Genomic DNA, 207,075 nt, shown 5'->3' on the forward strand with positions numbered 1-207,075 from the left:
GTTGTTTCATAAAAATTTGGTATTGTATTATGAATTTTAGTAAAAGTTTTATAAGTTTGAAATTTAAATGTTTTTTTATAATTTTAATAATTTATAAGTTTATAAGTTTAAGAATATGATGAAGAATATTAAATAATTGTAATAAGTTTAATTCTAATATTACATATCAATTTATTAGATTTTATAATTGCTTTATGTTTAAGAATATTATATTATTAAATTTTAAGATCTTAAGTGTTCTCCCTATAACTATCTTTTTAACAAAAGTTCTTAACTACTGATCTTAGATTATTTTCCTAATATATTAAACCTAAGAACACCAAAAACTGTTTTGCCTATAAAGATGCCCTTAGTCTTTAGAAACCGACAAAGATGATTCATTAGTTCAGAAAATTAGACATTTTAAATAAATAACTATATCGAAATTTTTAATTATAAGATAATATAGTATAAAAGAAATGAGGCTCTCAGTTTTAACAAAGGAAATGAGGCTCAATGTCAAACTATATTATATAAGATTTTTTTTGGTCAATGTCTCTATAATAGTATAACTTTAGATATTTTTTAATGAGCTTTTGTTAGCTTCAGGAAAAGCATGGGACTTGGGTTGCTTCTCGTGAATCTTCTCTACTTTTTTCACTTGTGCTTTTTGAAGATATTTTTATACCAACCTCATTTTGTATTAGTAGTTTTTAACTTTTTTTTTATAACAAATACGAGTCTGTTATCCCAAACGGCTAATCAGTCATCACAAAGCTTGAAGCTTTTGGAACGAAACAGGGACGTACATGCATAAAATCTGAATAAAACACTTATCAATTACGTTTTTTTTGTTCTTGATACAAATCATATGTTTTAAATTGCAGGAATCTTTATGAAATTGAAAGAACAAAATATAGACACTGATTGGTAACAATTGTTATTTTTGACTGTAAAAATTTTTACTTAAAAGATTTAGCTGTATGATGTTTTTCCTGTAAAAACTACAGCAAAAAGTTTTAACAGTAAATAGTCTGTTACCAATCAGGACCTAAATTTAGTGTTAGAATTTTTAACAAAAATCGGTAAAGTCGACCTAAAATTTATATAGTTATTGTAATAGTGTGTTGATGTTGTATTAACACTTAAAGTTGATAAAATGCATAAGAGCATTCTAAACAGAACTTTTTTAGATTAGAAATTTAAACTACAGAGAAAAAAAATTCGAGGTGAAACCGCTAATTCGTTGACTATACAGCCAACCTTTTTTAAAAATAATGTTAAATAGTTGACCTTTTGCATGTCAAAGCAGAAACAAATCAATACTCCCTATTCTTAATTACTTCATTGCTAATCTAATAATATACATGATTAGGTAGCTAATCAATATATTTATTATGATTCCGTGGACCTCTATTGATTATCAATACCTATTGTGGTGCTATCTCTTATTTTACTTAGAATTCCAACAATACTTATATAAGAAACTTTGATTAATAATAACCTTCATATTAGATAATAATAAACCCAAAAAGTTGTTTGTAAGGGACATAAGCAGCAACAAAAGGATGAGAAATCGAATAGAGACATACATGGAAACACAAAGGTCAATATTGTACCTACTCTCAAAGGACAGATACAATTTGCTAGAAGAATCAAGTGAGTCTAACACTAAAACGTAGATGCAACATCACAATGATGACAATAGAAGTTATAATACATACACATGAGTTGCTTGAAATATAAGGAATAAGGGTTACACGAGTCTTACAACATTCAAACCAGTAAAGAACAATCAGTACCTAACTGTTGTTGTGTTGAGTTGTTTTCGTCGCTCTCTCCAAATCAATCTTGCAATTCTCTCTTAACTCTTTCATGGCTACAAAGCTATTATGCTGCAGATCATCAAATAACAACCGACATCAAAACACAGAACCAAGTTTTACTAAATTAGAAACTTTTTCAAGTCACGTTCTGAAAAAAATCCAATAGAAGCTCTGAGGAACTTACAAGGTGGTTGCTTTCACGAGCCAAGATGCCTTCCATGTTAAGAAACAGAGATGTCCATTGACCCATTACATTTTCTGTGTTTGTGGAGTTATTGGAGTTTTCAGATCCATAAGGATCCGCTGGCTTTCCTTTACTATTCCTTCGGATCAAGCCACTAGCTTCTTTCTGGCTCTTCTTCAGCACTGCGTTAAACACCGATTTATATGACCATACATTTAATTTACCAATGTTATTCGAATCAGAGTTTTGCAGTGTGATTTTAACACTTACCTGATAATCGACCTTTGATATCCTGGTAGTGAAGATCTGACCAGATATATGCAGCTGAAGACATTCATTACATCCAGAAAACGAAGTTAGATCATATTATAATAAAAGAAACAGTATTGACAAAAAAACAACACTACAGAAACAGACAAACCTTTCAGGCAGAAAGAACAAGAGCAAGATTTCAGCTCGTCTTCAGCTCCCATATTATGATTAACACATCCCACACCGTCAACATTGGAACACCTGTTCATACCAAACGATTTGATACTCTGAGAATTAGACAACAACAAACCCGCCTCTTTGTTATTGCTGCTACTTAACACAGTCATGGCTAAGTCTTCACCAGTAACAGCATCAGTTTGACTGCCACAAACAGTCATGTCCGAGTCCTTCTCAGACATCTCCGTAACGGCATCACCACCTTTAGAAGGTTCAACAACCATATCAACGGCATTGGTTTCACCCTGAGATTCTTTCACATCGAGATTCTCGGAAGAAGAACCTTGAACGGTATCACTACAAGTCCTAGTACTCTCCTTGACCAAGTCGTCAACAACTAAACACAACCTCTTGGAAAACTTAACACCAGAGCCTTCACGAGCAACAAGGCTCTTACCAGAATCATCACCACCACCAGATTTCAGAAGCAAATCACCAAGAAGCGACGAAAGCCCTCTCTTGCTTGGAACATTATTAGTCATATCACTCAATGGACGACGTGTTTCCTTGGCCACTACTAAGCTGCTCCTATCTCCAGTCATCTTTACAAATACAAAAAAAAACTTATCAATTTCAAACAAGAAGCCAAAATCGAAACTTTTTTTTTTTTTAAATCAAGAAACCCTAATAAGTTCAATTAACACCCAAAATAAGAAATTTAACAAAACCCTATTAAATTCGGACTCGTAAACTAAGAGGAAGCTAGAAACCGAAGCGATTCGAACATTTGAGAAATGAAGAACCCTAAAAATCAAAAAGGGACAAAATCAAAATTGAGTTCTGGGTTACTAACCAATGAAATGTTGGCATCCGTCGTTGGCTGAGTTAATCGGAAGAAGAATATAAAAAAAAAAAAAGTCACAGGCGTGTGAGTAGAGAGAGAGAGAGAGAGAAGAATTAGGGTTTATGTTTGAGGTTGTTGAGGCGGGAACTAATCTTAAGATTTCCCCGATCTAAGATTTTTGCGTTTCGAATTTGGGCGTCGGACTCGGAGCGGAGGGAAGAGAAGAGTCACGCGCGGTCCCGCACTCTTTTAATGGGCCGAAACTAATCTAAAACCCACTAGGCTTAATACAACAAAAGCCCATATGTTTTCGTCTACTTTGTGCCACGTCAAGTCAAAATAAAAATCTTATCAGACAGGAAAGGAAGGATCACCTCGAAAAGCACAACCAGAACCAGCCAAAACTTTATCCACTAATATATCTCCACGTCATCTCGATAACTACGTGTCCACGTCATCTTCCTTGTCGTAAAAGTATTCATTACACTTCTCTCCGTTCATAATCCAAAAGAGAAAAAAAGGTGAAACCTTTCATCATCAAGACTCAAGTTTTTTTGTTTAATGGAATCATCGCGGCGAGGGATGATGAATCCGAGGGAGGAATCTTCTTCCGACCTAGTTGCGATGAGGAGAATCCAAAGATTGTCTTCACACATTTCTCCCGACGTGACTGTTTCGCCGCCGTTGTTGGTGCAGGCGGAGAGGTGTTCGTCGAGGTCGTCGAAGAAGTTGGAAGTCAACGGGGAAGCTTTGTCGATGTATATGAGGGGAAAACACATGGATATACAGGAGAAAGTTTTCGACTTTTTCAATTCCCGCCCCGATTTGCAGACGCCGATCGAGATCTCCAAGGATGATCATCGGGAGCTGTGTATGAATCAGCTGTTCGGGCTTGTTAGGGAAGCTGGGATTAGGCCGTTAAGGTATGTTGCTGATGATCCGGAGAAGTATTTCGCGATTATGGAAGCTGTTGGAAGTGTTGATATGTCCTTTGGGATTAAGATGGGCGTTCAATACAGGTTAGTGAATTTGAATAGAACTTGGCTTTGTCTTGTTTCGTCATTGGATTTGAAGATGTTGGTTTTGTCATTTAGTACTTTTAGCTTCACTATCAACTATAAAGTTGAAAGCTTTTTAACTTTTCCTACTGCGAATGAGTAAATTTAGAGATTTTAAGATTTTGTTTTGTGGTGTCGTTCTCGATGGAAAAGTTTGATCTTGTTTTGTATCGTAAGAGTTAAAGTTTAATAAATATGTGGGATTCGTAGTCTGCGTTTGATTTGTTTATACATGTATATTTGCAGTCTTTGGGGAGGGTCTGTGCTCAATTTGGGAACCAAGAAGCATAGGGACAAGTATTTTGATGGCATTGACAACCTTGACTATACCGGTTGCTTTGCCATGACTGAACTTCACCATGGTGAGTGATGATGATGACTAATGTTTCCTCAGCATCTAATACTCTGTCTTAATGTTATGCCCCTGTACTAAGTATCTTTCTTTTGTTTACTCAAGGGTCAAATGTTCAAGGGCTTCAGACCACAGCCACATTTGATCCACTTAAAGACGAATTTGTAATTGATACACCTAATGATGGAGCTATCAAATGGTGGATTGGAAATGCTGCTGTTCATGGGAAGTTTGCCACTGTTTTTGCTAGGCTTATCCTTCCAACTCATGATTCCAAAGGAGTCTCGGATATGGGTGTTCACGCCTTCATTGTTCCCATAAGGGATTTGAAAACACACCAGACGCTCCCTGGTGTTGAAATCCAAGATTGTGGACATAAAGTGGGACTTAATGGAGTAGATAACGGTGCGTTGAGGTTTCGTTCTGTGAGAATACCCCGAGATAATCTTCTCAATCGTTTTGGAGATGTCTCTCGAGATGGCAAGTATACAAGCAGTTTGCCAACGATCAATAAAAGATTTGGGGCAACACTTGGTGAGCTTGTAGGTGGTCGAGTTGGCCTTGCATATGCATCTGTTGGTGTTCTTAAAATCTCTGCAACGATTGCTATTCGTTATTCCCTTCTAAGACAACAATTTGGTCCTCCAAAGCAACCTGAGGTCAGTATTCTCGATTACCAGTCTCAACAACACAAGCTCATGCCGATGTTAGCCTCCACCTATGCATACCATTTTGCAACTGTATACCTCGTGGAGAAATATGCAGAGATGAAGAAGACTCACGATGAGCAACTGGTTGCTGATGTCCATGCACTCTCTGCTGGTCTCAAATCTTATGTAACGTCTTACACCGCCAAGTCACTCTCGGTTTGCAGAGAAGCGTGTGGAGGACATGGTTACGCAGCTGTTAATCGATTTGGAAGCTTGAGAAATGATCATGACATTTTCCAGACATTTGAAGGAGACAACACAGTGCTTCTTCAACAGGTCCTTTCACTCTTTTAAGAAACTTTTCACTTCTTTTGAGAATATAATCATGCTCATAGTTTTGTTTATTTTTCTTTCAGGTGGCTGCTGATTTATTGAAGCGTTATAAAGAGAAGTTCCAAGGCGGGGCGTTGACAGCTACTTGGAGCTACTTGAGAGAATCAATGAACGCTTATTTGTCTCAGCCAAATCCTGTTACAGCGCGTTGGGAAGGTGAAGATCATCTAAGAGATCCAAAATTCCAGTTAGATGCTTTCCGGGTGAGTTAATGTGTTTGCTCTATATAATCTCTCTTGACTCTTATTGCCTTCATTCACTACAATTGTTTACTTTACATTTGTCTCCTCAGTATCGAACATCGCGATTGCTACAAAATGTGGCAGCAAGATTGCAGAAGCACTCAAAGACTCTCGGTGGTTTCGGTGCGTGGAACAGATGCTTAAATCATCTCTTGACACTTGCAGAATCTCACATTGAATCAGTCATTCTCGCCAAGTTCATCGAAGCTGTTAAAAAGTAAGGATCACACCACAAATCGTTCCTTAAATCAAGATTTATAAATCTCTCATTACAAACCTGTTTACTTTCTTCAGCTGTCCGGACCCAAGTGCAAGAGCTGCTCTGAAACTAGCATGTGATCTTTACGCGTTGGACCGAATCTGGAAAGATATAGGAACGTACCGTAACGTGGATTATGTAGCGCCTAACAAAGCCAAGGTTTGTTTTGTTGTATCAGTAACTCATTTTCTCGATTATAAATGGTTTCTAAACATAAATCTTGTTCTTGTTTGCAGGCAATTCATAAACTGACAGAGTATTTGAGTTTCCAAGTAAGGAACGTGGCGAAGGAACTAGTGGATGCGTTCGAGCTACCTGATCATGTTACTCGAGCACCAATTGCTATGCAATCCGATGCTTACTCACAGTATACTCAAGTAGTCGGATTCTAAAAATGTGAAGGAACAAATAATATATCATCACAATGAATGATCTTTTGATTCGAAGCAAAGAAGAAAAAACAATTTATACGGGATAGACAAGAATCTGCAGTCCTTTTGTATGCGTATTTTGTATCTGTTGTTGTTGTTTCCACGAGAGAACAAAACAAAACAAAGTAATAAAAATGTCAGGAAAGCCACGTTTATGACTACTACATTTGTAAGTGTTACGAATTGATGAAGTAATGAACTTACCTAAGCTCCATAGCTCGTATCACCAAACAAATTGATGTTTTCTTTGAGTTTTATATTAAAGGCGTGGGTAAAACGTGGTGGGGGCGTAATTGCAGAGGTCATGTAATCCCTCAAATTCTTCACAAACATCCAAACCTCTAGAACTGTCATCAATTAAAACCATCCTTTAACATTCAAAAACTTTCAAACTGACATCATATTGTTCTTTAATAAGTGTGAAACTGTCGGATGACTCTCCTAGCTAATGATGTAAAAAGTTTATTCACTAGCGGAATTTTAGGTAACTCTTGACCACATGAAAACATTATTTTTATATTGAGCCGAAAACAAAACATTACTTTATTTCGTTTTGCTTTCTTAGGACATGCAATTTTAGTTCCAGACAAGACGAGCAGATCTCGACACGTCCCTCTCCCAACATGCACACCTCCTCCAAGCTCTTTTACATATAATAGACTTAAATTATATATATCCTTCTTATTTAAAAGCAGAATATCAAAACAATTACGATATATGTCACAAGATATCGCGATCTATACATGTAACTTAACCGCCAATAAAGTCAATATCAATCACGTATATATAACATAAACTCGAGCAATCGCAAGGGATCATTTGTTTTTACAAATCTATTATATATAATTATAGTAAAAACTATACACTCAAAAACACTAAAAATGGTGGAGGTCCAAGATTTAGAACCACTTAGTCCAATTCAAGACGAAGATGACGATGATTTCGAAGAAGAAGAAGGCGAGTTTGATCGTTTCGGTGAAGACATCAGCTACGATGATCTCAAGAAACGCATGTGGAAAGATCGAAACCTTATGTGTAAGCTCAAACAACAAAAGAGAGACAATCATCACAACTCCGTCATCTCTTCGCCGTCGTCATCTTCCACGTCAGCATCCTCCCCTGTCTCCTCCTCCTCCGCTATCGTGCGCCGAGCAGAAGCTTCACGCCGCAAGAAAATGGCTCGTTCTCAAGATTCGGTGTTGAAGTACATGATGAAGATTATGGAAGTTTGCAAAGCTCAAGGTTTCGTTTACGGAATCGTACCGGAAAAAGGTAAACCGGTTACCGGTTCTTCAGACAGTTTAAGACGTTGGTGGAAAGAAAACGTTCAATTCGATCAAACCGCACCAAACGCTGTCTCTGATTATTTGACGTTAGCGGCTGCTCAGTTAATCTCGTCAAACGCATCTCTAGACCCGAATTCTTATATCCACATGCTTCACGAGCTACAAGACACGACGTTAGGGTCCTTGTTATCAGCTTTGATGCAACATTGCGTGCCCCCGCAACGGCGGTTTCCGTTAGAAAAAGGTTTGGCTCCACCGTGGTGGCCGAACGGGACGGAGTTATGGTGGGGAGAGCAAGGAGCTGCGGCGTTTGAGCACGGTCCCCCACCGTATCGAAAACCGCACGACCTTAGAAAAGCTTGGAAAGTGAGCGTTTTAGCGGCTGTGATTAAACACATGTCGCCGAATTTGGAGAGAGTGAGACGGCTCGCGAGACAGTCCAAGTGTTTGCAAGATAAGATGATGGCTAAAGAGACTGATACTTGGTCTCGTGTGTTGAACCAAGAAGAAGCTCGTCTCAAACGCCTCACAATCTCAGATGACGAGGACAAGGATGGAGATCAAGAACCTTCAGTATTCACTTGTTTCGATAAAGAATCTTCACTTAACCCCTGTTTTCTTGTAGCGCAAGATCAAGAACCGGCGGTGTCAATGAGGAAAGACAAAAGGGCTGATCAAGAATGTTTTCTTGTCGATCAAGAACCGTTCGGTAACAAGAGAAAAGGTGAGTTTGTGGAACAACAAGAGGCAATGGTATCATCTAATGTATACACTTGCCAAAACTCGAGTTGTGCTTCAAGTGATGTGAGTTTAGGATTCGTGGACAAGAACTTGAGGACAGGTCACGAGATCGAGTGTCTCTACGGAAATCAAGAACCGATGAACCATAGTAGCGGTGGCTCGGACGGGTATGTTCGGTCAATGACTACAAGTGACGATGATTACAGCGCCAGCTCGAGAGCAGATGACACAAGAGATTATCATAATCAAGATGGAAACTGGCTAGATTATCTCTGGTTCGAGAGGTTACATGACTTAAACTGTTCTGATCAAGGATTTGAAGATCAAACAACAGCAGTGGATTTGAACCAATTACCAAATCATTCTGATTCGAATCAGACCATGAACGAGGAAGCCTTCTCGTTATGGGACATGGGCTGTGAAGACAAAGATGTTTACATGTCTCAAGATTGAAAACATATCTCAACTTTGGAATATATATATATCCTCTAGTTGTTACAATGTATTAAAAAAAAAACAGAGTTAAGAGAACAAAAACAGAGAAAATTTTGTTGATGATCCAAAGCTATACAATCAATCAAGAAATAAAACCTTTTTTTTGTTTTTTTTTTTTCATTTTCAAAAAGAATTGTAACAAATCTTAGTCATAAAAACTATGCCTTTGTGGAATGCAATCTTCAACCAATCTTGCACCCGCTAAAGAATAACCTTTCCTGAATCTACCTTTGTTCAGACTCTTCACATCAACTTCTACTGCAAAGATCGCACAAACCGGTCTATGATCCGAAAACCTCGATTCGCCACGAATATATGAAAGCTGTTCTATGCCTTCACCTCTCCACAGAATCCGATCACACCTGCAAACATAAAACAAATGTTTTTATGAATCAAAAACAACACCACAGTAAACATGGTTCAGTACTGTTTAGGATTAGAACTTTGGATAATATACCAAGCAGGAGTGCGGCGTTTTTTCTTGGACTTGGTCATTTCTCCAGCATAAGCATCTGAGTTCTGAGAGTACTTATAGGTCGGAGCAAAAAAGATTTGACCTTCTTGGAATCCTGAGAAGACTCTTCCTGCTCCTCTTTCCATGTTTAGCTGAATCATTCAAAGATCAGAGAAGTTAGTAAACCGGGAAAAGAATTTTAAGAATTCAAAAGACTTCAAGAACATTTTCATAATACAAAACCTGGTCTCTCTCAAGAAGAGTGTCCCAATCATTGTCTTCTAGTAATACTCTTGTCTCTTCATAGGTTAAAGCAACTCTGTAATTCAAATCTCCAAGCCAAAGTACTCGGCTGCAAATTCCAAAACATACTCCTTTAGCGGTTTTTTATTAGCAATGTATAGAGAGAAAACGATTATGACTTCAAGGAAAAACATACTCATGATCAATGATTCTTTCGGGTGCGCGACAAATAGGGTTCTTGGTGAGTTTAGGGAATTGAGTATGTTTCAGAATCTCAGCTACATCTGCGTTTCTTCTCAGCTCATCACCTTCTTTCTCACCAGATGCCAAATGACTACACACAAAGCAAAAGCTCGTTTGGTGCAATGACATGCTTATAGCAATACATCCCTGTGCAAAAAAAAAAACACACACACAAAGATTCAGATCCTTAAGCTTATGTCAGAAACTTTGATTTTATATATATGGATGAAAAGTTGTTTTACCTTGTTCCCTAAGCGACCCATGATACCTCTCCCAACAGAATCAAGTCTAAGATGAGAGATATGTGGAATCAACTCTTTTCTCGCCCAAACAGACAAAAACAAACCAACCATTTGTTTACTAGCAATCAACCGATAACTCATTTGTCCAGGCATCTTCGTAGTCGCAGGAACATCATCAAACAAGAAATTCTCATGAACCCTAAAATTCTCAGCCTCAGCATTGTTGTTGTTACTGTTATCTGTCATAGTAGGATCACTAAACTTTTTCGATCTCCTAGCTTCCCAACCAACCGAGGAAGTAGTAGTATTATCACTAACCGGACAGTTACAAGTCTTCAAAAGACTTGAATCGACACGAAAGTTTCTGCTCAAGACTTTAAGGTTCGGTCTTTGAAAGAAACTAAGACTACTTGGTGTTCTTGATTCTTCATTACCACAGCTACTACTACAAGAAGAAGTCGTTCTTGAAGCAGAGTAAGCTGCGTTTGAATAAACAGAGTCTTGTCTTGGTTTGTTTAAAGCTTGACTTATAAGAGCTAACCATTTAGCTGCAGGCTCATTATCTTCAACCACTAAAACGTTTCCTGCACTTAGAGGAACAATCTCTTGAAACCTGAATATGAAAAAAACCAATACAAGAATCGTTATAAAAGATTGAAACACTTTGTTATGAACCCTAATAAAAGTTTCGAATTTCAGTTATATTCATACCCACAGATATATAAATCAGCTGTGCCTTCAACGAGTAAGAAGTCTTCTAGGTTAAGATCATTGTTTGGTGTTCTTCCTCCTACGTTCCACGTAGCTAGAAACACCCTGAGATTTCATAAAAACAGAGAATTAGAATCTCAAACCAAAAGAAAAAAACACAGAGAGAGAGAGAGATAGATTGGATTAGATATATATCAAACCTGAGTTCACGAATCTCTGTAGTTGGAGCCATAGGTCTATCGAAACTCGATAGATTCAAGCCTTCAATTCCAGGACTTGACTTCCTCTCTAACAAATTTAAGGGGAGAGAATAATAAAAAAGAAGACCCTAAAAATTTACATTGCTTAGAAATAAAACTAAGGGATCAAGAAAACCCTAAATTAGATTAAAGACCCTTGACGAAGAGACGAGTCCAAGAAGGAAAGAAAAAAACAATGTATTACGATTTAGACATCGCTATCGTAATCATGTGAAAACTTGTAAAATTGTATGGGTAGGTTACCAACAAAAAAAAAAAAGATCAAATAATTCCTAACCACACATTGAAAAAAGATGATTCAAAATTATACCAGAAGCAGTCTTCCAAATCATTGGAGAAGTGTTGTCAAGAACCGATTTCTTCCGAGAAGCCATTCGTCGCTCCAAATCTATCAAAAAGGTATGAATGATCCAAATTCCATTATTTGATGTAAAAAAAAAAAAAATCGAATCGAATGATTTTTGTTTTCTTGGGATGTACGTAAATAGGTTAAAGAAAAGAGATTATTACCATTGTTGTTGTTGTTGTATTGGTCATCATTAATTCCTCTGTAGTTCATATTATTATGAGACGCATCTTCTTCTTCTTCTTCTTCTTCTACTTTACCAAATCGTCTTGATCCGAAAATGTTAGGAAGAATTGACTAAAAACCAAGGAATGTTGTAAATTTTTAAATTAAATTGAGAGAGAATTAATGGGTTTCACGTCGTGACATTTTCCAATTAAAAAAAAAGAAGATAATAATTGAAGGAGAAAGAGAGAGAGAGAGAGAACCTTCTTCTTAATCTCGCTTCGGAGGATGTTCTCAGAGTCGCTATCTTCTTTATTGGAACTCATTCATCAAAATCTTCTTAACACAAATTATAATTGGTAACAGAGACAGAGAGAGAGAGAGAGGAGTTATTATTTAATATACCTTTACTTAAAACATTATTTTTTTTTGTGTTAATCGTGCGGAGAAGGACACTATTGTTTATTTTTTTACTTTTTTTTTTTTTTTTTAATTTAGTTTCTAGGGTTTGATTTATTTTTCACATCTATTGGTTGAGTATTGACATGAGCATAATTTGTTTTTACTATTGTTTAGTTTAATACGATTACTCTTACTTACTTTAATTAATGAAACAGAAGGGGGATTGCTAATGATTTCTTGTATTTTTTATGACGAAAAATACAAATGGTATAAAATAACGAATTAATTAAAATAAACATAAAAATCGAATTTTCTAAAGTGGGTTTGAAAAGATCAGATTTTGGCGCCAGCTCCTTCGGAGTTCGGATGTTTTAATATCTATCAACAGTAGTTATATGCTCTAGTTACAGATGTGCTAAGATTTTTATAATTCGTGTTAGAAACTTAGAATTAATAAAATATATTAAAGTTTGTGTTGTTTTGTTGGATCGTTAAAACTTACATACTTTTTCAAAACCATTATTAGTCAATAGAGGTAGGGGTAAAAATTTCCAAAAGTTAGCTGTTTACGTTTCGACAGAAAAGTTAGCCATATATATATACTAGAAGTCATTCCAGCTTACATTGTTTTTGAATTTTAGTAATTTGGATATTATAGTTCTTTTATTCGTTTACTCAGCAATTGTTATTTTAATGATTTTTAAAATATACTGATTATTTCAATATTTTTGAGGTTCTTTTGTTTAGTGTTACTTAAATTTTCCTTTTTTATGTAGTATTAGAGTATTTCAACATGTAAAGAAATTTTTGATTACATAGTAGTGTGTTTATGGTTTTTTCTCCCTTTAGACTTTCAAGACATTAAGCATTCTCCATCTTTTTATTTTCTTTCTTGCGTTTGCACAAATTATATTACTACTGACATCTACAAAAACATGAAAATTTTGGAAAATAACTTACATGAATAAAATCTAAATATGAAATTTAAGTAAACAACAATGAACTTAATAAATATATTTTACCAGCTAATTTTTGGTGAGGTAAAAAATGCAATCACATCCCTCAATATAATTTATTCTTTATACATTCTAATACAAATTAATATTTTTTTACGAAATTTTAATAATGAAAATGAATCCAAGTAAATAAGTTTATAAAAAATTACTCTAAGTTTTGGTGTAGTATAAAAATGCAATAGTTTTGTTCCATCGCCGAAATGATTGTTTAGATCTGTCTTTTTAGCTTTATCATAAATGCAATTGAATAAAACAAATATTTATTTTCTCGTAGCTACGTAGAAGAAAAACCGCAGAATATTATTATATCAAATATCATAATAAAAAAGTGTCTTAGGAAGTAAAATATTATATGTGAAAGTGGAAAATGTTATGAGAATATTTGTTGATCTTTTATTTTTAAGATGGTTAATCTAAAGCTATTTGATACTAAGGTTCCTAAAAAATGATACCAATATACAATTAGCATATATTACTCACAAGTCACAACTATAGAAGTCAAATTAATTAATATAGAAAAATGCAACTCATATCATGCTATGATATAAAAAGACATCACAATCTTAACAACATGATTTTTTAAGCATATGATAGTAACATCACAAACTAAATTTACAATGGAGAGACTCATATGCATCGTCTTATAAGAAGAAGTTTTAGTCTACTTTATACACTGTTAATTATAATATAGTAATTTTAAAATGCTACTAATAATCTTAATATAGCGATAATAATTCACTATTATAGAGAGACAAATAATAGCAAAGAAAAAAATGATATTGTATGTGCACCCTCTAAGATGGCACCGACAAAGACAACATTTACAAATCGCTATCGAAACGAAATGATAGCGTTTTTTCGTGTGCTAAAAATACGCATATTTCTTGTAGTGATGTTGAATATATTAAATCATGATAGTTCATTTTTTCATGATGTAGTAGTATTAATATAACCAACAAACACGACAACCCTAGAGTAAATACAAAATATGGTTCAAGGCCCGGACCGAGGCCCAACCCATAGGGTAAGCAAATGAAGCCAAGCATTATGGCATCAAATTTTTTGGAGTATACTTTAGACCAAAAGTTTTGTTTTCTTTTATGTAGAAAAAAATAAAATTATAAGTTCAATTATTATTAGATTTTTTTTATAAGTTCAAGTTTTATATAAGAAAAACATATATTTTTCATGTAGATATATCCAATTTGTATAAATATTTAAATGAATATGAAAACATTGAAAAGACAAAAAAATGTGAGCAAGCAAAAGGAACATATTTCGGTTTATGGACTTAGAAACTATCTTATGAAAATAATTTTTTATATTACTATTCTTATTATTTTATTTACTATAATGAAAATGGTTTCTTAAAAACAAATTGGCATAGGTCATCCAAAATTGTCGGACCGGTCCATGGAGATTAGGAAATACATACATAAACACTCTAATGAATAAGTAAATTTGTCAAACATTCTCACATTATATTTTTCTGATGCATTTTTAATGCAAACAATAAACATGATAACCTGCAAAAAAATATTTAAAATTATTCGAGAATACCTATTGAAATATGAAAAATATATAAAAATAATATAATTCTTCATAGGAACCTAATGACTGAAATTAAATAATCATGACTGAAAAAATCTCTTAAAATGAGAGCAATTAGGGACTCAAATTTTATTTTATGGAAAACTGATTGAATTCTAATATTATGGAAAACAAATTGGTAATATCTAATAGGGAATAAATAAGTAAGCAATTATCAAATTACTTACATAAAACATCCCACCATTAGATTATATAGGATTAAACTCCAGAAACTAAACCCAGTAATGGATACTCAGAAATTAAAATTTGACTCAAAATTTATGAATTTATAAGAGAATTTTGAGAACACGTAAACATCTACAATCTAACATAATTTAGATTCCTTTCTTGCTTATGAATCATTTATAAGAGTGGAAACCCATAAATAATTTTTTTACATAATTTAGAATCCGTTCTTGCTGTGAATCATACATAAGATTGAAACATATTTTTATAATGTCAAAATAACCTATAATCAGATTGTTCCTAGGATGAAACCACAAACTGATAAATGGTGGGTTTAGATTGGGAGGATCTAATTGAAGAAGAGAAGAAGGAAATGTTAAGAGTTTTTTTTTTGTTTTATGGGCTTTTAGTGAATTAGGTCCAAAGTATAAATGAATTTAGTTAATTAGGTCCAAACAATAAAAATGTACAGGTGTTAGATAGATAATAGGCCAAGTGTCATCTTCTTAGCAAAAGTTGAGAAAAACCTTCTCATATATAAGTAATATGAAGTAAATACTTAATCATATATAAGTAAGATTTTGTATGAATGATTTAATTTACTTATGTTTCTTTTTTGCAATTATTAAGAAGAACCGACAAATATTACGATTATTTCTTATATGTATATGCAGTAATTAATCATGAAAATCTGGTTTTGCTTTTAAATTGTGTTGTTTATAAAGGATTTAAATATCGGATTTGATGAATAATGATTAATAATATCCTAAAGTTTGATGAGAGGAGGCGATAGCCAGTGTTAGGATGGGCCGGGACCATTTTTGAATCTGGACTCAGCCACGACGACAGCTGAGGTTTATTGTACCAATTGACCAGAGAACGGATGAAATGTCTAAATATGAAGTTATATGTTGACAACAATGGCATTGTAAAGATATTTGTTGGTGAAGTACTATTATTGAAATCATATGAAATGAGAAACAAAATAATAACTGAAGTATTATCATCAGAACATCATTGTTTGGGCAACTTCTATATTCTCTTTCTAAGCATTGATTTCTTGAAACATTCCTTTAGCAGCCATCCTGCAAATCCATTGCCACCAAAAAGAAACCATATGTCAGGACACACCCATATACATACATACACCATATAAAAGCATATACGAGAAATAAAACATCATACGCAAAACATACCGAGGTGGCTTCTTGTGGCATTTGGTACCAATACAATCGTGAATGCATTTTGCTTTTTCGACAAAGAAAATTTGGCACGAACTAATGCACCTATCTTCACAAGCTGCATATGATTCACTCATTGCTGGTAATGGCATCATCGTCAGTGCCATCATCATCACTATCATCATCAACAACATACACTTCTTTTCCATCTTCTTTGTGTGTGTGTGTGTGTGGTATGATGTCGTATGTGTGTTGTTGTTTTCTCTTGTTGATTTACTTTACTTTACTAATACCAACCCCTATTTATAGCTATTAACCTTCTCCATTATTGGAACCATATCGTTACTTTGAATATGAAATATTACATAGACAATTAAGCTCAACGGAAATTAAGTTCATTCTAATATTCGTGTTGACCAATGAAGTATATTATAATCGTATTCTACATGTCTAACCTAAATTGTGTAGAAATTACTTTTATTTCTTGCCAAATCTATACTACAGATATGTAACCGTTGCCATGAAAATAAAATTTGAAAATGTAAATCCAGCTATAGAAAATAAATATTCTTTAAGAGTTCAACAGAAATTAAATTACACTTGCCTATTTTATTGGTATCAGTCAATAAAATCGAAATATTCCGAATTTATTATCACATTAGAGAACAATATATCATCTGACCGATGTAATTTTTACTATGTAACTGTTGCCATGAAAATAAAATTTGACAACTAGCTATGGAAAATTACACTTACTATTTTAATTGGTGTTGATCAAAAAAAAAAAAAAAACTATTTTAATTGGTATCTCTCTATTAATGAAATCGAATATTCTGAATTTATTATATCATTTACTTCACCGTCTATTTGTTGGGTTTTTTTTGTTTGTTTAATGATGGGCCGATATATCTAACAGATGGGCCGATTATGGACTTAACCTGACAGCTAAGACAATTCCTTTACATGCTTTTTACTGAGTTATTTTTTTTACGGTTTTATTTTTAAGCAGAGTTATCGATATCATCATCACTACAATTTTTAATTCTCCCTGAAAAAAGAGAAAAGAAAAATTCAAATTTAACAGCTAACTAAAAATTCATTACTAATAAGAATATGCTGTTGTATCTTTGCCACGAAGGTAAAGTAAGAACAAACTTAGCGATTAAATAACAAAACTAATAGTAGTAGGTAGTCTTGGCCTTAAAGGTTCTTCAAGCTGAAGAAAGCAAAACTTTAGTTAAAAACAAACTCTCATCAATTTCCTTATTTCAGATAAGAACAACACACAAAAAAAAAAAACAGTCTGTGATCCTCTCACCGAAGGTAACAACAACAACAACAACAACAAAAGTCCATATCTTTATTTTGATATATTTTTCTACTTTTCTATAAACTTCTCCGCAGCATGGGGAGAAATTAATTAAAGATAAACTTTTATTTATGATTATGTATAGAGAGAGAGCTTCCTTATGATTTACAAATATATATATATATATATATAAATGAACTTTTGTTACTTCTTTATTTCTGAATCAAGAAGGATGGTGAAAAATCAGCCGATGATGGTGGTTACTTGAGAAGCCTCAGAGTCGCCGGTGGGTTGTTGCCGGAGTTATTTCCCGGTGACATTGCTCTTTCATCCTCTGTTTCCACAAGTTTCTTCATCTCCCTTATCTGTAAGAATTTCCATTACATTTATTTATAACAGATACTTGATATATATGATTACTTTTACAAGATTTAGATTTCAGAAGCATATGGTATTTTTGGTTTTATGTATTCATATGTATAATCCATTACTTAAGGCCTAAACTATCAACTGTAAGAAGCTTTTTTTGTACAAGTAAATAAAGATTTTGAAAGCATGTTTTCTTATATATATAAAATATATCAAAGTCTTTTAGCTTTGATAGTTCGTACGTATGTAGTAGTATAGGCAAAAGTGCATATATGTTGTGTCTCTCTTATCCAGTGTCCATCTATACTGTGTGTAAAGTGGTTAGATTAGCTTCTAGAAGCATAAGAGGTTGTGTCTTTTTTTACCTGGCTAGCGAGGACCTTGTTTTCTTCTTTCAGCAACTTCTCCTGTTTGGACAAGATCATAAGGTCATTCGAGTTTCTAACAGATTCTAAACCATCCTCATCTCAGTTGGGTGAATTCACCAATTTGATCAAAATTTTCACCACGTCTTTTTTTTTTTTTTAAATCAACTTTCACTAGAGTTTCATCATTTAAATGAAACCAAAATAAATAAATCAAGACCAAAAGACATATATCTAATCTAGAGAGCTAAACTAGTGTTCTGCATACTCTGAGGTTAAGCGGAGTCAAGAATCAGCATAGCCTAACAATGGTTAGGACAGTGATTAAAACCAAAATCACTAACCTTATCCTGAAGGGTCTTCACAAGCTCCATCATTAGCTTTGTCTGTAACAAAACATTGAGGATTGTGTCAATCGGGAAACATGATCCAAAATCAGGCAAGATCCAAAGACTGTTCTTGGAAAACGAAAGAGATAGAAGCAATCACTTGTGGTAGCAGCATATATATACCTTCCTAGCTCTAGTTACAGACAGAGCTTTCTTGAACTGCTCTTCTATGGAAATTAGAGATTCTACACTTGCATTATCACCTTTCGCTTCTTCAAGCTTGCTGCATATATTTTATTCAAGGATTCACAATATAAAAGAAAAGAGAAACTTTTTTTTCTGATTAGAGGACGAGTGCGGAAAAAGGGATCCTAGTGCTAACCATTGAACTATTTCTAGTAACTCCTTGTTTGAAACATAATCCGGAGTTTTTTCTACAAGATCCTGCCATGAAAGAAAGATTGTAAAATTATTGTGTTGTAAGATACACAAATGCTTCAACACTCCAGAGTTAGATTTGGTATGCGATAAGTTTCTAAACTTATCATATACCTTCTAATGCACAAGTAGTGTGAAGAACGGAAAACCTCTATGCCGATATCTTCCCACAATGTTAAAAGACACTACACAAAGTATTCACATTAAAACCATCTAAAATGGACTACACGAGCTAAGCTTCAAATGCTAATCGGTCTCAATCATATATGCTTTAGACTGCTTTGGGAGCAACGAGTGTATATATAGATGACAATATACGATTATAAGCCTAGAAAACTAAATTTGGTTTATACGTAAGTTTACAACCTTGTTGTAGAATTTCTAGTACAAGTACTTCCATATACTCCAGTCTTTCCCCACAATGACAAGGCACTACATATAGTATCCACATAAGACATAACAACCATCGCAATGGACTATAATCTATCATCTAAATGCTCATCTTAGTTACTGTACCCATTCCCCTGACCAGATGTGCAAGGTTTTAAGAAAAAACTTACCGAGGTTCTACGATCTTTAACATTTTTTGCTTCATAATGACTGAGGATCTTGGCCATGCTGGAGAAAAATCAAGAAAGAAACAAAAAGGCAATTAGATATAATCCATGCCGAACTATTTTGAAACCACGAAACAAATAGCTATAGAGACTTTCATAGAGAACGAAATCTTCTTTATATATATACATGATATATATAATATCAATTGAGTTATAGCATCAATTTGTGTTACTACACTCAATTAATCACAATTTTGTTAACCTTCCTTGAGGCTAAAATGTTTAGTTATATGGCTTAAAAAATAACACAAGGTTTGTTAACTAATAGTTTTTTTTTTTTTTTTTTGTATATTTCAAACTATATATTCATATTCATACTGATAGACTTCAGTTTAATTTTCCGGTACACAATTTTCTCTTTCATTTTGATGTCAATGCATATACATTATAAATTTACTACCGAAAACGTAAATCTAAAACTCAAATGCTCTACTTTCTAACTTTGCAGTAACAACTCTAATCACCTTTGCAGCCTCTCAATATTTTGACTTATTAAGTCTTGGATATATATGTTCATTGCACAAAATGAGCAATTTATTCATATATATGAGTATTTAATTGCACACTACTTGCTTATCATTATCAAAGCCAAACCAATGATCGAATTTTTATCACATTTTCAAACTAACAGCAGTCCAGATTAGTATAACTGGATGGCTAGTTGAAAATGATATTGGCCCTTAAAACGAACTTAAGTGAAAAATCTCCAAAAGGTGATGAAAACTAACAATTTGTATATGAAAAGCTATAACTACCCTCCAACCTCCACATAGTATTAAAGCCCTCACACAATCACTCCAAACTGGACAGTCGAAAACAAAATTTTTGGCTATAAACATCCTTAAACAATAAGCAAAGAAAACGGGACTAGCATTTCAGGGAAGGCTACAAATTGATAGGGTTGAGCCCAATGAAGCCCAGAAAGACACGCCACAAAAGCTAACGTATGCATGATGGCGCCTTTAGGTCTTATAGAGCATTATAGCCTATAGGTGGTCTACTCCTCTCAAATGTGAGAGTCACAGTCACAAGTGAAAACACTTTTATATAGTGCCACTGAGTTAAGGTATGAAAGGAGCGACTAAAGAAACTTAGCTACAACTAGAGTTGTAAATCTTGAACAAAAGAAAATTTCCATTACTTCTATCTACAATTTATGCATAATACTTGCGAATTTAACATTTGCACTTACATGATCACCCATTTAGTAGAGTTACTATGAAGGCAATGCCTCCCCGGCCCCATTTCTGTAAGGACTCAATTCGGTTCATTGTAGATCACATTATAGAGGGAAAAAACAAGATTACATGTATTGAACAAAATGGATGAAGAGGCTCACTCTATTTGGCCCATGAGACCCAACACCTCAACAAGGAAAAAAAAATGAATTTGAAGAAGAAGAAAAAAAGGAAACATTATTAGAAGAGGAAGAAAAGAGCTACTCAGTAACGTAGACTCATGCATCTTGCAAGTTGTTATATGCACACACAAAAATTACAATTAAAGATAGATTAAATTATATAGCCTTGTGATTTGTACTAGTGTCATCGCCATGCTACTAGGAGTGGACAGGTGTGATATATCGATGACAAATAAGAAAGAAAATTAATACTCGATCAAAGGAGTAATTAATGAATGAAGCATCTCTCAAACAATGAATTAGAGAGTCTTCATTATAAAGAACTTCAATTAACCATCAAAATCAATTAAAGGAGAAAGTAGTAAATCATCTAGAAAAATGGGACTCGTTTCCACTAGATTCTTGATCCATAGCATTACCCCAATCAATGTAATTTCTCTCAAGTAGTCCCCCAGAGGTGCATTGAATTGGGTAAAGAGGGTATAAGGTGCCTAGACTTAAGTCTCAATTTAAACAATAATAATGTACATTGTTCTTACAAAACTTTTAACAGCTAAAGATTGAGTTGCAAATACCAATAAACAAACATGAATTACGGATAACCACGTGTAGAAACGAATCTATTAAAATGCATGCAAAAAAAAAAAACCAAATCCCTCCAACAAAATTCAATTAAAAATAAAATAAACAAAAAAACGAACACCAAGAACATTTCTTCCGCCAGTACCACATTGTTTAAAATCTTAGAATCAATTAAAACCTACACATCGATTATTTAAAGATGAAGAAACACAACAAGATACAAGCTTATAAAGATTCGAAGGGAACACATACAAGAAGAACCCTAGTTTCATAGTACTATTTGGAAAAGAAAAAAAAAGGAATCTATAAGATAAGAAGAGGAGAAGAATGGTGTTAATTAGTTATACCTGTCGCCGGAGGAGAAGGTGTAGAGTTTGCCGGTGGAAGAGACGATGATAAGAGCAACGGAAGAGCCACAGAGAACTGAGAGTTGACGAGCTTTCTCCATGAGACCATTGCGTCGTTTACAGAAAGTGACTTGTCTACTGTTTTTGTCCTCAATTCGTTTGATCTCAACTCTTCTTCTCCCCATGGCTTTCTTCTTTTCTCCGACACGTCTAAATGCCCTAATTTTTTTGATTCTGATGTCTGTATTATTTTGGTCGGAGAGACGCTTTCCATTTTTATTCCTTTTTTCTCTTTTATTTTTTTTTTGAGCAAAAATTTCATTCTTCTTATGTCAATGAACATAGTAGTAATGAGTGTTAATTACAAAAATTAAAAGAGCAGCTAAACGGCGCGTTTTAATAGAGTCTAGACACGTATTAACCGCATGCCGAATTCGCTGAGGGCGCGTTTTCATTTCCTGTGGTCTTTTCGTTTATTATATTTTTTTTATCTCTTCGTTCATATGACCAAGTAGCTTAAAACTTTATTATATATAGTACATATCAAGTAAATCCGAGTTATAAGCAAAAAGAAAGGATTTGGATTTGTAAACTTATGTTCGGACCTCCGGACCAACCACAGATGTGACAGTTGTACTTTAAGTAATGTTGTTGATACTCTAAAACTCTAACCTCTATTAAAACGTGGCTTCTAAATTTTGAGCCCCCGATTTAATCCGGTTTCGACTTTGCCAGCTCGAGTGAAGCTTAGCTATTGATCAAACAAACTAGTGAACTACTACTACTACTCCTAGTAGGCTAGTACCCACCAAGTGACTTGTCAAGACATTGGTTCATCTCACCCACAGTAATGAGTATGTATTGGGCCGTACGCAACACAATTATTGGTCTGGAACATATAAAAAAACACAAAAACATTTGGGCTGGGCCTTGTAAATTGTAACAAGTCTTTTACCGACCTTCCGCCTAAAAATATATATATATATATTTTTTTTGGATAAAATAGTTCCTAAAAAAAAGGCACAGAAACTCTTATCTTAATCACACATCACTCTGATCTAAATTTTTCCAAATGGCCGACAAAAAAAAAAAAAAAAAAATTCCCAATTAAAAAAAAAAACAATAAAAAAAAAACATCTGAAACTTGGCCTTATAGGGTTCTTCACGCTGAAGAAAGCAAAACTTTTGTAAACTCACCAATTCCTACTTTGCAGACAAAAACAACACACAAAACATAAGAAACAATATTTATTGATTATCTTGTCTCCGAAGGTAATAATACAAATCAAATACATTTATTTGATGCTTCTTCCCTCAAATCTCTCCGTAGCAGGGGAAAGAAGAGGATGATATTTCACATATGTATCTTTTCATAATCAGATTTTTTTTGTACACTTTTAAATTTTCGAACCGTTGGTGATGGTGGTTACTTCAGAAGCAGGAGAGTCTCCCGTGGGTTCTTGCCGGAGCTTTTTTCCGGTGACATTACTCTTGCACCCTCTGGTTTCAGAGACTTCTTCATCTGTAAGAAATTTGTTTTTTATATATTTAGTTTTCTTTTCCTATAGATTTTGACAGTAAATATTATTACTAAGAATCTACATTTTGTAACCATGGTTTTATCATTGAAAAAAAAATAAAACAAAAACTATAAGTCTCACTCATAATTTTGTAGCATCCATCAGTCCTTTAACTTTCATCTGTAATAAACTTTCTTACCGTTTAAAAGCATGTTTCTTAAGAATGAAAAAAAAACCAAGAGTTATTAGCTCAGACAAAATTTACTATCCATCAGAGTACTGTCATATACGTAAGTAGTATATGCAAGTATTTTTGTGAATCTAATGTATAGAAATGATTTATTAGCTTCTAGAAACATAAGAGCAGTATGGTACCTTCGATAGCTGGCTAGTCAAAATCTGGTTCTCTTCTCTCAGTAGCTTCTCCTGTTTGAAACAACATCAACATTCCTAGCATTTTGGTGATTCATCGAGGGGGAAAGTGACATTTGATTAATTTTTTTAATGTTGCCTTTTATATAATTTGCAACCAAGAATATAACTCAGGAGCTAAGACAAGACCACAAGACATATCTAGAGAGCTGAACTTGGTCTAGTAGAATTCAAGAGTCTTGGGATGGGAATATAAACTAAAACACTAACCTTCTCTTGAAGGGTCTTCACAAAGTCCATCATTAGTTCTGTCTGCCAAAAGACATTAAGAGTTATGTCAAACCGGGAAAATAAATGGTCTAAAATTCTACATCCAAACAATGATTCTTGAGCTTTGTAGAATCTATACTTAATTAGTAGCAGCATTTATACCTTCCTATCTCTAGTTACAGAGAGAGCAGTCTTGAGCTGCTCTTCCAGAGACTTTAGAAAATCTATACTTGCATTATCGCTTTTCGCTTCTTCAAGCTTGCTGCATATATTATATGCGTAGATCAACAAAAAGCCAAAAACAAAAACGAAAAGTTTGATAGAGAGAGAGAGAGGAGGAGGGGGGAAGCGGAGTCTTAATGCTAACCATTGGACTATTTCTAGTAACTCCTTTTGTGAAAGATAATTCATACCCTTTTCTGCAAGATCCTGCCATAAAAGAAAGACTCTGAATTTCTTGCGTTTTTAAGACCTCGAATATACAAAACCGGCAGCGAAGAACTACCTACCTCTATGCTAATCTCTTTCCATAATGTCACTACACAAAGCATCCATGTCACAACCATCTCAATGGACCAATCTAACTAAGCTTACACATGCTCATCTCAATTACATAATCATTAGAAGACTTTTAGAGCAATTAGTATATAATGACAATATATGATTCTGACCCTCAAGAACTAAGTTTGGTATACGACAAGTTTGAAATCATGCCATAAACTTTCTAGTGCAATACCGATTGTAAAGAACATGTCATCTCTATTTTGGATCTCTCCACAATAATGGCAAGGCAAAAAGAAAACATAACAAACATCTTTATTGACAGTAAACTAGCTTCCAAATGCTTATCTCAATCACCTATGCCAGCGAGGTTCTAAGAAAAACTTACCGAGGTTTCAGGATCATCAGCCTGCTGTATTTCAACACGACTGAGAATCTTGGCCATGCTGGAAAGAGATTAAGAGATAAACACAAAGGCATTAGATATAATCTATGCAAAACTATTTTGGAACTACGAAACACATAATATTAAATAGAGAGAAAGAAAATATTTATATATAGACCTGTTATTTCTATCATTATTTGTATTAATTAGTGTTATTTATAACCTTACTCAGCTTGTATATAGGTAATAATAGTACATAAGGTTCGTTAACTTTTTTTTTTTTTGGGTACTTTTTCTAACGAGATGTCCATATTTTGTGATGGACTTCTTTAGTTTTAGTGTCATTTTGTCAGTCCACAATCTTCTCTTTCATTTTTATGTCATGCATATATATAGGAAATAAATCTGCTCTTCTAATACTATATCAACTTTGCAATAACTACCAAGTTCATCTCTATGTTTTTGTTATATGTAATCAACTTTGCAGCCCCTGATTTTTTTTCAACTTTGCAAGGTTTTGGATATATATGCAAAAGATGAACAAATTCTCCCTATGAGTTTAAATAATTACCTCACTATTTTCTTATCAAAACTACATCAATGATTTTAAGTTATGTTAATTTAAGGAACTAATTAACAACAGTCCAGAAAACAATAACTGAATAGATAGACTGAAAAAGATAGTTCCTCTTAGAAAAATGTTGATGAAATTCATGCTCGTTTAAGAACCCCAAACTTCATGTTACACAACTAACCGAACTAGAAGACTGAAAATAAACCTTTGCCTAATGTACATAGGATTTTGAAATACTTCTTAAACGTTCAATAAGCCAAGAGAGATTGGGGTTTAGCTTCTTAGGGGTTGAAAGTTCATAGGATTGAGCCCAAATCAAGGCCACAAAACACATCAGAAAAGTTATAGCTTATGGTGTTGAAGTGCCTCTAAGCATTATAGTCTATTTTATTGCTATCCTATGATATTTTTCATGGATACCTACCCTCTTTTCACAAATTCATTCCTACTTTGTGATCTATTTCAGGATTTCAATATATAGAGTGAAATTTGATTCACTTGATCTCCACGTTGCTAATAGCATCCTAAGGTGTGATTTGAAACTATGCAATTAGTGAGGCACATAAAAATCACAAGCTCAAGTGAAACACTTTTACGGATAATGCCACTAAATTAAGGTACCAAAGGAATTAGCTATTACTAGAGTTTTGAATAAAATAAAATATGAAGCCAAAAGTGAAAATTGAAGCCAAAAGAAAAAACTTCCACTATGGTCCTATCTATAATTCGTGCATGTTAGTTGCCAATTTAACATATGTACTCTCTGATGATCAAGCATTTGTGCTGTTAAAATCAAGACAATTCTACGAAGCTTTGTATTTAGCGATGAATGGTTTATATTCCCATCTTTACAAGATCTCTCAGTTCCAGCCATTGTAAGAAATTTATAAAGGAAAAACGAAAAATATACAATTAATGTATGGAACCAAATGATGGTAGAGAGAGTTTATTTGGCTCATGAGACCCAATAACTCAACACAGTTCTTTTTGTTAAGGCATTGCAAAACAGAAGGGAACAACAATTCAAGAAAAGAAAGAAAGAGCTACTCAGTATGTACACATGTTTGGGGCTTGGAGTCCAATGGTTTAAACTATTGTCATCGTAATGTCATAACAAAATGTGCGTGATTTATAATGGATAAAAAGGAGAGAAAATCAAAATCCAATCAAAGGAGTGACTACATTTGACCATTTAAATCAACTAGCAACCTTTTACTTAAGTAAACAAACCATAAATAAAAGAACTAGTAAACAAATCATCTACAATTAATTAATACACTTGTAGATAACCAAATAAGTACTTTACATATAATGTGGCACCTATTCCAATCTAAATTAAGACCCCTAATCAGCTGCAATACTTACTTTATACTTTATCAAATCTACCGGAGGTGCATTGCAGCATTGAGTAAAAAGAGGATAATTAATGAGGATGACTAATCTCAAAAATTAAACAATGTACATTGTTCTTCTATAACTCAACAACAGATGAAGTACACAGAAATTAAAGATGAGTTGAAATCCGAATAGACAAACATACAATACGATTACCACGTGTAGAAAAATCTCTCCAAGTGCATGCAATAATATTCCCGAAAAAAAAAAGATAAAAGAAAGAATACAAATCCCTCCAACATATATGAAACACAATAGAAAATGAAAAAAAAAAGACACAAAACAAACACCAAGAACATCTTTCGCCGCCACATTGTTTAATTTTAAATTTGTTTAAAGCTACACATCAATCACGGAGAAGAACAAAAACAGGAAACTCATCTTAAAGATTCAAAAGGGGGGGAAAACAAAACCCTAGTTCTTTATTAGGTTCTCTCAATGTTTCTCGAGAAAGTTTTAACCAAAGAGAGAGGAAAAGATAGTGTTAGTTACCTTTCGCCGGAGGAGAAGCTGTAGAGTTTTCCGGTGGAAGAGACGATGACAAGAGCGACGGAGGATTCACAGAGAATTGAGAGTTGACGAGCTTTCTCCAAGAGACCATTGCGTCGTTTACAGAAAGTAACTTGTCGACTGATTTTGTCCTCGATTCGTTTGATCTCCACTTTTCTTCTTCCCATGGTTTTGATCTCCGACTAGTCTTATCTCCTAATTTTGATTCTGATGTCCGTCTTACTGGCCGGAGGCACTGAACGTTTTTGCTTTTTTATTATTTGTTCTTCTTTTTTAATTTTATTTTCCTTTTTTATTGGTTTTGAGCAAAAATTAGTGAAGTGTTTTTTTTCTTTTATTTTGTTTTGTTTTGTTTTGTTTAAACGAGAGAGAGAAAAAAAAAAAAACTGACACACACGGTAAGAGTACTAAACGGTTCGTTTTGTTACAGCTAAGACACGTGTTAACGCATGTCGAATTACCTGAGGGCGCGTTTTTGTTATTATCTCTTCGTTGATCACAAAATAATGTGAAACGAATGCATAATGAATTGAAATTTTACTTTCGGGTTTACTCGTATACGACTTACTCCGTCCGGTTCCACTGTTTCTGGGCTCTCGGGTTGTAATCTAAATTCCATTTCTGGTAGGCCCAAATGATTTATTTAATAAGCAAATATAAGCCCATCTAGAGACTTTGCTAGAAACGTGATTGGATGATATCTAATAATATATTTAAAGTAGTTAAAGGCCTGTGTGTACTATTTGTTGTACCAAGTCTTTCCGTTGAAAGTACTAATTTTGGAGTTCCTCAAAAGAAGAATTTAGAAAAAAGTACAAAATATCTGATATGGTTCAATGAATCAAGCTATATAAAAAGCTCAATATAACTATGCCACGTAAGGTAAGACAACTAATCAGTAAAAAAAACTGAATTAAGGGAAACAAAAAGAATTAAGAAGCTCTCTCTAGCTAGGGTTCTTCACGCTGAAGAAAGATAAAAACATTTATATCAAATCCGTACTTTCAAACAAGTATACAAAACACACGAATTCTGTCTGATCTTGTCTACGAAGGTACAATACAACAAAAGGTCGAAAACTTTATCTTAGTTTATACAATACTTTTTTCATAATAATAAAAAAAAAGCTTCGTTTTCCTTTTTTCTTTCTTACCTTTAATTTCCACACATAGAGGGAAGATAAAAAGGGTTTGAGATTATACAGCTTTTTTCTATTTTAGAAACTGTTTTTTTTTTCTTTCTTTCTTTCTTTCTTTTATATTCTGAATCAGGTTATGAGTTTCAGGTGAAAACTCAGCCGTTGATGATGCTGATTACTTCAACAGCGAGAGAGTTTCCAGTAATTTGTTACCGGAGCAATTTTCGGATGACATTCCTCTCTCACCTTCGGTTCCCAGAATCGTCTTCATACCCATCTGTAAGAAACTTTCTTTCGTTTCTTTTAGTTTTTCTACAGCTACTAAACATTCACAAGAAATTAATCTATCTATATATATTTTATACAAGTGTATTAGTGTTTATATCTATATAGTGTATCAAATGATTAATCAGTTTTATGAAGCATAAGAGTTTTGTGTCTTTGTCACCTGGCTAGCCAGAAACTGATTCTCTTCTCTCAGCAACTTCTCCCGTTTGGAAAAGATCATAAAGGTCATTAGAATCTAACATGTTTTTAGAGCTATATGAGCTTATCGCCATCCAAATTCGGAGAGTCCAATTTAATCAAAGAGTTTCAAAATGATTTTTTTTTCATTTGTTAGAATTGGGGTTTCATCTAATAAAAGCCCAAGAACAAAATCAGGAACCAAGACAAGACCTAAAGATATATATCTAGAGTTAGTGATCTGCAGACTCCGAGGTTAATAGTATTCGAAAATCAGCATACCCTACAGAATATGGCTTTGCTACCAAATAAAAAACCAAAGCACTAACCGTTTCTTGAAGGGACTTCAGATCGTCCATCATCAGTTCTGTCTACAACAAGACATTAATTAAGGATTATGTCAAAAGGCTATTCTTGTATATCTAACTAAACAAACATTTTTAGGAAATTAGTTCAATTACTTAATTAGTAGCAGCATATATAGATACCTTCTTAGCTCTAGTTACGGACAGAGCAGTCTCGAGCTGTTCCTCCATAGACATTAAGGAATCTACACTTAGATTATCGACTGGTTCTTCAAGCTTTCTGTATTCATAAGTTGCCAAAAGAAAAAAGAAAAATATTTTTTTTTATCAGAAGAAGAGGGGGATAAAGATGTATTAGTGCTGACCTTTGCACTATATCCAGTAACTCCTTGTGTGGAAGATAATTCCGAGTTTTTTCCTCAAGATCCTGGACATGGAGAAAACAAGGGGATGGTCAGAAAGATGTGGAGTGCTCTTGAGTTTTCTGAGGAATTGCAATAAATGTAACTCTAGAGAATTAAGTCCAGTATGAGAAATTCAAAACAATGAGTTATCTCAGGCTCGACCAGTGCTTCTATCATATCATAACATCAAAACCATTTCCAGAATAGCTAACTTACTAGGACTTTTTGTTCATCGGCATGTTGTATCTCATAACGATCGATGATCTTGGACATGCTGGATATCATGAACAAAACAAGTATGCATTAGAAACAATAATTTGCACAATAAAACCATTACAAAACTACATACTAGAAATAGCATCAATAGATGACATTATAGAGCGAGCAAACCGGAGTGAAATAATGCTTATAAACGTTACATACTGCACCAATTCGCGTCACTGACCAATATATATTTTAAACAACTTTACTTCTTAGGCGTCTATGTATTAAAACAGTCAAAGTGAACATATATAGCTGATAATAAAAAACACTTTCACTCCCGAAGATCCTGTTATATATATGCAATTAACTTGCCAGCCAAACGAAGTCATTTTCTAACAGCTCCCTATGAATTCATTTGACTACCTCATTTTTTTCTAAGCTAAATAAATGTTATATAGAACAACAAAACGTTTAGCCAAACGATGTCAGGATTCTCCTTCAAATATAAGCCAAGAAAGTGAGATTGACATTTCAGGAAGGAGGTCACGACTTAATCCTGATTGGTGTCTTCCATGATATACTGATGCAATAACATGAATATACTTTTTACGATTTTAGAAAAACATCCTAAGTTGTGAATTTAACATTAATCTGAAAAAGAAGAAACCCTAAAAAAGGTTGTTAAATAAAAATCTTGATCTGAAGCCAAAACACTTTGTGTAGTGCAATTAAGTTAAGGTACCAAAAACCTACCAAAGAAACTACCTACCACTAGAGTTTTAAGTGTTGTAAAATAGAGGCAAATAGAGAACTATCCTAAAATTTAATATAGTGTGTATGTACGGTTACAAATTTAGCATATGTATGCGTTCTAGACCAAGCATTTTTGGTGTTAAAATAGACAATGCCAAGGCCTATATTGACAAGGATTACATTCTTATTTTCTAGAAGACATATTTTTCTTATTCCATTGATGATTTCTGTAAGTTGTATATAAGAAACACACTGTCATTATTGATTTGACAATGTACTTTCATTTTGGTTAATTGTACTCAACTCGATAAGTTCTAAAAGATAAGTAGCTGAGATTTCTTCTAAATGAAAGAGTGTCAAAAGGTCAGATGGTTAGGAATATCCACAACCAAAGATAGAAAACTACTAAATTCACTGAACAAATTGTTGTAGTCTACTCGTTTCATCCTATAAGTATAAACCGGCTATCAATTTCTACTCAATTAACCCTCTAGGCCACTGCGACATATAGTAGAAGGTCACCGTAGACTTTGGCAAAACATCTTGAACAAGAGGAGAAACAAAAAAGTCACTCACTAATCTAGATATATATCTTGTATTGGTGTCATATGGACACAACAATTACGCTTTAAAGGATTAAAATCAATATCCGGTTTGATAAGTAATGTGGCATGGGTGGCAAGTATTAATGTGAAAATTTATCCAAGCACCACAATCAACCTTCAAAAGCAAGTATAAACCTGGGAAGGTACTTAATCAAACACTCAATGGAAGAGAAATTATAAAACAAACAGTATACAATAATTGCACAATGTGGGATATCTAATTTAAACCAAAGACTCTTGATCTATGTTACCACTAACCCCAATTAATCTCATAACAAATACACCGGAAGTGCATTGCAATATTGGATATAAACCAAATCTCAAAATCTTAAAAGATACACATTGTTTCTTAAGAAAAAAAAAAAGAATCTTGAAAGTGAACAACAGATGAATTAGCGATACAAAGATTACAGAGAACGTATCACCACGTGTAGGAAAAATTCTTGAATCACATGCAATACTAAATTTTGTAACAATTAAAGGTAAAAAAATTTTAAAATAAAAATAAAAATCCATATTTAAAGATAGAAAAAAAAAAGCACGAAACGAACACCAAGAACATCGAGAAATTTAAATCTCAAATTAGGCTTAAGCGTAAGCATCAGCTCTCATCATATAGAAAAGAAAGAGTAGATCTCAGTTGATTTGTTGAAGGGAACAAAAAAGCCCTAGATTTGAAGTTTCTATATGGGGAAAAAAATAATTAAACAAAAGAGAAAAGGGCACAAAGTGAGAACCAAGAAGTGGGGAAAGTGAGCTTACTTGTCGCCGGAGGAAGAGTTGTAAAGTTTTCCGGAGCCGGAGACGACGAGGACAGCGATGGAGGATTCACAGAGAATTGAGAGTTGTCGAGCTTTCTCGATGAGACCATTGCGTCGTTTGGAGAAAGTGACTTGTCGACTGCTTTTCTTCTCGATTCGCTTGATCTCAACCTTTCTTCTTCCCATGGCTTCTCTCTCCGATCGATAAGGGTTATGCCCTAATTTGGTTCTAATGTCCGGAGACTCTCAAATGTTTTTTTGCTTCTTTTTATTCTTTTTTTTTCTTCTTCGTATTTTTTTTTTCCCTTTTTTGGGTTTTTTTTTTTTTTTTTTTTTTGGTTAAACGAGAGAGAAAAAAATAATAAGTGGAAACGGTTGTGTTTTGAAGCGACGAAGAGTCGTAGTAATCTCTTTACTTTCTTTTTTTTTGGTTTACGCTTGTCGAAATACCTTTGTGGCGGCGTTGTTAGCAATTTGACTATTAATCCAGTCGGTTAAACCGGTTTGAGCCCGATCATCATCCTCACCGAACAATGGTTTTATGCTATATTTTTAGATTGTTTCTTCGGTGGTTATCTCATTGGTTTTTCTTTTCTTTTCTTTTATGAAATTAATTAGTGTATATTGTATACGAATCGGGTACGGTTTATTTTAAAGGATTTTAATTATTATTTATGTAAGAGGGGTCGGATTCAAACTTTCACTACAATGGATGACGATTAGATTTTACTTCAAATATTTTCAAGAAATTACTGATAACCTTTCCGTTCATAATTAAGTATTATTTTTTATATAATGTTGGGATTAATTTCAGTGATATATGTAGTGGTTAAATCATTGTATGACAAATATAAAAGTGTGATATCGAACTAATTAAGAACTAAATTGAGCCGTAAAAAGTCATCTTCAACATCAAACTATCATATAACTTCTACAATCTACCGAGTAAGGAAAGAACAAAACATTAGTACGTCTGTCCAATTGAAATGTAGAAGTCTTTTTTTTTGGGAAACACGAAATGTAGAAGTCTTTATGACGAAAATTTAAGTATTGCATATAACACACATAGTTTATGCGTAAGACACAACAAATATACAATTTTACTACCATATATCTTTTTTGAGTTGGGTGGTTCTAAAAACATTTAAAGCATCTAAAACGAAAAACATACATATGCGCATATTTTAAAGTATTTTGTTATAAAACAAGACATGCCACTTATATAAGCCACATAAATGGTAAATCATTTATATTGTGAAAAATCGCTTGTTGGACCTAATTATAAGATATGATACTATATTAAGAATCATGGACATCCAACCTAAAACTAATTGGCAATGGAGTGTAGTGGTCCATGATACTTATATATTATCCCACAGAATACATCCCAACCGATGTGGGATCAAGGGCGAACTTATTAAGAGAGAAGGGGGTCAATGGACATCCAACCCAAAACCAATTGGAAATGGAATATAGTGGTCCATGATCCTTATATATTACCCTACAGAATACATCCCAACTGATGTGGGATCAGGGGCCAACTTATTAAGAGAGAAGGGATCAATTGACGCCCTAAAATATTAAAATCAACTTTGTTTATAGAAATATAGAAGAGATAGTTAGCACAAATGGTAAATATGTAAGTACACCTAAATCAGGGTTTGACTCTCATTTTCTACACACCTTGTGATTTTTTTTAACTCAGTGTGCTATCAGCCAGTCTCCTCTCCGAGGTTCGTAGACATTTTTTTTTCTTTTTTTTGGTCAAATGGTTCGTAGACATTAAATGTGTTTTTCTCTTAGTATACTATCTTTTTTCATCAATCTCAAAAAGTTACAACTCGTTCACAGTTTCTCAAAACTTGGTTACGGATGTGGTTACTACTGCTTTTAGGCTTTGCCAAACGACCTCGTAGGACCCGCCGATTTCAGTTTTGGACCCGGGAAGAGGATCGTAGGTGTAGTCTTAAATGGGTCAAAACATTATATAGTAAACGAAGGTCCAAATAAGTTAAGCCCGATTTAGTTGACCAAAACACTTTGACACTCTAATTCAGTGAGTCAGACTTCAGATGACTCGGAAGATTACGGTTAGTCAATAGTCAGTCTCGAGTCGGTGTGTCAAACACAAGATACCAAATTATTCTTTTAAGTTATGTTTTACGGTTTTAGAGCTTAGATAAGTTATGCTGCTTACATAAATGTTTTTCATTACTGAAACTGGTCATTTGTTGAAGTCTCCACTCTCCAGACCCCTAGCTCATGTTTCGAGGTACAAATAAAGAGAAACTCTTGTGTTGGCTCCATCTAAGTTATGCTCGCTATTTTAATATTTTGATTTTGATTTTTTTTTTTGTATAAGAATCAAAACTTGTAGTCAAACATACAATACGATTACCACACAGTGATTAGTCTTTTATTTTGTTTAAACGAGAAAGAAAAAAAACACACATACAGTGAGAAGTGCTAAACGAATCATTTTGATATAGCTAAGACACGTGTAAACGCATGTCGAATTACCGGCGGGCGCGTTTTTTTTTCTTATTTATCTCTTTGTTGATCACAAAAATGTGAAACAAATGCATTCGTCGTATATTTTATCACGTTCTTAAATTTTGTAATATTATTAAAGTATATGAGATTTTTATTAAAACAAATCGTCAGGATATGGCTTTAAATTGAATATAATAGAAATGGTATATCCGTATACGCATATGTCCAATTTTAGAATTTACTTTGGGGTTTACTCGTAATTGTCTCGTTAAGACTCGAACCGACTACGACAATTCGCGCATGACTTACCGTCCGGTTCCACTGTTTCTAGGTTCGGGTAGTAAACTTGTAATCCCGAATCCCATTTCTGCTAGGCCCAAATAGTATTTTAATAAGCAAATATAAGCCCATCTAGACTTTGCTAGAAACGTGATTGGATGATATCTTGTTATATTTAAAGAAGTATAGGCCTGTGTGTATTGTACTACACAACCTCTATAAATTAATACTCTTTATAAATTAATAAATTCTTCTGGTCCTGAATTGGGCCGGTGTAAAAAATAACACATTTCAATAAAATAATAAGATAATAATTTTTTTGGAAATCCTATGTAAAAATATGGTCTCATCAATATTATAAATTAATAATCATATAAACTGATATATATATATATATATATATCTAAGAAAATCTAGTAAAATATGTATCTATTGTTGTTTGCCTATTCTTGAATTTGCATTTTTGTTGGAGCTCATCTCTCATTTTTCATTGTTATATTCTCAAATCGCATCCATAAATTGTGAAGAGTAATAGATGTGATATTGCTTCTTTAGTAATTAGTTTTAAAGGTACCACAATATCTTCTGCGACATCATCATTACCATGAAGGATAGTCATAACAATTTTTTCTAAACTCTAAACTTCTAACATTTTTCATTTTTACCTAGATAATCTATTATACAATTGACATTCATCCTATTACGATAATCAAAATTATAAATTAAAAAAATTCTTTAAAAATGTGAATGATAACAAAAGTATCTTATTTTGTAATAGAAATTTTTCAATATGAAAATGAGAAAATCTCTTCATAAATTAATATTTTATTAATTTATCGATAAATTAAAACCTCTATAAATTAATAAAATTTCATGGTCCCGACCTTATTAATTTATAGAAGTTTTACTGTATTTTGGACTTCCTCAAAAACTGAACTAATAAACTTAAAAAAAGTACAAAATATCTGATATGTTAAAGGTAAGACAACTGATCAAACAAATTAAACTGAATAAGGGAAACCAAAAGAATTAAGAAGATATCTCTAGGGTTCTTCACGCTGAAGCTCTCTCTAGGGTTCTTCACGCTGAAGAAAGAAAAACATTTATATCCAATACCGTACTTGCAGACAAGACAACAAACACACGAATTCTGATCTTGTCTACGAAGGTACAACAAAGGTCGACATCTTTATCTTAGTTTTACAATACTTTTTCGTATATAAAAAAGTTTTTTTTTTTTACCTTAAATTCCACACAGAGGAAGATAAAAAAGGTTTGAGATTATGTAACTTTTTCTAATTTACAATTTTTTTTTTTTAATTCTGAATCAGGCTATGAGTTTAAGGAAGAAACTCAGCCGTTGATGATGGTGATTACTTGAGCAGCGGGAGAGTCTCCGGTATTTTGTTGCCGGAGCTATTTTCCGATGACATTCCTCTCTCACCTTCGGTTACCAGAAACGTCTTCTGCCCCATCTGTAAGAAACTTCCTTTCGTTTCTTTTAGTTTTTCTACAGCTACTAAACATTAACAAGCAATTAATCTACATATAAATTTGAGCAAGTGTATTGGTGTTTCTATCTCTATACTGTATCAAAAATGATTACTCAGTTTCATGAAGCATATAAGAGTTTGTGTTTTTGTCACCTGGCTAGCCAGAAACTGGTTCTCTTCTCTCAGCAACTTCTCCTGTTTGGACAAGATCGTAAAGGTCATTAGTTTCTAACAAGTTTTTAGAAGCTATCTGATCATCGCCATCCAATATTCTCATCCACGGAAAAAAGTCTTGATCAAGAATTTCAAAATGTTTTTTTTTTTTTTTCATTTGTTATGGTTAGGGTTTCATATAGCTAACAAGAATAAATCAGGAACTAAGACAAGACCTAATAGTTAAACTTGGTTTAGTAATCTGCAGACTCCGAGGTTAAGAATCAGCGTACCCTACAACATATGGCTTTGCTAGCAAATAAAAACAAAAGCACTAACCTTTTCTTGAAGGGACTTCAAATCCTCCATCATCAGTTCTGTCTACAACGAGACATTAATTAAGGATTGTCAAAAGACTATTCTTGTAAATCTAACAAAACAAAACATTTATAGGAAACTGGTTCAATCATTTAGTAGCAGCATAGATACCTTCTTAGCTCTAGTTACGGACAGAGCAGTCTCGAGCTGTTCCTCCATAGACATTAAGGAATCTACACTTACATTATCGACTGGTTCTTCAAGCTTGCTGTATTAGTAAGTTGCCAAAAGAAAAGAAAAATATTCTTTTATCAGAAGAAAAGGGAGATAAAGGTATCTTAGTGCTGACCTTTGGACTATTTCTAGTAACTTCTCGTGTGGAAGATAATTCCGAGCTTTTTCCTCAAGATCCTAGACATGCAGAAAAGAATGGGAATGGTCTGAAAGGATGTGAAAGTTCTTGAGCTTTCTGAAAAATGCAATCAATGTAGCTTAAGAGAATTAATTCCAGTATGAGAAATTCAAAACAATGAGTTTATATCTCAGGCTCTTAGCTAACTTACTAAGACTTTTTGTTCATCAGCATGTTGTATCTCATAACGATCGATGATCTTGGACATGCTGGAGATATCATGAACGAAACAAAAATGCATTAGAAACAATAACTTACGCAAAACTATTACAAAACTACATACCAGCAATCGCATCAATAGATGCCATTATAGAGCGAACCAATTTGTGTCATTGTTTTAAACAGCTTTACTTCAGTACTAACAGGCGCCTATAAAACAGTTAAAGTGTACATATATAGCTTAAATAAAATAAAAACACTTTAGGTTAGATAACAATAGTTTTTGTGTTGGTCTATTTTAGCTTTTCTCATTCCATCTGATTCTCTTTCATCATTATACCCACGCAATCTAAAACTGTAATGCTATAAGTATATAATCTCTAAATTCTTAATTTCAACCCCGAAGATCCTGTTATATCTATACATTTTCTAACTGCTCCCATTTTGCTACCATATTTTTTTCTAAGCTAAATCAATGTTATATAGAATAACAAAACGTTTAGCTACATGATGTCAGGATTCTACTTCGAGGACAAGCCAAGAAATTTGTTTTGGAATTTCAGGGAGAAAGGTCACGATGTAATCCTAAATGGTGTTTACCAATGATATACTGATGCAATAACATGAATATAATTTTTACAGTTTCAGAAAAATCTTAAGTTGTATATTTAACATTAATCACAGAAAGAACGAAAATTAAAAGGTTAGTTAAATAACAATCTTAATCTGAAGCCAAAACACATTGTATAGTGTCATTTAAGTTGAGGTACAAAAAAAACTACCAACGAACCTAGCTACAACTAGAGTTTAAGTACTGGAAAATAGAGGCAAATAAGAATGAACCTGGAATTGTATATATAGAGTGTGTACTGTTACAAATTTGGCACATATATGCTTTCATGATCAAGCATTTTGGTGTTAAAATAGGCAATGAGAAGGGCTATATTAAATATACACACATTGACAAGGATTACATTCCTATTTTCTAAAAGACGTATTTTTTATCCCATTGAAAATTTCTGTAAGTGTAAGTTTTAGATAAGAGACATACTGTCATTATTAGTTTGACAATGTAGTTTCATTTTGGTTAATTGTGAACAATTCGAGATGTTCTAAAAGAGAAGTAGTTGAGATTTCTTCTAAATGGAAGAATGTCAAAAGATCATATGGTTAGGAATATCCATCCACAATCAAAGATAGAAAACTATTACATTCATTGAACAGATGGTTCTAGTCTACTGGTTTCACCCTATCAGTATAATCCGGCAATCAATTTCTACTAAAGAACCCTCTAGGCCACTGCCACATATAGTAGAAGGTCACAGTAGACTTAGGCACAACATCTTGAGGAGCAACAAAAAGTCGATCACTACACTAATCTAGACATATTTATCTTGTATGGTGGCATATATACAGTTACGATTTGAAAGGGTTGACGAGGTGAAAATTTGATATCCAGTTTGATAAGTATTGTGGCATGTGTGGCAAGTATCAATGTGAAAAATTATCCAAAGCACTACAATCAACCTTAAAAAACAAGTATAAACCTTTGGACGGTACTTAATCAAAAAGAAATTACAAAACAAACATTCTACAATACATTCCGGATCAGTAATTGCACAATGTGTCATCTAATTTAAATCAAAGACTCTTGATGTACATGTTACCAGTAACCTCAATTAATCTCTCAACAAATCTACCGGAAGTGCATTGCAATTATTGGATATAAACCAAATCTCAAGATCTGGAAATATGCAAATTGTTTCTTAAAAAGAGAAAAAAAGAAAAGAAAAAAGGAATCTTGAAAGTGAACAACAGATGAATTGGTGATAAAAAAATTACTAAGAACGCATCAACACGTGTAGAAAGAATTCTTGAATCACACATGCAATACTAAAATTTGTAAAAATTAAAGGAAACATTTTTTCTATAAAAAAAAAAATCCATATTTAAAAACTAAAAAAAAAAAGCACGAGACGAACACCAAGAACTCCAAGAATATTTAATCTCAAATTAGGTTTTAAGCGTAAGCATCGGCTCTCATCATATAGAAAACAAAGAGTAGATCTCAGTTGATTTGTTGAAGGGAACAAAAAAGCCCTAGATTTGAAGTTTCTATATGGGGAAAAAATAATTAAACAAAAGAGAAAAAAAAGGCACAAAGTGAGAGGCCAAGAAGTGGGGAAAGTGAGCTTACTTGTCGCCGGAGGAAGAGTTGTAAAGTTTTCCGGAGCCGGAGACGACGAGGACAGCAATGGAGGATTCACAGAGAATTGAGAGTTGTCGAGCTTTCTCGATGAGACCATTGCGTCGTTTGGAGAAAGTGACTTGTCGACTGCTTTTCTTCTCGATTCGCTTGATCTCAACCTTTCTTCTTCCCATGGCTTCTCTCTCCGATCGATAAGGGTTATGCCCTAATTTGGTTCTAATGTCCGGAGACTCTCAAATGTTTTTTTGCTTCTTTTTATTCTTTTTTTTTTCTTCTTCGTATTTTTTTTTCCCTTTTTTGGGGTTTTTTTTTTTTTTTTTTTTTGGTTAAACGAGAGAGAAAAAAAATAATAAGTGGAAACGGTTGTGTTTTGAAGCGACGAAGAGTCGTAGTAATCTCTTTACCTTTTTTTTGTTTACGCTTGTCGAAAGCGCTTTGTGGCGGCGTTGTTAGCAATTTGACTATTAATCCAGTCGGTTAGACCGGTTTGAGTCCGATCATCATCCCCACCGCACAATGGTTTTATGCTATATTTTAGAGTGTTTTCTTCGGTGGTTATCTCATTGTTTTATTTTTTCTTTTCTTTTATGAAATTAATTAGGATACATTGGTCGGGAAGTATATTCGAATCGGGTACGGTTTATTTTAAAGGATTTCATGTAAGAGGTTCAAAGTTCAAACATTCACTACAATGGATGACGATTAGATTTTACTTCAAATATTTTCAAGAAATTACTGATAACCTTTCCGTTCATAATTGTTATTTTTTATATAATGATGGGATTAATTTTAGTGATATATGTAGTGGTTAAATCATTGTATGACAAATATAATAGTGTGATATCGAACTAATTAAGAACTAAATTGAGCCGTAAAAAGTTATCTTCAACATCAAACTATCATACAACTTCTACAATCTACCGAGTAAGGAAAGGAAAGAACAAACAAACCAATATATAGTATGTCTGTCAAATTGAAATGTAGAAGTCTTTTTTTTTTTTTTGGGAAACACGACATGTAGAAGTCTTTATGACAAAAAATTAAGTATATTGCATATAACACACATAGTTTATGCGTAAAGACACCACAAGTATACAATTTTACTACCATAAATCTTTTGAATTGAGTGGTTCTGAAAACACTTCAAGCATCTAAAACGAAAAAGCATATATATGCGTATATTATAGTATTTTGCTTTTTTTCCTAAGCGTCAAGAGATTTTATAAAACAATTTTGTTGGCACTTCGAGCAGTCTTGACTCTTGATCATTGTACTGGTGCATGCTCATTAACTTTTAAATGGTCGATCTATAACAATTCCAACGATCTCGCGCATATTGGTTTTAATCAAACTCAGTGTGCTATCAACCAGTCTCCTCTCCAAGGTTGGTAGACATTAAATGTGTTTTTCTCTTAGTATACCATCTTTTTCATCAACCTCAAAAAGTTACGACTCGTTCACAGTCTCTCAAAACTTGGTTACGGATGTGGTTACTACTGATTTTAGGCTTTTCCAAACGACCCCGTAGGATCCGCCGATTTCGGTTTTGGACCCGGGAAGAGGACCGTAGGTGTAGTCTTAAATGGGTCAAAACATTATATAGTAAACGAAGGCCCAAATAAGTTAAGCCCGATTTAGTTGACCAAAACACTTTTGACACTCTAATTCAGTGAGTCAGACTTCAGATGACTCGGAATATTACGGTTCGTCAGTCTCGAGTCGGTGTGTCAAACACAAGATACCAATTAATTCTTTGAGTTATGTTTTACGTTTTAGAGCTTAGATAAGTTATGCTGCTTACATAAATGTTTTCCATTACTGAAACTGGTCATTTGTTGAAGTCTCCAGACCCCTAGCTCATGTTTCGAGGTACAAATAAAGAGAAACTCTTGTCTAATTAGCTCCATCTAGGTTATGCTCGCTATTTTAAAATTTTGATTTTGATGTTTTAATTTTTTGTGTAAGATGCAAAACTTGCAAGTTGCTTTCATGTTCTTGTCGTAGTGAAGTGAATTTGATAATTTGCGTAAGTTAAGTGTCTCTTGGGTGAAGATTTTCATGATTAAGCCATTAGATCAGAACACATGTATATTGATTGCCCTGTCAAGCCTTTTATTTTATTTTCATTGTAACTGCTTTTGATAAAATGTTAAATTAAACTGACAAAGTCTAGGAACTGTATACAATATAAGTGGAATCTCTTAAAATGATAGAAAGTGAAAAACTAAAGTGGTACATACATAACCAGCCAGCCACTTGTCTAGGCTTTTTCTTTCAAGTTGGTAGGAAACATCAATTACTTATTTTTTTTTTAAAAAAGAAAACAACAAATAATTATTATGAATAAATGGAATCTATTGGTACAGAACCAAACACTTGTTTTGCTTTTCTTCTGTTTAAGGGCCCAGAGATTTATGGAAATAATTGGTTTAGGTCCTTTGATGGGTTCCATTGTTGATACCTTTGTCCTTTTGTGCTCTCACAATATTGGTTTTTAACTTTATTGCTTACCTCATGTAGCATTCACTGAATTCTTCAATACTTTATCACATTAGAAAAGACTCAATGAGTAATTACAACGTTGATGCAACAAAAAGTTCTTACATTTTGTGGGGCTGTGTGAGAAAACAATGATTTAACTTTATAATTGTACTCAATTATTGACAGCAGATCAATTTAATAACATTTTGGTATCTATGGAGTTTTTTTTTTAACTCTTTTTCTCTTAGAATAGTGTTCTAGAAGTCGAGAGAGTTCTGTGTGGAGTGGTACTATTCTCTTCTAACCAGTTGAAATAACCTTTACTTGGAACGATGAAGCTGCCGCTCTCACTAAAAACAAAAAAAAAAAAGGTGAGAGGCAATGAGGAAAACAAAATGATATTTAGAGAAATCTATATATATAAAGTTAACTTTTCTCTCTTCTCCTTCCTCCACATCATCATCCACCTAATCAATATTTTTTTCTTTGTTTTTCATTAAAAAAATATTATTTTAAATATTCATTAATTGCTTATTCATTATTGATAACTAATAATAGTAGAAAATAAATATAAACGAATTAACTAAATTTAATTAAATTATAAAATAGTATAAACAATAATGTAAATTTATTGTTTAGTAAATAATAAAAATAATAACTATATAAAATGAATTAAATAAAACAAATGGAAATTTTAGAATAGTAAAAATAATACTATGAATTTGTTTTAGTAATAATGTTATTATTCAAATTATAACAAAAAAATGAACATATTTCAAAATTTAAAATGAGATAATGAGTTTTAGAATGGAAGTAAGATTTTAATGCATAGTAAAGCAAAAAAATAATTTATGTAATTATATTTATAAAAGTCTAAACAGAAAAATGAAATGAAACATTAGTTTCTAAGAAACATATACTACAAAGATCTATTGTTAAATTTCACTTGTAAAAAAAAAAAATAATAATTACTTAACTCAACTTAAAAGTTTTAATCTAAAACGAGGATATTGTAAGGGTCACACTTTTTTTTTGGGAAAACTATGAAAAACATTTTTGAAAAAATAATCCATCTAAAAAAAAATCAACGGTCAGAAAATATTGAAAAAAAATATGTAAGGCGTTACAAAAAGTGACATGTGATTTGTGCAGTATCTCATAAGGTATATTATCAACTAGATGTACAATTTTATAACATGATAAAAAAATATATAAAACAAGCTCGAGACTTCATCAATTTTATCAAATGATTTTAACCCAAAATATGGCAAAAACAACATATTTAAAGTACACTATGTTTTTTTTAGAAGACTAAAGTGAGGTTGCATCACAAAATTAACATCTACAAATAACATATGAGGTTTTAGAAAAAAAATGTAACTTGGATTAGTGAACATATATTTAATGTCGGGTTTAAATGTTACCATTTAGACATTCTTAAATTGGTAGGAAATTTTATTATGGCAGATGATGCACTTGTACAACCCCATTGTAACAACATAACACTAAAACTGTTCATGAAACTTTTATATTTGCATTTAGTGTGAGATATTGATATGTTTAAATGGTCTATATAATGAGGTCAACAATTGATATTCGACGTTAGAAATTTAAAAGATGTTTTCATGAGATAGGAATATGGAATGAACTTTTCTAACGATAAAAGGCCAGAAGATTGTCGATAATATTGTTTACTCTTCCATTGAAGTTCTTAAGTCATTTTTGTTATCATGTGATATATTTATATATATAAAGTTAGCTTTTCTCATTTCTGGTGCTGCCACGTCAGCTACTTTTTCTTTAATTTTGTGGGCTTTACAGATTTTAATAAGCCCTTTAAACAATCATACAAATAACAAATTGATTAACTAAATTTCATCCAAAATCTGTAGGCCCAACACTATTTCATTCAAAGTCTCTAGATCCATCACTATTTTTAAATCCTATGAATTCAATTATTTATTTTAAAATAAATTTAAAATATTCATGTAGTGGATATTCATGTTAATCATAATTAACGAAAGTTTAAATAAAAAAATAATTATGTAAAATAAATTAAATGTTAAAATAAGAAAACAATACTAATTTTTTATTAGTGGTAATAATATAGTTAAAATTTTCTATTAAACTGATCATAATTTAAAATTTCAAATATCAAAACAAGGCGACCCAAGCAACACTTTCAAATAATCAAGGAAACACAACTAGAAATCAATTAAAATTATTTGGCAGCACTTCACAAATCCATCACCAAAGAAAAAGACGCAAAGAGATGAACACACATTTAATAAACTTAAATGATTCAGATATATGAATACCACAATCAGATAACCTCATAACCATAACACAAAATTATATGAAAAAGACAACCGAGAAAACAAAAAAACAAACGGACTTTATTAAATTACAGCAAGATAAACAAGAAAATTAATTTTCTCCAAAACACAACTCACATCGAATCGAAAAAATCGCTCACAGGACAAACGGGAAAAAAAATTACAACCAAGAACACAAAACAACTCACAACTTAATTAGGAAACCTAAAGAAGCCAACATATTTTCATATAAACAAATTTGCCACCCAATTGACATTCACCTTTAACGAAATCAACAGGGGATAACCAAATATCCCCAACAGATGCGAAGCGAGCAAGGAATCAACCAAATACGCAAACCAAAAAAAAATTCAAGGGAAAACAATTACGACAGGAATGACTGAAAAAATGATTATGAGCATCAAAGACATAAGTTCAATCCTCAAACAGACCTCTAGATCGGAAAATTTCTCTTCTCCTATCTGTTCACGAGGACATCGGATTTTGAAGAAGAACAAATCAATTTCAACTCAATAACATATAAATAATGGCCCAATAAACCCACAAATTATAAGTCTTACAGAGAAATTGGGCCCGAATGAAACAAACAAAAATAGCCCAGAAAAGAGGAATGTAAGTTATTGATTTTATTTTTTTACTTATTTTTCTTAATAAAATCCACAATCATTTTCACTCCAAACACTAAAACATTGACAAAAAAATTACTCCAACAATTTACAAAATACATATGAAAATATTAAATAACAATTCAACCACAAAATAGAAAATAATAATAAATTAATAACAACTAATAACTACAGCAAAACAACAACTTCAACTAAACAATGTTAACTTCTAATAATAATTTTTTTTAAAAGCATTATAAACACACAAGATGATCTCATTTTTTTCTTTAAAAACAGTAAACTAAATTATATTTACTGCAAAACATATTTTATTAAAATATCCAACAAAACAACATAAACAACCCAAATTAAATAAAAAAATAAACGTAAGATGAATTTACAAAAACCAAAAAAAATATACACAACAAAACTCGGAATACACCTTAATCTAACTACCGCGAGTAGCGCGGATCGATTGCTAGTATATATATATAATGAGACAAGACAGTGCAGCTAATATAAGAAGGATGCTAATGTGTCGAAACGTTTTTGGACATTTTGGTGACGCATTCATCCATTTAACATGTCCACACTAACCTTTTGTCCTGTTCCTAATGCTTATGATATCATACAAAAATTATTTTCTTTCTCTTTTGTAAAATTCAACATATTTTTGGGCCATCATAAGACCTCTCTATTATACATGAGGTAGAACTTGCTATATATAGAATAGAAGTATTCTGAATGTTTGCATCCGTATGAGATGTAAATATATATCTATCTGACTATGCAAGTGATTAAGCTACTAAACAAAACTGTATTCATTATTTTTCTCTAGCTAGATGAAATCGAAATTTTAAATGCGCTGTTTGATTACAAAAAAAAAACACTTGGCAAACTGTATCCATCATTACTTATTTTTGCGATTCATTTACAGATTTGAAGCAATAAATTCGATAATTTTGGGCATTGATTGAATAATGGCAACAATGGGTATGAAAGTCGAACTTTGTTACGCAATCTCTGATTAATTGATTGTCTTAACTCTTAATTTTTTTTTCTCAAGGTTCTTCATTACTTACACGGTTACACCATTATGATTACCTATATATAAAAAGAAAACAATTATAATTGTTAACTAAAAGAATGTTATAGTAATAAAAACAATATTATCTCAATTATTAGATTCTTCCACTTCTTTTCTGTTAAATAACTTGTGTTTTCTTCTCTTCTTCCTCCCCTTTGCTTTTTTCTCCCTCTCTCACTTCACACTTCTCCTCCTTCTTCTTCGTCTTCTTCTTGGAAAGAAAGAGAGAGAGAGAGAGATAAGATGGTGTTAGGAAAGCGTCATGGATCTCTGATCAAGAGAACAACAAGCATGAAGATGATCACACTCGATACACCCACGATCTATGATGCATCTCAGCCGTCCGATCATCTAACCATTCATCAACACCATCATAATCAGACGGTGGTGATGGCTACTAACTACGATGATTTCTTGAAGACTTGTAGCCTCTGCAATCGAAGTCTCTGCCATCATCGTGACATTTATATGTACAGGTACGAATACGGTTTTTTGTTTTTTTTTTTCTTTATTAATATTTCACAAACCCCTTCAACTAATTTCAAAAGATGTATTCATTACCGCTATATATATATGTAATATGGTTGAATATGAACAAATATTTCGTATATAATGAAAATGTTATATATTGTATCGTTTTTGTAGAGGGAACAACGCATTTTGTAGCTTAGAGTGCAGGGAGAAGCAAATTAAGCTGGACGAGAGAAAAGCGAAGAAAAACGGCTTCGTATCATCCAAGAAACCAATTCGTATTTAATCGATCGATCATGTATGATCTCTTATGATAATAATAATTTTTCCTTTATGGGTAAAATTAGTATGTGTTTGCGTTTTGTATATAAGAATGATGAAAAACCCGAGAAAAAAAAAAATAGAAAATGAGACTAAATGATTGTAGAGATCATATAATGTAGCTTCATTATAAGCTCTAGAGTAATCAAATTTGCTTTGTTCGTGTGAGTTTTCGTTGTGATGTGTAATATGTAATGTAATATCAATATTGGTGTATATGTATTCAGGTGGTCTACAACTTGTTGTAACATAATTGCAAAAGACTTTTATAATATCAGATGGACTGATTCTTAAACGTCTTTAGAAAATATAATTTGTGATAGGGATCAGTTGTGAGAAATTCTATAAATAAATTGTATCGAATCTTGGGTGACGAAAACTAAAAGATTTTATCTTATTTAAGAGCAAAATTCCAGTTGGCCGGCTAAATTCTCCCCTAATATTTAAAATTACAAGAAATAATAATATTTCTGTTCTATAAAAATAATAATATCAGTTGAAATATCATAGAATAATATGAGTTTTATATCCGTAGTGAATGTGATTTAAGTCCTAGCATACAAATTATTGTTTGGACTACCGATTTTGATTATAAACTAAATATTCGTATGAGTTAGAGAAAAAAAGAAGCTAATTTAACTTCTAACATTAAATTATAAGTACATTTAAAAGAATTAGATACAATATCAAGAAAATGCATTTTCTAGTTACAGAGTTTTCGGATAGCCAAGTGTTTTACATGTGGTGGATTGATTTGATCATTTGAGCTCCGACTCGGATGTTTTTGATTCGTGATAGGTTCACAAAAAGAAAGAGCTACTTGTCAGAAACATATGCATCCTGAAAATATAGTTGTCGGTTGATATTAAAAACACACAAAAATAAAATGTCTCTTGATGAATATGACTGACCCGAAACGTGGGCCAATACTGGCCCAACAATCATGGGCTTATAATGTCTATTACCGTGTAGTCTTTTTAAGTAATCCATATCACATACATACAAATTTGTGAAATGAAAAAAGTTGTGGGACCTTTTGATATATGAGTTTTGATTCTTGATAAGATCTTTGGATTTAGAAGATCAAAGCTTTGTTTCACTTTGATATTATTATAAGGATCATCGTATTGCAATGCACACTAGGAGTTAAAATTTCATTGGACTAACAAGGATTTGCACCAAGTCATGATCTAGTCCACACATGTTTCTTTTTGTATATAACCATACCTCTAGTGTATATTTTAATTCTAAATCTACTCTTTATTAAGCTTACAAAAGTTAAGAAAGTGTTGTCCTTTGGAATTCTTTAATGGGGATAATCAATGACCACTTACGAAGATCCCAAATCTTACAACTATCATTAAGATATTACAAAAGTAATGTGTAATGGTCTTAATGGATCACATAAAAACTATTAGAGTAATTTGATCATCCTCCATCATAAGGTGTATATAAATACATACAGAGTCTTTGTTCAATCAAACATATCCATCAACAAAAACCTCATCTTTGATTCTTGATTTTGTAAGCATTTTTTTTATTTAAAAAATGGGTGTTATGGAGAAGAAACTTCGTTCACTAAAATGCGAAGTGAGAATAGTAGAAGCAAGAAACGTAGAGATCAAGTCTCAAGCTACTACTCTGTTCGTTAGATTCTATCTCTCTGCAGGACACAACAGAAAGATCGAAGTAAAAACGAGACAGATCTCTTCGAAATCAGACCAGCTCATGTGGGATCAATCTTTTGGTCTGGAGTGTCAAGGGAACGAAGCAGCAGTTCAAGAACTGAAGCAACAGAGAGTTGTTTTCGAGCTACGGAGGAAGAAAACGTCAACTTTTCTTAGGAAGTCATCAAGATCTGAGGTTTTGGGGACAGGAGAGGTTTCATGGGAATCAGTTTTCGAGTCACCGGGCATGGAGATTGAGAGATTTGTGGTGATGGATGACTCCAAAACTCCGGTTTTTAGAGATGAGAAACCTATGTTGTTGAAGGTAGCTTTAAAGGTCCAAGCTTTAGAAGAAACGGAGAAGAAGTTGAACAAGAAAGAAGAAAGATTAGAGAAGCTTTGTTCTGTGTGTAGTAGTAGTAGAGATTGTGGAGGCTGCAGTTGCTTAGATTATGAAGCTTTTGCTTTGGCCTGTGCTTTAGATTGTATTTAAAGAAAGAAAGAAAAAAACAGATTTTGATTCAAATTAACAAACTCAAACGAACATTGGTGATAAATAGTTGCAGAACCAGTTTCACAACTCTTTTATTCATAACAAACCAGGCAGAGTAATAAAAGGGGGACATCAGAAATTGAAACAGTTTCAAACATCACCATGTCCGAGAAGAGCAACAAGCATGTCTTCATAATCACCAGAAGTGTCTTTGGCGATGGCACGGTCCAAAGGAATGCTGTTCCTTCGCTGATACTCCTCTTTGATACGTTCCATGTCAACTTCAGTTCTTGTAGTCACGACACGGGTTAGTCCCCATTCGTCTGTTCCCATTTTGTTGATTGATAGACGCAGAACCTTCTCAAAATGCTTCTCAGGGTATGTCAAACATGTGATTACAGCTCTTAGGAGTTTCAAGTAGTCATTGTCGTCTGACTCTTCCTTCAAGTTCTGCAATAATTTAACTTCATAATCAGCTGTCTAAACAAGACAATATAGCAGAAAAACACAGTTGGTGGGTAAAGTTAACCTTGTTAATAGAGTTTCCATGCTCGTTGTTGTAGTGGTTGAGTGTTGCACCTAGCTGTGCTTTGCTTCTGGTGGTCAAGATTCTGATTAAGTCATCATCGCTGTAAGCTTTCTCTGAGACCTTCTCGTGAAGTATCTTAGCTTCAGATCTTGCAAGCATCATGTTCACATCATCTCCTTCATACCTGAAAGTGCTCACAAGAGGAAGCAAAAGCTACACAAAAGAGGTGACAGAAGACGTCAGAAAAATGAGTCTCATATCCAAAACAAACATGCAAAGGCTCTGTTTAGTTATTGATTGATGTACCTTACGAAGGTCACCAGATGTGTGTTGAGCAACATCTTCCTCAAGTGATTTCTTGTAACGAGCTTGGTAAGCTTGCTTGACCTTGAAAAGCTGAAGAGCAGGCCTTGTGCAAGCAATTTCAACAAGAACCCAATTGTTCTTGGTGAACATTTTGGTGGATTCTTTAGCTAGATAAGCATCTCTCTCTGCTGGATCAAGAGTCCACAACATCACAGCACGCTGTTACAAAATTCAGTTTCACATCCCCAAATCAGTCACAAGAATATGTTTTCAGAGACAGAGAAGAGTTAAAAAAAAAAAACCTCAAAGTCACTAGAAAGCTCTTTGTCTAAGGCCTTGAGAAGATCCTCACTGTAGGTAGCTGCATAAACGCTGCGGATTAAGCTGCGTTGCGCTGCGTTCCTGTGAGCTAGGATTGATATGATCAGCTTCTCGTTGGTACCCCATCCTGTTTCCATCAAGACCAAACCAAAAAACAACATTTTTAAGACATGTCATGTCACAGATCTCATAAAGGAGAACACAAACAAACAACTATACATGTCATTTTCGAAAACATGATTTTGGATCACTACAGAACAAAAAGTAACATACTTTCATCATAATCAATCATTTAGGACATCATCAGACCTAATCTTGTGCTTGGGGGGGGGGGGGGGGGGGTTACACAGATCAGGTCAAACAAGATTAAAGTAAATCCCTAACCACCAATGTACGTAGTCGTGACCAAAACATCAAAAACAGAACAAAATCTAAGAAACTTGACGATGGAGAGTACATAATAAGAAATCAATAGGATCAAACGACAAGATTAGATTAGATCGTAGAAGAAGAAGAAGAAGAAGAAGAAGAAACAAAAACTAGCAGATCAAATGATGAAAAGGAAAAGATCAGAGAGACCTGAGAATGCCTTGTGGAGTTGCTCTGCGTCTTCTTCAGGAAGAGGAACATTGCTTGGGACTTTGAGAGACGCCATTTTTGTTTTTTTTTTTTGTTTGGGATCAGTGAACTCTTTAGATCTCTCTCTCTGTGTGTTTTGATTGTAATGACTATAATGAGAGACGCGCACGTCTACTTAAGTAATGTAACGGGAGAATCCCAAAAATTATTTTAATTTGATAATTTCAAAGTTATTGTAAGTTAAAGTATTTAATTATAATAATGTTAATAATTGAATATGGACATATATTCTTCTACTAAATATTTTTACAGCCTGTTTTTTTCTTTTTTTTCTCCTTTTAACAGATGATTTTCCTCTTTTATGCTAAAAATTAATAAATTTAATTGGGGTTATTGTTTTTAGAAAGTAATCCAAGCAAATTATGTGTAAATTACAACTTTATCTTTTTCTTTTCACAAATCTGGCTGTAATTACCAAATCAATAATGCAAAAGAGATACTATACCAAATTAAGTTAAATTGTTTTTTTTTCAAAAACTTACAAATTTCTTTTTGCTAGAAATCAATTTCTAACAAACTAGAAAAGGATAGAAATCGACCCGTGTCAAAATATGAATTCAATGATATTGATTAGTACAGTTTTTTTAATGTGATGTAACTTTGATTATTCAAAATGTGAACAGGCACGTTTGACTATACATATGTTTATCAAAGAGTAGGTCCAAAATGAAACTAAATCTTTATCCCTTTTTATTATTTTACAAAAATACTATGGAAAAGGCGATGATGATTAGATGAGTTCACACTTTACTTAATGGTGTTGATAACGAATAATTAAAATTTAAAAGATCACGTTATTGGAACAGCTATACATATAGATAAGCTAGAGAGAACTGACGATTAATATAAAACGTTACATTAGGAAAAACGAGATTTTCATTTTCTTCATTTTCTTAACTATACGAAAACGACATGGGAGGATTCACGTGTTTGGCGCTAGAGCTAATGCTGGAGGGTGGAGCAGTTGCTTCGTCTACTCACATTTGATTCTGATAATAACTTAACTATATTTTTGTTTTCTTGGAAAGTGAAATGCTATACAAGTATGTACAAATAATGAATGAGGTTAGGTTACCTGTCTTTTTTTCATATAATAAATGTGAATCTGAAAAGTCTATCCACAAAAAAAGAAAAAGAAAAAAACAAGCAAAAGCGAAAAAGATTGACAAAATGAGAAAATCGACTCCGCTGGGGACGAACCCAGAGTCTCTGGTTTCGTAGACCAGCGCCTTATCCATTGGGCCACGGAGTCTTACTTGCTTAACTATTTACCTACTAAGTACTTATAAGGAACACAAGGCCCTGCACTTAAGTAAGAACAAGCCAAGGACAAATACAAGAAGAGTTGTAAAGAAAGACAAGCTTTTGTAATGAAACAAGTTCGGATCCATCAAATTAAACGTTCAAAATCTTTAAGTATCTAGCTTACAAGATTTGTCTAAAACAAACAAGAACGAGAAAATACGCAGAAACTTGGGCACAAATGCACACGTCGTGTATCACACTTGAAGTAACTGGACATCCATGAAATCTGCAAAAAGAAAAGGAAGAGTTGTTAGTGACTGATACCGATACCTCTAGAAGATGATGATATTATCACATCAACCATATCTGTCTGCAGAAACACATACCTTTGTTTTCTTCTCTCAAACAGCGCCTGTAATGTTCTCTTCTAATCCGTTCTTAGGAAGAGAATCTACTGAATCGGATCCAACCTTAGCAGCAGCTTTATTCTCTTCATAAGCTGCAACATGAACTCCAAGAGCCGCACGGCCTGACGGATCAAGATTCTTTGACCAAGTTGCATCCCATTCTACAGCTTTCGCTGTACTGCAAGCTATACTTGGCCCTCCTGGTACAGTCGCCCTTGCAGCGCTCTGCTCAGGAAACAAAAACATATCAGCACGAAGACAAAGGTGTACTGCAAGCTATACTTTTCAATGAATGATATATTTTGAATATTTATGGCATATTATTATTACCTTGGGGAAGAACTTTTCGAAGATGGTTCTGTAGTAGTAAGCTTCTTTTGTCAGAGGAGTGTTATCCGGGAAGACAAAGCTTGCGTTCGATAACATAGTATCAGAGACCTATACCACGAAAATAGGCAAGTTTTTCTGTCAATCGTTTCTAAAATTCAACAAAAAATGCTTTCAAAGTGATATTTCTTACATGTTTGTTTGCATGATCTTTTAGACCATCAATCCAGCTATACCCAACTCCATCACTAAACTGCTCTTTCTGTCTATACAGAATATGCTGCATTCACCAGAATATGAGAAATTTTGTTAGAACATTGTAAGTGTAACTACAGGGTATATATAAAAAGAACGGCTTTAGTTATTAGTAAACAAACCTTTGGTAGATAAGGTCGTTCTTCATCATCAAAGGCATTGCGCAGCACCCACTTCTCGATCCTTCCAAGATCAGGCTTGATCATCTTCCATTCTGGATCAATGCTCATTGCGACATTTAAAAATTCTTTATCTAGGAAAGGCACACGAGCTTCAACACCCCATGCAGAAGTTGATTTGTTAGCCCTCAAACAATCAAATTGGTGGAGAGCTTTGATCTATAAGTAAGGCAATGCATAGACAACATTCAGTGATGGACAAAATCAAATCATCAAAATATGTTCTTGGGTCAGATTAAAAGGAAATACCTTTCGGCATGTTTCCTCATGAAATTCTTTCTTATTGGGTGCCTTATGGAAGTACAAGTACCCTCCGAGTATTTCATCAGAACCTTCCCCAGAAAGAACCATCTTTACACCTAAAGATTTAATTTTTCTGGACATAAGAAACATCGGAGTGCTAGCTCTTATTGTTGTCACATCATAGGTTTCAATATGGTAAATGACTTCCTCGATTGCATCTATCCCATCCTGGAAATGATCAAGAGTAAGAGCTAAAGCTGTATTATTAAAAGAAACAATGTATGATAATGAATCAGATTCAAGAAATTTTTATACCTGAACTGTAAACTGAAACTCATGGTGGCGTGTTCCAAGATAGTCAGCAACTTCTCTGCCAGCTTTAAGATCCGGCGATCCCTGAAAACAAAAAAACGAAAATATATAGTTAGAATCTTGAAGGGTACACAGCCTTTTAAGAAATTTGATAACAAGGTTGAATTAGTGATGACCTTCAAACCGATGCAAAACGTGTGCAATTGTGAACCCCATTGAGCAGCTTCCGATTGTTCCAAATGGCGTAATGCTACTGCAGCAACAAGAGACGAGTCTAATCCTCCAGATAGGAGAACTCCAAAAGGCACATCAGTCATAAGTCTCTTTATAACAGCCTGAATTTTTTTTCAGATTACAGAATCACATTCATATTTCCAAAAACTGTTCAGCAACCGCAAAAACGTTGCAACAAGACAGAACATTTCTAAGACCTTGACGAGAATAAGTCTCCAAACATACCTTCTCAAAAGCATTGCGCAGAACTAAAGGATCATATGGGGTTGAAGGAACCTGTTCAGAGTACCACGGAGGATTGTACCACCTCCTAAGTCCTCCTACAAGAAAGCAAAGCAATAAAGGCATTTCAGGAAAATTTTACATGGAAATTTGCCTTGATAGACTAATGGAGTTTAATGGTATACAAACCTTGTTTACTTGAGTAGATGTGGCCAGGAGGGAAAGCCATAAACTGTTCACAATCATCACTAAGCGCTTTCATCTCAGAAGCAAACCAGACAGAACCTATAAAAGAAACAGTAGAAAAGCAAATGATTAGACAAGATAAAATAATAAGCTTAACCCTATTGATGTGAATTACTTTGAGAAAATGTTAAGTCATATACCATCAACACCCCATCCAATGTATAACGGGATTACACCAATGGCGTCCCTAGCAGCAATAAAACTTTTGTCGCGTGTATCAAGAAGGACAAACGCGAACATTCCATCCAACATGTCGATAATTTCCTCTCCATATTCTTCGTACTGCAAGACAGAACCAAATGCCAACAATAGAAATGCCCAGTTACATTTTCACTAACTGTCCATATGAAAAAAAGGTTCAACAGATAGTAAATCCAGAAGCAACAACTCAAATCTTTTCCCAATTACACATACTTACAAGGTGTGCAATCACTTCACAGTCACTGCCAGTATGGAATTTATGAGACTTTATCTTTTCACGCAAGATCTTGTGGTTGTATATCTCTCCATTGACCTGACACCATTAGCACATTCGAATGATACAATTGATAAGCAAGCGACAAAGGTCTAAAATTTGACATTAGTTAACACATGAATAGTAAATTGACACTGTTTCAAAGACAAGAGAAAGTACCGTGACAACGATGGTCTTGTTTTCGTTATAGAGCGGTTGGTCTCCAGAAGTTGGGTCAATGATGGCTAAACGCTCATGAGCAAGATAGCAATCTTCATAACAATGGAGTCCACTCCAATCAGGACCCCTATGCCTCAACCTACACAAACAAAAGTAATCAATCCAAACTTCTCCACAAAGATCAAATCTTTTTGGCAGCCAACCAAATCAAACAATGACTGATCAATCGATTAAAACCAACACATTCTATTCCCTCCTAAAAAAAGTTGAAAACTTTATTCCAAATTCATTCATAAACGATTACGTCAGTAACAATGCGCAGCCTTTATAGATAACGAGAACAAGTTGATGGGTAAGATTGAGAGAGAGAGAGAGAGAGAGTACCTGCGAGAGAGTTCGATGATACGAGAACGTTTAGCTTGAGTGTTGTCGATGCAACCAAGAACAGCGAGAATCCCACACATTGTGTTAGTGTGGTGTGGTGTGGTGGCAACGAGAAAACAAAGAAGACAACAATGGCTTTCTCTGAAGAAAACTGATTTATTAGAAGAATTTATAGGGTGGCTTTCAATCACAGCCGTTGATTTATGACAATTTATTAGATTTTTTTTTAACCCTAATCCTTTTTTGTTGTTTAATTTGTTTTTGTTTGTTACTCGTTTTTTGTGATTGGGAGAGATTCGTATCCAACTAATAAGACCAATGGTTCATTGTCACGTCACGAGGTCCATTGGTTTTTGTCAAGTACTTCTTAATGACGTTTGGCCTTTGGCGTTACGAAATCACGGATGCAAAAAACGGCTCATTATTGATTTTTATGGGTTTGATCAATCTTTGAAATCGTATTAACTTCATTCTGACACATTGAAGCGATGTGAAGTTTGAAGTAAAGGGAACTATCAAGTTATGTTCTGCTATGTTCTTACACTTTTCACCTTTCTACAGTATGCCTTTTTTACTTTATAACTAAAATCTTGTGGTTCTCTGTTGAGAAAACGACGTTACTACAATGTGAAAAAGCAGTCTTCAATTCAAAGCACAATAGAAGCAAAAACCCATTCTCGAACTCAAAACAGCGAAGGCGAGCTTCTGTATTCTCTCTCTCGGTGGCCGGAGGAGATTGATGGCGACGGCTAACGGAGCAAAGAGTTCGTCGAGTTTGGCGACGGCTGACGGAGCAAATAGTCCTAAGGTTTTGTTATATTCCATTCTGCTTACACTTCAGTACGGTAGCCAGCCTCTTGTCTCCAAACGCTTCATCGGGTAATATATAATCTCTGGAACCTATGCTTCTCAAAACCGCTCATGTTGGTGGTTGATAACTCGCGTTCCTACTTTGTGATTTCTTGCGTTTTATTAACTTTTAACTTTTATGCAGAGATGTACTTCTGATTTCGTCTGCTTTTATCGATTGAGTCTGCGAATTGTTGTGGTTCAGAATAGTGAATGAAACTTACAATTTGAAGTTATATGCTACGATTTTGATGTATTCCTGTTGTTTCTGTGAGACAATACGATGATGACTGTTAAACTAAGCTATCTTGAGCGTTAGAGATGAATTTGAATCTACTCGTTTGCTACTTTGGTGCCTTGGAGTAGCTATTCATCTTAGTTTTCAGGGTACTATGTTGTAATGCTTCGTGTAATCCGAGTATTTGATCTTCTCTGTAATGGTTGTTTGGTCACACAGCGTTATTATTTACTTGGTCTGATATATGAGGCTCATCCTTATTGTTTTTACAGGAAGGACGTTATTGTAACTACATTTGTTTTGATATGCGAGATTTTTAAGGTACCGGGTCGATCTACTTTTGAATATTTTTGCATCCCTTTAATACTGTTTTCTGAAAATTCGCATGTTTCCATTTTATCTTCTTTATTTTCAGGTCGTATTTGCTCTGATTCTCATGGCAAGAGATGGTAGTTTGAAGGGTTTATCAAAAGAGTGGACCTTTATGGGATCCTTGACTGCATCAGGACTTCCTGCAGCCATTTATGCAGTGCAGAACACTCTGTTGCAGATCTCATACAGGAATCTTGATTCCTTGACTTTTTCAATTCTCAATCAGACGAAAATCTTTTTCACAGCATTATTTACTTTCATAGTACTAAGGTATAACCTTCTTTTCCCTCTTCTTATGGTCTTGCTTTTGTGTGCCTATATCACATTTATGTTAGAGCATCTCTGAAGCTCCTTCATGACAGTAGGAATCTTCTTGAAATTCTTTTATTAGATAAGGCAACTGTTTGATCTGATCGGATTTGTCTTTTCTTATTTTCAAAAGATGATGTTTGCTTGTTTTATTCTGATCTTTAGTGGGTTTTAAAAGAGATATAGTGATGAATTCATAGCTGCTCGATCATATTCAGACATGGTGCTCTTTATGTTTGAAAAGTCAAAAGTAGTGTTTAAACTCATCATCTCAGTGACATATTGTAGGCAGAAACAATCAATTCAACAAGTAGGAGCTTTGTGTTTATTGATTATGGCAGCAGTCCTACTAAGTGTTGGTGAAGGCTCTAACAAAGGTCCAAGTGCCAGTAATTCAGATCAAGTGCTCTTTTATGGGATTATCCCGGCCTTGGTAGCCTCATTGCTCTCTGGTTTAGCCTCATCTCTATGTCAATGGGCTTCTCAGGTCAATTCAGATTTTAAATGTCACATTCTATGTAGTTCAATTTCATACATAGAGCCTTAATGTCTCGCTGTTACAGGTCAAGAACCGTTCATCATACTTAATGACGGTTGAGATGTCAATTGTTGGAAGCCTCTGCTTGTTAGTAAGTCTCCTTAAATTTCCAGATGGTGAAGCGATTAAAAGAGATGGCTTCTTTCATGGTTGGACTGCTTTAACATTGGTAACTACTAATCTCTCTTTTTCTTTCCTAAAACGATTCTGTTGATATAGTAGAAAATCTGTTAATTAAGCACTGCTACTGTTGTAACAAAGGTCCCAGTAATAAGCGATGCCCTTGGTGGAATTCTTGTTGGCCTAGTTACATCACATGCCGGTGGTGTGAGAAAGGTAAAACAAATAAACCTTCCCAATCAGTTTTTACACAATCATAAGCTAAAACATATAATGTCTTTATTGTGTTTGCAGGGATTTGTGATTGTGTTGGCATTACTAGTGTCGGCGCTACTTCAGTATGTGTTTGAAGGAAAACCACCGTCATTGTATTGCTTGGTGGCTCTTCCTATTGTGATGATTAGTATCTCATTATACATGAAATATCCATACACAACGAGAAGAAGAAGAAGAAGAAGGTCTAAAGATCCATTCACAGATTAGCTGCCAAATTAACTAGATGATAGTTGTGATAACTATTGTAACATTGGAAGATGTTAATACATAGAATGAGTCCAATTGACCGACCATATGTAATGTCAATACTTTAACAAATTTTAAAGAATCAAAAGGGAATATCATATTTGTATATTTCCTCTTTCAAAATTTGAGTCTTTAATTAATTATGTTTTAGAATTGTCAAACAAATACGACGTCGTTTAAGCGGTTCCTCTGTACAATGTAGAAAAAGTGAAAAAAGCACAAAAGCAAAACCCATTCATTCTCTCGAACCCAAAAAGGCGAAGGCGATATCTTCTGTATTCTCTCTCTCTCGGTGGCCGGAGGAGATTCATGGCGACGGCTAAAGGAGCAAAGAGTGCGTCGAGTATGGGTCCTATGGTTTTGTTTTATTCCATTCTGCTTACGCTTCAGTACGGTAGCCAGCCTCTGATCTCCAAACGCTGTATCGGGTAATGATGATCTCTGTAACTAACCTGAACCTATGCTTCTCTAAATCGCTCTTGTTGGTGGTTGATACTCGCGTTTCTACTCTGTGATTTCTTGCGTTCGTTTCAGCGAGATTCAGTTTTTTTGTTTAATTAACTTTGTGTAGTTCTGATTTCGTCTGCTTTTACCGATTTGAGTCTGCGAATTGTGGTTCAGAATAGTGAATGAAACTTACAATTTGAGGTTATATGCTACGATTATGATGTATTCTTGTTGTTACTGTGAGACAAAGAAGATGATGACTGTTAAACGAGGTGAATTTGAATCTACTCGTTTGCTGCATTGGTGTCTTGATATTTTGTGTTTCATCTTAGTGTTTCAGGATACTATGCAATGCTTCGTGTAATTCGAGTATTTGATTTTTTGAGTTTACCTTGGCTGATTTTGACATCTATGCTCGAATTATGAAGCTTACCTAACAGCAATGTGCTATGGATAGTTATAACCTAGTGGGATTGGTCACTAGCCCATTTGTTTGTTTTTCTCTGTCATGGTTTTGGTTGTATGATATCAGGCTCATCATTATTGTTTTCACAGGAAGGACGTTATTGTAACTTCATCTGTTTTGACGTGCGAGATTGTTAAGGTACCTGATTGATTGTCTCCTTTCTACTGTTCAAAGTTTTGCATTTGTGTAATACTGTTTTCTGAAAATTCGCATGCTTTCCATTCTATGTTCTTTCTTTTCAGGTTGTATGTGCTCTGATTCTCATGGCAAGAGATGGTACTTTGAAGGGATTATCAAAAGAGTGGACGTTGATGGGATCCTTGACTGCATCAGGACTTCCTGCAGCCATTTATGCATTGCAGAACAGTTTGTTGCAGATCTCATACAGGAGTCTTGATTCCTTGACTTTTTCTATTCTAAATCAGACGAAAATCTTTTTCACAGCATTCTTTACATTCATAATACTAAGGTAATCTTCTTTTCCCTCTTCTTATGGTCTTGCTTTTTGTGATCGAACATGGAGCTTTGTATTAAGCTAGTGCCTATATCACATCTATGTTAGAGATTTTGTTATGTGATTGCCTGAATAAAGTTTTTTTTTGGCTGCTTCTGTGCTCCAAGCGTCTTTGAAACTAATCCATGCCAGTAGGAATCTTCGTCAAATGGTTTTATTAGATAAGGCAACTGTTTGATCTGATCGGATTTGTCTTTTCTTGTTTCCTTATTTTCAAAAGATGATAGAACGTTTCTTAAGATGTTTGCTTGTTTTTTTCTGATAGCTTTAGTGGTTTAAGGAGATAGTGATGAATTCAGAGTAGCTCGATCATATTCACACATGGTTCTGTTTATGTTTGAAAGGTCAAAAGTGTTTAACTCATCATCTCCAATGACATATTGTAGGCAGAAGCAATCAATTCAACAATTAGGAGCTTTGTGTTTACTGATCATGGCAGCAGTCCTACTAAGTGTTGGTGAAGGCTCCAACAAAGATTCAAGTGCCAGTAATTCAGATCAAGTGGTCTTTTATGGGATTATCCCGGTCTTAGTAGCCTCAGTGCTCTCGGGTTTAGCCTCATCTCTATGTCAGTGGGCTTCTCAGGTAATTCAGAGTTTAAATGTCATATTCCAATAGAATAATTCTATAGTTCAATTTCAAACATAGTCTTACTGTCTCACTGTACTGTTACAGGTCAAGAAGCATTCATCATACTTAATGACGGTTGAGATGTCAATTGTTGGAAGCCTCTGCTTGTTAGTAAGTACCCTTAAATCTCCAGATGGTGAAGCGATTAAAAGATATGGTTTCTTTCATGGTTGGACTGCTTTAACACTGGTAACTACTGATCTCTTCTTTTCCCCCATTAAACGATTCTTTAGATAGATAGAAATACTGTTAGTTTGGATTGTGTGTAAGCACTGTGAATGTTCTCACAGGTCCCAGTAATAAGCAATGCCCTTGGTGGAATTCTTGTTGGCTTAGTTACATCACATGCCGGTGGTGTAAGAAAGGTAAAACGAAAAGAATCCTCTCAATCTGTTTTCACACAATAAAAAAAAAAAGCTGAAATATATAACTGTGGTTAATGTTGTGCAGGGATTTGTGATTGTTTCGGCATTACTAGTGACAGCGCTACTCCAGTTTGCATTCGAAGGTAAACCTCCGACATCGTACTGCCTTGTGGCCCTTCCTCTTGTGATGAGCAGTATCTCACTGTACCAGAAATATCCATACATTGACAAGAAGAAGAAGAAGAAGAAGAAAGTCTAAAGAAGCCTTTTCCATTCACAACAGAGTATAGCTGCTATATTCAACAATAGGATATCTTATCTTTTAATGCCAGTATTAGTAACTAGTAGATGATAGTGTGATTCTTGATCCATGCAAAAAAAGCTTTGTATTACTCAACATTGGAAAAGATGAAAATACATGGAATGAGTCCAGTTGTAAGGCCGATACCCTTAGCATAAATGCAATCCTTTATCCAATCCCCCCCCCCCCCCCCCCCACTACGCCAAAATCAAAATTTAGCAAACACATGACACTTGTCTTGCTGGGTGCAACACAAAAGATGGTAAAATCGATTTAAAAGAGGCACAAAATAACACATGTATTACATTTACTAAGATCATCCAAATCTTTCCTATAAAAATAAAACGTGTGATTTCAATCTCGTCAATAGCAAAAACTAAAAAGAGAGAGAAGAGGGAGAGGCGAGGAGGAGGAAGGATGGTGACGTACGATTTCAAGCTAGTGTTACTGGGGGATCAAAGGGTCGGCAAAAGCAGCATTGTCAATCGTCTCAAGTACGGTAAATTCAAAGACGATTATGAGGTTAGCCTTAAGCCCCATCCAAACTTGTTATATTTTTGGTCTTGTTGTTTATGATGATCGTCTAGTAGACCTTTTAGATACGTGTTTCTAGATGATTTCAGACCCGAGATATTTCTTCAAAACTGATAAATTTTATATATACGGCTTTTCTTCTCGGATTCAAATATAGATGTTAAACGAATTCTAGGGTTTTTTTTATGGTCTGAAATTGATAAATGGCAGGCTACAATAGGAGTAGACTTTATGTCCAAAAGAGAGCGGTCTGATGACTGGAATTTTCGTCTGCTCATGTGGTAATAAAATACGTTGTCCCTCACATTCACATTCACATTCACATAACGACGACTCACAGTCAGTAGCATATTCTCCACTGATCAGCTCTCCTTTTGTGTTCAACATTTTTTTTTATATTTGCATGATGACGCGCAGGGATATATCTGGACAAGAGAGATTTCAAAGCATGGTACTCAATTTCATCAAAATTTCTCCTGTTGCTCTTATTAATTGTCTATGATGTTTCCGGTTAAGTCTCTTATTTTTTTAACTCTATCAATGTTCTTTTTTTGCTTTCTCAGTACTCAAACAATAATTACTTACTTCCAATTCTCTCAAATGTTTACAGATAAGCAAACATTTTTAAACACTTCCAAGTTGTTTGCACAAGTTCGTGCAGAAAGAGGAAACGATGTCCTTATTGTTCTTGTTGGTAACAAGACCGATCTTGTTGACAAAAGGTACATAACAAAACAAACCTATCTTTTATATATAACCAAAGCAAAAGATTGGTTCTTTCACTAAAAAAAGAAAAACTTGAATTGTGTCATTGTGTGTGATGTGATTTGATTCAACAAAAACAGACAAGTTACAACAGAGGAAGGGGATAATAAAGCTAGTGAGTTTGGTGCTTTGTTCATGGAGACTAGTGCCAAAGATGGGTTCAACATTAAGGTACATACACACTACACTACCATAAATATTTTCTCTAAAGTGAAAAACAAAAAAAAAAATTAACTTGGTTATTGTTGTTGAGTGCAGGCTTTGTTCTCTAAGATTGGATCGGCTTTACGTAGAAACGATAGAAACGAGGTAATTTCTTTGATGAAACAAGCGGATTTGCTGCGCAAAATCATCTCAGGCAGAGCATCAACCAGAGAGATCAACAAAATCTTAAGACAAATTGTTGCTAAATGACATTATTATACTTAAAACAGACTCAGCAGCAGCTTAAGCAACAAATAAAAATATCGGACTGATATTATTAATTTTTATTGGGTGGGATTAGACTAAAATCTCTCTGTAAACATTGGTTTATTCTTCTAATCTCTGTAGTTTCTGCTACTTTGAGATTTTACATTATGTTTAAGAAACACTCGATACTTAATTTTTAATCAACACAACTCGTGTGAGACAAATTGGATGACGTGTCAACCAACAATAAAAAAAAGAAAGGCACAAAAACAAAGTCACACACTTTTTAGAGTCTTTCAGCAAAAACCCAAACCTGAGAAAATTTTTTTTTGGCTCTGCGGCTCAAACAATGTTAGTGATACAGTATATACTCCTGATACAGACTCACTCGGTTCTTGCTTTAATCTGTTGAAATTTCTGAAATCGAACACACAGTTTTTTTTGTTTTTATGGATTACAACGTCGTTTACTCGAACCTTTGTAATGGGGTTTTAAGGGTTTAAGCAACCCAACTGGATTCGTGATTTTTTGCTTGCTTTCTTTCTTTCTTGCAGATTTGAGCTTAATGGGTTTCAGATCGGTTTATCAATCCCTCACGGAACTATTCCCACATGTAAGAAAGCTCTGATCTTTTGTGGGTTTTAATATGAGGACACTATGTTTTGTTTCTTATAGAATCGATTTCTCAGTAAGTGTTAGTATAGTATTATATTAGATCCAAGCAGCGAAGAAGAACAAGGAAGCGTCTATATTTATTATTCTCAATTAATGTTACTATATACTTTGCAATGATTGATTAAACTATGTCTCACGTGCCTTTACATTTTTCATTTTGTGTAATAATAATAATAATACATTACACAGATTGATCCAAAGATTTTAAGAGTTGTTGCAATTGAGCACCAACATGATGTTGATGAAACTGCCTCTGTTGTTATTTCTGATACGTGTTCTTTCTCTTCCCCTAATTCCACTCAACCCCTCAACAAGAACAAGTCCAAGGTTTCTGATGACTTTCCTTACTTTAAAGGTATGTTTTTGTTTTAGCTTCTGTACGTATTTTGGTCTAAGCTTGAGGTTGCTTGTTTTAAGAAAATTGGGTTGTTTTGAAAATGCAGCTGAACCTGATATGCAAACTGAAGATGGGAGTTTGTCTTTGTCTCAATGGCTTCAACCATCTAAGCTTCCACATAGTTACCTTGCATTGCTCAACGAAGAAGTAACGCCTGATGTGAAACCTCCTCCGGATTTCATCATGGAGAAAGTGGTTCTGCCAAATCGTGGCGAAGCAACTGGCGTAGGAGGAGGAATCCGAAACATGTATTCTTTTGACAACGTTGGTGGTTCTTCTTTGGTGAAACCTTCTATTCGTGTTCAAAGCCGGACCAACAATGAACTCTCTGTAAGCTTCTCAACACATCTCTCTACTTGTCTTTTTTTTTATATCCTTTTAGCACATCTGAGAGTTGTATAAGCTACTTGCATCTTTTTATGTCAGGGAAGTAGCAGTAAGGTTCCTGTGGTTAGACGTTCCTCTCGAAAGTCCGTGCAGCCATGGTCCCCAGACTACTCTGAGGTCAAGTTTCATCACATTTTTAAAGTAATGTCTGATCTGAAAAGTTTCTGTTTTGAGGAGCTAACTTCTGTTTACTGTATCAGAAGCTGAGAAGTTGGAAAAAACGGAACAACAACAACCGTGACTTCCCACACTTGTTTGGCAAAGACAGAGATGTACCCTCAAAGCAATCCAAAAGAAACAATTCCGAATGTTATACCAATGAGCGTGTAAGTTCCACTTATGATGATCAATTTTATCAAAGTTTTACATATGATGATCATGCTTTGTGATTTCATCTGTTGTTTCATGTTATTATAAACCATTGATTCTACTCTTGGTCAGGATCGCAAGCAGCGAATTAACGATAACATCAAGAAATTAGGGGAATTGCTCCCACAGAAAGTTGAGGTAATATTGTTAGAATTATAGATTTCCTCCACCAGAGCTAGTCAGTCACATATAACTCATGAGAGTGTGAAGTTGATGTTTGTGATCTTGTAGGATGATCACCCTGAATTGACACTGAATGCCATTATTGATCATGTTAAGCTTCTGCAGCTACAGATGAAGGTATTGTCTTGCTTCTCTTATCTTTTCTTCTTTATCAACTTGTTTATATAGAGCAAATAGATGAAGGTATATGGTTTAGAAGGATGTAAGTCAAATGCAAACCAATAACTCTGAATCAAAATCCAACTAAAAACCGAACCAAAAAATCTCAATCTAAAGCTTACAGTTTACTTTGTACAGGAGTTAAGTCGAAGCAGGCTGGGAGGAGAACCAGTATGTCATCCTATGACATTCATCGAGGTAATACAATTATGCATCTGAAGCAAACATAAATGGCATAGTATGTGTTTTGTATTTTTAGAGAGAATTATGTTGTTTGTGATAGGGATACGGTCACTACATTCATCACGAGCAGACGATGACAAAATCTCTGGAGGAAGTAATGGAAGATCTACTAACAAATGACTTCGAAGCTGCAGCAAACTTGTTGGAGAGCAAAGGCCTTTACTTAATGCCTTTGTCCACTGCCCAAGGCTCCTACTGACTCCTCACACAAATGCCTCTTCTCCATCTGCAAATCCCACACACATGGAATAGAGTTTAAGACCACTCTTCTGTTTAGTATAAACAACTAGGCCATGAAATCTTTTTTTGTCTAATGAGAGAGAGATGAGACAATCTCTTATCTTGTTTATGAGATATTACAAACCAATTTCAGTGGATCAAAAAAGTCTTAAACATTCCAAGATTAATTACTTTGTTCCGTTAAACATTCCACTATCTCTTTCATCAACCCAAATAGATAAAACTTATGCATTAATGAGAAAACAGAGAGATACAAAACCAAAATCGTATGATGATGATGATGACGTGTCAACCAAAATGGCATCGTCAGCAGAAAAAGGCACCAAGTCACACTTTCACCTAAAAATATATTCTCTGTTTAGTGAAAGAGAGAGAGAGAGAGAGAGATGAAAAGCTTAAAGCTTTATTAAACAGAGCAAAGTACTAGTCACTATAAACTATCTCTCGCTTCTTCTTCTTTTAGATCCCACCAACTATATTGGTTCTTTGGGTCTTGCTGAAAGTTTCTGATTTGCTCAATTCGTCGAGTTCGCCGTTCGAAATCCCAGTGAAATGCGTGGCCTTGATCGATGGTTAGCTGAAGCTGTCAGATCAGATTCATTAGATCACAACAATGGTCAAATCCTCGGCGGAGGATTGTTTCTCGACGAATCTGTTCCTTCCTCGTCTGTCTCCTTTGTCTCCTCTAAGGATTGTTCAGTCAATTCGTGTCGATTTATCCGAAAGTCGAGTTTTTTGAAGTTTAGGAGACGAAACGGAACCAGGGAACCTCCTCTGTTTTGTTCTGTTAGTTTATCGATTAATGGTGAGGAAGAAGAAGGTGAAGGGTACAATAATGGCCGAAACGGTTATAAATCGGAGAAAGACTCTGTTTTGATCGGTGGTGAACAAAAGGCGACGGAGAAACTTAGGGTTAAGGGAAATGGAACTGGAGCTCTCAACACAACCAAGCATTTGTGGGCTGGAGCTTTTGCAGCTATGGTTTCAAGGTCTCTCCTTCTTCTTTACTCTTTCTATGAAGTTCCTATTGTTTGGTAGTCTAAAGTTGTAGCCTTTAAGTGTTTGGGGGTTCTTTAGTGAGAATGCTTATAGAGGTTTTGTATTGATTTGGTTTGTTGTAGTTTTGGTGGCTCATTGGGTTTTGGTTTGAGTTGAGCAGAACTTGTATTGCACCTCTTGAGCGGATGAAGCTAGAATACATTGTTCGTGGGGAGCAAGGGAATCTTCTTCAACTCATTCAGAGGATTGCAACAACTGAAGGGATCAGAGGATTTTGGAAAGGGAATTTGGTTAATATTCTTAGAACTGCTCCTTTTAAGTCCATCAATTTCTACGCATATGATACGTATAGAGGTCAGCTTCTGAAGTTGTCTGGGAACGAAGAAACTACAAATTTTGAAAGGTTTGTTGCTGGTGCGGCTGCTGGAGTAACAGCTAGCTTGCTTTGTCTACCACTTGATACCGTAAGTGAAATTAGAAGAAAAACTTTCTTGAGCTTCTTTTTATACCATTCTCTTGAGGTTCTTTAGCTTTGCTTTGGTGTCGAATTGCAGATAAGAACGGTTATGGTGGCACCCGGTGGAGAGGCATTAGGTGGTGTAGTTGGTGCATTCCGTCACATGATTCAGACGGAAGGTTTCTTTTCCCTATACAAAGGTCTTGTACCTTCACTTGTTAGTATGGCTCCATCAGGAGCTGTGTTCTACGGTGTCTATGATATTTTAAAATCAGCTTACCTTCATACACCGGAAGGTAAGAAACGGCTTGAACACATGAAACAAGAAGGTGAAGAACTTAACGCTTTCGATCAACTCGAGCTTGGTCCCATGAGAACTTTGTTATATGGAGCAATCGCAGGGGCTTGCTCAGAAGCAGCAACTTATCCGTTTGAAGTTGTGAGAAGGCGTTTACAAATGCAGTCACATGCCAAAAAGTTAAGTGCGGTGGCTACTTGTGTGAAGATAATTGAACAAGGAGGTGTTCCTGCTCTATATGCTGGCTTGATTCCCAGCTTATTGCAGGTATGATTCCTTAACTCTAAAGTCATAAGTTAATCTCTTTAAGTCTGTCTTACAGATTTGTTAATCCTCTCATAATTGCAGGTTTTGCCTTCCGCTGCCATCAGTTACTTTGTTTACGAGTTCATGAAAGTTGTCCTGAAAGTTGAATCAGCACAAGGCAATAAGCAAAGTTGTCCTGAAAGTTGAATCAGCACAAGGCAATAAGCAATGAGAAAGGACACGATTACTGGGCTTGTTGAAGAAGTTGCTTCAGAGTTTTTTCGTTTTTTTGGTTTACACTGATCCTTGGAGGGTTTTTTTTCCCTTTTTTACAAAAACAGATAGGTGGTGAAACGTTTTTTTGCAAGAAATAATAACTAATATGGTTTGATGTGTTCTCTGATATAAAAGCTTGCTCGTACAAAACATACAACAATCGCTGTCTATTTTTCATCAACGTAACAGAATGTTTGGAAGAATGCCATAAAGACGGGAAAACAAATGAAAATAGATTCTGTTTCTCAAAGGATCAGTCTTCATAAGTAGAATCACAACTGCCTTTAAGACATCAAGCCAAGACCGCACCATATGAGACTCTTTGAGTTCTCTTTTACTGTTGCCATCCATATTGTTGGTTTCTCGCACCACCCATAGGGTTCTGACCTCTTCCAGATCCACTAGATCCACCGTACTGACCACCACCTTGTGGGTAGTTAGGCGGTCCAACACTATAGCCACCTGGTCTAGGACCAGCGCCATATGGTGCACCTCGACCTTGTGGAGGATACGATACGTAACCTCCACGGCTCTGATTATTATATCCACCAGTCTGGTTTCCTTTAGGAGGGTACCTGTTTGGCCAGACCTGCAGTAATCACAATTAGTTGATTACATATTTTTTTAGTACTATTTAAAAAGGGATTGTCTCAATAGACATAACCAATAATGTCTATTGAAATGTCTATTGAGATTTGTCAATGTGATGGGTATCTGACAATAATGTCTATTGATTTTATAGCGGGTAATTCTTATAAATAGTACCCTCTCTATATTACAAATGTTTTAGAATTTTCACCAAGATTGAAAATAATAAATGATGTATTATTGTTAATTAATTTTGTTTTCTACTCCTTTTAGTTGTGCTTTTTCTAACACTTTTCATTCAGTTACATGCATACATTGATTTATGTATTGTAAAAGTAAAAACAACTAGATTTTAAACCGTGGTATACCGCGAGATTATGCTTTTTTAAAATATATTTTATATAACTTGCTATAAAAACATTATGTTGGATCAAATATATGTTTTAATAATTTTTACAATAATATTGAGATATTTGTAATTTTATTTGCTTTATCTATTTAAAAATTATTATTATTATTTAGAATTTAATTAATCAAAATTCTTTTATTTTGGAATTTAATCAATCAAAATTAGTTGTTGTGAAAGTAAACATCTGTTAATATCTATAATACTTTGTGGTTCGTATAAAATTATTTAAATTTTATTCACCAATTTGAAATTAGTTAGTTTTGTACAAAACCTCTTAGTTATTAAAAAAATATTAGTTTTGTATATGAGTATGATGGAGCGGGTTAGTGTTGGTTTTTAACTCCTTTCATATAATCACAAGTTTTAAGATATTTTGTTTGTGTTTTTAGACCAACCAGCAAAAATATATAAGTTTACTAATATTAACCTAATTCCCATCACATACTTGTGATTATTCTTAGTCTAGATTTGGACCCGTGGATAAATAAAATTTTCCATAAAATATTGTTATTTTAGTATTGTGCATATGTTAAATTGCTAAAATCGGTATTTACACAGATTTAGTTTTATTATCACAAAGTTAGTAATATTATTGATATTACTCATAGGACTAAATTTAATGTATTCACTATTTAAATTGTGCAACATGATATATATTTGTATTTGACATCATAACTCTTTAAATGACAAATCTTTTTTAGTCAAAAAATATATATCATTTTGTGGAGGTTAAAACAAAAAAATATGTATAGTATAATAAAATCATACATTGTTAGTTTATTTTTATATTTTTTTCTACCCATTTTGACATCAATTGCTCTATCCATTTTAACATAGAAAATGTAGAATGGAAAATCAGTTAGTATTTTGCAAATCTTTGGAAATAAATTTGCCAAACCAATTATGGAAAATCGAAATTGAATAAGGTAAGATATTATAGTTACTTTTTTCATTAAAACATTTTAAAACTTGTAATTAAAAAGGAAATAGAAATTGATGTTGTTTAGATATTTTAGGAAAACATGTATTTCCATACTTGATTTTTGCTAATTTCGATTTTTTTTTATTGTATTAAATGTCTTAATTACAATGACATAGGATGTAAATATTGCCCAACTCTAAACCTTCTTCTAAAAAATGCTGTGAAAATGTTAATATAGATAAATAGTTATTTGGTTTTGAAAATAAAAATGCATTAAATACACTAAAGAAAATCATCCTTTGTGATTAAAAAAAATAAATTCTAAAACATCATCTATTCTAATACAGAGGGAGTACTAAAAAAAAAATTGTTTCCAAATCTAGCATAATATCTCTAAAATTCCAAAATAACATTATATTTGAAATTAATTTTTCAAAATACTAAATCTTACCTCTCAAACTATATCCTAAATGTAAAATTAATAACCCAAATCTTTAAAATTTTAAGTTTTGTTAAATAATGCTATTTTTGAAAATTTGTGAAGTATGTGTTAATTTTGTCAATAAAACGTGTTTTAGTGCTATTTTTGTGTAGTTTGAGTTTGATTGATGTGTGTTTGAATTTGTTGTACCAAGGCTGATATTTTTGTCTTTGTTGAATTGATTTGTTTTGTATAGAGGATCGTGACTCTTGCTCCACCCTTCTGCTACATTGCTGGAGTTGAGAAGGGATCTCTCCAGCTAGTGAACGGCATAAAATCACACAAAAAATTCTTCTCGAAGTTTTTTCCATTATCCTTGATAACGGAGGTTCCTTTACTGAAAAATGAGTTTGTTACCCAAGAACTCTTCTCCGTACGTGGAAGCTAGTACTTTTTTTTGTTATACATTCCACTAGATAATTGGTTTTGAAATGTATAATCATAATAGTTACTAAAAACTAAGGTATCGTTCATTTGTCTTTAAGGGAGCTATCTAGAATTTTTGATGAATCTGATAAAAACTAATGCGATGTTTTCAACTTCATTACTCAATAACTTTTGCATAAAAGTGAAAGACGAATATGCATGGAGGATACAAAAAAGTTTTAATTTTTCTCGGTATTGTTACAACTTTTCATCCCCTCCAGAAAACCAAATCTTTGTATCCAACAATTTTCACATTTTTGCCAACAAACAAAAATAGTCTTTTCGCGATATTGAAAACAAAAATATATACAATAAATTAGAAATTGTCTTTGAAGTTGTTATTAGGATCAACTCATGTGGAAAAAACAACACTAATTATCTGGAAAGTTACAATAAGTTAGAAATTGACTTTAAATTTGACAAAGACTAGTTATGTGAAATTTTAAAATAAAGTCCTAAGTTTTTTTGTAAGAAATATGGTTTATTGTGTTCTCTGATATATAAAAGCTTGCTCGAACAAAATGATCTAAACATACAACAATCACTGTCTATTTTTCATCAACGTAACATAATGTTTGGAAGAATGCCATAAAGACGGGAAAACAAATGAAAATAGATTCTGTTTCTCAAAGGATCAGTCTTCATAAGTAGAATCACAACTGCCTTTTAGACATCAAGCCAAGACCGCACCATATGAGACTCTTTGAGTTCTCTTTTACTGTTGCCATCCATATTGTTGGTTTCTCGCACCACCCATAGGGTTCTGACCTCTTCCAGATCCACTAGATCCACCGTACTGACCACCACCTTGTGGGTAGTTAGGCGGTCCAACACCATAGCCACCTGGTCTAGGACCGGCGCCATATGGTGCACCTCGACCTTGTGGAGGATACGATCCGCTGCTGTAACCTCCACGGCTCTGATTATTATAACCACCAGTCTGGTTTCCGCTAGGAGGGTACCTGTTTGGACCAGGTGCTCCACCACGGGGCTTTCCATAGTAATGGCCAGGTCCACCAGCAGGTAATTGGGGTGGTGGTACGTTGTTGTTCATAGGGTGGTTTGGTCCAGCAGGCCAATGTGGAGCGGCATGAGACTGACCAACACCGTGTTGCTGTGGAGGTAAACGAGAATGTTGCTGCTGTGGATGCTGTAGTTTCTGCTTCTTGGCTGCTTCCTCGTTATGTCGCATCTGTTGCCGCTTTTTCTTTGTCTGGAACTCATGTGATGATTCATATGTTGGTAGACTGTTGACATAAGACAATTTTAGTTTGAGCTGAATCAGTCACTACTTATCTCTTGATCGTTAATAGCTGATGTAAGATGAACCAAATGGGGTCTCATAACAAGAAAGTTTAGAGAATTTGATTACCTCTTTGGATCACACGGAAGCGGATCGGTCCAAAAGTACTCAGCATCAAGAGCATCCTTTGCGGATATTCTCTGTACGAACAGACAGATTAAAGGACTTATATGTCTAGACCAAGGCTCTTGATTTCGGCAATTTGCTAATATTTCAAGACAATAGTTCTCTGTATTAAAAACTCTTTGGTACCTGGGATGGGTCAAGCACCAACATTTTCTCAAGTAGTTCAAGGGCATGGCGATCAAAGCTATAGCAGAAGAGGAAAGGACCAAATGAGATGTCTCCTGGATTAAAGTAACTGTTGTCTAAAAGTATCGCAACTACTTAGTAGTTTACACTTACTGTCTATAGAGCTCTCTTACGCGTCTCTTTAAGGGCCTAGGTGATTTCATCTGGTTATACCAAGGCATCTTGGAAACTCCAGGCCAATTGTTTTCATCAGGTGATCCACAAAGTTCATAAATCTTAGTCAATTGTTCATTCTGGAAAAACAAACATTCAAGTAAAATGGTAAGTGGAAACATTATTAAAGAACACTGTACTAATACACATCGCTAATAATCAAAAGATGAAATACTGATTTGAACCGCTAGCTTTAAATTTCCCTCATTGTCAATAAGTAGATTTGAACCTGCACCGAGATATTATAGGTAAGCTATCTAATAAAGACAGGAGAATCAAACAGTTCAACAATGAATTTTTTGGAATAGTCACCTTTTATATCACGGTGAAGCACTTGATTCACATGACAATAGTGAAGCCCGGTGAGCAGTTGCTTCATGTAACACTTTTTTTTACATATGTTCAAATGTCAGACAAAGTCGGAACAATAAGGTTTTTGCAAAGGCTACTACAACAAAGTATCTAGCCATGCAATACCTTTATCTGAGGGACAGTAAATCTCAGTCCAGGACGATCAGCAAGTCCAGTCAAGTCATGATCCATGTACTCAAAGACCATGTAGATTCCACCCTTGTATTTGTTATTATCTAAAAATTATAAGAAAAGCAACAAGGCTTTAGGCGAGTGTAAAGAGTTTTCTATATCATAGCCGTATCTAAGATCTACAGAACAAAAATTTAGAACTTGAGATAAGTTTCACTAACCTGGTTGCCCTTGATCATCCCTATCTCGACCTTTTAAAGACAAAAACAATCACAAAACTCTACATATCAAACTTCACGCATCGTTTAACAGAACTTATAAAGCAATTACAAGATAAGATAAGGGTGGCTTATTACCTGGAGAAGTCACAATCTCTTTCAAATGGATGACATTTTCATGATGTAGCTTCTTTAGAATTTTTATCTCCCGGATAGCTGTTATCGGAAACTTCATTCAAAAGGGAAATATAAGTCATGGTGGACTCACAAAGTTTGCAACTTCTCTAAGCTAAATAGTCACATGTAGACTTACCCCTTCTCTTTCATTGTCCATACGGATCTTTTTCAGAGCCACGATTTCACCAGTTTTGATTTCTTTAGCCATGTAAACTTGACTGCAAAACCAAAGCCAAATATATAAATCTTAACCTCAATTCACTCAATCAACAAAATCAAGCTTATAGAGATAGAGGCAAGGTTAACAATACAATACAGGTATCAACACGTACCTATATGGAATTATACAAACCAAATCGCATAAAAATTAGATCTTGAGCACGAAACCAAATCAATTCGGATAAAGGAACAAAGACCCAGAAAAAGAAAAGGAGACAAAGAATCGAGAGAAGCATACCCGTAAGTTCCTTCACCAATCTGTTCTAGCTTCTCGAAGCAATCGACACTACGAGATCCCCAAATCGGAGGAGGCTCTTCAAGATTCAACTGCCCAAAAGCCGCAGCCGCCATTATTCGTTCGTTACTTCCTTCTCCTATAGAAATCTCAAAACTATCTCGACGAATTTACTCAGACAATTTAAGCTTCGCTCTTGTTGGCCTTTGTCCTCTCCGGCTACTTTAAGGTTTTAGCCCCTTTACGTGTGTCGGCTTCGCGGAAGAAAAATACAAAAAAACCTAAGCTTCTTTATTATCCGGTATAAATCTTTGGTTTAAACCGGTTCTTGCTGTGAACTCAAATCAAACCGGGTATAATTGATTTCTATTTAGTAAACTTGATTAATTTGAAATAGTAGTGTAACAATTATTACTGAAACAGAGAGATATGATGAAAGTCAAAGCAGTCTATATTTTTACGAAAAAAGTTCCTAATTTCTAAATTCTCTATATACATTACATGTGGTTCAAGAAAACCACTTTGTTGATAAATAAATAGCAGAGTCTCTCCTCTCCAAAAATTTTATAATCAAACTTTTCAGAAGAAAGAGATGAGAGACTGGTCCTTGACTAGTTTGACCATCTCTTCTTGTCTCTTAAGCTTCCATAAGAGTTTTTATTTCCAGACTTGAGATATTGTTACCACTCCTGTGAAAAGCTTATAGGATAAATCTTTTGCTTCTACGCACAAAAGGGTTGGTTTATGGAGATTTGAAGAAGTTTTTACTTCATCTGTACAAATTAAGCCAAAAGAAAGGTTGAGAATTTGAGTCTCATAATGTAACAATAAGATATAGGATATCGTAACATACCAAGAAAGTTTTTAAGCTGTTCCAGTGATCAGTTTTTCACGTTGATCGAACTTCTTAACCTTAATGATTCCGATTAGAACTTGGAGGCTGAAGAAAGCACATACTGTATATGCTAGAGTAGCAGGTGTCTGAGAACACAAAGAAACAAGAACATTTGTGAGGTTTATATGTGAAAAAATGAGCAAGAATATTGAATTTGATGAGTGACAACTTACTTTTAAAGAATTCAGATACAAAATTGTTGCGAGATTGACTAAACTTCCTGCAGCAACAGCCTGTAGGGAAACACGTTGGGTTAAAGAAACCAACTTTGATAGGCTTCACATATGATTCATATCCTCAAATATGTTTTGGAAGAACAGATTGACGAGTTTTCATGTACAAGATGTTAAACAATAGAGAGAAGGGGAAGCTCTCTACTTACACTTCCTACTGTTTTTTGAACAGCTGCAACACGTTGAAATGCTCTCTCAGACTCTAGAGCTCGGACCCTAAGCTTCAAATCACCTTGCTCCTGTGGAAGCATAGAGGTATAAAAATAAACTCATTAGATCACGAAAAGAAACTCATGTAGGTTGGGAGTTTGTGGTGGGTTTGTATCTTACAAGTCGTTCGATGACTACAGCTAGCTTTTCAACTCTATCAGCTTGTCTAAATAGATTGTAGAATGCTTGTGATTGCCTGTCCCATCTCTTCCTCAGGTCCTACAAAAGTTAATTTGATTGCATATGAATATAAAGCTATATGCGATAAGATCATATATGGAGTAAAGATTAGACTTGCTTATTACCTTCACTACAACTTCTACACCAGCTTCCCGGAACCGTAGCAATTCCAAAGCATAGCTGGTGAAAAAAAGGTATTTGAGTACTCTTCTGAATAATAAGAAGATATAAAATATAGTGTGTGCAGACTCACGGTTTTGCAATCTCCGTTATATCAAATCGGGGGTCAAGACCTTTGCCAATGCCATCCAATACTGCAGAGAGAAAGTAACCATTAGTATACTTTTATGAGATTTAACTAAAAAACATGGAAGGAATGGTCGAAACAAATTCAAATGAGATTACAAACCTGAAAAGGCTCTAACAACAAATGTGAATGTGGCAGGGAACCGGAAAGGTTGATCAGCTGCAATGGCTAATAAATCTTCTCCAATTGCAGCTAACCGTTGCTTCTTTTTCTCTTGCTTTTCTTCTTTGCTTAGTGGCTTCTTGAACCCTAGCTCTTCTGCTGCTGCTAATTCTTCTTTCTCCTTTCTTTGTGCAGCAAGCCGCTCTTCGAAACTGTAACACAATCAGCTAGTTGATATTATCAGAGGGATACTAACAGCATCTATTATGCACACACTCTCATACATGCTTTAGAGAAATCAGACAAGAAACAAGGATATAATAGAAAGCTCGATCATACAAAACAAGGGTACAAGGATCCAGTAAATCACCTGTTGAGAAAAAATAGTGCTGTTCTTCTAACTGCCGTCAAATCTCCAGTTGGTACAAGCACACCCATTTGAACCATAGCGTCAAGGACCTGCCACAAGATTGTTTATTTATTGATATACATATATTCACGTATGAGCTCAAGTCGTGCAAAGGAGCCATGGAGGTAGAAGATTAATAGTGAGAACACCTTAGAGACTTGACTATACCTTATCTGGGTCCTTTTCATAGACACCATAGAATGCCTCCAATAAACCTTCTCTAATATTTGGGCTAATACTGCAACAAACGATGAAAAAAGGGTTGTGCAGAACCATAAGTTTAACAAATATGATTAAGGAGATCACGTTTCTTCACCATATTGAAATGAAGCAGTTTTCACATAGTATACCATAACCCTGTTACAGCATAAATGTAGTACCTTCCCATCATTCCAAAGTCGTAAAATATCAGCCTCCCACCATTGACATCATCAACCGCAATATTCCCAGGGTGCTTCAGAATAAGCAAATTAGAATGTAGTCTTTTAGTATTGCTACACCAAATTAAAGATTACTGATACTAAGTGTTAAAAAAACACAATAGAGACTTACAGGGTCGGCGTGGAAGAATCCATGAGATAAGATTTGCTCCAGGTAAGATTCAACTGCATATCTCCCTAGCCTGCATTGTACCAAAGTTATAAATCAACACCAACGAGACTATTTTAGGCTTTGCAGAGAAATGGCAAATATTTAAGTCTAGGAATAAGGTGTAAGATAATACAAACCTTTTTCGATCAACACCTAACTGATCTAAGGCTTGTATCTTGTTAATCTTAATCCCAGGGACATACTCCATTGTCAGGACCTGCAAAGAACTGAATGTTAAATATTTCACTCGAGACTCTCAAGGGTTCATATATGGTGAAATAATGGTCATAGGTAATAATTACCTGAGGAGTAGTATATTCCCAGTAGATGGATGGAACTTTTACATACTCCAAGTCTTTGAAGTTATTAGCAAACAATTCCGAATTAGCTGCTTCTTTTGTGTAATCAATTTCCTGAAAATATATAGCACATTGTAATTGGGGAAAAGAAAGGAATATTTGATTGAGCTTCTGCTCAAAGATCAAATTAGCAACAAAAACAAACAAACTCATTCGTAAGAAGTGATGAAATGATTAAACCAGATCACCATACATCGTACAATACACTGGCACATTCATCATAGATTGCAACCCAATCTCTCTTTGCACCATCTGATTTTGGGTCCACCTTTTGGAGATACTCAGCAATCACCTATATAGAAACATAACAAAGTCAATAACTCAGCAGAACATCATAAAACAAAGAGCGGATAAGCAAATCAAGAGACAAGGACAGTTGCAACATGGGATAGCTCTATATTGACTGTGGTAGAGACGCACTAACCCTCAAATTTTTAAGGTCAATATCAAAGAGATCCTTTAGACCGGGCCTTTGTACTTTAAGGACAACCTCTTGACCCTTAAGTCTTGCACGGTGAACTTGGCCTGTACTCAGCAAAAGGTCAAAAACCATTATCATTAGTATTATCATTTTATTGCAATTTTTATGAGAAGTTTATCACAAAAGACGTTACCAAGACTAGCTGCAGCAATAGGTTCATAATCAAAACGGTCGAAAATGTCCTCAACAGATCCTCCAAGCTCCTCTTCAACAATTGATAAAGCAGTAGCAGAAGGGAAAGGAGGAACTTGATCCTACAAAGGATAACATTAAAACTTAAAATGTAACAAAGAAGATACCTCACAAAGCCACAAGTACCATTCAAACTGAACAAGAAGAAGAAACCAAACCTGAAGTTCTGACAATTGATCAACATACTCCTGAGGAAGAATATCAACTCTAGTAGAAAACTGTTGCCCAATTTTAATAAACGTAGGACCTAATCTCAATATGTTTTCTTTCAACCACTTAGCCAAAACCTTCCTTCTTAAAACCTTCTTCTCCTCAGTCATTCCCCCTATACACATCAGAATTTAGACAATTGAGAAAATGGTCAAAAACGTAAGCAAAACAAAAACAAAGTAACAACCTTTGTAAGAGAACTTCTGACTGCTTAACCAAGTCCTGAAAATAAACTGTACAACAAATCCCCAAATCTCCAATGTTCTTTGTACAGTTGAGTAAGTCTTGAACCTGTTCCATCGTCCACCAGGTGCAACAGACACCTGAAAACAAACAAAAAAATTAACAAAATTTAAACAAAAATTGAAAAAGAATACAACTTTAATGTTTTTATATACAGACCTCAACTTGTTTCTGTGGAGTATTCTTAAACCAAGCATCCTCTTGACCAATATCTTCAACTCTCTTCTTCCTCACATCCTCTTTTCTCTTCTTCGAAACTTCCTCCGTTTCCACCGTTACACTCCCGTTCACATACTTCACCAAACTACTACCGTTACCGTTTAAACGAGCGCTCCCGTTACTATCTCCGTTAACAGATTTCCTCGCTGAGCCGTTACCGTTTAAACGAGCACTCCCGTTATAATCTCCGTTGATCACTGCATTCTCACCACGACGACGATCTTCAACCGCGACGGTGGTATCGTCTTTTTTAGAAGCTCTGATCAATCTCGTACGAAGCTTAAGGTTTCTGTAACTTAACCTGTTTCTTGATAAGAAAATCCCAGGGAATGAAACACAGGAACGAGTGATTGTTGTAGATGATGATGAGTGTCTTGAGTTGAAATTGATGTTCGGTAAAAGTAGAGACGTCGCCATTGTTGGTAGATTTCGGAAGAGATCTCGAATCAAAAACCCTAATTTAACATTCCGTGGACGAAAAGAAGAGATTTTTGATGATGAAGAAGAAGAAGAAGAAGGAGACTTGTTGGCACTACGCAGTGAGAGGAGGAAGGATTCGAGGTTCAGAATGAAGCAGCAGAGACTGTGAAGAGAAAAAATAATAATTAAAAAGGGGTGGATATGAGAAAGACACGTGTCATGAGATGAGATGAGTCAAGAAGATGTTCTTGTGTTCTGATTGGTCGTGTTATGACACGTCATCGTGTTATTTATCGGAGCCACACGGTTTTTTTTTCTTTTTTCTTTTTTTTTACATTGTTATTTTTTTCCATTACCAAACGGATTTCAGTGATTTGGTTCGGTAATAGTAATACAGATACTGAACCGGTCCCATTCATTGAATAGTTGTGTGTAATAATAATTTATCCGCTGTGTCTAGGTAGAGAGATATCAAATCATCGCTAAGAACAGAGTAAACATATTACTCTCTCTCTCCCTCAAAAGATTGATGTTTGAGGAACTTCACACAATTTAAGAAATAATGATTATTAATTTTAAACACAATATTATTTTCCTATTAAAAAGTATTATATATTTATAAACTAATGATTATTGAATTTTCTTAATCATTATTTCTTGAAATTTACAAAAGTTTAAGATTAATTAATTAAAAATGGTAAAACATCAATTTTTGTGGGACAAAAAAAAATTACATAACATCAATTTTGGTGGAACAGAGGGAGTATTACCTATTTAATTGACATTAACAATACATTGTATTGAAGAATTCATTGAACTTTAATGTCGTTAAACCAGTATAAATCAATTTTTTAGATTTTTTGGTCAAGTGTTTTTTTTTATCTATATAAAGATAATTAAAACACACATATTTTAAAATTCAAAAGTTATATTCCCAAAAAAAAAAAAAAAAAATTCACTAAAGAGTAAAGACACGAAGAGGCCAAAGTCTTTGCAAGTTAAAGTACTTTTTGTCAAAGTTGTAAAATTGACCCCAAAACTTATGTGCATAGCCTATGGAAGCCCTCGTCCTCCTCTCTTCATCTTCGCCGGAACCCCAAAATCCCATCACCGATCCGGCGAATTCGGAATCAGATCATAAATCGGACGAAGAAGTCAAAGGTGAGACGATAATGAAGAAGAAGAAGAAGAAGAAGACGAAGCAATCAGATTCGGAAAAGAGAAGGCTAAAGGGAAAGAAGAAAGAGATGAACAACGACGAAGCTTCTTCTTCCTCTTGTTCTATATCTTCTAGTTCCAATTCCAATTCTACTCGAAGGGTTTCGAGGGTGGTTGCTCATAGATTACGAAACCCTACGGTGCGTTTAGGCATGTCTCGACGAACCGTTGCTGAACGACAAGCTGAAGCCTTGGCTTTTCCTCTTGGGATGTCATTTGCTGCTTTAGCTAATCTGGTTCGCTCCATTCCCTCAAACTTTCTCTCTCTCTCTTTATTGCATCAGATTAGCTGTTTTAATACGGAATTGGCTTTTGAATTTATCATTTTCTGTTCATATCTCTATAGTTGACCAATGTTAGCGTGTAATTTAGGTTTTGATGTGCTTTAAAGTTTTAATCTTTAGGGAGTCTTTCAATTTAGGTTTTGTTTGATTCAAAACTGGAAACTGATGAGAGGATCTTCTGTTCAAATCTGAATTCAGAGACAACAGGATTTGAAATCTCTGTATTTCTTCTCAGTACTTGAATTGAATTCACACCCTGAATCGAAGATAGGATCGATCTTCTCCTCAAAAAATCTGAAGTTCTTCTTGAGGGTTTATAATCAAGCTTCAAATGTAGCAATTACCTGAATCTACTGTGGCACAGTTATATTGTCTTGTCTCTCACTTGTCTTAAAGCTTGAGCCTTTCTACAAGTATTTGTAGCTCTGGTTGTGATCTCACTAAATTTCATCATGTCTTTTATATTGCTGGTTAGCTACTTTAGCCACAAAAGTCATTGACTTGCATTGTTCTCTAGTTTTTACTGTTTTCTCTGTTTTCTTGTTCTCTAGGTTCTTCAAAGAAAGAACGCCGCTGGTCAGAATGTTTTTGTTGATGATCTTGCTATGGTAACTTAATATGGATTTTCAAATGATTTCTTCTCGCTTTCTATTTAATCCTCATTCTGGTAGTGATCTACGAATTATTTCATTTGATTATGCTCTGCAGATCTCTGCTAGAGCTGCCACAGAAACAGTAGCCAGTGTAAGCTAAACCCCCCTCCCCTCTATTTTTTCTCATTCTTGAATTTTTTTTAAGACTTTCTAATTCATAATGATGTGATTACAGGTTTATGGTTATAAGCTTGGTTCCTTTGCGACTACCTTTGAGAAATCATTCAACCATACACTAAGGATTCTTAAAGTGACCAATGAATCTGCAAATCCGCGTCAGTTAAACAATGATGATGTTGGGAGATGTAATTTAGACTGTTCTATAATAGACGAATACTCGGACACGGAGCTATCTGCAAAAGAAACTTCACCTGCTACGTCTGTCTATGAAGTGATACAAGGCAGTGCAATAGCAACCACTTCGATGAATGAGCTTGTCCTGCGCGAACCGTCTCGGCAACTCTCTTGTCTCCCTCCTTCTACTGCAGTGGTAAGGTGTTTAGCAGAAGCAAACGACCTACAGAGAGAAGCGAATAGTCTTAAGAAGATAGGACTAACCTATAAAAAGATGGAGCTAGGAATAAATTACGAATCAAACACTCTGCAGAAATCGCAGCTAGAGGTGGATGTTTCGAAAGCTGCATTCAGAGAAGAGAAATTCAAAACCAAATTAGAAGATACAAGAAAAGCAGAGATGGTCAGAAGAGTCATGGATTGGCTCGGTGTAAGTGTCTTCAGCATGTGGGTTTCTATGTTAACTGGTGCTTACAATTTTTCACTAAAGAGAATCGAAGACGCTACCGCAGCATGTGAGCCATCCGAGGAGACAAGTTCGTCGTGGTGGGTTCCTAAACATGTTTCAACGTTAAACTCAGAGTTCAACACAATGATCTGCCGGATTCGAGTTTGGGTGCAGTTCGTTTTCGGTTTGATAATGCTCTTGGTACTCTCATACTTCATAATGCAGCGGTCATCAGGTAGGACGCAAGCAATGCCGATTTCGTTTATCGTTATCGTCCTTGGTGTTTTCTGCGGTCTACCGGTAAAGGTTTGTGTGGACATTATAGGTGGTGACGGCAAACTATGGCTAATGTTTTGGGAAGTGTTTTGCCTCTTCCACTTGTTTGCAAATGTCTTCACGTTGACGTTGTATGGTCTAATGTACGGACCTATAATAAACGTGACTCAAGTGACCAAGTCGAGCCGTTTTAAAACACTGTTTCCATATTGGGCGAGGCGCAGTGTCTTGTATGTGGTGTTTATATTTGTTCTTCCAGCCATCACTGGTCTTTTGCCATTTGCTACCTTTGGTGAATGGAGAGACTTGGCTATGGATAACTTTTTTGATGGGTCAGCTTCTGATCCCAAGGTTTGAGACAAAGAGTCAAGTCTCCTTTTGTATTGTAACTTATTGTAACCATTTCGGATTCATCTTTTCTTTTTTTGGGGGTTTTATGTTGTCTTTATTTATATGGGTGCTGTTGAAAACAATTGTATGGCTGGGTTTGTTACAAAGTTATATATTTGAGCTATATTTGAATGTAACTCTCTTGTCAAAAGAAATGTTTTCTTTCTGTATGATAAGGACAGAGGATTAAGAGTCTTATGGTCTTTAAACACTTACCTCTTTAGAATATTCAAATCCAGGTATTTTGGATATCGAATTGGATATGATCAGTTAGTTTTTGACAGCAATTGTACAGTTTGATTAAATTGTAAGTATTATGATGTGATAAAAAAAAAAAAAAAATAAAGATTATAATATTGTGGGTGGGTCAAGTGGGTAATGAGTATGATGTACTATAATGTCTTTGTGAGAATTAGATAATATACAGAGACCTCTTTTATTTTTTCTCCATCCACTTCATCGGCTTATCGGATCCGAATCCGGACCCGAAAGCCTAATAAACCCGACGGGAATAACAAGATGTCCGATGCTCCGTCGTCTTCTCCGGATGCCACGGCTTCGTACTGGTGCTACCACTGCAACAAACGCGTCCTCGTAGAAACCTTAGATGACTTGGTCGTGTGCTGCGAATGTGACAAAGGTTTCGTCGAGTCAATTCAACCAGTGTACACATCGCCGGCGCCACCGCCACCGCAGCCACTTTCCCCAGATCTGACTGTTGAAGACTCAAGTATTGGCTCGCATTTCCTCCAGATGCTCCGTTTGTTAGCCCACGCGCCTTCGCAGCGCTCGCCACCACCACACCTTGATGTTTTATCTTACGATGATGATTTCTTCAGATTGGAGCTTAATCGTGGTAACGAAATCGATGATGACGAGGACGAAGATGAAGATGAAGAAGAGGAGGAGGAGGAAGAGAATCTAACCGTCAACGAAGAAGAAGAAGAAGAAGATGAGGAAGAGGAAGAAGATGATCTGAGGAGGAGAAATCGATTCCCTCTTACAACGACGCGATCAAGAACCGGTCGAAACAGAATTCTCGATTGGGCTGAGATTTTAATGGGAATTGAAGACAATTCCATTGAGTTCCGTATGGAATCAGATCGATATACAGGTAATCCAGCTGATTACATCGACGATGCAGCCGGATACGAAGCTTTGCTTCAGAACTTAGCAGAAGGCGACGGTGGTGGAAGGAGAGGCGCACCACCGGCTGCTAAATCGGCTATAGAAGCGTTGGAGACTTTCGAGGTTAGTTCTTCTGAGGGAGATATGGTCATGGTTTGTGCTGTGTGTAAAGATGGAATGGTGATGGGAGAAACTGGTAAGAAGCTACCTTGTGGGCATTGTTACCATGGAGATTGTATTGTGCCGTGGTTAGGGACAAGGAACTCATGTCCTGTCTGTAGATTCCAGCTTGAAACTGATGATGCTGAGTATGAGGAAGAGAGGAAGAAAAGAACCTCTACTACCTTGACTGATTCTGCTGCTGCTTCTTCTTCTTCTTCGGGTTCTCGTATCTAAATGTGGAGGAAGGTCTCTCTATTTGTTGTCCCGTTCCTTATGTTGTTACTCTTTAGATTAAAAACTTCTTTGCTTAGTCTGTCTCAAACACTGTTTGGTTGGTTGCGTCAAAAAAAATTGAGAAAAACAGGGAAACAAAAAAAAAATCCGGCTCTAAAAGACATTGTATCAGTTTGTTGTTGTATCTTTGGCCTAAACCATCCCAAAGTGGTTTCTTTGATTTTCAGTTGTTCATAATGTTTGCCGAAACCAAAAAGCTTCCTGAGTTTTGGAGAAATGATTATAGGACTTCGTGAGCCTTCCCGAAGTACCTGTTTATGAGTGGGGACTGCACAAAGAAGTTAAAGATGTCAGATTTAGGCTAATGTTCAAAGTTCATTGACAACAAAAGTTGTATCTGTGTTGTACCTTCTCAATTCCTGCAACGTCCGGTGTGTCTGGTGAAGGCAATGGATAGAACTTGTACAACTTCATTTCTTCATAGGCTTTTTTGGTTTCTGCGCTCAGTCCTTCCTTTGCATTCTCTCGCGCTTGCTGTGCCTGCCAATTGTAGAATTCATTGTTAAGTATATATATTTACATGTGCGGCTCTGTTGCAGAAGGTAAGGAACATAATACCTCTTCATAAGCTGTCTTAGCTTTGTCACTCTCCACTTTGACAAATTCCTAAATAATGAAATATATGGGTGAGTGATTTTAGAGAGAACCATCAAATCAATTTGTCAAATCAGATCCAGCTCTAGCTTGGTTACCTCGAACTCATCCTTTTGTTCCGGGAGTAATGTCTCCTCCTTGATCAGATTGTCGGTGAATTCCTGAAATAAACTGAGATGAGCAAGTAATTCAAGTAAGTTGTAGTATTGGAAAAGTCAGATACTGCACCTCAATTTCGCTATTCACCCAGTCATATTCACATGCAACCTGCACCATAGAGAAGTAAGTTTGATTCAATATGAAACTAACAAATTGTATTGTTGAACCATTAGGGAAGAGAAAACTAACTTACTGGTGGCTCAGAAGGGAACATTATTTGAACCACAGTGCTTTGCTCAGATTCATCTACCTTATATGGGTTGTTGATGTCTGCAAATCAAATTAAAACAGTAATATTTAGAGTTTGATGTCTAAGGGAAACATTTTTCAAGCAAATGAAGCCATAGTACTGAGAATCTATCATCTACAATAAACCAGCTAAGCATCAAAATATAAGCTCACAAGGAAGGCAGTAGTTGAATTTTTTAACACGATCGTCCTTCAAATGTTTGAGAGCAGATCTGCAAAGGATATAAACAAAGCTAGACTGAATACACCGAGTTAAGCACTCTAAGTTGCGGAATTTGAATGAAAGTAAGCGAAGGATGGAAAGTGTTGCATAATACTTTCTGATAAAGCTATCTGCTTCAAAACCATAAGTAATGTAATTCTTAATCCTCTACAAAGCAAATGAACAGATCACGTCTTCTATGACTTTCATGGTAACAAGACATTGAGAGAAAAGGATACCACATAATATTTACCTTCTCTGAGTACACCCCAAGATGTAAATTTGAAAGTTCATTCTATCAACTTGTCTATCCCTGCAGAAGAACAAAATCAGATGATATTAGCAACAGCGCTCATAAACATCATAAGTAAGAGTAGTAACACACAAATGTGCAGATAATTATATGTCTATATACCTTTTTTCAAGTGGGATGTACGGAACCCAAGCCATTTTCATAGTTTTCATTGGAATGATTTCCCCAACCTCCCCTTGAACCGATGCAACTCCTATCTGATCAGAAGGGGGGATAGATGATTCAACCTTTAAATAGATAAGAAACAAAATTAATCATCAATATGATCTTGGTTTCCCAAGCAACCTAAATACACCAAATCACAATGCCGAGCATATTTTTTAAACGCCAGAGACATGATATAAAAAACGAAACCAAAGCTTACACAAACGACAGCAGGAACAAGGACATCCTTGGTTTCATCTTTGTAAGGGAGTGATTGAGCTGCAATGATAAGATAGAGGAAATCAAAAGGGGAAGAGAGAGATGCACAATGCAGTACCAGATGGATTTTCAAGGAAATCAGTCGAAACTTAAGTAATCAGTGCCAATGTAATTAACAGAAACAAATAGTGCCAATGTAAAGAGGAAAAGAAATAAGTTACACTCAGTGCAGCCGAACACATAGACTTTCTTCCCATAGAGCTTTCCACCTTCCTCCAGAGCTTCCTGTCATACAAAGCAAAGAGTACCACTTAAAGATACTAAATGAACCATAAATTTGCTAACAATGGGCAATGAAACAGTATGACAGAAGCCACTTACTTCGAGATTTGTAAAATCCCAGTTGAATTCATCTAGTGACTCCATCTGGTCCCACTGTATTCACAATTTACAAAGCATAAGCCACAAATACAATAGTTTTAATCATGAAGATGAAAAAACCTCCAAAGGCAATGTTGCTGCCAAATACCTCCGTTCCCACTGGGAATGCAGCCTTCCATAAATCCTCCTGTAACACACAACAAACATGAAAGTAGTACATGAGAGCCAGAGGTATGGGAAAAAACCAAAACAAGGTAACATCACACCAATCTTGTGGAAAATTTAAATCCAATGAGTGACACATACTGTATGCGTTTTCTATATCTATCTTCTTAATCGTTAAACCAGAGACACAAACCCTTAACGTTTCTCATCGAATCAAACTCAAAGATCTTAAAGCCAAATACGTGAAAAACCAGTAAATCAAAACCAGAGTGATGAGTCTCTAAAGGAAATAGCATACCAGATTACGCTTCTCCATGAAGTACTCAGGCTCATCTTCTTGCGTCTTGGTTGCTTTGGCTCGCTTGGCTTTCGGAGTCGTTTTCTTCTCCGGTGTCATCTTTGAGCCTCTCTTACGCTTACCACGACGAAGCGGTTGCGGTTGGGAAGAAGAAGCACCTTTCGCCTTCTCCTTTTGCGTAGCGGAATCAGGTTTGGCTTCTTCTATCTCCTCATCCTGATCCTCTTTCGCTTCTTCTTCGTTATCTCCCTCCTCCGCAGCAGGCTTAGATTCAACCTTCGCCGCTTCCTCCTGCTGATCCTCTTTCGCCTCTTCTTCGTTATCCCCTTCCTCCGCAGGCTTAGATTCAACCTTTTCCGCTTCCTCCTGCTGATCCTCTTTCGCCTCTTCTTTGTTATCTCCCTCCTTCTCAGGCTCCAGAGCTTCCGTTTCCTCTGTCTCCTGCGTCGAGGTCTGAGTAGGCTGAGTCTCCTGCGTCGAGGTCTCTACCACCGCATCAACGTTCTTCTTACTCGCCGACGAAGTGGAACCAGCTTTACGGCCTCCTCGCGAACCTCCTTTCTTCTTCGTTCCCTTCCTCATTCTCGAGTGTAACTAACTAAATCCAAAACAAAATCCAAAAGAAAAAAAAACAACAGAGATATCAGCGCGAAGAGGCGAATGTGAATCTTCAGCTTTCGCAAGAAGAAGAGAGAAGTCGAGAAAAAGAAAAAAAGCAAGCTAGGGTTTAATGGCGGTTAGGATCGAGGATTTTCGAAAATCAAAGAAAAGAGGAAGAAGACGAAGAGGTTGTTTTTTTGGGAGTGTACCTTTCTCTCTCCCTTCCTTTTTCTTTCGTCCTTTCTTGCGTGATTTTAACGTCCCCACACCCCTACTACTGAAGAAGGTATTAAAAGAGTTTGTTATATTATTTTTTTCTTTTTTTTTCCCAAAGAAAAAAATGGAAACAATTAACGCGGGGCTTACAAAAGACTAATCGTAATTATGTGAACCAACGTCAAAATTATGACGTGTGTATATAGCTGACGTGTTCTCCATCCCACGGCCAGATTTTATCGTTTGTTGTGTATGACGAATACGGAAATTACAAAAAAAAAGAGAAAAACTGTTTTGTATTTTGAATAAATGGGAAATTCATAAACAATTCATTGCCATCCAGCTCATAATTTGTGTGTAAATAAATGTTCTAATTTGCACCATTAATAAATTAAGCACTTGTAATGAATGAAATAATGAATGAAAGATAATCTCCAAAACCGGGATACAATGAGTATAACCGGAGAATAAAAGGATTACTGGCGGATGTCGTCATCACGTCACAGTTATTGATGGAACAACTGTGATGTTTTTAATTTTTTCATCTGACACTATTAATGGGCCAATAGTTTACCATTACATACCCTTAATGGATCTAAGAAATTAGGCCCAAACAGGTTGAACTTGAACCTGCATTAACGTGAGTATTACGCGATGACAGATCAGTGGTTGTGCAAAATAAACTTGTGTTAATCAAAACTCCATCTTTATTAAACGAATTCACATTCAAAAAAATAACTGACTATATAAATTAAAAAAGTTTAGTAGTATATTACAGCTGCTAAGTCTGTATACATATGCATTTGTTTTGTTCGTTGGTCTCTCTGTTGTATATATGAACCCCCTAATGGTGTTTTCCTCCGTTTCCTGTGCTTGGTGGAAGCTTGGGTCTCTTCTGCAACCGTCGAGTTGTGATTTCAACGGTGGTCATAGCATCTTCTTCCTCCTCCTTTGTAATTATACCGTCATCTTCCTCGCTGTGAGATGAAGAAGAAGAAGATGATCTTTCGAGACCGAGACACTTCAAGATAGGAATCGTTAGTGAAGATTGATCAAAGAACGTAAATGGGATCCAGTGAGAATCTTTTTCTTCCCCGTTTCTCATACTCTCCATTGTTGATGATCTCTTATATGCATTTCTTTTCTCTTTTTAATCTTTTTTTGAGAAAGAGATCAAGGGTTGATTAGTGGTTTAGGTTGATGATGGAACTTGGTAACGCAGTTGCGACTCCTTTTATAAGGATGGATTATTCATTTTGGGTTGTTGTGTGGTCAACTGTAAATGTGTGTTGACCGGGTCTATAATAAAGATAAACCGGTTTTGTTGTTAGGTGAACCACACACAGACTTTGGAAAAGTTGGTACCGGTTTATTCAAAACCGAGATGCTTATTTGACTGATAGCTGAAGTGAATAAAATAACAATTTTTGACTCTAGTAATCTCTACGTGGGCGCGGTCAAAATATAGCAGCAAGCAAATACGTGGAGGTCTTCTTGGTCAAAGTCCATTCCACGCTCTTTCTTTTTGGTTTTTGTTTGAATTTTAAGTTATTAAACAAATGTTAAATATGTTTAAGTTGTAATTCAAAGTATGATCTTTGATTATTTCAAACAATAAGCTAAAATCAACACATACAAAAATTCCTCTTTTTTTTTTTTTTTTTTAAAAAGACAAATGAAAGGGTCATGTAAATAACTAAAGAATTAAGTTTGAAAATGTTAATTTTGTACTAACGTTTTTTTTTAAATGCACACTTGTAAGTTGTATATCATTCCATCAACACATTAGAAATTTAGAATAATAATGAACATATATTCCTTTGGATTAATGCAACTCTTGTTTGGGTCGGCACTCGCGCACTGGCTTAAATACCTTTATTATATATGGTCATCACTATCGTACGTGGTCCCTTATAAATTGTACTCTTTCAAACTGGGAATGATTATCGTAGGTCTAGTTGTTACAAAGAGACCACCAAACTTTAAAATTGAACCCATACCTTGTTGTTGTAGGAATTATGATTTTTCTATGAGGTAAGACTTATCACCAATTATGGCCAGATAGCCAAATATGGCTTTATGAGTTTGTTTTCTTAATTATAAATATGAATTAGAGAGATGTCTAAAAGTCACCGTGAGGAATGTTAAAATTGTTTTATACTTATTTGAAAGTTAGTGTGTTGATTGCTGCTCCTCGTGCTCGTTGATTATGTATTTTATTAAATTATATATGATCATCATGCATTACTCATAGAGAGCACCCGTCAACTTTGTATTTTAATATTACTATCATTTCTATATAGTGCACGTTGTGAATTGCGCTAGGAAATAGCTAGGATTATCATCACTGCGTTTAAGGTTTTTTGTGTTATTTTATACATCTAGCTTTGGACAATACTGATAGTCGGATATGATTTAGAAACATATTTCTGATGAATACAAATAAATAAAGGGACTCGATGATCCTATAAATTAATCTGCAAAAATATGATATTAGCCGATTTTTTTTTTTTTTTTGTTGAAATCATTAGTTAGGTAGGTTAAACGTTTTTGGATCGTTTATTCATTTCGCAAGTATGAGTTTATACTAATTAATGTGAGGTAGCTAGGTAGGACGAAATAGCTGTTGACTGTTAATAAAATGAATCCAAATTTTATTAATTAGGTACGTCTTTAATGTTTAACATTGGACAGATATATTCGATAGAGATGGATAATAAATGTCTTCATTTAATATTGATACTGGTTATGTACTTATGATGGTTCATGGTTAAACCCAAATCATATCAAAACAACGACAATTAACGTACATAATGTATTGTGATTTTCTTTTCCGAGAAAAAAATCATCAATAAGACTTTGAAGAACGAAATGAAACTAGCTTTAATTGTTGTTGTGTGTCGGTAGAACAAGATTGTTAATACTACTAGTATATCAAAAATAAAAAGTAAATAGTGCAATGACAACGATATTAAAATTAAACTGATTATTGCTAAATAATAATTGAGCTAAACAATAGTATGTAATTGAAGTGCTAATGGTGTTGGCCACGACGGCCTGAGCTGACTTCTTCCTTCCCCTTTTTGTTAGCTTTGTTCTTCATGGCTCTACTTGTCACATCAACGCCGCGTTTCATGCCCCTAGACGTCACAACGACCTCCTCTTTCTCGGTGACATCCTCTTCTTCTTCCTCCTGCAAGTAGAAACACAAGTTTGGGTTCATACTTCATATATTATACTATTACTTAAAGCATGTTAAATAGGCAGCTTTGAACACCAACATATAACTAACTACTTACTCAAATCATATAATATCATCCAAACTAAATTTGATATTTTTAACAGGATTTACCTTAAAGTAAAAATAGTTAAATGCTTTGGTCTTAACTTAAAAATATTTGGAACTAAAATATAATTATACAAGCGCTCATTAGAAAATGTTACTTGCAAAATTTTTAACTTTTTTTATTTTGTTTAAAGAAGAGATTAAATGGTTTCCCCCTCTAATTTTTTTTTCATGCATAACCCACTTTGTAGTGGCATATATACACAGCAACCAGAAATTAGAAATCCCATATTTATCGAAAACATACCGGTTGGTTTGAAGTTCCCGGAGACGTCGACGGAGAATCTTGATGAGAAAGACCAAGGCATCTCAAGATAGCTTTGAGAGTTTGGTCAAGGCACTGAAGAGGAATCCATAGGTAAGTTGCTTCTTCACTTCGTCTATCTGATTTCTCCATTGAGATCTGGTAAGATGAATAAAATTTCTATTCAAGTCGGATTAAATTTGGTGAGAGGAGTGAAGCTGCTGTTTTTTAGATGTGGGTGTGATTGGGCAGCGAGCTCAGAGAGACAACTTTGCCTTTTTATAGTGGGCTAACTCGGTATTTGGTGTGACTCTTTTTATAAAAATACGTTCTCGTAAATCGTTACTTTTGAATATGAATAGAATAAAATATAAACCTTTTCTGAGTCTTTGATTAGTAAAAAATCAAGAAATAAAATAAATTAACGCATAATTATAATTGTTGTTATTAGTGAAGATAAGCATGTGGCTTTAGGCTTTAGGTAGCTTGATGACTCAGAGCAGAACATGCATTGGTGAAAGACACAATAGATCTCTCACCATATACAGATAGTATTATTATTTTTCTTATTTTTTTTATGTGTCCAATGGGTAAAGAAACTCATATAATATTATTATTTTTAATGTAATTTTGTATTTTTAATATAATTTCATTTGAAGACTTATTTTGTTATGTATTTTATCTCTAATTATTAAAATTTTTTTTGATAATCTAGACATATTAAATTACTTATTAAATAGATTTAGAGATTCTGGAGGATTAAAGATGATTTGTTTAGTTAAAAATACAGAAATCTAAATCTCATGGTTTTATGTAGTATTTGAAAGAATTTTACAATAAATCATATCAAATTCCCTAAAATCTTTCAAAATCTCAAATTTTCTAAATTCCATAATATTCTCCAAAATCATGGTTTCAATACACCCCCTTAATTTTATTAATTTCTTATATTTTATACCATTATCGTATGATAAAAATAATTATAAATACTAATATAGTTAGTTTCACAATACTAGTATATTTTCAACTTTCATAATTTGTTTAATCATACTAATATTTTTTATCTCTAATTATTAAAAAATATTATTGATAATCTAGACATATTAAATTACTTATTAAATAGATTTAGAGATTCTGAAAGAATTTTAGGTAGGTTTTGAAAGAATTTTACAATAAATCATATTAATTTCTCTAAAATCTATCAAAATCTCAAATTTCCTAAATCCCATAAAATCCTCCAAAATCATGGTTTTAATACACCTCATTTAAAGATTCGGAAGGATGTGTTTAGTTAAAAATACAGAATTCCAAATCTCATGGTTTTAGATAGGACTTGAAAGAATTTTACAATAAATCATATTAACTCTAAAATCTATCAAAATCTCAAATTTCCTAAATCTCATAAAATATTCGAAAATCATGGTTTCAATACACCCTCTTAAAGATTCGGGAGGATTTGAGATGATTTGTTTAGTTAAAAATACAGAAATATAAATCTCATGGTTTTATGTAGTATTTGAAAGAATTTTACAATAAATCATATCAAATTCCCTAAAATCTTTCAAAATCTCAAATTTTCTAAATTCCATAATATTCTCCAAAATCATGGTTTCAATACACCCCCTTAATTTTATTAATTTCTTATATTTTATACCATATATCGTATGATAAAAATAATTATAAATACTAATATAGTTAGTTTCACAATACTAGTATATTTTCAACTTTCATAATTTGTTTAATCATACTAATATTTTTTATTGTATTAACTATGACTAATTTAAAATAATATGAACATATAATTTAAAATTTTGCATAATGAAATTTGTTAAATAAATAATTTTCTTTTATGATTTATAAATAAAAAGTAACAACAAATAAATTAGTTAATTAAGATTTTAAGTTGTTATAGATTTAGTTTATTATAATAAAATTGAGCTACTTAAAAAAGTGATATATGTCATCATGTAAAATGATATTTTAGGTTTCTAGAAAATCAATTATCTCCTTTTAAAATTAAAATATTATAAATTTTTTCTTTCTCATTTATTTGTATTATGAGAAACTTCCTACTACCAATGCACATGATCTCAGCTTGTGATAACAACATACAGTATTGGAAAAACAGAGACGAAAACAGTTCACTCGTCGTCCTCAGATGACGAATTTTGGACTATATATATTGATTTTTTTTTTTAATATTTCCCCTAGTTTCTTCTGGTAAGTTTGGATCAAACTAAACTGTCGAATTTAAAATTGTTAATCGTAATATGATGTTCTGACGATTATATTATTTTTTTTTGCTTTATTTATTAATTGGCTTATTGCTACATCCAAAGCCACGAGGGAAATGTATATAGTAAACAAATGTAAAACTAAAGTGGCGTTTGGTTCTCGTGGTCGCCACTAGTGAGTTGTAAGAACTTTTGTTTTTAATACAAGAAATTTAGGCGTTTACTCGTGGAGACCAGCGATGACGTTTTTGCGTTGTAAGTTGATTGGTCTAACTAATTCAATAATGTTCTGTTAGAAATATAAATAAATAAATTTTGCCTTTTTCAAAAAAAAAAAAAAGAAATATAAATAAATTTTAGTTATGTTAAAGACATAACAACATATTAAAAAAAAAACTAGACAGAAATTATTAATTTGCTGGAAGCTACTATAATTAATAATCAGTACACAAGATACAAAATTACTATAGCCAAACAAAGTTTGGTAAAAACTGTCAAATGAAGTCGTTTATATATGCTTTGATCGAGAATGAATATGGCTTCAACCTTCAACAATTATTCCCGATTCAAACCTCAAAGCATATAGTTCTGGTCTGAGTTACACGTATGTTGGGTCAAATATTGTTGTCTTGAAAGAAAGAAAAGGAGGGAATAAAAATAAGCAAGGTACGACTTTGAACGCCACATTGGTATTAAACTAGTGGATAAGTCTCTCTTGGGGCTTTTGATTCCAGGACTTCTTCTTAACCCCCAGAATTTTCTATTTGCTTTTTGTTCAACGCAGAAGTTTCTATTGCTGCGTTGAGTAGTTTATTAGTTTGGCCAGGACGACCTTTACTAGTGTTTTCTTTATCCTTTTTCTTTGCTCTGGCTTTCATGCGGCCTCTAGTCAACACAACGACACCATCGTCTTTCATGGCAACATCATCTTCTTCTTCCTCCTGTAGTTGCAGTTTGCAAACACACGTTTAGATACCCTTCATATATTCATTAACTACTTATAAGTTATAACAACATACTTTGGCACCTATTAAAACCCATAAAATATGATGTTTTCTGATTTGAATGTTATCATCGTCATGATCCAAACTAAATCAGACGTATTCTTTCTATAAATTAATCATTAACTAGGATTTGTTTTATTTTTAACATTTCAAAAATAAAATAGCTAAAAGATGGCCCAAACTAAAAAAAATAATTAAAACACACAAACGCTTCATAAAAAAAAATACGTCCAAAATTTTGGAATCTTTTTTAACATGTCAGATTTGAATAATTTTGTGTTCATTTAGTTATAAAACATTTTTTAAAACAACAGAACTAATTAGGGATAATAATAGCATATTAAACTGAAATTTTATCTGAGATATTCATAAATAATGTTTAAAGAAAGCTAACCGGTTGGTTTAAGGTCACCGGTTTTCTTCGCAGTCGGACAAAGAAGACCAAGACACTTAAAGATAGCTATGACAGTTTGGTCGAGAAACTGAATTGGAATCCATAGATAAGGTTCTTCTTCGCTTCGTCTGACTATTTTGTCCATCGAGATCCGATATATAGTATTGGTGAGAGGAGCAGATCAGCTATATAATTCTAGAGATGATGAGTTATTGAGCAGCTAGAGATCAGAGAGACAACTTTGTATCTATAAATGTGTGAAGAGAGACAACCTTGTATTATATTTTTATAGTGACTTAATTCACTCGGTAGTTGGAATGAGTCTTATAATACATTTTCTTAAAGACTTTGGTATATGATTTTAACAAAAAAAATAACCAAGTGGCTTTGGATGACTCTACTAGTTTGTCTGACTCTACAGGTTGACTGACTTGTGATATGTGTGTAGATCCACAACACTTTATGTCAACAAAGATACGTTCCCTTGTTCGAGAAAACGCGGTCGCGGAAGCCATCAAAGCGCCCGTTAAGTTGGTTTAATAGACTTAATTAAAATGATCAAATCAAAGAAAATGACAGAATTATAACATTAAAACATCGATCAGAAATACATCATTAGTCTCATCTTCAGATTTGCTTTATAAGCCAATTCCAAAGCCATGCTGAGCTTGCAGGTGCGTCTTTACTAAGACAACATTGTTGTAACCTGCATCCTGCAAACTTTGAATACAAGAGAGAGAATTTTCATCCAAGTGTTTAGAGAGCACGATCAAATTGGAATTTTCAGGACTGTCCACTGCCCACCGAAGAATGTCCACTAACATCTTATGATCTCTAGCATATCCATGCGCCTCAGCAACTATACATATCATCAACAAGGGAGATATCTAGATTGGATTTACGTAGTAAGATAAAGAGAGGACGAGGGATAATTAGGTAAAGGAGGAATTCATATTCACACTACGTACCTTCGGGTACGAAATTGAAACTGACTCCGGCAGCCTCATATCCATCTATCACTTCTTGTTTCGTGGTTTTAGTTTTCTCATCTTCAACGTCGTACAACCAGATTGACACAGAACCATTACAACAACCCTGTCGATCAAGACCTGATTTGATCATCCTAGAAACCCAACCAGGATCACATTCAGCAGCAGGGATTGGGAAATCCACCACGTCCCAGAACACGCCTGTGTTACCCTCTGCCACAACGAAAGAAATATCAATGCAAAATTTTAATGTGGCAGATCATAGTTTGAAATCAGATGAAATCTAATCAAATATATATAGACTCTTCGAGAGGCATAGCGAGATCTTACCAGAGTTTATATCGGCCCAAGCATCGGACACAACTGGTTTCACTTCGTATGGTACAGGAAATGATTCAAAATCAATGACTCAAAAACATCATTCTCATTCAGCCCCTCTAAAGGAGAACCTTGACAATTAACAAGTACGCTCCCAGGCTCTAAAAAGACAAGATTGAAACGGTTCCTATCCATAGGATCGGATGGACGAGCTGCTTCTCTTCTTTGATGCTTTCTGAGATTATAAACAAACTCGCTGGACGACTAGGACCGTACAGTGCCCAGAGAAGAAGTTGCTCTGTAATAAAGTGAACTCTCGCATGTTTGTTTCCTGGACGGAGGGACGTCTCATCATCACATGAAATGTTAAGTAAAAAAAAAAAAAAAGAGTAATATAAAAGAAAGCTACGTACCTTTGGGTACGTGAACAAAACGCATTGCAGCATGCCCAAAGACATATGTCAACTTATTAAACATCTCAGGACCTAGATATCCGTTTTCATATAGATCGGATGTGATCTTCTCATTAACCAATCGAGGATTTAGTTTCTCAAGGATTGACCAATCCTCCACGTCCCAGAACACCATGATCTGTCCCCCTGCCAAAACGGATCACGAAATAATTATTATTATTTAAAAAAAAAAAAAATCAGATACAAAATAGAAAAATCAGACCCCCAAAATATATATATATATATATATATATACATATATGTTGAATGAATAGAGACAATATAAACGAACAATTTCGATCTTACATTGGAATTTACTGGTGCTATCATCCATTGTGAAGTTTCTGAAAATCTTCGAGAAAATTAGAGACCCTGAGAGTTTTCTGAACTTATCGAGAATATTTAGGCCATAATCTTAGGTATAAAAAGATAGAAAAAAATTCAAACAGTAGAAGAACAAGGAGAGAAATGATCTTGAGCAAAATCTGATCTTGAGCATTGATCTTGATATTTTTCTCTCTTGCTCTCTCTTACTTTACTATAATATTATTATCTCATTATAATATTATTAAAATTATTTTAAGATCAGTTATGCCATTAAGGATGTCCTTAGAGACCCCCAATTTTGACACTTTATAAATTAGGGTTACATATTTATATATATATATATATATATCCTTTATCGTATAAAAGTATAAGTCTCTTGCTCAATAAAAACATGCCATATAGATTTTTTTTTTTATCATAATGTAAATAAATTAAAAACAAAAAAGCAAATTAATAAAACTGTCCATAATCTTTTAATTTTCCCTAAATTAATCGAGAAATTTTCTCTTTTTCTTTTCCCTAATTTCGTTCTTACATTGGAACTGGTGCTATCCATTGAAAATTTTTGCTGAAAAAATTAACGAAGACGCAACCGGATGATATGAGGAATTTTCTCAAGTTAATTATTACAATGTCATGAAGCCTAGATTCAATAAACTACTATGCTAGCTGGTTTTCCTTGGGACATTGGGACAGAAAGGAATTACCTTGAGCCAACGTCCCCAAGCCCATGTAGCCAGACAATAGTTGCTAGGTGCTTTCCCTTTGGGCTTTACCACATGAGTTTTCCCAAACTCAACTGCTCTTCTAAAATTTATTTCTGAGATGGTGTTGCAAATTGCAATTAAGAGTTTTCTTTAATATTTTTTTTTTCCATTCAAATTCACTCAAAAACGAAACAATAAGTAGCAAAAAGAAAAGAAGAATATACTAACCTGAAGCAACTGCAGCACCGGAGACACTCATACTGGAGGACAAGAATGCTGTGAACAAGCACTACGCAATTAAAAATAAAAGAAGCACAATAAGAAGGCAAGGGATTAACATTGTAAGACATACACATACGTTTGATGAACTCTCAAAGCCGAGAAAAAAGTAGAATGACACAGTTACCTTTAAGAGTTTCCCACTGGTATATATATGAATTAACTACATGGAGAGAAGCACATGGACTTTTTCATAAAACGTTCTGCAATATTGATTAATGAGAAAATTAGCTAGCCATCAAACAACAATCGAAAGTATAACCACAAAATGCCTTAGGTTTCGAAATAAATATATCTAGATCAGTATTTGGAATGAGTCTCTTATAATACAGTTTCTTAGAGACGTTAAAATATTATTTACTGAAAAAATAAACAAGTGGCTTTGAATGACTCTACTAGTGTGTATGACTATACGGGTTGACTGACTTGTAATATGTGAGTGTAGACGACACAACACAATTGTATAATAGTGTAACCGTATCTTTCTTCTGCTTTTGTCTTTTTTCTATAAACTAAATGAGCTACTTATAAAATGGTCGAGAAGGACACATAATTCTTTATTTAGATGATAGTAATTAAGTAGAAGATCTAATCTAGTGGATATTTTGTATAATCTTTAATGCAATAAATGTTTTCGATACTGATTTGGCCAGAAAAAATCGATATGAGCTCATTATTAGCTAGTGATGTTTAGGGCAAGAATTCTGTAGCAACTGTGGAATATTAATAAATATTAAAGTGACCAAACTTTTTTATTTAATAGAAGTCATGTACAATCTAGGATTGACAACCTTCTACGACACAGGCACAAACATAAAACAACTTATTCATATACTAGCATCAAAGTCTAGTACTTTTATTTTTGTCACACACACGGCAATTATTGAAATGAAGGAAAAACAACACTCTGAAACTTGGAAGTCGTAACTTCATGGATACGCTTGTTTAGGCGGTCTCAACTTCAGTTGTCGATCCCTTGGTGCAGAAATTAGAACATGCCTTTGCGCATTGTGCTACCGCTCCATTCACAATTTCACTCGCATCATTTACTGAGCGAAACAGTAATAGAATGGGTTAACATTTTTTCTTGTCTACCGTTCGAAGATAAATAATAATATTATAATTTTTTGAGTTTGGATGCTTCTTTTTACCAGAGCTTTGGAGTGTGTTCATGGCACCGCACACTGAAGATGCACACCCCAACTTGCAGTATTCATTGACAGAAACCGCATCACCTTGAGTAAAATTTTCAAAAAATAAATTAACCTCGATGGAACTGGCAACAATTGACATGATAAAGCACAATAAAAAAAAAATTACCTGAGTTTTGGAGAGTGTCACGAGTATATCCGTTCGGACATGTACTCCCACCAACGATTTTGCATCCACTGATGTTTGCACAAGTTGATTGGGAGGTTCCCAAAAAACGGCAAGAGTTGTAGATATTTCTAGCAGTTGTAGTTGGGCAGCAACTCTTTGCTTCCACTTGAATTTGTGCGATGACCAAACTCATTATGAGAACACTTAGAATCACAGTTTTGCCTTCCATCTTTTGATTTCTTACTTGTTTGATCACAATATATATTCAGTTTGTGTTGATGAAATGGTGATGAAACAAGACTTGCTTATATACTAGTTGTTCTACAGTTTTCCACCACACACTTTAGTTCACACGTTTCTAACAACCTATATAGAAACGTGTTTTAGGCTTCTTCCTTCTAACCAACTCTCTTGTGGTATTGATATACAGTATTTGGGACCAAACGTTTTCTATCCATGTGTGTTTTTGGTAAGACCACGATCTCTAACGTCAAAATGGTAAATTGATTTCCAACCTTAATTAACGAGACTTAATAAAAAGCTAATAAACCAAACCTTTCTGCAAAACTTTTCTCATAAACCCGTAATCAAATTTTTCTTTTTTATTGTCATTTAATTGATCACCTTTATTGATTTAAAGATGGCTAAGATTTTAAGATGAGTCCCGTTTGTTTCGACAATAATTTTGTTATACGTTCCTCTTAATTATAAAAAGTAAGATTAATTAACATGCATGCAACGTATGCACCACCGAAAAACCACTAATTAAGCTTGTCAAGATCAGCAGCGCATCAATTACTTACCTGAAATCAGAATTAGCAGGAACCAAAAATTGCGGCAAGAGTCAAAGATGAGTTTTAATCATCTAAAACCTAATTGAAGGTGGTACTAAGAAAAAGAGAATTCATTACGTTTCTTCACAAAGTCACCTAAACCGTTACACTAGACGCGTCGATGATTACTTTATTAATACCAAAAAAATTTAGTAATTTTCTTATGTTGTTTAAATAATTTCAGAACTTATTTGCCATGAGTGAATAATATTCCTTGATGATACTATATAATATCGAGACCATATATATTAATCATTTTTTTTGTTTATCTCATAATTAGAACAATGTACATTATTGTAATACATATGACTGTTTTCTTCGTCGGATTTATTAATTTTCCAATATTGAAATTTATTAATTATTTAAGTAAACTAACTTCAGCTGGTAACATTTAATAGTTTAATTTAATTACCTTCGTGTATTTATGGTCAGAAAATGTCAATATAATGAATCGATATTACTTGTCTTTTTCTTCATTTATATCTGTATATATAATATACTTGCATTTTATTTTCTATTTATTTAAAGTTTAATATAAGGTGTTAAACTGTAAACGATTTTCTAACATCATAAAAATTAAAACATATTACATATAGTAAGTATTTTTTAACTAATTTTACCGATAAAATTTTGCATTTAGGTAACATTTTATATATTGTATATTGTTTAATATGAAAAAATAAATTAGCAAAATAATAAGCAAAACGTTTAATTTGATAATATATATTGTAAACATCTACTATTCAATTTTTGCTTTGCATGCTAGCGCTAAGTATATGATTTATATGTTCATGGAGTAACCGTATATTTATTTCATTACACTCATCATGTCCCGCTAAAGAAATTGCTGTATGAGAGCACATAAGTAAAATTAAGGCATGGTAGGGCAAAGATTTTTTAGTTACTTGGATGACATAAGTTACTGTGTGAATTCATGATAAGGAGTGAGTAATGAATGGTTTAAAAACGTACACTGTAAGAAAATCTCAGATAAGATTTTGGGTTTGGCTTTATTCACTGGTAGGGACAAAAGGTTTTTTACAACGTGTCTTACGCTTCTTCCTTCTAACCAACTCTCTTGTGGTATTGATATATTTGGGACCAAAGGTTTTTTACAACGTGTTTTAGGCTTCTTCCTTCTAACCAACTCTCTTGTGGTATTGATATATTTGGGACCAAACGTTTTCTATCCATGTGTGTTTTTGGTAAGACCACGATCTCTAACGTCAAAATGGTAAATTGATTCCAACCTTAATTAACGAGACTTAATAAAAAGTTAATAAACCAAACATTTCTTCAAAACTTTTCTCATAAACCCGTAATCAAATTTTTCTTTTTTTATTGTCATTTAATTGATCACCTTTATTGATTTAAAGATGGCTAAGATTTTAAGATGAGTCCCGTTTGTTTCGACAATAATTTTGTTATACGTTCCTCTTAATTATAAAAAGTAAGATTAATTAACATGCATGCAACGTATGCACCACCGAAAAACCACTAATTAAGCTTGTCAAGATCAGCAGCATCAATTACTTACCTGAAATCAGAATTAGCAGGAACCAAAAATTGCGGCAAGAGTCAAAGAGTTTTAATCATCTAAAACCTAATTGAAGGTGGTACTAAGAAAAAGAGAATTCATTACGTTTCTTCACAAAGTCACCTAAACCGTTACACTAGACGCGTCGATGATTACTCCATTAATACCAAAAATTTTTAGTAATTTTCTTATGTTGTCTAAATAATTTCAAAACTTATTTGCCTTGACGATACTATGATATCGACGAGACCATATATATTAAATTGTTTTTTTTGTTTATCTCAGAATTAGAACAATGTATACATTATTGTAATATATACATATGACTGTTTTCTTCGTCGGATTTATTAATTTTCCAATATTGAAATTTGCTAATCATTTAAGTAAACTAACTTCAGCTGGTAACATTTAATTTAATTACCTTCGTGTATTTATGGTCAGAAAATGTCAATATAATGAATCGATATTACTTGTCTTTTTCTTCATTTATACCCGTATATATATATATATACTTACATTTTATTTTCTATTTATTTAAAGTTTAATATAAGTTGTTAAACTTTAAACGATTTTCTGACATCATAAAAATTAAAGCATCTTATTATATAATTGGTTTTTGAAAGTTAGTTATTAACAAGATTTTGACATGTGTCAAGTTTATATCAATCAGAGATTTTGACATGTGTAAAAGTTAATATTTAATATGAAAGATTTGAAATTACAACAAAAACAAAATATTTTGTTTTAAAGAATATTAATAATGTAAAAAGATAATTATCAAAACATTGTAGCCACAAAATCTTAATTTCTTCATTGGGTAACGGAAATTACAATCACCGGTCACCACCAGAATGCTTCGAGGTAGCCAGCCATTTATAGCTCTACCCAACATCATAGAACGCAGGCGAAGCTCGACAGCATCCTGCATCCTTGAATGCGACGACACCATTTGCAATGGTATCTTCTAATCGGAACAGAGTAAAAAGTGAAACCACATTCGTCAAACTCTTGTATTACATATAGTTAAGTATTTTTCAACTAATTTTACCGATAAAATTTGGAATTTCCATAACATTTTATATATTTTATATTGTTTAATATAAAAATTTAAATGAACAAAATAATAAGCAAAACATAGGCCAAAAATAAGCAAAATATGTGCCAAAAATAAGAAAAAAAAAACAAAAATTTCAAAGGAAAAAACTCAGACTTTTTATTTCTCGAAAGACCTTTCGTTTTTGACACAATCTAATACTCTTAAATAAACCTAACTAACCAACATCAATATGGAAACATGTTCCTCACAGGTTCTTCCTATAGTTTAACGCGAGCACAAAATCTCTATCGACAACAATGAGAAGCACGTTAGTTGGGAGATTGTTAAAAAGAGCAAGACCCAACATTTCGTCAATAAAATATTGAGAATCAACATGCTTAAGACTAGCATCAATATTCTTTACAAATTGGTTGATATGGCATTCATATATTACAATGAAGACAATCTTGTAATATAAGATTACTACTACTTCTTCTTTTATATTAATATTGGTTAGTTGGTTTTTACAAACTCAATTGTGTAATGTCATGTTTGTTTGTGGTTATTTTATTTGTTGATTTATAATATTTTTCGTCAATTTCTTTGGTTTTGGTAGACTTATTTTTATTTTATGTTGATTTTTTTGTTTTTAATTTGGTCGATTTTTTAAATTATGGACTTATATTTTATTTCTGTCCATTAATGTTTTTCTCTGTTGACTTATATTAAAAGAAGAGAATCGATTTATTGTTGCTTAATTCTTGTTTACATTGCCGACTTTTTTAAACTATTGATTTTTTACATTGTGATTAAATTTTGAAGAACTACAGAGAGTTAACTATTCGTCTTTTGGCGCAAGGTTTAGCTTGCTGATTTGGAGTGCTTTACAAGCCAATCAATGACGTGATCAATCTTGGTGGAGTTCTAGCAAGAAAGATATCATTAAGCAACGGACTTCTCTATCTGTAAGTGACTTTAATCCCATGTGCAAACAAAACATTTTCAGAATCGAAGTAAGAATACCAATTGTTTTGTGTGTGTGTTTTTTTTAAGCCTTACATTTCCTCGGTTAAGGCTTCTTTGTACAAAGCTCCAGGCTTGTCGGATTTGTTCACCAAGGGCTAGAAGAGGGATACCACTAAGTGACGTCTTGGCTCAACAAATCATGGAGTTCACTTTTCGAGACACTAAAGTTTCACGCAAAAAAAAAAAAAAAAAAAAAAACAAATGAGTAGCGTCAACTCGTTCGTGTTAACCCCAACAATTTCCACCTTTTCATATACACTTACAAGTTTCTCTTTAATCTCTCCTACTCAATAGCTATACGATATTCAACACATAATAAAAACGTGTTATGTACTATGTTCTTTTCTTCTATTCACAAGAGCTTCAATCATCTCTCTTTCTTTGATTCTTGTCTCAGAGAATCATCGGTCTCTTCGGTAGTCCTGTCAATCCCGAAACATTTTAGAAACGCAGATCCAGCCAGCCTAAACAAATTACACGGATGATGCAAACTATGACTCGAATCTTTCTCCAACGAACCCTCTGCTTCTTCCTCTGTTGTTGTCACTCTCCTTGTTACAGCTGGTGTTATCTCTCCTTTTATGCTTTGAGAACTTCCAACCTGTGCTTACAAAAAAACGGATGAGTTAGTTTATTAAACAAAGATGAATCAAAGAAACAAGTCAGTGATTAAGCATAGTATCAACAGATGTAAATTGCAACACCTATGCCTGTACTCATCAATCCAGTAAACTGATCTGTGTCACAATTACAGAGAGACCATAAAAACTTTGAAGAAGACTGTCTGATACAAACTCTTTTCTGAATACATAGTATCCAAATGTCAGAAACGTAACTTAAACTTATAGGTTTTTGTTTGCAACCGGAATCAAAAATCGAAACGTCCTAATAATAATTCAGCTCCTTTCTTACTGAAACAGGCATAGCACCAACAACACTGTGTAAGCCAAGAGAGGAAGCTAATTGTTGCTTAAAGACATAACAAGACAACGTTGTAAGACCTAAGCAACCAAAACTTAACACCAAAGGAAATACCAAGTTACCAACCTAACCTTGGCTAGTTACCCTGAATGCTACAACCAACAAAATTGGAAAGAGACTTAAAAGAAATCAAAAACTTCCAAACATAGATCGAGAGACCAAAACACATAAAAACATGACTATTAACCGCAACTATATGATCCAGAAAACCATGTAATTAGGAAAGATCACATTTCGTATGTTTAGATTGCTACCTTTTTCAGTATTTGCTAATTTCAGAACCCAGATCATTGAAAAAAAAGGCCATCATTTAAACTTTTTAGCTACAACTAACATTCAAAAGTGGACTACTTTAAAGCTAATTATGGCTTGCAACTTTCTTCTCCCTTAATTCTTAATTTGCAATCTAAACCCCTTAAGTTCCATAAACCTCCATCAAATTCCCCCATTACTTTTTTTCCTCTTCCCATTCCCAGAAAAAGCTTAATGAAGAAACAAACAACATCGATCTCACTCTGAAATCTACTTCCTAAACTACTAATTATCTAATTCAGATCTCAGTTTGTGAAACAAAAGCAAGTCAACGTACGACTAAATCTATGATCTGTAAACCAAATTGAAAGAGACAAGGAGTTATCGAGTTACCTGATGAGACTGTATAGAGAAACCCAAACCGTGGTGGCTAATCGGAACCGGATTCCCAGAAAGAAATCGCTTAGAAAGAGATGAACCGGAGGTAGAAGGAACAGAATCAGAAGAAGAGAAACTATTATCTCCGGTATCTAAGGAGAAGACTCCGACGAGACAAAGGAGGAGTAAGAGAAGGACGAAGACGAACAATTGGATCCAAATTAGCCATGGGATGCTATTGTAACTATCTAACATCAAAAACTCTTTCCCGGAATCCACCATTTTATATTCTAGAGAGCTTTAATTCCCGGGAAAGAGAGATTCTGAATCTCTCTCTCTCTCTCTCTCTCTCTCTCTCTATTTGATGAAACGATTGAGGAAGAAGAAAGAAGAAGACAAATCAAACGAAGACGACCACAGGGTGAAAAGATAAAACGACGGAGCTGTGATCTTCGAGAAAATAACGGAATAAATCTTGGTTTTGTTTTGGTGGTTAGTCCACGCGTAACGCGTTAATTGGTTCAATAGGTGAAAATAAAAAACATTGTGATCTTGGTAAAATCTTTTTACAGGAATTATCCCTGATTTTATGTATTTTTTTTTTTTACTGGATTAAAATTAACTATGAGAAAACTTATCTCTACTAAATTTAATTGGGTCTTGCAGATAAGTTGTAGTCAATTTTCCAAATTCAACTACAAATTTTAGTACCTAAAAAAACGTTAATGGCTATAATAATTACTTTCATGCCGTAAAAATTTTAAATATTAAATCCTAAATCTAGATACGATATAGATGGGCGACGACGTTTCTTGGATGATTCACCTAAATCCACACCATCATAAACAAAGTTAAAAGATAAACACAAAACACCACTAAAAGAAAATATGCAAGTATTTATCATTAAATATATAAATTCTGTTGCTATACATATCCAAACTATTAAGCTTTTCACACATATTTACTTATATAAATCTTGTAACATTCAATTAATTTTTTAAGTATAAATTATATAATCTTAGCTTGTAAAAAAATCAATATTTAAATGAAATTCCGTAGAAATTACAAGAGAATAATAATATCATAGAATACAGTTGAAGTAATATAACACTAATTAATCTGACAAACAAAGAAAAATAAAATTAGTCCGCGTAAAATGAATAATTAAAAACAGTAATTAAAGGAATATTTGTTTTTTTCCCCTTTTATTTTCTTTTTCCTTTTCCTTTTGTTTTTCCAATATACGCTACAACGCGTATTACGGACCTATGAATATAAGTAAAAAGCCTCTATTCGATCTCTTCAACAATTACGCAAAACAACTCGTTTCACAAAATATACCTAAATCCTAACAAAACCCTAATTACCAAAGAAGAATATGAGTTACAGAGTCGCTAAAGCATCGCAGTATCTTGCCATCACCGGTGGTGGGATCAAAGACATCAAGCTTGCCAAGAAGTCATGGGTCTTTCCATGGCAATCTTGCACCGTCTTCGACGTTTCTCCTGTGAACTACACCTTCGAGGTTCAGGCTATGAGTTCCGAGAAACTTCCCTTTGTTATCCCCGCTGTTTTCACCATCGGCCCCCGCGTTGATGACCCTCACGCTCTCTTGCTGTACGCCATGCTTATGTCTCAACATGATAAGCACTCCAACCACGTTAACGAGCTTGTTCAGGGTGTTATCGAAGGAGAGACTCGTGTTCTTGTTGCTTCCATGACCATGGAAGAGGTCTTTAAAGGTAAAACAAACCCTAAAGTTCGATTTTTTTTTGTTTGTTGCTTGATTTGTTAAGATGTACACTGAGGTTCTCCGAGAAAACCTTAAAGTTCGAATTTTTTTACTCTTTTGAAACGTATTCAATTGTTTCATATATAGAACTCTGCTTTCTGTTTGCTTATATTAATGACGATTCAATTGTGGCATTGTAGGAACAAAGGAGTTCAAGAAGGAAGTGTTTGACAAGGTTCAACTTGAGTTGAACCAGTTTGGTCTTGTGATCTACAACGCTAATGTGAAGCAGCTCGTAGATGTGCCTGGACATGAGTACTTCTCTTACTTGGGCCAGAAAACTCAGATGGAGGCAGCAAACCAAGCCAAGATTGATGTAGCAGAGGCAAAGATGAAGGGAGAGGTTGGTGCCAAAGAAAGGACTGGACTTACTATCCAGAATGCAGCCAAGATTGACGCTGAGTCAAAGATCATCTCTACTCAGAGGCTTGGAGAAGGAACAAAAGAGGAGATCAAGGTGAAGACTGAGGTCAAAGTCTTTCAGAATGAGAAAGAGGCTCTTGTTGCTAAGGCTGATGCAGCATTGGCTATTCAGAAGGCTGCTCTGTCCCAAAACTCTCGTGTGGCTGAGGTTGAAGCAACCAAGGCTGTTGCTTTAAGGGAGGCTGAGCTTCAGACTCAAGTTGAGAAAATGAATGCGTTGACTCGGACAGAGAAGCTTAAAGCTGAGTTCCTCAGTAAAGCCAGCGTTGAGTATGAGACTAAGGTAATGCATATATCACAATCTTTAGACTTTTTGCTTGAATTCTTTCTCACTTTTGGAACATGACATGACTATTGTTGTTTATTTCAAACAGGTGCAAGAAGCGAACTGGGATTTATACAATAAGCAAAAACAAGCAGAAGCTGTTCTTTACGAGAAGCAGAAGCAAGCGGAAGCAACGAAAGCTGCAGCTGATGCTGCCTTCTACTCGAAACAGAAAGATGCAGAAGGACTTGTCGCCATGGCCGATGCTCAGGGGACTTACCTCAAGACCCTCCTAGGCGCAGTTAACAATGATTACTCAGCCATGAGAGACTTCTTGATGATCAACAATGGCATTTATCAGGAAATCGCCAAGACCAATGCTATTGCGATCAAGGACCTGCAGCCAAAGATCAGTGTGTGGAACCATGGTGGTGCTGAGCAGGGGATGAACGGTGGTGGTAACGGTAACACGATGAAGGATATTGCTGGTCTCTACAAGATGTTGCCACCGGTTCTTGATACGGTTTATGAGCAGACCGGGATGCAGCCACCCGCTTGGATTGGTACACTACGTGGTGCTGAGCCCAAACAATCACTTCAGGCTCAACAGCACAGAGGTTGAGAAGATGTCAAGTGTGCCTCGGCTCTCTAGTTATTATTTTTAGCTTTTGGTTTGTTTTCTTTTATGTTGTAGAACTACTTAGGAAGTCAAGCATCTGACTAATGTCACTTTGACTAGTAGGGGTTTCGATAAGGATAAGTGTTTAAAATTTAAACAAAGTTTGCTTTCAAATTTCAAGTGTTTAATTATTATTTATTATTGCGTGCTCTGCTATCATACAGAGTACAGATACAGGACATCTTTACTTTAGTTCAATAGTTGAATGCAGTATTGTGTAGACGGACCTTTGCAGATAGAAATTTATAAAGTATTAAGTCTTCATCAGATGAATAGTTGAACAACACCTACCAGGCTACCACTTTTATTTATGATATGATGGCTACGTTTTCTAATGTCCTCGGGGAACCATTGTCCATCCAATGCAATTATTTGTTCCTGTATTGCGTATTATCTTCAAGAGTGGTCCTCACCTCTCTGTAAAACTGTAAAATTCCTTTTTTCAGCAAAGAGTACATATCAATTATAGAAGCTGCACACTAGAATCTTTGACTATACAAGAAACATTTTACCTAAGCAGAGAGAGTTTTTGTAAAATATTTATCAAAATTATAATGAGCTTTAACGTTTTAACTTTTAACACGGAAAAAAAAAAGTTTTTTTATGTACGGACCGGTCCAATGTGATTTATTATTGTGGATCATAGGTTTTAAATTTTAAGGGATATAGGATCATGGGTTTGTTTGAGGAATGTATAAAGATCCGATCTCGTCGGCCTAAAAAAAGCCCAAAATACGGCCTTGAAAATGGCGCCATACACCGCACGTGATGATCACGTGATCTCTCTTTCTCACAGGTTTCACCACCACTAGTCTCAGTCTCTCAAGTCTCAACTGCAAAAGAGCAACAAAAATATCTTCTCGCTGGTTTTGTGGGAGTGCGAGCTTTCAATTGAAATTGAATTGATGATCATCATCGATGACGACGATTCTTAGCTCGTCCTCTCCTTCACTCTCTTCTCTCAAGATTTTCCGATTATCATCTCCGGTATCATCGTTATTATTCGACGCAGCTTCTTTCAGGAACAGGACAAAGCCGTCGCAATCGTTCCCAATGGCTATTTCGAGCAATTCGACGACTTCTTCTCTCTCTTGTATTAGCAGCGTCGGTGAAGATTTTCCAGAAGAGTATGAGCACTGGCTACCGGTTCCTGATCCCGCGACTCGGAGAAGAGCTGGCGTTTTGCTTCATCCGACGTCGTTTCGCGGTCCTCACGGCATTGGTGATCTCGGTGTAGAATCTTTCCGTTTCATCGATTGGCTTCATTCTACTGGCTGCTCCGTTTGGCAGGTGAGATTTTGTCTTGGTAGATAATTTTCATATCCTTCTCAAATTGAAACTTTGAATCTATTGAGTTTTAGAGGAAGTTTTCTCAATTCCATGAGCGTAGGTTCTTCCTCTTGTTCCTCCAGACGAAGGAGGATCTCCTTATGCAGGACAGGTCTGTGTTAAGAATTCTCCAGAGAGATTCTTGTTTTTGGTTTCTCAGTTGTTATTATCGCTAACTGGTTCTAGATCTAGGATGCAAATTGTGGGAACACATTGTTGATTTCTCTGGATGAGCTTGTCAAGGATGGCTTATTATTGAAGGATGAGCTCCCACTACCAATGTATTACTAATCTTCTACATGATTTCTAAGTGGACTTACTTTTATTCTGGGGTCTCATTCTCTGTTATGATATTTTTTATATGGACTAGTGAAGCTGATTCTGTGAACTATCAAACTGCCAACAAGTTAAAGAGTCCCTTGATAACTAAGGTAAAACAACCATCTTGCTTGGTACTAGTGAGCTTACTTATCTATTGGCTTGAGAAAGTAAACTTTGATCGCTGACTTTTTCTCAGGCAGCAAAGAGGCTTATTGGGGGCACTGGTGAACTGAAGAGCAAACTGCAGGATTTTCGTAACGACCCCTCTATATCATGTGAGAAAGTATACAGTTTTAAAAGATTTTCATTTGTTTACATTGCGCTGGCTTTAATTAATTTGGATAAACAAGATTTCATTGAGGATGCCATGTTTTTACTATGTATATAGGTTGGCTTGAAGATGCTGCGTATTTTGCAGCTATTGACAATACTTTAAATGCATACAGTTGGTTTGAGTGGCCTGAACCACTTAAAAACCGTCATCTTTCAGCCTTGGAAGCTATATATGAAAGTCAAAAGGAGTTTGTATGATTTTTGTGGCTCTTGCTAGCTTCTTGGATTTGATTTCATCATGAATTGATTATGTTTTGTGAATTCCTTTCAAGGTAAGCTCTTCTTCTTTGCTGCAGATAGACTTGTTCATTGCTAAGCAATTTTTGTTCCAAAGGCAGTGGCAGAATGTTCGTGAGCATGCACGGCGGAAAGGAGTTGATATAATGGGGGATATGCCCATTTATGTAGGATATCACAGTGCAGACGTTTGGGCAAATAAGAAACATTTCTTACTGGCAAGTAAATTGTAACATATGGAGTCAAACACTCTTATCGTATGTTCCAGCAAAAATTTAGACTTTCCTGAAGGTACTCTTCTTTTTTTTTATCTTCATACAGAACAAGAAAGGCTTTCCTCTTCTTGTTAGCGGTGTTCCTCCTGACTTGTTCAGTGAAACTGGTCAATTGTGGGGAAGGTATTGATGCTACTCACTCTAGTACTTTAGTTTACTTATTACACTTTTTTTTGTTCTTTTCACTTAGATAAGTAGGAAACGCCACTGTTTGTTTCTAGTTATAATTTATCCGATGTAAGCATTATTACTACTGTGGCATGTTCAACGTGAATTAGTTTCTGCCTTTCCCTAAACCATTTATTGTACTTCACAATTGTTCCATAACTTGGTTACTCCTCAATCCCTTTTAATTTTCTTCCTCACCATAGTATTTTAGTATTTACTGATATTTTCCATTTATTTGATTTGAAGCCCTCTTTATGACTGGATATCAATGGAGAGTGACCAATATTCTTGGTGGGTTAATCGAATACGACGTGCACAGGACTTGTATGATGAATGCAGAATTGATCATTTCAGAGGATTTGCAGGGTTTTGGGCGGTTCCTTCTGGTGAGTATAATAAATTCAAAGTAGAAAAGAGTGACTGATCATATATGTTGGGTACATATATTGGACTAATATTTTCATAGGACTGATCAGCTGTTGTGATATTCTGCAGAAGCGAAAGTTGCCATGGTTGGACGATGGAAGGTGCTTTGCTTAATTCATTGATGTAAAATAAAATAAGGTAAAGAAATTAAGAACTACAAAATTTGTATTGATGTAGGTAGGACCTGGAAAGTCTTTATTTGATGCCATTTCAAAAGGCGTTGGGAACATCAAAATCATAGCTGAAGATTTGGTAAGCTATCAAACTCGATTATACAAAACACTCAGCACTTACATAAGGCTCAACCCGATAGTTTACAATAGATGTGGATCAATTTATTAGTTTATAAATGAACTTGCAAGACTTGTTTGTAGTTTACATCGAGCATGAGATGTTCATACAGAGATGATTGATGGCCGACCATTTGACCGTGAAATATCATCTTAGACCAGTAGAAATTCTAGATGTCCTGTGTTCCTTATGAATTCGAGTGTCCTAGTGTAGAATCATATGCTCTGTTTCTGCAAGGCCAATTTACATTTTGAAAATCTGGCATTTGATTGTTTGCTAATGGAGGCTACACTTTGCCATAAGACAGGGAGTTATTACTAAAGATGTAGTTGAGCTGAGGAAATCTATTGGAGCACCTGGAATGGCTGTCCTCCAATTTGGTAAAACAACTTTGGCTTCCTTCCTCACGTTATTCAAATATCTATCATTTGTACATTTATTCTTGTCTAATTTCAGCTTTTGGAGGCGGCGCCGATAACCCACATTTACCTCACAATCATGAAGTAAACCAAGTTGTATACTCTGGAACTCATGACAACGACACTGTAAGTTGATTTCACTAAGCAAACTTATAAAAACGAAACGGAAGAAATGTAACTGTCTCGTTGATTTCTCTTTTGATAAATAGATTCGAGGTTGGTGGGACACTCTGGACAAAGAAGAGAAGTCTAAGGTCATTTCTCTAGTCTCATACCAATAAAACGTGTTTTTTGTTTCAGTTTTTGATTGCATGATATTCACATTGGCGATGTCCTCGGTATTGCAGGCAATGAAATACCTGTCGATAGCTGGAGAAGACGATATATCATGGTCAGTCATCCAAGCTGCATTATCTTCTACAGCTCAAACCGCAATCATACCGATGCAAGACATTCTCGGACTTGGAAGTTCTGCCAGAATGAACACTCCAGCCACTGAGGTAGGTCATGCCACTGTATATTGGTTCCAAATAAAAGAGAAAGCTCATAGCAATAGTAATATGTTTGTGAGAAATTGTCTCTAACAATGTGATTTTGGTTTTGTTACACAAAAAGGTGGGGAATTGGGGTTGGAGGATCCCGAATTCGACGAGCTTTGACCATCTAAAATCTGAATCTGACAGACTCAGAGATCTTTTGTCATTGTACGGACGGATTTGAGGGGAACCATCTGACGCGGAAAAGAAGAAGAAGTTTTGTTTTATATAGTAATAATTAATAAATTTGCTCTGGTAAAAAAGTCAAAGAAAGCAAGAAGACGAAGAAGGGAATGTTAAATCTCATGCGTTGTAATAAACTTTGTTAATTGATCAACATTATTTTTTTTTTCTTTTGCAAGTTTACTCTTGAGAAATGAGAAGTCTAATATATTCTATGAACTCAAAAGTCAAATGTAACTTGCAATACAGTCCTTCGAGATTACTAACGTATTTGTGGCAGCATTAAAGCGAACCGTTAATAATCACAAAAGTAACTTGCAGAATATCTGTATTTATTTTAACTAGATGTATTATTTTAAATTTTAGTTTTGTATGTGTTCTTAGAAACTAAAATAATTTTACTAAGTTTTTGCAATTTTTTTTGGTAATAAGCACTTGTAATCTTGTGATGATACATTTAATTACATGATTACTAATGCACATTCAGATATATTTGTCTTTGTTTCATGATATATTTCAGATATATTTCATGATATTAAATTATGAAATGAGGCAAAGGAATCAAAGATAGGATTTTAGGACATAAAGAAAAAGTAAGATTAACATGTCTATTACTTAATCACAAAGATGGAAAATCTAACATTGGAACCGACATAAGCCACACAAGCGGCTGCTTATGGTCATTTATAGAACAAAATATTGGTGATTCGGTGTGAACATTTTGTACATTCTATATATTTTAATGTATTATTTTCTGAAATTTTTTGTAATTTTATGTATTTTGTGTAATTTATTATTTATTAAATATATTTGTATTTCTAAGAGTAGTGATAATCTTACAAAATATTTGTTCGATATTTTTTGATTAATTCAAGTATAATAGAAGTATATGCTGGAAATAACTATTTTCTGCTAATTCAACTATTTTACTATCAAATAGTTAGCTATAAACTATCGAATGAGCCTCTATCATGATGATCAAATACATTTATGCAATTAGTATATTTTTATGATTTTGTTTTCAATTATCAATTTATACTACATAAATAGAATTAAATTTTAAAAATATGAAGTCGAATTTGAGATTACTTGACGAAAAACTAGATACTAAATTAAAAAGATATAGATATTTATTTCGCCGTTATTCTCGGTTTCCTGATTCGTTGTCTTATCACCGCGAATCCAACCAACCACGCATTAGAGTCTTGGCGGACTTTAGCTAAACATAACAAATTGGGCTTATATAAGCCCAATTAATATAATATAATTGGGCTTTTAATGTTAATTAGTATATCTTTATGATTTTGTTTTACATTATCAATTTATACTACATAAATAGAATCAAATTGTAAACATATGAAGGCCAAATTTAAGATTACGGTAATCTGATTACCTGATAAAAGACTAGATATTTAATTAAAAAAATATAGATATTTATTTACATAATCATATATAATCTATTTTGCCGTTATTCTCGGTCTCTTGAATGCTTGTATTATTGTAGATTTCTTTACTCCATAGGAAATGTTTTATTTTTATTTTTTTGGGTTGAACAACCCTCTCGGTTAAAACCAAATTTATCATGATCACGAAGAGTGATAATATAATGTCAAATATGTTCAAGCTTATAATTTGAGATTACCGGATGAAAAAACTAGAAATATAATTAAAAAGATATAGATATCTATCTTTTTTTTTTTGACGATGATATAGATATCTATCTAGACAAACACATATACAATATGTGCCATATATGATGGCATATTAAGGGGGGTGTATTCAAACCATGATTTTAGAGAATTTGATGGGATTTAGAAAATTTAGAATTTTGATAGATTTTAGGGAAGTTCATATAATTTTCTGTAAAATTCTTTCAAATCCCACATAAAACCGTGAGATTTGGATTTTTATATTTTTAACTAAACAAATCCTCCAAAATCCTCCAGAATCCTAAAAATTATTAAAATCCTAATCCACAAAACTGTTTTGAATAACAGTGGTTTTAAAGTAGATTTTTAAATCATCAGTTCAATAACAAATGATTTTAATGGATTTTAAAGTAGATTTTTAAATCATCAGTTCAATAACAGTTGATTTTAATAGAATTTTTAAAATCCATGATTGAATAACATAGAATTTGTAAATTTCACACAAATCACTTAAAATGTCAAGTTATACACCCCCCTAAATCTCAAGCGTATCCTTAGTAAAAATTTGTTTATTGATCAAAATAATCTAATAATTTACGTTTTGTCACTTCCAACTGTGGAGCTAGTTATCAGTTTCCATGACATTAATGGGGAAAATACAGGTTAAAAAAAAAAAAGAGAATTGTTGACAGTGGGATTTGAACCCACGCCCTTTCGGACCAGAACCTTAATCTGGCGCCTTAGACCAACTCGGCCATATCAACTTTGTTACTCTTATTCCACTTTGCACAAAATTAAAGCATTAGAAACGAACAAGGCCGATTCCATGCCATATGTGATTTTTGGCTAGGCCATCTTGTACATCGAATTAAATGAGAGTTATATAAAACCCAACCTTCAATTTTTTAGGTTTTGTGTTACAACTCCGACAGGTTGATTGTATTAAACTTATCTTGTGTATTCCATTGTCAGATGCAAACACACACCATTTGAATATTTCTAGTAACCACCACACGTTTTGCTTTTATTACTATATCTGATATATCACAAATCTGCCCTATATTACACAATAATGAAAATGATCAGTTGTCTAAATAAACCAAACAAAATTACAGGAAAAAAGTATATATTACTACACTTCACATTTTAGAAAACATAATTAGATTAAAGAGTAAACAACAGACAAATTTTGATTGATGCATCCGAAGTAACATAAGTGAAAAAGGTGTCACTACCATTTCTCATTTCTCGTCTTCGAATCATTGTCATTATTATCATAATAAATAAGAAAACACCCTTTAGTTAAGCTTTAACGCAGCAGTTGAAGCAGCTGAAGATTCCTCTCCTCGTCTGTTCCAAGTCATTTACACGTAAAAGTTAGAATGTCGTATCTAAAAGTAAATATAATTTATATTTATGTCAGTTCACATGGTAGGTACATAAATAAAGGATTATGCTTTACTCTGATTGAAAGAAAGAAACCATTACAACTACTAGCAAAAAGAAGAAGCAAATCCCTTTTTTTGTAGGGTAATGATGTACTATAAGTCCATAATTTATGCATTATTGATGTGATCCTCTAGCAATATAATCATAAATCCTATCCAATCAAGTTCCAAATCCAATACAAACTCAAGTTGTGAAGTTTGGTGGGGGTGTATATAATAAATTTCATGTGTAGTCATAAAAAGCAATAAAAGCAACCAACTTGACCAAACATTGAAGGACCACATTTTACCCAATTGCTACAATGTTAGATTCCAAAACCTAATCAACCCAAGAAGGTACACATCAGATGAACACACATCTAAACTCAACAAACACTAGCATCCTATTCCTCAAAGACAAAGTGAATCTTACAATGGATATTCATAACTGTAAGACATAACTATATAAGTGCAATCAAAATATACGTTTCAAAGTCTGGTGTGGGTATGAGCATGAACAACTAACTATAAGAAACAATGTGTGATCTACCCATTTTGCCAGAAACAACCAATATAAAGACTACAAAAAGTTAGATGTCATATCCTAACCAAGTCAAAACACCTACCTACCTACCGGTTTCAATGAACACAGAAAGCTTATACACCAATTCATAAACAAAACCAACAATCAAGAGACAATGAATACTTTAAGGAACAAGAAACTTACAGAAGGAGAATGTGGGCGTTGGTGAGAGAAGACATTGTGGTTGTTGTTGTCGTTGTCACTGTGAACGGTGGTGAGCTTCTTAGAAGGCTTGGTAGTTTCAACAGGGGGTTGATTATGAAAAGGGTTAATGAGTTCTTCATCATTGCCAAGACTAGCTCGAGAAGCATCTCTCTTGTTGAGTTTCCTCATCTCTCTGATCTTAGAGAAATCCATTGAGTAATCAGGAATTGGTCCTCCTTTTTGATCCCAATCTCCAAACTGTGGTACTGATAACCATGGCGAGTTCTTGTTCTGTAAAATTTAATAACTTTTCATTTTCAAGAACCATAAATAACAACTCGAAAAAAATCACTTGGAAGACACACAAATAAAGGTTCTTTTCTTCTTATCCATATAACCTCACAGATTCACAGACTAATTGATCATGAAACACTTAACTTTTAACTGGAAAAACACACAAAAGATTGATTTATGCAAGAAAAAAAAGATAATGGGTTTGAGAGAGATAGGAACCTCTTTTCGATCTTCCATGTGATTCTTCTTTTAAGTCTGGGGAGGGAGAAGAGGTTTGAGAAGATCTTAAGGAGAGGAAGATGGTGAAGGGATACAGAGACCAAATATATAAAAAAGCAGCTAAAGAGAAAAAGTAAGCTACAAACAAAATTAATACAGCAAAGTAACAGGTCGATTGGGTGATACGATTTTATACACCCACACTGTCTGTACACAATGTTTTTTTTTTTTTGTATTTTTGCTTCGGAAAAGGTTAGTTTTTTTCGAACTAATTACAATCAATGCCATTCGTTCGGACACGCACACACGCTTAAATCCGCGTCAGCTTTGCTTTTTCTACGAAATGACGTCGTTTTATAGATTTGGTACTTGTAGATCAATAGTCTAACCTAATTCGTATTGATAAATACTTTGTTACTGATGTAACTAAACATAAGTTTAGGGGTTAAGATTTGAAGGCCGGCAACTACTTTTATTAAATTTTAATCTGATTTCTAATAGATTAAAGGAATTAAGCGAGTTTGTGTTTGAATATGATTAGTTTAACTTTCAATTTTTATTTTTTTTGTTCCTAGAGAGCACTAGTGAAATACACATACTCCACTACTAAACAAACAAAATTCTCTCGTCATCTGTTGACCACAAAAACGAAAAAAAAAACATATCGTATTGTTTGTTTTTGGGTTGTCAAATAAAATCAAACCTCGCCGACTACAAGTGATATACTGATATAGATATCGTTAGTGAATCTTGTATCCCATCCTTTTAATATCATCTAAAATAAGTACGACTTTGCTTCGTCAACTAAACTATATGGGTTATTAAGTATTATTAGCAATCCGAATTATATATATAGTCATGGAGGCGATTAACATAAATACATTTCTAATCATCATTTTAGACCAAACTTGAAACTGCCAAACTATTTATTAGTCTTTGATAGAAAAACAGAACATAAAAATCCCTCAACGACAAAAAAAAAAAAAAAAGAGCCCAACTTGTTGCGTGTGGCCACGTGGCGTGATGACATCCACAAAGAAACTGACGTGGCCTATGATATAGTTCGGCGCGTGGCACATTATGAGAAGTGTCTGTTAATTCAAAGGAGTTTATGTGAACCACAGAGAGATGACTTCCTTCATCGGATATTGTTATCTTCAAACTTCAACCTTCTCTTCTTCCGCACCACAAAATTTAGATTCCTTCGTTTTTTTTCTTTTCTTTAGTTTGTCTTTTTTCTTCTTTATTGACTTGTTGTAATAATAATAAGTAAACGTTGCAATGCATGTGGTATAGAACTCATAGTTAATAAAAACGAATATTCCGATTTGTAGTTAGTTATACATAAACCAGCTCAAAGATGATAATCATCTTGTATAACTAGACAAAATATGGGTGGTTTTCATTCAAACAAATTTGTGGTTTTCATTAGAGAACAAAAAAAACGAAAGTACTATGAGTTCATCATACATTATTAGATTTTGTTTATCATTAAAAAAAACAATAATAATATTGGTTTTTGTTATCCTAATATCCTCTATTGATTTTTATTTTATGATAAGGATATTATATTTGGAATACAGAGCAAAAAAAAAAACTATAATAATAAGAAAACAAAAGACGAAACTACAAAAAATCACAAAAAACAAATAAAAATAAAAATCTCTTGGCTCACACTCAAACGCGAATAGAGAGAGCAAAACTCTTATCAAAGCGCTCTCTCCCTCGAGAGAGTTCTTCTTACTCTGCTGCTGCTTCTTCATCAGTAGAGCGAGACGAGCTTACTCAAACAAATCCACACCATTTCTATCTCTATCTGAGTTACTTCATAAAAGATGGGTTTCACAACGAATCTCCATAGCCTCAACCTCCGTTCAACTTTCTTCACCGGACTCCGTCCTTGTCCATCCCCAAAATCCAATTTCATCAAAATCTCTTCCCTTTCAAACCCTAAACGCTCAAACCCCACCACCATCATCAAATCCCAAGTCTCCACCATCACCATCGAAACCTCCGTTAAAGACCGTCAAGACGAAATCGAATCCCTTTTCTCCAAGCAAACCACCGAACACGACTCCGATCGAAAACGCAACGGCAAGAATTCTAAAAACGGAGCTTCTGGGATCTCTTCAGGTGTCAAACTCGAGAACATTCGAAAGACCTACAAAGGCGTGACGGTGCTTAAAGATGTAACCTGGGAAGTTAAAAAGGGAGAAAAAGTAGGGTTAGTTGGTGTTAACGGAGCTGGGAAGACAACTCAGCTTAGGATTATCACTGGTCAAGAGGAGCCTGATTCAGGTAATGTTATCAAGGCCAAACCCAATATGAAAGTAGCTTTCTTGAGCCAAGAGTTTGAAGTTTCGATGAGCAAGACGGTTAGGGAAGAGTTTATGAGTGCTTTTAAGGAAGAGATGGAGATTACTGATAAGCTTGAGAAAGTTCAGAAGGCTATTGAAGAGTCTGTTGATGATTTGGATCTTATGGGGAGGTTATTAGATGAATTTGATTTGTTGCAGAGACGTGCTCAGGCTGTGAATTTAGATTCTGTTGATGCTAAGATTAGTAAGCTGATGCCTGAGTTGGGGTTTGCTTCTGAGGATGCTGATAGGCTTGTTGCTTCTTTTAGTGGTGGATGGCAAATGAGAATGTCACTTGGAAAGATTTTGCTTCAGGTAGTTTTGATTCTTAAAGCTTTATCCTTTTTTAATTTTGGTTGAAGAATTAAGCTAATGTGTATTGTGTGTGTGTTTCTATGTGAGTAGGATCCAGATTTGTTACTACTTGATGAGCCGACTAATCATTTGGATCTTGATACTATTGAGTGGCTTGAAGGTTATTTGCAAAAGCAGGAAGTGCCTATGGTTATTATTTCACATGACAGAGCCTTTCTTGATCAGTTGTGTACCAAAATTGTGGAAACTGAGATGGGTGTGTCTAGGACATTCGAGGGTAATTACTCTCAGTATGTAATTTCAAAGGCAGAGTGGATCGAAACTCAGAATGCAGCTTGGGAAAAGCAGCAGAAAGAGATCGATTCAACAAAGGACTTGATTGCAAGGCTTGGTGCAGGTGCCAGATCTGGCCGTGCTTCTACTGCAGAAAAGGTTAGCCAAGAAAAAAGAATGCTTATTTGATTGCTGCGGCTTGACATTAGTTGAAGTGTTTATAGAATTCTAGCTTGTTCTTTTATCTATGAATTAGCTTCAGACGGTTAAGCTTATGTTTCCCTTTTGTGTGGTTTATAACAGAAACTAGAGAAGCTTCAAGAACAGGAGCTAATAGAGAAGCCATTTCAGCGGAAGCAGATGAAAATCAGGTTTCCAGAGCGTGGAACAAGTGGAAGATCGGTAGTCAATGTTAAAAACATTGATTTTGGTTTCGAGGATAAGGTGAGTTACTGTTAGAGTCGAACTCATGACAATAGGATGAATCCTTTATTGCTCGTGTTTGACCCTGTGAATAACTGTGTATTGTTGCAAAACCAGATGCTATTCAAGAAGGCTAATCTAGCAATAGAGAGAGGAGAGAAAATCGCCATTATTGGGCCTAATGGGTGTGGGAAAAGTACGTTATTGAAGCTTATTATGGGTTTAGAGAAGCCTATGAAAGGTGAAGTTATTCTTGGAGAGCACAATGTACTGCCAAACTACTTTGAACAGAATCAGGTCTGTTCTCACTTGCTCAATCAATTAAAGACCTAAACAATTGGAGACAGGTTTACTCATTTTATTGACATGATCTGGTCGTTGTTTTTTTTCTTTTTGCTAGGCTGAGGTCCTTGATTTGGATAAAACAGTGCTTGAAACAGTTTGTGAAGCGGCAGAAGACTGGAGAAGTGATGATATAAAAGGTCTTCTTGGACGCTGCAACTTCAAAGCAGACATGCTTGATCGAAAGGTCTCTCTTTTAAGCGGTGGTGAGAAAGCGCGTCTTGCTTTCTGCAAATTCATGGTGACGCCATCAACTTTACTCGTTTTGGACGAACCAACCAATCACTTAGACATTCCTTCAAAAGAAATGCTCGAGGTTAGGCTTCTCTACTTACTTAAGATTCGTTGGATACAGTGATAATTAATCATATTGGACCTGGATAGAAGCTAATAATCTGGATCGTCTTATGAATCAGGAAGCGATAAACGAGTACCAAGGCACAGTCATCGCGGTCTCTCACGATCGATACTTCATTAAACAAATCGTTAACAGAGTCATAGAAGTCGAAGATGGTTGTTTAGAAGACTATGCAGGCGACTACAATGTATGCACACTTTGGATTGCACTCTCTACTTTTTTTACTAATAGAAATTGATCTCTGTATAACTTTGTGAATGTGTGAATGTTCTCAGTATTACCTGGAGAAGAATCTTGATGCTAGAGCAAAAGAGCTGGAGAGAGAAGCAGAGCTAGAAGAGAAAGCTCCAAAAGTGAAGGCAAAGTCAAAGATGTCAAAAGCTGAGAAAGAAGCTAGGAAGAAACAGAAGATGCAAGCGTTCCAACAGGCAAAACAGAAGTCAAAAGCTAGCAAGAACTCCAAGAGATGGAACTGAATGAAGTCAGATTTATAAACAAGGCTTCTTCTTACAGTTTCACAAGATCTTTTTATTGTGGGAATGTATATACAGAATGATACTTTAGAAATGCAGAGAGTATTAAATGTTTCTAAAACACTTTAGCCCCATTGGGTAAAAATATGAAACTTTATTGTCTCAAAACTGTAGTAGACACTGCTGAACCAAACATGTATTTCGAGCCAAGTAAACTGTCTGGTTTAATTAAACTATTTTGTTCGATACGAAACCGGAAAAACCGGTTATCTTAGAACCCGAATCGGGTTCTACCACTCACTCTTCATCATCCATCGGTATGGTTGTTTCAAACATCGAATTCAATAAACCTCGTAAGAAAATTTCTGGTCTGCTTTGATCGAAGAACTGTAATCATGGTCGGAACTCTTTTGGGGTTACCATGGCAATGGGCAGAAGAGGAGCTTGAGTCTTCTGATCACTACAAAACAAAAATCGGCGGTCTTCCGGTAGTAACTTGCAATACAGTCCTTCGAGATTACTAACGTTAATATTGGTGGCAGAGTTAAAGCGAACCGTTAATGATCACAAAAGTAACTTGCAGGATATCTGTACTTATTTTAACTAAACGTATTATTTTTAATTTTAGTTTTGTATGTATTCTTAGTTACTAAAATAATCTTACTAAAGTTTTTGCAATTTTTTTTTGTAGTAAGCACTTGTAATTTTTGATGATACATTTAATTACATGATTACTAATGCACATTCAATTACATTTGTCTTTGTTTCCCTAACGCTATTTCTATTTATTTTCTAAACTTTTCTCGACCTTTACCACCGTTACTAAAGTTGGACACTAACTTAAGGCTCTAACCAAAAAGAAAATATAGCAAAATTAACAGATCTATTAATTTGTAATTTCGTAAGATTTATTAAAACGTTGATATTAAATTATGAAATGAGGCAAAGGAATCAAAGATAGGATTTTAGGACATAAAAAAAAGTAAGGTCAACATGTCTATTACTTAATCACAAAGATGAGAAATCTAAAATTAGAACCGACATAAGCCACACAAGCGGCTGCTTATGGCCATTTATAGAACAAAATATTGGTGATTGGTGTGAATATTTTGTACATTCTATACATTTTAATGTATTATTTTCTGAATTTTTTTGTGTAGTTTTATGTATTTTGAAGCTCTGAATATTTATTATTTTGTGAATTCAAAAAAATTATAATATTTTGTAGGGTTATAAAGTAATTCAAACAAATGTTTGTTTATTACAGAATGATACTTTTAGAAATGCAGAGAGTATTACTGTTTCTAAAACACTTGAGCCCCATTGGGTAAAATATGAAACTTTATTGTCTCAAAACTGTTCTAGAGGTTGGTCAGTTTAAACCGTCTATTTTCTCCTGTGAACCAAGATATATTTCGATTGAGCCAAGTAAACCGTCTATTTTCTCATGTGAACCGAATATATATTTCGATTGAGCCAAGTAAACCGTCTAGTGATCATATTGCAAACCCGTTCGGTTTAATTAAGCTATTTTGTTCGATTTAAAACCGGAAAAACTCAAATTACATGAAAATCCGGTTATCTTAGAACCCTAACCGGATTCTACACTTCTCTAATTCTCTTCATCATCATCGGTCTTGTGGTTGTTTCAAACATCCAATTCGATAAACCTCGTAGGAAAGTTTTTGGTCTGCGTTGATCATCATCGAAGAAGAACTGTAATATGGTTGGAACTCTTCTGGGGTTACCAGGTCAATGGGCAGAAGAGGAGCTTGAGTCTTCTGATCACTACACAACAAAAATCGGCGGCGTTCCGGTAGTAACACCTTCCTAGTACCTCTCTGTATAATCTCTTCTTTCATAAAAGTTTCATATCTTTTTATTCTGATTACTGAACGAAGTGTAATTTTAGGATTGGCCGCCAATACCCGATGATGCACTGAGACCAGAACTACTCAATTGCTGTTCATGTGGAAGCAAACTTTCTCTCGTAGCTCAGGTTTGTGTTCAAATCACAAAGCTTTACTCTTTTTTGGGTTTCTCTGGTAGCTCAGGTTTGTGTTTAGATTATGGTGTATTACTTTCTCTGCATTTAGGTGTATGCCCCAATCTCAACTGAGAATTCAGACATCCAAGAGCGTACGCTCTATATATTTGGTTGCTTGATGCCTAAATGTGGAACTTCTGAGCTAAGGTTTATTCTTTAACTTCTTTATGATTCTGTGATCACTTGTCAAATGGTTGCCCAACATTGTGGTTTTGGTTATGTGAGAATGACCAATGTGTTACTTAATGTTTTCAGCTGGAGAGCTTTTAGCATTCATAAATCTATAAAAGAGAAAGAATCAAGTGAGTTAGCAGATTTGCCTGTTGTTGCCTCACCACAAGATTCAGCTACTAAAACTCATTGGTTAGATGATGATGATGATGAGGAAGATTTTGACTTTGAGAGTTTAGCTAAGGCGATTGCAGAGGCTTCTACTACTGTTGCTTCCAATTCGAAGAAACAGAAGAGTTCAGGGACTAAAGCAAAGCCTTCACCTTCAAAACCTGAAACAAGAGTTGCGCATCAAATCAAACTTGAGACTGGTCCTGTGGTTCCGTGCTTTTACATGTATACAAAAGAAGAGATCGCCTCAAAAGAAGTTGATCGTTTCTCGTTGAATTATTCGTCTCTGTCTATTAAGGATAGAGAAAACGGTAACAATGCTGAGAGTGAATCTGATGAAGCGTGGGAGGATGAGAAATATGAATATGACAAAGCTCTCAATGCAGATAGGACTTATCTTAAGTTCAAAAAACGGCTAGATGCAAACCCGGAACAATGTTTCAGGTAACTCAGTATTATGTGGTGGAATAATCTATAACTTTCAATCTTCAGTATCTTCCTTAATGAACATTGGTCTTGTAAATGTTTGGAATGGTCAGGTACTCGTATGGCGGTAAGCCGATACTGGCCACTGAAGACTTGAAATCTCCAGATAAGTGCAGGAACTGCGACTCTCCAAGGCACTTTGAGATGCAACTCATGTCTCCACTACTATTTTTTTTACATGAAGGTGTTGTTGATAAAGTGCTTAAGCAATCATTGGATAATTGGGATTGGATGACACTTATTGTCTACACTTGTTCCAAGGTATTATTCTTATAGGATCTTCTCACTTATTCCAATGAATTAAAGTAATTTTCATGAGCATAGCTTAATAATGTTAACTATTATTTGTAGAGCTGCGCAAACGCTGTGGATGGTGACTGGGTTGTTGCTGAGGAGTACATAGCAGTACAGTATGAGAAACCGATGAATCTCGATCATGCTAGCTTCTTCAAATGAAAACTTTCCCCTGGCGAGTCTTTTGATTGGTTGAGAAGATGTTGCTGAAGTGATTATAGCTAAGAATCAAAAGTCAAATGCGCCATGGATACATCTTCTTCAGCTGTTTCAGGACAGAGGTTCCCATAAGGAGCTGCTCAATACACATTTTTTTGGTCTATTTATATGCGAGACAGATGCTAAATCTTATTTTTGTAAAATGATAGTCTATGTAAATGTTAAGTTTTTAAGACAAATGGATTAGTTTTCGATTTAATTTTCTTGAAAGTCAAATGTAGGTGTTACGCAAGAACCGTTCAAACCAAAAAATGTGCTCTGCTTCTTTTGATGCGAGAAACATGGCGCCAACTCTGTCTCTCATCTCTCTCTCTTTCTTCCTTCTCTCTGTTCTATCAATTTTCTTTTGGCCCTCTTCTTGATTTCTCTGAGGCTTCTCAACTGATAAATAGACGACATGAATGAATCCAGAAGAAATATATTCGGTTTCTCATTCTTCATCTTTATCATCATCATAATCTTGATCTTCAAGGTTTCTGCGGATGGAGTAGAAAGCGATGGTGCGGCAACGAAAGAAGAGAAACCGTCACTAATAAAGACCATATGTGGGACTTTTGGTAAGAAATTTCCTCCGAGTTCTTGGGAACTGATTCAAGGTGCGATGCAGAAGATCCAGATGAAGCTTTACCCTCCAAATCTAGAGTAAACAAACAAACATATTCATATCCTATAGTCTAGGAATTTGCCTGGTTCTTTTAGCTCATGTGTTGTTTTCTTATGACAGTTTCAGAAGCAACAGTGACAAAAGCAAGAGAGAGGAAGAAGACAAAGGAGAGAAAGTGAAAGAAGCAGCAACTAGGACTCTGGAAGTAAGCAAAGAAGCCATTGAAGAGTCTGCAAAAATAGCAGGAGATGTTGTAGGTGAAGTAGCTCAGAAAACAGCTGAGAAAGTTACAAAACAAACCTCCTCACATGATGAAATGTAATCAAAATCATCCACCAAGATTGCTGCTCATAATGTTATTATACCTTATAAAAACTTCAGACTCAAAATACCATTTCCATTTCAAAAGGTAACAACAACAACAACAAATCAAATCCTTCCAAATTCAAGAAAAACGAGAGGAGGAAGAAGAGGAAGAAGAAGAGAGCTTAAGACATTCACTTTGACATCTCCTTAGACAAATGTCATTCCAATTAGCAACTTGATGCTGGTTAACGCAAACAGTTCGAGCACAAGCATCAGAGCAAGCGTCAAGCTCAGATACACCGCAGACAGTAACACAAGTGTCAGGAATGGGATCTTTAGAGAAAGCGCCAACTTTCTTAAGCATTCTTTTAGAAGTGCAAACTCTTTCACAGACAAAGATTTCATCAGAGCTCTTCTCTCTTCCTCTAGCACTCTTAATCCTCTCTTCATCTCCACGTCTCTTCTTTATCCTCCATGCTTGACCTGCAACTAGTGCAGGTACTGCTGCTCCTATCAGTGACCACCACACCTCCACCATTGTTTCTCTGTTAAAAAGACTTGAACTTTGCATTACAAACAAAACTGATCACAAACACAAATTATAAAACGAAAGCTTGTCTTTTTAACAATCTGGCATCGTCGTAATTGAATTTAAAAATTCAATTTTTCCTTCTGAGGAAAACCCAATTGCCAAGACTTTCAAATTCGAAACAGAAACGGAAATCGAAATCTTAATCGGACACAGAATGTAATAAACAGCAAGAGGAACATACAGATTTAACAAGTTACTGAAACATGAGATCTCACTATTCCAAGGGTTTAGGGGTTTTGCACGACGAGAACGAGAGATATAAATTAGGGTTTTTTTTTACAGCTGACTGTAGCAACACAGAATCTAAAGGGTTCAAAGAGAAGAAGATTCCATGGAATTGGAACTACGAGGGTACTAATAAGATTACATACCTTCCCTTCCTTGCCGTCGTCTCTCGATGCTATGAAGTTGTTGTAACTCTGTAACTCTTATCTCCATAACATTCCAAGGGAATTAAAAAGTTTCTTTCGTTTTCAAATTAATTAATATTTCAATTTAAATTAATAGTATATAACAAAATTTCGTATTTATTGTTTGTAATGTGGATATGGAATTTAAACATCAAATTTGGGTATGCAGTGAATCAGTGATACAAAAATAAAATTACTAGAGATTGTAAAAGTTCATCCATGTTAGTAATTTCGTAATGCTTGATTCTACCAAGTCTAGTCAATATATTATAGTATGATTTTATAATAATTAACATAACATTCTCAAGTTATATCTATACTATTAGAAGGGAAGCATTTTTAATAAGTAGACATAGATTAAGAGATTATTACAATCAAATGCCATTGAAAACTGAATAGGGATAAATATAAATAAGAAACCAAACAGATATAATTAATAAGAAATTTTGTAGCCAAACAGATAACATATCAAAATCGGAAGCAAACAATATCTAAACAAATCTACCCATCTAATTAGCACGTCAAACTTTAATAATTCCTTTATTATATTGTTACGATTAAGGAAATTCAATCTTAGAATATCTTCTATTAATGATAATCTAAAGAATCATTATAAAATTTATATCCCTTAACATTAGCACCTACCATAACAATTATGAGGAAGCGTTAAAACAAAATACTTCGACCATATCTTTCACCTACCATTTTTAAAAAAAAAGAAAATAATTAATGATAATTCCAAAATTTATCATAATAATAATTTTGCAATCTTAATAAAATATATCTAAATCCAAGTTTTTTTGGCAATTCGAATGTAATACGTTACTATTGTTTAGAAATATTGCACCGGATCCTGCATATTCTTTTCATTGAGTACATATGGCTATAAATATAGAAACATCCTAAAAGTTTAACATATATAGCACCCCACTATTAAAACCATTCACAAAAGCATATACTTTTGAAATCACAATAGTTGCAAATGCTATTCATAAGTCTTGCTATGACCAAACCTTTTAAAACAAGTTGGAGGTTCAAGTGAAAATAATGCACACATAGAAAATCAGACACGGGGAAACCATAGAGATGAATTTACCCGATGTGTCTCTGTAAGTCACTTAATTTTTTTAAAAATATGTTTTGTTGGCAAGTATTATATTTAGTTATGACTAAACTATGTTTACTAATTATGATTTACGTTACCGAAGGATCGACTATCACATCCTTGACAATTTAAGAAAGTATATTAACCTGTTTCCTCACAGAACCATTTCAGAAGTTTTGGAAGCAACTAAGGTAATGACCAATGTATGGATATTACGTCAAGTATGTTTCTATTACTTATATTTTATAGAAGGATCATGCAAACTAATAGCATGTTTAAATCTTTCTTTTAGGAGGGGAAGTATAAGATCTGCATGTGTACCACCTATTCGATTGACATGGATTTTGGTTCTTATTACTTTGCCTCCAACTATACAAGACGACCTTTAAGGTGCCAAAAACTATGTTAGCATTATAAACAATTATTCTGTGAATGAAACTTTGTGTTTTTTTTTAATTCCAAACTAAATTAATTACGTGAGGAATTGATTTCAAAGCTAAAATTTTTATTATGTTTGCAATACATAAGTGCAGGTTTATAAGTAAGAAGATCACTCTATGAAAAAAATAGTAAGAATATTGTGGTATGGCTATTTTGGGACAGAGAACCCTTCCCATCCCATGTATGTCATGTTTTGGTATCTTATAACTTTGGTTTTTAATACCCATTTAAGATTATATGTTTTAGTTCAACAGATAAAAAATTATTCTGAAAGAGATTCAGACTCGCGTATCTTTAGTTTGCGTTCATCAAATTTTTGAATGTTTGAAATAATAATCGCTTTAGATCGACGTGATGCGAACCCAGATAACGTGTAAACTGAATTAGTGATAAACTAGATTTCTTTAAATATATATTCTAGGCTTAAACACAAATATTAAAAGAGAAGCATTTTTCATAATGTAAGCATAAATTTTGAGATTATTACATTCCATTGGATTTAGTTTTAGGAAAAAAAATAAAATAAAAGATCAATTGGTTAACCAGGGAGATTCCTATTCGGATTGTGATTAATGTGACTAAGAGAATGTATAAATATATAACTTTGGAATGAAATATATTTGAGTATTTTAAAAATTGTACAGAGTTTTAGACTATCAAAACATAAAATAATCTCTTATCCAATCTCTTAAGACATATTTTATAGATAATTTTTTTTTTAATTAAAATACATGTTACCTACGGATTTTGCAAATTCAAAACGGCGAATGCAGACATTGCTCCTATTGTTTTTATGTGAAGAGTTTTCCATAAGTAAAAAAATAGCAAAACCATTATAAGGTAAGCCTATCAATGTGGGTTTGTCACACTATACAATTTTAAGGTCACCGAGTTGAGGAATTTTAATCATTATGGCAGGATTTATTCAATTTGATAGATAATTTTGAGAAATATAAAGAAAATTTGTGTAATATCCACTAATTTGTAAAAGTTAAATTTCCAAACAAAAAGTACATGAAATGCGAGTATCCCATATGAATCTTCTACCTATTTCTTTATCTGTTATACTAAAATATACAATTTCAAATGGGTAAAGTATTATTAAAGTCACGGTTATAAAATAGAATAAACATGACGTATATGGCACGTGACGGTTTTTCTGTTCAGATATAAACATTCTATTTTCATCTTATTTTTTTAATTGTAGTTGTTTATACTTTTCCTCTAAAAAAATATATATATAATCATTCTTTTTGTCTAGAAAACAAAAACATATCAAATGCTATAATGATACAAGTTTAGATTATAAATGTTACTAATATTCGTTAAAAATATGTTTATAAACATTATCCCGCATATACGTAATATATTGCAAATTTGATAATAACCGTAATTTTTGAAATCAATTCCGCACGTATGTGCGGGTCCAATTCTAGTAAATAGGTAAAATATAGTGTTTTTAGTAGAAACCAATAATTACAATATTTTATTGTAACGTATTTTAGTAGTTAACATATCTTCTTATAATAATTAACATAAACATTGAGAATATATGTTTACGATCTAAGGACCCCCATAGTGGCATATACAAAGATGAAATATTCTGGTTTAACATGTGATGAAAGCGACGTCATCATAATCCAGTACCAATAGGTGCCTTATTCTATTATTATCAGTATCACTATTTTAATCTTATTGAATAATTTGACACGTCTTCATACCCATTAGTTGTTATGATCATAATAATGTTCATGACAATTAAACAGAATATACAATACTCTTGTGTTTGTGGGTAAGAGTTTTCAAAATTAGAACGGTAATGATAATTTGTTACATTAATTTAACCTCTGTCCTTGGGGGTTTTAATCATTTGTAGGTGACAAATATTCTATGTTCATTTTGAAATGGTATGGGTATAGTATATATTCTTTGTACGATTTCAAACGACCATTGAACATTTTTCAAAATGTGAACATAAAAAAATTGACCGGTTAAGTTTAATCAACCGGTTAAGACAGATTTGGTCGGTTTAGAAAAAATTGATCAGTTAAATTTGATCGTCGATGATTAAAGGAAATCAAACACAAACCCTAAAACCACGAATCGAAGAATCATGGCGATTCTCATTCGATTTTCTCTAGTTAAACATGTGTTCTTGAGCAATCGATCTACTTGCCCCAAACCATCATTTCCTTCTAATCTGACTCTTCCCAAACCATCATTTCCTTCCAATCTGACTCTTACGGCGGCGACGGCGGCGAATGTCAAATTCAGGTGTCGTTCAAGGTCCCTTACTTAATCACAAATATGGGAAATCTAAAATTAGAACCGACATAAGCCACACAAGCGGCTGCTTATGGCCATTTATAGAACAAAATATTGGTGATCGGTGTGAACATTTTGTACATTCTATACATTTTAATGCATTATTTTCTGAATTTTTTTGTGTAGTTTTTTGAATTTTGAAGTTCTAAATATTTATTATTTTGTGAATTCACAAAAAATTGTAATATTTTGTAGGGTTATAAAGTATTTCAAACAAATGTTTGTTTATTTTAAATATATTTGTATTTCTAAGAGTAGTGATAATCTTTTAAAATATTTGTTCATATTTTTTGATTGATTCAAGTATGATATGCTGGAAATAGCTATTTTTCTACTAACTGGACCATAGTATATTTCTGTTTTACTATCAAATAGTTAGCTATAGGCTATCAAATGGGCCTTATCATGATGATCAAATACATTTATGCAATTAGTATATCTTTATGATTTTGTTTTCAATTATCAATTTATACTAAATAAATAGTATCAAATTTAAAAAATATGAAGCCTAATTTGATATTGTAACTGAATGTGCGTTATCGAATATATAGATATCGAATTATAAAGATATAGCTATTTATTTAGATAATCACATATATATTTGATTAAAATCTGAATTTGTTGAAAATCACATATAATCTATTTCACCGTTATTCAGTCTACTCAATGCCCCAAAAACTGGCGTTTTCACATGTAACTCTTGTCTCCATAACATTCCAAGGGAATTAAAAAGTTTATTTCGTTTCCAAATTAATTAATATTCCAATTTAATTAATATCTAACAAAATTTTTCCTTAATTTGTTTGTAATGTGGATATGGAATTTAAACATCAAATTAAGGTATTATTAATCTCATACAGTGATGCAAACTAAAATTACTAGTAGATTGTAAAAGTTCACCAAGTTTACAAATCCTATGTTATTCAATTATGGATTTTAAAAAGTCGATTAATATCTACTGTTATTAAAATGAAGATTTAAAATATACTCTTAAATCCACTGTTATTCCAAATAGTTTGTATATTTGGATTTTAATAAGTTTTAGAGATTGTCGAGGATTTGAAAGGATTTGTTTAATTAAAATTACAGAAATCTAAATCTCATATTTTAGGTGGGATTTGAAAGAATTTTAACATAAATCATATCAATTTCCCCAAAATTACAAATTTCCTAAATCCCACAAAATACTCCAAAATCATATGTTCAATACACCCCTCTAACATTATTGTGAGATTGTGATTGATTATCCTCCATTCGTCGGTTTGTGTTGGAGTTCATCTGCTAGATTTCCTTGGTCATTGTCCCAAACACGACTTGGAAATTGTTCAGGAAGACAACCTGAGGAGGTTGTGCGATTTGCGCAACAGGAGTTTGTTTGACGGCGGGCCTGTCTCTAGGTTGCTCTTCATTGGAATGCTTCATCCCTTGGCCGGGTGCGTCAACCACGCCAGTTTCGGTTCAGGGCGCAGATTGATCATCGGTCGGGTTAACCCGCATGCTTTGGTTACGATGAACATAAACGAGTGGCAGCGATTCAGTTAAAGTGTTGCTCGGGTTCGAGACGCTATCCTATGGGTTAAAGTCTCCAAGGTAAGTGGTGGAAACGCTCTATTCGTGGAAGGGTTGCATCAATGACTCTATTTATACTCTGCTTTAGATTACAAAATATGTCTAATTTCCTAATAGCTCGAGGTGAATTCAGGAAAATTCCTTCTTCTTAGCTAGGTGCCGTGGGGCGATCTTGAAGTCGGCTAACTGCTTCTGTTGGGCTTGTCGATTTCGTGGGCTTTTATTAAGACAGCCAGAGATCGGCGAGATTATAGTAGTTGCTATTAAAAGCCGGTCAGCTAATTACAAAACTATACTCTTGAAAATATGACTCTCAACACTTAGGACTAGAATCAGACGGATTGTATCCAGACCTCTGCTCCCGGTTGCTTTCCTTCTTTGTACATCGATCCCGCTATTTATAGTTGATGGGACGTTTCAGCTTCATGCCTCGGAATCAACGTGGTACCGCCTCAAAATTTAGTCGGTAAACGCTTCTTTCCGCACCATCGTCTAGTGGGTGACACGTCCAATCGGGCCTTCTAGAAGTTTCACCGACCCAATTGGAACCATATGGTTGTCAGCCCTTCTAGAATCTTTTGTTGACTATTTTTTAGATGGGTTGAGTGGGAGCCTGCTAAGACTGGATAAACCCATACCCAACACAGGCTACGTTTCACAATTTTTACCAAAACATTTCAAAACAGTTTCACATATTTCCGACTAGCACAAACAGTTTTCACCCTTGTAAACAGTTTTCACATACCCCTCTTGTTGATGGCCCAGCCCAATAAGAAGATACTATCGGGGTCTAAACTTCTAACCCTATCGGGACTTTTTATTTACTGAGAAGTCTCTTAACATCATCCTCTCGCTCTTGGTCGGAACCATGTCGCGGACGCGGAAGATTAAGGATGTACACGCCGGTAAGATCCGACTCGAAATTGTTTTTTTTTTCTATATAGAAGAAGATTATGATTTCATCTTATTGTAAAAAAAAACGAGTTATGGAATGGATTGTATTGAAATATTTTTGATTGCCATGGTGGGCAGAGGGTAAAACAGGTGTGTTCTGGGACGTGGTGGATTTCCCAATCCCTACTGCTGAATGTGATCCTGATTTGATATCTAAGAAGATCAAATCAGCTCTTGATGAAAAGGGTTGTTATAATGGTCCTGTGTCAATCTCGTTGTACGACGACGTCGAAGATGACAAAATCACGAAACAAGAATTGATAGATAAATACGAGGCTGCCGGAGTCAGTTTAAATTTCGTACCCAAAGGTAGAATATGAATTCCTCCTTTTACCTAATTATTATCCCTCCTCTCTCTTATATAGATATATAGAGATATATCTAAATCTAATCTAGAGATCTCCGTTGTTATATATAGTTGCTGAGGCTCATGGATATGAGAGAGTTCATAAGATGTTCTTGGACATTGGTTTGTGCGTACTGAAAAAGGGTGAATGGTCCAATTTGATTATACTCTCTAAATACCTCAAAGAGATAGAGACAGTCGCTTTTCTTGGCAATTTGCATTCCTTCCGTATCAATGTTGAAGCATCTGAAGTGATACTTTCTACTGAAAGATCCGAATGGCTTTGGATTAGGCTTTGTGAAAGCCTACCATCACAAGGAAGCGGAAGCTCACAACTCTAGTGTTGACGATTAAAGCTCAAGTGTTGTGGTGATATGAAGAGGAGACTAGTTATATAATCTGTGATTGATGATTATTCTTTTTTGCTTTTGATCATTTAGTTCTAGAGTTTAAAGAAAAAAATGATTGATCCCTTATATTTGAATCTTATCTTGCTAGAATTTCTATCAAGCCATACCCTACAATGGTCAATGTTTGAGAGCTAACAGCTGACAGATGATTTATCTAAGTCGTCTCATCGAACAGAATTTAATCAACATAAACCCCTCTACAGTAGTGAAACTATGCTACTCAGTCATTCGGAAATACATTGCAAGCTTGGATCAACAACAACATGCATAATTTTAATACACGGACTAAATCTCGATGGTGTTTGAGGCTTTCAAGTTAAACAATATTTTTTTAATTTGGGCAATATTCTTTTAATTAATTTCCCCTTTTCTATTTTTTTTGTTTGTTCGACTAATACAATGCTGACACGTATTGTCTCTTATAGGGGCTCTCTTAGATTTTTTTTTCTTTTGTTTTGATTTATTTTTTTTCACCAAAATGCTAAGAACTCCCCTATGAACCTGCCAATAGAGAAGTTCATAGGGGATTGTATGGGCATACATCAAATTTGGGTATACAGTGAATCAGTGATACAAATTAAAATTACTAGATTGTAAAAGTTCAACACAAACATTACTGTGATTTTGTGATTGATTATTCACTGCTTTTTAAAGAATCTGCTATAGAGATCAAAACCCACAATGTACAAAACCAAAGAGGGTTTTACACACATATTTTTACTTTACCACCTACTACGAAGAAAAATCAAAAAAGAATAATAGATCCAAAGGCAATATATAGTTTTTTCTTGGAATGAGAATGAGGAAACAAGTGATGAGATTTTCAGACGTTTATATCCATTCGCTTGGATCTTGCACTACCATTGTTGTTTGTTTCTTGTACACTCGAAAGAGAGAATCTCGGGATGGCGTAGTTATCAGGAGTAGAAACAGGTTGCTGCGGGTAGAGTGTAGGAGGCGGAGTTAGGTTGCGTTGTGCTGGAAGTGGCGGTAATGTGTTGTTGTTGTACTTGTAAGGATCTCCATGAAAACTGCAAAAATCAATCAACCGTATTAAGATCAATCCCAACAGGGGGGAAAAAACCAAAACTGTTGCTTTAAGGGCCTTTGTTACCTTGTTCGCTTGTAGAACTGATCGTCATCACTTGTGATCTCGTCTAACCGTTGAGATGATGAGGTTGGAACCGGCGAAAGAGACCACGGTGAAGCTGCTGGTTGTTCGTCTGAGAAATATCTTCTTCTTATCAACTGTAAAGATTCAAAGTGTTTTTGTTGGTTATTGAAAGGTATCTTGGAGAGGTAACAAGGAAGCAAAGGTGTGTTAATGACACTAACCATCCGGAAAAATTTGTTCAAAGCTTCCTTATCGTATCTGGTTTCTTTGGCAGCCTGTACAAATACCCGCACCAGATCATAAAATATATAAGCAACCCACTCACTTACTATTAACCGGAGAAAACTATTCTAACTCATATGGTTTACTTACCGCTATGAGACCGCCATTACCAGGAAAGCTTTCAAAGAGAGGAAGATCCTCACTTGAAGAAGGAAGCAAACCTTGCTTCTCAACCCAATGACGAGCTGCATCAACAAGATTCCCACTGCTTCCTTTTGTTCCTTCTTTTGCAGCTATATCTGCTTTGTTGCCAACAACAATGTATGGAACAGGAAGACCACCAGGACCTCCTGAGGAAAGAGGAGCTGAAAATGTTCCAGTCGCTGCAACCTCAGACGCCCATTTCTGCAAGCTTGTTTTTGTTCTTCTTTGGGAGAGATCATGAACAAAAATAACTCCTGCATATAAACTCCCTAGCTTTAATGACATTGTTTCAGACATACAAAGGATGAATATTGTGGATAGGTTGGGGAGAGACCATTGATTTGTGAATAGAACAATGAACGGCAATCTTTGTATCTCTCATGTCCTGATACATCCCAGAGTTCAACAAAGAAATCTCTCTCTGCGTCACCTTGAATGCTACTTGAAGAACTAGATGGACTCCCGTAAGTTAAGTGCTGCGGGAGTGGTTAAGTAGCAAGAAAACAAAAGTCTGTAAACTTCACCTCCCTAAACAGTATGGAAAACGTTGCAGAAGATTAAATTACCTTGACACCAACAGTGCATCCAATCGTTTGAGATGGGCGAACAATAGAAGAACCTTTGTTGATAAGGTGTACGAGTGATGTTTTTCCAACACCTAACAAAAAGATTTGAGATCCAGAGATGAAGATTAACATAAATGATGATTGATGAGCAAAAAGTAAACACATTCAGTAGCAGACTCTAAGGGAAACAGTGCCGACCAAAAATGCTAGACTCTAAAGGTTTGAAATAAATGATATAACTCAACTACCACAGAACCATAACACCTACCAACTCAAAGCAGAGAATCTATCTTCCTGAGTCACAACATGATCTAGATATACAAGAAGTATCCATGTGCATCAATCTTCTATAACTAGAACTTGGTTTAAGGAGCTAACCTGAGTCACCAACAACCAATACTCGAACTTGGCCACATAATGGAGCTAAGATCTGCTCCTTATTATCCCTTTCACGTTCCCTCCAAAACTTCATACTTTTTTTTAATCACACACTTAGCTAAACCAGATTAGGTAACAAATACGAAAGCTAAGACTCTTCTTCAATCAAAGTCCTCTTCGATCACTCCAATCCAAAACGAGAAGAAACAGCTTCCAGAAACGCTCATAGCAAGCAAACCTCTCACAATATTATGATTCAATCACCCAATGACATTACCCTAAGCAACTAATCAACACCGACAACCGCAGATTCTTCACCTTCCTCCTCGATCGAGAGAAGCAACAGATCCAACCCGAGATTTCAGATCAATTTTTTTTACCAATTGATAAATCAATCAACTAGGGTTCCGGTTCCGGTTTCGGTTCGTCTTCGTCTTCCTCCTCGAAGAAATCTAGGAATACAAATTTCTCTTCGAAGCTTCTCCAGAATCTGAAACGAAGAATAGTGAAGTGAATGAATCTGGATCGATCGAGAGAGATCAGAGATCCAAAACCTCGTCTCGTATGGGTATGGCTTTCCTTGAAATTTACTGAAATGTTTTTTTAAGTGTTGAGATTTGATTTGGGCGGAAGAACAATCTAAAACGACTTCGTTTAACCTTCACCAAAAAAAAAGTTTGTTAAAAAAAGGTAGAAGATGAGATCGGTTCGGTACTGTCTACGCTATCACAAACCAAAACCGGCTTATAAACCAATCGCATCCAAAATCCGCTATTAAACCGGTAACAAGTAAACCGAAACAGTTGACTTAAAAAAATCATACGACCATAATTAATAGCATTGAAAATTTTCAACTATATATACACAAATTAGGATTAGTTATCTTAGAGAACTACAAGATGCTTCATAGTCATATACATACATTGATTAACTCCTTTATTATACCTATAAAATTACACAAGGCATTGAGATTACATATAATATGTTCGTAGCTCTCTATCTTACAATCTCAATGAGGAGGGAGGTTATTTGGATTAACATTGAAGAAGAGAGTGTTGGTTCCAATTGTCATGATCATAAGACAAAACCATCTCGTTGTAATAGACGTGAGATGGACTCTCATGATTATGGACTCCGTCGTATGTTGTGATTACATAAGCTGCATCTTCACTATCTCTCTCCACCCTCTTCTTCACCGAGCAACCTTCACTTGAGCATTTGTAGTAATTCCTATATAATATATATATTCCACCATTATATTTGTTAATATTACCCACTTTTTTACAAAATTATGTTCCTAATATTTGAATTGGAGAATTAACCCATTCTAAAGAAATGTTATTTATTTTCTAACCATGCTTTGAAAGTGATATATGTTTAGATGATGACTCCATTATATATTTTTGTATTCAAACATATGGACAACTTGTTTCCTCTATTATATATATATATATGAGTCAAAAAAAAAATCTCTATACGATGAATGATTGATCCATTTACCCCTATTCAATCAGAATTTTATATAGCGACCGTTTATGGATTGATATAAAATCACAGGCTTCCACAGCAGACACATCGATGCATATGGAATCTGAATTTTTAATCCAAGTGGGTTGGTAGATATTACGGGTCCATTAAATAGTATTCAAATCACACTATATGATCGAGCTAGTGGCTATTCTATAACGCTAGGATTACTAGCTAGCTAGGTGGTTAAAGAAAACCATATGATAACTATTTTCCCCCTCACCTTTTTAAAAACAACAAGTGATTAAAGATACTAATCAAGGATTAGATAAATTGAGTTACCTCTTGTTAATGTTGTTTTTGACAGATTTCTTCCCATACTTCCTCCATTTAAAACCATCATCCATCACATCAATCTTCGATCTCGTTCTAAATGCAACTCGATGACCCATCTCCTTCGTCTGATCACTATCTTTACTTCCCGTATTTCTTCTACAATTTTATATTTGTAAACAAAAAAATTAAATAACCTCATATTTATAATTAATAATTTGCTTGGTTAAGAATCTTGCCAAAAATAAAAAAAAATTAAAACTCACGTTGATTCCTTTTTAATCAGCGTTGTTGCGCTGCCGGAACCGCCGCTTTCGCCGGTAAATGTCTCCGACGAAATGATGCTTGTTGGAGATGAAATCTCGTTATCGATTAATCCATTGTTGCCTCCTTCATCGACGTCGAAGAACATCAAATTGGAGAAATCATTGTTGTCCATGAAAGGATTAATAAAGTTTTCATCGGAGAAGTATGTGAAGCTAGGGTTTTGAGAGATATCCATGTTTTTTTCTTTCTTTAGCAAATAGAAGAAAAAAAAAACAATCGAGAGAGAGAGAGAGAGAGAGTCTTAAAAGGTAAAGAACTAGTATAGAGAGCAAGTGAAGAAGAGAAGAGAACGAGATGATGGTCTTTTATTTATATATATATATATAAAAAATGAAAATTATTGTACGAAGTTTTGTTTTTATTTTGTAAAGAAAGAGATAATTAAGAGATAAGATTAATTAAACAATTACTAGTAGAGTACTACTTATGAACAAAGCAAAGCAATTTCAGGGTAGATACTAGGAAGGTGCTTCAAAATGCCACGTTCGAAAGTAATATGATGATGATGACGTCATTATTATGACGTATGGACAGACGTTAGAAAAAAGTGAGCTTCCCACTTAAAAGTAATAATTTTTTTTGTTTGGGCTTTACGGGCCCATTTTAAGAGCCATTATCGTCTACGTTAAGGTCCATGTTAACATTGGTGATCATAACGTGGATATTTTGGGTTTTGGTTTCGTATCAACGGCTGAGGATACAGAGTCTTGTATATGTTGTTGCTTCTTCTGCTGTGTTTGAAGCAGACAGGACTTTACAGTAATAGTTTTGTACACCAAGACACAATAATAAGATTTTGACTTAATTAAATTCTGTAAATGTAACTAAATACACTATTTAAGATATTCTGACAAACTTTTTTATCGATTTCTTTTTGGCCTAACTTCTTTTGTATTTAGCAAATCCTTCAAAGTAATCCGATTCATTGTTATCAGAATTAGTTTTACAAAGTAGATTAAAATAGATCCATATGCTTATAAAAATCTTAAAATACAATATACTCTAATATTGATGCCTTGATGGGGAAACAAGTCAACAGCCATGTCTAAATACGATAAATATACTTTTTTATTAGTCGTTTTTTTTTTCTTCCAAAATATAAATATTGCGATGTATATCTTGTATATATATAATTACACCCACTGACTCACACATATATATATACTATGACCAAGAAAAAATCGCAAGTCTATTCATTAGTCAACGACTCAAAGTGGTCTTTTAATCTTGTCTTAAAAGGTTAGACGAATTTTCCTGGAGCCACATTACATGTTTCTGATTCTTTTCTCTGTTAGTTAATGGTTTTTGCTCTTTTTTTTTTTTGTAACCACAATAATATTCTCATTTTATTACGTTAAAGCAGGCAGACATAATAATTAACTAACAGAGAAAAGAATCAGAAACATGTAATGTGGCTTTGTTTTAAGAAACTCACATAACGTAATCATATAAATATTACCTATTTAAGTGATTTCCATGCAAATGATTAAGAATTTTTATATCAGATAAGTGTTTAGTTATGATTAATTGTAGTCAACTAGTAATTAAGGAGAAGAAAAACTCAAGTACAAGACTGAAAGAGGTGAGGCGGCTGGTCAAAGATGAAGGAGTGTGTTAGTGTGTTAGTGTGGTATAGTTGATGTAGCTGAAAAGAAAAGAAAAAGATGTGTAACTACACATTTATCTTTTGGTGTATTGCTATGAAAGTGATGGAGATCATATATATAAAAGTAGAGTTTCAATCTCTCCTTATTGGTCCATTTGGCAATGCAATTTTAACAAAAAAAAATTATATTAAAACACAAATTTAAAACAATTAATTTTCAGATTTAACTCACATAATATAAAACTGAAATCTTTATAGCTTCTCCCTATAAATTATGCATTAACTTTATTTCTCCACTAAGTTGTATTAATCAATTGTATTAAAACAAAACAATAAATTAGAATTGTAACTCTCATTTTTCTAAATGTAATTTTTCATCATTTCTCTTCCTATAAATACTCATTATCTTATTCTCTTAGTCTATCACTCTTTCATTCTCTCATCTTCTTCCACTACTCTCAAATCTCTTTTTTGTTTTGTTTTGTTTTGTTTTGTATTTTTTTTTGCTATTGTTGTTGTATGGGTTATAAAAAATCAAATCAAATATCATTGTAAAAGCTTAGTTTTAGAGTTTGTATGATATATGTATATCTTATATATTTATTTTAATCTTTTAAAATGTTTATCTCCATTTTCTATTTTATATTAACATCTAATAAGTCATTATTTTCATACATCAATATTCACCACACAATAAGATCATAAAGTTAAAATGATCCATATGTAATTATCTATTATGTCTCTGGTTATCTCACACATTCATGTATCATTTTAAATAATTTATAAAGATCAATATAATATTTAAAGATCAATATAATTATCCATTTATCCATTTATAAAGACTATTTTGTTTTGTGATCCAATTGTTAAATCTGCAGAGATCAATATAATATATATAAATTTTTTTTATGATTTGAGGTTTTTGAAAACAAAAAGAACATAATTAAACAATTTGTTTTTTTGTGTCTTTAATCAAAATTAAAAATGATCCAAAAAAAAAACATATTCAACTAGAACTTAAATATAAAAATAAAATATAATTTTAAAAATATCATTTCACTAAATTCTCTAAAGATGAAACCATTAGTATGAAATCTAGCACTATAAATTAAATTGATGAGTAAAAACCAAAAAAAAATATAAGTTATCCTTGGGATTTTAAAAATTATTGAGATTGAAGAATTCATATAATTTTATAAAAAAACTAATTTAGTTTGTCACTTAAAAAGTAATATTTTTGATTTTGAAATATTATGTGTAAGTGTTGAGTTTATATCAACAAACAACCAAATCATGTGAATTTTGATTCAGCCACTTGGTATTCCTTTTATTTTAGGTTATAAAAAATTAAAATATTTATTTATAATTAAAGACATGTAACTCCATTTAACTCAAATGTAACTCCTATCCAATAATTGTACATTAATTCATTCTTCCTACTAACTTATTATCTTTCAAGAGAAATTATTTTTGGTTAAATTTTAATATTTTTTATTTATTTTGATTGGCTAAACTTATATTCATATTTTGGTTGGCTAAATTAATATATTTCTCATGTAAAATTATTGTTTATAATATATTTCTCATTTCAAAGTTTAAAGCAATATCATATATATAAAAGTAGAGTTTTAGTCTCTCCTTATTGGTCCACTTGACAATGCAATTTTAACAAAAAAAACTTATATTAAAACACAAATTTAAAAATAATTAATTTTCACATTTAACTCATATAATATAAAATTGAAATCTTTATAGCTTCTCCCTATAAATTATGCATTAACTTTATTTCTCCACTAAGTTGAATTAATCAATTGTATTAAAACAAAACAATAAATTAGAATTGTAACTTTCATTTTTCTAAATATAATTTTTCATCATTTCTCTTCCTATAAATACTCATTATCTTATTCTCTTAGTCTATCACTCTTTCATTCTCTCATCTTCTTCCACTACTCTCAAATCTCTTTTTTGTTTTGTTTTTTTTTTGTTATTGTTGTTGTATGGGTTATAAAAAATCAAATCAAATATCATTGTAAAAGCTTAGTTTTAGAGTTTGTATGATATGTATATCTTATATATTTATTTTAATCTTTTAAAATGTTTATCTCCATTTTCTATTTTATATTAACATCTTATAAGTCATTATTTTCATACTTCCTTACAATATTCACCACACAATAAGATCATAAAGTTGAAATGATCCATATGTAATTATCTATTATGTCTCTGGTTATCTCACATATTCATGTATCATTTTTAATAATTTATAGAGTTTCAGTCTCTCCTTATTGGTCCACTTGGCAATGCAATTCTAACAAAAAAAAAATTTATATTAAAACAAAAATTTAAAAACAATTAATTTCACATTTAACTCACATAATATAAAACTGAAATCTTTATAGCTTCTCCCTATAAAGTAAAATACTTAGGTTCACCCCTAGGGGTGAACTTCTCCATTCACCCCCTCTTCTCTCAGCCAATCAGAATCTTCCATCTAATATTTTATTTAAAAAATAAATCAAAACTAAATTAAAAAGCAAACTAAATAAGGAAACAAATTCTGCATACTTTTAATTAAGGAAAGATAAATATTGGCTTGGTTTAGATTTTTAAAATTAGAATAAAATTATTTATCGATTTGGGTTTACAAATGAAGTGGTTAGAGTTTAGATTTTACAATTCAAACGTAATTATATGTCGGTTTGGATTTACAAATGAGCTGGTTAGGGTTTAGATTTTACAATTATAACGAAATTATATGTCGGTTTGGGTTCACAAATGAGATGGTTAGGGTTTAGATTTTACAAGAAGAACAAAATTATATGTCGGTTTGGGTTCACAAATGAGATGTTAGGGTTTAGATTTCACAATTCAAACGAACTTATATGTCGGTTTGGGTTCACAAATGAGATGGTTAGGGTTTAGATTTTAAAAGTAGAACAAAATTATATGTCGGTTTGGGTTCACAAATGAGATGTTAGGGTTTAGATTTCACAATTCAAACGAAATTATATGTCGGTTTGGGTTCACAAATGAGATGGTTAGAGTTTAGATTTTACAAGTAGAACGAAATTATATATCGGTTTGGGTTCACAAATGAGATGGTTAGGGTTTAGATTTTATATATGTCGGTTTGGGTTTATTAAAGAGCGGTTTAAGATTTTTAATTTTATAATAATATATACAGATTTTATTTTCTTATTTTATAAGGGGGTGAGTGGAGAGGTTCACCCCTAGGGGTGAACCCAAGTATTGTTCCCCTATAAATTATGCATTAACTTTATTTCTCCACTAAGTTGAATTAATCAATTGTATTAAAACAAAACAATAAATTAGAATTGTAACTCTCATTTTTCTAAATGTAATTTTTCATCATTTCTCTTCCTATAAATACTCATTATCTTATTCTCTTAGTCTATCACTCTTTCATTCTCTCATCTTCTTCCACTACTCTCAAATCTCTTTTTTGTTTTGTTTTGTTTTGTTTCGTTTTGTTTTGTTTTGTTTTGTATTTTTTTGTTATTGTTGTTGTATGAGTTATAAAAAATCAAATCAAATATCATTGTAAAAGCTTAGTTTTAGAGTTTGTATGATATGTATATCTTATATATTTATTTTAATCTTTTAAAATGTTTATCACCATTTTCTATTTTATATTAACACTTATAAGTCATTATTTTCATACTTCCTTACAATATTCACCACACAATAAGATCATAAAGTTGAAATGATCCATATGTAATTATTTATTATGTCTCTGGTTATCTCACATATTCATGTATCATTTTTAATAATTTATAAAGATCAATATAATATTTAAAGATCAATATAATTATCCATTTATCCATTTATAAAGACTATTTTGTTTTGTGATCCAATTGATAAATCTGCAGAGATCAATATAATATATATATATATATATATTTTTTTTATGATTTGAGGTTTTTGAAAACAAAAAAAACATAATTAAACAATTAGTTTTTTGTGTCTTTAATCAAAATAAAAAATGATCCAAAAAACAAATCATATTCAACTAGAACTTAAATATAAAAATAAAATATAATTTTAAAAATATAATTTCACTAAATTCTCTAAAGATGAAACCATTAGTATGAAATCTAGCACGATAAAATTAAATTGATGAATAAAAACCAAAAAAAATATAAGTTATCCTTAGGATTTTTAAAATTATTGAGATTGAAGAATTCATATAACTTCATAAGAAAACTAATTTAGTTGGTCACTTAAAAAGTAATATTTTTATTTTGAATTATTATGTGTAAGTGTTGAGTTTATATCAACAAACAACCAAATCATGTGAATTTTGATTCAGCCACTTGGTATTACTTTTATTTTATGTTATAAAAAAATTAAAATATTTATTTATAATTAAAGACATGTAACTCCATTTAACTCAAATGTAACTCCTATCCAATAATTGTACATTAATTCATTCCTCCTACTAACTTATTATCTTTCAAGAGAAATTATTTTTGGTTAAATTTTAATATTTTTTAATTATTTTGGTTGGCTAAACTTATATTCATATTTTGGTTGGCTAAATTAATATATTTCTCACGTAAAATTATTGTTTATAATATATTTCTCATTTCAAAGTTTAAAGTAATATATCATATATATAAAAGTAAGGTTTTGGTCTCTCCTTATTGGTTGATTTTTATTTAATGTTTTCTATTTTTTTTTTTTTTTGCTTTCTAATTTCTTTAAACAATATTTAAGACCCAATAAACCCAAAACATTTAACTCACACATTAAAATAAAATTATAACTGAAAATAAAATAAATTATGCATTAATCACTTTAAAGGCATAAGGGGTCAAAAATAACTTCTATCCAATAATTCCACACATTCCTCCCACAAATAATATATATATATATATATGTTCAATATTATATTTAAATATCAAAGAATTTTTTAGTTAGCTAAACTTATAGTCATATATATACAATATATATACATAAGAATCTATATTACTTATTAACACCATAATTCGACCCATTATTTGCTTAACTCAAAATTGGTTCCAAAGCCAACTAAAGAAAAACATAAACGATCTTATTGATATTAGACCAAAACATGGACATAGAAACATAATCACTTACACGAAAAATAATTACTTTTAAAAAATAACTTATTATTGCAACATCAACGTATGAAGGGTTTACATAAGCAGTTAATCAGAAATCTAAAATACAATAAATGTATTGGGAACAATATCAGTCAATGATAAGATTGGATCTTCAAAAGCAAGAAACAACATCCTCATAATTCATAAAAAATAAACGCAACAATTGTACACATCTAAACGAAATGATATAAACATATAGTGTATTAATACAAGTGACTGCGAAGCCCATATATGCCTAATTAAAACGAAATAATACAAAAGAGAAAAAGAAATAGACCAAAAAAACAAGAAAGTGCCAACTACACCACAATCCACACGTTGCGTGGGGAAGCACCTAGTATACAATAATGGTACGCCTACCAGGCTACCCACCACCTATCAGCAGCAAAAATAAATGCAATTTCACTTTCTTTCTTTTGACACTGATATTTTCTGAAATCCAATTAACACGAAAGTTCTAAAGTTTTTTTTTTTTATATAAACCCAAAAAAAGCTGAATTAACAGTTACCGTTTAGTTAATCACAGCTAATCTTTATATTTTACAGCAAAAAAATTCCTTAAGGTTCATTACTTAACACACTGTATATACATATATTTTTAAACATACTATATTTAATTATTTATAAACAAAAAAACACTGTATTACTATTACGTAAACAATACATACTATATATATATATTACTTTGGTTCTAGTCATAACAATAACAATATTTTACAACAAAAAAAAGTAACAATATTTTACCCCAGTTTATTCCAACCCAACCTATTGTACTAAACTACGAAGGATGAAAAACTGGTAGGTAATATATAAATAATATTTAAAATTAACTGGTAATATCGCAGAGAAAGGCTGTTTCTTTAACTAAGTATACTAATCTTGAAGAAAAAAACCTAACATAGTACGTATAGTTATACGTATATACACCAAACGAACAATTTACGAAGTTCGAAGAAGTATGTTGCCTCTCTCGTTACTCTACTTGTTGTGCAAAGGATTCGGACCCGTGGGGATAGATCGCTTCTCTTCTTGATCTTTCTCGTCGCCGCCATCAATCTTTCTCCGAACTTTAGACGATCTTCGTCTGAACTTATTAAAATTTGACATCCCCGTGATCACAACAAACTCGTGATGATTCTTGTAATATTGTTGTGATCGAGCAACGCTCAAAAAACTATCCTTTCTTCCTGTACCGCTAAATCTTCCAGCTTGAATCGAACTTGAACGCGAGAAAATAATTAAAACTAATATTGTAAAGATTACAATGATTACAACATCTCGTTTCATTGCATATCGTGAAGACAATATTAACATATATATTACAATAATAATTAACCAAAAAAAGGAACAAAATAGGAAAATAAATGATTGAACCTCTCACACCCTCTCAAATATCGATTACTCTCTTCTTCGTCTCTGTGTATAGATATCTCTCTCTCTCTTTTAGCTTCTATTGTTAAGAGTTAAGAGAATTAAGTAAAGTAGGAGAATCAAAGGGAAATAAGGGGAGAAGAAATAGACTGGTCAGCAGCATTCATTACGTTAATTCTGGCAGTGATATGACTACACAATTATCATTATTGAAATTTTCGTACTATACTAATAAATATCTGTGTATCAATAAGATGATACACATTATTAAAGGTTGTTTAAACGCATTTGTTTCTAAGCGTTATAGTATCAATTATATGACCTGTTCGATAAAAATTGTCATTGCAATACTCGTTTTAAATAAGAGATATTCCAACATACTTTACCAGTGTTCACTGTGTTAAAGTTTAAACTAGTCGAAGGTAAAGATTACTATTGCAACCAATTTTTTTTTGTAAATGTGTATATAACTCATATATGTTATTAGCTTTAAAAAAGAACCAAAATGCCTAAAATAGCAAAAACGAAAAATATGAAAGCACTGGGGCATATATAGACATCCTTCTTTTGAAATAGCATTTAGTACTCTCACCAAACCGCAATTATCGTCATGTCCTTTTCTTTCCATTGAATGTCACAGAACCTGCAACAAAATGTCTTAATCTAGAAACATACTGTGTGTGAAAATAACAATGATTTTGAATGATAAAACATTACAAATCGAAACCATTATAGAAAATAAAGGAATCGATTACTCCGATTTAACAGGGTGAAACATATGTTAAGTAATATTTAATGTAACAATTAACATTTGTTTTGAAACGAAAATTTGCGAATCAGGATCTAATTGAACACTATTGTCTATTGAGTGTATATATATAGATGATTAACATGAACACAAATCAAAAAATTTCAAATGGAAAAATAAAACTATTCAAACGAGTACATGTGATTTGATTATACCGATCTATAAAACACATAGAAATCAACTAACTCAAAACGTTAATAAACAAACAGCAAATAACATAAATCGTACATAATAAATTCCCTCCAAAGTGCAAAAAAAAAAAAAAACAAATTATATAGCCGTGACCAATCCAAGAAGAACAAGTCCGTATATAACGAATCTTCCGAACACAAAGTTAATCCTGACATCGTCACTTCCACTAACAATCTGAACTGGGAACAAGCAACTTCCCACGGATGCATTAACCTTAGAGATCATAGCAGCTCCTTTGAAATCACAAGCCCTAACGTCTTGGTCCTGTATCTGGTAATACATGTTAAAAGCGTATGATATGTTTTGAATTTTGGTTAGCTTGCTACACGTTGACCCGGCCTCCATCGCGGTGCAGTCCCCGTGGTAACACGCGTAGTCTAGGTCTGGACCAATCTCGTCCAGATTGGCCGTGTCCTTGTTCACTACGCACCATTGTTTTTCCAAGTATTGCACACCCTTAGCTGCAACAGGCACAATTTGGCGTCCTTGTCCAGTGAAATCTAGCATGAACTTCGGTGTCCCATCGTATCTGGTTGAAAAAATATAAACGTTACTAATGTTTCTGTTGTTTTATCATTCCATTAACAACATTATATTTTTAAAAGCATATACATAACAAAACTATATTCAAAAATGTGAAATATATGACTAAAATTGTGAATTATAAGATAAGACTGCTCAAACTCTAAGTAAATTAGGAAAAAAAAAAAGTGACTTGTTGTCCAAGAAATATAGTTTAAGATATGAAGAGAAAAGTACTTCACCTAAAGATTCCCCAATGTCTCTCAAAGGGTCCAGGAAGAATACTCTTCATGTCTTCGTCGAGGAAACCGAAGAGATAAACCTCTAACCTCTCAGGTCTCGTTGGAGTCCCACCGTCCTTGGCAAGTCTTTTCATAAGCCCTGCATAGAATTTCTCTGCTAGCTTCGGCGTCGCATATTTATGACCCTCTGTTGGCCATCCAACCTATAGAGAAAACATAACCATATTTAATAAACAATTTAACATGCTTGCATATATATCTAACAACCATTAATCTGTTTTTAAATAACGTTACTTACCTCCCCAACGATGATCTTCATATCATGAATCCCAGCTTTCTTCAACGCGTACACGAGCGTGTCGTAATTGGCGTCGAATACGTTATCGTAATTCTTTCCTTTGTCATTAATCGTCTGACCATCACCGTCAAGAAAAGCGAATTCAACAGGAAAATGCTCGTTTAGGTAAAGACTAAGGAAAGGGTAAATGTTGACGGTGAAAGGTAAGTCGTTGTCATGGAAGTAAGTGACGATGTCGACCATAGTTTGCTTCACATCCTTGCGGAAGTCTCCTTCTGAAGGCTTGTCGTTGGCTGATTGGTAAACTTCTGCGTTTTGTGGGATCGTGGCTTTGATTTTATCGGTATGTCCAGCTTCTTTTAATGCCTTGTGGATGTTCTTTAACGCAGGAAATGTTGTCTTCAAGAATGATCCGTTGTATGCAGACAAAAACGGCTCGTTCCCAACAGCTACATACCTATACATAAGTGTTGATCAACCCAAATCGATTTATGTAGTCGATCGGACAGAACAATCGAATATGATAAGGAAAAGAGGAAAACAAAAAGTTTTGAGGGTTACTTGATGTCGACGCCACCCTTGCGCATATAATGAGTAACGTTTTCTTTAACCCAATCTTTAGCATTACCGTAATCGTCGGCGAGAGATTCAAGAAGGTTATTAGGGATTCCGACCATAACCTCCATGTTCGTACCGGCCAAAGCATTCATAGTCCATGAATCAGCGTCAAAAAGCTTCACTTTACTGATCTTATTGTCTTTTAGCATCTGAACAACAATGTTGGGATTCAACGGATGGGATGCGATATTGCCCCAATTCACACCGAAGCCTCCGACCAAACTAGCCAGGGTCAAAACGGTCATTGTAACCGTCCCAACGTTAACGAGCATCGCTGCTCTTCCGGCCATATTGAGAAGGCGACGATAAATGATAATTTGGGGTTTGTTTGATCTAGAAAGATGTGTTTTTTTTTATATTCTTTATTGATTGATGTTTTTTTCTTTCTTCTTCCAGTCGGTAAATTTCTTCTTCGTGTCTTTGGGTTGGATGGTCGTTGTAATATGAATGTTTTAAGGTTGTTAGTGAGACAGATGAAGCTTAAAATAAATTTCTATTTATAGAAAGAATCATAAGTTATAAAGGTGTGTGTATGTATTTTCGGAATCTGTTAGTGTTTTTTTTTTTTTTTTTGGTTAAGAGAGTATATCGCTGTTAAAAAATTGGTCCAATTGCTTTTTACAGAAATTAAAACAATGAAATAGCAGTTTATTACTATTGAGTGAATTTAGTTTTTTAAACTATTAAAATCCACAATTTATCTCCATGCAGAAAGATAAATTGTTTTCACATATATAACCCTTTTAATCAAAGAATGAATGAAATAATAATACAGAACTATTAGGGCATCCTTAATGGGAGAACTTTTTTTTGTGTTCTTAGATTAAATATATAGTGAAAATAATCTAAGATCAGTTGTTAAGATCATAGGTAAAAAAAATGGGGAACTAATTATGGTGTTCTTAGAATAAAAATATTCTTAAACATTTTACAAAAAAACACAAAGTCAAACACAAAGTCTCACAAGTCTACACCAGCATAAAAGTGTTGGATTCTTAGACTACTTGATCCAATTTAAAGTTAACCCAGAAATTCAAATCCATTCATAATACATAAACATCTCTGAAGATGGTAAAGAAACGGCAACAGAGAGCAGCTTTAAGCAAGAAAAGAATCTCAATTCAGGTTCGATTCGGGTTCCTTGGAGTATCTCATCAAATTGATCCAACGAAGAATGGATGGAGATACAGAAAAGGCTCTGCTAATGTCAATCTCTAGTGCTAGATGTTCTTTACCATGCTCTTTACAACAACAAGAACAATTGCTTGTATTTTTGAGATGGAGGGCTCTTTAAACATCTCTAGCCTGTCTCACCACCGTCCCAGGAGCCACTTTCACCACAACACTATCTCCTTTCTCATCAGTTAAACACAACCAAATTATGCAGCTAGTATAACATAACTTAAACTACTTAGTCTCCACATTCATAAGCATTCAAAGACAAAACCGAATCTTTACAAGAAAACTCACAACAAGGCAAAGATTCTTGTGAATTACAGAGCCACATATGAACACAAGAGCCAATGTTTCCTCATCAGTTAAAGAAACCTAAACTATGCAGCTATAGTAGTAATTTAAGACCACCATTAAAACCAGACAAACAAAAACAAACGTAGAGGCCTAAACATGATCAAGGGTCTGAGTCTTACTTGTTGATAAATGTGTGAGCATTAGACCATAAAAAGAGGCCACCAAGAGCGAGTATGGAAATGTGACACAAAAGACTCAACAAATGATACTCAACAAGCTCGAACAGAACCCAAATAGCAGTTGCAACACCAAGAACAGCAGCTGACAGCTTTTTATCCCTCCACAAGAACACATCAGCAGCTGCAAAGAAGAAGATTCATTGAGACATAAGACCAACGACATAAGAGAGAGAAGCATACAATCAGAAGTCAAAAACATAATAAAGCCAATTCATTGGTTTCACAACAAAGTTCAAGTCTTAATTTTGGATGTCCAAATCATTCAGGGGAAACAAATCTTACAATGACAACCAAATCTTATACGAGTAATTCAAACCCTTGACATTGCAGATCAAGCATCAATAAATGAAAAAAGATGAGATATAGATTTTAAAAAAAGGCTTACGCTTTCCACCACCAAGAACCTTATGAACAGGCTTCTCTCTACCAAACATACGATAGATCTTAGCCTTGACAGCCGAAGGCGAATCCGGTTTCTCGTATTCGGATTCAGACGATGAAGACGAATCGTGATGGTGAATCTTCTCAGAGATCTTCTCCATCAGAGAAGGTTCCTCCGCCGGTACAGATTTCTCAATTTCTTCCGCCATTGATTTTTCAAAAATTCTCAACAAAGAAAATCCAGAAACGTGTGATGGAAGAGCTTGTAATAATAAATCCTCTTTGTAATAAAAAGCTATGTTTGAGAGAGTTTGCGAGCTGTGACCGGAGATTACCTTCTCTTTATGACCGAAGATTTGCCCGACTTCGAGAAGGAAGAGCTTGGTGTTTCAATTGTCGGAAATGCTTACCTTCGGCGGCGAATATGGCGAGAACGAAGCTTTGGCCGTTTTGGAGAGACATAAATTTTTTTCGACCAATCAGAAGGCAGGAAAAAAATAAGAACAAGCTCTGGATCAGTTCTAGATGAAGACCATTTTTTTTTTATCTAAGCCACTGTTCCGTTTTTTAATAATATTATTGGGCTAGAACACATCAAGTATGGCCTTAGTACAAACAAGTTCATGGACCGAACTCACCGAAGTCTAAAAAGGCTTTCAGTTTCAGAAACTTCTTTTTTTGTCTGAAGGACAATAATGGGACCCACAAGTAGCATGATATCCACGTGGCAGAATCTCTACAGAAGTAATGCCACAAGTCTCTCTCTCTCTTCTCTCTTCTCGCTTCTTCTTCCCTTCACCAACAATCAAATCCTTCTTTTTTACATTGCTTTTAACAAATTCAATCCTCAAAAAAAATCCCTAAATTTTTATAATTTCTAGGGTTTGTGATTCGTTCAAAGTCTAATGGTGAAGAAGCGAAAATCAGAGGAAGCCACACGGCTCGATGAGGTTGATCGAACAATGTATGGAGCGTTTCGAGGCGCTGCTAATTCGCTCTCTCAGCTCTATACCCATGCTATGAACCACCAACGCGTCTCTTTCCTCGCTGGTGAACGTCGCGGCATGGTTTGTGACTTTTCTCTCTATCTCTTAATCTTGTTCTATATATCAAAGTCTCGATTTTGGTTTCTGGGTTGGATAAAAAGCTCAATACTTTTTCTTGTTTGATGTTGGTTTACTATCTTGACTCGCAAATTGAAGGCTTGTCTTTTGTTTTGGTTGCTGTTTAAATCTCAAGATTAGAGTTATTGGTGATGGTATTACTGAATTCGTGACTATCCAATTTTTGATTCCTCTGTTGTTGTTTTGGTCTTGTTTGCTCTGCCTGCTATACTCTCTTTATTGAATCATTGGAGATATACAGACACTCTGAATTGGTTTCTCATCGATATATAAATCTGATAAGTGGTCTTTACTGATCAACAAAGTTATGGCCTTTTGATCTTGAAGTGCCTGCTTTTGTTTTTTTTACTCAGACTGAATAGATTGATGAACTAGGGTCCCCCTTATGGTGGCAGGCGTAACGTTCTTTGCGTCATTCAATAGCGTTTCATGATATCGTAATATGAAATTTTTGTTTTTTATTGGTCTGATGGAATTAGAATTGTTTGTTTAACAGGAGAAACTTTACCAATGGATTGTGAGACAAGAAGAACAAGGAATTAGAGTATCCACAGTTGATATTACTACCTACTTGCAGGTTCTTTCCTTTGAAACTGTATCTGGTTTGTTTGTCACTATACCTTGTACTCAAGCTTCAAGCTTGTGCTTACGTAATTGGTATTTAGATTGATTATTACCTCTTCCCTTTGTTTGAGTAGCTTCCCAAAGATCTTGAATTTGATCTGAATAGTTATTTGTGTTTACTCTTTTCAAAACCTTTATGCAGAATGAGCTTGAATATGAACCTGAGGAGACTTCAATACCACCAATCCCCGTGCAAGAGTTCCACCACTACCAACAATTTGCACCACCAAACGTAAATACTTCAGTAGCTCATGTTCCTTCAAGTCACATAGCACAACATTATGATTGTAACCAAGACAAAGTCTTGATTCCACCAAATGGTCTCTCAAGTCCTGTTCGAAGAACCCTTCAGGAATTCAACTTGTGTGAGGCTAAATCTGGTAACCAGAATCCAAACTCTACAGGTGAGGAGTTATCTTACTGAAAATCTTGTTTCATTTGGCAAAACTGAAAAACAAAATCATCCCATTGTAAAGTCTCAAATTGTTCTGTGGTTAAAGTATTGTTCTCATCATGTAATACACAAAACACTTTTTACTAATATTTGAAAGAAATTGGATGAATTTTGAATAGACCCCTAAGATTGAAAAATCTCTGACAATGATTTTGTCGATAAGCGATATGATCAATTCATGTCTTGTCTAAAAGCCCTCAAGACTTCAATGTAGACTTGTTAACAGTGATGAAAGAGAGACAAAGACTAATGATCAAATTGAAGCCAAAACCTTCCATGTGCTCTCATGGTCCCTCTTTCAATTCAACTTGTCTGCGCAAAACATTGCCCTGATGTTGATCTTCAACGAGCTACGTGTTTTTATGTAAATCCTCAGAAGAAACTTGTCATTTGAAAAATCTATGGACAGATAAAAACAGAATTTACAGAATCATACTTGCGTCTTCTTTTGGTCATGGTGCTATCTGTACTAAGTACTAACTAAGACATTCATCATGGTGGTTGTCTGGTGATTGTCACTGGTTCTTGGTACATGATGAAAGTTTTGGCTGATTTTTCCAAATTTAATTTCTTTTTGTTCCACTCTGTTTTCAAAGGTTAAAGTCTAATCAACTAAGGTTGCTAGCTAATCATATAAACTGGCTATTATAAAATTAAAAAGTGTTGGAAACAACTTGTCACAAAGTAATTAGGTCCACACATCATAATTTCAGGTTATATACATATATATCATGGGGTTGAAATAAAATCGGGTCATAATACAAAAAAGTTCAAACTTTAAGTCAATAAATCTCATAGATCAAATCGGATCACACAACTATTTACTACTAGAATTGTCAATTTTCATCAAATATGACTTTTTGTGTTAGAATTTTGGACAATTTGGATGCATACTGTTTTTTATCATTTTTTATTTTATTAAGTGTTTTTTTAAAAAAATTATAGGATTTCAATAAATGCCGCATAGACTTTGGATGTAGCAAAAACAACTGAATTAGAAAACTCTGTATCATAGTTCATTCACGTGTTATATAGTACGTAATATCAATAAATAAAAATAAAAATAAAATTATTAGTTTTGGATGATTGATTATAAATAAATGGAAAAAGAAAGTAGACCAACTCTTGTCGGAATTTATAGGTGAGGAAATTGAGTTTATAGTAATGAATGGCTAATTGGGAAACACATGACACAACAAAATTTTACGTCCTTTTTGCCATATTTAAGCACTCTATAACCATGTCCCCGACCCCTACCCAAATCTACATCCCTTATGGGATCCACTTTTATACGTTTTTTCTTTTTAATCCTAATTCCACGTTGTCAACGAGATTCAAATCCTGTAAAAACTGAGATCATCATATCGTTCGTCGCTAACAATAGTTCATCAACTTCCAAAAGGCCAAAACCTATAATGATACAAATGGTTTCAAACTTTTATATTATATATGAACTCTTACGATTCTCGACATGGATTTATATAGTAGTATTAGTAATATCTCTCTTCGTCCACAATTAAATACATGAAGTATTTATATGTATGTAGACAGTTCTGAATGTAAACTTCAGGTTATTAATATAAAATATGAATACACTTATAACTGACTTGCGTATTAATCATTTGTTTTTAATTGTTCTGATAAATCATATTCCTTTTAAAGGACCACACAACTCCATCTCCATAATCAAAGGACCACTCGATCTCCAATATCGTCTCCTCGAATTTTATCTTACACCATATGACATAGTCCACATGCAATATATATAATGAAATATGCTTATATTATTTGGATGGTTTTACTAGATAGCTAGAGACTATAAGCGTTTTGAAAAAGAGAAAAAATTTATGAAGCATAAATTTCAGAGGTGATAAGTCATTTCATCAGAGGTGATAAGTCAATTGGTCTTCGTTCGTGATTTCACCTTTAATTTTGATTACCAACAAATTTCAGCAGACCAATTTCATTGCTAAACCGGGGTAAGGTATGTGTTCCGGACTTAGTTTTCTACATTCAACGTCTTACATAAACAAATTATATGTGTACAAATGTGAAATAAAAAGCAGTTAATTTGTAACCGGAATTCTGTTTCTCATTCAAAAGAAGTGATTGCAAAAATTATCATCATTTAATTATTTTGTTTGCAAACAAGAAGAATCAATTATGTGGGGATAGATATGCATGTTAATGTGGGAAGACAGAGAAATATCGACGTCAAAATCCGTAGACCCATATGTCTCAATAACTTCCAAAACGTTATTCAATTCTGATATAAAAATGGGACCATAAGTTCATCATAGAATCATTCATCTCCTATATATAAACACAAAAAGGTTCAACGAGAAAGATAGATATATAACCACAGAAAAAAGAAGAAGAAGAAAAAGTCTCTCTTCCAAAAATGGCAATTAGGGTTTCCAACAAGTCTCTCCTCGTGGCCCTTCTTCTCATACTCTTCATTTCTTCTCCTACTCAAGGTAAATTTAAAGCTAATATGTGTTACACACAAGCACAAACATCACGGGTTTATATATAGTTATATAAAATTCTATACACGCACATAAACTTGAACGAAACTTTTATTTTCTTGATTAATATCAAATAATTATAGTGTTTGATATAAAAAATTTTGGGTTCTTTTAGCACGAAGCTTACGAGAAATTGTGAGGAAGAGAACGGTATTGGTTGTGGAGAAGGGTCAAGAGAGTCAGAAACTAAGGCACGAAGGTGGAGGAAGTGATATTGATGGATTAGTGGATATGGATTATAATTCTGCGAACAAGAAAAGACCGATACACAATCGCTGATAAATAAAAAGATGAGCTTATGGAATTCTTGTGAGATATCCTGAGATCCAAAGATATCCCGAGATTCTATATCTTTTTAAGGAGTGAGAGATTGTATTTTATGAAAAAAAAAAAAAAGAAAAAAAAAGTGAGAAATGCATGTAAACTATTATTATTTATATGAACATATATAAATATATAGACGAGTTTGTACGCGTATGCATGTGTATGTGTACAGCCTTTATCTCGTGAGAACATTTTTACATAATAATCATAGTTTGTGTGTGTGTGTGTTATGTATGGATTGCATCATGGATTGTTGTTTGTGAAATAAAGGTTAATAATTATATGTAGGTGTATGATCAACGGTTATCTTTTCACCAAGTGTTATATTTTCTTCATCAAGACAAAAATAATTGTTACTCACAAGTCACAAGTAACCGTCCGTATACTACTTCAAATTATTGAACGTAATTAAAGATTATCTTGTTTCAGATGAATTGATAGTGAAGAAGGCCCAAACATTTTTGATATTGTCTAGTTGGGCCGACAACGGTAATATCAAATAAAGATTCTAGAAGACTAATAGGAAAAAAGGAAAACATAAAAAACTATAGCCGCTCCGCTCCGCTCCACTACTTCATCTTCATTATTTTTTTTTTTTCTAATTTTGTTGTCCTCCTTTAGTACGGCTGGTGGTGTGGTGTGTTAATTTTCGGGTCTATGATCTTTGTAATTCAACCGATCATGGCTATTTAGTTCTTCCTACCGGTGAAATCTTTTCTAGGGTTTGTTGATTTTGTTTCAATTGGATCTCTAGTTGTTGTAGTTCTCCCTCTTATTTTTCTTCTTCACGAGTCTCTGCTTTTTGTAATTTGTTTTGTTCTTCTTGCAGGTCTTTTTGAAGCGAATCATATGATCCGATCATCGCTCGTTGTGAAATCGTCTCTAGGGTTTGGGTCGCTCTCAATTCCATCGGTAGGGTTTGGGTCGCTCTGTTTTTTTGTAATTTCACGAGTCTCTGATTTATTTATTTGATGTTGTTTGTGTCGTCTTTGCAGGTCTTTTGGAAGCGAATCAGTCTATGATGATAAGACGCTCATCGCTCCCCCGCTTCTGAATTTTCATACTCCTACGGTTTGGTTTATTAAATCTTATTTTTAGTCTTGCTGTTGTAGATTGATATTGGTTGATAATGCTATGATCGATTTATAATTTTCTCAGGCACTTTGTTCTCGCTTCTTAGTTTTCAAACTTTGGGGTTTCTAAATTGTATCGAATTAACTTGTCGTCTTTGTTTTGTTGATTTAGATTTTGTGGAGGAGGAGGATTCGCTACGGTCATCGGTGATGGCTTTGATCGGTCTGATGATGCAGGTCTAATTCTTTAGATCTTTTTCCCTTTTCCCCTCTTTAACTCTTAATATTCTGGATATAATCTATATGTCTGATGATGATGCAGGTCGTCGTTGAGGTAGTGTGGGATTGCTCTGTTAAAATCTTATGTATCTTGTGTTACATCTTCTAGGTATGATTTGTTCTCATGTGTTTTTTTTTTTGTCCTTCTTTATCTTATTTGCTCTTATACTTCTCCTGTGTTTAACTAGTTTGTGTATTCAATGTCTTTTGTTTTCTCAAGTCTCTTTAGGTGATATGCTTACTTACTTCTGAGAGCTCCTCTGTTGCACTAGGCTGGACGTACATGTGAGGTATTTACAACTCTCTTTCCCTTTGGACTGTGCCATCAGAGAGTTTTCAACATCATCGGTTGCTTTTTTGATATAAATATGTTCGTGCGATTTACCTCTTATCTCTTGTTGTTTCAGGTTTTGGATGTGTGCTTTTACTGATCAGTTATGGCTTTGATGGACACGCTTCACGTTGTCATTGGTTTTTGTTCATCCTCTTAACGCATCTTCTTTTATAGTTTTCTTCCTTACGTTTCTTTCTTCGTCTTGCAGGTTTTTTTGGAAGGGAATTATGATCTGATCATCACATATTTTTCTCCATTATACACCTTCAGGCCTTCGCACGGGTTCCTTGCTCTAATCGTATCTCTATTTCCATATTAATTTTCACTTTGGTTCGATGGTTTTTTCTAAAAACATGTTATTGACTTGTGGTTTCTGTTTTGTTGGTTTAGGTTTGTAAAGGATCGGTGATGGCTTTGACTGATAGTTGTCACTCTAGTTCATGTTATTCTTTTCAGGTTTGTTTTCTAACTTGCATCGGTTGCTTTTTCCCCTTGAATATGTTCATGCGATTTTACTTGTCGTTCTGTAATTTCAGGTTTTTAATTATGCTTTTTAACGATGAGAGTCATGGCTTTGATGGACACGCCTCTTCTCTGCTCGCAGTCTTCAGGGGTCCTTCTTCTTCCTCTTAATACATTTTTATTCTCATTTTTTTTTGTTCTTTCTTACGTTCCTTTCTTCTTCGTTTTGCAGGTGTTTTGTAATCAGATTCAATCATTGCATAATCTTCTCGAGGCAACATTTCAGGCTTTCTCAGGGGTTCCTTACTTCAAACGCATCTCTATTTGCTTCCCTTCTTCTCTGTGCTAATGTCTTCAAGGGTTTTGTTCTTCCTCTTAACTCTTCTTTGACTCTCTGTTTTCTATTATGTTCCTTACGTTCCTTTCTTATCTGTCTTGCAGGTGTTTTGGAAGCGAATTATGATATGATCGGATCAGTGCATATTCTTCTCTCACGGTTTCCTTTCTCTAAACACACATCTATTTGCTTCTAATAACATATTGCTTGCTTGTCGATCGGTTTTTGTTTTGTTTTTCACATTTGTGGAGGAGGATCCTACCATCGTCACTCTAATTCAGTTTATTCTTCTAGAGTTTTGTTTATGAATTGAATCATTGAAGGCTTTTTATTATGTTTATGCGATTTTTTACCTTTTGCTCTGTTATTTCAGGTTGTGGAGGATCGGTCGGTGATGCTTTTGATGGATCCTTTTTGTTTACTGTGCCCTACATCTTCAGGTAGTGTTCCGTTCTTCCTTTTAACCCACTTTTTTTTTCTTCTCTATATAAGTGTAAATACATCTCTGTCTCTTTGATGCAGATCGTCGAGGCACCCAGATTACTGTGTGGGAACATCAGAAGAGAAACATTGTGGGAGTGCGTATAATTTCTGAGTTCAACTTTCAGGTTACCTCGCATCTATACACTTCTTTTCCTATCCGTTTTTGTTTACTATTGTTGATCCTATGTGTCTTGTGTTTCTCAGATGTTCAAACATTCATATGAGAGATGATCACAAATTCTTCACAAATTCTAATTCTTTGGATTTATTTCCCCTTTCCCCTCTTTAATTCTTAATTTTTTGGATATAAACTAAAAATATCTTCTATATGTCTGATGATAATGCAGGTCCTCGTTGAGGTAGTGTGGGATTGCTCTATTAAAATTTTATGATTCTGATGTCCTCGTTGAGGTATGATTTGTTTTCCTGTGTTTTTTTTTGTTCGTTATGTTATTTGCTCTTATACTTTTCCTGTGTTTAACTAGTTTGTGTATTCAATGTCTTTTATTTTCTCAAGTCTCTTTAGGTGATATGCTTAATTCTGAGAGCTCCTCTCTTGCACTAAGCTGGACGTACATGTGATTTTATTCAGGTATTTCCTCTTCTCTTTTCCCTTTGGTATATGCCAACTATCTAATTATTTTCATTAACTGGATTTTAATTTTGGCTTCCTCAGTTTTGGACTGTGCCGTCAGCGAGTTTTCAACATCATCTCTTGTTATTGCAGGTTTTGGATCAGTTATAGCTTTGATGGACACGCTTTACTTCTTCTCTGTGCAACGTCTTCATTGGTATTGTTGCAACGTCTTCATTGGTTTTGTTCATCCTCTTAACACATCTTTCACTTCTTCTTCTTTTATAGTTTTGTTCCTTACGTTTCTTTCTTCGTCTTGCAGGTTTTTTGCAGGTTATCTGATCATCCCGTGTATTTCTCCATAATACATCTTCAGGCCTTCGCACGGGTTCCTTGCGCTAATCGTGTCTCTATTTCCTTATGAATTTTCACTTTGTTTCGGTGTTTTTTCTAATTACTTGTGTTTTTTTGTTTTGTTGGTTTAGGTTTGTGAAGGATCCTACGAATAACCTGTGTTGCCTTGACTGATCGTTGTCACTCGAATTCATGTTATATGATTCATCGGTGATTGTGGAGGGGTATAGTATACTAAGAAGATCTATCGGTCATAGGTTTGATTGATCCATGTCATTCGTTTTCTCTGTCTGGATTTTTTGTTTGTATAATTGATATCTTTCCCTCTCTCTTTGATGCAGATCGTGGAGGCAATGGGATTTGCTCTGTTGAATCTTGCTTCTCTACCCTCTTTTGGTTTCTTCTGATTTCTCAAGAGGTTAGTTTCCCTTTCTGCTATTGGTTAATTTATTTAATTTAGGCTATTTTTGGTTAGGTATGTGTGTCTTTTATTGGTTGTTTCCAGATTTTCTGCATCAATCACTTCTCTGCTGATGTCTGTCTACACATATTCATATGAAAGGTAAGTCATCTTCCAAACGAGTTTTAATCATGTACTTTTTCCTTTGTAAGTAGTTTTTGAATTGAATGTTATTATGTCTTTAAGATCTGTTAAGTCTGAGCTCTCTGATGTAGTTTTTGTAACTGTGGTTTACTCGGGTTGTTTTTTCCTCTTTTCCTTGGGTATCTTTTTAACGATCAGTTTGTTTCCATTGACTTTGTTATTGGATGTTTCAGGTTATCAATAATGTCTTCTGATCTCCCTGGTGATATTTTGTTATAGCAAGGAGGTTCTACAAGAGAAAAACGGCAGGTTACTAACTGGTTCTTTCCCTTTTTTTCTCTGTTGGTCTTATCTCTCATGCTACATTTCTGTTGGTCTTATTCACGAGTCTCTGCTTTTTGTAATTTGTTTTGTTCGTCTTGCAGGTTTTTTTTGAAGCGATTCCTATGAGGCTATGATGAACCGATCATCGCTCGTTCCTGCCTGTGAAATCGTCTCTAGGGTTTTGGGTCTCTCTCAATTCCATCGCCCTTTTGTACCTCTCGCTCTGTTATTCTTCTTATTCACGAGTCTCTGATTTATTTATTTGATGTTGTTTTTGTTTGTCTTTGCAGGACTTTTGGAAGCGAATCAATCTATGATGATACGACGCTCATCGCTCCCCCGCTTCTGAATTTTCACAGTACTCCTGAGTCCTACGGTTAGGTTTATTAAACCTTATTTTTAGTTTTGCTGTTCTGGTGGATAATGCTATGATCGATCTATATATATTTGCTCAGGCACTTTGTTCTCACTTCTTATTTTTCAAACATTGGGTTTTCTAAATTGCAATCGTATTAACTTGTTGTTTGTTTTGTTTTGTTGATTTAGGTTTTGTGGAGGAGGATGCGCTATGGCTGATCTGTGATGGCTTTGATTGATCCTTGTCAAGCGGGTCTGATGATGCAGGTCTAATTCTTTGGATCTTTTTCCCTTTTCCCTTCCTCTTTAACTCTTAATATTCTGGATATAATCTATATGTCTGATGATAATGCAGGTCGTCGTTGAGGTAGTGTGGGATTGCTCTGTTAAAATCTTATGATTCTGATATCTTGTGTTACATCTTCGAGGTATGATTTGTTCTCCTCTGTTTTTTTTTTGTCCTTCTTTATCTTATTTGCTCTTATACTTCTCCTGTGTTTAACTAGTTTGTGTATTCAATGTCTTTTGTTTTCTCAAGTCTCTTTAGGTGATATGCGTAATTCTGAGAGCTCCTCTGTTGCACTAAGCTGGACGTACATGTGATTTTAGTCAGGTATTTCCTCTTCTCTTTTCCCTTTGGTATATGCCAGCTATCTAATTTTTTTGATTAACTGGATTTTTAATTTTGGCTTCCTCAGTTTTGGACTGTGCCATCAGCGAGTTTTCAACATCATCTCTTGTTATTGCAGGTTTTGGATCAGTTATGGCTTTGATGGACACGCTTTACTTCTTCTCTGTGCAACGTCTTCATTGGTTTTGTTGCAACGTCTTCAATGATTTTGTTCATCCTCTTAACACATCTTTCACTTCTTCTTCTTTTATATTTTTGTTCCTTACGTTTCTTTCTTCGTCTTGCAGGTTTTTTGGAAGGGAATTATGATCTGATCATCACGTATTTTTCGGTTTAGGTTTGTGAAGGATCCTACGATTGATCGGTGATGGCTTTGACTGATAGTTGTCACTCTAGTTCATGTTATTCTTCTAAGGTTTGTTTTCTAACTTGCATCGGTTGCTTTTTCCTTGTGAATATGTTCCTGCGATTTACTTGTTCTGTAATTTCAGGTTTTTAATTATGCTTTTTAACGATGAGAGTCACGGCTTTGTTGGACACGCCTCTTCTCTGTTCGCAGTCTTCAGGGGTCCTTCTTCTTCCTCTTAACACTTTTTATTCTCTTTTTTTTTTGTTGTTCCTTACGTTCCTTTCTTCTTCGTCTTGCAGGTGTTTTGGAAGCGAATTATGATCAGATTCAGATCATTGTATAATCTTCTTGAGGCTACGTTTCAGGCTTTTTCACGGGTTCCTTACTTCAAACACATCTCTATTTGCTTCTGAATTTTCAATTTTAGTTGATGGTTTTTTTTTACTTCTAATTACAAGTTACTTACTGTCGTTTTTTTGTTTTGGTGGTTTAGATTTGTGGAGGAGGATGCTACAATTGGTCGGTGATGGCTTTGATGGAAACGGTTCTTCTCTGTGCTAGTCTTCAGAGGTTTTGTTCTTCCTCTTAACAATTCTTTTACTTTCTTTTGTTAATTCCTTACCTTGCCTTCCCTTCTTCTTTGTCTTGCAGGTGTTTTGGAAGCAATTATGATCGGATCATTGCATATTCTTCTCCTATGTTATGAATTTATTTATGTGGTTTACTTGTCATTCTGTTATTTCAGGTTTTTGGATGATGTTTTAATCGATGAGAGTGATGTCTCAAGGAGACATGGACACGCTTTGCTTCTTCTCTGTGCTAACGTATTCAACGGTTTTGTTCTTCCTTTTAACACTTCTTTCATTCTCTGATTTTTTGTTCCTTAAGTTCTTTCTTCTTTTCCTTGCAGGTGTTTTGGAAGCTAAGTATGATATGATCGAATCATTGCATATTATTCTCCAGGCTACGTCTTTAGGCTTTCAACGCATCTGTATTTGCTTCTGAATTTTAACTCTGGTTCGGTGGTTTTTCTTTTAATTACATGTTACTTACTTGTCGGTTATTGTTTTGTTGGTTTAGATCTCTGGAGGAGTATCCTTCGATTGATCGGTGCTGGCTTTGACTGGTCGTTGTCACGCAAATTCATGTTATATGATCCATCGGTGATTGTGGAGGAGTATACTAGGAAGATCTATCGGCCATAGGTTCGATTGATCATTGTCACTCGTTTTCTCTGTATGGATTTTTTTTTTGGTTGTATGATTGATATCTTTCTTTCTCTCTCGTTTGATGCAGATCGTGGAGGCAATGGGATTGCTCTGTTGAATCTTTCTTTGCCGTTTCTCTTCTGATTTCTCAAGAGGTTAGTTTTCTTTTCTTTTTGTGGGAGGATTGCTTCATGTGTGTAATTTCGCATCTATACACCTTTCTGCTATTGGTTGATTTATTCAATTTTGGCTATTTTTGGTTAGGTATGATCTGTCCTCTGTGTGTCTTTTATTGGTTGTTTCCAGATTTTCTGCATCAATCACTCCTCTCTGTTTCTCTGCTGATGTCTGTCTACACATATTCATATGAAAGGTAAGTTTCCTTCCAAACGAGTTTAGTCATATACTTTTTACTCAGGTTGTTTTTTCCTCTTATACTTGGGTATCTTTTAACAATCTATTTGTTTCATTGGATGTTTCAGGTTATCAATAATGTCTTCTGATCTCCCTGGTGATCTTTTGTTATAGCAATAAGGTTCTACAAGAGAAAAACGGCAGGTTACTAACTGGTTCTTTCCCTTTTTTTCTGTTGGTCTTATCTCTCATGCTACATTTATGTTTAGTGTTTTTGACTCAGTTTTTTTTTAGCATTGGCAGGCCCTGAAGCGAAGGACGGGAACGAGCGGAACCATCATATCCTTATGGCAGTTTTTATTTTTTTAATGTGAAATGCTCTTTAATTTTTGACAGGTATATTGAGCTCGAAAGATGCCTTTGATCTTGTGGTTCCATTTTTACACTCCGACATCCTCTGATATAAGAGGTTCGGCATATGGTTTAGTCAGGTTTTTGTTCCACTTTCTCTTAGCGATCTGCAGCAATTTCTGAAATTTTTACTCCTGAGTTTTGGATTGTGCTAACAGGGATTTTGAGCTGTGAACTGTGACAGTGGGGAGAGTCTTTTGAATTTTTGGTATGTTGAGGATGCTAAGGAGTTTAATTTGTGAGTGTGAACATGTGGTCTATTCAGGTTCTTGTTCTCTTTCTCCTTGGGATCTGTTAGCTATCTCTTTGTTTTTATAAACTAGATTTTGAATTTTGGCTTCCTGAGTTTTGGACTGTGGCACTGGGCAGTCTGCATCATCATTTGGACTTATTATTGGATGTTTCAGGTTTTTTTTAGTTGATGATCTTCCTAGTGATAGGGAATTTATGTTTTATGCCTAAGACCCTATCATTTGTTACTGATAGTCAAGGTTCTAAAAAGCATCAGGTAACTAATTGGTCACTTTCCCTATGTAGTTTTTCATGTTACATCTATTTCTAGTGTTTGATCTTACTCTCATATGCTTGTGATTGTGGTTTTACTTATGTGAAGTGTTCCCTTCTTTGTTACTTCTATGTTCCCTTCTTTGTTATTTCTATGTTATTTCTTATATGTCTGATCCTACTCTCATATGCTTGTGATTGGTGATTTTCTCTTTTCCTTGGAGATATGATCAGTATTGCTTCCCATTTTCTCTTTTTGTCTTTCTGCATTTTTCTATGGTTTAAATGATAATCACTTCTGTTTGGGATTGTGTTTTCTATTTCTACGTGAATTCATTATCTTCGTATAGGAATTTGGTTGATGCAAGTAGAAGTTCTGTTTAAATTCTTAATTCCTATGGTTGATTTAGGTGTCATGAGCTTCTTTTTCCTGGTGTTTGTTTGTGGTTGTTAGTTGTTAGCCTCTTTCTATTTGTGAATTACTTCTGATTGTTATAGTTTACTGGGTATTCAAGAGATGTAAGCTTTGAGTTCCTCACTGGTTGCATAAAGGATTGATCTCAGTTGGTATGTTTCCTTTTATTATTATTTCCTCCTTTGTATGTCTTATTGTATTTTCCAGGATATCTTCATCAACCACTTTACTCCGATCCTTAGCAGTCTACTCGTAGTCAGATGTCCTTTTAAATGGGTTTGTACTTATTTTCTGTCCTTTCATGATGGAAGTAATTTTTGCATTGAACATCTTCGAGTCTGAGCTTCTCTTAAGCAGAAAGCTAGACATTTAGTTAATCATGTATATGTTCATATTTCCTTCTTGGATCTTCTGCAATATGCTGATTCATACTTCTTGTATTTTGAAGTGTGTTTAGCCTCATGAGCATGTTACTCTGAGTCTATGACAGTGGGGAGTTTCACATGATTGGAACTTGTCATTCGATTTTTTTGTTAAGTCTTTTAAGTTTTAACATAGATAACAGGTTACTACTTGGTCTCTTCCTTGTTTATCCATTTTGGTGTGCTACATATACGTACTTTTTCTTATTTGTTTAATCCCAATTATATATGCTTGTGATGGTATGCCAGACTCCCTTTTTGATTTTTTGGGCAGTGAAGATTGAAATTTTGATTGCAGTATTTTTTTATTCCAGTGGATGCCTTTTACTGTTTTGGTTTTACCACTATATTGTCTTGTGTTGGTGAGTTGTGTTGCTGCTCAATATTCCCTTCTGATTGTTAATTTGATGTCATCGTTTATTTGATTATGTAAGTGATTCTTGCTGGTAGCGTGACCTCTTGGGGCATGCTCATAGAAAGTGAAGAGCGTCTTGGTTTTGATGATAATGGTCTTTTACTTCTGACTTATGAGGTTTCTTGCTTCCTGGGTTGTGGTTTGTTTTAATGGTTCTGTAGACATTTGATAATGAAGTCCTCGCTTGATTTGTTTGTTTGGGTGATTTGCATTATGTTGTTGGATTTCAGGGGAGGCTTAAATTTATAGATAGACTTTTTATGAATGTTCTCAGGTAGTCAATGAAAATTGAAAACGTCACCTTCCTTACATCTGATGAAGAGGCTGATTAAGTAAGTTGTTGGATTGTTACCTCCAGATCATAGTTCCTTTCTTCCTTGGACATATTGGCTTGCAGGTCAAAGCTTTCAGTCTAACACGTTAAAGTAACCTCCATTACTTTGATTATTATTATTGGATGTTTCAGGTTCGTTGTAGTTGATGATATTCTTAGTGACGCTGGCATTTAGGCAACTTAAGACCATGTCTTTTGTTACTAATTGGTCTCTTTCCTCTTTTTCTTTGTTTTTGTATTTATCATGTTGCATATGTTCCTAGTGTTTGATCTTATTCCTATCATGCTGCATATGCCAAGGTTTTATCATATACCTCAATTATTTTCTTGCGCCTTCTAGCTAGTCAAACGACCAGCCTGCCATAATTTTGTTTGTAGGTTCTTTCTTCCACTCTGCTTGTTAGGGTTGGTCTTCCACTCTGCTTGTTAGGGTTGGTGATGGCGTATGCATTGGTAGGGTTGGTGATGCTGGCGGATTGGCGGGGCATTAAGAGGTCTTGCCATTATTGTCATAATTTGGTTGGAGTGAACTTTCTGAATGATTGTGGGGAATGTATTGTGTGCTAGTATGTATATATATATATGTACATATATTAAACTATTGTCTCGTGTTGAGGATCAGTTGTGCTCTGCTCATATTCACAGCAGCGTGTGTTATTACACCTAAAAAAGAATCTGTTGATTAACATCGAACCTGCAGATCAAGATCCCATGCGGTGTGAAGTTCGATTTGAACCCGAACAAAAAATTTCAAAACTCCCCCACATAGCCACATGATTGAACTGGGACGGGAACGCAAATTTTGTCGTCACCATATGTTTGGGACATAACATCATGTTGAAAGGTGAAACGAAACAAGTTTAGATTTTTAAAATGTCCAAATGAAATCAGTTAGTTGATAATTTATCTTACTGACATTTGTGAAGAAGAAATTTTAATATTCACGGTCAGTTCATCAAATCAAATCCAATGGAGCGATGGGCTTTTATGAACTCAAATGGGCCAAATTTGTATATGAAACCTAGCATTCGTTTATTACAAATGTAACCTGTAGTTTTGTTCATATACTTCATAACATAACCCAATAGTTTTATTTCTTATAATTTACCCAATAGCTGCGTGTCTTATATATTTTACCCAATAGACCCAATAGATAAGTTTATTACATATGTACCCCAATAGTCATACAAATATATCTGAAAAGTCTCAAATAAATAAAAACGTAGAATTAGGCCACAAGAGTCGGAGCTTTTTCTTGTTCAAGGGGTTGGGGGGTTTCGACGATTAACCTTCTCTCTCTCTCTCTCACTGAACATTTGGAGTTTAATCCGTTTCGTCGCCGGAAGTATCACCTATTCTTCGTCGGCGTTTAACAATGGCAAGTATCCGATTCAGCAGATCTGAGTTTCACGTCTTTCGAATTTTGGTTGTTAAAAAATTTCGTCGTCGTCGTGTTTGATTGCAGGAAGAAACAAGGCAACTCGAATCGTCGATTGATCGTCTTCTCAACGAAGAGAAGCAGATGAGGCTCGCTGAAAACGTCGCCGGAACTAGAAAAGCGGCGACAGAGATTCTTAAGCTTTGTTTCGAAGCCAAGGACTGGAAACATCTTAACGAACAGATTCTTAATCTCTCGAAGAAACGTGGTCAGCTTAAGCAGGTTACTAGTTTTTGATCTCTGTCTACTGATTTAAGCTTCAAATTCCTGCAGTACTTGTACCTGAATTCTGAATGTGTTCTGAGGATTTGAATTGTAGAACTGTGATATTTAAAGTGGGAAGGTCTCTTTGATATGCAGGCTGTTCAATCCATGGTGCAACAAGCAATGCAGTACATTGATCAGACACCAGATGTAGAAACTCGGGTTGAGCTTATTAAGACCTTAAACAATGTATCAGCTGGAAAGGTGCGGATTAGATTTCGTTATTGTTGTATGAATCTTAAATCACTCCGTGAAAGTTTTCTCAGTGGAACTTGTGTGTGTGCTTGTGTAGATATATGTTGAAATTGAGAGAGCACGTTTGACCAAGAAGCTTGCTAAGATTAAGGAAGAACAGGGTCTGATTGCTGAAGCTGCTGATCTTATGCAAGAAGTTGCTGTAAGCTTTTTTCTTCCTCTATTTTCCAACTTCCCTGGAAATCGTTTTTTGATAGCTAATCACTGTACATTGGTTATGATTGTGAACTACAGGTGGAGACATTTGGTGCTATGGCCAAAACTGAGAAAATTGCTTTCATCCTTGAACAAGTAAATGACCTTGTGTTATCTGTTATACAATTTTTGAGCTTTTTTCTTGTTGGTATCTTGTGGTGCTAATTATTGGTGATGTTAACTTCTCAAAGGTCCGCTTGTGCTTGGATCGACAAGATTTTGTTCGTGCTCAAATTTTGTCTAGGAAGATCAATCCAAGAGTGTTTGATGCAGATACCAAAAAAGATAAAAAGAAACCTAAGGAAGGTGATAACATGGTTGAGGAGGCTCCAGCTGATATACCAACATTGCTGGAGCTAAAGCGAATCTACTATGAACTAATGATTCGGTAAGACCTCGTTTTGGCTATCACATTTGTCGATATAATTTGTATATGCAACTCTGAATTTCGATATACCTTTACTTGTGTGATTGTGTGATCTTGATTAGTAAAGTTTGGATTCTACTGTGCAGGTATTATTCTCACAACAACGAGTACCTTGAGATATGCCGTAGCTACAAGGCGATATATGATAACCCTTCAGTCAAGGAAAACTCAGAACAATGGATTCCAGTAAGTCTCATATCGTTTTTTGGAAACTCGTTAGTCTGCATTCTGTTATAAGCTTGGGATTAACTTTTCTCCTGATCCTCCCAACATAGGTCCTGAGGAAGATCTGCTGGTTCTTGGCCTTGGCACCACATGATCCGATGCAATCGAGTCTGCTTAATGCAACCTTGGAAGATAAAAATTTATCAGAAATCCCTGATTTCAAGTAAGTCTCTCTGTTCTCTTGATGGATATTTGGGTTTTCACTACTATTCCCCATCTAAGACAAATTCGCAATCCTTGTGTTGCAGGATGCTTCTAAAGCAGATTGTTACAATGGAGGTGATTCAGTGGACATCTCTTTGGAATAAATTGAAGGACGAGTTTGAGAAAGAGAAAAGCATGATTGGAGGCTCGTTGGGTGACAAAGCTGGTGAAGATCTCAAACTACGAATAATCGAACACGTAAAGACTCATTAAACTCTAATCTATGTCGCTATTTTTGGTTGCCTCAATAGATATTGATCTTTTAAGTTTACAAATTCTTCAAACCTTCCACAGAATATTCTTGTTGTCTCGAAGTATTACTCAAGGATTACCTTAAAGAGACTTGCAGAACTTTTGTGCCTAACCACGGAGGTAAATATAGTTTGAAAAACAATGTAAGTACAGTATAAACCAGTATATGTTTCAATCTCTTCATTACTGGTGCATTAAATTTCAGGAAGCAGAGAAGCATCTATCTGAAATGGTTGTGTCCAGAGCCTTGATAGCAAAAATCGACAGACCATCCAGTATAATCTGCTTCCAGATCGTTAAAGACAGCAACGAAGTTCTCAACTCATGGGCAACAAACTTGGAGAAGCTTTTGGACCTTGTTGAGAAGAGTTGTCACCAAATTCACAAAGAAACAATGGTCCATAAAGCTGCATTGAGAGCTTGAGAAACCAGGCTATCCATTCATAAGATAGGAGCTTGAGAGCCGGACCACACACCAAAGTGGAAAGAATCTTTCAGGTTCTCTCTTTAGATCAGCTTCATTTGAGTTATTGTTAATCTGTTTGGTTCGAACATATTTTGGGCTCTGTAGGAAACCTTTTAAGATTATATACAAAACTCTTCGTCCTTTTTAGTTTTCTTTTTCTCTCCGTCATCTTTTCTAGTGTTTTTCACAACGAAACAAATTTATTATGCAAAAATATAATAAATTTTAAAAAACCAAATAACAAAAACATGCGAGTATGGAAGCAAAGCAATACAAACCTAAACCCTATAATATTTTGGGGGACAAAAACCCTATGATATATAATCGTTTTTTTCTTTTCTATTACTCTATAGGAAGAGAGAAAAAAAATGAAGCAATTCCATCAGGAGGATGGACTATTATTATTGTAGCTGTTACTTGTCTTCTCTGATGGCCATTGTATATCCTGGAGATAACCGGTTTCGCTAGCTGATTCTGGCTGCGGCTGACCCGCAGCTGAGGAAAACAGAGGACGATAATGAGATGGAGATGACGATGACGACGTGGATTGCATCATTGAACCTCCGGTGTGACCGAAACGTGACGGAAACGACATTTGATTATATAAATCCATGGACTGTTGGTGATGATGTTGCTGAAACTGTTGTTGGTGACGAGCCATCTCTGAGTAACTCGAGTTGTACGGTTGCGTCGACGGCTGAGAATGAATGGGAATGGTGTGGTCCGAATCAGGTCTTATCGTAGAACCAGAGTTCCTTGACTGTGTCGGCCTCTGAACAGCTGTTTGGGGTTGTGGTGCTGCAGCAGCGGTCGAAGCGGGTCTAACGAGTTTGACGTTTTCAGGGAAGTTGAGTTTGGCTTTGTTACCTCTAAACCGAAGTGCAGCTTCGTCGTAGGCTCTTGCTGCTGATTCAGCATTGTCAAACGTACCTAGCCAGACTCTAGCCGCTTTGAACGGATCACGAATCTCAGCCGCCCATTTTCCCCACGGTCTTTGTCTAACTCCTCTGTATCTTCTCCGAGGTTGGTCCCCACTAAACGACGACGCTTCGCTATTAGCAGTTGCCGTATACTCATATGTTGGGCCTGGACCTGACATGTTACTCGAAGCTTCCCTCGCTGCAAACAAACAAATATATCAAATTTCACACTTTTGTTTTGACTAATAAACACTTTTTTTTACACTTCAGAACCTAAAATTTTTAATGTCTCGAATAAAGATAATATATAGAAAGTGATTATGAAAAAGTGATGAGGCCAAGTGACAAGAGGAATGAACAAGTAGAAAAGAAAAAGAAAAGGAAGTGGAAAACGACTCTTGAGGCAATTGGGGGGAGATAAATTCGTTTGGCATCATCATTTTTGTTAATTAAATATCTAACCTTTTCATAGCAATTCTAAAGTATATGTCTTAGGATAATCAAGTACACTTTCTTATAATTATTTTATTTTTGTCAACACTTCCAACATTTTATTTGCATCTAATTACTATTTTTATTCTTGATTTTCATTTGAATTTTTTTTATTTACTCTGATGAAGCATACTATCTAACTTCAACATATTTTTGAAAGGAAAAATAAAACGAAACGTTTGAACTAAAATAATATATATGCACCGGTGTTTCAATAAAAGACATGTTGTCTAATTTTGTAGATTGCGTGAGGACAACACAAGTGCAACTGTATTTAGATTTTGTGTTACAACTTATAAGCATATGACGCAGTGTTCTAAAATGCGGCCTACGCGGGTGTCTAGGCGGCGGTTATACGCTATGTGGTGATCGAGCGTCTCGAATTTTAGTTATGCGGTAATTTATGCGGTTTTAAATAATTCGGACGCCTAATAGCATTTAGGCGGATATTATGCGGTCTACGCAGACGCCTGTACGGATTCTAGGCGGTATGTTAGACTAAAATGATAAAAAGTACTGTAATTAAATATTTTTTAAAATATTGTTTTTGTTTCAAATAAATATTATAATTAGCCTCTAAAATCTAAACTTATGAAATTTAATTTGCTTCCAAAGTAATTATAAACTTACATTTTGTCAATTTTACAAATTTTTGAATGAATTATGTTTTTTTTGTTTAAATTGTGAGATTATTATAGATTCTAAACTATTTTGATAGATAAAAATTTTGTTTTATGTTTTTCTGAAATTAAAGTGTATAAGTTTTCATCCTATATATATATATGTAAATATTATTTTTATGTAAATATATATTTATATATCTAAAATATATAATCCGCCTAGATTCCGCTTAGGCACCCGTATATACGGTTAGGTGCTAGGCGTTTGTCCACCGCGTAGCAAGCGCATAGCGCGTTTTAGAACACTGATATGACGTGACTCATACCTTGATGTGTAAACTACATCATCAAATTTACTAAAAACAATTATCAGATTTGATATATAAAAAAAAAAATGTTTTGTGGTTTATAAATACTAATTTTGTAGCCGTGGTTTAAATTCGTAGTAGCGTAACGTGTGTTAATAATATTATTATTATAGACAAGAATTAGAAATACTATTTACCTTTGGAAGTAGAAGAAGTACCACCAGAGAGATATTGATCAACCGTCAAAGTATTAGCTGCCTTGACCGCTTTGCCGCCACCTTCATCAACCGCTCTCCTCCTTTTATGACCGGAAGAAGAAGAGGAATTCGAAGTCCCTTCTCCGCTACCATCACCGCCACAACCATGTTGTTGTTGTTGTGGATGCTGAGGAACATTTCCAGCGACAACGTGAGTCAAAGCAGAGACAATCGCAGACATCTCCATCTCTCTGCTGAAACCCGACATAAGAGAAGACGACGAGGGCGGCTGCGGCTGCGGCTGCTGCTGCTGCGTAGAGAAGTTATGACGGTTGTGATGGTGGTCGTCTTCCGAGGCGAACAAGTAAAGCCATTGATCGATATCAGATAACGTCCGGTGATCATCTTCTTTAGTAGTAGTAGTAGTAGACTCGGCTTTGTTGCCAACGTTATCTTCCTGATTTGCCACTTTTAAGACACACATACAAAATCTCTTTCCTTGTAAAAATCCTCCTCTTTCTTATGATGAAACTTGAAAAGCTTATAAACAGAGAGCCAAGAAAAAATTAAAATTAAAAAAATATTTGTTTTTCTTAGAGGGAAAGAAAACTCTGTAGAGAGAGAGAAGCAAAATAACAGAGAGGTAAGAGAAAGAAAGAGAGACAGAGGTTTTAGAAGATGATGTGGTTTCTTTTTTAAGACAAGGAACGAGGTTTAAGCAAAAGCTTATAGAGAGAGAGATATTACAAATTTATTTTCTTGTTTCAGCGCCGCCAAATGAAAATAAAAGAGTCGGCTTCGCTCCTCTGTTTCGGCCGTGTGAATTGAAAACACGCACCATTTTTTTTATCAATTCTTTTTATTTTATTTTAATATAAGATATAAGCAAATAGCTCAATATTAATCTATAATAATAACAGAAGAAAATTTGGTTTTGATGATTTAAGTCCAATTTGAACAGTTTTTTTTGTATAAATTTGGTCATATATATGAGACGGATCTGAATATATTTTTTTTTGCAACTTGAGGGGGATATAAGTATACAGTATTACTAGTACGTTCGCAATCGCAAGCCTAGTAAACTAAACTAATAAGGTAGACTAGGTAGTAACTTTTTAATTAGTAAGGGTTTATTTAAGTAACCCCTGTAAAAATATAGAGACATTCATAGACACGATTATTAATTACTATATTTATGAAAGGTTCAGGACTTCAGGGTGATTAATAAGGGTCCCCCATTCATAAGTTACGAGTATAAAAAATATAGGAGTTGCTGAAAAAGAGGTAAAAAAAACATTAAATGTAATATTATTATTATAATGGTAGTAGTAAAAGATAAGTATTTTTGCATTTTTTTGTCTAAACGGTGAGCTTGAAGGTCAAGTTTGAGTTGAGCCGTTCCGTACGAAAGCGCGTGTGTTGCACGTGTCAGTTCTTGTCGACGTCAAAAGAGCTCTCCTCCGTTTGGACGGTGTCGGTGGTGAAAAGGGCTAATGCACGTGACTATTTGGGCCTGTCCCTTACGGCCCACTTATTTCAACTTCCGTCCTTCTTCTTCTTCTTGTTGTGTTTAATTTTGTATTTGACCGTTTGACCTACGAAATATTCATCGTTTTCGATTTTTCTTGCTCTAATGGAGAGTAAATGAGTAATATACTTTATACTAGTATAATTTCGTTTTAATATTATATGTTGTTTTCAAAATATTTCATATATGTAATTCAATATCATAATTTATGCTAAATTTTGCAGGATAAGTAATCAAGAATATGTGTAAAAACGCTCTTGCTTGAATACAAACTTTTTAAGTTGTTACTGCATTAAAATATTTATTTTTTTGCACATTATAATGGAAGTGATTGGCTGGGATCGTGGCACTTCCATAGTTTCATATTTTAATGTAAAATCCCTTTTTCTTTTTCTGTATCATTCTTAAATTTAGATTGAGTTCGGTTCGGACTCCCATGTAGAACAGTTACTAGGAAACGAACATCGTATAAAAGAAACGTATTTTAATATTTTCTTCCAGGTTTCAACAGTTGTTTTTCTTTATTCGCCCGGACCGAGTCGAGCCTGTTAAAAACTTTTTGGTTAAGAAACACATAATTTTGTCGACATTTCATCAGGATGGTTCAGATGTACTCTCGACTACTCGTAGGTTCTAGTCTGAACACATAATATAGTTAATATATTTTAATAAGGATTTTATATACTACTACTATTTTTTTTAGGTTTGAGTAAACAAACTTGAGGATAATCTCGAAACGGCATCGTCTGACTTTTGTTTTGAACCAATCTATGCAAGTGCGCTCACAAGTTGACGTTGCTGGTATTTTTTTATCTTTTTACACGTGATAACTTTCCTGTCGTTAAACAGTAATAACTTTATACCAGGGTGGCAGGATTATACAAAATTTACACTAATTTGCTCAGTAAGACAATTTATATTCTAAAAATGCTGAAACATTATTGTACGACGATATCTGGATAAAGCTTCTCACCTGTCATTTTCCTTTTATAAAAAAAAAATAATAAGATTCCCAGTTTGATAACGATTACATTCTAATCCAGTTTATAGTTTATACATAGTAAAAGAATTCACTTAGGAGATAAGAACACCGACATATATGCCTAATTCATTATGGAATAAAAAATTAGTAAGATAAAAACAAATTTAGAAATAAAGAGTCTAATATGGGATTCAAAGAATCGATCCAAATACGAAAGCTCTAGCTATGATTATTATATGAATTTATGTTTTCCCAATGTGTGTGCCTATCGCCTAACCTAACCCCCTAATTAAGTTCGCATTAACACGTCGGTTATAAGGATTATATTTACCCATTAGTATACGAATATCCACTCATTCAACTTGTAATATTAAAACAAGATTAACACTGCAAAACCAGAAAAAAACAAGGCGTACGATACTGTATATATGTCTTTTTCACCAACTTGTTTTTTTTTTATAAAGAAAATAAATAATAAGAATCTCGTATCAAACTAGGTACGTAAAACTTTAACCACTCATAGGTGGGCCAGTGATAAAATGGATTTCGGATTGAGGGTGAGATTCCTAATACTCTTGGATTCGAATCTCCATGGCTGCAAACATCTTAAGTAGTCACCGCAGAAAAATTTAACATTGGACTATGCGGCCTCCAGAAACTACTCTTGCCATCTTCGGGATGCACGCCAAGCCTTCGGACTAGTGGATTAGTCAGGGTTATCTATATCTAATAATGTATATACCCGAATTATATAAAAAAACTGCTATTACGATTGCGGATTATCTATATCTAATAATGTAGAATGGTACGTGCATCGGGCTAGTGGGTTAGTCAGGATCGACTGAACTTTGGATACCTGAATTATAAAAAAAAACTGCTATTACGATTGCGGATTATCTATATGTAATAATGTAGAATAGTACAAAAAGGTACCAAAAATGAAAAATCGTATATATTTAAGATGATTTTAATATAAATATAAATAGTGACCTTTAAGGTGATTTCATGATTTTAGGAGACAAACAAATGAACAGTAGTTATTTGTTTTTAATCATGTACACTTATGTTAGACTATTTGAGTTAATTGAATAAAATTCTAGAAACTGTGGCCACTTGTATGTAAAAATATTATTCCAAACAATTGGCAATTTGACATCGCAAGTTGATAGTTATTCAAACGCTATGCGACAAAACATTTAGAATTTAGTGATATAACAAAAAAAGTAATGCGTTATATAATAATTAATATCTAGTTAATTAGACATAACCAGAGCTTATTTGTACGGATAAGTCATGATAATTATAATTAACAGCTACAAACCACCCGCTTAGTCGGAAACAACACGTGATGACGCAATCATATAGTATTAAGAAGTGGGAAACAACATACAAAACCTTTACTTCTGCTGTGCTTTGAATAAATTAAATTACATACATAGTTTTTTTTTGGGTTAGAGGATCTAAAGTTCTAAACTAAAATACAAAATAGTAATTAAAATAAGATTTGAAAAGGTGTTGTCGACATGAAATCGGATTCTACTATGTTCTTTTCCTTTTTTAATGCTAGCTACTATATAAATATGAACTAAGCCAAAACAAAAACAACTAATTAACCATTAATTTATCTAACCCAAAATGTACGACAAACGACATAAACGTTGCATCTTTGAGATTCTTAATTTATAAGTATATATTATAAACATTATGTTGATTTACTCGATTCATTGTATCTACCACGGTGTTTTATATTTTTGATATATGAATGAAAAAGAATTCCGATTTGGGTTCTTACTAATTAGGTAACGTATTTTAACTTTATTTAATAAATTATAATCTCATATATATATTTATATATTGTAAACCCATCTGTAAATACATGCAAAGGCTCAGTCTTATTAAGCATTCAGAGAAGTACTGAAAATCAAAGTCTACTATGGAGTTCTACAACTTGTGGTATATATGTATATATATACATAAACAAATATTAATACTTGTAAAACTTTTGATTGGACAAAAAGAACTATTTGATGAACAATATTGAATATAAACTATTTGATGAAAATAGTATTGAAAATGTATATAGTAAAAACAATCATTTTGATAACAGAGATAAAACTTCTATTCAGTCATATTAAAAATTAAAAATAACAACTGAAAATCTTAATTTTAAAATATTAGGCGCTTTCGAATTGAAGAAATTGTGTAGCCATTCGAAGTTCTAACCATATCTATACGGCATTATGATCCTTGTGTTTTTTTCCATAACAACAAACTATGGATATTTCAATCTCTATTAATTAAGTCAGACATATTTTCAAGTTAGAAGACCGCATGCATATCAAGAAAATCCAAGGTTTTTGAAAATTATCATTTTCTAGATGTTCTCGCCTACTAGTGGTCTTGTAGAGGAGTAGACAAAGTCTTTACAGCAAAGAAAACTTAATCTACTATCTCATTTGATTAAATCTTTAATTACTAAAATGTTACCAAGGAAAATGAAATAGTATTGCTAATTTATAGTAATAACAAGTTTTTGTTCTTCTCTTCTATTTTCTGTGATTATATATTTAAAATGGTGAGTTTCTGGCTGAACAAGGTTGGAAAGTATGTTCAACTCCTTCAACCAGGTTGAAAAGTAAAATCATTTGCAGCTATTAGGTCGAAATGGAAAGTTTACGTTTAAAAACGTAGATCTTTTTTTTTATAACGGTATAAACCATAAGTACCTTCTTAATAACAACCCAAAGACACATACACGTCTCAATGTCTCATACACAAAACTCGTCCTGACCCAAGAAATTCAAACACATTAATGATACATCACATTCACATATATGATGAATACAATTAAAATTCCTATAAATACTTTTTTCGGTCGGCAGATAAATGCTTTAAACACTTGAACATATAGCGAAAGGACATAAGGTAGTTTAGGAAAGGACAGAAATAGTTAAAGAGTAAGTTAGTTTCACATATCTCTTCTTATTCTTCTTCTTATTCTTCTTCGTTCTTCTTCTTCTCCTATTTGGATTTCGCCATCGACTTTAAAATAAAAGACACAAAAAACTAAGATGTGTCTAACACGTGGCAGAATATGGCTGACTTTGCCTAAAGAAAGTCATAAAACACTCAACACCGACAAGTCAACCACTATTTTATTTTGTTCAAACAAAATCCAAATATAGTAAACAGTCAAACTAAAAACATCACATCATATTTAATGATAAGTACAAAGTATTATTAATAGATTCTTCTTAGTAACAACATTCCATAAAATACTTATGCTTCCGTATCATTTACGTACTATATAACCCGTATCGACCACATTTCTATTTTCAGCCGCCAAAGTAACAGTAGACATATATACACACAGAGTAGTTTGATGAAATGTGACAAAACTCTAATTATATATCTTTCGAGACATTTGATAGCATTACAAGGATATACAATAAATTGAATGACTATTTGCAAGGAAGACAAGTGCATTATAAGAAAGAAAAAAGTTACAATTTTTTTAAAACCAAAAAGACTAACCAAAGAGTCTTAGTCAGTGCTGCAGGATCAAGAAACAGAGATAATATGTAGATACGGGCCATATTGGGCCTGTATAGTACATTTTTGGGCCACTCAGCTAAGTTCGTAATTTCTAAGTTTATGAGTTATATAAGAATTCAGTACAAAAGGCTCTCTCCTTTACTACATATCCAACCAAGGTTGAGGCCAGAGATAGTTTGATGGACCATTCTTGTCACTTGCAGGTTTGGGTATAAGTAAGTGCTCTATGAGATCGATTCCAGAGAGTTGGAAAAGGCATTCTCGGAGCCCCCAGGGAGGAGTATGGCCTTTGCTTAATCAAGAACCTGCTTTCGTAACCCTCAAGTTTGTGTTCTACCCAAGAGGATGAAATGAAGCGACAGATCAGAGTAGTTAAGGATTTTCTTTTTCTTTTATGAATTATGACCTTAGGCTTTACTCTTTTGTGCAACATTGAGTTCAATCTTATGTAGAAGTTGTGTTGAGCCAAAAAAAAAAAAAAAAAGACATCAGTACAAAACATTTTTGTGGCGCTTCCAAATGTGATTTAACCGCAACATTGAGTTCAGTCAACTCTCAAGAATAGCCTTAACGAAATCAATTCCTCAAACAAGAAAGATAACAGAGAAACTCACATTTTTTTTCAATGAAAATAAATTAAAGTTCTTTATCATAAAAGATTACAGATTGAAACTCCTCTTAATATTCAAAAGAGATCAGAAATATTCAATTAAAGAATAATTTGACAAATCTTTTCTCTCACCACCAAAGAACAAAACAAATAGACAACAACCTTCTTCTTTTTTTTCATCTATATCTACAACACATTCTTGCAAAAATAACAATCTCGTAACAAAATTAAATTCTTTTTCTTTTTCATCATCTAATGAACACAATGAAGAAGTCTTTAGAGGTAAACAATATCTCTCTTACTTACCTCTCTTGATCCGTGGGAATTAAACCTTTTTTCACCAATTGATCCATCAATCAAATCACAAGCAGTCTAACCCGCATATCTCAAGAATAGGACCACCTTTCGCCACAAACGGATTAACCCGAACCCAAAGAAGTGTAAGAATCGAGGCGAGGAGGATGGACCAGACAACAATAATGGTCGGCATCCTATCTTGTTTCCCAAGCAAACCTTTAAGGAATGGGTAAAGATGAATGATGACCCAAAGTGCAAAGAACAATCTTCCGAAAAGCGGTCCCCACGAGTCATATCCGTTGCTGATGGCATCAGAGATTCCAACTATGACTCCGATGACGTTTATGATGAGAAGAGTCGTTGGAGGGATGAGAAGAGAAGTCCATTTGAAGAGGTAAAGGTCAGAGAACTCGCCGTCATCAGCTGCTTTTGATGTGACTGTGAAGTTAGTGTCCACACCAGCAAGAACCTTGAGGAGACCTTGGAATAGAGCAAACAGATGCGCAGAAACGCCACCAATGACCCAAAACTGTTCGTTCCTCCACCAATCATCGATCCCAACTTTGCCCCATTGCATCTCAAGTATACCCGTTACTGCAATCGACGTGAAGAGCGCCATGAAGAGGATACTCGCATAGTTGCTAATCTGCAAAAAGAAGGAACAAGAACCGTTTTCCGGTCTTAAACACACAACTTGGAATAAAGATTCAAACTTTGAGAGCTCAAGATGATATTTTTACTCTGAGGACGATGGATTCACTCAAAACATAGAATAAAGATTCATACTTTGAGGACTTAAGATGATTGTTTTACCTCGGGAACAATAAATTTTCCGGTGAGAAGACAGATGGCGGGGAGTGAACAGTAAACAATGAGTGGGAGAGAGGTCCATGGGTAAACCACGGAGTTAATGTAGGACAACCTCTCAAGCCATTTCAAACCACCTCCATAACCATACCAAATAGGACAATGCCTACTCAAGAAAATCTCAACTGACCCAAGCGCCCATCGAAGAACTTGATGGAGACGATCTGAAAGATTGATTGGAGCTGATCCTTTGAAAGCCGCTAACTTAGGTGTACAATAAACAGACCTCCAACCATGAGAATGCATCTTGAAACCCGTAAGAATATCTTCTGTAACAGAACCGTAGATCCACCCGATCTGAGAATATTTTTCACAAGGGTCATCATCAAAATCAAGTATTGATTGCATAAACACAACAAAGGTTTAAAACAACCAGCTGCTTACCTCTTTTCCCCATTCAGTTTTATCTTCATATCCACAACTAATGACTTGGATGGCTTCTTTAAGCAGACAAGCTGGGGTTGCGTTTCTAGCCATCCCACCAAGCTCCATACGAGCAGATGCAACAAAAACGGGAGACTGCCCAAATTTCTTCTCCAACTTCAATTGCATTGCCTCGGTTGATTGTTCTACATTAGAGCCTAGAGTTACAAAATATATTAGTAAACCACCAAATACCGAAAGAATTTATAACAACCGGATTAGTATTATACCTTTAGTGATGCGGCCCTCTTCAATATTTTCTAATGCGTGAATCTGCTTCGACGCTTCCCTATTCTTCTTCTTCTTATCCGCAGCCACTGTCTTTGCTTTACGGTTCTTTCTTGAACCACAGCACATGAAACACCATTTTGGCCAGCAATTGCATGTCTTACGTGGAGCCTTCTTCTTCTTTGGTGCATCAAAGCCATAAAGCGCTTGCCTCCTGAAAACACAACCTGTCCCGACGTATATAGGCCCTTGTAGCCCATCCAAACCTTTCATATTGATCTGTAAATAAAGATTCATCAGTTGGAAATATTCAGACATCACAATATATATAATAAGAAAGTGGTTGACGGACTTACATCGAAGAACACAACATTTCGATTTGAGTATCGATCGTGCCTATCAATACCATCGAATCTTTGAGGGAATTGAACATAACAGATTTTCTTTCCTGACTGAGGATCCATCATGAAACACATTGCTTCTCTAAGAGCCTTGCTATTGTTGATGTAGTGATCACAATCGACATTCAGAAGGTAAGGAGCATTTGATAGAACCCCCGAGACTCGTATCTTCAACAAATTTTTGTAGATAAATGGAGAGTCAGGAGCCATTTCAATAAATGGGCAAGGACATATGAATTTACAAAGAAACAGTTTTAGAGGTTTAAAAAGTAGATCATTTACCAGGGAATTCATAGCTCCAGCCTTCTTGTGGTGATCAAATCCGGGTCTCTTCTCACGAGAAACATAAACTAATCGAGGCAACTCATTGTTTTCGACATCACGAACACCGTCACTTCCAAGGAAGACCTTTAACAAGAAAACCAGTAAGGTTTAGTTATGAAGCACAACGCATAGAAAGGCTTTTTGGGAATATGAAGCTTTTGAAACTAACCTGAATCATGCCGGGATGATCTCGCACACTATTACCGGGCCAAGGTGTACCGTCTTGCATAGTCCAACCATCCTCCGGCACTTTCTGTGCTGTCGCCACTAAAGCATTGATTTTTACTTTGAATTCTTCATAATCTCTCTGTCAAAACAGGTTAAAACACACAATCTTTCAAATCAAATTTCAAAGCCACCATTTCGTTTATAAGATCCCATTTAACATAAGACCAATCCTTTTCTCATGAAAAGTAAATTTCTAAAGCAAAAAACAAAAAGACCGAAACTTTCTCATCAAATCAAATTTACAAATAAGAAAGAACTAGTTACCTTCATGGCTCGCCGCTCCCTGACAAATGCAGGATGGACTTTATTCTTTAAGTAGTCCATTTTATGGCAGAAATACCATTCAGGAGCACGAGGCTCGATACAGTATTTCTTACAGAATGGAACCCATTTCCTTGCGAATTCCGCAGTCTCAGAAAGTGCTTCGAAAGTAAGCATAGCAGCACCATCATCAGATACATAACAAGCAACCTTATCGACAGGATAATCAACCGCAAGAATAGACAAGACAGTATTTGCAGTAATAAGCGGAGGCTCTTTCAATGGATCCACTGTACTGACAAATACGTCCACAGGGGATAGTCCTGACGGTTTCCCTTCTTTCTCATATCTGCAAACAAAAAATTAAAAGATTATATTCCCAAATACAAAGTTTTGATATTTCAAAGAGTGTTATAGCCCACAAGACTCAAGTACCTTAATGAGAGTCGGTCCAAGTATGTTTCTCGCTCAATTGGGTACCATTTAGGGAACTGATCAAGAACCCATGAAACCGCAAACCATATCTCACATATAACAGAAATAAGCCACAAGGCGTATGCATCTTTGACAGGGTGAAGAATACGGTAGTGAAAGAAGAGACCAAGAATCACAAGACGTAGAACAATTAACATCCGGTATGGATTAATCTTGCTAGATTTGATTGGTATCTTCCTGGACAATGGCTGCCTTCCCTCATCCATCCTGAAAAAAGGAAAAAAAAGAGTAAAGAAAGAAGATAAGCTTCAAAGATATCATAGCAACGGAACATGCCATAAACCAAAGATTTCGTTTTCTTTGTCTTACATTGGAAAATCAGCATCATCGCCATCTTCAAAATCAGGATCTCCTTCATGCTTAACCACCTGAAGTTTCTCATTCTGCTTTCTCTTCCACTCCTCCATCCGATCTTTCCAAGCCACACTTCCATAACCATAAACCGCAAGATCTTTCTGAGGTACCATAGGCCTTGGATGTGCTGCAATTGGACAAAGCAATGAAAACGAAAACTCGGTAAACCATAGACAAATAAACACATTTTTGCAATCAAATACTAAACTTAAATGGAAAAACATTTACCAGCAACGGCCGGGTCAGCAAGAGAAACCGGATGAACTCTATTGCCATGACCACCAAGTGAAGGAGGAACAATAAGAGCATGTCTATCAGAAGAAATCTCAACGTCCTGTAATAACAACACATAAGAGAAATCTAAGAGAGACTGTAGATAAAATTACTGAAGATGGGTTATCATACGTATACAATGTGGATAAATTATTCGACTTTTTACCTCGTCGCCATAAGTAAGCAAGGGAATCTGAGAGCCAGGTGGAGCTGAATCAAGATCAGACTGTGGGAAACCAGAGGTGCGACGAGAGATTGACATATTTTCAGAAACCTGATCAAATCCCATCCCATTGCTCCCATACTCAAACTCATTGTCTAAGTCATCAATGTCATCTTCCTCTTCATCACCTTCAACCCTAGGACTTCCTAATAAAAGAAACAACATAGAAAAATAACACATCAGCAAATCTTTAAACATTGGCAACAACAAAAAAAAAACTAAATCAATCAATCGCTAAAACAAACAAACCTTTAAGACGTTTGAAACGGGTTTTGCATTGTGGACAAGCTTTATTGCCTTCTCGTCTTTCATACTCATAGCAAGGTCTACACACAGGGAAAGCACATTCATTACACGCCACAAAAGGTTCTCCATCCACAGTCAATTCGATCTCGTCTCTGCAGATTTGACATGTCTGTCCACTCAGCTCTTGCACTGATCTTATCTGCACATAAGTTAAAATAAAACAATCAGATCACACAGTGACAGTTAATCAAAACACTCTTAACTAAAGAATCAAGTTGGATCTCACATCAGATTCATCACTAACTAATTATTAATTGCAATTGAAGAAAAAAAATCATTCCCACCGACACAAACAATTCTTGATAAAATTAGCAACAAAGGTACAGAATCTTAATACTAATACTAAAAACCCCTAAATCTTAATTGATATACACAGGTCAAGCCCAGATCCAGAAGAAGAAGTTAAAAAGTGAAAAAGTCAGAGACTTTTGCACAGAGATTGAGAAACCCAGATCAGATATAAAAAAAAAAGAAGGAAATTGGGAACAATGGGGATGAAGGAATCTTACTCTGGCATTCTCATCGGCATTAATGAGAACAAACTCATTCCTGTTGTGAGAACCGGCGATTAAACGACCACCGGTGTTCATCTTTGGTCTGAACACAGACGGGCTACACTATATTGGGATTTTCACAGATCGATTTGAAATGGGGCAACAACTCAGTAAAGCTTGATTCTTTGAGATCCAGAGACCATAACAACAACAGAGGATGATACTACTCTCTCTCTCTCACAGAGGCAAATCGGATTCTTAATAAAAAAAGAGACTTTGATGGGAAACACAGATGAAGGAGAAGGGGAAAGGGGGAATAGTGAGGGGAGTATTGTAGAAATGGTGATGGTATTGATTCAGCAGCAAGCCACAACCTTTATTTTTTTATTTTTTTTTTTTTCTTTGTGTGTATGGTTGGCTTCTCTCTCTCTCTCTTCTCTCTGAAAGTGCAACACAGTCACAGAAATAAAGGATGATTTCAAGAGCGAGATAGAGATAGAGAGAGAGAGTCAATGGTGGAGAGAGAAAGAGAGAGAGAGAACGCAAGCTGCTGCGAAATAATGATAAAGAGAGAGGGGTAAGTAAAAAAGTAAGTAAATGCCAATTTTTTAATTTTTACGAAACGCGTGAGAGAGAGAGACGATGAAGATTAGTAATTAAGTGAGTGTGTGTGATTAGTTAACTTAAAGGCTATTACATGTAGATGAGGAAAAAATAATACCCAAAGACGATATTTTACCATAATTAGAGAAAAATTAATGGAAATTAATTTTGTTATGTGGGAGAAGTAAATTGAATGTGGGACCCATTAAACCGGTGTATACCTCTCCTCCACTCCACTTGTTGTATCAAATTAAAACTTCCAAAACTTACATTATTAGTTAGTCACTAATAATCACATGATTATTTTTTCTTTCTTCCTGGTAATGTGCATTGAATCACATATTCACATCTAACATTTATTTTGTCTCTATATTTTACTAGCTCTTTTCTTTTGTTTGTTTTTTTTGTTATACCAAAACCACTTATTTTAAGAGTATACTTCACTCTTCTTCTAAAAGTGTTTGATTTTGTTTCCGTTTAAAGTTTTTATATATACTGGTTTTTAATTAAAGTAGTGAAATCAAATCTAGTTTGGATTGATTTTTTTTTTTTACGGGTTAGTTCAGATCATATTTAAATATATAAATTCTTGACTTTTTGAACATAAAACGGTAAATAGTCTTAAACGAATTATAAAAACTTTATATCTAAATTTTGAGCCAGTTCAGACTGGATTAGCCAATTTATTAATTACCCAAATTCATAGCCGAGTTTTTTATTCTCTAGAATATTATTTTCGGTTTAATTATTTGTCTGCGTACACTCATGTTCTTGCAACATGTGCAAGAAAATAATACTACACTTGTAATGAAGTATTATCTTAATGTAAGAATAACAAAGAAAGTTACAATCAACTTCTTTAAGTTATTGTCCTATTATGTAATAAATTCCTCTATAATTCTTTTTTGTAGAGAGACTTGGAAATGTTGAGAAACAGATACAATAGCCTGTAGGTCATTTACTACGCAGACATAAAACAATAGTAATTAATATGCAAGCATCGTGTCCAAGATCCTATCTTCTAGTTCCTTAATTTTTGTTTTCGTTCTAATTACGTTTTAATTTTAACATAGTGTAAGTTTAGTCAAAATGTGAACTTCTACGCACGGATCGTTCCATGGTTTTTGACTGCTGACTGCATTAGTTTTCACTTTCATCTTCCTCCTCTCGTCCCTATAGAACTAGAAAAACAAAGATGGATAAAAGTAAAACATAAGAGTGGTACATTTTTATTGTTTGATCGTTTACCCTATTTATCAGTCAAATGAATAAAGCTTTCAGTAAAATGTATCTATATGGGATCCTCTTATTTTGTTTGTAACAGTAACGTTATATTGGGTTTTCAATTCATATCTCTGTCCTCTTTAAGTTTTTGTTCAACTTTGATCACACTATTTTGTTCAAATCCGTTCTGTCTATTTTACTATATTTTTGTTGTTGTTCTATTTTAGATAACATGCTCTAGTTAATCTCGGCTTCACTCACCAAGTCGCCATATTGCTATTTATTTTTGTCCTCCGTGCTTAAATAAGAGAAAAATGTACAATTATTGAGACTATATATGTATGGTATCACATCACATATATATGCGATTTGCCCATGTATGAATGTCTATTCTATATGTATACATTTGCCGACAAATAGTTCTTGATATATTTAGAAACAATATTTTACCAGTATATATTATTTTTGCTTGTTGAGTTTTTTTAAGTCTTGACGGAAAATAAAGATAATATTTATAAATAAATTTGGAAATATTATATATATAAAAAAACGATCAAACTTTAGTAGGTTACCACATCAAATGTCGTTTTCATGATTGCTTGAATGCTGTGTACTGTCTTCTCCAAGCCCTCGTGCCACATGTTCTTATAGAAACTGTCGGTGCCCTTATATTATTCTTTTCCCTATAATTATTCTATTTTTCAGGACTATACATACGGAAAATAAAAATTTAACTTTTTAGCTTATGTGTATAGTTTACATAACTTTTGCTTCTTTGGAAATTTACAACTATACCACTAACTAATGTATTAAAATAAATTGAGTTGGAGCATCTGGTCAACGTGATTAACGATTTTAAGTAGAACACATTAGTACCTTTTTGTTATATACAGTACTTAACAAACTATAAATCAGGTAATTACGTAAGATTGGATTTACAGGAAACAGTTAAATATAAAATATAATATTACGTAAAGAATAATATCTCAAAACTAACAATGTTTAGACGACAAAAAAAAAAACTAAAAAATGTTTTTGTGAAAGTACCATGTTAACTCAACTAGTCGGATCGATGACAATTTACTGGTGTTGGACTGCTAAAAATACCCTCATCATTAATTTATTGAGTCTTTACTTAACAGAAAAATATATATATAACATAGGAAAACATACATGAATATAGAATTATATAGTAGTTACAAATGAAATTCTATGTTATATATATGTATTAGTGCTAAAAATACCCCCATCGTCAAGTTCGAAGTTTTTTAATCAATTTTGTATTATAAAATACGTTGGAATTTATAAACCAAATTATAAATACTGTACTAGTGCGCAGTCATCTCGGTGTAAACAGGATTAAGTCTAAAATATGATGTTAAATTTTTGTTTAATAATTTTTAAATGACATGGTGTAACTTATGAATTAAACCTACAATTAGTTCTCTTTTCTTCTTTCGGCTTTACTTGCAACTGATTCACGATCCATTTGTTGAACGAAGCGGAACATAGCCAATCAACGAGTGGCGAATACACCACCGTTTATGTGGGGTTTGTTTGTCGTTCACATGATTATTTTTTTTTTATTTTTTGTGATTTGCTATTTTTTTTTTTCCTTCTTCTTCTCAAAAAAATCTAATTGTTTTCACTTTAAGATTACGCAATCAGAATGCATAGGCTAAGGTTGCACAGAAATTTACGCTTCATGATTAGCAAATTCACAGACACATACACATATATGTTATATATAATATAATAATTAACGCAAAATGTATACTGTATATTGAGTTACATATTCTTACTACATATAGTCTAATTTTGAGTCGTACATATCCATTGTGTGCATAGAAAATATATGTATAAATTATAGGTCATATCTATGATATGATAATAATATAGACACAAAAGTACAGTTCTTCTTTGGATTAAGTTACATATTGACATATATAAACAGGTTGGAAGATTAAATCTCGTTAATATGGTCAAAAATTGGCTGAAAATAACTTAGTGTTGATATATAGTCATAGACAAGTGAAACACTCATAGCTAGCGATACTGTTGTGTTGTTTCTTTAAGCAAAACAAAAATATACCTAATATATACCACCTATATAGACCTTCCTTTTGTTTCCATTATCATTTCGTAAAGCAATTTAAATTTCTTTAGAGTCCAAAATAAGAATCCTAATTAATAAAGTACTATATTTAATAATATTAATAAAATGTCATTGCTTTAGAAGAAAAAGGATCTACAAGAACAATGATTCACCAAAAAAATAAATGATTTATCAAAAATTATGATTTCGGGTTATTAATCCGAACAAAGCTCAAGCTCTTTCCCTAAACGGAAACTCAAATGTAATTATGTATTTGTTCGAAGCACATAAAGAGTAATTTTCTTTACGTGTACATGAATTTAGTTCAAACGATATGATTAATCTAAACACGTGTTGCATGACGCATTGGTGGCTTTTGACCCGGTTTATTTTACAATTTGTTTCTAGTAAAAGTGTAATCATAACTGCGAGATAGTGCGCAATGAGTAGCTTTCTTTATAATATCTATTTTACCTTTTTCTACGCTGGCAATCTTGTTGTTGTTATTTTTACAATATTTTAACTATTATTGACGACCAAAAAGTGCATATTTACGAACGTAAGATCAAAGTAAGAATGTGGTTTATGTTATAACTGATGTTAAAGTTTATAACCTTAAAATCAAAGACAATGACGAGGACAAAAACAAAACAAAAGACAACAAATGAAATATACTACTTATATATTGGTAATTTTGTTGATGTACATTCATTTCTTTAGTTTTAAAAATAATTTTAATTTAAACTAATCATCAAAATACTCTAACAAAGAAATAAAATCAGTTTACCAAAAAAAAAAAAAAAAAAAAATTAATGGTCTAAACAATGGCAAAATGCAGAAACTATAACATTATTTTTCTTAAACAAAAATTAAAGTACTAATTTAAATTCTAATAACTAATTAGCTTTAATAAATAGTCAATGCCAGGTGTCAAAGGAATGCTCCTGTCGGTGGAGAGTCCAATGAGAGAAACTTAAGATTGGTAAAATCATATTATTAAGTATCATAAATTGATGTAATGTATACGGCAAAAATAGATATTAAAATATAGATTAAGCGAATTTTGAAGAAAAGCCAGTTTGGTACACATGTATTTATAATTTTCTTAGATCTCTTAAAAATCGTCAAAACACACCAACATGCTCTATTCATCAATTCGTTTTTTTTTTTTTTTTTTTGCAATTATTTGTAGTTGCATTAACTTTGAAAAGTCATATTCTATATAATTAATCCCAAATTTATCGGGAAAAAACAAACGAAAGTTTATAAAGATGAATAAAACAATATCGAACAGCTGTGAGATTTGCTTTGTTGTACTTTTGACAACCAAACCAACAACAACAAAAAAAAGTCTAAATGGTCCGGATTAAGGAACTCTCCTTTCTCAGATTTCGGGCAGCTTTGAGATTTTTACGGGCAGCGGTCACGTTAGGTCTTTGCCTTTCGACAGCTCATCGCCAGTTTCAACTTTGCAAGTACAGTTCTTCAAAACTATATACTCGCTAGACAACTGGTTCGTTCTAAGAGTTCTATAACCGTACGTCACTTGATCAGATTCGGACCGAACTAGATTGTTTTCTTTTCCATGATCTAGTAGATTGTTCGGGTAAGAATAAGATTAATGAGATGATTCGTACCGTATGTATATTTTACCTTTTAAGCTAAAAGTGGTGTTTACCGTTAGGGGCGCTAAAACCTACCGTTACAAATGTAACTTATTTAAATCAAAATCTTGAATCTCAATAGGGAACTAAATCTCATGTTTAGGGCAAGCCCAATGGGGGGATATATTTTAAGGGTTCTTAAATTGTTTATTCATATATTTTGTAGTTTGAGATGATTAAGAACTTTGGGTTTGTTAATTAAAAGTTTTTCCCCCAATGGTGGGTTCTTATTTTGAGTCTCTTAATTATTTTATTTTTTTTGAAAATAAAAAATTAAATTAGAATATGAAATTATTGCATTTGAGATATATGTTTATAAAATTATTGCATTTCATAAAATTTAAAACATAGGAAACATTAAAACATAATAAATGACAAGTAAAATACATAAAAAGAGGAAATGCTTACCATAATACCAACTGCAGAAACAATCTTGAGAATAAAATTTTAAGCTAGCCACATTTAAGAAAAGCATACGCAATCTTGTTCATAAACTCACCCATAACTCCCTCTTTGATGGGTGTAATTTGGTAACTTTTTATTCGCTAAAACAGAACCGAAAAAGAACTATATTGAACTTGTAAATTTTGTGACAATGCAGAGATAGAACCAAAATATAGACCAAGAACAACACTTACTAAACACAATGTTCTTATTTATAAAGAAGGTACAAATAAAGAAAATTATATGTTGATGCAATATACATATTAATTGTCCTCGTACTACCAAATAGACACCAATGCAATGCATAGACAGCTTCATAATTGGACAGTTTGATTGATTTCAGAGAAATCTCAGACTGTGTTTGAGAGACTAGGATCTGGAACGTTTCTGTCGGTAATATCACTCGTACACAAGTTCTGATCATAACCATAAACTTCATGCTGCATCAACCCGGAGTTACCCATACTAGACATGTTCTGATCACAACCATAAAACTGCATCTGCATCAACTGATCCAGCCCATAGTTTGCAGAGAAAATAAAAGAGAAGTACCTGGTGTTTGGAGATTTCCATATCCTTGATCCTTGTAACCATTTTCATAAAATAGAAGCAGTCAACAACGAGCAAGAGGCTCTAAACAAAGATAATCTCTCTCTCCCATCCCATCCCCACCAAACATATGAATCTGGAAGTAAACAAGTAAGCAGGAGCAGCTATGTGACGTGAGTGATTCATTACATAACCATTGACACATGAGAAAAGTTTGATTCCAAGACGTGTATATGTCTTACAGCTAGATGTAACAACATGTTGGTGATAGTATCCAGGCTGTGGAACAGAGGCAATCTGAATGCCACCAGTCTTGTCCCAAGAAACATGAGCATTACATTTATACTTCAAATACCAATTGAGGCCAGAAGCAATCTCAACTCCAGTTGTGCCTTTAATCCTGAAATCCAAGTTAGAAATAAACAAAGCTTGGAAGAGAATAGTCTCTGGTAGCTACTCCCACCACAAACATCCTATTGAAACAAAAAAAAACAATCACTACTGTAAAATCTAACTCTAGCACAACAGGGTTAAAGGCAAAAAAGGAAGAACCTTTGAGATAATTCTGAAATCAAAGCTACGAAATTGTGTGGGAAGCAGTCTTTGCAATAGACCCTTAGCTGCTGATTTTTATACAGACAGAATTGGTCTTAGAGAATCTAAACGGTCAAGCAGACTCTCGATAGTAGGATGTTGCTTTGACAAAGATTGAGAGTGAAAAGAAAGAACCAACAACACAAACAACACCAATTTGATCATGCAAATCATGTTGATACTCTTCCAAGATGCATCCTATATAAACACCAATAAGGCCGTTTCTATATAACCTACAATTATCTAGTTTATTGACTAACAAGATGCATCCAGATATAAGTTACAGAAACGATCCAACACACACACAAAAAAACATTATCATCGGATACTACTAATTTCACCGGAGATTTGCATATATAACAGGAGGGAGAACTAAAAGTCTAAAAGCGAGAGTCTCGTGGATGGTACCTGACCGGGAGCGTAAGCTTGAGCAAGAGCAGCAGTGGAGGGATCACGGTGGAGGTAGTGAGATCAAAGCCTGCTTTTTATAGTGTTGGCCTCTCTGCTCTTCTCGTAACTTTCAATTCCAATCTCCAACGATTCCAACCAATTCAATTGATGAGACCAGAGTCTATCATCAATCTCCTCCGATTAAGAGATTCGCGACAGAGAGCGAGAGAAAGAGAGAGGAAGGGAAGAACACAATCGGGAAAAAAAAATGGTTCTCAATAAAACTCTTCATCCAACCATGCGCTGACACCTCACAGCCTCTTATATTAAATCGAGTATACTAAATAAGAGGAGCTCTTCTTCTTTTATTTTCTTTCTGATTTATTTTCTTCCTACTTTTCCACTAAAACCTCTCTTAAAAGCCCCCGTTGGGGATAACCTTATATATGTGTATATATATATGCTTAATGTCGTAAAATGTAGCGATTATCGTTAAACTGTCTATTGCTTAATGTCGTAAACTGTAGCGATTATCGTTAAACTGTCTATTGCTTAATGTCTTCTAAAGTCTTTTTTTTTTAATAGTGGTTGGTCGGAAAAATGACTTTAATATGTCAATTCTTGTAATAAGTAAAAGATATATATCACTTGAAGGAAAGTGTCATTTATGTTGTTAATTGTGATTTGTGAAGTTGAATCTGTCTTTACTAATGAAAGTAAAATAACAGGACGGCGGATAAGAGATTAAATAGATATAATATGTGAAAGAACACATGCAAAGGATTGGTCTTAATATGCTATTTGCCATGTTCTTCTTCACTGCTACCCCATATTTTCCAGCTATGTGATTATTCTCTTTTGCAAGTGATAAATCAAAATCAGAGCTGCAGTTTCGTTTGTCTTTTTAAACGTGAGAATAATGGGAAGAATAATAATAATCTTAAATTGCTATTTTGGTAGATTCAAAAGGTAAAGTAGGGAAAATATTTTAACCGGCTTTTTCTTTGATTCCAAGTCCAACCTAATGGGTAATCGAATAGTTCAAAGTTACTGTTATATATTATTATATTTGAGCTCTACCAACAAAGTGGCTGTAGTTTAGTGGTTAGAATTCCACGTTGTGGCCGTGGAGACCTGGGCTCGAATCCCAGCAGCCACACCTTTTTGATCCTCAAATATCTTTCCATTCATTTTTTTCATATATGGGCTTTCGTTGACTAAGTCCATCCTTTTCTTTACGTCCTTTTTTTTTTTTTTAAATTAGGCTTTTAGAATTAAACCAAGCCCAAAAGAGTTTCTTCGTACAGGTAAGCAAATTTACAAAACATTTCACCTCCAAAAACAGGCTTTTGTATACAAACAACAGAGTACATACACTGTCAAATGTTAAAAAACTGAAAACAAGGAAACAAGATCCGTCATAATCAAGAAGAATTCTTGTCTCTCTTCATTTTTTCCAGACACGAATTGTACCATCGACTGAAGAGGTCAACATACAGTCTTCTTTAGGGTGGTAACTCACGCTTGTCACCTGCCAAAAAAATATAACATATCCAAGAAAAATCAAGATCAATATAGTACTCGTTAAAGTTTAAACGGGTTATAAAAGACAAAGAAATGAATCTTTACCACTAAATCGTGAGCTCGAAATTTCGATACCACTTTTGCATCTACTAAATCCCAAAAGAAAACTAATCCATCCTCTGATCCTCCGATTACATGTGCATCCGAATTAGTGAGGCAACAATCGGTTTTAAATGACTGTTTTACACACAAAAACAAACAGTCATTAATGTTGTAACTAAGAAGCTATCATGAACTATGGTTACATTATCTTTCAAACTAATGACTAACCTTCGATATATGACCTCTATAGACTTGGAGTAGCTCTCCTGTGGTTCTGTAATTTCGAAAGAGACTCACAAGAATTAAGACACATCTAAAAGAGAAATCAAAAGTTTAATTATTTACATAAAATTTCGTTTCTTTTACCTATCAAGTAGACGCAGAGTAGAATCCAAGCAACCAGCTAGAACACAGTTTCCATCATTTGATATCGATATACAACTAACTGGTTGGCCTAAGTTATCTGACATCTCCCTGATTCCAACAAAAACAAAAAATTCCCAATCAATTATTTGATACTCAGAACTCAGAAGAAAGAAAGATTTTGTTTTCTTGTATGGAGTTTATACAAACCTGCCAATACGCATGTCAAACGTGCGAACAGTTCCATCAACACTACCACCAATAATCTCAGTCTTTGTTAAAACAACAGACATGACTGTATCCAAAAACGTATCAATGATCTGAGAAAACAATAAACAAAAAAAGCCAGTTATATTTACAGTTCTAAATTATTGACAGGATTTGAAACCACAGAACACGAAAGAAGTAAAACCTGAACAGGCTCAACACTGTGAGATCTGCAGTCCCATACACGTAGTGAACGATCAAAACCAGCTGATACAACTACAGATGATGAATCATTGAACTTCACTGCATTCACCTGATAAGAGCCATTGTTCATTAGAAGACAATAAATGATAAATACATATACGCAAACCAAACCATAGGCGACATGAATTCCTAGTTCTTTGAGACATATATACCTCTCCATCGTGACCACGGAATTTACGAATTACACGTCCGGTTGAAACATCCCAGTAATAAACTTGCCGATCACCACCACATGAACAAAATTTAGCATTGTCTCTGTGTTAATAAAAAAAAAAATCATCAAAATATGAAATATACAAACAAACACACTCATCAATATTAGCCTCCACAACATAAAACTCCAATTTGCTTGACAACAATGAAACACAAACTCATAAAAATCTGAACTTTCGTGTCTAATTCGATTGTTTCTAGCTGCAAGCAACAAAAAAGCATAGAACTATGAATAATCAAACACTCTCATTAGTATCAGAATCAAACTATTTGGACAATAATATATAATCGAAATCACCAACAGAAACACACACGACCAAATTCTAATAGACTCGGACTATGATACTGCACAAATTTGAATCAGAATCACGACAATTGGAGAAGGGAAAGAGCTGAGATCATACGAAGTAACATGAACGTCACGGACTTCACGGCCATGGGATTTATAGGTCTTGATTAGGATTCCACGGTGCGGGTTCCAGAGACGGATGGTTCGATCCTTACCGCAGGTGAGAGCGTAGTTCCCGTCTCCGTTAAACCTCGCCGCTAAAACCGCTCCCTCGTGGCCTTTAAGCACGTGTGCCTCCTTCGTCGGCAGCTCCGCCGTCGCGCTCATCCCTCCTTTTAGTTCGCCTGAAAAAACTTACAGCGTCGTTACTAAGGAATGGGCTTATATTAAAACCGACTCAATTATTTAGTATATGACCAAAATATGATTTAAAGCCCAATTCAATTGGCCCATTAGATATTCAAGGGATACAAATACAAATAATAACGTAACGGATAATATTACTATAAAAGAGTGCTATAAATGTGCTTAATTAACCACGATCACTTCTGATAAATAACACAAATTTAACGATTAACAAAAACTTCTCAGCTTCCTTATTTTTAGTTTCTTCCACTATATATATATATGCGTCACATATCGTAGTCGTAGTAGGCATATAACATCTCACACACGTAAAGAAAAAAAAAAGTAATGGTTACAAAAACTACTTCAAAGCCTTCTCTTGTCACATTTCTAACGATTTCGTATCTCATATCGACCGTTCATGCCGTCATCATGGTAGCCGAGGCAAGGAAGATCCAGGTCTCGACGCTGGCTACGGATCACTCCGGTGCTGGAAACTTAATGGATTGTTGGAACGCGGGGTTGGAGCTTAAGTCATGCACCGACGAGATCGTCAAGTTTTTCCTTAGTCAAATCGGTACGAATGGAGCGGCGGTTAAAGGTGGAATCGACAAAGATTGTTGTGGAGCTGTTGGGTTGGTTGAGAAAGATTGTTGGTCTGTTATGTTTACTTCTTTAGGGCTTACGACTATGGAAGGGAATAATCTGAGAGAGTATTGTGATTTTCAGGCGGAGAAGTCGGTATTGTCTCCGTCTCCGGCGCCTGAAACTTTCGCTTTGTCTCCCGTTGAGATTACGTACCCCGGACTTAATTAGTTACATGGTTCCATATATTTTGCCTTTATAAAATTTACGTTAATAAAATGTTCACTCTTTCGGTGTGCTTCGCATTGAACTATAGAGTATATTTTTCTATTACCCAAAGTATTGTGAAACATCATATTTCCTAACTATTATAAGTTAAGATAAACAAATAATTAATATTAAAATGATATTGTAGGGAAATATGTACGTCAATGCGATCACCATGACGCATCGAAATATTTTGGTAACCATCCGGGTTAGATTTAGCAGACTCTGTTGCTGCTCTGATCGTTCCCGGTCCTGCTGCTGTGACCTTTGAGAGTACGTTGCAAATACATGGCGTTTTTTTATTTTTACTCAAAAAGGTCTAATATAATCCTATAAAATCATAATCGAATGTGTCCAAATCGTAATGGACAAAACCAGCTAAACCAACACTACTAACCAACTAAGTTATAATCTAGAAACCTGAATCTTTAGCCACCGGTTAAAACAAACTTGTTCAATTTTGAATCTTAGACTCGCATGATGGTTTCTTTCTCAAGCTAATCAATATTCCTTCAACAAGCTTATCTTCACCAAAAGTCTCTGTAGGTTTCTTCTGCTTCTTGTCAGTGTCCCAAGAACCCAAAATTTGGAACAAATCGTTATTTGTTCCATCTTTTTCTTTCTTCCTTCCATCGCCACTCTTTTCTAAAGAAGCTTCATCCTCCGTCTCTGAGTCATCATAATCAGATGGCTCACTCTTATGAGTCTTCTTGGAAACTGGACCAAGATCTTCGAATGATGATGAATCAGATTCATATGGAACCGGGGTTGACGAAGGAACAATGTATCCTGATTCAATCCTAGCCTCAGGCATCATTTGTATCAAAGACTGTAGCTTCGGATAACCGAGGTTATGATATTCTAAACGGTATCCAAATCTGTCCAAAAAGTCTTTCTTCAAGTTACTCATGTTATACCCACCAGGGTTCTCCTCTGTTATCTTCTTTACCAGCTTATGACAATCCGCAATCACCTGGCTTCTCGATCTTTCTTTAGGTCTCTGGCTCATACCAATGTTCTTGGGAGTTTTCTCACCATCTTCTTCTTCGTCACACATTGATTTTGACATATTCACAAATATCGATCTCAATCCATCCGTAGCAGGTATATTGCTGCTAACACAAAAGCTTTTCTCGATGAACCTAGTTACTCTAAAAGGTAGAGCATCAGAAGGATTCTCTTTTATCCATTCCTTCTCTGATATTAACAGAGATACTAAATCAAGCATTTTGGATACATCGAGAGGTTTGAGAGATGAAGGTCCTTCGTCCTTCAGATTCTTAGACAACGCTTCTCTGAACAAAGTAATAAAACAAAGAAAGTGGCCGTTAATTGACTATTATCTTTCCCTGAAAAGCTAATGCAGAAACATTGCTAAGGGAAAAGAGAAGAATAAGAACCTTGAGATTGAGTGAGAAACAAGGACGAACCCTCTTGGAGAATTAATGAAAGACTGAACATCTTTCCAAAAAAAATCTTCTGCAAAAATGTCATTTACTTGATGAGGTGTAGTTGCTGCTGCATTGCTAACGTCTGCATTGCTTCCCCAAAAAGACTTGAATCTCTTTACAAGTCGAATCACAAGCCCCGGACTCTTAGATTTCTCGTTGCCTACTTTAGTGTCTTTTACCTCCTCAGCAGATTCTGCAGTTCGAGATTCTAAGTCCTTATCCACCACTTTTCCTTCACCAACGACTCCTTTCCCTTCGTCTCCATTTCCAGAAATATGTTTCTTTGCTTGGAGATGCTCTAACTCCATTTCAGGTGAGCCAAACCATAGTCTATTTAGCTTCTTACAAAATCCGTCTTTTTCGTCAGAAGAAGAAACATCATCAACAGCAGTATAAACTAGCTGGTTTTGTTTCATGGATTCGTCTTTTGCCTTAACATCCACCTGCCTAATTACAGAAACAGGCTCTTGAGAACTCTCTTGTGATTGAGATTCCTCTTTCACGTCTTCATCATTCTGTTTCATCTTCTGACACATCTTTTCAACACTAAAATCTTTGGGATTCTCGCTACTTAACTTCGGCGATGAGGCTTTGATATCCATATCTTGGTTAACAGCAGCATGAATTAAAAACATACCATCCCCCACCGGAACAACCTGTAAGATCTTTGGCATAGATAACAGAAACCTCGAAAAACTCTTGTATCCATAAAAGTCTCTATCTAGAGATACTTTCCTCTTACGCAGCTGCTCACGTAGTTCAGTAATTGGTGCTCCCTTAGGATACCAACTCAATATCAAACCAATCTGCTTAACAACTTCTTTCGGGATACGACGACATGCCTTACAAGAACCCGAATTCGCTTCAAGCAACTCTACGGTTTTCAAACTAGTAAAAGATACTACTTGACTGCTGTTGGTAGTGGCAAATGGGTCAAGAAGAGGAGTTCTATAGTGACCATACCAAGAATTAAAAGGACCATCAGGTGGCTGGTTAAAGTGTTTACATGCTGTGTATTTCCCTCTAACTAAAGCATCCCAATCCCACATAATGGAAGCAGCACTACACAACACACCAGGCGTAGCTTCTTCGTTTCCCGCAAGCAAAATGTTGTAATTACTCATCCTCAACCTATGTAACACAGTGGCGAAATCACTATCGCTAGAGATTAAGAAGAGATGAGCAGGAGGTGGATTCTGACTAACCCAACACATTAGATCTGTAATCAAAGATCTATCCGTACTGTTCTTCCCACCTGTGAATTCACATCACATTACAAAAAAAAAGTTTAGGTTTTTTTTTCTTTCCCAATCAGTTAAAAAAAGTAAGCTTTTGCATAGAGATGACCTTGAGGAACATGAGTGAGAGTGATTCCAGTAGCGGAGAGAGCTTCTTGGTTAGTTCTAGAGAGCTGGATTAAGTCTCCGAAGGCTGTGATGTTGATAGGTCCTTTGATTCCGATGTTTCTAACGGCGGATGTGATGGTTTGAGACAATTTGAAGACACTCGTCGCACCTGCCGGCAAATGGCAGTTTTCGAAATCCCACCATACCGGAACCCTAACACTCCGTGACTCCTCGTCGTATTGAGGTCGTCTCGTAGAAGTAAAATGACCGACGCCGGAGTTATAAGAAGAGAAGAATCTCGCGACCAGTAAAGAGATCGCTCGATGCGGTAATGGCGGCAGCTCGACGACGGAGGTGAAAGAGGAAGCTGCGAGGCGGAGGAAGAGTGGTTTGAAAGACCCGTATTGCATGATTAGGTCAGGAAACGAGTAGAAAGAGGAGAGGTTTCATGTGTGATTGTAATGGCGGAGATGAGTTTTTTCATTGAGCTGAGGGGAAAGATGAAGAACAGAGAAAGCGCCTGACTAAAACCCATACTCACGTGCATATCACGTGATTCGTGACTCACTATGGGCTTTGGTCTGTGAAGCCCATTTCGAGTCCGTTTACCTAACTCGTTTTGGCCCAATTAAATTACGATAAAGGGAGAGACGTGTTCATTCACTTTAGGATATTGGAGGAGCTTTGTGTGTGCCGGTGTAGAAAGTTTAATGCAAACGTTGGAAATTTGTGAAGTAGACGTTGGAGCTTTGTGAGTATTGCCTCATTGTTTTGACCAAACCATGATTTGTTTTGCTTTTTCTTCTTTCGTCTGTCTATTTCTTTTTTTGAGACGGTAGGCTTTCGCTTTATAATATGTTGAGGAAGAAAAAGATCGGAGATGCGTATATTCCTTGAATTCATCATTCATCTCATTATTGGGTCATACAGTATGTTTATTAAACATTAAGGTTACTTTTTTATTTTATCTTTTAACTACTGATATAATCATATAATTAAAGGTATAAAAACGAAAGAGTATTGCTTAAGATGATCAGGAGATGATACTGATACGTCTGTTATTGATGCAAGTGGCTTTTCCTTTTTTTTTTTTTAATTGTATTTTAAAATTTAATTAACGACCGAAAACATTTACTATATTAAAGAAAGAAGAAGACTAATGTAGTAAACGGGAAAGAGCTTAAAGAGAACACTTGCGTAGTCAAGATGAGAGAGATGAGATCATGAGAACATCATTAGTCTTCAATATTTATTTAACGACCGGAAACATGTATGTTAACGTTGAATACAGATTTTCAAAGATATTAGGCTTCAAACTTGATATCTTCTAATATCTTTGAAAATCTGTATTACTCTATCACAGGGGCGGACCCAAAAATTTTAGGTTATATTGGGGGCTCGAACTCGGAAATGAGAGGTCATTACTGTAGTTATTAACCAACTGCGCTAGTGAAATTTTATACAATTACATATAAAAACACCTATTTAATCAATTTAACCAGGTCAGCTGACCCACCATCTTTCTTAATAGGTCTGCCCCTGCTCTGTCATAGCTTGTAATCGTCATTTGAATTGAAAGTCCTTATCAAAAGAAAAAAAAAAAGAAGAAGACTAATAATATTGACAAACAAGTAAACGTAGTATTCAATGCATGTTTATATCGATGGCGCCGGCCGACCCCTTCGGAAAGGTCCCGTACGTGAGATATAGTTTCGTGGATTGTTCTGATTATGAGATTTTTATCATTACAAATACAATCAGCCAATCATTATTTGGTTAGTGAAAAAGAAATCCCTAAGAAATAAATTATAGACCATATGCATATTTCCAGGCCAACAACTTAGGAAAATAAAATGTGGAGTTTTAGGTTTTCCAGGTTTTTAATGTTGGTTTCAACGACCCATCAGCACATGCTATATTTAGACACCAAAATTAATAAAATGTGGATTTTCTTAAGAAAGGGGAAAAAGGGGTCAAGAAAAGCTAAAACTTTATGAAGTAATAATATATGGATTAATCAGATTAGTTTTGCATGGCCATATAACTCGTGATGACCTGGACGTATGCGGGTTGTACAATCACCATCTACTTTTGTTTTCTATACGTTACAACCACATGTCTATGGGTCACCAAAACTCATTGGTCCTTTTATTTTTGTTTTCTGACTTTTACGGTTTCTTTAAAAAAAAAAATTGATTCTCCTACCTTTATACTAAGATATTGAGTACTATCGGATCTCTCCCAAGGGACAGCTTATTTTTCGTTAGGCTTCATGTTATGGGTCATGACTAAGTCTAGAAAACCAGATAGTATTCAATTATCAGTAGGCACAAAAAGCATCATCAAACTTGAACTGTTCCTAAATTAATTTCTCAACTAGTCGTCAAGTGCATGAATTATTTATCTAACTAACCAATCAAATCACGTATCAATTTTGAACCTCTTTTTGACAAATCAATAATGAACTTCCTTTTTTTTTTTTGTTTTTAATGAACGTGTTACTTTACACACTGCACATGTTTCACGAACCGGTCCAGGTAAAGGCGGTGATGTAAGAGAACACGCTAGCTATATTTTCAATCAGATGCTAGATATGACTGTTTGGTTTGAGTGGGAGTGGAACAAGAGGAATTCGATTAAACTATATATAGTTGAGCAAGTTTACTATAGGTTTTACTATACGGCTAAAAAGTAAAGTCTTTTACATAAATCAACTATGCAAAGCTGACGTAATTGATTTTTAATTTTAATCGTTAAACGAACATAATAATTGCATAACGATTGAGCATAATTGTGATTTCACTGTATTGTGTAATTAGTAAATCCAACAGAACCATGAGCGTTATCTTTTTCAATCAAACCATTATGTTCACATTAACAACAGCAAAAAAAAACTTATTATATTAATTTACGTGTTTCATTATTAAAGTTATCCTTTTTTTCTTAATGATTTCATCATTATATTCGTTTCTTGAAAAATATGCTTTTATCATTTTACTAATCAATGTTTATTTAATTATTTTCGTCGAACCTATGATTCGCATTCACAGTGTTGTAAACTTTACCGTGCAGTAAATCTAGAAGGTGTGGTGATTAGTGGCCGGAAGGAGAAAATATATATACTTTCAGTCAACATTAAAAATAATATAATTTGGTTGGTATAGTGAGATTGTGACACAAAATAATTGTCTCTTTTTTCTTCATCCACTCTTAGTTACGTACTTTAAAATGTTTATTCCATTACTTTGAAACACAACCGTAATAAAAATCAAATTGCTGCGTGCTTGTGTCTGTACTTATATATAATAGTATAATACACACTTCGTTTCTTATTCTAACCCAAAAGACGAACACTAAATTCAGAAAAAAGAAAGAAAGAGAAGGACATTACAAACAGTAACCCAATTATATATCTCCAAGAATTCAAACCAAAGATCATCAAATCGATCGATGGACATGGAGTCGAAGAAACCATATATGATGGTGACTATAATACAAGTTATATATACAATCATGTTCTTGATCTCCAAAGCCGTCTTCAATGGTGGAATGAATACTTTCGTCTTCGTTTTCTATCGTCAAGCTTTTGCTACCATCTTCTTGGCTCCTCTTGCTTTCTTCTTCGAGCGGTACATATCTATATACTACTCTCTCTCTCTCTCTCTCTCTCTCTCTCTCTCTCTCTCTCTCTCTCTCTCTCTCTCTCTCTCTCTCTCTCTCTCTCTCTCTCTCTCTCTCTATTCTGTGTGTATATGTACTAATATACGCACCATAATTATTTTTTGTAAATTTTCTATGTATGTTCATCGTATTCTCTCTTTATTTCTTCCTTTAGGAAAAGTGCTCCACCTCTTTCATTTGTGACCTTCATCAAGATCTTCATGCTCTCTTTATTTGGGTATGTCTGCTACAAGTACATTTTAATTCACTTGCTTCCAGATTTTTGTTTCCGTATATAGAGTTTAATGATTTATTTCTGCTTAACGTTATTAAAAAAAAAAACCAAATTTTGTTTGTTTTTACACGGTGCATCATTTTAAATTGTGAAAATATACAAAGCGAAACATAAAGATCCATAGTAGTATGTATTACACATATATTGCGTTTTCTTGTATATTATTGATAAAATGTGTTTTTTTTTTCTTTTTCTTTGAAAGACTAGAAAATGTAATTGACATTTAAAGATAACAGTATTTTTTTTTTTTTTTGTTAAAAAGATAACAGTAATTTTCTTATCATTATTCTTCGAAAATTGTACTAACAAAAGCGAATTGGAAAAACTTTATTCTTTATGCGTTTACACTATTGTAGTATTGTGTGTTTTTAAGGAAAAAACATTTAAAAGTATTTGAAGAAAGTTCATAAAACATAAGGTATAAACAAATACGCGAACAGGCAAAAATACAATCAAATGTTATATACTATACGTACTAACGGTATCTATCTATGTTGAACTTATCTGTTAAACTTTATCTATGTTGGGATTTCAGTGTGACATTGAGCTTGGACTTAAACGGTATCGCATTATCATACACGTCGGCGACTTTAGCCGCCGCCACAACAGCTTCCCTTCCGGCCATCACTTTCTTCTTGGCTCTCTTATTTGGGTATATACTTAATTACAATATATGTTAATTTGACACGTTTTCATTAATACCTAAGTAGTCTTTCTAAGATTTTGTATTAAATTAAAGAATGGAGAGGCTTAAGGTTAAGAGCATACAAGGAACAGCAAAGCTTCTAGGGATTACTGTGTGCATGGGTGGGGTCATTACCTTAGCTCTTTACAAAGGTCCACTACTGAAATTACCTTTATGCCATCACCTCTATCACGGCCAAGAACATCTTCACCGGGATGAACACTCCAAAACCGGTTCCACCTCGTGGCTCAAAGGATGTGTCCTCATGGTCGCCTCCAACATTTTATGGGGTCTTTGGCTCGTTTTACAGGTATCTTTCTATCTTTTCAGAGTGTGTTATACATTATCCCATTGAAATTACTTTATATGCATGCCGAAGAGTTGAGTATTCGCCAATGTTAACCCTACGTTTAAGAGTTTTATTTATATTATTTTTGATTATGTTGGATATTATGCTATTTTTAATTAGTTGTAGCGTATTTACAAACAGGGTCGTGTGTTAAAGGTCTACCCTTCAAAGCTATACTTTACAACACTTCATTGCCTCTTGAGTTCGATTCAATCCTTTGTCATCGCAATTGCTTTCGAGAGAGATATCTCAGCATGGAAGCTTGGTTGGAACCTAAGACTCGTTGCAGTCATTTACTGCGTAATTACCTCTAATTCATTACATAATTTATATTAGTATGTCATAAATAAAAAAATCTTATATTAATTAATATAAACGTCACATTATATGCAGGGGTTCATTGTAACAGGCGTAGCATATTATTTGCAGTCATGGGTTATAGAGAAGAGGGGACCTGTCTTCTTATCAATGTTCACTCCATTATCTCTCCTCTTCACTCTCCTCTCTTCAGCAATTCTCTTATGCGAGATCATCAGTCTTGGAAGGTTCTACAATAATCTTCTTTAATATATATATTCATTTTTCTGATCTATTCAACAAATTAACTTATACATGTGTATATGGTTTTGTAGCATCTTAGGTGGAATATTGTTGATTATAGGTCTCTACTGTGTGTTGTGGGGCAAAAGCAGAGAGGAGAGAAACAGTGGTGATGATAAGATTGATGATCTACAGAAGGAAAACGATGTCGTGTGCAATGAAGTGAAGGTTGTCATTAGTTAAAAGAAACTGTTAGATTTTTTTTGTCTTACATATATATATGTGCTAAAATTTAGGCTTTTTATAATACATGTGATATATTGATCATTCACATATAGTATGTAGATTGTTTAGAATCTCTTAAGAAATCTTTGCTTTAACTTTTGGCACACCACTTTTAACTCCTTTTACTATATCATTTTTGGTTTTTTTGCCCAATAGTGATATGCTCAACCTGCTAGATATCTCCAAATCTACTAAACATGTAGTAAGCTGTTGGTTTGACAAAAAAAAAAGTAGTAAACTGTTAAACACACAAAACTGATGAAATGATCTTTATTGCAAAGTGTACAACTTGGGGACATGCAAATATCACCATATTTAAAGTATATAAATCAGTTCTATTTAATGATCTTTATTGCAAAGTGTACAACTTGGGAACATGCAAATACCCCCATATTTAAAGTATGTGATCAGTTCTATTTAATGATCTTTCTTGCAAAGTGTACAACTTAGGGACATGCAAATATGTAGATCAGTTCTAATTAATTATCGTATCATGCTCATCAATACTCCCTATGTTTCATATTAAGTGTCATTTTAGGATTTCTCACACATATTAAGAAAATCATTGAATTTTCTATTTTACCCCTTATTAATATATTATACAATTTTTTCAATTGGTCAATACATTAAATCAGTAGAGATAAAATTAGAAAATTTACCAGACATTTACATTGGAAATACAAAGTGACACTTATTTTGAAACAAAATTTCCAGTCTAAAATGACACTTAATATGAAACAGAGGGAGTAATTAATAACAAGAAAATGTTGGTTTTTATTAGTCCCAAATTGGTGTAAAAAATAAAAAATAAGCCGCAAAAAATGGTGATATGGGATATTTTCCTCTTTAATTTGAGAAGCATCTTAATGATGTCATTGTTTTTTAATTTCAATCGTTAAACGTACATCCATTAATTGCATAAAGATTGAGCATAATTGTGATTTCACTGTATCGTCCGACAGAACCATGAGCGTTATCTTTTCAATCAAACCATATCGTGTTCCATTGTTTAAGTTATCTTCTTCTTTACTACTTCATTAGGATTTATCACGGGACAATTATTTAATTTTATTTATAATAAAGTTTGATTTTAACGGTATTTAATGTACTAATAAAATTATATATTTTTAGTATTTTTTATATTTAAGCGGTGATACAATTATTCTTAAAGTATTATAATTTTATCAGGATAAAACACTAAAATTATGAAATATAACTGTTTGTATAATGTATAATTAATCAGAATAATATTTTGTATTTATTTAAAATACTATCATTGTTTTGTTTAATATATAATTATTTAATTTAACTGATTGTTTATTTTTCAGTGTATACAATTTAATGATTGATTTTTTTATTTTTATTTTGGGACACATATATGGAAAACAAATTTGTTATTAATAAGGAAGTTAGGTAGAATTAATTAGTTTCTATAAAAAAATCGATTTTGTCAATTTACCATATTTTACTTATTGCTTTTAGTGAAATTTTGTAGGGACTAAAATTTAAATAAGCAAAATCAAAAAGGTAGAACCCAAAATATACTTAAAAAAAATGTAAATATAGATAATTTCATCATTATATTCCTTTTGAAAAATATGAATTTCATCTATTTACTATCAGAATGTTTATTTTCGTCGAATCTATGATTCATATTCTTTACAGTGTTGTAAACTATATATAAACCACACCGTGCAGTAAATCTAGAAGATGTGGTGGTGATTAATGGACGGAAGGAGAAAA

General features: G+C 34.2%; 47 protein-coding genes, 4 long non-coding RNA genes, 4 other non-coding genes and 2 pseudogenes across 171 annotated transcripts; 25 read left to right on the forward strand and 32 right to left on the reverse strand.

Moving 5' to 3' along the window:
- Nucleotides 1–1,548: 1,548 nt before the first annotated feature.
- LOC104742889 (uncharacterized) lies at nucleotides 1,549–3,632 on the reverse strand. Its single transcript, XM_010463981.3, has 5 exons — nucleotides 3,272–3,632; nucleotides 2,411–3,020; nucleotides 2,260–2,313; nucleotides 1,990–2,171; nucleotides 1,549–1,874 (listed from the first exon to the last, which is right to left on the reverse strand). The coding sequence occupies exons 2-5, from the start codon at nucleotides 3,018–3,020 to the stop codon at nucleotides 1,782–1,784; spliced, it is 939 nt and encodes a 312-aa protein (XP_010462283.1). The 5' UTR covers nucleotides 3,272–3,632; the 3' UTR covers nucleotides 1,549–1,781.
- Nucleotides 3,613–6,808, forward strand: LOC104742877 (acyl-coenzyme A oxidase 2, peroxisomal). Its single transcript, XM_010463955.3, has 7 exons — nucleotides 3,613–4,281; nucleotides 4,567–4,682; nucleotides 4,778–5,658; nucleotides 5,739–5,918; nucleotides 6,008–6,174; nucleotides 6,252–6,375; nucleotides 6,453–6,808. Exons 1-7 carry the CDS (start codon nucleotides 3,824–3,826, stop codon nucleotides 6,606–6,608), a joined length of 2,082 nt encoding a protein of 693 aa, XP_010462257.1. The 5' UTR covers nucleotides 3,613–3,823; the 3' UTR covers nucleotides 6,609–6,808.
- A 720-nt stretch (nucleotides 6,809–7,528) lies between these two features.
- On the forward strand, nucleotides 7,529–9,282 carry LOC104742915 (ETHYLENE INSENSITIVE 3-like 5 protein pseudogene; annotated as a pseudogene). Its single transcript, XR_015571999.1, has one exon. The product of XR_015571999.1 is annotated as an ETHYLENE INSENSITIVE 3-like 5 protein pseudogene (transcript).
- Nucleotides 9,122–12,246, reverse strand: LOC104742906 (type I inositol polyphosphate 5-phosphatase 5-like). The gene is made up of 10 exons (XM_010463992.2): nucleotides 12,097–12,246; nucleotides 11,833–11,965; nucleotides 11,633–11,710; nucleotides 11,263–11,350; nucleotides 11,063–11,167; nucleotides 10,352–10,964; nucleotides 10,063–10,256; nucleotides 9,867–9,975; nucleotides 9,627–9,775; nucleotides 9,122–9,531 (listed from the first exon to the last, which is right to left on the reverse strand). Exons 1-10 carry the CDS (start codon nucleotides 12,157–12,159, stop codon nucleotides 9,315–9,317), a joined length of 1,749 nt encoding a protein of 582 aa, XP_010462294.1. The 5' UTR covers nucleotides 12,160–12,246; the 3' UTR covers nucleotides 9,122–9,314.
- Nucleotides 12,247–15,953: 3,707 nt separating this feature from the next.
- LOC147949348 (uncharacterized) lies at nucleotides 15,954–16,486 on the reverse strand. Its single transcript, XR_015574620.1, has 2 exons — nucleotides 16,224–16,486; nucleotides 15,954–16,112 (listed from the first exon to the last, which is right to left on the reverse strand). It is a non-coding gene; the product is annotated as an uncharacterized LOC147949348 (long non-coding RNA).
- A 1,135-nt stretch (nucleotides 16,487–17,621) lies between these two features.
- On the reverse strand, nucleotides 17,622–22,221 carry LOC104742926 (protein MADS AFFECTING FLOWERING 5-like). The gene is made up of 7 exons (XM_010464017.3): nucleotides 21,925–22,221; nucleotides 19,579–19,636; nucleotides 18,963–19,024; nucleotides 18,764–18,863; nucleotides 18,596–18,637; nucleotides 18,252–18,293; nucleotides 17,622–17,882 (listed from the first exon to the last, which is right to left on the reverse strand). Exons 1-7 carry the CDS (start codon nucleotides 22,107–22,109, stop codon nucleotides 17,778–17,780), a joined length of 594 nt encoding a protein of 197 aa, XP_010462319.1. The 5' UTR covers nucleotides 22,110–22,221; the 3' UTR covers nucleotides 17,622–17,777.
- Nucleotides 22,222–23,159: 938 nt separating this feature from the next.
- On the reverse strand, nucleotides 23,160–27,768 carry LOC104742944 (protein MADS AFFECTING FLOWERING 5-like). Of its 3 annotated transcripts, XM_019238657.2 has the most exons (8): nucleotides 27,434–27,768; nucleotides 24,972–25,033; nucleotides 24,785–24,858; nucleotides 24,454–24,515; nucleotides 24,249–24,348; nucleotides 24,087–24,128; nucleotides 23,820–23,870; nucleotides 23,204–23,446 (listed from the first exon to the last, which is right to left on the reverse strand). In XM_019238657.2, the coding sequence occupies exons 1-8, from the start codon at nucleotides 27,616–27,618 to the stop codon at nucleotides 23,351–23,353; spliced, it is 672 nt and encodes a 223-aa protein (XP_019094202.1). In that variant the 5' UTR covers nucleotides 27,619–27,768; the 3' UTR covers nucleotides 23,204–23,350. The 3 variants fall into 3 exon arrangements, with proteins under 3 accessions (XP_010462338.1, XP_019094195.1, XP_019094202.1); XM_010464036.3 differs by lacking the exon at nucleotides 24,785–24,858 and having other exon boundaries at nucleotides 23,160–23,446; nucleotides 24,976–25,033; XM_019238650.2 differs by lacking the exon at nucleotides 24,785–24,858 and having other exon boundaries at nucleotides 23,160–23,446; nucleotides 24,249–24,515; nucleotides 24,976–25,033.
- Nucleotides 27,769–28,417: 649 nt separating this feature from the next.
- Nucleotides 28,418–32,537, reverse strand: LOC104742979 (agamous-like MADS-box protein AGL70). 27 transcript variants are annotated; one of them, XR_015572007.1, is made up of 7 exons: nucleotides 32,088–32,537; nucleotides 29,980–30,037; nucleotides 29,725–29,786; nucleotides 29,543–29,639; nucleotides 29,384–29,425; nucleotides 29,038–29,267; nucleotides 28,418–28,866 (listed from the first exon to the last, which is right to left on the reverse strand). XR_015572007.1 is itself a non-coding variant. In XM_087474414.1 (7 exons), the coding sequence occupies exons 1-7, from the start codon at nucleotides 32,270–32,272 to the stop codon at nucleotides 28,765–28,767; spliced, it is 582 nt and encodes a 193-aa protein (XP_087330540.1). In that variant the 5' UTR covers nucleotides 32,273–32,526; the 3' UTR covers nucleotides 28,418–28,764. The 27 variants fall into 27 exon arrangements, 15 of the variants coding, with proteins under 15 accessions (XP_087330540.1, XP_010462391.1, XP_087330592.1 ...); XR_015572025.1 differs by having other exon boundaries at nucleotides 28,418–28,910; nucleotides 29,038–29,073; nucleotides 29,543–29,604; nucleotides 32,088–32,526; XR_015572027.1 differs by having other exon boundaries at nucleotides 29,038–29,112; nucleotides 29,543–29,604; nucleotides 32,088–32,526.
- A 3,407-nt stretch (nucleotides 32,538–35,944) lies between these two features.
- On the reverse strand, nucleotides 35,945–39,974 carry LOC147949349 (agamous-like MADS-box protein AGL70). 14 transcript variants are annotated; one of them, XR_015572052.1, is made up of 7 exons: nucleotides 39,591–39,974; nucleotides 37,386–37,443; nucleotides 37,172–37,233; nucleotides 36,994–37,055; nucleotides 36,844–36,885; nucleotides 36,505–36,546; nucleotides 35,945–36,377 (listed from the first exon to the last, which is right to left on the reverse strand). XR_015572052.1 is itself a non-coding variant. In XM_010464066.3 (7 exons), the coding sequence occupies exons 1-7, from the start codon at nucleotides 39,773–39,775 to the stop codon at nucleotides 36,232–36,234; spliced, it is 588 nt and encodes a 195-aa protein (XP_010462368.1). In that variant the 5' UTR covers nucleotides 39,776–39,974; the 3' UTR covers nucleotides 35,945–36,231. The 14 variants fall into 14 exon arrangements, 4 of the variants coding, with proteins under 4 accessions (XP_010462368.1, XP_087330611.1, XP_010462383.1 ...); XR_015572060.1 differs by having other exon boundaries at nucleotides 35,945–36,333; nucleotides 36,994–37,073; XR_015572058.1 differs by having other exon boundaries at nucleotides 35,945–36,374; nucleotides 36,994–37,073.
- Nucleotides 39,975–46,237: 6,263 nt separating this feature from the next.
- Nucleotides 46,238–47,198, forward strand: LOC104743011 (senescence-associated family protein (DUF581)). The gene is made up of 2 exons (XM_010464130.3): nucleotides 46,238–46,587; nucleotides 46,757–47,198. The coding sequence occupies exons 1-2, from the start codon at nucleotides 46,355–46,357 to the stop codon at nucleotides 46,866–46,868; spliced, it is 345 nt and encodes a 114-aa protein (XP_010462432.1). The 5' UTR covers nucleotides 46,238–46,354; the 3' UTR covers nucleotides 46,869–47,198.
- A 1,147-nt stretch (nucleotides 47,199–48,345) lies between these two features.
- Nucleotides 48,346–49,419, forward strand: LOC104743028 (uncharacterized). Its single transcript, XM_010464152.3, has one exon. The coding sequence runs from the start codon at nucleotides 48,452–48,454 to the stop codon at nucleotides 49,061–49,063; it is 612 nt and encodes a 203-aa protein (XP_010462454.1). The 5' UTR covers nucleotides 48,346–48,451; the 3' UTR covers nucleotides 49,064–49,419.
- LOC104743018 (annexin D2) lies at nucleotides 49,073–50,945 on the reverse strand. Its single transcript, XM_010464142.3, has 5 exons — nucleotides 50,799–50,945; nucleotides 50,201–50,346; nucleotides 49,899–50,117; nucleotides 49,593–49,805; nucleotides 49,073–49,513 (listed from the first exon to the last, which is right to left on the reverse strand). The coding sequence occupies exons 1-5, from the start codon at nucleotides 50,872–50,874 to the stop codon at nucleotides 49,214–49,216; spliced, it is 954 nt and encodes a 317-aa protein (XP_010462444.1). The 5' UTR covers nucleotides 50,875–50,945; the 3' UTR covers nucleotides 49,073–49,213.
- A 1,093-nt stretch (nucleotides 50,946–52,038) lies between these two features.
- Nucleotides 52,039–52,110, reverse strand: TRNAR-ACG (transfer RNA arginine (anticodon ACG)). The gene has a single exon. It is a non-coding gene; the product is annotated as a tRNA-Arg (tRNA).
- A 111-nt stretch (nucleotides 52,111–52,221) lies between these two features.
- Nucleotides 52,222–55,865, reverse strand: LOC104743037 (asparagine synthetase [glutamine-hydrolyzing] 2). The gene is made up of 14 exons (XM_010464165.3): nucleotides 55,547–55,865; nucleotides 55,163–55,301; nucleotides 54,947–55,042; nucleotides 54,669–54,810; nucleotides 54,472–54,567; nucleotides 54,286–54,380; nucleotides 54,003–54,161; nucleotides 53,830–53,910; nucleotides 53,521–53,742; nucleotides 53,215–53,430; nucleotides 53,031–53,117; nucleotides 52,841–52,948; nucleotides 52,490–52,735; nucleotides 52,222–52,389 (listed from the first exon to the last, which is right to left on the reverse strand). The coding sequence occupies exons 1-13, from the start codon at nucleotides 55,624–55,626 to the stop codon at nucleotides 52,505–52,507; spliced, it is 1,752 nt and encodes a 583-aa protein (XP_010462467.1). The 5' UTR covers nucleotides 55,627–55,865; the 3' UTR covers nucleotides 52,222–52,389; nucleotides 52,490–52,504.
- Nucleotides 55,866–55,932: 67 nt separating this feature from the next.
- Nucleotides 55,933–58,617, forward strand: LOC104743046 (UDP-N-acetylglucosamine transporter ROCK1-like). 2 transcript variants are annotated; one of them, XM_010464174.3, is made up of 7 exons: nucleotides 55,933–56,425; nucleotides 56,906–56,954; nucleotides 57,049–57,275; nucleotides 57,603–57,801; nucleotides 57,878–58,021; nucleotides 58,114–58,188; nucleotides 58,267–58,617. In XM_010464174.3, exons 1-7 carry the CDS (start codon nucleotides 56,286–56,288, stop codon nucleotides 58,453–58,455), a joined length of 1,023 nt encoding a protein of 340 aa, XP_010462476.1. In that variant the 5' UTR covers nucleotides 55,933–56,285; the 3' UTR covers nucleotides 58,456–58,617. The 2 variants fall into 2 exon arrangements, with proteins under 2 accessions (XP_010462476.1, XP_087330644.1); XM_087474518.1 differs by having other exon boundaries at nucleotides 56,024–56,425; nucleotides 57,590–57,801.
- Nucleotides 58,618–58,628: 11 nt separating this feature from the next.
- Nucleotides 58,629–61,393, forward strand: LOC104743056 (UDP-N-acetylglucosamine transporter ROCK1). The gene is made up of 7 exons (XM_010464179.3): nucleotides 58,629–58,922; nucleotides 59,497–59,545; nucleotides 59,650–59,876; nucleotides 60,308–60,506; nucleotides 60,597–60,740; nucleotides 60,842–60,916; nucleotides 61,002–61,393. Exons 1-7 carry the CDS (start codon nucleotides 58,804–58,806, stop codon nucleotides 61,173–61,175), a joined length of 987 nt encoding a protein of 328 aa, XP_010462481.1. The 5' UTR covers nucleotides 58,629–58,803; the 3' UTR covers nucleotides 61,176–61,393.
- Nucleotides 61,394–61,611: 218 nt separating this feature from the next.
- LOC104757458 (uncharacterized) lies at nucleotides 61,612–62,301 on the forward strand. The gene is made up of 3 exons (XR_015572111.1): nucleotides 61,612–61,739; nucleotides 61,962–62,032; nucleotides 62,169–62,301. It is a non-coding gene; the product is annotated as an uncharacterized LOC104757458 (long non-coding RNA).
- Nucleotides 62,302–62,360: 59 nt separating this feature from the next.
- Nucleotides 62,361–62,905, forward strand: LOC147949350 (uncharacterized). Its single transcript, XR_015572110.1, has 3 exons — nucleotides 62,361–62,473; nucleotides 62,597–62,687; nucleotides 62,775–62,905. It is a non-coding gene; the product is annotated as an uncharacterized LOC147949350 (long non-coding RNA).
- A 260-nt stretch (nucleotides 62,906–63,165) lies between these two features.
- Nucleotides 63,166–65,747, forward strand: LOC104743067 (uncharacterized). Of its 5 annotated transcripts, none has more exons than XM_010464197.3 (10): nucleotides 63,166–63,278; nucleotides 63,482–63,540; nucleotides 63,792–63,957; nucleotides 64,046–64,329; nucleotides 64,426–64,503; nucleotides 64,587–64,712; nucleotides 64,828–64,893; nucleotides 64,987–65,055; nucleotides 65,236–65,295; nucleotides 65,381–65,747. In XM_010464197.3, the coding sequence occupies exons 2-10, from the start codon at nucleotides 63,493–63,495 to the stop codon at nucleotides 65,537–65,539; spliced, it is 1,056 nt and encodes a 351-aa protein (XP_010462499.1). In that variant the 5' UTR covers nucleotides 63,166–63,278; nucleotides 63,482–63,492; the 3' UTR covers nucleotides 65,540–65,747. The 5 variants fall into 5 exon arrangements, with proteins under 5 accessions (XP_010462499.1, XP_087330716.1, XP_010462521.1 ...); XM_087474590.1 differs by having other exon boundaries at nucleotides 64,840–64,893; XM_010464219.3 differs by having other exon boundaries at nucleotides 63,918–63,957.
- Nucleotides 65,748–65,921: 174 nt separating this feature from the next.
- LOC104743108 (putative mitochondrial adenine nucleotide transporter BTL3) lies at nucleotides 65,922–67,990 on the forward strand. 3 transcript variants are annotated; one of them, XM_010464225.3, is made up of 4 exons: nucleotides 65,922–66,569; nucleotides 66,740–67,043; nucleotides 67,134–67,601; nucleotides 67,683–67,990. In XM_010464225.3, the coding sequence occupies exons 1-4, from the start codon at nucleotides 66,133–66,135 to the stop codon at nucleotides 67,785–67,787; spliced, it is 1,314 nt and encodes a 437-aa protein (XP_010462527.1). In that variant the 5' UTR covers nucleotides 65,922–66,132; the 3' UTR covers nucleotides 67,788–67,990. The 3 variants fall into 3 exon arrangements, with proteins under 3 accessions (XP_010462527.1, XP_087330704.1, XP_087330701.1); XM_087474578.1 differs by having other exon boundaries at nucleotides 65,938–66,569; nucleotides 66,702–67,043; XM_087474575.1 differs by lacking the exon at nucleotides 67,683–67,990 and having other exon boundaries at nucleotides 65,954–66,569; nucleotides 67,134–67,607.
- A 3,152-nt stretch (nucleotides 67,991–71,142) lies between these two features.
- On the reverse strand, nucleotides 71,143–74,213 carry LOC104743116 (cyclin-dependent kinase C-2). 4 transcript variants are annotated; one of them, XM_019238681.2, is made up of 11 exons: nucleotides 73,786–74,213; nucleotides 73,465–73,546; nucleotides 73,290–73,380; nucleotides 73,155–73,184; nucleotides 72,928–73,037; nucleotides 72,763–72,835; nucleotides 72,636–72,679; nucleotides 72,391–72,530; nucleotides 72,238–72,295; nucleotides 72,055–72,125; nucleotides 71,143–71,929 (listed from the first exon to the last, which is right to left on the reverse strand). In XM_019238681.2, exons 1-11 carry the CDS (start codon nucleotides 73,896–73,898, stop codon nucleotides 71,398–71,400), a joined length of 1,344 nt encoding a protein of 447 aa, XP_019094226.2. In that variant the 5' UTR covers nucleotides 73,899–74,213; the 3' UTR covers nucleotides 71,143–71,397. The 4 variants fall into 4 exon arrangements, with proteins under 4 accessions (XP_019094226.2, XP_087330688.1, XP_019094228.2 ...); XM_087474562.1 differs by lacking the exon at nucleotides 72,636–72,679 and having other exon boundaries at nucleotides 73,786–74,027; XM_019238683.2 differs by lacking the exons at nucleotides 72,636–72,679; nucleotides 72,763–72,835 and having other exon boundaries at nucleotides 73,786–74,040.
- On the reverse strand, nucleotides 74,213–79,194 carry LOC104743126 (protein ACTIVITY OF BC1 COMPLEX KINASE 8, chloroplastic). The gene is made up of 20 exons (XM_010464243.2): nucleotides 78,354–79,194; nucleotides 78,139–78,274; nucleotides 77,900–78,066; nucleotides 77,683–77,803; nucleotides 77,493–77,593; nucleotides 77,262–77,360; nucleotides 77,012–77,122; nucleotides 76,847–76,926; nucleotides 76,671–76,740; nucleotides 76,499–76,572; nucleotides 76,287–76,356; nucleotides 76,080–76,168; nucleotides 75,710–75,921; nucleotides 75,554–75,614; nucleotides 75,426–75,480; nucleotides 75,241–75,339; nucleotides 75,060–75,149; nucleotides 74,851–74,910; nucleotides 74,636–74,763; nucleotides 74,213–74,555 (listed from the first exon to the last, which is right to left on the reverse strand). The coding sequence occupies exons 1-19, from the start codon at nucleotides 78,828–78,830 to the stop codon at nucleotides 74,647–74,649; spliced, it is 2,289 nt and encodes a 762-aa protein (XP_010462545.2). The 5' UTR covers nucleotides 78,831–79,194; the 3' UTR covers nucleotides 74,213–74,555; nucleotides 74,636–74,646.
- A 555-nt stretch (nucleotides 79,195–79,749) lies between these two features.
- Nucleotides 79,750–82,533, forward strand: LOC104743135 (protein CPR-5). Of its 2 annotated transcripts, XM_087474543.1 has the most exons (5): nucleotides 79,829–80,287; nucleotides 80,534–80,763; nucleotides 80,887–80,943; nucleotides 81,044–81,079; nucleotides 81,164–82,533. In XM_087474543.1, the coding sequence occupies exons 3-5, from the start codon at nucleotides 80,941–80,943 to the stop codon at nucleotides 82,361–82,363; spliced, it is 1,239 nt and encodes a 412-aa protein (XP_087330669.1). In that variant the 5' UTR covers nucleotides 79,829–80,287; nucleotides 80,534–80,763; nucleotides 80,887–80,940; the 3' UTR covers nucleotides 82,364–82,533. The 2 variants fall into 2 exon arrangements, with proteins under 2 accessions (XP_010462552.2, XP_087330669.1); XM_010464250.3 differs by lacking the exon at nucleotides 80,534–80,763 and having other exon boundaries at nucleotides 79,750–80,287.
- A 382-nt stretch (nucleotides 82,534–82,915) lies between these two features.
- On the forward strand, nucleotides 82,916–84,140 carry LOC104743185 (E3 ubiquitin-protein ligase CIP8). Its single transcript, XM_010464299.3, has one exon. The coding sequence runs from the start codon at nucleotides 82,916–82,918 to the stop codon at nucleotides 83,918–83,920; it is 1,005 nt and encodes a 334-aa protein (XP_010462601.1). The 3' UTR covers nucleotides 83,921–84,140.
- LOC104743155 (protein HEAT INTOLERANT 4-like) lies at nucleotides 83,972–87,625 on the reverse strand. Of its 3 annotated transcripts, XM_087474549.1 has the most exons (15): nucleotides 87,514–87,625; nucleotides 86,705–87,302; nucleotides 86,390–86,428; nucleotides 86,242–86,295; nucleotides 86,082–86,145; nucleotides 85,862–85,920; nucleotides 85,600–85,724; nucleotides 85,438–85,497; nucleotides 85,136–85,194; nucleotides 84,927–85,003; nucleotides 84,803–84,841; nucleotides 84,673–84,735; nucleotides 84,539–84,586; nucleotides 84,329–84,460; nucleotides 83,972–84,248 (listed from the first exon to the last, which is right to left on the reverse strand). In XM_087474549.1, exons 2-15 carry the CDS (start codon nucleotides 87,284–87,286, stop codon nucleotides 84,201–84,203), a joined length of 1,449 nt encoding a protein of 482 aa, XP_087330675.1. In that variant the 5' UTR covers nucleotides 87,287–87,302; nucleotides 87,514–87,625; the 3' UTR covers nucleotides 83,972–84,200. The 3 variants fall into 3 exon arrangements, with proteins under 3 accessions (XP_087330675.1, XP_010462586.2, XP_087330676.1); XM_010464284.3 differs by having other exon boundaries at nucleotides 86,705–87,575; XM_087474550.1 differs by having other exon boundaries at nucleotides 85,600–85,694; nucleotides 86,705–87,530.
- A 584-nt stretch (nucleotides 87,626–88,209) lies between these two features.
- LOC104743145 (uncharacterized) lies at nucleotides 88,210–88,729 on the reverse strand. The gene has a single exon (XM_010464261.3). It carries the CDS (start codon nucleotides 88,632–88,634, stop codon nucleotides 88,365–88,367), a length of 270 nt encoding a protein of 89 aa, XP_010462563.1. The 5' UTR covers nucleotides 88,635–88,729; the 3' UTR covers nucleotides 88,210–88,364.
- Nucleotides 88,730–90,434: 1,705 nt separating this feature from the next.
- LOC104743193 (precursor of elicitor peptide 1) lies at nucleotides 90,435–91,568 on the reverse strand. Its single transcript, XM_010464305.3, has 2 exons — nucleotides 91,114–91,568; nucleotides 90,435–90,713 (listed from the first exon to the last, which is right to left on the reverse strand). The coding sequence occupies exons 1-2, from the start codon at nucleotides 91,261–91,263 to the stop codon at nucleotides 90,555–90,557; spliced, it is 309 nt and encodes a 102-aa protein (XP_010462607.1). The 5' UTR covers nucleotides 91,264–91,568; the 3' UTR covers nucleotides 90,435–90,554.
- A 2,183-nt stretch (nucleotides 91,569–93,751) lies between these two features.
- LOC109124890 (elicitor peptide 2-like) lies at nucleotides 93,752–94,986 on the reverse strand (annotated as a pseudogene). Its single transcript, XR_015572115.1, has 2 exons — nucleotides 94,743–94,986; nucleotides 93,752–94,285 (listed from the first exon to the last, which is right to left on the reverse strand). The product of XR_015572115.1 is annotated as an elicitor peptide 2-like (transcript).
- A 1,081-nt stretch (nucleotides 94,987–96,067) lies between these two features.
- On the reverse strand, nucleotides 96,068–98,336 carry LOC104743211 (uncharacterized). 3 transcript variants are annotated; one of them, XM_019238698.2, is made up of 6 exons: nucleotides 97,942–98,336; nucleotides 97,764–97,824; nucleotides 97,536–97,648; nucleotides 96,808–96,853; nucleotides 96,463–96,648; nucleotides 96,068–96,380 (listed from the first exon to the last, which is right to left on the reverse strand). In XM_019238698.2, the coding sequence occupies exons 2-6, from the start codon at nucleotides 97,792–97,794 to the stop codon at nucleotides 96,211–96,213; spliced, it is 546 nt and encodes a 181-aa protein (XP_019094243.1). In that variant the 5' UTR covers nucleotides 97,795–97,824; nucleotides 97,942–98,336; the 3' UTR covers nucleotides 96,068–96,210. The 3 variants fall into 3 exon arrangements, with proteins under 3 accessions (XP_019094243.1, XP_087330846.1, XP_087330851.1); XM_087474720.1 differs by having other exon boundaries at nucleotides 96,808–96,873; XM_087474725.1 differs by lacking the exon at nucleotides 96,808–96,853.
- A 205-nt stretch (nucleotides 98,337–98,541) lies between these two features.
- LOC104743204 (thionin) lies at nucleotides 98,542–99,400 on the reverse strand. The gene is made up of 3 exons (XM_010464315.3): nucleotides 99,135–99,400; nucleotides 98,966–99,049; nucleotides 98,542–98,863 (listed from the first exon to the last, which is right to left on the reverse strand). The coding sequence occupies exons 1-3, from the start codon at nucleotides 99,361–99,363 to the stop codon at nucleotides 98,760–98,762; spliced, it is 417 nt and encodes a 138-aa protein (XP_010462617.1). The 5' UTR covers nucleotides 99,364–99,400; the 3' UTR covers nucleotides 98,542–98,759.
- Nucleotides 99,401–103,772: 4,372 nt separating this feature from the next.
- LOC104757475 (uncharacterized) lies at nucleotides 103,773–105,622 on the reverse strand. The gene is made up of 2 exons (XM_010480225.3): nucleotides 105,193–105,622; nucleotides 103,773–104,167 (listed from the first exon to the last, which is right to left on the reverse strand). The coding sequence occupies exons 1-2, from the start codon at nucleotides 105,457–105,459 to the stop codon at nucleotides 103,934–103,936; spliced, it is 501 nt and encodes a 166-aa protein (XP_010478527.2). The 5' UTR covers nucleotides 105,460–105,622; the 3' UTR covers nucleotides 103,773–103,933.
- An 834-nt stretch (nucleotides 105,623–106,456) lies between these two features.
- On the forward strand, nucleotides 106,457–108,450 carry LOC104743221 (flotillin-like protein 3). Its single transcript, XM_010464332.2, has 3 exons — nucleotides 106,457–106,919; nucleotides 107,110–107,675; nucleotides 107,767–108,450. The coding sequence occupies exons 1-3, from the start codon at nucleotides 106,556–106,558 to the stop codon at nucleotides 108,277–108,279; spliced, it is 1,443 nt and encodes a 480-aa protein (XP_010462634.1). The 5' UTR covers nucleotides 106,457–106,555; the 3' UTR covers nucleotides 108,280–108,450.
- Nucleotides 108,451–109,110: 660 nt separating this feature from the next.
- LOC104743229 (4-alpha-glucanotransferase DPE1, chloroplastic/amyloplastic) lies at nucleotides 109,111–113,080 on the forward strand. Of its 4 annotated transcripts, none has more exons than XM_010464340.3 (16): nucleotides 109,111–109,626; nucleotides 109,727–109,777; nucleotides 109,858–109,946; nucleotides 110,036–110,096; nucleotides 110,183–110,261; nucleotides 110,375–110,511; nucleotides 110,616–110,774; nucleotides 110,878–110,954; nucleotides 111,246–111,385; nucleotides 111,495–111,526; nucleotides 111,603–111,677; nucleotides 112,024–112,096; nucleotides 112,173–112,261; nucleotides 112,345–112,389; nucleotides 112,483–112,635; nucleotides 112,751–113,080. In XM_010464340.3, exons 1-16 carry the CDS (start codon nucleotides 109,255–109,257, stop codon nucleotides 112,853–112,855), a joined length of 1,737 nt encoding a protein of 578 aa, XP_010462642.2. In that variant the 5' UTR covers nucleotides 109,111–109,254; the 3' UTR covers nucleotides 112,856–113,080. The 4 variants fall into 4 exon arrangements, 3 of the variants coding, with proteins under 3 accessions (XP_010462642.2, XP_087330761.1, XP_087330767.1); XR_015572122.1 differs by having other exon boundaries at nucleotides 109,129–109,626; nucleotides 111,607–111,677; XM_087474635.1 differs by having other exon boundaries at nucleotides 109,161–109,626; nucleotides 110,375–110,591; nucleotides 110,654–110,774.
- A 2,106-nt stretch (nucleotides 113,081–115,186) lies between these two features.
- On the reverse strand, nucleotides 115,187–115,267 carry TRNAL-AAG (transfer RNA leucine (anticodon AAG)). The gene has a single exon. It is a non-coding gene; the product is annotated as a tRNA-Leu (tRNA).
- Nucleotides 115,268–115,499: 232 nt separating this feature from the next.
- Nucleotides 115,500–117,456, reverse strand: LOC104743239 (uncharacterized). Its single transcript, XM_010464349.2, has 3 exons — nucleotides 117,171–117,456; nucleotides 116,658–116,948; nucleotides 115,500–115,853 (listed from the first exon to the last, which is right to left on the reverse strand). Exons 1-3 carry the CDS (start codon nucleotides 117,186–117,188, stop codon nucleotides 115,806–115,808), a joined length of 357 nt encoding a protein of 118 aa, XP_010462651.1. The 5' UTR covers nucleotides 117,189–117,456; the 3' UTR covers nucleotides 115,500–115,805.
- An 898-nt stretch (nucleotides 117,457–118,354) lies between these two features.
- Nucleotides 118,355–121,879, forward strand: LOC104743248 (ABC transporter F family member 5). The gene is made up of 7 exons (XM_010464357.3): nucleotides 118,355–119,842; nucleotides 119,933–120,274; nucleotides 120,419–120,559; nucleotides 120,656–120,835; nucleotides 120,939–121,196; nucleotides 121,297–121,425; nucleotides 121,514–121,879. The coding sequence occupies exons 1-7, from the start codon at nucleotides 119,006–119,008 to the stop codon at nucleotides 121,712–121,714; spliced, it is 2,088 nt and encodes a 695-aa protein (XP_010462659.2). The 5' UTR covers nucleotides 118,355–119,005; the 3' UTR covers nucleotides 121,715–121,879.
- Nucleotides 121,880–123,330: 1,451 nt separating this feature from the next.
- LOC104743258 (putative uS5 assembly chaperone tsr401) lies at nucleotides 123,331–125,298 on the forward strand. The gene is made up of 6 exons (XM_010464365.3): nucleotides 123,331–123,527; nucleotides 123,624–123,710; nucleotides 123,808–123,905; nucleotides 124,014–124,544; nucleotides 124,640–124,847; nucleotides 124,938–125,298. Exons 1-6 carry the CDS (start codon nucleotides 123,435–123,437, stop codon nucleotides 125,040–125,042), a joined length of 1,122 nt encoding a protein of 373 aa, XP_010462667.1. The 5' UTR covers nucleotides 123,331–123,434; the 3' UTR covers nucleotides 125,043–125,298.
- A 125-nt stretch (nucleotides 125,299–125,423) lies between these two features.
- On the forward strand, nucleotides 125,424–126,556 carry LOC104743277 (uncharacterized). The gene is made up of 2 exons (XM_010464382.2): nucleotides 125,424–125,741; nucleotides 125,824–126,556. Exons 1-2 carry the CDS (start codon nucleotides 125,497–125,499, stop codon nucleotides 126,023–126,025), a joined length of 447 nt encoding a protein of 148 aa, XP_010462684.1. The 5' UTR covers nucleotides 125,424–125,496; the 3' UTR covers nucleotides 126,026–126,556.
- LOC104743268 (uncharacterized protein At5g64816) lies at nucleotides 126,080–126,547 on the reverse strand. Its single transcript, XR_015585011.1, has one exon. It is a non-coding gene; the product is annotated as an uncharacterized protein At5g64816 (transcript).
- A 6,587-nt stretch (nucleotides 126,557–133,143) lies between the features above and the next one.
- On the forward strand, nucleotides 133,144–134,261 carry LOC104743286 (uncharacterized). The gene is made up of 3 exons (XM_087474734.1): nucleotides 133,144–133,356; nucleotides 133,484–133,714; nucleotides 133,824–134,261. Exons 1-3 carry the CDS (start codon nucleotides 133,320–133,322, stop codon nucleotides 134,090–134,092), a joined length of 537 nt encoding a protein of 178 aa, XP_087330860.1. The 5' UTR covers nucleotides 133,144–133,319; the 3' UTR covers nucleotides 134,093–134,261.
- A 500-nt stretch (nucleotides 134,262–134,761) lies between these two features.
- Nucleotides 134,762–137,308, reverse strand: LOC104743296 (small GTPase LIP1). The gene is made up of 7 exons (XM_010464394.3): nucleotides 136,646–137,308; nucleotides 136,268–136,359; nucleotides 136,036–136,177; nucleotides 135,648–135,955; nucleotides 135,497–135,550; nucleotides 135,276–135,409; nucleotides 134,762–135,192 (listed from the first exon to the last, which is right to left on the reverse strand). Exons 1-7 carry the CDS (start codon nucleotides 136,737–136,739, stop codon nucleotides 134,985–134,987), a joined length of 1,032 nt encoding a protein of 343 aa, XP_010462696.1. The 5' UTR covers nucleotides 136,740–137,308; the 3' UTR covers nucleotides 134,762–134,984.
- A 172-nt stretch (nucleotides 137,309–137,480) lies between these two features.
- LOC104743306 (putative WRKY transcription factor 51) lies at nucleotides 137,481–139,168 on the reverse strand. Of its 2 annotated transcripts, none has more exons than XM_010464404.3 (3): nucleotides 138,712–139,168; nucleotides 138,455–138,604; nucleotides 137,481–137,875 (listed from the first exon to the last, which is right to left on the reverse strand). In XM_010464404.3, the coding sequence occupies exons 1-3, from the start codon at nucleotides 138,945–138,947 to the stop codon at nucleotides 137,680–137,682; spliced, it is 582 nt and encodes a 193-aa protein (XP_010462706.1). In that variant the 5' UTR covers nucleotides 138,948–139,168; the 3' UTR covers nucleotides 137,481–137,679. The 2 variants fall into 2 exon arrangements, with proteins under 2 accessions (XP_010462706.1, XP_087330832.1); XM_087474706.1 differs by having other exon boundaries at nucleotides 138,455–138,601; nucleotides 138,712–139,063.
- A 7,146-nt stretch (nucleotides 139,169–146,314) lies between these two features.
- Nucleotides 146,315–146,978, reverse strand: LOC104743323 (CLAVATA3/ESR (CLE)-related protein 21-like). Its single transcript, XM_010464424.3, has one exon. The coding sequence runs from the start codon at nucleotides 146,840–146,842 to the stop codon at nucleotides 146,507–146,509; it is 336 nt and encodes a 111-aa protein (XP_010462726.1). The 5' UTR covers nucleotides 146,843–146,978; the 3' UTR covers nucleotides 146,315–146,506.
- Nucleotides 146,979–147,807: 829 nt separating this feature from the next.
- LOC104743334 (glucan endo-1,3-beta-glucosidase 8-like) lies at nucleotides 147,808–150,076 on the reverse strand. The gene is made up of 4 exons (XM_010464435.3): nucleotides 149,523–150,076; nucleotides 148,962–149,418; nucleotides 148,664–148,866; nucleotides 147,808–148,428 (listed from the first exon to the last, which is right to left on the reverse strand). Exons 1-4 carry the CDS (start codon nucleotides 149,867–149,869, stop codon nucleotides 147,978–147,980), a joined length of 1,458 nt encoding a protein of 485 aa, XP_010462737.1. The 5' UTR covers nucleotides 149,870–150,076; the 3' UTR covers nucleotides 147,808–147,977.
- A 374-nt stretch (nucleotides 150,077–150,450) lies between these two features.
- Nucleotides 150,451–152,186, reverse strand: LOC104743345 (reticulon-like protein B5). Of its 2 annotated transcripts, none has more exons than XM_019232474.2 (3): nucleotides 151,674–152,186; nucleotides 151,229–151,409; nucleotides 150,451–150,924 (listed from the first exon to the last, which is right to left on the reverse strand). In XM_019232474.2, exons 1-3 carry the CDS (start codon nucleotides 151,876–151,878, stop codon nucleotides 150,870–150,872), a joined length of 441 nt encoding a protein of 146 aa, XP_019088019.2. In that variant the 5' UTR covers nucleotides 151,879–152,186; the 3' UTR covers nucleotides 150,451–150,869. The 2 variants fall into 2 exon arrangements, with proteins under 2 accessions (XP_019088019.2, XP_010462752.2); XM_010464450.3 differs by having other exon boundaries at nucleotides 150,451–150,931.
- Nucleotides 152,187–152,393: 207 nt separating this feature from the next.
- LOC104743362 (uncharacterized) lies at nucleotides 152,394–153,989 on the forward strand. The gene is made up of 3 exons (XM_010464460.3): nucleotides 152,394–152,736; nucleotides 153,290–153,370; nucleotides 153,560–153,989. Exons 1-3 carry the CDS (start codon nucleotides 152,575–152,577, stop codon nucleotides 153,839–153,841), a joined length of 525 nt encoding a protein of 174 aa, XP_010462762.1. The 5' UTR covers nucleotides 152,394–152,574; the 3' UTR covers nucleotides 153,842–153,989.
- A 2,231-nt stretch (nucleotides 153,990–156,220) lies between these two features.
- On the forward strand, nucleotides 156,221–157,010 carry LOC104743372 (protein GOLVEN 2-like). Its single transcript, XM_010464468.3, has 2 exons — nucleotides 156,221–156,348; nucleotides 156,515–157,010. The coding sequence occupies exons 1-2, from the start codon at nucleotides 156,273–156,275 to the stop codon at nucleotides 156,676–156,678; spliced, it is 240 nt and encodes a 79-aa protein (XP_010462770.1). The 5' UTR covers nucleotides 156,221–156,272; the 3' UTR covers nucleotides 156,679–157,010.
- A 242-nt stretch (nucleotides 157,011–157,252) lies between these two features.
- Nucleotides 157,253–167,573, forward strand: LOC104743383 (uncharacterized). 50 transcript variants are annotated; one of them, XM_087474970.1, is made up of 40 exons: nucleotides 157,271–157,445; nucleotides 157,553–157,635; nucleotides 157,719–157,794; nucleotides 157,969–158,033; nucleotides 158,119–158,184; nucleotides 158,296–158,365; nucleotides 158,483–158,546; nucleotides 158,618–158,691; nucleotides 158,800–158,865; nucleotides 158,946–159,022; nucleotides 159,104–159,231; nucleotides 159,313–159,367; nucleotides 159,582–159,648; nucleotides 159,731–159,816; nucleotides 160,039–160,102; nucleotides 160,209–160,283; nucleotides 160,419–160,482; nucleotides 160,588–160,653; nucleotides 160,751–160,876; nucleotides 160,961–161,181; nucleotides 161,397–161,472; nucleotides 161,589–161,672; nucleotides 161,778–161,863; nucleotides 162,034–162,111; nucleotides 162,200–162,272; nucleotides 162,383–162,457; nucleotides 162,594–162,670; nucleotides 162,763–162,890; nucleotides 162,967–163,043; nucleotides 163,124–163,201; nucleotides 163,318–163,394; nucleotides 163,476–163,648; nucleotides 163,735–163,815; nucleotides 163,905–164,029; nucleotides 164,121–164,187; nucleotides 164,297–164,405; nucleotides 164,515–164,590; nucleotides 164,690–164,855; nucleotides 164,956–165,062; nucleotides 166,828–167,573. In XM_087474970.1, exons 29-32 carry the CDS (start codon nucleotides 162,990–162,992, stop codon nucleotides 163,528–163,530), a joined length of 264 nt encoding a protein of 87 aa, XP_087331096.1. In that variant the 5' UTR covers nucleotides 157,271–157,445; nucleotides 157,553–157,635; nucleotides 157,719–157,794; nucleotides 157,969–158,033; nucleotides 158,119–158,184; nucleotides 158,296–158,365; nucleotides 158,483–158,546; nucleotides 158,618–158,691; nucleotides 158,800–158,865; nucleotides 158,946–159,022; nucleotides 159,104–159,231; nucleotides 159,313–159,367; nucleotides 159,582–159,648; nucleotides 159,731–159,816; nucleotides 160,039–160,102; nucleotides 160,209–160,283; nucleotides 160,419–160,482; nucleotides 160,588–160,653; nucleotides 160,751–160,876; nucleotides 160,961–161,181; nucleotides 161,397–161,472; nucleotides 161,589–161,672; nucleotides 161,778–161,863; nucleotides 162,034–162,111; nucleotides 162,200–162,272; nucleotides 162,383–162,457; nucleotides 162,594–162,670; nucleotides 162,763–162,890; nucleotides 162,967–162,989; the 3' UTR covers nucleotides 163,531–163,648; nucleotides 163,735–163,815; nucleotides 163,905–164,029; nucleotides 164,121–164,187; nucleotides 164,297–164,405; nucleotides 164,515–164,590; nucleotides 164,690–164,855; nucleotides 164,956–165,062; nucleotides 166,828–167,573. The 50 variants fall into 50 exon arrangements, with proteins under 50 accessions (XP_087331003.1, XP_087331085.1, XP_087330976.1 ...); XM_087474898.1 differs by having other exon boundaries at nucleotides 160,961–161,037; nucleotides 161,125–161,181; nucleotides 162,594–162,685; ... (1 more) ...; nucleotides 164,339–164,405; nucleotides 164,956–167,573; XM_087474924.1 differs by lacking the exon at nucleotides 164,297–164,405 and having other exon boundaries at nucleotides 160,961–161,037; nucleotides 161,125–161,181; nucleotides 162,594–162,657; nucleotides 163,570–163,648; nucleotides 164,681–164,855.
- Nucleotides 167,574–167,713: 140 nt separating this feature from the next.
- LOC109124812 (26S proteasome non-ATPase regulatory subunit 12 homolog B) lies at nucleotides 167,714–171,861 on the forward strand. 3 transcript variants are annotated; one of them, XR_760615.3, is made up of 12 exons: nucleotides 167,714–168,265; nucleotides 168,353–168,547; nucleotides 168,686–168,793; nucleotides 168,882–168,986; nucleotides 169,079–169,135; nucleotides 169,231–169,427; nucleotides 169,553–169,652; nucleotides 169,742–169,854; nucleotides 169,940–170,093; nucleotides 170,190–170,267; nucleotides 170,353–170,645; nucleotides 170,967–171,861. XR_760615.3 is itself a non-coding variant. In XM_010464496.3 (11 exons), the coding sequence occupies exons 1-11, from the start codon at nucleotides 168,263–168,265 to the stop codon at nucleotides 170,569–170,571; spliced, it is 1,329 nt and encodes a 442-aa protein (XP_010462798.1). In that variant the 5' UTR covers nucleotides 167,714–168,262; the 3' UTR covers nucleotides 170,572–170,756. The 3 variants fall into 3 exon arrangements, 2 of the variants coding, with proteins under 2 accessions (XP_010462798.1, XP_087330784.1); XM_010464496.3 differs by lacking the exon at nucleotides 170,967–171,861 and having other exon boundaries at nucleotides 170,353–170,756; XM_087474658.1 differs by lacking the exon at nucleotides 170,967–171,861 and having other exon boundaries at nucleotides 168,087–168,269; nucleotides 168,357–168,547; nucleotides 170,353–170,756.
- On the reverse strand, nucleotides 170,794–173,912 carry LOC104743397 (ethylene-responsive transcription factor ABR1-like). The gene is made up of 2 exons (XM_010464487.3): nucleotides 173,151–173,912; nucleotides 170,794–171,732 (listed from the first exon to the last, which is right to left on the reverse strand). Exons 1-2 carry the CDS (start codon nucleotides 173,632–173,634, stop codon nucleotides 170,996–170,998), a joined length of 1,221 nt encoding a protein of 406 aa, XP_010462789.2. The 5' UTR covers nucleotides 173,635–173,912; the 3' UTR covers nucleotides 170,794–170,995.
- A 5,856-nt stretch (nucleotides 173,913–179,768) lies between these two features.
- On the reverse strand, nucleotides 179,769–185,684 carry LOC104743416 (cellulose synthase A catalytic subunit 6 [UDP-forming]). Its single transcript, XM_010464507.3, has 14 exons — nucleotides 185,015–185,684; nucleotides 184,449–184,644; nucleotides 184,143–184,345; nucleotides 183,932–184,037; nucleotides 183,659–183,830; nucleotides 183,290–183,556; nucleotides 182,858–183,203; nucleotides 182,535–182,672; nucleotides 182,324–182,449; nucleotides 181,997–182,209; nucleotides 181,643–181,919; nucleotides 181,374–181,570; nucleotides 180,936–181,286; nucleotides 179,769–180,768 (listed from the first exon to the last, which is right to left on the reverse strand). The coding sequence occupies exons 1-14, from the start codon at nucleotides 185,093–185,095 to the stop codon at nucleotides 180,187–180,189; spliced, it is 3,255 nt and encodes a 1,084-aa protein (XP_010462809.1). The 5' UTR covers nucleotides 185,096–185,684; the 3' UTR covers nucleotides 179,769–180,186.
- A 5,600-nt stretch (nucleotides 185,685–191,284) lies between these two features.
- Nucleotides 191,285–192,834, reverse strand: LOC104743427 (uncharacterized). Of its 2 annotated transcripts, none has more exons than XR_015572304.1 (4): nucleotides 192,581–192,834; nucleotides 191,821–191,978; nucleotides 191,582–191,714; nucleotides 191,285–191,505 (listed from the first exon to the last, which is right to left on the reverse strand). It is a non-coding gene; the product is annotated as an uncharacterized LOC104743427 (long non-coding RNA). The 2 variants fall into 2 exon arrangements; XR_002034113.2 differs by lacking the exon at nucleotides 192,581–192,834 and adding an exon at nucleotides 192,131–192,328.
- Nucleotides 192,835–193,649: 815 nt separating this feature from the next.
- Nucleotides 193,650–193,721, forward strand: TRNAH-GUG (transfer RNA histidin (anticodon GUG)). Its single transcript has one exon. It is a non-coding gene; the product is annotated as a tRNA-His (tRNA).
- A 168-nt stretch (nucleotides 193,722–193,889) lies between these two features.
- Nucleotides 193,890–195,976, reverse strand: LOC104743431 (uncharacterized). Its single transcript, XM_010464517.3, has 8 exons — nucleotides 195,640–195,976; nucleotides 195,175–195,277; nucleotides 194,964–195,071; nucleotides 194,762–194,871; nucleotides 194,555–194,662; nucleotides 194,417–194,462; nucleotides 194,192–194,323; nucleotides 193,890–194,093 (listed from the first exon to the last, which is right to left on the reverse strand). The coding sequence occupies exons 1-8, from the start codon at nucleotides 195,849–195,851 to the stop codon at nucleotides 194,010–194,012; spliced, it is 903 nt and encodes a 300-aa protein (XP_010462819.1). The 5' UTR covers nucleotides 195,852–195,976; the 3' UTR covers nucleotides 193,890–194,009.
- Nucleotides 195,977–196,190: 214 nt separating this feature from the next.
- Nucleotides 196,191–196,787, forward strand: LOC104743437 (egg cell-secreted protein 1.5-like). The gene has a single exon (XM_010464524.2). It carries the CDS (start codon nucleotides 196,218–196,220, stop codon nucleotides 196,683–196,685), a length of 468 nt encoding a protein of 155 aa, XP_010462826.2. The 5' UTR covers nucleotides 196,191–196,217; the 3' UTR covers nucleotides 196,686–196,787.
- A 342-nt stretch (nucleotides 196,788–197,129) lies between these two features.
- On the reverse strand, nucleotides 197,130–200,036 carry LOC104743447 (uncharacterized). 2 transcript variants are annotated; one of them, XM_087492545.1, is made up of 4 exons: nucleotides 199,520–200,036; nucleotides 199,378–199,427; nucleotides 198,122–199,303; nucleotides 197,130–198,016 (listed from the first exon to the last, which is right to left on the reverse strand). In XM_087492545.1, the coding sequence occupies exons 3-4, from the start codon at nucleotides 199,294–199,296 to the stop codon at nucleotides 197,176–197,178; spliced, it is 2,016 nt and encodes a 671-aa protein (XP_087348671.1). In that variant the 5' UTR covers nucleotides 199,297–199,303; nucleotides 199,378–199,427; nucleotides 199,520–200,036; the 3' UTR covers nucleotides 197,130–197,175. The 2 variants fall into 2 exon arrangements, with proteins under 2 accessions (XP_087348671.1, XP_010462833.1); XM_010464531.2 differs by having other exon boundaries at nucleotides 198,122–199,427; nucleotides 199,520–200,031.
- A 2,625-nt stretch (nucleotides 200,037–202,661) lies between these two features.
- Nucleotides 202,662–205,485, forward strand: LOC104743469 (WAT1-related protein At5g64700). The gene is made up of 7 exons (XM_010464549.3): nucleotides 202,662–203,147; nucleotides 203,354–203,416; nucleotides 204,009–204,125; nucleotides 204,213–204,468; nucleotides 204,649–204,807; nucleotides 204,901–205,052; nucleotides 205,140–205,485. The coding sequence occupies exons 1-7, from the start codon at nucleotides 202,969–202,971 to the stop codon at nucleotides 205,288–205,290; spliced, it is 1,077 nt and encodes a 358-aa protein (XP_010462851.2). The 5' UTR covers nucleotides 202,662–202,968; the 3' UTR covers nucleotides 205,291–205,485.
- The last annotated feature ends 1,590 nt before the right edge of the window (nucleotides 205,486–207,075 follow it).

This window comes from Camelina sativa, chromosome 2, assembly GCF_030686135.1.
Source record: "Camelina sativa cultivar CO46 ecotype springtype chromosome 2, ASM3068613v1".
Classification (NCBI taxonomy): domain Eukaryota; kingdom Viridiplantae; phylum Streptophyta; class Magnoliopsida; order Brassicales; family Brassicaceae; genus Camelina; species Camelina sativa.

Bases quoted from the DNA above. Each gene is read 5' to 3' on its own strand.
- LOC104742889 (XM_010463981.3), bottom strand. From the start codon at position 3,020: ATGACTGGAGATAGGAGCAGCTTAGTAGTGGCCAAGGAAACACGTCGT. The intron at 2,314-2,410 runs GTTTGTCTGTTT...GAATGTCTTCAG, and splicing joins TTGTTCTTTCTGCCTGAAAG to CTGCATATATCTGGTCAGAT. The intron at 2,172-2,259 runs GTAAGTGTTAAA...TGTTTAACGCAG, and splicing joins TATCAAAGGTCGATTATCAG to TGCTGAAGAAGAGCCAGAAA.
- LOC104742877 (XM_010463955.3), top strand. From the start codon at position 3,824: ATGGAATCATCGCGGCGAGGGATGATGAATCCGAGGGAGGAATCTTCT. The intron at 4,683-4,777 runs GTGAGTGATGAT...TGTTTACTCAAG, and splicing joins CATGACTGAACTTCACCATG to GGTCAAATGTTCAAGGGCTT. The intron at 6,175-6,251 runs GTAAGGATCACA...TACTTTCTTCAG, and splicing joins TTCATCGAAGCTGTTAAAAA to CTGTCCGGACCCAAGTGCAA.
- LOC104742906 (XM_010463992.2), bottom strand. From the start codon at position 12,159: ATGAGTTCCAATAAAGAAGATAGCGACTCTGAGAACATCCTCCGAAGC. The intron at 11,351-11,632 runs GTATAATTTTGA...TAAATTTGTTAG, and splicing joins GATTTGGAAGACTGCTTCTG to AGAGGAAGTCAAGTCCTGGA. The intron at 9,532-9,626 runs GTATATTATCCA...TTATGTTTGCAG, and splicing joins AAACGCCGCACTCCTGCTTG to GTGTGATCGGATTCTGTGGA.
- LOC104742926 (XM_010464017.3), bottom strand. From the start codon at position 22,109: ATGGGGAGAAGAAGAGTTGAGATCAAACGAATTGAGGACAAAAACAGT. The intron at 18,864-18,962 runs GTTAGCACTAGG...AAATATATGCAG, and splicing joins TTACTAGAAATAGTTCAATG to CAAGCTTGAAGAAGCGAAAG. The intron at 18,294-18,595 runs GTTAGTGATTTT...TTGTCCAAACAG, and splicing joins TGAAGACCCTTCAGGATAAG to GAGAAGTTGCTGAAAGAAGA.
- LOC104742944 (XM_019238650.2), bottom strand. From the start codon at position 27,618: ATGGGAAGAAGAAAAGTGGAGATCAAACGAATCGAGGACAAAATCAGT. The intron at 23,871-24,086 runs GTTAGTGTTTTA...TGTTTCAAACAG, and splicing joins TGAAGACCCTTCAAGAGAAG to GAGAAGCTACTGAGAGAAGA. The intron at 23,447-23,819 runs GTACCATACTGC...AATTTCTTACAG, and splicing joins TGACTAGCCAGCTATCGAAG to ATGAAGAAGTCTCTGAAACC.
- LOC104742979 (XM_010464089.2), bottom strand. From the start codon at position 32,272: ATGGGAAGAAGAAAGGTTGAGATCAAGCGAATCGAGAAGAAAAGCAGT. The intron at 29,640-29,724 runs GTCAGCACTAAT...TTATGAATACAG, and splicing joins TTACTGGATATAGTGCAAAG to AAAGCTTGAAGAACCAGTCG. The intron at 28,867-29,037 runs GTGACAAAGACA...AGTTTCTTACAG, and splicing joins ATCAGTTTCTGGCTAGCCAG to ATGGGTATGAAGACGATTCT.
- LOC147949349 (XM_010464066.3), bottom strand. From the start codon at position 39,775: ATGGGAAGAAGAAAGGTTGAGATCAAGCGAATCGAGAAGAAAAGCAGT. The intron at 37,444-39,590 runs GTAAGCTCACTT...TGATATCTCCAG, and splicing joins AACTCTTCCTCCGGCGACAA to CATGTCCAAGATCATCGATC. The intron at 37,091-37,171 runs GTCAGCACTAAG...TTACTAATACAG, and splicing joins TTACTAGAAATAGTCCAAAG to CAAGCTTGAAGAACCAGTCG.
- LOC104743011 (XM_010464130.3), top strand. From the start codon at position 46,355: ATGGTGTTAGGAAAGCGTCATGGATCTCTGATCAAGAGAACAACAAGC. The intron at 46,588-46,756 runs GTACGAATACGG...TCGTTTTTGTAG, and splicing joins CGTGACATTTATATGTACAG to AGGGAACAACGCATTTTGTA.
- LOC104743028 (XM_010464152.3), top strand. From the start codon at position 48,452: ATGGGTGTTATGGAGAAGAAACTTCGTTCACTAAAATGCGAAGTGAGA.
- LOC104743018 (XM_010464142.3), bottom strand. From the start codon at position 50,874: ATGGCGTCTCTCAAAGTCCCAAGCAATGTTCCTCTTCCTGAAGAAGAC. The intron at 50,118-50,200 runs GTTTTTTTTTTT...ATTTTGTAACAG, and splicing joins AGCTTTCTAGTGACTTTGAG to CGTGCTGTGATGTTGTGGAC. The intron at 49,806-49,898 runs GTACATCAATCA...TCTTTTGTGTAG, and splicing joins CATCTGGTGACCTTCGTAAG to CTTTTGCTTCCTCTTGTGAG.
- LOC104743037 (XM_010464165.3), bottom strand. From the start codon at position 55,626: ATGTGTGGGATTCTCGCTGTTCTTGGTTGCATCGACAACACTCAAGCT. The intron at 54,162-54,285 runs GTATGTTTGGAG...AAAAAAATTCAG, and splicing joins TGCGCAATGCTTTTGAGAAG to GCTGTTATAAAGAGACTTAT. The intron at 53,431-53,520 runs GTATTTCCTTTT...CCTTACTTATAG, and splicing joins ATGAGGAAACATGCCGAAAG to ATCAAAGCTCTCCACCAATT.
- LOC104743046 (XM_010464174.3), top strand. From the start codon at position 56,286: ATGGCGACGGCTAACGGAGCAAAGAGTTCGTCGAGTTTGGCGACGGCT. The intron at 56,426-56,905 runs GTAATATATAAT...TTGTTTTTACAG, and splicing joins GTCTCCAAACGCTTCATCGG to GAAGGACGTTATTGTAACTA. The intron at 57,802-57,877 runs GTCAATTCAGAT...TCGCTGTTACAG, and splicing joins TATGTCAATGGGCTTCTCAG to GTCAAGAACCGTTCATCATA.
- LOC104743056 (XM_010464179.3), top strand. From the start codon at position 58,804: ATGGCGACGGCTAAAGGAGCAAAGAGTGCGTCGAGTATGGGTCCTATG. The intron at 58,923-59,496 runs GTAATGATGATC...TTGTTTTCACAG, and splicing joins ATCTCCAAACGCTGTATCGG to GAAGGACGTTATTGTAACTT. The intron at 59,546-59,649 runs GTACCTGATTGA...CTTTCTTTTCAG, and splicing joins TGACGTGCGAGATTGTTAAG to GTTGTATGTGCTCTGATTCT.
- LOC104743067 (XM_010464197.3), top strand. From the start codon at position 63,493: ATGGGTTTCAGATCGGTTTATCAATCCCTCACGGAACTATTCCCACAT. The intron at 64,330-64,425 runs GTAAGCTTCTCA...TTTTTATGTCAG, and splicing joins GGACCAACAATGAACTCTCT to GGAAGTAGCAGTAAGGTTCC. The intron at 64,504-64,586 runs GTCAAGTTTCAT...TTACTGTATCAG, and splicing joins GGTCCCCAGACTACTCTGAG to AAGCTGAGAAGTTGGAAAAA.
- LOC104743108 (XM_010464225.3), top strand. From the start codon at position 66,133: ATGCGTGGCCTTGATCGATGGTTAGCTGAAGCTGTCAGATCAGATTCA. The intron at 66,570-66,739 runs GTCTCTCCTTCT...TGAGTTGAGCAG, and splicing joins TTTGCAGCTATGGTTTCAAG to AACTTGTATTGCACCTCTTG. The intron at 67,044-67,133 runs GTAAGTGAAATT...GTCGAATTGCAG, and splicing joins TTTGTCTACCACTTGATACC to ATAAGAACGGTTATGGTGGC.
- LOC104743116 (XM_019238681.2), bottom strand. From the start codon at position 73,898: ATGGCGGCTGCGGCTTTTGGGCAGTTGAATCTTGAAGAGCCTCCTCCG. The intron at 72,836-72,927 runs GTATTGCATGGC...TGTAAAAAAAAG, and splicing joins TTACTGTCCCTCAGATAAAG to TGTTACATGAAGCAACTGCT. The intron at 71,930-72,054 runs GTAATCAAATTC...TTATGTCAACAG, and splicing joins CTTCCGTGTGATCCAAAGAG to TCTACCAACATATGAATCAT.
- LOC104743126 (XM_010464243.2), bottom strand. From the start codon at position 78,830: ATGGCGACGTCTCTACTTTTACCGAACATCAATTTCAACTCAAGACAC. The intron at 77,361-77,492 runs GTTAGTGCGTCT...GTTTCTATATAG, and splicing joins TTGACCTTAAAAATTTGAGG to GTGATTGCTGAGTATCTCCA. The intron at 75,922-76,079 runs GTGATTTACTGG...ATTGTGTTACAG, and splicing joins GCACTATTTTTTCTCAACAG to TTTCGAAGAGCGGCTTGCTG.
- LOC104743135 (XM_010464250.3), top strand. From the start codon at position 79,889: ATGGAAGCCCTCGTCCTCCTCTCTTCATCTTCGCCGGAACCCCAAAAT. The intron at 80,944-81,043 runs GTAACTTAATAT...TATGCTCTGCAG, and splicing joins TTGTTGATGATCTTGCTATG to ATCTCTGCTAGAGCTGCCAC. The intron at 81,080-81,163 runs GTAAGCTAAACC...ATGTGATTACAG, and splicing joins CCACAGAAACAGTAGCCAGT to GTTTATGGTTATAAGCTTGG.
- LOC104743185 (XM_010464299.3), top strand. From the start codon at position 82,916: ATGTCCGATGCTCCGTCGTCTTCTCCGGATGCCACGGCTTCGTACTGG.
- LOC104743155 (XM_087474549.1), bottom strand. From the start codon at position 87,286: ATGAGGAAGGGAACGAAGAAGAAAGGAGGTTCGCGAGGAGGCCGTAAA. The intron at 85,921-86,081 runs GTAACTTATTTC...TTATCATTGCAG, and splicing joins TGTGTTCGGCTGCACTGAGT to CTCAATCACTCCCTTACAAA. The intron at 85,498-85,599 runs GTATATAGACAT...GTTCTTCTGCAG, and splicing joins TACATCCCACTTGAAAAAAG to GGATAGACAAGTTGATAGAA.
- LOC104743145 (XM_010464261.3), bottom strand. From the start codon at position 88,634: ATGGAGAGTATGAGAAACGGGGAAGAAAAAGATTCTCACTGGATCCCA.
- LOC104743193 (XM_010464305.3), bottom strand. From the start codon at position 91,263: ATGGAGAAATCAGATAGACGAAGTGAAGAAGCAACTTACCTATGGATT. The intron at 90,714-91,113 runs GTATGTTTTCGA...TTCTACTTGCAG, and splicing joins CGGGAACTTCAAACCAACCG to GAGGAAGAAGAAGAGGATGT.
- LOC104743211 (XM_019238698.2), bottom strand. From the start codon at position 97,794: ATGAGTGTCTCCGGTGCTGCAGTTGCTTCAG. The intron at 97,649-97,763 runs GTTAGTATATTC...ACACCATCTCAG, and splicing joins CGGTGCTGCAGTTGCTTCAG to AAATAAATTTTAGAAGAGCA. The intron at 96,381-96,462 runs GTACGTAGCTTT...CCCTCCGTCCAG, and splicing joins TTTTGTTCACGTACCCAAAG to GAAACAAACATGCGAGAGTT.
- LOC104743204 (XM_010464315.3), bottom strand. From the start codon at position 99,363: ATGGAAGGCAAAACTGTGATTCTAAGTGTTCTCATAATGAGTTTGGTC. The intron at 99,050-99,134 runs GTAATTTTTTTT...ATTTTACTCAAG, and splicing joins TGACACTCTCCAAAACTCAG to GTGATGCGGTTTCTGTCAAT. The intron at 98,864-98,965 runs GTAAAAAGAAGC...TGTTTCGCTCAG, and splicing joins GAACACACTCCAAAGCTCTG to TAAATGATGCGAGTGAAATT.
- LOC104757475 (XM_010480225.3), bottom strand. From the start codon at position 105,459: ATGGTGGATTCCGGGAAAGAGTTTTTGATGTTAGATAGTTACAATAGC. The intron at 104,168-105,192 runs GTAACTCGATAA...TTGTAAGCACAG, and splicing joins TCTCTATACAGTCTCATCAG to GTTGGAAGTTCTCAAAGCAT.
- LOC104743221 (XM_010464332.2), top strand. From the start codon at position 106,556: ATGAGTTACAGAGTCGCTAAAGCATCGCAGTATCTTGCCATCACCGGT. The intron at 106,920-107,109 runs GTAAAACAAACC...GTGGCATTGTAG, and splicing joins CATGGAAGAGGTCTTTAAAG to GAACAAAGGAGTTCAAGAAG. The intron at 107,676-107,766 runs GTAATGCATATA...TATTTCAAACAG, and splicing joins GCGTTGAGTATGAGACTAAG to GTGCAAGAAGCGAACTGGGA.
- LOC104743229 (XM_010464340.3), top strand. From the start codon at position 109,255: ATGACGACGATTCTTAGCTCGTCCTCTCCTTCACTCTCTTCTCTCAAG. The intron at 111,386-111,494 runs GTGAGTATAATA...GATATTCTGCAG, and splicing joins GTTTTGGGCGGTTCCTTCTG to AAGCGAAAGTTGCCATGGTT. The intron at 112,390-112,482 runs GTCATTTCTCTA...TCGGTATTGCAG, and splicing joins ACAAAGAAGAGAAGTCTAAG to GCAATGAAATACCTGTCGAT.
- LOC104743239 (XM_010464349.2), bottom strand. The intron at 115,854-116,657 runs GTAAGTTTCTTG...GACTTGGAACAG, and splicing joins AACGCCCACATTCTCCTTCT to ACGAGGAGAGGAATCTTCAG.
- LOC104743248 (XM_010464357.3), top strand. From the start codon at position 119,006: ATGGGTTTCACAACGAATCTCCATAGCCTCAACCTCCGTTCAACTTTC. The intron at 120,275-120,418 runs GTTAGCCAAGAA...GGTTTATAACAG, and splicing joins GTGCTTCTACTGCAGAAAAG to AAACTAGAGAAGCTTCAAGA. The intron at 121,426-121,513 runs GTATGCACACTT...GAATGTTCTCAG, and splicing joins ACTATGCAGGCGACTACAAT to TATTACCTGGAGAAGAATCT.
- LOC104743258 (XM_010464365.3), top strand. From the start codon at position 123,435: ATGGTTGGAACTCTTCTGGGGTTACCAGGTCAATGGGCAGAAGAGGAG. The intron at 123,528-123,623 runs GTAGTAACACCT...GTGTAATTTTAG, and splicing joins CAAAAATCGGCGGCGTTCCG to GATTGGCCGCCAATACCCGA. The intron at 123,711-123,807 runs GTTTGTGTTCAA...CTCTGCATTTAG, and splicing joins AACTTTCTCTCGTAGCTCAG to GTGTATGCCCCAATCTCAAC.
- LOC104743277 (XM_010464382.2), top strand. From the start codon at position 125,497: ATGAATGAATCCAGAAGAAATATATTCGGTTTCTCATTCTTCATCTTT. The intron at 125,742-125,823 runs GTAAACAAACAA...TTCTTATGACAG, and splicing joins CTTTACCCTCCAAATCTAGA to TTTCAGAAGCAACAGTGACA.
- LOC104743286 (XM_087474734.1), top strand. From the start codon at position 133,320: ATGTCGCGGACGCGGAAGATTAAGGATGTACACGCCG. The intron at 133,357-133,483 runs GTAAGATCCGAC...CATGGTGGGCAG, and splicing joins GATTAAGGATGTACACGCCG to AGGGTAAAACAGGTGTGTTC. The intron at 133,715-133,823 runs GTAGAATATGAA...TGTTATATATAG, and splicing joins TTTAAATTTCGTACCCAAAG to TTGCTGAGGCTCATGGATAT.
- LOC104743296 (XM_010464394.3), bottom strand. From the start codon at position 136,739: ATGAAGTTTTGGAGGGAACGTGAAAGGGATAATAAGGAGCAGATCTTA. The intron at 135,410-135,496 runs GTTAGTGTCATT...GAATCTTTACAG, and splicing joins TGAACAAATTTTTCCGGATG to TTGATAAGAAGAAGATATTT. The intron at 135,193-135,275 runs GTAACAAAGGCC...TGATTTTTGCAG, and splicing joins CAGTTCTACAAGCGAACAAG to TTTTCATGGAGATCCTTACA.
- LOC104743306 (XM_010464404.3), bottom strand. From the start codon at position 138,947: ATGGATATCTCTCAAAACCCTAGCTTCACATACTTCTCCGATGAAAAC. The intron at 138,605-138,711 runs GTGAGTTTTAAT...ATAAAATTGTAG, and splicing joins CTGATTAAAAAGGAATCAAC to AAGAAATACGGGAAGTAAAG. The intron at 137,876-138,454 runs GTAACTCAATTT...TATATTATATAG, and splicing joins AAAAACAACATTAACAAGAG to GAATTACTACAAATGCTCAA.
- LOC104743323 (XM_010464424.3), bottom strand. From the start codon at position 146,842: ATGTTAATATTGTCTTCACGATATGCAATGAAACGAGATGTTGTAATC.
- LOC104743334 (XM_010464435.3), bottom strand. From the start codon at position 149,869: ATGGCCGGAAGAGCAGCGATGCTCGTTAACGTTGGGACGGTTACAATG. The intron at 149,419-149,522 runs GTAACCCTCAAA...ACTTATGTATAG, and splicing joins AAGGGTGGCGTCGACATCAA to GTATGTAGCTGTTGGGAACG. The intron at 148,867-148,961 runs GTAAGTAACGTT...TTTTCTCTATAG, and splicing joins TGAAGATCATCGTTGGGGAG to GTTGGATGGCCAACAGAGGG.
- LOC104743345 (XM_019232474.2), bottom strand. From the start codon at position 151,878: ATGGCGGAAGAAATTGAGAAATCTGTACCGGCGGAGGAACCTTCTCTG. The intron at 151,410-151,673 runs GTAAGCCTTTTT...TCTTCTTTGCAG, and splicing joins GGTTCTTGGTGGTGGAAAGC to CTGCTGATGTGTTCTTGTGG. The intron at 150,925-151,228 runs GTAAGACTCAGA...GAAAGGAGATAG, and splicing joins GCTCACACATTTATCAACAA to TGTTGTGGTGAAAGTGGCTC.
- LOC104743362 (XM_010464460.3), top strand. From the start codon at position 152,575: ATGGTGAAGAAGCGAAAATCAGAGGAAGCCACACGGCTCGATGAGGTT. The intron at 152,737-153,289 runs GTTTGTGACTTT...TTTGTTTAACAG, and splicing joins CTGGTGAACGTCGCGGCATG to GAGAAACTTTACCAATGGAT. The intron at 153,371-153,559 runs GTTCTTTCCTTT...ACCTTTATGCAG, and splicing joins ATATTACTACCTACTTGCAG to AATGAGCTTGAATATGAACC.
- LOC104743372 (XM_010464468.3), top strand. From the start codon at position 156,273: ATGGCAATTAGGGTTTCCAACAAGTCTCTCCTCGTGGCCCTTCTTCTC. The intron at 156,349-156,514 runs GTAAATTTAAAG...GGGTTCTTTTAG, and splicing joins CATTTCTTCTCCTACTCAAG to CACGAAGCTTACGAGAAATT.
- LOC104743383 (XM_087474796.1), top strand. From the start codon at position 162,990: ATGAGAGTCACGGCTTTGTTGGACACGCCTCTTCTCTGTTCGCAGTCT. The intron at 163,202-163,317 runs GTTCCTTACTTC...TTGGTGGTTTAG, and splicing joins CGTTTCAGGCTTTTTCACGG to ATTTGTGGAGGAGGATGCTA. The intron at 163,395-163,569 runs GTTTTGTTCTTC...CTGTTATTTCAG, and splicing joins CTCTGTGCTAGTCTTCAGAG to GTTTTTGGATGATGTTTTAA.
- LOC109124812 (XM_010464496.3), top strand. The intron at 168,548-168,685 runs GTTACTAGTTTT...TTTGATATGCAG, and splicing joins AACGTGGTCAGCTTAAGCAG to GCTGTTCAATCCATGGTGCA. The intron at 168,794-168,881 runs GTGCGGATTAGA...GTGCTTGTGTAG, and splicing joins ACAATGTATCAGCTGGAAAG to ATATATGTTGAAATTGAGAG.
- LOC104743397 (XM_010464487.3), bottom strand. From the start codon at position 173,634: ATGTGTGTCTTAAAAGTGGCAAATCAGGAAGATAACGTTGGCAACAAA. The intron at 171,733-173,150 runs GTAAATAGTATT...GTTTGTTTGCAG, and splicing joins TACTTCTTCTACTTCCAAAG to CGAGGGAAGCTTCGAGTAAC.
- LOC104743416 (XM_010464507.3), bottom strand. From the start codon at position 185,095: ATGAACACCGGTGGTCGTTTAATCGCCGGTTCTCACAACAGGAATGAG. The intron at 182,673-182,857 runs GTAACTAGTTCT...CTGTTTTGACAG, and splicing joins GGGAGCGGCGAGCCATGAAG to AGAGATTATGAAGAATTCAA. The intron at 180,769-180,935 runs GTAAAACAATCA...TTCTTTTTGCAG, and splicing joins GAAAATTTATTGTTCCCGAG to ATTAGCAACTATGCGAGTAT.
- LOC104743431 (XM_010464517.3), bottom strand. From the start codon at position 195,851: ATGAGCGCGACGGCGGAGCTGCCGACGAAGGAGGCACACGTGCTTAAA. The intron at 195,278-195,639 runs GTATGATCTCAG...TTATTAACACAG, and splicing joins CGTGACGTTCATGTTACTTC to AGACAATGCTAAATTTTGTT. The intron at 195,072-195,174 runs GTATATATGTCT...GGCTCTTATCAG, and splicing joins TCCGTGGTCACGATGGAGAG to GTGAATGCAGTGAAGTTCAA.
- LOC104743437 (XM_010464524.2), top strand. From the start codon at position 196,218: ATGGTTACAAAAACTACTTCAAAGCCTTCTCTTGTCACATTTCTAACG.
- LOC104743447 (XM_010464531.2), bottom strand. From the start codon at position 199,928: ATGCAATACGGGTCTTTCAAACCACTCTTCCTCCGCCTCGCAGCTTCC. The intron at 199,428-199,519 runs GTCATCTCTATG...GTGAATTCACAG, and splicing joins TCTCACTCATGTTCCTCAAG to GTGGGAAGAACAGTACGGAT. The intron at 198,017-198,121 runs GTTCTTATTCTT...TACTTTGTTCAG, and splicing joins GTTTCTCACTCAATCTCAAG to AGAAGCGTTGTCTAAGAATC.
- LOC104743469 (XM_010464549.3), top strand. From the start codon at position 202,969: ATGGACATGGAGTCGAAGAAACCATATATGATGGTGACTATAATACAA. The intron at 203,148-203,353 runs GTACATATCTAT...TTCTTCCTTTAG, and splicing joins CTTGCTTTCTTCTTCGAGCG to GAAAAGTGCTCCACCTCTTT. The intron at 205,053-205,139 runs GTTCTACAATAA...ATGGTTTTGTAG, and splicing joins GAGATCATCAGTCTTGGAAG to CATCTTAGGTGGAATATTGT.